The sequence below is a fragment of the Saimiri boliviensis genome, chromosome 2, assembly GCF_048565385.1.
Source record: "Saimiri boliviensis isolate mSaiBol1 chromosome 2, mSaiBol1.pri, whole genome shotgun sequence".
Classification (NCBI taxonomy): domain Eukaryota; kingdom Metazoa; phylum Chordata; class Mammalia; order Primates; family Cebidae; genus Saimiri; species Saimiri boliviensis.
In genome coordinates, this window is record NC_133450.1 from 38,558,099 (window position 1) to 38,829,748 (window position 271,650).

The following is a 271,650-nucleotide window of genomic DNA, read 5'->3' on the forward strand; positions in this document are numbered from 1 at the left end:
CATTACTATGCAGCAGCTCAGTAATGTCATCAAGAACTCAGCCTCTTTCTTCATTTCAGCTCTACTGTCTTCAGGGTCACAGTAGGACAAGTCCAGCTCCAGATATTCAAGGCAGAAAGAAGAGGCTAGCTGCCTCTGATGTTTTTATCTAGAGAAGTAAATCAATCCCCAAAGCTCCCGTCTGATCTCTGCTTCCAATTGATTGGATACATCAATGCCATGAAGCTACCTTAGCCACTAAGGAGGCTAGGAAGCTATGTTTTTAGGCTTTCTAGTCCCTTCGGTAGAAGCAGTGGTTTTGTTGTTGTTGTTTTGTTTTGTTTTTGAGACAGAGTTTTTGCTCTGTCACCAGGCTGGAGTGCAGTGGCGCAATCTTAGCTCACAGCAACCTCTGCCTCCTAGGTTCAAGTGATTCTCCTGCCTCAGCCTCCCGAGTAGCTGGGATTACAGGCATGCATCACCACGTCTGGCTAATTTTTGTATTTTTCAGTAGAGATGAGGTTTCACCATGTTTGCCAGGCTGGTCTCGAACTCTTGACCTCAGGTGATCCACCTGCCTTGGCCTCCCAAAGTGCTAGCATTACAGGTGGGAGCCACCATGCCTGGCCAACAGTGTTTTTTGTTTGGTTGGTTTGGTTTGGTTTTGCCTCATATAACAGTCAAAGAACAAACCATACCCAAGACTGTGAAATGGTTTTGCTTCTTCCTTGCAGTTTGACCAGTCACTCTATCATTGTCATATCCTAGCCAAGAAGAGAGAAGGTTTAAGGGCAAGAAGCTTTCTTTCAAGGATGTAATGCATAAGTTGTATTCATCACCTCTCTTCTGTCCACATCCTGTTGGTCAGAACACAGGCACATGATCATAACCAGCTGCAAGGGAGGCTGGGAAACGTAGTACTTGGGTAGTCATGTGCCCAGCTAAAACTTGGGGAGTTCTGTTAGTCACATGATGTAGGGGAGGGGTATTTTGAAACAACTAGCAATCTCCTCAGGAGCAGTTATAGCTCCATGATGTGCTTACTTCACATTGCATGCCTGTACCAAAACATCTTATCTACCCCATAAATATATACACCTACTATGTACCCACAAACATTTTTAAAAAATAAAACAAAAATAAATTTAAAAATAAAAAAGAGCAGTTCTAGAAGAAAGGGTTTGGATGGCTATTGGATTCTCCCATTCAAGGCCAAATATTCTTGCCTCTGCCACATTCTCAGAGAGGCTGACCTTTGTGGAGATAAGACAGCTTCAGCATCACCAGCCTCACATTCTCTCTGGTCCAAGACCATTAGTAAAAGAGCCCAGCATCTTTGCAGCTATCCTGGCCAGTCTCACCACATCTCCTTGGTTCTTACTGGGTCACCTGCCCATTGTTAACTAAGGGGATGCAATGCAATACTCTGATTGGTCATTCCTGAATGCTCCACCAAATCACAAAGAACTTTGTGGGCCTCAGTTTGCTTATCTATAAACTAAACATAATGAAACCTACCTTACAGCATTGGTGGGAGAGTGCTGCTGCTGGTCATTGCCCATATATGCATTGCAGTTGGCCTACTGACCAGACTTATCTTAACAATATCATTTCAAAAGGCAAGACCTTTAAAATCAAAGTCATCATCATTGGATAGCTGCCTATATTTCATCTTATAATATATTCCAAAGTAAAAATACTTGCTAGATACCTGGCACTGTGCTAAACACTTTGCAAACCTTCTATCAAAACTCTTGAAGTAATTCCATGGGAGAGATACTTTCATCATTTTCAATTAACAGATAAGAGTGGTGGGAGATACCTGTAATCTCAGCTACTCAGGAGGCTGAGACACAAGAAGCGCTTGAACCCGGCAGGCAGAGTTTCCAGTGAGTCAAGATCCCACCACTGCACTCTAACCTTGGCAAAAAAGCAAGACTCTTAAAAGAAAAAATGAACAAATGAAACAAATAAGGAAATTTAGCTTCTTGTCTAAGGTCACAGCCAGCACAGTGATGGAGCCACAAAGCCAGGACTAACGTTGAACCCCCATAATCTCCTCCCTCTTATTGTATAAAAATAAGTAAGAATAACCGCATATCTATGGAATCATGAAAACTTTCCTGCTGATTGTCATAGTCACAAGTAAACACCTTTTGATGCAGGACAGGCGAACCTCCAAACTGGGGCTTAGCCCAGGAGGGTTCTTGGCTTTGCCCAGGAAAGAATTCAAGAGTGAACCAATGGTGTTGAACAGCAACTCTGAAGAAAGAGCCAGTGCACAGGAGCAGCAGAGGAACTGCTCCTTGCAGAGCAGGGCTACCCTATAGGCAGTATGCCCAGAGTAACAGCTCAGAGGAAGTTCTGCACTCATTTTTATGCCTGCTTTTCATTGCATGCAAATTAAGGAGTGGTTTAGGCAGAAATTTCTAGGAAAAGGGTGGTAACTTCTAGGTTGTTGAGTCATTGCCATGGAAAGAAGTGGAAACTTCTGGGTGTTGCCATAGTAATGGTAAAGTGACATGACACACTGGTGGGCGTGTCTTACAGGGTGGTGCTTCTGCCCTGGACCTGTTTTAGTTAGTCTGAAATTTGGTCCAGTAGCTGAGCCCTACCTCCAAAGTCGAGTCTCGCCTCCTGCCTCACTTTGATCTCCCTTTGAGAGACTCTGCTACCAGGAGTAGCAGGATGACAGCCTCCTACTATGAATCCTTTGGGCTTCCTGCAGCCTTCACACTCCCTAGGTACAACAGATGTACTACAGCCAGGCCAGTCCTGTCCAGCGGCAACTCCTCTGTTCTTGGGCTTCCCATCAGCCTGGCTTCGACTTTCTTGGAGCTATACTGGATACTTCCTACTCAACTCTCTTCCTTTCCATTCTCTTTCAGCAAGTGCCAAGCCTGCACTGTTGTCTGAAGGCTGTCCTCACCACCGCTGCTCCCTCACCCTTTACTCTTCACACGCATTCTCCCCCATGCATTTATGCTTTGCCTAATTCCATCTCGTCATCTGTTTCTCAGAGGACCTAAAATGACATATTTCTTGTACCTGCCTTAACTCACAGCATGAACTACATCACAGGCTTGTATATTTCCAAAGATTCTTGAGTGTTAAAGAATAAGAAAGCAATAAAAATAATTCAAAACTGGGCTGTAGGGAAGATCTAATGTAGGCCAGTAAGGAGGCTCCTAGCCTGGCACTTAAAAAGTAGAGACTCCTTCTCAAAGCAAGTGTCTGCATAGAGGGAAAAGCAACAGTCACTGCTGATCATAAAAGAAACCTAGCTGCATTGAGCATTTTGGAGGGAGAGGGTGAGAAGCATCTGAGACTTGCCTGGAGTCACTCTGCAGGTCACAGATAGATTTCAATCATTCTAATCCTCCATCCAGAAGTTTCAACACTCCTGAGACAAGGAATTGATTCTTTACTGAAAGAGCAAAGAATACTACTTAACTCAGCCAAAGAGAAAAATGATCAATTGAGCAAAATGTAATGGCTTTAGACAAGGATCTCCAGACTGAAATGGAATTACTCTTGTTGCCCCGGGAACACGAGCCACGGGCCACAACTACTCCACCCTGCTCTGCCTCATCCTAAGGCTTTTTCAGTGATTACTAACTAGTAGCCACAGAGCCATGCGTCCTATAAACATGTTTTATCTGGTTCCTATGATCTTTTTTTTATATAATATAAAATTAGTTAAGATTTATCAGGTGAGATATTTCACATAAAAAATCTGGACTTCATGCTTCTCTTGGAAAATCAGAAAATCTGACAATATCAGCCCTATATGTGAACTTCCTGCCTCGAACAGAACCAGAATATACACTACTTCTCTCCTATTAAGCCTGCTGGCTTTAACTGCTCAGGACCATAAACCTATTTGATTTTGAGCACTCAGATTCAGATCATGAGCCCTGGGTAGCACTTGGCTTAAATGAACTGCCAACTCTTTAAAAAAAATGAGTTACTAAACAGATTTTTTTTTTTTTTTTTTTTTTTTTGAGATGGCGTCTCACTCTGCCGCCCAGGCTGGAGTGCAATGGCATGATCTCAGCTCACTGCAACCTCCACCTCCCAGGTTCAAATGATTCTCCTGGCTCAGCCTCTGAAGTAGCTGGTATTACAGGCAGTCGCTGTCATGCCTAGCTAATTTTTGTGTTTCTGTAGAGACGGAGTTTTACCACTTTGGCCAGGCTGGTCTTGAAGTTCTGACCTCAGGTAATCCACCCACCTCAGCTTCCCAAAGTGCTGGGATTACAGGTACAAGCCACCACTGTATCCAGCCACTTGACAAATTAATAGCATAAACAGGATTTCAAAAGTGAATTTCTTAAAAAGTAGTCTTCATACACTTGGGCAAGAATAGCAGCCATTATTAGCCCAACTAGAGCTTTGTCAGCAGTTTCAGCTGGGGGACAGATGTAGTCAGAGTCAGAGGCCCTGGGTTGGAGGAGGTGGGACTTTGTCCTTACTGGTTACAGGACCTTGAGCATTGCCTTCACCTTCAGGTCAGGTATCCGGTGTTGTAAGAGCTAACATCACTGAGTGCTTACTAACTGCAAAGCAGTCTATCAAGTGTTTTGTACGCATCCTCTCTTTTCATTCCATACCATGTCCTAAGGTCATATACCCGTATTATTATTATTTTTTTCTTTTTTCCTCACTCATAGACGGGTGAACAATGAGAACACGTGGACACAGGGAGGGGAGCACTAGACACTGGGGTCTGTTGTGGGGAAATAGGGGTGGGACGGTGGGGGGTGGGGAGTTGGGGAGAGATAGCATGGGGAGAAATGCCAGACATAGGTGATGGGGAAGAAGGCAGCAAACCAGTATTGTTCTTAAGCACAGGAAGCTTTTGTGACCTGTCCAAATTCAGAGATCAGTTGGAGCCCAGACACTTTGGGCTCCCTGCAGCCTTCACACTGAGGCCTCCCCTTCCCTGGGCATAACAGATGTACTACAGCCAGGCTGCTCCTGTCCAGTGGCGACTCCTCTGTGGCTACAGACCCCACACATGCACCTCATTGACCGTGATGCGTACACCTGCATTGGGCTGTCGGAGGAACTGAAGAAGACTGTGAAGGCTAAGTGCTTTTTGTAAAATGTAAAGTGCTACAAGGATATTTACTATTATCATTTGAATGCTGCAATTTTCTTTTCCAAAACTGATGCTTTACCTAAGAGTCATCTGTTCAGTTTGGCCCCTTCCTAATTTGTTCACATTAATTAATTCATTTTTTTTTTTCCTTTGAGAGAGTAAAGAAAAAACTGGAACGGGCATATCAGTAGTCCTGTCGCGCCCTCTGCTGACGACAGTGAGGGAAACCATAAAATTCTAACAGGTGATGTCGATTTTCTGTCTCCTTGAACAATCTCTGGAGCACCTATTTGGTCCTGGGCATTGTACTAGCTTCTATATGGTCTAGGGAGACTAGGAATGGAGGGGACAGGATATCTTATGCTAGATAAGCTAGATAAGCCTGTCCTCTGTGATTTAGATACAGGAGAAGGAGAGTAGAGAAACCTACAGACAAGGGTGACCTATATTTCATCTCATAACATATTCCAAAGTAAAAATATTTATTTAGTACTTCCTAGATGATTACCATCAGGACACCACAGAGAAAAGGCCACAGACAGACATAGATGTCATTTTCCCCTTCAAAAGGCCACAATGAACCCCCAGTCAATGAGGTAAATGGTACTTTTTGCCCAGGCATATGCAGGTCAGTGACTAGCAACCAGCTTTCTGGCCAGGAGAAGCCTTGATTGGTAGTGTTTGCCAATCTCCATGATATAAATATTCCCATTATGACCAATTTCAAGCTATCAATATAATGATTCATACCATCTTTGAAAATTTAACAATCGGCCTCTCACAAGCTATAGGAGCTGGCCCTAACACACCACTTTGCTTTTCTTTTCCTTCTTTTCTTTTTCGAGATGGAGTTTCACTCTTGCTGCCCAGGCTGGAATGCTGTGGCACAGTCTCGGCTCACTGCAACCTCCACCTCCTGGGTTCAAGCAACTCTCCTGCCTCAATCTCCCAAGTAGCTGCAATTACAGGTGCCCACCTCCATGCTCAGCTATTTTTTATGTTTTTAGTAGACATGGGGTTTCACCATGTTAGGCAGGCTCAAATTCCTGACCTCAGGTGATTTGCCTGCCTCAGCCTCCCAAGGTGCTGAGGTTACAGGCATGAGCCACCACCCCTGGCCTCACACCACTTCTTTTCACTCTAGAAAAAATATACCTTCTCATCTTCCTTCCCAATCAACGGGCTTCTGGAATTCTCCAAGTTGGTGCACATCTATAAGCAGAAACAGATCAGCTTCACCCCAGAAAGACCAACCCCAAACAGGAAATGGGGAAATCTGGCTGGATATTCCCCTACTCATCGTCAGGTGGCTCTGCTCAGAGGTCTATTTCACCTTCCCCTCTTTCCCTCCTTCCAGTCCTTTTCCCGTCCAACCAACGAAAGAAAAGAGGGGCTGTCTAGGACATCATGACACATCCCTGAAAGAGAATCTCATTCTGACACCCACCTCCTCGTCTTCATGTCCTGCTTCCCTTTCCTAATGGATTTGGTTCACAGGCCTGCCCCCATCCAGAAACCCCCACCCAAGAAGGAGGCACCTCGGGGCTCCTGGAGGAACTTCAAGATCATCTGATATGAAGAGGCTGGCCAACTTGAACCATGTGCCTCTCACTTTGTGCAGCTCACAAGAATGAAGGCCCTCCCTTGGCCCCAAAAAAGGAGGAGGAATGTGTAGGGCCATGCAGGGAACGGGGGAGCAGTTCCCAGTTGTCTCTAGCTAGAGACCGGACTCAGGCTGAGCAAAACCCAGCTGCCAGGGGTCCAAGAGCTCCAGTCTCATGAAGGTATGCTTCCTATTCAGCCAGAAATCATTCTGAGGCCCACCAGATAAAACTAGAGGCATGGCTGGGCACGGTGGCTCATGCCTGCAATCCCAGTACTTTTGGAGGCTGAGGTGGGAGAATCTCTTGAGGCCAGGAGTTCGAGACCAAGCCGGCCAACATGATAAAACCCTATCTCCACTAAAAATACAAAAATTAGCTGGGCATGATGGCACACTCCTGTAGTCCCAGCTACTCAGGAGGCTGAGGCACAAGAATTGCTTGAACCTGGGAGGCAGAGGTTGCAGTGAGCTGAGATAGCACCACTGCTTCAGCCTGGGCAATGGAGCAAGATTCTGTCACAAAAAAAAGAAATCGGAAAAAACCAGAGGCATGATGACCCCACTATCTGTCTAAACAGCAGATGCCAAATCTCTGCCCCCGTGAGGTCAGCCGTTCTGCTTGCTTGTTCACCCACAAACTTCCTTTGCAGCTTCCACTTATCCTAAGATTTCAGTGACCCTAACACAAAGATGAAATCTACAGTGAAGGATGGGCTTGGTGGCTCAGGCCTGGGATTCCAGTACTTTGGGAGGCTGAGGTGAGCGGATGGAGGAGCTGTGTTCTTGCCACTGCACTCCAGCCTGGGCAACAGAGCAAGACTGTGTCTAAAAAAAAAAAAAAAAAAAATGTACCAAGATTTTACTAAGTTCCTTCTGCTTTTGGCTCAACTACTTGGAGTTGTATGTCCTTGAGAAAATTTCTAAATCTCTGGGGTTTGTCTTTTGAAGTCTAAATGGAAATAATCATCAGAGAACACAGTTGAGAGGACTAAATTAGAATGCTGAGGAAAGAATTTTATAAATCAGTGTTATAGAAATGTTGTTTTTCTACCTAAGAGAGAGGTCTTAACAATGTTTTCCCCCTCCTTATAAAAGGAATATGTGTTCTTTATAGAAATTTTGGGAAGTAAATTTAAGTATTAAAAAAAATTAAAAGCAGTCCAGGCACAGTGGCTCACACTTTGTAATCCCAGCATTTGGGGAGCCTGAGGCAGGAGGATCTCAAGCCCAGGAGCTCAAGACCAGCCTGGACACCATAGCAAGACCCTGTCTCTACAAAAAATAAATAAATAATCAGCAGCCATAAAGAAGAATGAGATCATGTCCTTTGCAGGGACATGGATGGAGCTGAAAGCTATTGTCCTTAGCAAACTAATGCAGGAACAGAAAACCAAATACTGCATGTTCTCACTTATAAGTGGGAGCTAAATGATGAGAACACAAGGACACATAGGGGCCAAAAACACACACTGGGGCCTATTGGAGGGTGGAGGGTGGTGGGTGGGGGAGGATCAAGAAAGATAACTAATGGGTCTTAGGCTTCATATCTGGGTGATGACAGAATCTGTACAACAAACCCCCATAACGCAAGTTTACCTGTTTAGCAAACCTGCATATGTACCCCTGAACTTAAAATAAAAGTAAAAAAAAAAAAAAAAATTGTGTACTCTGCAGTAATATGGATGGAGCTGGAGGCCATTATTCTTTTTTTTTTTTTTTTTTTTGAGACAGAGTCCTGTTCTGTTGCCAGGAGCCAGGCTGGAGTGCAGTGGCACAATCTCGGCTTGCTGCAACCTCTGCCTCCCAGGTTCAAGTAGTTCTCCTGCCTCAGCCTCCTGAGTAGCTGAGACTACAGGCGCACGCCACCACACCCAGCTAATTTTTCTATTTTTAGTAGAGACGGCGTTTCACCATGTTGGCCAGGATGGTCTTGATTGCCTGACCTCGTGATCTGCCCGCCTAGGCCTCCCAAACTGCTGGGATTACAGACGTGAGCCACCGTGCCCGGCCTAGAGGCCGTTATTCTAAGCAAATAAATGCAGGAAGAGAAAAGCAAATATAGTATGTTCTCACTTATCAGTGGGAGCTAATCATTGAGTACACGTGGACACAGAGAAGGGAACAGCTGACATCAGTGTCTACTTGAAGGTGGAGGGTGGGAGGAGGGTGAGGATCCAAAAGCTACTTATTGGGTACTATGCTTATTACCCAGGTAATAAGCATAGTGTACCTAACCTCACAACAAACAATTTACCCATGTAACAAACCTGCACAGGTATCCACTGGACTTAAAACAAAACTTGGCGGCAAAAAAAATTTTTTTAAGTAAAATTAAGTAAATAAACATCACCCAGAGTTAACCATCCACATTTGGTGTGTTTTCCAGGGTATTTTACTCTCTGTATATATAAATATACCTTTGTTAAAAGAAAGGATGATCATACTTATGACTCAAGGGTAGTGGTTTCTCTCTTTTTTTTTTTTTTTTTGAGACAGAGTCTCGCTTCTTCGCCCAGGCTGGAGTGCAGTGGTGCAATCTAAGCTCACTGCAACCTCTGCCTCCTGGGTTCAAGCAATTCTCTGCCTCAGCCTCCCAAGTAGCTGGGAATTACAGGTGCCTGTCACCACACCTGGCTAATGTCTTTTGTATTTTAGTAGAGACAGGGGTTTCACCATTTGGAGTAGGCTGGTCTTGAACTCCTGACCTTGTGATCCACCTGCCTTGGTCTCCCAAAGTGTTGGGATTACAGGCGTAAGCCACTGAACTTGGCAGTTTCTCTTTTTACTGAGAATCCACAGGTCCTTCCAGACCTGCAGATCTAACAACAGCTTTTCTGTCATCCCTGCAATGGGAAAGAGAGTCTTGCATTCAAAAACAGTTGAAAATAAGCCTAAGGAGAGCCTCCTGGGTTTCCAAATAAGGAGAACTTAGAAATAGAATGCGGGCCTTCAAACCCTCTGCTCTGCAAGCCATTTTGGAAAGGCAGTTTTCCCTCATGGATCACCTTGTCTACCTATCTTAATTTGTAAAATAATCTCTTAAAATTAAAACTGAGAAGCTTTCCACTTAGTAAAACAGATACTGCTACAGCTATTATTGTTAAAATGCACATTTGTAGGTCCTTTTAAATGTGAAACTCAATTTGCTCTAGGAAATACTTTTGAAAACCTCACATTTTTCTGTGGCGGGTCTATGAATCATCAAAGGTACCCATGTAGAACGTAAATGCAAATATGTTCCTCTGGGATCTTTCAGTATCTGACAAAATGTCATCTTTTCATCAGTGTTACCAAGGTTGTCCTTTGCTTCTGCCCTGAAACAGGTGTTTTTTGGCTGTCTGAAATTGTCTGGGTCTCTTCTCCTCTATAACGTCCCGCCCCTCCTGCCTGATTCTGCCTCAACCTTGATTTCTTCAATAACCCAGTCCAACTCAGGTTAGGGATAAAACTCCAAGGCTCTGGACGCTTGGGAGGGGGCACCCGATGCTCACATTATTTAAAGTGCATTGTTAGGAGAATGTGTCCTAACAGTGACATCACTTGAGTGGCACTCAACACTTGGCTCTCTAGCAAGGCTGCAGTGGCATGATGGCCCAGCCAGGCTCAGCAAGGGTGGTCCTACCTGCTCTCCCATTCCTGTAGCAACTGCCTGGGATCAGTCAGGGCTCTTCAGAGACAGAACACCAGTAGAAGATATATAGACACATATAAGAGGAGATTTATGATGGGAACTGCCTCATTTAATTATGGAGCCAGAGAAGTCCCATAATCTGCCATCTGCAAGCTGGAGAATCAGGAAAGCTGGTGGTATGATTCAGCCCCAGGCCAAAGGCCTGAGAACCAGGAGCTCAGATGCCTGAGGGTAGGAGAAGATGGATGTCCCAGCTCAGAGAGAGAGGGTATTTGCCCTTCCTCAGCCTTTTTGTTCAGTTTCACCCCTCAACAGACTGGATGATACAGAGAACATTGGTGAGAGCAGATCTTTACTCAGTCTACTGGTGCTAATGCCAATCTCTTCCAGAAACACCTTTAAAGACACACCCAAAAATAATGTTTGAGCAGCCGTCTGGGCATCTATTAGCCCAGTCAAACTGACACATAAAATTGACCCTTGTGTGCTTTTCTTTCTTTTCTTTCTTTTCGTTTCTTTTTTTTTTTTTTTTTTTTTTGTAGGGGTGGGGGAATACTGTCTTCCTCTATCACCCAGGCTGGAGTGCAGTGGCATGATCTTGGCTCACTGCAGCCTCAACTTCCCAGGCCCAAGCAATTCTCCCACATCAGCAGCTTAGGGAGTAGCTGGAACCACAGGCATGTGTTACCATACCTAATTTTTTTTTTCATTTTTGTAGTAATGGGGTCTCACTATGATGTCCAGGCTGGCCTCAACCCCCTGGGCTCAGTCAGTCCTCCTGCCTCAGCCTCCAAAAGTGCTGGGACTACAGGTATTAGCCACCACACCCAGCCTCATGTGCTTCTTCTGACTGAACTTTCACTCTTGCCACAGACCTAGCCCAGATATATTCTTTCTCTCAAGCTGATCCGTGCTTCTGCACAGCTGACCTCTTAACCAGGACCCCTTCATTAGAGCTTCCATCCAGGTAAGGGCGTTGGACCATTTCCAACTCAACCCCTTTCGAGTGGCCTCCTTTCTCTACGGACTCACCTCCCAGCACCCAAGGAGTCCACACCAGGACTCCAGAACCTGCTTCAAAGCAACACAAGACCTCTTCCACTCTCCTGGCCTTACCCATAGCACACATACAGCCTCTCCTTCCGGGGCAGAAGTCAGTGTAGAGGCAGGAGCTCCAAGCCCTGAGACTATCAGGATAATTTAATTATGTCCTTCAGCCAGGCGAGGTGGCTTGTGCCTGTAATCCCAGGACTGTGGAAAGACAAGTCCGGCAGGTCACCTGAGGTCAGGAGTTCGAGACCAGCCTGGCCAACACAATGAAACTCCATCTCTACTAAAAAGACAAAAAAAATAACCCAGTGTGCTGGTGTGTGCCCATAGTCCCACATACTTGGGAGGCTCCGGCACAAGAATCACTTGAACCCGGGAGGCAGAGGTTACAGTGAGCCAAGATCATGCCACTGCACTCCATCTAGGTGACACAGTGAGACCCTGTGTCAAAAAAAAATTATGTCCTTCAGCTGTCACCAACAGAAACCTAGGATGTCCAGCTCATCCCTCACCACTACTTCCACTCTCCATAAGGCTCAAATGTCAACTATTAATGAGGCATCCCTGGAAAAGCACACCCACCCCTATTCCCTATGCAGTTCCCTGCTTTATTTTTCTCTATAGCAGGTTTCATGCCTATAGCTTTTTTATCTATTTTGCTTATTTTCCAGTCTCCCCAACTAAAATATAAGTTCCACAAAAACAGGAATCTTTGTTTTGTTCACTGCTATGTTCCCAGACCCTGGAACACGGTGTGACAGATAGCGGCGTGGGAAAGAGGCTAGGTGTGGTGGCTCATGCCTGTAATCCCAGCAATTTGGGAGGCCGAGGTGGGCGGATTGCCTGAGGTTAGGAGTTCGAGACCAGCCTGGCCAACATGGTGAAATCCTGTCTCTACTAAAAATACAAAAAGTAGCCAGCCATGGTAGTGTGCTTCTGTAATCCCAGCTACTCATGAGGCTGAGACAGGAGAATCGCTTGAACCTTAGAGGCGGAAGTTGCAGTGAGCCGAGATTGCGCCACTGTACTCCAGCTTGGGTGACAAGAAACTCCATCTCAAAACAAAACAAATATATATATATATATATATATATATATATATATATATATATATTTTTTTTTTTTTTAAGAAAAGTGCTTCTCCTCCCAAGTTCCCTTGAGACGTGACTCAGACAATGTTTCCCGGCCAGCTTTTTAGAGTCCTTCCCCACTCTCAAGGAACCAGACTTCCGGCTCCTCTCCCCAACCCGGGGAGTGCCAGAGCTCTCTGGGGTCAGTAGGGCCCCTGTGGGAAGCAGTCGTCACATTCTTTATGGGTTCACATCTTCCCGGGGCTAGCACAACAGTTATTGCAAAGCACTTTTCAAAGATCTGACACGTGGGGAGCCCCTTGGGCCGAAGCACAGCCCCTGCTGGTTCCCACCCTGAACCAGCTCCTTCCTGGGTTACAGAGGGCGCCGCAGGCCTGCAGAAAGGGAAAGTTGCAGAACTGAGAGAAGCAACTTTCTGATTACAAAACTGAAAGGAATCTAAAGCCAAAACGTTACTTACAGTGGCTGCTCTGCAAGGTATTGCCCATGCTTGCAGCTCAGAGCTGCAACCGGGTAATCACAGGTGTGGCCACGGCTTTTGCTGTCCACATTCTTTTGCTGGGAGGGGGCCTCAGGCAGCCTCTTCTGTCCCCACTGCCAGCAGAGCTGGGAAACGTCGGGAGCATTGCCAGGGCTGCTGCTGGAGCAGGAGGAGGCAGGGCCTTTGCAGTACGAGGCCTGGCAGAAGCGCTTGGAGGCCTGCGCTCTGCAGGACTCGCCTCAGCCAGCTGAACAGAGTAAGAATTCCCATGCACGTGGGCCTGCACGGGTTTAGGCGAGAGGGGATGGATAATAGGATGTAATCAGGAGATAAGCAGAGGGAAGAGAAGGGAAACAGGCGGTGCCTAGCCTCAGTGGTGTAGAACACTTCCCAGCACAGGCCACCAGACAGCTGCCACCATGCTAACAGAGTTATCATTAAATGCTTTCAGAGGAAAAAATCATTTTCTCTTTCTTTTTTTTTTTTTCTTAACCAAGCATACTCTGAACTCTGAGAAGCTAGAAAATCTTTTCCAGTGGCCTAGTAGTTAAGAGCCAGGGATGTGTTATAGAGTTAGCCACACCTGGACTCAGTTTTGTGCTCTGCCTCTTCCCCTCGGAGTCACGGCGGATACATGTCTTCACCTCCCCAAACCTCCCTTTCTTCATCTATAAAAGGATGACAGTAGTTCCTACCTCTTGGATAGTTGTAAAGATTAAGTAAGGTCATGTTTATAAAGCTCTTAGCACGGTGCCTGGCACACAGAAAATGCTAGGATTCTCTGATTGCATACGTACTCTCTCAAATGGCAGCATTGCCAACATTCCCATGGTCAGCTACTTCTTTTTTTTTTTTTTTTGAGCTGGAGTCTCACTCTATCACCATGCTGGAGTGCAGTGGCACGATCTCAGCTCCCTGCAACCTCCGCCTCCCAGGTTCAAGCGATTCTCCTGCCTTAGCCTACCAAGTAGCTGTGACTACAGGCTCACACCCCCATGCCCAGCTAATTTTTGTATTTTTAGTAGAGATGGGGTTTCACCATGTTGGCCAGGATGGTCTTAATCTCTTGATCTTGTGATCCACCCGCCTTGGCCTCCCAAAGTGTTGGGATTACAGGTGTGAGCCATAGCGCCCAGCCAGCTACTTCTGTAACTCCATTTGTTAGATTTGAATCATGCAAAGTCATTTGTACAGCAAAATACAGGTTACTGCCATAGCGCATGTAATCCAAAACAAAAGTAAATGCTTCGTTTCAAGCATAAGCAGCTTTCCGTTACTAGCACAGCTCAAATGGAAAGATGTTGAAATGACTTTAGCTTGTTTTTATATTCACCAGACTTTTTCAGTATGATGTATACAGTAGCCTCGTGCAGGTTGAGATCTCAGCCTCTCTTTGCTTTGCTGTCACCATTGTCAAATCTTCGAATCACATCCCATTCCCATCTCACTTCCAGTGCTAGCACTTTTCATTCCTTTGCTGTACTTTCATCTCTGTAAAATGGCACCATGTCTGTACCATTTTTGTCAACCGTCTTGTGGCTTTATCACTGGAGGACAAGGAGGAAACACAACCGGATCCTTTGTTGTCTGTGCATGAACTGAACAACAGAGGTGCAGTCAGTCAGTCACCAACAGACTTTTAAGTAAGTGACATGATTGGTACTGATTGTGAGGTGGGCAAGTAATTTACTTAGTGACTTGTGGACTGAAGAGCTAGCAGCAAAGTGTGTACTTTATTCAGCTACTCACAGTTCACATACTGTGGTAACAAACTGTACCATGTTACTGACGGACTGGTGTTCTTCACATAAACTGTAGTAACTAAAATGTGTGCATAGCAGAACTGCACAAGGTCAGCTCTGAGTGTAATGATAACAGGTGCTGGGTGTCTTGTCAAATGCCGGGCCTCATTGCACGTGCTTTCACTCATATAATCCTTCCTACCTTTTGAGGAAGATAGAATTACTGATCCCCATTTTACAGAGGAGGAGACTGAGTCACAAAGAGAGAACATGCCCAAGGGCACACAGCTGGCAAGTGGCCTGCGTTTTTAATTACCATGCCATACTTCCGTGAGAGAGATGAGGATGCTGTAGCAGGATCATGTGGCTCATGGGAGGTAGTCTGTGGGTGCTATCAATCACAGCTGCCTCCCCCCACCCTACCTGGGGGGATCATCATTCAACATAAAGTGGCTTTTACTACTTCCCCAGCTCACAGAAAAAGAAAGATGCAGCTTTAAACACCAGCTATGTTTCTCGATTTTGTTAATTTTAAATATGTATATATGCACATAAAAGAATAGAAGCAGAGTCTCGTTATGTTGCCCAGACTGATCTCAAACTCCTGGGCTCAAGTGATCCTCCCACCTCTGCCTCCTAAAGTGCTGGGATTACCCAGTTCACTGTAAGAGCCACCACGCCTGGCCTTTATCTGTTCATTTTTGGATATGTAATACATGGACCAAAATTCAAAAGGTAAAAAGACTACACCATCTCTGTCTCAGGATATCCCATCTCCCAGCCTCATTTTCCTCCCCAGAGTCAACCAATGATATCAGTTTCTTCTCCTTCCACTCTAGAATGTCCCATGTCACCCACCCTGCCCCTCAGATAGCTACTAAAAGTTTGATTGGAGTGCAGTGGCTCACACCTGTAATCCCAGCACTTTAGGAGGCTGAGGTGGGTGGATCACTTGAGGTCAGCAGTTCGAAACCAGCCTCACCAACATGGCGAAATAATAGATGAAGATATTCTTTTCTTTGCCCTTGAAATCCTTTTCCAAATAGACCCAGTACAAGACTGAGGGCCTGAGAGCAGATGGCCCTCAATAACTATTCATCTCTACTAAAAATACAAAAATTAGCCTGGCGCCTGTAATCCCAAATACTCGGGAGGCTGAGACAGGAGAATCACTTGCACCCAAGAGGCGGAGGTTGCAGTGAACCAAGATCGCGCCACTGCACTCCAGCCTGAGCCAGACTCCATCTAAAAAAAAAAAAAAAAAAAGTTCTGCCCAGAATCCTAGGTTAAAGTAATTTTAAATAAGTCACTAAGAAAAAGTCACTGAAGAATCAAAATCTTTTAAAAGTTATCTTTGGGGTCATTTGTTTTGTTTTCAGGAATTTGAGAACAATTTGAACACCATGAAGAAAAAGAGTTTGCTGTGAAATTTGTGGAGGGAGCAGCAAAGAAGTGTCATGATCTCTCAGCGGGGCAGGCCGAGTTCGCAGCTATTTCCCAAAGGCGCTCAGGAAGGGCCCTGGGGAGGAGAGGCGGGTGGGAGAGGGGCAGCCTGGACTTAACCAGAGCCTGCCAGTTGCTCGTGTTTATTGAGGGCCATCTGCTCTCAGGCCCTCAGTCTTGTACTGGGTCTATTTGGAGAAGGATTTCAAGGGCAAAGAAAAGAATATCTTCAACTACTATTCGGGCTTTTCCAGGACAATATTAATTTCAAATATCTTATCCCCTTGTTGCCTTAAGCTATCACAAATGTTTTAGAAATCCCAACTTCGTAGGGTCTAAATGGCATTTTCAAAATTGCCTCTAAACCTCTTACCTTCTGCAGCACAATATCCTTTCTCTGAACACAATCTCAAATTTTTGGCTGGGATAATATAGTCATCATGGAATACTGAACAGAAGGAATTTAAAGGAAGGCAATTTAAAAGCAGAGGGAAGAGCAGTAAATATAAAAAGATGCACAAATGAAAATGAAATAATAGCTCATTCTTATTGAGAGGTTGTTTAGTGCTGTGCATATGAGTGGATACTGAAGCCAGTCTCTCTGGGTTCACATCCCAGCTTTGACACTTACCAGCTGTGTGACCTGGACAAGCCAGTTAACCTCTCTGTGCTTTAGTTTCCTCATCCACTAAAATGTGGAAAATGGTAGAGGGTTCTGAGGGTTTTCGTGAGACTTAAGTATATTACGACAGAAATTTAGAGCCAAGCCCGAGGCATAGGAAGCACTTTATATGGATTTGCTTTTGTCTTTGGCCCTCACCCTGTCCTGGATGGTAATCTATTTATACAAATGAACTCATTTAACCTTCACAACTGCCCTCCAAGATAGGTCCCCTCGGTATTTCCCCTGGGCATTTGAGGAACCTTAGACCCGCAGAGGCTAAGTGACTCACCCAAGTCACCCTCCTTGGAGGTGGAAGAGCCAGAATGCCACCCCAGGTCCCAGAACTTATGACTACCCTGCTCACTATAAACATCAGTGAACAAAAAGTGATAGAGATCATTTAAAGCAGTGCAAGTCCTTGCTTCTTTGTGACCTGAAACTCCATTGACTGCTCACCTAGTATTGCCCCTCAACCATTTTTGGTTGTGTTGATCCAACCACTTCTCAACATCAGCTGCTGATATTGAGTGGCCAATTTCTGCCACACTCCAATTAAGCTCTTTTGGCACATGCTGCAGTTAGCCTCCTGCCTTCCTGCAGAGAGCCTTCTCATAGGAACAGGCATCTTCCGGCCACGCGGTATCTGGGAGGAGGACAAATGAGCTTCTCATGCCATTCTACTCTCCAGCACTGAATCTGGAGAAGACTACAGCAAAGTATATCGCCCATCAGCCTCCAGAAGGGCTAAGGGGATATGGATGGAAGAAAGGCTGCAGAAATACATAACAGCTAGGTAAATAATTTAAAGTCTTTGAAAATTATTTCTGTCTCTGTTGTTTGAGCCACCTTTTCATTACTCAATATGCCTGATTTATGGATATCACATTTAGGTGAGTGAGTCATTAAAACATGCAGATAAAGTTGTCACACAGGGACTTGATGACTATTGATGAAATTATTTATTGGAAAATAAAGGTGAATAATTTAACAAAGACTGACTTTGGAGTCACCCCACTGAATTCAATTAACTGAATTCAGTTGAATTATGCTATTGTTGATTGCTAAAAGCTGTGTGACTTTAGGTGAACCATGTAAGATCTCTAAGCCTCTTTTAAAAGCAGAGAGGATTGACCCGGCCATCTCTTCAAGCCCATCTTTTTCAATTCAGCACCAATTAAGCAAAAAGTTCTGAAAGTGCCTTATATGCTAGCTAATTCATCTCATAGCATCCTGTTCTTTTCTTCATAACACTTATCACAATTTAGAATGATGCATTCATTGCCATGTTTAATAACTGTCTCCCCAGCTAGACAAAGCAAGGATCACATCTGACTCAGTCATCAACACATTCCAGCACCTAGCATGATGCCTGACACATGTTAGCACTCAGCGAATATTTGTAAAACGCATGAGTTAGTTAATAAATGAAATGCGGGGAAGGACCTAGACACACTCCATTCACTAGGATATAATGTAGTATTTTCTAGAATCCCTAACTTTCTTGCAGAGAGCAAGTGATTAAATCTAAGAGAGGAAGAGACTGAGAAAGACTTCCAGGTTTGGTTTATCCACTCTGGGTCCTAGAGGAATCCCAGGCAGAGGTGGAGATGTTCAGGACCAGGGAGTAGGGGGAGCATTAGAAACTGGGAAAGGAAAAAGGAGTCTTGTGTATAGGGATTTTCAAAGATAAGCAGAAAATGTATGGTTTGGGGGGAATCTCAAGCCAATTAATATTTCTAGAGCATAGAATGCAGGGCAAGTGGCTGGGCACAGTGGCTCACGCCTGTAATCCAAACTTTGGGAAGCCGAGGTGGGCGGATCACAAGGTCAGAAAATAGAGACCATCCTGGCTAACATGGTGAAACCCCGTCTCTACTAAAAATACAGAAAAATTACCCAGGCATGGTGGTGTGGGCACCTGTAATCCTAGCTACTGGGGACGCTGAGGCAGGAGAATCAGATGAACATGAGAAGCGGAGGTTGCAGTGAGCCGAGATTGAGCCACTGCACTCCAGCCTGGGCAACAGAGATTCCGACTCAAAAAAAAAAAAAAAAAAAAAAGCAAGGCAAGAAAAATTGAGGTAAATGAGACAGCACTGTAATTGATGGGCCAAAGTACTAGAGGAGGTGGGAAGTGAGGATCTAGAATGCGGGGCATGGCAAGGGCCGGGGCCAAGTCTTCCCATTAGGCAGGTAGCCAGGAGGGAAAGGTGGAAAGAGGAGTCCCTGTGTTCTGAGGGGAGGGAGTCTGTTCACGTCTTCCTTTAACACAGGGGTTGGCAAACTTTTTCTTGAAAGGGCCAGAGAGTAAATATTTTTGTCTTTGTGGGCCACACAGTCTCTGTTACAGCATCTCAACTCTGCAGCTGTAGGACAAAAGCAGCTACAGACAACACTTAACTGAGTGATGTGTCTGTATTCCAACGAAACTTTGCATATAGACACTGAAATATGAATTTTACATAATTTTCACATCACAATATATTATTCTTTTGATTTTTCTCTAACTCTTTAAAAATGTAAAAACCTTTCTTAGCTCATGGATCAAAGGATAGTCTTTCTTTTTCTTTTTCTTTTTTTTTTTTTTTTGAGACGGAGTTTCACTCTGTCCCCCAGGTTGGAGTGCAGTGATGCAATCTTGGCTTACTGCAGCTTCCACCTCCCAGGTTCAAGCAATTCTCCTCCCTCAGCCTCTTGAGTAGCTGAGATTTCAGGTGCCCACCACCACGCCTGGCTAATTTTTGTATTTTTAGTAGAGATGGGGTTTCACCATGTTGGCCAGGCTGGTCTCAAACTTCTAACCTCAGGTGATCTGCTCACTCGGCCTCCCAAAGTGCTGGGATTACAGGCAAGAGCCACCGCTCCCAGCCTCTGATCTATCTTAAAAAGAAGAATACTGCCGGGCGCGGTGGCTCAAGCCTGTAATCCCAGCACTTTGGGAGGCCGAGGCGGGTGGATCACGAGGTCGAGAGATCGAGACCATCCTGGTCAACATGGTGAAACCCCGTCTCTACTAAAAGTGCAAAAAATTAGCTGGGCATGGTGGCACGTGCCTGTAATCCCAGCTACTCAGGAGGCTGAGGCAGGAGAATTGCCTGAGCCCAGGAGGCGGAGGTTGCGGTGAGCCGAGATCGTGCCATTGCACTCCAGCCTGGGTAACAAGGGCGAAACTCCGTCTCAAAAAAAAAAAAAAGAAGAATACTTAGATACCAATGCCACCAATCCCCTCCATTGATTCTGTTTTACATCTGGTGTTCAGGAAAGTAATTTATCTTCGGTTACTACTATTATACAAAATTTTAAGCAGCTTCAGGGTGTTCTGGATATGAATATTTGAGAATAAGGAGTTTCCTCTTTCAGCAAAAGCCAACATAAGTTCATTTACTCAGGTGTGACTGAAGAGGTTGGTTTTGCAATCAGATGAACCTGGGTTTGAACCCTGCCTCTGCCACTTACTGGCCGTCTGGCCTTTTGCAAGCATAACATCTCTGGGCCTCAGTTTAGTCATCTGTAAAACAAGTGACAATTTACCTCATAGTATCCATGTGGCAAGAAAGTGAGATTACTGCAAAAGAATTGTAAGGTTTTTTAGGCTGGCTGATGGCGCCATGGACGCCACGTTAATCTCCATGACCTGCACCGGCACTCCAGATGAGTTCCTGGAAAATCTGAAGTAACTGGAAGACCATGAAAGAGGAAGAAATGATCAATTGTTCCTTATTCCCTAATGGATCAGGCCATTGGACTTTGTAACCGACCCCACACCCTATGACCCCCCTCCCAGCTTGCAAAAAACTGCCCGAAACTGAAACTTTCCACCACCTACCCCAAACCTATAAAACCAATACCTATCCCACCGCCCTTCGCTGATGCCGTTTTCGGCCTCAACCCGCCTGCACCAAGGTGAATAAACAGCCATATTGCTCACACAAAACCTGTTTGGGGGTCTGTTTATTCAGAGCGTGCATTTTAACAAGAATCACTTGGCAGAATGCTTGGCACTTGGAAAGTGTTTAATAACAGGGATGTATATACCTCATTTATTTCTAATTTATTTACTGTCTTTGACATGGGCAGGAAAACTAAACGTGGCCACCGTCTCTCTCTCCTCATGTCCTCCATCATTCTATTCTGATCCAAGCCAGGTTGGTTGGACATAAGTGGTTCTACTCCCACTCATCTTGGAATTTTTTCTGTAAAAGGTGCATTATACATTCCTCTCTATTTGGCGAGAGTGCACTTGGTATCTGGCCAGTTTCTCCCCACATCATAATGGGAGCTGGGACGTGAATAGCAGCCCAAACTCAAGCTAAGATCTCTTACCATCCCTCTCTGCTCATTCCTGCCACCAGTAATTAACAGTGACAAATTAAGCACCCTAAGACCACAGTTGGGTTTACTTCTGGCATAGAGAAATGTATACTGTCAAAATAGACAAAATCCGCAGATGATTTTCACATATTTGTAAAGCGTTCCCTAGAGAGCATAAGTTATGCCATGGGAAACCCAAGCATTGGCCACCTGGCTGTCTCCACGTCCTTCAGCTGGCTGGGGTCACCAGCATGGTTGGAAACCGCAAATGTCCGCATATTCCCACTGGGATTGTGTGCTCATCCAGTTCACCCCCTCTCATCCAATTTCTTGTTCACACTGAACTCTGAATCTCCTTCTAGCATTGACTTCTTACTGCTGTTTTGTTTTGTCAGCTGGCTTGACCCAAACAAGGAAATCAGTCCTTTTTGCTTTGAATATCCCAAGACAATGGGTGGCCCAACACAAAGCTGGGCAATAAAGGTGTGGGGGTAATTTATTCCTTTAAAAAATGTAAAAGTGATTAGATATCATCAGGGCTGGCTTCACGGGTGTGCAAGCATTGCAGTCCTATGGGACCCTGTGCCCAGAAGGATCCTGTACTTGGGATTTCATGTTCTTTTCTCACTGTCTTAAAATTCTTAATTATTTTATCTTTGAATTTGTGCTTTGTAAGTGAGGTCTGTTGGGCCAATGGTGCGTGCACCAGGGACTTGGATCCTGGACTCATGCTCAGTACTGCCCCAGGCCAACTCCCTGCCTTACTCGGCCAGGTTCTCACCCACCCACTGCCCACCTCTACTGGGTGCCCCAGGCCCCCTCTCCACCCTCACCCAATGGCCTATCCTCCACCCCATGCCTCTCCACTGTGGGTTGGGGTGGCCAGCACGTGCGAAAGCGAGATGCCTGACCCGGCTTCCCCAGCCCTGGCTTGGGCAAAGCACCTGGGTCGGTGACTGATGGGAGGGGAAAGGAGAACCAGCAGCCGGCGGGCCTCAAGCGCATGCGCGCGCCCGAGTCCCAGCCCCGCGCCCCTGCGGACTTGGTGCGTGCGAGGATCTGCGCTGGTGGGAGCACGACAGTCAGTAGCAAATTAAAAACCGCATGACAGATCAAGAGGGAGACTGCAGTTGAAAGGGAAGCGCTTCATAGTTGAGCACCTCTGACGGCAGCCTTTCCTGCATTTGGAAGGCGTTCATTTTCGTTTCTCACTGGGCTCCGCGGGTCCCTGGCCGGCATTTCACTGCTGTCTGTAGCCCTCTCTGCCGCAGGGAATTTCTCACTGGCCAGCTTCCCCCACCAGGTTTCTTTGATTTTTCTCAAGTCGCTATAGACCCTTCTCATCTCCCTCTTTTCCTGTCCTGTTCACCCCTCAATCTTTCTTCCTAGCCCCAAACTCCAAATTACAGCCTGCTACTGTGCAGAATTCTCTAACACTCTTTCCGTTTTCCATCTTCCAGATCGAGTTCCTGGAACCTAACTTTTCATGACCAAATGACCTATTAAAAGTGTGTTTGTGAAACAAAAAGCAGGTTATTCCTGAGAGAAGTTCTATCTTGTTTTTCTTTGCTGTTTTTTGTTTGTTTTTGTTTTGTTTTGTTCTGTTTTCAGTAACAGGCTTTTTTTTCTCTCCATTGTGTATATATGAATCGCCAATTACTTTTGAGCTGCATTTACCAAGTCAAGTTCCCTGGAAGATCAGTCCCATAAAAGAGCCAAGAAAAGAAAAGAAGAAAAGGGTTTTATAGCCAGTAAGTTTGGGAAACATTAAATACTCTGTTCCCTCCCCTCCCACTCTTTTCTTGCAGATTTCAGTGTCACATTAGTTTAAGGAAATATTTGATTTTATTTTAAATAGCATTTTTCAATTTATTTGTCAATGGACACCTTTTTTCAGGTAACGGCTACTAACTGTCCGCTTTGAAAGCATTGCCTTAGAGCCAGAATCGGCAAACTTTTTCTGATAAGGGCCAGACGGTAAATATTTTAGGCTTTCTGTGCTGCTACACGCCTGTTTCTGTAGCTCAAAAGCAACCATAGACGACACATAAATGAGTGAGTGTGGCTGTGTTCCTATAAAATTTTATTTATAAACACTGAAATTTGAATTTCATATCATTTTCACTTGTCACGAAATAGTCTTTGGATTTTATTTTTGTTCAACTATTTAAAAATGTAAAAAAAAATTCTTAGCTCAAGAGACAAACGAAAACAGGTGGTGGGCTAGACTTGGCTAGCAGGCAATATTTTGACAATCTCTGACTTAGAAAAAGATGAAGAAAAAAGTTACTCGTAAGCACAAGTTGAATACTGTTTCTCTACCTTAACTATTATTGATTATGATTTTTTTAATTGATTACTTTACATCTTACTACCTCCAGGCTATTAAAAAAAAAATAGCATTGTTACCCCCTTGTGACTCAGATGGTTTCTACTCCTGTGATTAGCTGATACTTAAGCTCTTCATGGTAAATAATTATCTCATGTCTGTGACTATCTCAGCTCACACCCTCCTGCTCCAAGCTCTCTGCATTCTCCTTACCTGAGTTGCTGTAAGCATTACTTGTCGGGAAGAATCTGGATGCAGCAGAACTAGCCATGTTCCTTAAGTTCTTCCCAGTTGCTTGTTCTGAGACGGTTACACTCCCCTGAAGCCCAACACCAGACCCAAAGAACGAAACCACAAAACAGACACCCATGTGTTTTAAAGAACTCACTCATTCCCAGTCTTTTCATAATTACACCCACACACACATGTTCTTGACTTCATGGCACATCCCATTTTCCTCTTATATGGGGTTTTAAGCCTAAATTGATTAAAATTGATTTTCTGAAAGGCTTATTGTTAAGATTATCCCCTAAGATAGCTGGAGATGACTTTGGAGTTGCAAAAACTCGGTTTGTGATCACACTGAATGGCATGTGCTTGAAGGTTCTGAGGTATGTTTCTGTTTTGTCTCTCTTTTAAAATTCTTGTACAGTGAATTCCTGTGACAGGAATAGAATCAAACAAAGAGGAAATTACAGGGCGGCAACTTTGGACAATAGTAGAAAGGAAAACTGCGTTGCTTGCTTTAGTGTTCATGTGACCACTTTATTCTAGAAACAGAAATTGAGTGGCAGAGTGTGACTAATGCCATCAATTCCAGGAGGACAAGAAATAAAAGCCTTCTGTCCCAACTGAGAGAACAACAAAGCCATTTTCAGAAACCAGCATAAAAACATGACCTGGGCCAGGCGCAGTGGCTCACACCTGTAATCTTAGCACTTTGGGAGGCCGAGTCAGACTGAGAACCAGGAAGGTGGCAGTGGGTGGGGGGGGGAGCTGGTGACACTCACCCATTTTTAGGCAACTCCAAGCATGTGTTTTGGCTGATCAGTGGGAAGATACATGAGGGAACCCATCAAAGCAATACTCCAAGAGGTAAGCCACTGGTATTGTCCATGTCTAAAAGCTCCCTAACTACTTAATCACCTGATTCCCTGATTATATTAACATCATACTCTTAGAATAATAGCACCTGAAGCAAGTACTGCTAGAGCCAGTGGCTGGGGGCTTAGGAGGCGCATCTGGTGGCTAGTCAGAAAACATAGACTATCATCTTAGCCATGCCACTGACCTACTGGGTGAGCTTGAATTTCCCTCTTTAAGTTCAGCTTCTGCCATCATCCTTACCGGATGCTTATTAACATTACCAGGGCCTTGTAATCCAGTGATTAAGAACATGGGCTATGAAGTTGGACTGCATTCAGATCGTCTCTCTTTCACCTACAAGCTGGGAAACCCTCTTTATGTTACTTAGTATATATTAATATCTCTGTGTTTGGTTACCTCTATAAGTACTTGGCAAATGTTAGCGATTATTGGGTGCAGGGGCTTGTAACCCCAGCACTTTGGGAGGCTGAGCTGGGAAGAATACTTTGAGCCCAGGAGTTTGAGGGTACAGTGAGCCATAATCACACCACTGCACTCCAGTCTGGGCAACAGAGTGAGACTCCATCTCAAAACAAACGAACAAAAAAAGTGCTAATGATTAATGTGAAGGTTAATCTGACTGCGCATGGTGGCTCACACTTGTAAACCCAACACTTGGGGAAGCCAAGGTGGGAGGATCACTTGACGCCAGGAATTCAAGACCAGTCTGGGCAATATAGCAAGGACCCCCATCTCTAAAAAAAAAAAAGAAAGAAAAAGAAAGAAAGAAAGAAAAGGAAAAGAAAAAAAAAGAAGAAATGCCTAAATCCTCTAATCCCATCCCAAAGATTGAAAAGGGAGCTAGATCTAGCCCAGGTGGGAAGCGGGGGGGTCTAGGGACTTGGGGATCATAGCAGAGAACCCTCATCTGAAGCAGAGAGATACTGACAATGAGGAGGAGGCAAAGCAAAGCAGGCAATACTTAGAAGTCAGTGCTTATTGAGAGTTTATGATGTTCCATGCACTACTTTTTTTAAAAAAAATTGATACATAGAGGCCGGGCGCGGTGGCTCACGCCTGTAATCCCAGCATTTTGGGAGGCCGAGGCGGGTGGATCATGAGGTCAAGAGATCGAGACCATCCGGGTTAACATGGTGAAACCCCGTCTCTACTAAAAATACAAAAAATTAGCTGGGCATGGTGGCGCGTGCCTATAATCCCAGCTACTCAGGAGTCTGAGGCAGGAGAATTGCCTGAACCTAGGAGGCGGAGGTTGCGGTGAGCCGAGATCGCGCCATTGCACTCCAGCCTGGGTAACAAGAGCAAAACTCCGTCTCAAAAAAAAAAAAAAAAAATTGATACATAATAGTTGTGCATATTTATGGGGTACATATGATATTTTGATGCAAGCATACAGTGTGTAATGATCAAATCAGGGTAATTGGGATATCCATCGCCTCAAATATTCATTATTTCTTTGTGTTGGGAACATTCCAAATCTTCTCTTCTAGCCTTTGTTTTTTGAGAAAGACTTTTACTCTGTTGCCAGGCCGGAGTGCAGTGGTGCTATCTCGGCTCACTGCAACCTCCACCTTCCTAATTCAAGAGATTCTCCTGCCTCAGCCTCCTGAGTAGCTGGGACTACAGATGTGCGCCACCACGCCCAGCTAATTTTTGTATTTTTAGTAGAGACGGGGTTTCACCATGTTGGCCAGGATGGTCTCAATCTCTTAACCTTGTGATCTGCTTGCCTCTGTCTCTCAAACTGCTGGGATTACAGGCGTGAGCCACCACGCCAGGCCACCGTTTTTAAATATACAATAAATTATTGTTAACTATAGTCATCCTATTGTGCTATTGAATACTAGAGTTCAGTTCTTCTATTCAACTGTATTTTTGTAGTCATTAATCAACCCCCTTCATCCTTCCCTACCCCCACTATCCTTCAAAGTGGTAACCACCATTCTACTGACTACCTCCATGAGATCAACTTTTTTAGCTCCCACATATGAGTGACAACACGTAATATTTGTCTTTATACAGGCATTACCTTTTGTGTGTGATACTATATGCACAGAACAACCCAATGAGTGTTGTTATTCTCATTCACTCCATTCTGTAGATGAGTAAACCAAGGCTAAAAGAGGTCAGGGAAATTGTTTATGGCCCCAGAGTTAGCAAGGGCAGAACAAATAATTCAACTGTGCTGTTGGCTCTAAAGTACATTCATTTAAACACTGCACAAGCTAAGTATCAAAAGGCCAGGAGATGGGGAGTTATTGCTTAATGGGTACAGAGTTTCTTTTTGCTGTGATGAAGATGTTCTGGGCCAGGCAAAGTGGCTCAGGCCTGTAATCCCAGAATTTTGGGAGGCCAAGTCCAGTGGATCACCTAAAGTGAGGAGTTCGAGACCAGCCTGGCCAACATGGTGAAACCCTGTGTCTATTAAAAATACAAAAATAGCCAGGTGTGGTGGTACATGCCTATAAGCCCAGCTACTTGGGAGGCTGAGGCAGGAGAATTGCTTGAACCTAGGAGGCAGAGGTGGGGCAGTGAACTGAGACCACGCCATTGTACTTCAGCCTGGACAAAAGAGTAAAACTCTGTCCATCTCAAAAAAAAAAAAAAAAAAGAAAGAAAGAAAGAAAAAGAAATTCTGGAAGTAGTTGTGATGCTTATACAACATTGTGAATATACTTAATGCCACTGAATTGTCCACTTTAAAATGGTTAAAATGAATTACCCAGGCATGATGGTACACACCTATAGTCCCACTACTTGGGAGGTTGAGGTGGGAGGGTTACCTGAGTCCAGGAGCTCAAGGCTGTAGTGAGTTGTGACTGTCCCACTGCACTCCAGCCTGGACAACACAGCAAGACTTTGTCTCGAAAAAATTAAAAAATTGGCTGGGTGCAGTGGCTCATGCCTGTAATCCCAGCACTTTGGGAGGCCGGCGTGGGTGGATCACTTGAGGTCAGGAGTTCGAGACTAGCCTGGCCAACATGGTGAAACCCTATCTCTATTACAAATACAAAAAAAATTAGCCTGGCATGGTGGCACATGCCTGTAGTCTCCGTTCTAGAGGCTAAGGCAGGAGAATCGTTTGACCCAGGGAAGCAGATGTTGCAGTAAGCCAAGATCGCACCACTGCTCTCCAGCCTGGGTGACAGAACAAGACTCCATCTCAAAAATAAATAAATATATAGGCCGGGCACGGTGGCTCAAGCCTGTAATCCCAGCACTTGGGGAGGCCGAGGCGGGTGGATCACGAGGTCGAGAGATCGAGACCATCCTGGTCAACGTGGTGAAACCCCGTCTCTACTAAAAATACAAAAAAAAAAAATTAGCTGGGCATGGTGGCGCGTGCCTGTAGTCCCAGCTACTTGGGAGGCTGAGGCAGGAGAATTGCTTGAACCCAGGAGGCGGAGGTTGCGGTGAGCCGAGATCGTGCCATTGCACTCCAGCCTGGGTAACAAGAGCGACACTCTGTCTCAAAAATAAATAAATAAATAAATAAATAATAATAAAAATAGGTCTGGTGCAGTGGCTCATGCCTGTAATCCCAGCACTTTGGGAGGCCAAGATGGGCAGATCACTTGACGTCAGGAGTAGGAGACCAGCCTGGCCAACATGGTGAAACCTCGTTCTACTAAAAATAAAAAAAGAAATTAGCAGGGAATGGTGGTGAGTGCCCATAATCCGAGCTACTTGGGAGGCTGAGGCAGAAGGATCACTTGAACCTGGAAGCCAGAGGTTGCAGTGAGCTAAGGTCATGCCACTGTACTCCAGCCTGAGCAACAGAGCAAGACCCTGTCTCAAAAAAATAAAAATAATGGTTAAAATGGTCAAGTATATGTTAAAGATATGTTATCCCTTCCACACATACAAAATGCCAGAAGACAGGTTGACAGTTCCCGTTAATCCTAAAAGGTTAAAGAGAGCTTTGGAAGTCAGGGACCAAACTAGGCATTAGTGATTGAGAAAACCAAAAGCTAGAATGTACTTTTGCCCCTCTTATAAAAAAGATTGTCTGTAAAACCTGGTCAGTAATAAACTTGAGTTCATTCCTTGGAGAAAGTATTTTGTACCCTTGTAACCCCACAGGCACAGAGAAACCACTCTCATGGGCCTTTCCTAGGATTTCATAGAGAAAATGTATTTTAAAAGCCAGAGAACAACCAAGGGGGAAAATCAATATTTTGGGACAATATTTCTTTCTTGTATAATTAAGACTTGGAATCCAAAGTGGGCTTGCCAGATAATGAAGAAAGTGAAATAAATGTGTGAAGGAGCCAGGAAAATGGAGTAGACAATGACTTGATAAATCCGCAGGAAAGATTCATGCTAAGCAGATTATTTCCAGTCGTAAAACAGTCTATAAAACAAAACCGCGGGCTAGACACTGGTCCACTTTGTTAACGAGGCTTGTGGAGTGATCTAGGAAAAGTCAGAAACCCCGCACAGGACGGGACTGGGGTTGCCTGGTGGAAGAGCACCTGAGCTTCTTGTTTTCTTCTCAGAACAGCAGGAGCATCTTCAACAGCCCAGGGAGTGGGGATGGGCAGAGGAGGGAAGGGCGGTGGTATCGCAGATGTTTTGCTTGGGCTCCCCTCTCCAGAAGTGAAAACTGGCTGAAGATGAAAATTAGTCTGGCAGACCCAGACATGACTAACAATACTCCTACGTCTCCATTCACAAGGCATTTGGCTGGATCCCATAGAAGCTGGGAATGGCCATTTTTCCCTTGGGGTAGTGGCTCCAATCCAAGGCACTGATCATTTGTAGTTGCTAGAAGCCTGGGAGCTGATCATAAATCTGACTGGCTGATAAGAAGATGGTTCCCTGGATGTCTTGAAGACACGTGTCCATGTGGCAAGGAACTGTAGCCCGCTGCCTCCCTGCTGGCTTCTCTCTGATGGTCCAGAGCCTATGTGAGGGCAGGGACTTGGAGAAGACTAAGTCTCCGTAGATGATGCAGGTCTTGGAAAGAGAGCTGTTTATTCCTGGAAGAACTGCCTTTTCACCTGGGCAAGAGGTACCCTTTTCCTAGGCCCTATGCATTCAAAGTACCCTCTCTGGCTCTCCACTGGCAGCCACCCTCCCCCAAAATGATGTGCCTACTGCATGTCCAAGGCACTCTTCCAACATAACACTCCCAGAATTTCTTGTACAAACAGCTCTGAGCCCACTTCCAGGTCCTGTGATGTCCTCTTATTTGTGTCTGTCCACAGAGGGACAGACCTCTGCATAAGTAGATGCTCCTAAAACCCAAGGGGTAGCAAATGGCAACCGTGGGGAAGGAGGTGCGACATATGGATGAAGCATGGATCTGTGGGCTGAGGTGTCTGCCCACATGCACACAAAGCCCTTCACAATGCAGATTGGACCAGGGTGTAAAGAGAAGGGAGTGGGCTGGGGGGCTGGGCATGTCCCTGTGCAGAACACTGAGGAGTCCAAGAATTCTAAATGTGTAACTGACTTTCTAGATCGTTATGAAGATATATGCATTGAGGTGGGAGGCTACAACTGACTTCACTAAGCAGTTTGCTGCTTTGGTATGTAGGCCTGCCTTCATTCTCTTGTCCTAGGTCCCGCAGATGTGGGACGAGCTTGTTCCTAGGTTGCACCCCTTTCTTCCAGATGCCACTTCCAGGGAGCAGGGTGTTCCGTTTGTTTGCCTTTCTCCCTGTCAGACCTGAGAAGTAAACCACTCATCCCTGATTTGCAGAAACCTGCTGTTTATTCCTAGGGGTGAAAACGTGAAAGCCAAACCATTAGTCTCCAAGTTAACTGAACAGGGCAAGAGAATCCACAGTTACTCCAGCGGGTAAACAACTCAGTCGAATGGAACATGAGATCAAAAGTAGTGAAAATTCCTGTTTTCCTTCGGGGTTGTCAGGGTTGATCTGGGAACACAGGGAGGGAGCCAGGCTTCTACCTGCAGCTGGGAAGCAGGCCTGGCTTTCGCTTTTAGCTCTAAGGGGAGATGTTTGTGAAAGTACCTGCTGGTTGGGAGCTCGAAGAATTTTTTCCCTTTTCTCTCCCTAGAGAACCTGCAGAATGTCCTAGAGGAAACGAGAGGTAAAGTATTCAGAGTAACAAGCCTGGTGAGGCTGTCTAGATGGGCACCAGCCCGGGTTACTTATGGCAGGGAGTTGGGATAAAATGCCTGGCACAGCCTGGAGATTTGGAGGCAAGTTCGACAGCAAACTGCTGAATATGCAGAGAGGGTGCCAGGTAAGGCTCCTTCTCACATTTCTCCTAGTCCTGAAGTTTCACAGAACACTTAAGGAAAGCACTCAGTGAGGTTGTTGACATTTGTGATAGACAGGGAGGGAAGAAGCCAGGGATGAGTCTGGCCCAGCTGTCTTGAGGTTGGCTGGCGCCCTCAGGATGGCAGTAAAGCTTAAGTTTAAGGAAGGCGGGCTCCTGACCACTCACAGCCCGGCACTGGGGAAGAGGCCCTGCTCCTATAGAGAGCCAGACCTCTGAGAAGGGGGAAATTGTGCAACCCCAAGAAGGGGAGTACCACCTTAAATGTTATACCCTAAACACCTGGCTTGCCCCACACCAGGCCCAGCCCTGAGGCTGCCAGGTCCAGCAGGTGGTTCTAGGGTTACTAGACAGCCAAGCCACACATGGGTTGTGGGTTGGTTTTTCCTGTCTTGAGAGAAGAAAAATAAAGCCTTCACAGAGAAGCAGTCCTCTGACAGCCAGTAGACTCCCCCTACCTGGATGAAGGCCTGGCTCCCTGGGAGACTTGGAGAGGGGCATCCATGCAGCCACAATCTTCCGCTGACTCAAAGCCACTTTATTTTTATTTTTTGTATTTTTTAGTAGAGACGGGGTTTCACCACATTGGCCAGTTTGGTCTTGAACTCCTGACCTCATGATCTGCCCACCTCTGCCTCCCAAAGTGCTGGGATTACAGGTGTGAGCCACTGGGCCTGGCCAAAGCCACTTTTTAAAACTGATCTATCCCTGCCCTCAGCTGCCCTCAAATGTTCTCTCTGGTCTTCTCTCCCCAGATCATGTGGTCCTGGATCCAGAAACTACCAATGCTTACCTCTAAGAAGCAGAAGGTAATGTGAGCGTAATGAACACAGGCATGAAGCTGTTTGTGCCTTCCAACCCACAGAGGTTCTCCTGCTTCAGTGTGACCGGGACTGTGGGATTCTCATCAGGCAGACACAACTGAGGCATGCAAGTGGCTTTTGGTGGCTGGTGAAGACTCAGCGTGGTCAAAGAATGTGTGAGTAGGAAAGAGTGGTTTAAACTAAAACCCAAGGAAAGCATCTGGGTTATTGGGCTCTCTACTAAAATCTTAAAAGACAGACACAGGACTTTAGAAGAAAGCCAAGTGTCATCTACAACAGGGAGAATTTAACCCCACTCCATTTTCTCAGCCAGGTGTATTGAGAAAAACCTTTTTTTTTTTTTAGACAAAGTTTCGCTCTTGCACTCCCATGCTGGAGTGCAGTGGCACAATCTCGGCTCACTGCAACTTCTGCCTCCTGGGTTCAAGTGATTCTCCTGCCTCTGGGATTACAGGCATGAGCCACCACTCGGCTGATTTTGTATTTTTAGTAGATAAAGGGTTTCTCAATGTTGGTCAGGCTGGTTTTGAACTCCCAACCTCAGGTGATCCACCTGCCTCAGCCTCTCAAAGTGCTGGGATTACAGGCGTGAGCCATGGTGCCCAGCAGAGAAAAATCTTTCATTTTTTCTGGCTGCCCTCAAAAGAGGCCAGTGCTCCCCTCTTCCCCAAATAGGAAGCCCCTTCTGAGCATATCTTCTACCAAGAAACTCGGAATGTGCATCATAGGCACCCAGGAGTGCTTCCCAAGCCGTATTTGCTGAGGCCACGTGAGCACGAGGCTTCTTATTGCTTGTGGGATGATTTGGCTGGTTGGCAACATAGTAGAAATAAAACGAGCAAGACATCTCTCACCATGAGCCTTATCCTGTTTCAATGTAGTAGCCAGGAAAAAACTTTTCTCAACTCAATTTCTTCTACTTTCATCTTCATCAAATGCATTTAAAACCCTTCTTCAAACTTTCTAGGAAAACCCAGTTCCTCTGCCTTAAACTCTCTCTTGCAAACAATGGCAAGGAGAGGAAATGAAGATAATTGTGTAGTCACAGAAAAAACTTAGTAACAAAGGCATTATCAAGAATCGTACTCAATACATGCATGTTATTTCTATATCACATATTTTATGTGATGTGAGGACAAAAGCTATGTGAGGTTTCTATATGATTAAAATAAATAGTGTCTTGCATATGTTCGGGGCGTACATCACCATAAAACATTTTCCTTCTAAGTTTCAAAATATGTGCTGACTATAACTGAGGGAGGCTTAATGATTGGCAAAATTCAGGGCACTCCTCACTCTGGCCCAGAAGCTACTTTCATTCCCATTTGTGCCAACAAGGTAGATGTTTTAGAACTTTAAGACTGACCAAAACAATTTTACTGTCCCTTGATTTCCAATTAAATGCAGCCTCAAGCAATATCCACACCATTCTTATCCTCTGAGAATGGGATTATTCTGTTATCTGAATGGTCCATGATAGCAAAACTGGGCAACTCACCAGAATTGGGGATGAAGGACAAGGGGGAGCAGCTCACACCTGTGGTGGGGCCTCTGTCAATGAGGGAGATGATTTCCTTCCATGTATTACTTTCCTCAGAGCAGGAATTGTGGGCCCACAGTGACATCCCATTGCAACTTTCATGCCATGCTGGGACCTGAGAACACGTACATGTGTGATTCTAAACAAAGAGCTACTTTAACAGGAATGTATAGACAGTATTCTCTTCCTATAATTGCAACTAACAGCCATCTTCTGGGGAAAGTGTTTGAACTTTGGAGTTTCCTGCTTAATCACAATAGATAAGCACCACAACATGATGATTAAAAAACACAGACTCTGGCTGGGCATGGTGGCTCATGCTTGTAATCTCAGCACTTTGGGAGGCCAAGATGGGTAGATCATGAGGTCAGGAGTTCGAGACCAGCCTGGCCAATATGGTGAACCCCCTTCTCAAAAATAGAAGAAAAGAAATCAGCTGGGCATGGTGGCACATGCCTGTAATCCTAGCTACTCAGGAGACTGAGGCAGGAGAATTGCTTTAACCTGGGAGGCAGAGGTTGCAGTGAGCTGAGATTGCGCCATTGTACTTCAGCCTGGGTGATAGAGTGAGATTCCATCTCGAAAACAAAACATACAAACAAACAAACAAAACATAGACTCTGAAGCCCAACTGTCTGGGTTCAAATCCTGGCTCTGGCACTTACTAGCTGGGAGGCTTTAGGCATGACACTCAAACCCTCTGTGCTTCAGCTCCCCTATCTGTCCCTCAGCTATAAGGGAATGAGGATGGCCCCCTCACCAGAGGGCTATTAGAAGGCTTACATGACCGGGGTGTGATTGTTCACTCCTATAATATCAGCTCTTTGGGAGGCCGAGGTGGAAGGATTGTTTGAGCCCAGGAGTTCAAGACCAGCCAGGGCAATATGATGAAACCCACTCTCTACAAAACATAAAAAAATTGGCCAGGCGTGGTGGCATATGTCTATAGTCCCAGCTACTTGAAAGGCTGAGGCAGGAGAATTGCTTGAGCCTGGGCCTGTGAGGTCAAGACTACAGTAAGCCATGTTTGCACCACTGCACTCCAGCCTGAGCAACAAAGTGAGACATTATTTAAAAAAAAAAAAGTTACATGAATTACTGTCTGTATAATATTAAGCACATAGTAAGCAACTATAAAAGCATTTGTAAAATAAATATATAATCACACATCTATTCATTTTATACGCCTCCAACAAGAAGGAAAAAGTCATTTCTTGGTGGTGTTAGGAGGTCTCAGGCCCCTTTGAGAAATTTCTGAGGGTCTCCCATAACAGAAGCTCAGAGACTTATAATGTTAGCCTGTAGAACCAAATCACAGAACTGAGACCACACCTGATCTAGACTCTTACCTTAGAAAAAACTTCACACAAAAATCACCTTCAAATCAGCCTACTCCAATTTGAAGTAACACCTGAAATATTTATTGCAAACAGCAATTATTTTAAACAAAGGCGTTTAAATTACTTGTTCATCACTGTGGGCTTTACAGATGAGTAAAACAGTTTCATGCTGAGTTGGAGATGGATGCAGTTGTTTTCTAAAAGTAATTTATTGAGGTCAAACTGGTACAATGATTTTTTAAAATCTTAAACCACCTAATTGAGAGAATAGCCTGAAAGTGTCTCAAGCTTTCACCTGCTTGCAAAGTTACTCCCAGGCCTAGCCAGCGCGAGTCCTCCAGGCAAGATTTTACCGCCTCGCATGGTAAATAAGAATGACCTTCCTCATACCATAAATGTATTAACTCATACTCTGTGAATGACATGTTTATGATGTGGTTATTATCGAGTTGTGAAACTGTAACAGGTGGGTTTTTACAAGACCCTTCCTTCCTTGTCTGTAGGGACCTCATTCAAGTGAATCATCACTGAATGATTCTGAAGTAGCCAAAGACCTGAGTGGCAAGGGCTTAAAGCAGGGGTCTCCAATTTCCAGGCTGTGGACTGGTAGGGGTCTGTGGCCAGTTGGGAACCAGGCCATACAGCAGCATGTGAGCATTACTGCCTGAGCTTCACCTCCTGTCAGATCAGCTGTGGCATGAGATTCTCATAGGAGCACGAATTCTATTGTGACCTGCCTGATGGTCTGAGGTGGAACAGTTTCATCCCAAAACCATCCTCTACCTTCCACCCATATGGTTTGGCTCTGTGTCCCCTCCCAAATATCATCCCCAAATTGTAATCCCCACATCTTGAGGGAGGGACCTGGTGGGAGGTGACTGGATGATGGGGGTGGTTTCCCCCAAGCTGTTCTCTTGACAGTCAGTGAATTCTGGTAAAATCTGATTTGTTGTTGTTGTTGTTGAGACAGAGTCTCTCTTTGTCACCCAGGCTGGAGTGCATGCAATGGCACAATCTTGGCTTACCACAACCTCTGCCTCCTGGGTTCAAGCAATTCTTCTGCCTCAGCCTCTTGAGTAGCTGGGACTACAAATGCGCACCACCATGCCTGGCTAATTATTGTATTTTTAGTAGAGATGGGGTTTCACTATGTTGGCCAGACTGATCTCAAATTCCTGACTTTGTGATCCACCCACCTTGGCCTCCCATAGTGCTGGAATTATAGGCGTGAGCCACCAGGCCCAGCTGAAATCCGATGGTTTTAAAGTGTGGCACTTCCCCCTTTGCTGTCTCGCTCCTTCCTGCTGCCATGTATGACATGCTTTGCTTCCGCTTCACCATCCACCACGATTGTAAGTTTCTCAAGGCCTCCCAGTCGTGCTTTCTGTTAAGTGTGTGGAACTCTGAGTCCATTACACCTCTTTTCTTCATAAATTACCCAGTCTCAATTAGTTCTTTATAACAGTGTGAAAACGGACTAATATACCCCTGCACTCCCGCCACTAACCCCACCGTCCATGGAAAAAGTATCTTCCAAAAATCCGGTACCTAGTGCCAGAAAGGTTGGGGACCACTGGCTTAGAGATGTCCCTCCGTGTAGATACATACAGCTCACATCTCAGCTGTGGACTAGGTATACTCTTTTTGTTTGTTTGTTTGTTTGTTTTGTGAGACAGTCTCACTCTGTCTCCAGGCTGGAGTGCAGTGGCACAAACTCGGCTCACTGCAATCTCCTCCCCTCTGGGGTCAGGTGATTCTCCTGCTTTAGCCTCCTGGGTAGCTGGGACTACAGGCATCTGCCACCACACCCAGCTAATTTTTGTATTTTTAGTAGAGATGGGGCTTCACCATGTTGGTCAGGATGGTCTCGATCTCCTGACCTTGTGATCCACCCACCTTGGCCTCCCAAAGTGCTGGCGTGAGCCCCTGCGCCCAGCCGGTATACTCATACTAACTGTACTAGAAGAGAATGACAGGCTTCTAGAAGTTCGAGAAGGTTGAGTTTTAGTGGAGCTGGAGTTGGCCTTACGTGGAATAAGATGTACTTGTTGGACCAGCTTCCCTGGACTAGGAAGCAATGTTACACCCAGAGGCCACATTGCTTAGAGGCAGGCACAGGAGCGGGGAGCCTAAGAAGCCCAGATGCCTGCAAAGCTATCTGGGCCTTGAAGAGTTGACATGAATGCATTTCAAGAGCAGGGAATCTGAGGGCTATATACAGATCTTAGGTATTTTCACAGAATTTCTTAAGATGAGAAACTGTGTTTATGTTGTTATATTCAGAGGCATTATTTTCTTTAGCTATTCCATTATTTTTTTACAAAATGTCTTTTATTTATATCAACTCTTTCAGCTCTATTACAGGAGTTTGGCCTATGCTTTATTTTTTTATTTTTATTTTCTGTTGTTGTTGAGACAGAGTTTTGCTCTTGTTGCCCAGGCTGGAGTTCGATGGCACAATTTTGGCTCACTGCAACTTCCGCCTCCCGGCTTTGAGCAATTCTCCTAATTCAGCCTCACAAGTAGCTGAGATTACTGGCTCCCGCCACAATGCCTGGCTGATTTTTGTATTTTTAGTAGGACTGGTGGCCTATATTTTCTTTGGAATGAATAGAGCCACACTTTATCCTTAGGTCCCTGAGCAGTGGAGAAAGGAGGAGTGAAAAATGAGAGAAGTTAAAGGACAGGCCATTCGTGGCAGCTCTGCCTATAATCCCAGCACTTTGGGAGGCCAAGGCAGGCGGATCACCTGGATCAGAAGTTCAAGACAAGCCTGGCCAACACAGTGAAACCTCATCTCTACAAGAATACAAAAAAAATTAGCTGGGCACAATGGCAGGGGCCTGTAATCCCAGCTACTTGGGAGGCCGAGGCGAGAGAATCACTTGAACACAGGAGGTGGAGGTTGCAGTGAACAGAGATCGCGCCACTTCACTCTAGCCTGGATGACAGAGCAATACTCCATCACAGAAAAAAAGTTAAAGGACAGACAAAAACCCAGGGAGAAATAGCTTGTCCTGCCAACTGAGCATCTTGCTGTAGCCTCCCACGTGGCTGAAAACTCAGAACCAAGGGCCCACTCCCCGCCACTCTGTGAAGACAGCCTTCTCCCTGCTTCTAGGACCCTCCCTTCTTCAAAAGTCATCTCACAGCCTAGACCAGGTGTCCTCAAACTACGGTTTGCGGGCCGCATGCGGCCCCCTGAGACCATTTATCCGGCCCCCCGCCGCACTTCAGGAAGGGGCACCTCTTTCACTGGTGGTCAGTGAGAGGAGCGCAGTATGTGGCGGCCCTCCAACGGTCTGAGGGACGGTGAACTGGCCCCCTGTGTAAAAAGTTTGGGGACACCTGGCCTAGACCTCTCCAGTTGTGCCCCATTTTCTCTGTCTCCCCAGGTCCTTCAGAATTGGTCTTTCTTCTTATTTCCTCAAATGCAAAGTCATCTTTATAGCGGCAGCTTGCCTTGATATTTGTGTTTCCTCCATGTTGTTTTTACAAGTATTCCATATCATATATAAATAATTTTTATCTTGTCTGATTAGATTTAAAGTTCTTTGAAGGTGAATAGCTTCTATCTCCTTGGTAAGTCTCTGCTATTTCATGTTTCATGTTGAACAGTTTTTCAAAATCTCTCTTTTTAAAAAAAATATATCACTTTAAAAACAAAGTCCAAGTTGGGCGCCGAGGCTCATGCCTGTAATCCCAGCACTTTGGGAGGTCAAGGCGGGTGGATCACGAGGTCAAGAGATCAAGACCATCCTGGCCAACATAGTGAAACCCCATCTCTACTAAAATTACAAAAATTAGCTGAGTGTGGTGGCACGTGCCTGTAGTCCCAGCTTCTCAGGAGGCTCAGGCAGGAGAATCGCTTGAACCTGGGAGGCAGAGGCTGCAGTGAGCCAAGATCATGCCACTGCACTCCAGCCTGGGCGACATAACAAGACTCTGTCTCAAAAAAAAAAAAAAAAAAGTCCAAACAGTACAGAAAAGAAAACTAAAAAATATTGTTTTGAAGAGGTAATGTCCATTAATAGTTTGGAATACATCTTCACCACACCTTGGTCTGCTGCATGTACAACAATTGACAAAAGTGTAATCTTTATATTCTCTTTCACAACTTTCTCCTTTTATCATTATGTTGCTACACAGACTGACTTCATTCCTCTAAATGGCAATATGATTTTCCAAGACTCAGAGGTTTTGTAATATGATTGGTCTATTTAATAGATACAGAGTCTGTTCCAAATGGACTTTCAGGTTGTAAGAAAGCAATCAAGAATAACCTCCTTGTTTCAAGTGTGGGTTCCTGGATAAATAGATAGTGGTAATGCCAATTAAGATGCAGAATATGCTAGGCACAGTGGCTCACACCTGTAATCCCAGCACTTTGGGAGACTGAGGCAGGAGGATCACTGAGGCCAGGAGTTTGAGACCAGCCTGATCAATATGGCAAAACCCCATCTTTACTAGAAATACAAAAATTAGCCAGGCCTGGTGACAGCTGCCTGTCATCCCAGCTACTCAGGAGGCTAAGCAGGAGAATTGCTTGAACACAGGAGGTGGAGGTTGCAGTGAGCTAAGATCACACCACTGCCCTGTAGCCTGGGTGAGGGAGTGATATTGTCGAAAGAAAGAAAGAAGGAAAGAAGGAAGGAAGGAAGGAAGGAAGGAAGGAAGGAAGGAAGGAAGGAACTGCCATTCACAATTGCTACAAAGAGAATAAAATACCTAAGAACAGAACTAACAAAGGAGGTAAAGAACCTCTTCAAGAAGAACTATAAACCACTGCTCAAGGAAATAAGAGATGACACAAACAAATGGAAAAACATTCCATGATCATGGTTAGGAAGAATCAATATCGTGAAAATGGCCATACTGCCCAAAGTAATGTATAGATTCAATGCTATCCCTATCAAGCTACCTATGACCCTCTTCACAGAACTGGAAAAAACCACCTTAAACTTCATATGGAATCAAAAGAGAGCCCATGTAGCCAACACAATTCTAAGCAAAAAGAACAAAGCTAGAGGCATCATGCTACCTGACTTCAAACTATACTGCAGGTAATCAAAACAGCATGGTACTGGTACCAAAACTGAGATATAGACCAATGGAACAGAACAGAGGCCTCGGAGGCAACACTGCACATCTACAACCATCTGGTCTTTGTCAAACCTGACATAAACAAGCAATGGGGAAAGGATTCCCTGTTTAATAAATCGTGTTGGGAAAACTGGCTAGCCATGTGCAGAAAGCAGAAACTGGACCCCTTCCTGACACCTTACACTAAAATTAACTCCAGATGGATTAAAGACTTAAACATAAGACCTAACACCATAAAAACCCTAGAAGAAAACCTAGGCAAAACCATTCAGGACATAGGCATAGGCAAGGACTTCATGACTAAAACACCAAAAGCATTGGCAACAAAAGCCAAAATAGGCAAATGGTTATTTGTCTATTTTGGCTTTTGTTGATCTAATTAAACTCCAGAGCTTCTGTACAGCAAAAGAAACAATCATTAGAGTGAACTGGTAACCAGCAGAATGGGAAAAAAAAACTGCAATCTACCTATCTGACAAAGGGCTAATATCCAGAATCTACAAAGAACTAAAACAGATTTATAAGAAAAAAAAACAAACCCATTCAAAAGTGGGCAAAGGACATGAACAGACACTTTTCAAAAGAAGACATATATGAGGCCAACAAACATATGAAAAATGCTCATCATCACTGGTCATTAGAGAAATGCAAATCAAAACCACATTGAGATACCATCTCATGCCAGTTAGAATGGCGATCATTAAAAAAAATCTGGAAACAACAGATGCTGGAGAGAATGTGGAGAAATAGGAGCACTTTTACACTGCTGATGGGAGTGTAAGTTAGATCAACCATTGTGGAAGACAATGTGGAGATTCCTCAAGGACCTAGAAATCGAAATTTCATTTGACCCAGCAATCCCATTACTGGGTATATATCCAAAGGTTTATAAAATGTTCTACTATAAGGACACATGCACACGAATGTTCATTGCAGCACTGTTTACAATAGCAAAGACCTGGAACCAACCCAAATGCCCATCGATGATAGACTGGACAGGGAAAATGTGGCACATGTACACCATGGAATACTATGCAGCCATAAAAACAATGAGTTCATGTCCTTTGTAGGGACATAGATGAATCTGGAAACCATCATTCTCAGCAAACTGACACAAGAACAGAAAATCAAACACCACATGTTCTCACTCATAGGCAGATGTTGAACAATGAGATCACATGGACACAGGGAAGGTAGCACCACACACTGGGGTCTGTTGGGGGACACTAGGGGAGGGACAGCAGGGGTTAGGGGGTTGGGGAGGAATAACATGGGGAGAAATGCCAGAAGTAGGTGACGGATGGAGGCAGGAAACCACATTGCCATGTATGTACCTATGCAACAATCCTGCATGATCTGCACATGTACCCTAGAACCTGAAAAAAATTACCCTTTTTTTCCTTTATAGTTATTGACTGTTCACTGGGAGGTATTTTGAAGTAATGTAAATATCAATTTCTCATTCAACTTTCAGCTAATATTTTTAGTATCACTTGATGATTCCGGGCTGAATTTTTACCATTATTTTGCTTGCCAAAGTGATGTTTTATTCCCATTATTATTCTACACATTCTATGGTAAGAAAAAGCTTTCTCCTCTTCCCATGTATTATTTATTTATTTCAGTATAAATTCATTCCCCTTATATTAAATGAATTATAATCTGTAACTATTATTATTTATACTGATGCTCAAATTATCCCAGAATTAGCAAGTGAGAGCCCCTTCAAGCCGGTTTCTATGTTCTTTTGACAAGTATCCATTATTGTTCTAGCACTTCCTTAATTTTTTTCTTTTTCCTAACCACTAAATGATATAGAAGCACCTCCTTAATTTCTGACACAAAAGATATTACAGGCTCATTTGGTACTCTCTCTGGCCTGGCCTTAAAATTAGCCATTTCTCCAAAGATCCTTGATTTCTTTTAGCAAATAATAGTATTTATTTATTTATTTATTTATTTATTTATTTATTTGAGACAAAGTCTCACTCTGTCACCCAGTCTGGAGTGCAGTGGTGCAATCTCTACTCACTGCAACCTCTGCCTCCCAAGTTCAAGCAATTCTCCTGTCTCAGCCTCCTGAGTAGCTGGGACTTCAGGTGTATGCCACCATGCCCAGCTAATTTTTGTATTTTTAGTAGAGACAGTGTATCACCATATTGGTCAGGCTGGTCTGGAACTCCTGACTTCAGATGACCCACCCACCTCAGCCTCCCAAAGTGCTGGGGTTAAAGACATGAGCCACCCAACGTGGCAGGAATAGTATTAAGAAGCCAAGACCTGAGGATAAAATGTGCTCATTGCTATGAGGTGTTGCTCCTCCCAGACCCTCTCAGAGGATAGAGCTTTATTTACTTATTTATTTATCCATATTTATTTTCATATATGAAAATGATTAGTTTATATGGTTACTTACCTTCCATTCTTATCCAACACCACAAGATTGATTAATTCTAGTTATTTTCCTCTCCATATATAACTTCTCTCTCTGCTAGGCAGACACCTGTCTTTCATTATTTTCAGTATATTTATTTATTTGATCAGAGCCACTGTGCATTAACAATCTTCTGTTCTACCACCATATTACTGCACAGAGGCCCGCATCACCTCACCTACTCTGGCCTATCCTCACCCCTGCACTGGCACAGGTGTCCTCTTCCTTCCACTCAGACTCTGACAAAGTTATTGGGCTATCACCACCCTCATTCACAGAGGCTGCCTCACCCCACTTGGGCTCTTATATCCCATGATATAGTTTGGGCATTTGTCCTCACCCAAATCTCATGCTGAATTGTAATCCCTAGTATTAAAGGTGGGGCTTGGTGGGAGGTGATTGAATCATGAGGGTGGACTTCTTGTGAATGTTTAATACTATTCCCTTGGTGCTACCCTCATGATAGTTTGTGAGTTCTGGTTGTTTAAAAGTGAATGGCACCTCCCTGCTCTCTCCTTTGCCCCTGCTCTGGTCATGTGATGTGCCTGCTCCCCCTTTGCTTTCCATCATGATTGTAAGTTTCCTGAGGCATCTCCAGAAGCCCAGCAGATGCCAACATGATGCTTCCTGTACAGCTTGCAGAAACATGAGCCAATTAAGCCTCAAGTTTTTGTTTTGTTTTGAGACAGAATCTCACTGTGTTGTCCAAGTTGGAGTGCAGTGGCTATCTCAATCTTGGCTCACTGCAACCTCCACCTCCCAGGTTCAAGCGATTCTCATGCCTCAGCCTCCCAAGTAGCTGGGAGGCACCCACAACACCTAGCTAATTTTTGCGTTTTCAGTAGAGATGGAGTTTCACAGTATTGGCTAGGCTGGTCTGAACTCCTGATCTCAAGCAATCCACCTGCCTCAGCCTCCCAAAGTGCTGGGATCACAGGCATGAATCACCACACCTGGCTACCTCAGGCATTTTTTATTGAAATGTGAGGACAGACTAATACACCTCATGACAGGCCCCCGAAATGCCACTACCACATGCCCCACTGATGCAGACTTTTTTGAACCCAAGCTAATGGCTTTAGACTAAAATATTCAAAGGAAGGAAATGAGGAAAGGGGAAAACATTTCCCTGATTTGTGTGTGTGTGTGTGTGTGTGTGTGTGTGTGTGTGTGTGTGTGTGTGTTAGAGTTTTGCTCTTGTTGCCCAGGCTGGAGTGCAATGGTGCAATATTGGCTCACTGCAACCTCCACCTCCCAGGCTCAAGCGATTGTCCTGCCTCAGCCTACCAAGCAGCTGGGATTACAGGTGCTTGCCACCATGCCCAGCTAATTTTTTGTACTTTTAGTAGAGACAGGGTTTCACCATGTTGGCCAGGCTGGTCTCAAACTCCTGACCTCAGGCAATCCACCTACCTCAGCCTCCCAAAGTGCTGGGATTACAGGAGTGAGCCACTATGCCTGCCCTCCCTGATTATTTTTTAATCAAAAAATTAATGCAAATGCAAACAATAAGGAAAGACTAGAAACTCTATCAGAAGGAGACTAAGAATCACTTCATGGCCTTTTGGCTAAGATCAAATATCAGTCTTTACCAGTTTAATATCTGATATGTCCCCTATTCAAGGACAATATATTAAATGGATTTTCAGAAATAGGAGATGGAATAGGAGGTTGCACCATCCACTCCACACATTGACCTGGTATTAGAGTGCTTCCAGGAACAGTGCATCTAACCCTTGAAAAAACAATTTTTTTTTTTTTTTTTTGAGATGGAGTCTCACTCTGTTGCCATCATGGAGTGCAGTGGCACAATCTCAGATCATTGCAACATCCAACTCCCTGGTTCAAGCAATTCTACTGCCTCAGCCTCCCAAGTAGTTGGAATTACAGGTGCACTCCACCACATCCAGGTAATTTTTGTATTTTTAGTAGAGATGGAGTTTCACCATGTTGGCCATGGTCTTGATTTCCTGACCTCATGATCTGCCTACCTTGGCCTCCCAAAGGGCTGGGATTACAGGCGTGAGCCATGGTGCCTGGCCAAAAAAAAAAAGAACAAGAAGGAGACTAAGGAGACAGGACCACTAAATGCAATGTGGAATCCTGGGCCAGAAAAGAACATTATTGAAAAAAGGATGAAACTGGAATAAGGCCTAATACTAAATAATACTACCACTAATGTCATTAGTTAATAATGTCAATGTTAATTTTATGATTTTGATAATTGTACTATGATTATGTAAGATGTTAATATTAAGGGAATCTAGGTGAAAGGTTCATAGGAAGACTTGATGGGACTTTTGTAACTTTTCCGTAAGTACAACAGTATTTCAAAGTAGAATTTTTTTTTCAGTACTGCATTTTGGGCACATGTTCCCAGGATCTCCTTAGGGCTGTGTCATGGGCTAAAAAAATAAAAAAATAAAATTTTAATATTACATTTTATTTAGAAAAAATTCAAATAAGACAGACATATTCAAACTAAAAAAAAAAAATGAAAAATACGTAAGGAAGAAATTGTGTTGATTTTATACAAACTCTCCAAAAAAAAAAAACCAAACAAACAAACAGGAGAGAGAACACTTCTCCCTTTATTATTCTGATACCAAAATCTGAAGATACACTACAACAGGAAACAAAACAAAAGAAAAAAATGGGTCAATATTCTTATGAAACTAAGTAGGATAATTCTTAGCAAATCAAGGGCCGGGCATGGTGGCTTATTCTCAATCTTAATACTTTGGGAAAGTGAAGTGGGTGGATCACCTGAGGTCAGTAGTTTGAGACCAGCCTGGCCAACATGGTGAAACCCTGTCTCTACAAAAATACAAAAATTAGCTGGGCATGATGGCATGTGCCTGTAATCCTAGCTACTCAGGAGGCTGAGGCAGGAGAAACACTTGAACCCAGGAGGCAGAGGTTGCAGTGAGCTGAAATCTCACTGTTGCACTCCAGCCTGGGGGACAGAGTGAGACTTTACTTGGTCTCAAAAAAAAAAAGAAAAGAAAAGAAAAGAAAAGAAAATCTAGTAATACATAAAAAGGAAGGATAGGCCAGGCGTGGTAGCTCACACCTCAGCACTTTGGGCGGCTGAGGCAGGCAGATCATGAGGTCAGGAGAGTGAGACCATCCTGGCTAACATGGTGAAACCTTGTCTATACTAAAAATACAAAAATTAGCCAGGTATGGTAACACGCACCATACCTAAAGTGCTGGGACTACAGGCATGAGCCACTGTGCCCAGCACCATAGACTTTTAATAGGGTGATTCTTCCATACGCAGCATTACTTCAATGAAGCTAACTTAAAAAATAATAATATTATAAATACAAAAAAAAATTTGGGGGTGGGGGAAGTAATGCATTATCTTTAGAAAAAACTCAAAGAACATAAAAGCATACAAAATTTTAAAAAATCTCCTGTTTGCCATTTTCAATCCTAGCTCTACTAAGCTTGTAACTATTATTCCAGATGTTTTTATATACTCATTTTTGTTTGTAAAAATATGTAAATATGATGCCACAGTATATATTATTTTGTAATCCGCCTCCTTCATATGACTTTTCATTCTGGACATCTTTTCCTCTTTTATCAGTAGATTAAAATCTCTCTCATTTCCCACATCAGCACATCTCACTGTCAAGGACGGAATGGGCTTTCCATTATGTTGACCATTTCCGCTTGCCATGGGTCAGCTGGCCAGAGAGGGTTGGCCTGACTGACCAGAAGAACAGACATCTTCCAGCCGCTGTCAGTGTCCAGAGGACACTGTGTTCCTTGGACCTCTTACCAAACCAGCCAGGTCAGTTTCTCCTCCTATTTCAAAGCAAATTTCCTCTCATCTTCTTGAATTGCTGCAGCATTTGGCCTGTAATTTCACTACAGGATCTGGGGAGAAAGTGAGGATTGTGTCCTAGAATAAAATATTTCTATAAATACGGAGTAACTGTTCACACAGTACAATAATTCCTAATATTTTAATCAATATACTTCAAACTTAAACAGTTCTACTGATGCTTGAGAGACCTTTCTAAAGTTACACAAGCCACTGGCAGTGATCAGAAGGAGGAGGGTAAGATGTGTACAGCCAAGACAGGCTGCACCAGTGGCTGCTATCTCTACCAATCCAAAGTGGAATGCCAGGAGCATGAAGCTCAGCATTGGCAGTTGGAAGTGACAACTGGATTGCGGCAACTTACATGACAATGTGGGTGGGGTTAGCCCCTAGAGTGCTCTAGAAACCCAGGTGTCTCCTTCACAGACTGCTGCCCTTCTCTCCCCTGGCATCCTGGAACACCCATCTCAGTAAAGTAAATGGCAGCTTCAGACTGTGCTGATCACGTAATGGTCTCGATCCACATAAGAAATTCACAAGCTGGGGTTCTCCAGATCACTGTTATACAAACTGCGGTGAGTGAGGAGCTCATGGAACTGGAGAGATCGCAGCCCCTATGTTGTGGTTGATCAAAAGGTGTGGTTTGGGGATTTCGCAGGGCCCTTCACGTTATTTTTCTTTTCTTTCTTTCTTTTTTTTTTTTTTTTCTGTCATTAGATTGTTATCAAAGAGAGACATGAAAATTATACATGATGAAAGATTTTGGAACTTCAGTGGGATGGGCAGGTTCATGTTGATGCTATTTCAATATGATTTATTTCAGTCTACATACTTTGCAAGAATGTCACCATCTCTAAATAAGAAATAATCGTTGTCATCTGAAACTACTCTGGTAGGGCCATTCACATTCTAAAGTTCTTTACCATGTTTCTTTCTCTTTCTTTCTTTCTTTCCTTCCATTTTCTTTCTCTTTCTTTTTTTTCTTTCTTTCTTCTCTCTTTTTTCTTTCTTTTTCTTTCTTTTCTTTCTTTCTTCTTTCTGTCTCTCTCTCTCTCTTTCTTTCTTTTTTGAGGCAGTCTCATTCTGTCACCAGGCTAGGGTGCAGGGGTGCGATCTCAGCTCACTGAAACCTCTACCTCCCAGCTTCAAGTGATTCTCCTGCCCCAGCCTCCCGAGTAGCTGGGACTACAGGTGCGCACCACCATGCCCAGCTAATGTTTTTATATTTTTAGTAGAGATGGGGTTTCACCAAGTTTGCCGGGATGACCTCAATCTCTTGACCTGTGATCTGCCCCTCCCAGTCACCCAAAGTGCTGGGATTACAGGTGTGAGCCACCACACCCAGCCTCTTTACTGTGTTTCTAATCCAAGGCGGCAGTGTCATGGTTAAGAGCACACGCATTTCAGCATCAGAAACTTGGGTTCAGGTCCTGGTTCTGCCACTTACTTGCCAAGTGTTGTTAGGCAAGTTACTTGACTTTACTCAACCTGTTTCTTCATCTTTCCTGTGCTGCTGGGAGGCTTCTGTGGTATGATGCAGGACACAGCACAGCACTTGGGACCTGGAAGATGCTTAGTACTATAGCTATCGTTGTTACTATTAAGAAATTTATTGAGGCTGGGTATGATAGCTCACACCTGTAATCCCAGCATATTGGGAGGATCACTAGAGCCCAGGAATTCAATACCAGCCTGGGCAATATAGTGAGACCCTTCACCATCTCTAAAAATAAAAGTTAAAAAAAAAATAGGCCGGATGCAGTGACTCATGCCTGTAATCCCAGCACTTTAGGAGGCTGAGGCAGGTGGATCACTTGAGGTCAGGAGTTCGAGATCAGTCTGACCAACATGGTGAAACCCTGTCTCTACTAAAAATATAAATAGCTGGGTGTGATGGGGCACACCTATAATCCCAGATACTTGGGAGGCTGAGGCAGGAGAATGGCTTGAATTTGGGAGGCGGAGGTTGCAGTGAGCCAAGATCATGCCATTGCACTTCAGCCTGGGAAACAAGAGTGAAACTCCATCTCAAAAAAATAAAAATAAAAATAAAAAATTTAGAAAATAGCAGGGCATGGTGGCACATATGTGTAGTCCTAGCTACTTGGGAGGCTGAGGCAGGAGAATCGCTTGAGCTCAGAAGGTCAAGACTGCAAGGCTGCAGTGAGCTGTGATGCCTCACAACACTGCACCTCCAGCAGCCTGAGACAGAGTGACACCCTGTCCCCCCAAAATAAAAAGAAAAACGGAAGTTTCTCTTTCTGGGAAAACACACTGAATGTTTTTCTAGATACAATGAGCATTCATTCTAAAACTGTTACTGAGTAGACTAAAGGAGAATGTCACATTCTGAAGAGAGGACTGGTCAGATAATTTTTTAAAATTTAAAAGATCAGTATGATATTCATAAGGAATAGTTCTGTAAGATAATTATTGAAGAAAAGTGAGGGCTTATTGAAGACAAATGGGAGGGGAAGTGAAGGAACACCACACAATCACAAAGCTTATGAATTTGCCAATCTGTTCTCAACCTCAAATTTCTTCTGTGTCCCAATTAAGCCTCTGGTTCAAGACACCATGCTGCCTACCCCTAACTATGCTCTGAGATGTGTTGCTGTTAGAAGCAAGTCATTTAAGGCCAGGTGTGGTGGCTCACACCTATAACCCTAGCACTTTGGGAGGTCGAGGTAGGAGGATCACTTGAAGTCAGGAGTTTGAGACCAGTCTGACCAACATGGTGAAACCATGTCTCTACTAAAAATACAAAAAATTACCCAGGCATGCTGGTGCATGCCTGTAATTCCAGCTACTTTGCAGGCTAAGGCAGGAGAATCACTTGAACCTGGGAGCTGGAGATTGCAGTGAGCCGAGATTGCACCACTGCGCTCCAGCCTGGGCAAAAGAGTGAGGCTCAGTCACAAAAAAAAAAAAAAAAAAAAAAAAAAAAAAAAAAAAAAAAAAAAAACAAGAAGTAAGTCACTTAACATCCCTGGGTTAGGTCAGCTGCAGTGGTTCATGCCTATAATACCAGCACTTTGGGAGGCTGAGGCAGGTGGATGGCTTGAGTCCAGGAGTTTGAGACCTGCCTGGGAAACACGGCAAAACCCCATCTCTACAAAAAATACAAAAATTAGTTTGGTGTGCTTGTGCATGCCTCTAGTCCCAGCTATATGGGAGGCTGAGATGGGAGGATCTCTTGAGCCTGGCAGGCAGAGGTTGCAGTGAGCTGAGATCATTCTGCTGCATTCCAGCCTGGGCTGGACTCTGCTTCAAAAAAATTTTTTTTAACTCTGGGTTGGCTGGGCGCAGTGGCTCTTGCCTATGATCCCAGCACTTTGGGAGGCCAAGGCGGGCAGATCACGAGGTCAGCAGTTCGGGACCATCCTGACCAATATGGTGAAATCCTGTCTCTACAAAAACAAAAAAAACAACTCTGTATTGTATAATGTTAAGCTATGGTTTATTGAGCCCTTACTATTTGCTGGCACTGTGCTCTCATCATTTTTCCAATCCTTAAAACACCCCATGTGCAAATGTTCTGCAGTCAGCAGGTCTCTGCAAACCTATCCTCAAAGACTGAGAAAGCTGAAAGGCCAGAGAAAGAGCCTGACAAATCCAGTTTCTCAGAAAGAAACAGTAGAGACATGAACAGAAGCCAAGTCTCGGTATGGTGATACCCCTCAAGGTTATCCCCCAGATCCAGGGCTTATAGACCATAGGGAATTTGCTTAAGGGCATAGTATGGTTTGGATTTATCTCATGTCAAATTGTAATCCCCAGTGCTGGAAGAAGGGCCTGGTAGGAGGTGATTGGATCATGAAGACAGACTTCTCTCTTGCTGTTCTGGTGATAGTGAGTTCTCATGAGATCTGCTTGTTTTTAGCAGTGAACTGCTTAAAGAAAAAAAAAAGAGATCTGGTTGTTTAAAAATATGTGGCACCTCCCCCTTCTCTCTCTTCCTCCTTCTCCCACCATGTAAAACGTGCTTGCTTCCCCTTTGCCTTCCAGGGTGATTGTAAGTTTCCTGAGGCCTGCTCAGCATGCTTCCTGTATAGCCTTCAAAACCATAAGTTAATCAAACCTCTTTTCTTTATAAATTACCCCGTCTCAGGTAGTTCTTTATAGCAATGTGAGAATGGACTAATACAGGGAAGGATTTATGGTAAGTTGTGTTTATGACTAAGGGCAGGATTTTTTTGGGGTGAAGGGGCAATGCAGAGTCTTGCTCTGTTGCCCAGGCTGGAGTACAATGGCACAATCTTAGCTCACTGCAGCCTCTGCCTCCCGGGTTCAAGCAATTCTCCTGCCTCAGACTCCCGAGTAGCTGGGATTACAGGCACCCACCACCACGCCTGGCTAATCTGTGTATTTTTAGTAGAGATGGGGTTTCACCATGTTGGCCAGGCTGGTCTCAAACTCCCAACCTCAGGTGATCCACCTGCCTCAGCCTCCCAAAGTGCTGGGATTACAGGCATGAACTACTGTGCCCAACCAAGGACAGGATTTATAGTTAGTATATGAAAGTAGAAATCTTAGAGGCATTCCCAGAACTAACCCTAATTCAGATAGGGTTAATAAGAAGTTGGTATGGCAGATTACCATCCACAATGGAGTTACTTTAGCGTCCACAGTAAGTATCACTTATGCACAGAGAAACATAGGCACAGAGAGTTAATCACCTTGTCCAAGGTCACATAGCCCATAGTGGAGTCAGGACTACATCCGTGATCTATTTCAGTGGATACAAGGGATGAGACTATAATGTCTCCAGGGTCCCTGTCAGTGACAAACAGTGGCTCCGTGGATGTTAGGGTTCCAAGGTTCTCCGAAGCACTCAACATTATCTCCCAAAACTGTGCTTCCGTGGGAAGGTGGGAATAGACCCACACCAATCCAAAAAGTGGAGAGGGAGTCTGTATCCTGGCACAAGACTCAGTCCGACCTCAAACTGGAAAGATGGTCATTTCACCCAACTGTCTCACATAGTTAGATCGACGAGAGGCTTTCTTCCCAGAATATCTCTGAAGGTATGATGTGTGATTCATGGCATGGTTCCGAGGAAACCAGTAAGGCCAAGAGCCCAGAATTGCACCTGGAAGGGAAGCCCTGTGAGAGAGCAGCAGCAGAACGGCTCAGGGCTGCCTAGAAGAAACTCTTAGTTCTGCCCAGTGTTCTTGGCCCAGTTCTTGTGTACAAGGAAAAGCAGAAGGTGTCATCTGAAGCGTTAACAACTAGTAAACTAACAATAGCTAAAGGCCAGCAGGCAAAGGGGACATATTATAAGGGCCCATTGCCTGGATTCTAATGTCCCTGGATTTTAGGGGTTGATAGAACTGTTCTGTATCTTCATTGTGGTGCTAGTTTGCACAACTGTATTTGTTTGTTGAAACTGGCAGAACCGCACCCTAAATTTCACTTTATGTGAATTATACTCCAATTAAAAGAAAACTAAAACAAAATCCTGCCACATATCTGATCTCATTTTATCCCCATATCTCTATCACCTAGAATAGATTCTCTGCTTTGTGCTGGGGGAGGGTAAGGCTGGTGGAGGGGAATAGAACTCCAGTGGCTTTGGGACCCTGGCCCCTTGCCTGGAGGTATTTCCATTCTGACTTGGTAAAGCCTCCAAGACTTTAGCCCCTTCAGTCACTTCTCTCTCCCACCCTTTCTTTCCCATGAATGTCCAATGTTTTAAGTCATCAGTCTCAATTGATAAATTAATTTGTTAACTAAAAGTTTGGGCTGGGTGCTGTATGGCTCACACCTGTAATCCCAGCACTTTGGGAGGCTGAAGTGGGTGGATCCCTTGAGCCCAGAAGTTCAAGAAACCAATCTGGGCAACATAGCGAAATCCTACCTCTATAAAAAATTTTAAAATTAGCCGGGCATGGTGGCACATGCCTGTAGTCCCAACTACTCAAGAGGCTGAGGTGGGAGGATCGCTTGAGCCCAGGAGGTAAAGGTTTCAGTGAGCCGATATCATGCCACTACAGCTTGGGCAACAGAGTGAGATCATGTCTCAAAAAAAAAAAAAAAAAAAAAAAAAAGTTTGGCTTTGGGTGTCTGACTTCTGCAAAGCTTCAGAGAGCCACCTCCTTTGAAAGTCCCAAGTCTTGTCACAGGGAAGAGACAAGGAACACCTCTTTGGAGGAACCAATGGCCCAAGCATATTCCTCCAAAATAAAAGGAACTTGGAGTTTGTAGGCAAAATATTCTTGCTTTCATAAGCAAGAAGTAGGGTTAAAGCTGGGCAATCTGTCACACTTCCCAGCAGTGACTTATGACAAAGATTCTTTGCTTGGCCATACTTTTTTCAGGCTTCTGAATTTTCTGCTAGGCCCATCTGTGCATTTCCTTGCAAAATCTGGTTTTAGCAAAGAACCCTAAGTCCATTTATCACGAAAGTTCTATCTTCAACATCATCTTCAGTATCAGATCAGGTTCTTCATCCACTATCATCCCCCAGACAATGTTTAATTACCCTGGCCTGTCTTCAGCAAGAATCCTACTAGATATGTTTGGCCAGAATCCCCCTTATCCCTGATGCTTCCTCTTGTTAATTTCTACCCACTGATTCCCATAGTGCTCCTTGGCTATAAATTTCCATTGAGCTTCAGTCTCTCTGCCCCTCTGCAAGACCTGTTGCAGTGATCCCTAAACCTGGTGGTCCTGAATAAAGTGTTCCTTAGCATGCTTTAACAAGTGCTATTGAATAATTTTTTCTGTAAACACTTCTAAACTGTCTCTTGAACTACATTTTGCCTTTTGGAGAGCATCAGAATGGAGACCCTAATCAAACTCTACACACACACACATACACACACATACACACACACACACACACACACACACACACACATATATATAATTTTCAGATAGGGTTAATCAGAAGTCATTAATAGGGTTAATCAGTTAAGTCAGATAGGGTTAATCAGAATATATATATATATAATGTATTTTTTTTTTTTTTTGAGATTGAGTGGCTCTGTAGCCCAGGCTGGAGTGCAGTGGCGCCATCTTGGGTACCTCTGCCTCCCAGGTTCAAGTGATTCTCCTGCCTCAGCCTCCCAGAGTAGCTGGGACTACAGGTGCCTGCCATCACACCCTGCTAATTTTTTGTATTTTTAGTAAAGACGGGGTTTCACCATACTGGCCAGGCTGATCTCAAACTCCTGATCTTGTGATCCACCCACCTTGGCCTCCCAAAGTGTTGGGATTACAGGCATGAGCCACCGCACCCAGCTGATCGAATTATATTTTAAATAGAAGTTATTTTTCCATTCAACCTCAAACATCTCCATTAAAGATCTGTGATTTTTTGTTTGTTTCTTCTTTGTAAGTTGGGCTTTGACTATATGATGGGACATATTATAATGGGTGCAATATTATTCTATCATATTAAAATTTTCCCTGTATCAGATAAAATCTATTGTATATTATTAACAGTAGCCAAAGTGATCCATCAATCAACTTCCATCAACAAACTTACAAAGCATTTTAGGCAGCTAACCCTGGTGTTAACAAAACATCGTCTGCTGGCTTTTTCTGACAAAAGTGATGAGCAAGTGCCTTTGGGTTTCTTACAAAGGAGTTAAATTCATTCAAGGGCTTCAAGTAAGGTATAAACTAAGCACAGATCAGCCCTTGACATTAATCTCCTCCTCTCCACCATGACCCCTAAGTCCTCAGGATTGTTTAAACACATTTGGAGAATAATTCAGAGCTGGGCATTATTAGCAGGGACTGCCCTGCCAAGCATACTGTGTGGAACCAGACCTGAATCAACAGCTTCTTTGTTATCCCTCAGCCCCAGGATGGGTTGCTCTTCTCTCCAGGTAGGGAAGCTCTTCCTAGCTCCCTGGCAAAGGTGAAACAATCTTCATGATATGTTTCCAGGTACTTCTAGGTGTGAATAATATTTATCTCTGCAGTCTGTGAAATATGATGGAATTAAAATAAACATTGTGAGGTTCAGTCTCCCAGTATTTATTGTTTTAGAACATTCAGGCTGCTATATGACAAAATGCCATAAACTAGGTGGCATATAAACAACAAACATCTATTTCTCACAGCTCTGGAGGCTGAGAAGTCTAAGATCAAGGTACCAGCAGATTCAGTATCTGGTGACAACCCAGTCCTCATGGACAACACCTTCTCACTGCATCCTCACATAGTGGAAAGCGCGGAGAGCTTCCTTGTGCCTCTTTTATTATTCTTTTTTATTTTATTTTTTTTATGGAGACAGGGTCTTGCTCTGTCACCCAAGCTGGTCTCAAACTCCTGGGCTCAAGCAATCTTCCGATTTTACCCTCACAAAGCACTGGGATTACAGACATGAGCCACCACACCCAGCCCCTTGTGCCTCTTTTATAAGGGCACTTATTCCATCTATGAAGACTCTGTCCTCCTGACCTAATTATCTCCCAGAAGGCCCCACCTCCTAATAACATTGTGCCATTGCTTGGGGGGATAGAATTTCAACGTACACACTTTGGGGAAACACAAACATTTAGACTATAGAATATCGTGTGCCCATGCGCCAGGTACCATGTGTCACGTACCATGTGCCACGTACCATGCCAGGTGCCCAGGATACGACTAGGACCAAAATGGACAAGGTCTCTGGCCTCATAAAACTCATCATGGTCAGATGGGGCAGCAGCCAATAAATAAACGTCAAATAAAAATCGATAGCAATAAATGCAGCCCAGCTGACAAGGTCAGGCATCTCGGAGCAGCTAAAGGTGAGCAGGCCACTCCAAAGCCAAGGTGACAAGCATCCAGCCGGGGGAGCTACAAGCACAAAGACCCTGACTGGAAGGAGGTGAAGGGGGGCCAGGAGAGACCTGGGGGTAGTGACAAGGGCAGTCTGTAAAATATGATGGAATTCTTGTTTGTTTCTTCTTTGTAGGTTTGGCTTTGACTATACGATGGGACATATTATAATGGGTGCAACGTTATTCCATTGCTGGGGAATGACAGCTGAGGTCAGAGGTGACAGCTGGGGGTGACAACTGAGGTCAGAGTAATAGGCAGGGGCCAGATCACACAGGGCCTCAAGGCTGGTAAGAAGGTTATGTCAAGATCATCGAAGGTTAAGCACAGAGTGACATGATCTGATTTACCTTTGTAAACAATCATGCTGGCTGTCTGAGTGGAGAACAGATGAAAATGTGAGAAAGTACAGAAGCAGGAAATCAACTTTTCATTAATTTATACACTTTTTATTAAATACCTACTACATGCTAGGCTCCTTGACTAATATGAGATGGTAGAAAAGGAAGAAAATGAATAAAGTGAATGGATTCTGTTCTGGAGGTAAAGCCAACAGGCCCTGCTCATGGTGAGAATGCAAGGACCCTGCAGAGAGAGAAAAGCCTAATTTAATTCCCAGGTTTCTGGTTTGGGGAACTGAGAGGATGGTGGCACCATCCTGGGAAAGAGGTGGAAGACCAGGTTGAGGAGGGGTGGGAGGACTCAAGAGTTGTTCGAGGGCCAGGCACAGTGGCCCATGCCTGTAATTCCAGCACTTTGGGAGGCCGAGGTGGGAGGACTACCTAAGCCCAGGAGTACAGAACAGACTGGGGCACAAGGGCGAGACCCTGTCTCTTAAAAAAAAAAAAAGAGTTGTTTTGAAGAGGTAAGTCTGAGGTGCTTGGCTGACACCTAGCAGGAGATATCAGTGCTGTGGATGAATGGAGGGCTTCAAGGAAGGTCTGAGCTAGAAGACCATCAACATACACATGAAAGTGGACATGAACATCTGGAGGAAAGAACTGAGCCCCAAATATCTCCAGCAAGCAATCAGGTAGAAGAGTCAGCAAATCTGGCAGTGAGATGAGAGTGCAAAGCCTTGTATACCTGAATAAAGCCACCCCAGGATACAGAGGGAACTATTTTTGAGGAGCTTACAGTCAATCTAGTGGAGGATAGAGACATGCAAACAGGAAGTCATGAAACAAAAATAGTAAGTCCTATGAGAGGAACCCACCAGGTGTTGTGGGAGCAATAGATGGGCACCGAGTTCAGCCTTGGAGAATTCAGAAGGACTTCCAGGAAGAGATGATGGAAAAGCCCCAAAGATGTGAAGAAAATGGAGATGAGTGGGAGGCGTTTAGGGGAGATAACACTCAGGGCAGAGAGCACAGCAGGTAGAAATTCCTAAAAGCAAAAGAAAATATGGTCCTTTGTGGGAAAGGCAAGAAATTCTGCATGGCTGGAGTACGGAGGATGAGAGAGCAGGACCTGAAAAATGAGGCTGGCACAGGAGCCAAATCATGGAAGGCCTTAAGTGCCAGACTAAGGAGGTTAGGTTGATCCTGAGGTCACTGGGAGGGAGTGAAACCTTTTATCACTCAGTGAAGATACTTCACTCTGCACAGGTTACTCTGGCTGCCAGTGGAGAATGGCAGGTGGCATGGAGACTCAGCAGGGGGCCGTGGCCCAGAAGAAATGGCAGAGGCCTGAATGAGGCGGGACCTGCAGTGAAAACGAGGGGAGTGAAAGGCCTGGACATAGCAGGCTTGCTAAGGGACTAGAGGAGGGATTGGTAGGTGAGAGAGGGATGCTGAGAATGAAGAGGACCAAGAAATAGCGTCCGGGTCTCCTACCCTGAATTTGGAACCAGTTCAGACACAGACACAAGTCAGACAGATGGAGACAAAAGTAGGAGATTCATTATTGATAAGCCTTAAATGGAGAACAAGGTTCAACCCGTGTAGCTTCCCAGACATTTCTTTCCTTTTTTTTCTAACCTTCTTTTTGGTTTATTTTTGTCTTTCTTTTGAGGCAGGGTCTCACTGTGTTGCCCAGGCTGGCCTTGAACTCCTAGGCTTAAACGATCCTCCTGCCTCAGCCAAGTAGCTGAGACTGCGGTTGTATACCACCACGCCCAGCCTCCTTGATAGTTCTTGAATTAACTTTACCCACACCGTCATAGCAAAACTGGGCAAACGTAAGGCTTCTCCCAAAGGACAGCCTCCTAAAGCTCAAGGAGAGAGGGCTGCCACATGGGACCAGTTTCTCCTTGCAACTCACCAAGCTGATGATTCACTCACCCACCAATGGGAAATGAAGGAGAGGGCAGAGAGGCCAGAAGTCTTCCTCCCATATTGCCCCTTTCCTGCAGAGTAGATTGGAAGTTCTCAGCCCTCTCTAAAAACGTGAGAAGAGGAGGAAAGGGTCCCTCGCTGTGCTTAGAGATCTTCCACTGGGCCTTCTAGATCCAGCCACTCTGGGCCCCGGTCTAAGTTCTTGTTTTCTTGGGCTCTCTGCACACACACAGTCCCGCAACCCCCAGTTCTGGTCACTACTCTGTCCCCTCTCCCCTGTAGGCCTAGGGGTAAGCACAGACTCCCAGTGGTACCATGCAATCCCTTGCAGTATTTTTATAGCCTGCCCACATATTTGCAAACAACCTCTTTATTAAAAACTCCTCAAATGATCCTAATTTGAGTATGTCAGCTGGTTCCTATGGGGAACCGTGGTAGTCACACCCCTTCCCCCAAATAAGGGGAAAACAAGCACAACTGACAAGGGAAATGATTAGGACTGTCTTCCTAAGGGTTATGGCTTGAGAAGTCTGCTGCTCAGGAAAGATAGTGGACTTACTGAGATAGTGGTTGTCTTTTGATAGCTCTATTATTTTGCTGAGAATGACGTTACTCAGTTAAAAAAAAAAATCATTGAAAATTCCACCTATCAGAAACAAACATTATTAAAATGTTTTTTCTTTTCTTTTCTTTTCTTTTTTTTTTTTTTTTTTGTGGAGATGAAGTTCTCGCTATGTTGCCCAGGCTGATTTCTAAGTCCTGGCCTCAAGCAATCCTCCCAACTTGGCGTCCAAAGTGCTCAGATTATAGGCGTGAGCTACTATGCCCAACCAGCTATTAAAGTTGTTGGTTAATACTATGCTACATATTTCTCTGCATGTATATGCTCCTACAGATACACTCAATTTTACATGAATGGCTCATACCCTAAATGCTGTATCAAAACCTGCTTTTGGCACACATGTTCTCAGGATCTCCTGAGGGCTGTATCAAAGGAGATAAAAAAGAAAGAAAAGAAAAACTTGCTTTCTGTCACTCATCCACAAACCTTGTGTTTTGAGTTTCCTGTGGAATAATTCAAGTAGATGTGTCCAGAAATAAATTGCATGTAACAATCTGGAACTAAAAACAGAGATATAGGCCGAGCACGGTGGCTCACGCCTGTAATCCCAGCATTTTGGAATGTTGAGGTGGGAGGATCACAAGGTCAAGACATCGAGACCATCCTGGCCAATATGGTGAAATCCCATTTCTACTAAAAATACAAAAATTAGCTGGGTGTGTTAGGGTGGGGGGAGGCTGAGGCAAGATAATCACTTGAACCTGGAAGGCAGAGGTTGCTGTGACCCGAGATCATGCCACTGCACTCCAGCCTGGTGACAGAGTGAAACTCCATCTCAAAAAAAAAAAAAAAAAAAAAAAGAGAGAGAGAGAGATGGTTTTGGGGTCACCATCAGAGAGCTAGTCACCAAAGCTTCGGGAGACAGAGGATCCTAGCAGGCAGAGGGTGAAAGACAGAGGCAAGTGCCAACCACAGAGTCCCGGGAATGCAAACAGTGATGGTGGGAAGAACAAAAGCACAGGGATTCTTGGCCTTCAAGAGAAGAGTGGCCAACAGCATAGATGGCCACCATTGGGTCCAATAAGATAAGGGCTTTGGATGTGGCAATAAAGTGGCAGCTAGTGGCCTGGAAAAGAGTGATTTTAGTCAAGTGGTAGTGTGGGAGCCAAACTGTAAAAGAGTTAACGAGATCATGGAAGGCTGGGTGTGGTGGCTCACACCTGTAATCCCAGCACTTTGGGAGGCCGAGGCAGGTAGATCACAAGATAAGGCATTCAAGACCAGCCTGGCCAACATGGTGAAACTCCCTCTCCACTAAAAATACAAAAATTACAGGATTACCTCCTGTAATCCCAGCTACTCAGGAGGCTGAGACAGGAGAATCGCTTGAATCTGGGAGGTGGAGGTTGTGGTGAGCTGAGATCATACCACTGCACTCCAGGCTGGGTGACAGAGTGAGACTCCATCTCAAAAAATAAAATAAATAAAAGGGAGAGAGATAATGGAAGTAGTCTGCCTGCTCACACCACCGCTACTCCACTCCCACTTCCTCGCAGCTCTGAAACTCCAACGTGCATGTGAATTACCTGGGCATGATGTTATCATGTAGACCTGATTTAGTAGGTCTGAGTGGGGCCTGAGCTATGTTTGCAGCTCAGCTCTGATAAGCTCCCCTGGGGTGTTACCAAAGATACTCAGGTGTAGATGAAAATGAGTTCTTGGGGTCCTAGATTCACATCAGAAAAACACTGAAAAGGAACGCTAAAGGAAACTTCTCATCGTCTTGTTCTTTCCTGCATGTATGTGCCTCACTCATGAAAATCCCTACATTTGGGTCATTTAAAAGTTTACTTTTTGTTTTTTTGAGACGGAGTCTTGCTGTATTGCCCAGGCTCACTGCAACCTCCATCTCCCAGATTCAAGCGATTCTTCTACCTCAGCCTCCCAAGTAGCTGGGATTACAGGAGCCCACCACCATGCCCAGCTAATTTTTGTATTTTTCATAGAGATGGGGTTTCACCATGTTGGCCAGGATGGTCTTGAACTCTTGAGCTCAACTGATCCTCCCACGTTGGCCTCTCAAAGTGCTAGGATTATAGGAGTGAGCCACTGTCCCTAGCCTAAAAGTTTCTTAAATCTCAAATGTATGAGACTTCTAGTTAACTTTTTGATATTTTTCTACTTTAATTGCAATAGGTCCAAGAATACACTAATGATAAAGTCCTTTAAAACTTGTTGAGTTTTGCCTATGGCTAAGAACATGGTCAGTTTTTGTAAATGTTCCATGAGTGCTTGAAGATAACATATTCTACAACTGCTGGGTGCAGTGTTTTGTCTATTAGATAAGATCTGTTAATCAGGTTGACAGGTCTTCATATTCTATTGATTACTAAAAGGAGATATGTAAAAATCTCCAGTCTCCCTTCCAGGAAAGGCTTTCCTCCTCACCTCAGTCCACCTTATTTATGATAAGCAAAAGATTTGCAGACCCAGCCCTTAACCTAATGGAACTGACAACCTAAGAAGACTTTCCAGCTGGGTATGGTGGCTCACACCTGTAATCCCAGTACTTTGGGCAGCTAAGTCAGGCAGATCGCAAGGTCAGGAGTTTGAGACCAGCCTAGCCAATATAATGAAACCCCAATTCTACTAAAAATACAAAAATTAGCTGAGCATGGTGGTGTGCACCTGTAGTCCTAGCTACTTGGGAGGCTGAGGCAGGAGAATCGCTTGAACCCAGAGGCGGAGGTTGCAGTGAGCGAAGATCGTGCCACTGTACTCCAGCTTGGGCAACAGAGTGAGACTTCATCTCAAAAAATAAAAAGAAGGCCATTCAAGGTGGCTCACACCTGTAATCCTAGCACTTTGGGAGGCCGAGGCAGGTGGATCACAAGGTCAAGAGATCGAGACCAGCCTGGTCAACATGGTGAAACCCTGTCTCTACTGAAAACACAAAAATTAGCTGGGCATGGTGGCTCTCGTCTGTAGTCCCAGCTACTCCAGAGGCTGAGGCAGAATCACTTGAACACAGGAGGTGAAGGTTGCAGTGAGCCAAGATGGCGCCACTGCACTCCAGCCTGGCAACAGAGCGAGATTCCATCTCTAAATAAATAAGTAAGACTTTCCTGATCACCAACACATCCCCAACCCTACCACATACCTGGCACTCCTTCTCCCTCCTCAGTTCTTACAGCATTCACTGCTTGTACAAACAATTTGACACTTACATAATCTGTCTTTATCACAATTATTTGAGTTGATAATTTACTCCTGTAAGGTTTTAAATTCCATGTGGGTAAAGATTATCTTGTTTTTCTTTTATAACAGTTTTATTGAAATATAATTATTGACATATCATAAAATTCACTCTTTAAAAGCATACAATTCAGTGGGAGACTATCTTATTTATTCTGGCATTGTCTATAGCTGTGATTCCCGGTCTTGGGTGCACATTGGAATTACCAGAAGAGCTTTGAAAAATCCTTCAATCTGGCCGGGTGCAGTGGCTCACACCTGTAATCCCAGCACTTTGGGAGGCCGAGGTGGGTGGATTACCTGAGGTCAGACGTTCAAGACCAGCCTAGCATGGTGAAACCCCATCTCTACTAAAAATACAAAAATTAGCCAGGTGTAATGGCAAGCACCTGTAATCCCAGCTACTCGGGAGACTGAGGCAGGAGAATCGCTTGAACCCAGGAGGCAGAGGTTGCACTGAGCTGAGATGGAGCCACTGCACTCCAGCATGGGCGACAGAGCAAGACTTAGTCCCCTGGGGAAAAAAAAAAAATCCTTCAGTCTGGATCTCACCTCCAGAGGTTCTGGCTTAACTGGTTTGGGGTGTGGCCTGGGAATGGGAATTTTTTTAAAGCCCCTAGGGTGATTTTAACTTGGAGCCGGGATTGTCCTAGAATGCGCTGTACATAGCAGGCACCCAACAACGGTTTGTTGTAATAATCAATTAGCTTTAACTTCTAGTATCCAGTTAATTAACTCACTCAAGAGTGGCCGTTTGTCATCAGCCCTTATCACATAATGGTCTGCTTATGTCTGTCTCCCCAACTCAGCAGGAAAGGAACACTATGAGACAAAAGCACGTAGAAAAGGTAAGTTCACTTGCAAAGATGTGCTGACTTCAGTAGGACTGGATCATTAAATAAGAAATACAACAGATTTTTTTTTTTTTTTTTTGAGACGGAGTTTCGCTCTTGTCACCCAGGCTGGAGTGCAATGGCGCGATCTCGGCTCACCGCAACCTCCGCCTCCTGGGTTCAGGCAATTCTCCTGTCCCAGCCTCCGGAGTAGCTGGGATTACAGGCATGCACCACCATGCCCAGCTAATTTTTTGCACCTTTAGTATAGACGGGGTTTCACCATGTTGACCAGGATGGTCTCGATCTCTTGACCTCGTGATCCACCCGCCTCGGCCTCCCAAAGTGCTGGGATTACAGGCTTGAGCCACCGCGCCCGGCCTAGAAATACAACAGATATTAAAGGAAAAAATGCAAAGGAAAAATTACCACGTTTACATTTGTCTTTTCAGCATGGATGACATGCTCACATTGAGGAATGTATGTCACAAGAATTATGTGTGACATGTTTCCAAATTTCCACATTCAAGTCAGGGATAATATGATTTTCATCCGGGAATCAGTAACTCATGGGAAAAGCTCAGGATGTCATTCATCTGGAGATCAGATGTAAAGGAGTAGTATGGGTACTCTGTGTCAGGGTGGAAAGTGTCTTTTTTTTTTTCTTCCCATGGGACTTGTTGCACACTCTTAAAATGGCGGCAGGGCAGTCAGGTTTGCTTGCATACCTGTGAGCTGCACGAAGGCAGGGATCGCTCTGGTCTTATCCGTTATGGCATCCCCTTGTGGCACAGGTTAGGTGTTCAATAAATATTGGTGTAATGGATGTGACTACACTTCACGCCACAGTATGTAAATATGATTTTAACTGGACAAGGGGCTGCACAAGTTTCCCATATTGATCCTTTTTGCAATCTTAATTATGGTACTCTGAGCTGGGATACTGCCTAAACTGCCTGGGTTACACAACAAACTCTGAAGGGGCTTTTACTTCCAAGTCCACATTGGTTGAGGGTTCGGGTTCTGTGAATGCTGGAAGCTCACGTGAGTAGCGGAGTGTCGAGGATGGTCACTCCCGGATAAATGAATACAGGATTCTCGCGGCTGCCCGGCGAGGTCGGCCATCCTGCCTGTCCGGTAACTCCACGAAACACCTGCCACTGACACCTCCCCACCAGCTCCCGAGGGTTCGCGCGGGTATCCGGAGCCGCGCCCCCTGGTCTGCTGCAGCCGGATACCCTCCTGGGCGGGTTACGCCCCAAGGCGCAAAGCGGTACCACTCCGCATCAAGACAACAAGGTAAAACCGGTCACACCAAAGACAGGCAGCGTTATTTAGACAGCCAGCTACTCCCCCAGAGCTTCCACCCAGTCCCCTGGGCCCGACGCCCAGCGCGTAGACGGTGGCCGGCTCCAGGAGCTCCAGCTCCCTCCACGTGTCCTGTCTTCCCAGCAGCCTCCTCTTCAGCCTCGGGAGGAAAACCTCCTGACAACTCGCGGTCTGCAGACTACGACTCCCAGGAGGCGCCGCGCCGCGGCTCTCCCCGTGCCCCCACCCTCCCCGGGATACGCAGGCGCCCTGGGCTCCGTCAACAAGCCGGGCAGGCGTCGCCTGGATGTAGTTTCTTCCGGGATTTGTAGTTTTTTTGGAGCTACCCGGGCCGTCCGTCAGAGGGACAAGAACTACAAGTCTCGGCGGCCCCAGCACTACGAGCCCAATCACGTGGCGAGGGCCGACCGGGCGTGCGTGCCGCCGTTGATCCGGTGCTGCAGTGAGGAGGTGGTTCTTGCCCGTGTTGTGTGTGTGTGTGAGTGAGAGAGCGAGTGAGTGAGTGAGTGAGTGTGTGTGTGGGGGGGACTCGGCTTGTTGTTGTCGGTGACTTCCCCCTCCCCTCCACCCCTTCCCCTCCCCGCCGCCGCTGCAGTGGCCGCTCCCTGGGCCGTAGGAAATGAGCGATAACGATGACATCGAGGTGGAGAGCGACGTGAGTCCTGGGGCTTCTTCCTTCCAGTGCGGGTTGTCAGGCGGGGACAGCGGCCGGGGCTCTCAGCGGGGCGACGGCGGGAGAGGACTGGGCCGCCGCCGCCTCCTTCCCCTTCCCCTTGGGGCCAGAACTGTCTCCGTCACGTTCCCGGTTCGCTCCCCTCCGGCTCCTGGCTGGAGCAGCCTCCTGGGACTAGAGGTGGGGGGAAGACACGCGGCCTCTGGGACCCCCACCTTCTCCGGCGAGGGAGGGTGCTGCGGCCTCCGTCTCCCACCTTCCCCCGCTGAGGATTCGGGGGACAAAGATGGGGGGCGCCCGGGATCCCATTGTCCGGATCCTGGGGAGGGGACTGCGCTCAGGACTGCCCCTTCGGATCGCGATTCTCTCCTCCCATGACCCGCGGATCCTGGGGGGCGAGGAAGGGCGGAGAGGGGTTGAGGGTGCCTAGATGCCCGAGCTGGGTCTGCAGGGAAGAGACAGTGCTCGGGACCCCTCTGACCCTGGTCGGATCCCGGAAGGAGGGGCGGCGCTCAGGACCCCTCTACCTTGCTACCGGATCCCGCTGAGGGTGGAAGGGTGGGGGCAAGGGGTGGGGAGGGAGGAAGGGGTGTCGGGCTGACTCCCCACCCGCCGCTTCCTCTGCCGCCGGCATTTTCTTTCTTATTATTGAATGTTAAGTGTAAAAATAACTTCTATATTTTCTATTTTTTTTTTCTCTCTTATTCCAGGAAGAGCAACCGAGGTTTCAATCTGCGGTACGTCTCCTACTCTCCATTTCATTTTTATTTCCGTTCAGTTCTATTCCTTTTTGGGGTCAGAGAGAAAAAGAGATCGTTCTATTACTTTTAATATTGTAGTAAACCCTAATGTTAACCATTAAGGTGAGGCGGGGCCTAGTTCTGGAGGGCGGGAGTGTTGCAGATCCCATAATTCTAGATGCTCAGGTGATAAGTTCAGTGACTCTAGGTGAGTGAGAGGAGCTGTATGCAAAGAATTGATTTGTTTTGTAGTTTTCAGATATGGGATTCAGCTGCCACTATATAAGTGGAAATGAGAAATGCAGCATTTTGAAGTCATTGGTAGTAGTATTTAAGGGCAAAGTGGTTAGAAGATTTACTTAGGACCAGGTAGATTTTAAACCATATCTGCATAATTGTGTGAAGCTGAAGCCACATGTAATAATCGCCTTTAACCAAGTGACTGCTGTAGACCTGTAGAATCTAACACAACATGATATTCTAATGCAAAAATTGGAAATGTAGAAGAGCCAAATGTTGCATCATGAGAGTGTCACATATAGTTGTTATGGTGTGACTCTGTATTTGAAGAAGAGGTATAAAGAAAACTAAAAAATAGTTGAAGAAAAGTGGCACTGCAGAGACAGCTTTGCTGAAAGGTGACAGATGAGACCATGTAATTTTATCAATAATTTCTTAGGGTTTTGATATTAATGTTCTCAGTAGATGGTTCTGTGGATTTAGATAAGCACTAATTTCATGTCTTTGGAGTCTGAGACAGTAATATGGGTGTTTCATGAATAGATTAGAGAGAAAAAAAGAATGCACATAGAATAAATCAGAATCAGAGAGGGGAAGAGAAGTGTATCAGAGTGTCTAAAATTTGGCAGTTGGGAACAGTAAGTAGTGTGTAGAACAGGGGTAAAAAATTATAATGATCATGGGGGGCCGTCAAGAATAAAGAAGAGGAAAGAGGTGAGGACTTGGGGTACTGGAGGGCAATGCCTTCTCTAAAAAGTCAGCCACTACTAAATTCCAGTGGTTTGTTACATAGGAGTGAAGGGTCAGTATTGCTAGATCTTCCTGTTTTTTAAGAAAGATGGCCGGGCATGGTGGCTCACACCTGTAATCCCAGCACTTTGGGAGGTCAAGGTGGGAGGATCACCTGAAGTCAGGAGTTCAAGACCATCCTGGTGAACATGGTGAAACCCCTGTCTCTACTAAAAATAGAAAAAATTAGCCAGGCGTGGTGGCAGGCGCCTGTACTCCCAGGTACTCTGGAGGCTGAGGCAGGAGAGTTGCTTGAACCCAGGAGGCAAAGGTGACAATGAGCCATTGCACTCTAGCCTGGGAGACAGAGCAAGACTCCATTTCAAAAAAAAAAAAAAAAAGAAAGAAAAAGAAAGAAATCCAAAACTTTATATGTTATTTTTCTGATTTTTAAAATGTTGTGTGGAACAACTCTTTGGGGGCTTGTTAGAATTTGCAGGATGTCACTTTGATACCTCTGATATAAGAACTTAATAACCCCAGGATAAAGGCAAGCCATCTCAGTTGTACCTACTCTTCATTAGAGCAAGCAAAGATTGTTCAGGTTGTCTAAGCAGATAGGTGTTAAGAAAACTTAGTTATTGAGGGCTGATATTTTCATAAAATCCGGGGATATAGTTGTTCCAGAAGTCTTAAAAATTATCCCTGGATAATAGTCATTAAAATAATTTGTTTTGTTTTATTCGTCTTTGAAGTATTCTCATATACATATATTTGAAAATCGAATTCCTTTTATTCATTTACTTTTATTCTTCATGTTTGGGGCCTAGTCTGTTTAAAACTTTTTTTTTTTTTTTTCCCTGTAAGTCTCCAGTTGTAATCTGCCAGGGCTTAAGCAGGGTTGGAGGGTAAGGATCGTTTAGGCTTCCTTTGCAGAATTATCCTTTGAATTGAAATTATATTGACTTCCCAGTAAGAGAAAAGGGGGTTCTTTTTTTTTTTTTTTTTTTTTTGTGACATTTGGTTCACAGTTTTTGAAAGCTTCTGCTTTTCAAAATATTTGTCCACATGAGTGTTGATGTACGTTTGTTTCTTAAACTATTGCTGTGTTTCTGCTTTCCTGGAATGCTAATCTCATTGTCTAGATATTTTTAGTTTGCTATTAAAGTGCCTAGAATTTTTCCTTTTGATTTTGGGGATAGGCAAGGGAAGTTGGTTTGACACTTTGTTTTTAATTTAGCACATCTATTTATTGAGATTTCTAAGTATTATTCCACACAGTATAATTATAACAGCGTGGAGAGAAAAAGCAGATGTGTTAGACAAATTTTATAGTATATCAAACAACTATTGTGAATGTGTAGGGTAAAAAGGATTCCATTTTTTCCCCCTCTGTGAATGCATCTGCTTACTTCTCAAGATTTAATATAGATAATAAATATATATTTTTTTAATTTGGGAGAAAGCCATTCTTAAGTTTTGCCTTAGAAAAAAGGTTTAAAAAAAGATGTGGACTGTGAACAACCAAATGCTTAGGTATTTAGGACTACAGAGTTGAAAAAAGTTATTTGAAAAAGATTCTGTGGATCCTATTGTAAAAACATTCATGTGTGTTTTCTAATGTCGCTACGATATCAAGGCCTTACAGCATGAGAAATGTAAGGTATTGAGAACAACAGAGTTAGGAAGTTAGGCTAACTCTAACAGAAAGTGAAACTGATTTGGCAAGTATTTTTTTATGTTGCTTCAGTACAAACGGAAAACAGCTTCTCCAATGACCAGTAAGCTTTGTTAAAGGAAGTAATCCCAAAGAATATTCTTATTACTAAATTCAACACATCGCAGAATCCCACTGATGTTATCTTATTTTTATTATATTTTGGAGGGAAATAGTTGTTTTTTAAAGATAAATTTCTGAGACAGGTTTATTATATGCAAGGACTTCCTTTTGCTTTATTTCTGTTTGGGAAACTTCTTTAGGAAAGAGTGAAAGTATACAAGAAATGTATGGGTTAGTGTGTTGGTCAGGAAATGCAAGTTTTTTTTTTCCAATCTCCGCTTTCCTTCATGGCATCTGAATGAGTTGCACTTGCAGTGTACCTATTAGGGGTTTGAAAACAGATCTGTGCAATTTCACTTCTGGACCTTTCTGGTATGAAATATGTTTAACTTCGTAGAGCTCTTTGCTTCTTTAGGAATTCAGGAGAGAACGAGCTTGGTCTCCTCTGAGATTGGAATTCACTCAGGAAACTTCTGTCTGTTTTACCTGCAGTCAGTTGCATGGCAAAAGTGCTGCACGATGCATGTACTTTTTCTCTGCTTAGAGTGTTGACAGTGATAACAGAAATGCCAAAGTTAGTTCCTAAACGTGCCTGTGTTAGAGTAAAACTTGTTCTTATGGCTAAAAGAATTTTTTCAAGATGCCAGTAATGGTGAAATAGTTGGTTAAATAATTCAACTTGGTTTTTAATTAAAATTTCCTGACCAAGGCATCCTTCTCTGAAATGGCTGTAGTATGAGGCCCTGTGTGGATAACAGCATTCCACAGTTCTTTTAGGCACCAAATGAAAAAAGTTTCGAAAATAAATACATACATTAGATAATGTTGGAAATATATACCAGGTAATCAGCTACAAGCAGGACAGGTATTGGAAAATTAATATTGATGTCTTTCTGTTAGGGAGCTTGGTGAGTTTATCCCATTCTGGCTGTCCATTATTTTGTAATTTTTGGGTTGACTAAAATGAATATTTTAAGTTGCTTAGAAATTGAACTTTATCCTATCTGATCCTTATCTATCAGAAGTAAGAAATAGATCTTATCTGATGAGAATTTGGGGCCTGTTCATTCTCGTGTCCTTAGTCTCTAATAGAGAATAGCTTGATAGGAATCATGAGCCACACTAGCTTCCCTCTAAAATACAACCTTCACATTTGTAAAGATAGTAAATATTCAGAGGGCAACTAATTCTCTATATGCTGAGAATTTTCTATATTAGAATTGAGATGATTCCCCTTATAGGTGGGGTTAGCTGTCAGGTAGCCTGCAAGACGTAGCATTGTTCTGGAGAACCTTATGCATCCAGGAATAATGAGCCATTTATTTCCCCGTGCCATTTGCCTAGAACTTGGAGGAAATAAGTTTACTGACTGATGTGATGCCTTGAACAAAGATGCAGTCTCTGTGCAGTAAGTTGGAAGGAAATAGTTTTAAGAGATTTCCCTCAGTTTTGAATAGACCTCCTTAGCTTAGATGACTTCTTGCCAGTGTAACGACTTCTATGCTAACAAAATAATGTTTGCCTTCAACGTCTAACAACACTTAAGATACATGTGCTTGGTAGTGTCAAAGGTGGACAAATTGTAGGTGAAGATTTTTATTCTGGCTACCAGTGTGGAAAGTTGGGTAGAAATATAACAGAGAGGCTGAATAAAAACCTTGGCAGAGATGTCAAAGCTGGAAGTGATTTGGTGCGGGAGTTTTGTTGAGCATCTGTGGACCACTGTGGTGGTCCTTCGTGTTTCTGTTAGGGATGCCCTGGAGAAAGGGTTTTCTGGCAGAAGTCCATTTGTACAAATCAGTATACTTGAAGAGTGGGCAGCGTCTAGCCAGTGTTCACATAGGATGTGTAGGGGAGCCTGCTGTATAGTCCAGGAATACCTGGGTTGTCTCCTTGAATGGGGCCTAATTAATTCCACAAGGGGGCTTTCTGTACCATTCATTTTTATTATTAAACATCATTCTCAGTACAGGCTCATCTGAGTAGAGTTTTTTTTTGTTCAAGACAATTGTTTGTCCCCATTTTTTAAAACCAGTTTTGCATTTGTGGGAGGATATTAGATGCCTTACACTGGGAAACTTCACCCAGTTTTTCTTCAACTCTGAAATCTTGGCCCTCTCAAAAAGGGTTGCCAGCAAGTGAAGACAGTTAACAAGGCAGTGATAAAACCTGCAAACCAGCCCTCCAGTCGGGGTGGGGATGAGGTGCAGGCAGTGTTATCTGGCTGGGTGGATCTGTGATTCGGAAATGTTTTCCAAAGAGCATTCTCAGCATTGTGTAAAGGTTTTTCGTTTTTTTTATGTGCTCTTTCAAAACACTAGTGATATCATTTAATTCAGATTTGCCTGGAATTAGGCTTGTCAGTTGTGCATGTTTTTAACTTGTTCTTTTATACTGGGCTTGGGGAAGAGAAAGTATATCCTTGCCATTGTCTCTGAGAGGTTTAAAATTGACTCCAGTAGTAGCTCAGGGATGGACATGGCAGCAGGGATTGGTCTAAGATTCCACTCTTCTACTAGTTAAATTGGGCCTGGAACCACTACAGAAATTCCATCCACTACTTTGAGAACAACAGTCCCCAGCCCAGGCTTTCTACCAGGCAGTGGACTGCTGCCTTTCCTTGTTGAGCCAACTTCTCAAACTTGGCTGGCTCCTCAGATAAGAAGCCAAGATTTCTGCTCATGGTCTACAGCCAAGTTCACTTACAGTCCTCTAACCGAGAGACTTGTCCATTTGAGTCCTTTCAGAGTTCAGTGAATGGGAGGTGGGTAGTGCACTGTGGGGATGATTTTAGTGTTAGATTATGCTTAGCTCCACCCCTCTAGTGCAGGTCCATGTGAAACCAAGTGCAACTTTATTCCAGCTACTTGAGATTTGCAGGGCTCTCCCAGAAAGAAAACAGACAATTAGAATTTTATTTGTATCAACAAGAGGGATTATGGGTAATTCTGGTGCACAGCTCTTAGCTGGGAGGAGGGCCAAGAATCAGGGTGATTTAGACAGGAGTATCTTGGGCTGATCTGGAGATCAAAGATGGGTGATTAATTTGCATGTAAATAAACCATCTTAGGTAGTATATAGCAAACAGGAGTGGCAGACACATGCCAAATACTGTCTCTTGGCCTTAAAGCTCCTTAGGTATAGTCCCAGCCCAACTTATCTTTATGTAAATGATCAGAGGGAACAACAGTAAGTTCAAAAGGACTAGATACTTAAATATGTTTAAATCTGTCGAGCTATTTCACACTACTGTTAGAAGGCATCTACAATTTTGCTGTAAAGTTGTATGATACAGAGTACTTACCTCTAGCCTCAGGTTACCTGGTGTTCCAAGCTTGACTGTCCTCTCAGTTTCTCCATAATATTCCATATGTCACTATACCTCAGTAAACATTCCTTTTACAGTGAATCCAGACTTAACAAGATTAGGACAGCTTTAGAAGTGCTCCAGGCATATGCCCCAAAAAGAGAAATCTGCGACGGAGAACCATGGTTGTCATGGGAACCACATGTCCAGTTCAACAGAGCTGTAGGTGAGGTATTATGCTTAAGAGACCAGGAAGTAACTCAGATGACCTCAGGAGCTCCCAGCCTCCTCTTCCTCTGTAATGACTAGGACTTTCAGGATTAAATAATAGGAGAATTTCAAATCCTTTCATTCTCACAACTCTTGATGGTAGATTTTTGTCTGTACATCTTTGTCTAGTACAAGGATTCATATGAGGCAGCATTATTCTTGTGCTAAGCAAAGTTATTTACTCTTGCTCCATTTTTTAAATTTCTGGCCCTTTGGGTAGAGTTAAACTACGTGAACTTCTCATATAGAGACTTACTCTTTAGGTTTGCTCAGTGGAGTCTTGTTTGTTCAAGGTGAATGTTCAGAGTATAATTTCCATAATTCCCAGAGTGTAGGTGCGATGAAGTTCTTCTTGCTTCGGGTTGCTTATGTTCCATTTGAAGGGGATACCGCTCTGATGGGATCTACTGAAGTGCTCTTACTATGCTCTCCAGCATATCTCTTCTGCTTGAAGCCAGAGCATTTTGCCATTCCTGATTTCATGTTGGCAGTTGTGGTCCGTCTCCAGCTTACTGTTCTTTGTGATTCCAAGCAAACTAAGACTTTGACTTGGATATTTAGATCCCAACAAATTAGCCTGACCTGCCACAGGTGCCTGAGGGATTTATTCTGAGCTTGTGGGTGTCAGAAGGTGTGCCCTCTAAAAACTGCCTGTCTGGCACTGCCTGCGTGTGTGTGTGGGGGTGGGGGGGGTCCTATCCTTGGCAGGATAGCACCTTGGATCTACTTAAAAAAAAACAGGAACTCAGAATGCAGTTGTCATCTCTATCAGCTCTGTCATAATGATAGCAGATTCATGCCTCTAGGTTTTACAGAGTTTTTAGTTTCTATTGTATGATTTGGTGAGAAGGTCTTAAATTAGTGCCTTTTAGTGTGCTCGGGACTCATGGTGATGGTTTCACATGAAGGAAGCACCAATGACTTAACTCTTCCTTCCCCTGGACACCCATCTGGCAAATCTCTTACAGTGGGGGTGATCACATCTTAAGAAGGGGCCCACTGGAGCTTTCCCTAGTCACTTCCTAACCACAGACTGGTGGCTGTTCTGTCATATAAGCAAGTGGGCGCGGGGACCACTGATGTTACAGGAGAGTCACACTTTGTCCCCCTGAATAACTTTTATTTTACTTATGCATGAGCTGGATGCATCGAGCTACTTTGGATGTTCCTGTCGCAAGCCTTGCTCACCCCTTTCTCCCCCTTTAGCAGAGCCTAATTCTGGAGACTCCTAACTGCCCTCGAGAAATCCTTCCCAGTCCACTCGCCAGGGACAGTGCTGACAGCGTGTACCTCCAGGCTGTACCCCACCCACCTCGTACCAAGCAAAAGGAGTGATATTCCTAATGTGTTCTTTTTCCCATTCTTCTAGGCTGACAAACGGGCTCATCATAATGCACTGGAACGAAAACGTAGGGACCACATCAAAGACAGCTTTCACAGTTTGCGGGACTCAGTCCCATCACTCCAAGGAGAGAAGGTGAGTTTCTTGAGAAAGCTGAGTGGCTGGCCACTATTAGCTTGGAGCTTGCTGTGGAGCTTAGCAGAGCACTCATCTACTGGGAAGGAAATGTAGTCAGAGATATTCAGTAGCGTGGTTCCCCTATTTTTTGACTGTTTTTGGAGGATCGCCACATGCCTTACCTACTCCAGTTTATCCTCAACAAAATATGCCAGATGTAATGGAGCTATTTGTAAGATATTGGTAGGAGTCATCTTTCAAAATTTGTATTATTTGTAATAAATTCAAGAAATTATACACTATAGTATAAAGGGTGGCTCAGTGTTCATTCGGGATAACAGTAAAGATTCCAGAGGTCACTAATACCCTAGACCTCCATGAGAATTTCTTTCCTGTGGTTCAGAGTTAATACTTACTATAAATGAGCATTTATAGTAAGTAGCATCCAGGAAGGTATGTAATGTATGTGAAAAGCAGCCTGGGCACCGTTGATTTTCTGGCCCCAGTAATTGTTATTTCCAGGGCTTAAAAAGAGCATTTTAAGCTGTGGGACAAAAGACTCGAGTGAATAGACATGTTCATGTGAAATAGAAAAAAATAACCACTCTTCCCCCCTCCCTTCTGGAAACTAGCATTTTCCCTGGAGGGCTAGGCACCAGCTGTTTCTACATTTGAAAAACAAAATTAGAAGCTTTGAGTAAAAGCCTATGGGTTAGGGTCACTCCCTGGAATTTGGAGAAAACATCTGCACAGAGAGTGTAGTTGTCTGCAGCAATTCAGTGGAATAACTGGCAAGCTGGGAAGAGGACCTGTTTTTGCTTTAGTGATCCAGTGTTTTTTAAAGAAGCAACTATTCTGTTAAGAACAGTCTGCTTTTGGATGCACTTTGATTTAGTTCTCTGGTGGGGGTCCTGGATTTGTTTGGTTATCCAAGATCAAATTTGGAGCCTTAGTGCTTTCATTTTTTATATCGTCACTGTGATAAGTCATATGCTTTATACTTTATCTAAGGTGTGGCTTTCCATGTGGTGGAAACATGGAGAAGGTCTGACCTTTATAAAGAACAAGACAGGCCATGTGCGTACTTGGTATTGCAAAACCAGAGTTTGCTGTGGGTTAAGCCTACTTAGTGTGGACTTGATTTAATGACCTTAAACCAAGGCACTTACCTGGAATAACAACCTTCCTGGGTACAACACTAAGTAGCACAGAAATCTTTATGACTAGAGACAGAGACTCACCCCCTTAGTCAAAGTAAACACATGCAAAAGATTATCTCTTATGCCTGTTTGACCTGTTGACAGTTGGTGCTTATTCCTGTACCATAGTATCAACTAAAATTGCTTTGGTAAACTATATGGACAAGAGCTACCTTCTTCTAAGTCTCACATCCAACCAGGAGTGGCACTGGGCAGTGTTTCTCAAGGGGTGAGTTGCAGACCTCCCACAGTAGATTCACTACTGAATCAGCCTTTCTGGAGGGAAGCCTGGGAATCTGTATATATAACAAGCAGTCAGATGATTCTTAGGCATTCTTAAGTTTGAATACATTGGGAGAGATGGGTCATAGGATCACAACTATGCCTTTTCCTTATCTAGCCTATTTTACATTTCCGTAACTTTTTTCCTTAAGTCCCTTATAATTACATTATTCTAAATCCTGTTTTCTCCTTTCTTCAAGGAAGTTGAATGTTTGAATTTGGTAGTCTTACAAGTGAAATAGTTTGTCATTTGTTGTGGCTTACTCATTATTTACTTATTCATGCCTTTCAACACATATTTACTGAGGGTCTACTACATGCCAGGCACTATTCTAGATACTGGGAACACAGCAGTAAACAAAACAGACAATAACAGGAGCTCTTGCTCTGATGAGGAAATGATTGAAAAAAAAAATAAAGTAAGAATTAAAAATAGGTGGCTCAAGCCTGTAATCCCAGCACTTTGGGAGGCCGAGGCGGGTGGATCACGAGGTCGAGAGATCGAGACCATCCTGGTCAACATGGTGAAACCCCGTCTCTACTAAAAACACAAAAAAGTAGCTGGGCATGGTGGCGCTTGCCTGTAATCCCAGCTAGTCAGGAGGCTGAGGCAGGAGAATTGCTTGAACCCAGGAGGAGGAGGTTGCGGTGAGCCGAGATCGCGCCATTGCACTCCAGCCTGGGTAACAAGAGCGAAACTCCGTCTCAAAAAAAAAAAAAAAGAATTAAAAATAAAAAATTTATGGCCAGGTGTGGTGGCTCACACCTATAACCCCAGCACTTTGGGAGGCTGAGGTGGGGGAATCACCTGAGGTCAGGAGTTTGAGACCAGCCTGACCAACATGGAGAAACCCGGTCTCTACTAAAAATACAAAAAATTAGCCGGGCGTGCTCGCGCATGCTTGTAATCTCAGCTACTCCAGGAGGCAGAGGTTGCAGTGAGCTGAGATCATACCATTGCACTCCAGCCTGAGTAACAAGAGCAAAACTCTGTCTAAAAATGTATATATCTCTGTGTGTATGTGTATGTGTGTGTCTGTGTGTGTGTGTGTATGTGTGTGTAAGTGTGTGTAAACGTATTATGTCAGGTAAATAATGTGGAGAAAAACAGGGAAGAGTTGCAATTTTCGGCCGGGCGCGGTGGCTCAAGCCTGTAATCCCAGCACTTTGGGAGGCTGAGGCGGGTGGATCACGAGGTCAAGAGATCAAGACCATCCTGGTCAGCATGGTGAAACCCCGTCTCTACTAAAAATACAAAAATTAGCTGGGCATGGTGGCACGTGCCTGTAGTCCCAGCTACTCGGGAGGCTGAGGCAGGAGAATTGCTTGAACCCAGGAGACGGAGGTTGCGGTGAGCCGAGATCGCACCATTGCACTCCAGCCTGGGTAACAAGAGCGAAACTCTGTGTCCAAAAAAAAAAAAAAAAAAAAAAAAGTTGCAATTTTAATTATGGCAGACAAAAAGTGTTGCAGGCAAGGTGGCATTTTAGCAAAGCTTTGAACAAAGTGAAGCCAAGAACATTGCATCTGTTTGGTAATTAGTATTCCAGGCAGAGGGAAAGCAAGTATGGTAGCACTGAGATAGGAACCTGTAAGCATTCCTGGGCCCAGCAAGGAAAACAAGGAGGCCAGAATGGCTGGAGGGGAATGAATGAAGAGGTGGTGGCAGGAGATCCCCACGGAAAAGTAGCAGGACTAGGGAGACAGGAGTGGTCTGGGGGAACCAGATTCTATAGAGCCAATCAACAAAGCCCCAGTTTGAGAATTTACTAGGTACCATTCTAATTTCAGAATCTTCCTATCCCGTGTTGTAATCCAAATATGTCCTACTGAGAGTGAACAAAGGAAAGGTCTATAAGGTCTCTACCCCTTCCTCTTTAAAAAGCGAGCTGCCAGCACTGTTTCACAGGTGCCGTGAGTCTAACAATACTTGGGTCTCTGAGACTTACGAGTTCTCACTAAACATGGTGTTTTTTTTTGTTTGTTTGTTTTTTGTTTTTAATGTGGTATTTGGACCAAAGGAAATTGGCTCATTCTTAGATTGTGATCATTAAGGTTGTGACATTATGTAAATAATCATGAGATAATTCTTTTACTATGTGAATTTTGGGGAACTTCGATTCTTAAAGGGAAAGGCTTTGATTTGGATCTATGTTCCAGTCTCCTTTGACTTAAGCATCTCTGTGTTCCAGCTGACTTCTCCCTTAGCATTTGGATTATGTGTCATATTATGTCCTAAACCTTTGGTTTTTTTTTAAAGAAAAAGCAATATATTCATTGAATTGGATCCTAACCAAGAATAGGGGATACTTGTGTAAAAAAGAAAGAAAGCAAGCTTTAAAAATGGGACCCAAACTCTGTTTACCCTTTGTTTTCTGTATTTCTGCTCTAAAATAAACATTTTAAAAAATGGTTCATCAGGCATGATGGCTGATTCCTGTAATACCAGCACTTTGGGAGACTGAGGCAGGTGGATTGCTTGAGCCCAGGAGTTCGAGACCAACCTGGGTCACATGGCCAAACCACATCTCCACAGAAAATACAAAAATTAGTCATGCATGGTGGTGCTAACTTGTAGTCCCAGCTACTTGGGAGGCTGTGGTGGGAGGATCTCTTGAGTCTGGGAGTTCCAGGCTGCAGTGAGCCATGATGGCACCACTCCAGCCTGGGCAAGAGCATGAGACCCTGTCTCAAAAAAAAAGAAAAGATTTACTACCTCTTGCTCGAGGGAAAAAAATCAGTAATAATTGACATTGTATTGCAATGTAAAATTAAATCCACACAGCAGTTGTATAAGGTATGGTAGTTATTGGACAGTTATTACTGCTGTTGCTCCTGTCATTGTTATTCACAGGCTCAAGATCACTGTCTCATCTTAGCAGGACAGGGGCTAGAACTCAGGATTGCCAGTTGCAAATTCCATCTTTTTCCTGTACCACATGGGTAAACAATTTAAGGATATTTTAAATAAATCTTGCTTAAATACTCGTATTTTGTCATTGTCCTAGGAGCTTCCCCTGGATAGGCCTATTAATCTTGGCAGTGTGTCAAACCAGGGCTACTACAAAAATACTCCCCTCTAAGTTGGCATATGTAGGTAACACTGAAATGCAGGGTATTAAGGATCATTTAAAGTCTGTAAATGAGTTCACATAGTTGCTCTGAGCCCAAGAAAAGAGACCGTTACAGTTGGTGGTTCATTTGGGTTTTGCCATACGTCCCAGGTTGGCAGGTAAACCCTTGATCTCTGTTGTTTGAGTCTTGTGTTCCTTGCAGTTTCTCAGCTGTACATGGAGCCCACTGGGAACAATAGGATGGAATTAGAACCATCAGCCAGCCAACCAGAGTAATGGAGTGATGGCAAGATCAACTGTGGCCCTATTTTTTTCTTTCCCCGAGATATTGCTTTTCTTTAATAGAAAATAACAGTTAAGTGTCCTTGCTTGGGTACTGTTCACTGGCACTAAGCTCACTGTGTTTATGTTGGGGGGCAAGACCTGACAGCCAGCCCATCATTTTGCCTTTACATGGGGGTATAATTCTGTCCTCCATTTCATAAGTTAGCCCCAATACCTGAGCCAGAATGATTAGAACCATTCACACTGTCTCTTTATCATGGATGACTTTAGCAGTAGAAGGTTATTTTCAACATTGCCATTTGTAGCTCTACAGTGGTTTATAGTAATTTCTCATCTTTTAAGTCTCTCCCTCAGTGCCTGTTTATCAAACTCATTGCTCTCTCAGGCAGTCGAGCTCTCATTTGTCCCTTATGGGGAGAGCTGTGTTGAAGAGAGAGAATATAACTTCAAATGAAAATAAAGGAAAACAAAATTTTTTGATTTTGAGGTGAGAATTTGAGGGCACTGCCTCTGTCAGTTCCTATCACAGATTCTGGCACATAGTAAACTCTCAGTAAATTGTGGTGAAGAGAGCAAGCCAGAGGAAACAACAGACTTACTCAGCCCTTAAAGAAAACAGCAACAGTCAATATTATGTGCTTAACTATAAGTGAGACCTTGTGAGTGCTGTAGAGGTTAAAAGATGTAATGGATGGTGTCTACCGTTGAGGGTCGTGTTCTCTTGTTGGGAAAGAGGATTATATCTAACAATTAACAATAATGAGATAACATGCTGAGCATCAAATAAGAGCTTTACATTGAGTTAATCTCAGTTTCATTTCCATTAAAGTCTGGTTTTCTTAACAGGTAGACGTTGAAACCAAATATTAATAGTTCCCTTATGGCAGGGAACATGATTCTTAAGGATAAAGGCTCTCATAGAACTTACACTTTTATGTACACACATATATATATTACACTTAATATATGTGGTTTTACATATATTTGCATGATTATTCAATGACTGTCTGCTAGCACTACACTATAAATAAGTACGATGAAGGGAGGGAAAATGTCTCCTTTTGGTTATATTTCTTCCCTCAGTGCCTGCACATAGTAGGGAATATAGTGAATATTTAACTGATGGGAGGAATCCCTTATCTAACTGGCCACATTATTTTGGGAGATGGCTCATTCCTGTTGATGCTTTTAAGGCTGACAATTCATTCAGTAGCCTGTCTATTGCATATTTGGGCTGCTGGAGGGATTGTCTTTTAAATGAAACGTAAACCACAGCCCTATCCACTTGTCCTCATTACTCATTAAGGTTATTAGCTGGCCATACTCCAACTTGGACAATTATCTTTTTAAAGTTTTTGCATCTTAAATTGTTGCCCGTAGTTGCCCAAGTCTCCCTTAGGCTCTAGCCTCAGCAATTGTAAATGGATTTAATTTCTTATAAATTATTTGTGTGCTGCTGAACACCTCCAAGGGCTTTTCATTGCCCATTTAGTTAAGGACTGGTATTCCATGTTCTGTAAATAAGGTACTCAGCTTGCCCACCTGCTTTTTCTCCTCCTTCCCAACATTAAACTTCCAGTTACTGTATACCTTTGTATTAGTCTGTTTTCACGCTGCCGATAAAGACATACCTGGGACTGAGCAATTTACGAAAGAAGGAGGTTTAATAGACTTACAGTTCCTCATGGCTGGAAGGAAGCCTCACAATCATAGCAGAAGGCAAGAAGGAGCAAGTCTTGTCTTACATGGTTGGCAGCAGGCAAAGAGAGCTTGTGCAGAGAAACTCCCGTTTTTAAAACCATTCAGATCTTGCAAGACTTATTCACTATAACAAGAACAGCATGGGGAAGACCTGCCCCCATGATTCAATTTCCTCCTACCAAGTTCCTTCCATGACACATGGAAATTGTGGGAGTTACAATTCAAGGTAAGATTTGGGTGGAGACACAGCCAAACCATATTATTCCACCCCAGCCCCTCCCAAATCTCACGTTTCAAAACCAATAGTGCCTTCCTGACAGTCCCTCAGAGTCTTTTTGTTTTGTTTTGTTTTGTTTTGTTTTTGAGACGGAGTTTCGCTCTTGTTACCCAGGCTGGAGTGCAATGGCGTGATTTCGGCTCACTGCAACCTCCGCCTCCTGGGTTCAAGCAATTCTCCTACCTCAGCCTCCCAAGTAGCTGGGACTACCGGCTGTGCCACCATGCCCAGCTAATTTTTGTATTTTTAGTAGAGATGGGGTTTCACCATGTTGACCAGGATGGTCTTGATCTCTTGACCTCGTGATCCACCCGCCTCGGCCTCCCAAAGTGCTGGGATTATAGGCATGAGCTACTGTGCCCGGCCAAGTCCCTCAAAGTCTTAACTCATTTCAGCATTAACTTAAAAGTCCACAGTGCAGAGTCTCATCTGGGATAAGGCAAGTCCTTTCTGCCTATGAGCCTGTAAAATTAAAAGCAAGTTAGTTGCTTCCTAGATACAATGGGGGTACAGGCAGTGGCTAAATACAGCCATTCCAAATGAGAGAAATTGCCAAAAAAAAAAAAGCTACAGACCCCATGCAAGTCCAAAATCCAGCGGTGCAGTCAAATCTTAAGCTCTGTAATGATCTCCTGACTTGATGTCTCACATAGAGGTCACAGTGATGCAAGAGGTGGGTCCCATGGTCTTGGGTAACTTCACCCCTTTGGCTTTGCAAGGTAACAGCTCCCTTCCTGGCTGCTTTCACAGGCTGGCATTGAGTGTCTTTGGCTTTTCCAGGTGCACGGTGCAAGCTGTCAGTGGATCTACCATTCTGGGGTCTGCAGATAGTGGCCCTCTTCTCACAGCTCCATTAGCCAGTGCCCCAGTAGGGACTCGGTGTATGGGCTCTGATCCCACATAGAGCGCATGGGAGTTTCCCCGAACAAGCTCTCTCTCTTTGCCTGCTGCCATCCCTGTAAAACGTGACTTGTTCTTCCTTGCCTTCTGCCACGATTGTGAGGCCTCCGCATCCATATGAAACTGAAAGTCAGTAAACCTCTTTCTTTTGCACTGCCCTAGCAGAGGTTCTCCATGAGGGCCCTGTCCCTGCAACAAACTTCTTCCTAGACATCCAGGCATTTCCATACTCCATCCTTTGAAATCTAGGCAGAGGTTCCCACACCCCAGTTCTTGACTTCTGTGCACTCACTGGCTCAACACCATGTGGAAGCTGCCAAGGCTTAGGGCTTGCACCCTCTGAAGCCACATCCTGAGCTCTGCATTGGCCCCTTTCAGTGATGGCTAGAGTGGCTGGGACACAGGATACCAAGTCCCTGGAGTAGACTGTACACAATGTGGTGATCCTGGGCCCAGCCCAGAAAACTATTTTCCTCCTAGGCCTCCAGGCCTGTCATGGGAGCAGCTGCCTTGAAAAACTGATATGCCCTGGAGACATTTTCCCCATTGTTTTGGAGATTAACGTTTAGCTCCTCATTACTTACACATATCTCTGCAGCTGGCTTGAATTTCTTCTCGAAAAATGGGATTTTCTTTTCTATCACATTGTCAGGCTACACATTTTCCAAACTTTTATGCTCTGCTTCCTTTGTAAAACTGAATGCCTTTTACAGTACCCAAGTCACCTCTTGAATGCTTTGCTGCTTAGAAACGTCTTCCTCTAGGCCAGGCATGGTGGCTCATGCCTGTAATCCCAACACTTTGGGAGGCCAAGGTGGGTGGATCACCTGAGGTTGGGAGTTCAGGACCAGCCTGACCAATGTGGACAAACCTGTCTCTACTAAAAATACAGAATTAGCTGGGCATGGTGGCGCATACCTGTAATCTCAATTACTCAGGAGGCAGAGGCAGGAGAATCGCTTGAACCTGGGAGGCAGAGGTTGCAGTGAGCCAAGATCATGCCATTGCACTCCAGCCTGGGCAACAAGAGCAAAACTCTGTCTCAAAAAAAAAAAAAAAAAAAAAAAAAAGAAAGAAATTTGTTCCTCTAGATACCCTAAATCATCTCTCTGAAGTTCAAAGTTCCACATATCTGTAGGGCAGGGGCAAAATGCCACCAGTCTCTTTGCTAAAACATAACAAGAGTCACCTTTGCTCCAATTCCCCACAAGTTCCTCATTTCCATCTGAGACCACCTCAGCCTGGACTTTATTGTCCATATTATTATCAGCATTTTGGGCAAAGCCATTCAACAAGTCTCTAGGAAGTCTGAAATTTTCCCACATTTTTCTGTCTTCTGAGCCCTCCAAACTGTTCCAACCTCTGCCTGTTACCCAATTTAAAAGTTGCTTCCACATTTTCGGATATCTTTTTAGCAGCGCCCTACTCTACTGGTACCAATTTACTGTATTTAGTCTGTTTTCACACTGCTGATAAAAACATACCTGAGACTGGACAGTTTACAAAAGAAAGAAGTTTACTGACTTTCAATTTCATGTTGCTAGGAGGCCTCACAATCATGGCAGAAGGCAAGGAACAGCAGGTCACGTTTTAAAGGGATGGCAGCAAGCAAAGAGAGAGCTTGTGCAGGGAAACTCCCATTTTAAAAACCATCAGATCTCATGAAACTTATTCACTATCCCAAGAACAGCATGGGAAAGACCAACCCCCATGATTCAGTTACCTCTCACCAGGTTCCTCCCACTACTGGGAATTGTGGGAGTTACAGTTCAAGATGAGATTTGGATGGGGACACAGCCAAACCATATCAATCCCTCTTCTCTTTGCCCAGGAATTCCATTCTCAGCTTATCTGAGTTCTTCGCTTTTCTCAAGGCCCAACCCCAGCCACACTGCCTAGATGACTTGTGTGTTCCATATCGAAGAGCCCTGCTCACAAGGCCTACCTGCCTTCTCCCCTCTATTTCCTGCCTGAGTTCCCCGCTTCCCTCAATCTCTAGCTCTCTGCCTTAGAGGCCCATATCAAATATTGCCCCACCCTTAGAACCCTCCCCTGAACCTCTGTGGCCTTTTGTGGAACCTCTCCTCTGTCTCCCTAATTTCTGTGCTTATCTTATCACCTAACTCAATGGTATGCTCCTGCAGGGCAGAAATCTAATTATTCCTTCTGGGAGACTGTCACACAGAATGGGAGAGATCTTACTACCCCAAGAGTACTAGAGAGTTCCTCACCTAACATTTTCCACATCTTGAGATTTGGAAGGATAAGGTCATTACTAGGCCTTGCCTTTAGTATTTTTTTTTTTTCCAGCAAAATTGCAAAAACTTTAGAAAAATGGGAAGAAGAAGAAACATGAGTTCCCCCTTCCTTTAACACAACTACAACCTTCCCTTTGATCCTATGACAAATGCTGCCCAACAGAAATTTAGTGTGAGTTACAAATGCATTTTAAATATAACTTAAATACAATTAAATTTTTGGGTGGACCCAATTAAAAAGTTAAACAGGTGAAATTATTTTGAATAATATCTTTTATTTAGCCTGATACTAAAAAATAGGTATGTAATCAACATGTAATCAATGTATTTAAAATTATTCTTTCACCAAGTCTTAAAAATTCAACTTTACAGCACATCTCAGTTCAGAGTACTCAACATTTCAAGTGTTTATTAGCCACATGTGGCTAGCGACTATCAGATCAGTACAATCCAAAGACAGACTGTCTGTGCCCCTCTGCTTCATTTAATGGGACTGAAGTTGGACTTCATCTTAAAGTGAATGTGAAAAGAAACCTGCCTCCTTTTTTTCTGCCCAAAAGCTGCTATTGTTCAATCCATGGATTTATTGATGGAGTCTATGAAGCAAGGAAATACAGTGTTATCAATATGTGTATTCCTTCCTGGTCTCTTCATCTGCATGCTTCCCTCAGGGAAAGTGCTATTTATATAGCTTGCTGCTTTTACATAATATCATATTTTTCCCCAGGTCATACAGTGTGTTAATGTTTAGTCATTAGGCATGTTTCTCTTGGGCAACTGGGGTTGCATTCAGTTTTTTTAAATTTATATTAATATAGTGACGAATATCTATTTGTATGTAGCCATTTCTGTAGATTCCAAGAAGCTGGATTTCTGTGTTGAAGGGTATGAGCATCTGACCTTTTTCCTTGTGTTGCCAAAATGCTATCCAAGAGGATTGTTTTCAAGTCCTCTTTCTTCTATTTCCTTCTTTGTTCAAGCAAATTCTAAAGAGTGGTCTTTCAGTCGAGTTTTGAGAGTACCAACTTCATTATCATTGGAATTTTTTTTAAGAGGGTAACTAATTAAGTAAACAAAAGTTAACTCTTTTATATTCTGTTTATTGTGAAATTAATTGCTTTTTCACATGTTTATTTACTAGCTCTATTTCCTCTTTCGGAAATTGCATACTCCTGTCCTTCACGGTCAAAGTTTGTTGCAAAAATGCCACACCTTCATTTCAAGCTACCAAGGGCACACGAGAAAAGAATGCAAGATTTTAAAAATGATTGTTTTGACCCCTTAAACAAATGTCTCACTCCTGGCTTTGATTCAGCTGCTTGCAGGGCTAATAGTTCTGCCTTTCCCTGGTAATGAACAAAATGGTCCTGTGGCTGGGGAGGTCCTGGCAGCAGGAAGCCTTCAAATAGCCACAGGTCTGTGCTGACTCTGACCTTCCAGCCTCCCTTGCGGGCATTGATGGGGTTCTGTTTTTGAATGAATTAGTTTAATGTGGATCCAAATTTCTTGTGCATATGCTTTCATTTTGGTTTTCAAAGATGGCTTATTCACCTGGAAGTTACACCGGTTTTGCCCTGGACTCTCCCTTAACCTTCATATGTGTAAAAGCTTACACAGGTTTCAAAAAATAAATGGTGTCATTTCCTCTAAAATAACTAGTACAGAATAGAACTATGGGAGTTGGTGAGTCCACCAGTACCTCTTTTTCTTCCCTCCAGATAGGGCATTTTGGTTCTTTTTTTTTTTTTTTTGGAGACTGAACCTCGCTATTGTCGGCCAGAGCTGGAGTGCAGTGGCATGATCTCCACTCACTGCAACCTCCACTTCCCAGGTTCCAGCAATTCTCTTGCCTCAGCCTCCTGAGTAGGTGGGATTACAGGTGCCCGCCACCACACCTGGCTAATTTTTGTATTTTTAGTGGAGAAGGATTTCACCATGTTGGCCAGGCTGGTCTCAAACACCTGACCTCAGGTAATCCACTTGCCTCGGCCTCCCAAAGTGCTGGGATTACAGGTCTGAGCCACCGTGCCCGGCAGGCATTTTGGTTCTTAGGGAAACAAAACAGCTGTAACATCAGCCCAGTGGCATCTGTTTTTGGCACTGAAGAGGAATAGTGTTCATTAGAGTTAAGATTATCGTTGCTGACGTCAGCATTGGGACCTTAGGGAAGGGTAGTGGTGTTCCTAATGTTAACAATCTCGTACTACTGTTCTTTTCCTCACGTCTCCCCAGGCACTTTCTAAAACTATTTGAATTTTTACAGAAATCCAAGTTACTGTGATAAGATTTATAACTCCAGAAATGTTTGGAACTCTTGTCTTACATTGAAAATTTTTGAGAACCCTTGCCTTAAATGAAATTTAATAACCTTGGACTTCATCTGAAGCATCAGTGCTAACAAAGTCAGGAATCATTTGGGGCCTTAACCGGTTCTAATTAGAATCCAACTCTTTTGGGTTTGGGACCTTTTGTGACATATGTAGTCGGTTCTTGCCATGATGTGTGGGGCGGGTGGACACTGTTCCAAAGCAGAGGTCTCACAGTGGGTGCCTCTGGCTGAGGGGGTTGGCCTTCCCTCTGTCTGCTTGTTGCCTTGGGAGGGAATGCAAATGGACACACAGCTGCAGCATAAACAGTAGGAGGGACAGGAAGCTGCCAGACCCTCTGCCACACCCTGGGTCTTCTACATTGTTCATTTTGCTTTGATCCTTCTGGGCTGCCAAGAGGTAATGGTGGTTAGGTCAGTTCTCTCAAGCTAGCTTGCATCTTCAGGTTTTTCCTCTCAGTGTGTTTCTGCTAGAAGCCTGTTTAGTTCTCACCTGTTCTTAAAATAAAAAAGAAAGAAAAATAATCTTCCAATGCTGCTATTACAAGCTACCATTTTTCACTTTTTTTTTTTGGATGCAGGGTCTCTCTCTGTTGTTCAGGCTGGAGTGTGTTGGCACAAGCATGACTCACCGCAGCTTCAGCCCCCTGGGCTCAAGAGATCCTCCCACCTCTGCCTCCCAAGTTGCTGGGACCACATACATGCACCACCATGCCCAGCCAATTTTTTGGAGTGCAATGGCATGATCTTGGCTCACTGCAACCGCCACCTCCCAGGTTTTTTATAGAGCCCATGTCTTTTGCTGTTTTCTAGGCTGGTCCCCAACACCTGAACCCAAGTGATCCTCCCACTCAGCCTCCCAGGGTGCTGAGATTACAGGCATGAGCCACCGCACCTGGCCCACTTCTTACTTTTCAACCAAATTCTGAAGACTAGTCTTCATCATTGCTTCACTTTCAGCTCAATTCCTACACCTGTTACCTGTGCAGAGACAATTTACCATTGGGCTTCAGCTGTCACTCCTCCAGAAAACCACCTTCATGAGGGTCTTCCATTGATAGCTTCCCCTGTGTTGCCAAAATATGAGTGTCCTGGAGGCTTGGATTCAAATCCTGACTCAACTTCCTACTAGTTTATGTAACATTGGGTAAATTACAGCTCTGTGCCTCAGGTTCCTCATTTATAAAATGGGGAAAATAATACATCAGAAGGTTGTGGATGCCTGGCACTTAGTAAGTTCTCAGTAAGTGTTAGCTACTGGCATTGTTACCACCCCCATCATTGTCATTTGTGTTACTGTGTGCATCCACGGCTTCAGAGCAAGATCTGGCAAGGCTGCCCAGCGTCCTTTTGTGTGACTGCCAGAGGTGTGGGGAGAGGGTAGGGGAGGAGGGAGGCCAGCCTGCTGAGCCCTTTGCATTCACTCACATGGCTGCATGGGACACCTGACTACCTTGTCAGTCCCTGCAGCCATCATCCATCCTGTCTCATCCAAACCATCTAAAGAGCCATTTCTGTTTACAAAGGCAAAATCAAAATTATAATTCTCCTTATTTGAGTACCCAAGGCAGCACTTACTCTGTGGACACGTTGACTTACCAAGTTCTGTCTGATCAGTCACATTCACGTGAATGTGGGCAGTTGACTCAGCTGAGTTAGGGCAATTTTCAGAAAACAGAAACCAAAAGCCCAGGGTCATTCCATAGTCCATGCCATAAATTCCAGGGTTTCTTGCTGGCTTTGTGTTTACTGGTCACGTATTATAAACTCATAAAGACAAGGAAGGGCCTGCCCTCACCTTCATGCTGTGATTGGCCACATGGTCTTGTATGGAATGGAAAGATGGGAGGGGAGGATTGCAGGTGAGTCTAGCGTTTTTCGCTTCAGCCTTTTGCTTTTTCTTCCGTGGACTAAATGCACATGCAAATTTGGAGTATTTCTACATTTCATGCTTTAAATTTTTTTCTTGTTGGATTTTAATTCTTGTTGGATACCTGGGAAGAATAAAATAAACTCTGAACCATTATTTTGGACTTGCTGAGGGATCAGGGTACCCCAAGTGACCTGAGGCCCTTTTGCTTTCAGCAGAGGATGGAGGAAGGGCTGTGCTTAGCATTCTGAAGGCCTCCTTCTGGGTTTAAACCAATGCAGCCTTCTTTGGACTCCTCTTGTTCCTGAGACACTGTGTTCTGAACATCTATGAATTTCATCTTCATCCAAAAACTACCCTGAAATGGAAACTGCCATTCCTCACAGGATCTTTTTCCCTCTTCTGGCTTGTTTTGCTGTGCTTACCACTCATTTTTCACTTCTTGATCCTAATTCCCTGGTTCCATATATAAATATTTGAAGGAGAAACTGGTAGCACAAAGGCTGCTACTCAGTTTGGTCATTCATTAAAAGTTATCACTGAACGTTTGCAAGTGCTCCCTGCTTTCAGAGATTGTGCATTTTTCCCTTGTCCCAGATGCACATGAGTAGTTAAGAGCTAATGTTGCCTTCTGGGAACTGTTTGTTGAAAAAATAGCTTTTACATAGGCATATTTAAAGAGAGGGATGTAATGTGCATAGCAATTACATCAATGATGGAAAGGGTAGAGTTTGGAGGGCTAGGTGGGATCTTAGAGAATTTCTAGTCAGATGAGGAATAGGCAAAGTGAGAAATGTATCTGCAGTCACAGAACTCATTAATGACAAGCGTGTAGAGCACACCTCTGACCTCGAATTCCCAAATTCTTCCTCACCACTCTACCACATCTCATCAATACTAATCATTTTTCATTCCATCTCCAGTATCCAGAGAGGAAGATACTTTAATTAGTCCCTTCTAATTATGTTCTCCTTTTTTTCACCCCATTTTGTCACCTAGTAATTAAACCTTAATAAGGCCCCTTTGCAGAAATGGGAAACAGTGCCTGAAGTATCCATTGCTAGGGTAGGACTCGCATTCCTTCTTCATAAGCTGACTGACTTAACCAAAGAATCACATCTCGCTTTTTCCCCACCCCATGCCCTTGCCTGTGCTATTCTCCCTATTCAGAGTGACCTTTTCCCACAGATGCCACCTTGGTCTAATGCAGGGTTTGCCATTTCAGATAGGAGCGCATTGTGTGCACACACACACACACACACACACACACACGCAACAGCACCAAGGCCAGTCCTGGCACACAGTAGGTAATCACCCCAGCCAGAAGCCGTCTGTCCTGTGGCCTCTGTAATCTCTACTAGTCAGGTTATGCATGTCAGCACTGCCCTGTGATTTGTCTGTGTATAGACATATTTATCTCCTCAACTAGATAGTAAGTAAGCTTTGGGGCAAAGAAGCTATGACTAATAGATTTTGTTTCCCCATAATATCTGCCCAGTACCTTGTACGTAATTTGTACCTGATAAAAATGGTTGATTATGCACAATTTCCTCGAGGAAATTGCCTTAAGGGTGCTATAAGAGGAGAGCCTGGAAATTCTAGTACTTGTGAAGATTTACAAATAAACACAGGCCTTCCAAACCTCTCTGAAACTCAGCCCAAACTGAGGCCTATAAATTGAGATTGTTAGGACTTACATGAGTAGATCTGGCTTTGCTAGCCACGGTATACATGTTTTCTTTGTCGTTCTCCTGCTCTTATGTTCTGGTTGTTTAGGACCCAATGGGCTTGTAATATGGAATTGTCAAGTACTCCCTACCCTGGGTAAGAAGTTTTCCAGCTGCTCAGGAGCCTCTGGCTGGAAGGCCATACTTAAGCTACTAGGGTACCCCACCTTGGGCTTCTCTTGGCTTTGTACTATTCTACCAGTATGGCTGTCTGCCTGGCCATAAGTAACTCAATAGCCTGGAGGGAATCTCCCAGACAAGTTCAATGTCTAGGGGCACAATAACAGGACATGATGTTATTGACCGACGAACTTGTTCCTTTAACAAGGCAGTACCCAGGCTACCCACAGCCGTTATAGGGGTGTGGTTGTTTCCTGAAATGGCCCAATCTCATGCACTTCCTGTGTTGACATCAAGCACTGACAGCTTTTATGAAAGTCTCTTTAGCCAGGAAGGCTGAAATAGTGACAGCAGCATCGTTCAGTTAGGAATAGTTAACAATGGTTTGAGAGTTTGGCTGCCATCTTGGGTCTTGAGGAAACACATTGTATTTCAGCTCAAGCCAGCTCCAGCTGAAATCTTGCTCATGTCTTTCTGGACCAGCTCTCTGTAGCTGGGCCCTAGCAGAGTTAATGGCCTAAAGCTTTCATTGAAGTAGTATTTTAACGTTTCCAGACATAGCCAAGCTAAAGACTTCAAAGCAACCTAAAGAACCAAAGGGGATGGGAGTACAATTTAAGAGTCAGATGTCTCTGAGTTTAAATCCAGGCTCTGTCACTCTCTAGCTGGTGATTTTGAAAAATCCGGTTTACTTCTCTGATTCTTGGGTTCCTGGTAGAACTACCTCTGAAACTGTTTGTGAGGTAAGCTCTGTAAAGTACTTGGCACCTTGTGTGTCACAAAGAAGGCCTTCACGGGCGCAGTGGCTCACGCCTGTAATCCCAGCACTTTGGGAGGCAAAGGTGGGTGGATCACTCCTGAGGTTAGGAGTTCGAGACCGGCCTGGCCAACATGGTGAAACCTCATCTCTACTAAAATTATAAAAAGTAGCCAGGCAATGTGGCATGCACCTGTTACCCAGCTATTCAGGAGGCTGAGGCAGGAGAATCGCTTGAACTGGGGAGGTGGAAGTTGCAGTGAGTTGAGATCACACTGCTGCACTCCAGCCTGGGCAACAGAGTGAGACTATGTCTCAAAAAAAAAAAAAAGCCGGACACAATAGCTCACACCTATAATCTCAGCACTTTGGGAGGCCGAGGTGAGTGGATTACCTGAGGTCAGGAGTTTGAGACCAGCCTGGCTAACATAGTGAAACCCGTTTCTACTATAAATACAAAAAATTAGCCAGGCACAGTGGCGCATGCCTGTAATCTCGGCTACTTGAAAGGCTGAGGCAGGAGAATTGCTTGAACCCAGGAGGTGGAGGTTGCAGTGAGCCAAGATCACACCATTGCACTCCAGCCTGAGCAACAAGAATGAAACTCTGTCTCAAAACAAAACAAAATCAAAGAAGGCGTTCAATAGCCATTACTGTATTTCGTCAGCGTTTTCCCACCTTACCCTCTTGTTTCCAGCCACCGAAGCAGTTGCTGCAGAAAGGCCAGGTTCCCTCACTGCCTGGATTCTGTCTTTATTTTGTCCCCTGTGCTTTTTCTCATATTGCCACAGGCATCCCGGGCCCAAATCCTAGACAAAGCCACAGAGTATATCCAGTATATGCGAAGGAAAAACCACACACACCAGCAAGATATTGACGACCTCAAGCGGCAGAATGCTCTTCTGGAGCAGCAAGGTGAGCACCCGAGCTTGTGGGGCAGCTGGCCCTGCTGTGCTCCATCCGGGTCAGGATTTGGTACCTGGACCTGCAGAGTCAGAGCCAGTCATGGAGTATGTGCGGAGAAACAGGCTTGGCTCTGCTTCCTGGGGCCTGAGTAGCTGAGTGTTAGAGCCTTCCTGAGGAAGGACCTGAGGCGCCAGTGAGGAGACAGTGGAAGCTAGGAAGTTGGACATCTGGAAACTTGTATCTCATCTTTTCTGACCTGATCTGTCCCCTTCTTGGGGCTCAGGTGCTCTGCCTGCAGTAGGGATCACACCTGGCATCAGGTGTCTGAAAAGAGCTTTGAGGTCCTCGGAGTGGAATGTGCTGTGTAAGTACCAGAGATCCGGGTGTTCAGGGACAGTGAGCCCTCTCCATGGTCAATGGTAGTCCAATCAGGGCAGCCTATGGGCTAGGCCCATGCTGTTCTCAATGCTCACACCCGCCTTTTCCTACAACCACAGGGGAAAGCGAGAGCTGATCAAGTTCTTTGTTCCTGGGGAATTCACTTCTCTTCCTCCCTCATGGAAGATGCAAGTAAAAGGAAATGCAAGTAACCACCTGGGTTAGAAAACCTCAAATAAAATAAAATAAATAAAATAAAATAAAGGGTTGACCTTCCAGGCTCAAGCTGAGCTGAACCAAGGGATGGGCAGTGGGTGGTGTCAGTGGGTTGGTTATTGGGCCGCCAAGCAGCCTGCATGTAGGGGCTGTTTGAAAAGCCCAGGTATTTTACATGTATCGGTGACTTGCTTCCAAGTGTCCAGCTTGTCATTCCAAATGGATCTTGTACACGAGAACTAAGCCAAAAGTGTTCTTTGGCTGATGCATCTTACATCATCCTTTCCTGCTGTTGTGTGGCCTTCACACCTTGTGGAGCCTCATGCTACTGGGCCAGCTTCTCCTCTGTTATTGCACTGCTGAATCCCACAGGAAGCTCACACTCCAGTCTCTGCGCTGGGCTTCTGTGGCCACACGGTGACATCACAAGCCTTCTCTTCAGGGTTGGGTGGGATTGCAGAGTGTCTGCTGGTTCCCAGGTCCAGCTGGGAAAGGCGGGAGGGAAATGAAGTGTGTGAGTCAACAGCCACCCAAAGGGAGCTACTTCTGAGCACCTTGAGCCTCGGGGGCCAGCAAGCAAGCCCTTAGGAAGAACAGGCTGGACCCTGAGTCTGAGACTCGGTTCCTCCCCAAGTCTCCAGAAGGCAGTAACACACTCCCTTGGTTGCCTTTTAGTCCGTGCACTGGAGAAGGCGAGGTCAAGTGCCCAACTGCAGACCAACTACCCCTCCTCAGACAACAGCCTCTACACCAACGCCAAGGGCAGCACCATCTCTGCCTTCGATGGGGGCTCAGACTCCAGCTCAGAGTCTGAGCCTGAGGAGCCCCAAAGCAGGAAGAAGCTCCGGATGGAGGCCAGCTAAGCCACTCGGGGCAGGCCAGCAATAAAAACTGTCTCCATCGTCTCATCCTCCTTTCAGTTCATCTGTAGAACCCTCAGAACCATTTAAGAGACTCTATTTTTCTCTTTTTCCCTTTTTTTTTAAAATTTTTATTTTTACGTAGAAGCTCTTGGACAACAGCTCTCGTTCTCCTTCCCCATTTCCACTGTGTATTTTTTTTTTTTAATGTATTCCCTTCAGGGATTCCCTGTCCCCACCAGGAATTTTTAAACCAAAACACCCCAACTTGGCAGCTTTTTCTGTGGAGGACAGACGGCCGGCCAGACCTCTGAGCCCATAGTATCCTGCCCACCCTACCAGCTCCTCCAGCCCTGCCGGGCACATGCCCGGAGGATGCCTGGCCTGCCCAGGTGGCCTCCTGGTCCGCCCTCACCTCTGTCGGATAGACTGTGAATCTGTGAACTGCTCTACTTTGAGAAGATGACCAGTTTGGAGTAATCAGAATTAACCCTCCTCCTTTTTAAGGTGGTTTTTTCCCTTTTGCTAAAAAGCTACGTATTGCTCCTATTGAAAGACCAGATCCTTAAAGAAGTCTGTGGTATGAAAAGAAAGTGGGGACAGATTCGCAGCACAGAGTCTTCGACGTGTTTCACTCCTGCCTCTCTCAGCCAGCTGTTTAAGCCTGCAGTGCCAGCCTCACGGAGGGCTGCGTGGATTCTTGTGGTATGCGTGGGAGACAGCAGCAGTGAAGCAGCAGCCACCATTTGGGGAGTGGCCATTTGGGGTTGGGACAGGGAGGATGTTTTGGGTGGCATAGAGCTTTTGTATTGAGGGCCAGTGATGATGATTTGATATTTATTTCCTGCTACTTAAATTTGAATCTGAGTGAATTGTTCCTATTTCTGATGATGTCGGTCTTGCAAAGCGACAGATTCATAAAGTAATGATGAAATCTTCCTTTCTTCCTGTGTGTATTTCTAAGAAATAGAGCCAACTGATTTTGTATGTAAATACCAAGAGCAATTTACCTGGTACTAAACCTGCACCCCAGTGCGGACCCTTCCCTGCCCTCACCCCACTTCCTTTCCTGCTGTCCTGAAACCTGTCTCCTTTGTGTGATCCAGCCCTGGTTCTGGCTGTGGTCAGCAGATCCCAGTGAAGGGTTTTGTGTGTTTAGGCCTCATTTCTTTGTCTTTTTCCTCCTCCGTTCCTGGCATTTGCTGATTTCTAGTGTATACTCTGTAGTCTCAGTTCGTGTTTGATTCCATTCCATGGAAATAAAAAGTATGTTGTACATACTGCCGAAGAATTGTCTTGCAAGTTAAGGCTTCCCCCTTTACTATAAGACTATAAATAAAAACTTATTTTATCCTTCTTGGTGGTGGTGTCTTCTTGCCCTTGTTAAGGCCAAGACGGTTGATGAGAGACCCCTCTGGAAGCTGTTAGGGCCTCTATGGAAGCCTGAGTGAGAAGTGGAGGTGGTTTACCTGGTCTTGCAGAACCAGGAGCAGCCGTAAGCCAGAGTTGTTTCTCCTTTCTTCCGAGGGCTCAGCTCAGCCGGAGAGAGTATATGGGTGGTGATGGCTTTGTTCATCGGATAAGGCTTTTGAGGTTCAACAGGGATGTGGGGTTAGCTGTGGCAACATTTCTAGATCTAGTTTTCGCTAAACAAGTGACCTTTGGGGGAATTGCTTGCCCAGAGCTGCTGTTCAGGTTCTCCTGGTAATGAGTGCCCAGTTCAGAGGTTGCTGTTCTCCAGGACCTTTCGGTTTCTAGACAGTTCCAGGACTGGTAGTCAAGAAGGCTCCAAATAGCATCAAGTGAGCTCTACTCAGACTGGGGACCCAACACCAGCCTGAACTTGTTTGACCTTGGAAGAAAAAGGAATTATGGCCAGGACGCAGCTCAGCCTTGGTTTTCCTGTCTGGCTGACAGGAAGTACTGCTGTTCTTAGACCCAGAGAGGATGTCAAGTCAAATCAGTGCTTGGATTTTTCACGATCTTTAGAACAGTGAAGAGCACTGTGGCTCCTCTCAATTGTATGTTAAATCCATAATATCTTTTTTTTGTGTCATGGGAGCTGGCAGATGGGTTATATCTATAGAAGAGCAATTTGAAACATGATCAAGCCTCCAAAGGCCATGATTACATTAAGGAAAAGGAAGATGCTGGGAAAGCAAGATCCCATTTATTAAAGGCACTTCTTTTCAAGACAGAGGAAAGAGACTGCAATAGGAAGAAATGGGAATGAGAATCAGGTTATTGCAGAAAGCCCTCAGGGTTAGCACGCTTTTCTCCTGTTTTCCCTTGCCCTCAACCGTATCTCTTTGTATATCTGGGCTTAAGTATACAGTTGGTTTGCTTAGAATTGGTGGTAGAACCAAGCCGTGGGTGAAGCCATGTTGATACAGAGATGGAAGGCATGTGAAGCTGGCACCCAGTAGGTAGGTAGCAAATAGGAAGGGGCAGTTGAGCCAGCGTGAGGACAAGTGGTGTCCCTGAGAGCCAGCACCTGGCTCTGGTATAGTGGCTGGACAAGGGGTTGAGTTTAGGCTTCTCTAGATTTCAGCAAACCAGCTAGAAGACAAGGGGCACAGTGGCTAGCTGGCTGGTTCACGTGGGAAAATCTGAACCACCCAGTTGGCATGCTGAGCAGACTTTGGCACAGGGTGGAGGTACCACTGGAAGCAGCTTCCTGGATGGGAACACAGGGGAGCTCCACCTGGAGACTGTGCTCAGCTGAAAGGGACAAATCAAAGTCACAGCCAAGTCCCTTCTGGTATGTGTGTCCAGGAAGCGAGTATGAGTATCTCTTCAGGATGTCAAAGTCTGACCGTAGCTTACTCTCACCGTGATGGTAATCTTTGGTTTATTTTGACATTACTCTGGACACTGACTTACACAAAGCCAGATAAGCTGTAGATCTGCGTGGTCACTGTGGCAGGTGGCTTCACTGAGGAGCCTGTTAAGCTTTATATTTCCCTACCTTTACAGTTGCCCCAAGTGCAAGGGTATTTAAAATGGCCCAGTTAACTCCATTGTAAAACTTCTACAATTTCTTAGGTAAAGACTACCTAAGCTCACAGAGCTGTCATCTTAGCTGGGACAGGTTTAAAAAACAAGACGGAGTAGACAATGGGAGCCCGAGCCCTGAACTGGGGCTGAAGTAAGCAGAATTCTGTTTCTGATAATATCATGTGTGTTTTATGCTTGGCCTCTGAAATCAGACTGGCTGGGTTCGCAATCCTTTCTCCGCCACTTGGTGGCTGTGTTACTTCTCCCAGGCTCAGCATCTTTATCTATAAAATGAGGATAATAATAGCACTAGCCTCATAAGATGGTTATGAGGATTAAATGAGATAATGCTTATAATGTGCTTAACCTCAGGACCGAGTGAGCACTGAGGTGCCTGCTGCCATTATCTACACAAAGCATGTGACCAGGACCGATTCAGCTAGGGGGAAAAGGCCAGCTCCCGACACCTTCCCTAAAGCGGTTCCCTAAAGGGTTGACTTCTTGGTGTGTCACAAATGCTTCCCACTCCTCAGAGATGTGCCCCATCCTTACCAGGCACGGTGACCAAAGAGAGCAAGGTGACACCAAGACTGGACTCACGAACCCTTCAAGACTGAAGCGGCCCCATGGGTACCGTAGATCTGGTGTCAACCTGAGCGAGGCTCTGCCCATTCCCTCCCACCACAATGCAATGGCATCTCAGCTTTGGACATTATTGGAGGCTCAGGCAGAACTGCCCGGAAGCCCCATGTGGTGTTACTCAAAGTGGGGTCCTTGGATCGTGCCCAGGGCTGCTTGTTAAAAGGATTCCTGGGCTAGAACTCCTCTGATCTAAAGTGTACCGTGGCCCACGAGTCAGTTTAACAAGCTCTTTCAGGTGGTCCTCGTGTCACTCAGGTTTGACTTCCAGAAGTAAGATAACCTGAGGAACCAAAAGGACGCTGTTGGGTAAGTTAGGCACAGCTGAGCTGAATTAGCAAAGTGGCTCTGAGGTCAGGATGAAAGTGTGGGAAGCGGGCTTTTTAAATAGTTCAGTCCTTAGGATTGGCTTGATGAGTTTGCGTGCTCCCGGTGGGGCTCTGATACTTTTGGGAGCTGGCTGAGCTACCAAGTTTTTAAACTTGAGAAGGAAGAGAGCTGAGGGCTGCCTCCACCACCCGCTTTTGAAGCCCCAAGAAGGGGTAATGACGTGGGGCAGCACTCATTTCTATAGCACGCACTGGCTGGCCTCTGGTCCCCAGGCAGGTTTTATAATCCAGCCAGAGCAAGGCTGGCTCTCAGGCCTGGCCACCAGGCTGCGTTCTCAAAAACCTCTGGAAACATGAAACTAGAGCACTCTTTTGTTCAAAACTGTTTCTGTTTCCTGAAGAGGAAGCCTCAGGTAGGGAGAAAGAGTTTGCCGATGTCTACACTGCTAGATAGCTAATAGATAATTTCCTTCGGTGTCTGGGGTTCACTAAGGCAGCAGCTAACTCATAACATCCCCAGAGTTTCCTTGGAAAGGGAATAAACGAAAATGTTTTCTAGTTACTTTCTCAGGGAGAAAACCAATTGGCCAAATACCCCATTTTTGAACAGTTTGGCCAAGCCAGGCTTAACTATCGGTAGGACTGTGTGACCATGCCAGGGAGGCCCATGCACGAGTTTTGGAGGCTCTCCTGGTGAACCCTCATCGCCCTGCTGGTAAGTGTTGTCGTTGCTTGGTGTTTCGTTAGGGTCGGTGTGTGAAAGGAGCCTAAGGAGCTTCTGAATGATTGCCAGAGTGGGTAGGGCCATGGCCCTTGAGCCCGCCTGTCTGGACTGCCATGCCAGCTACAACCCTTACCTCTGGGGTGACATTGCTCTGGCTTTCTGAGCCATAATGTGAGGACAGTAGTAGTACCAAGTACCATTGCCAGGCTTAAAGGAGTAAGTGTGAAAAGCCTATGAATTGTTTCTGGCATTTCGTACTCAATAAATGTTGGCAATTCTTAGGTCTGTCTGCCATCATATGTCCTGGATAGTGCAGCCATTTTTGAGTTTTGTTAAAATGTGGAGTCAGACCGGACATGGTCCTAGCACTTTGGGAGGCCAAGGCGGGCGGATCACTTGAGGTCAGGAGTTCGAGACCAGCCTGGTCAAGGTGGTAAAACCCTGTCTCTACTAAAAATACAAAAAATTAGCCAGGCATGGTGGCACAGGCCTGTAGTCCCAGTTACTCAGGAGGCTGAGGCCGGAGAATCGCTTGAACCCAGGAGGCGGAGGTTGCAGTGAGCCAAGATTACGCCACTGCACTACAGCCTGGGCGACACAGCAAGACTCCGTCCCAAAGGGAAAAAAAAAAAAGTGGAGTGAATAAACTCTCCTTTTCTCTGATGTAATAAGAGTTAACTGTATTAAAATCCTTAAAAGAAAGGGGAGGTAAATGTATATTGAATGCTAAAAGGCAGTAACAAATTTGCATGTTTTCTGAAAGAACTTGAGCAAGACCACAAATCTGTTACCTTTTGGAGAAAAAAAATAGAGTTGGGGAATGAAATACGCCCTTGCAAACTGGCTCAGAGCCATTAACCATTAACATACTGGTGACTGTGCTCCGTTCTTCATGCCAGTTTCAGTTTGTTTCTGCAGCACCGGGTGGCAGACACTGCCAGGCGCAGATCCTGCAAGCGCATCGTGTGCCTGCCCGGTGTTTCTTGCCCAGGGCTGGTTATGATAGTGGTCAAGCCATTGTTTTTCAGCCTTCCCCTTCAGGGGTCCCTTGAGCAGAGTCTGCCTGGTGGGTGAGGTGGGGCAGATGAGCCTCATGACTGGGCCACGGACCCGCGTGCTCTAGCTCACTCTGGCTCCGCGTGCACGTACACATAACACATCCAGCAGGATGGGCGTGTCTGAAAGAATGCCGAGCAGGTGGCCTTGGACAATTCACAACCAGCCGAGCAGGTCCCCTCCTGCGCCCTGTGCTAGATGCCAGCTGCCCCAGCGGGCCTGTTGTGACTGCCAGGCCCCATTTAGGATTGTTTTCCTCTGATGTCCTTTGCAGGGTGGGGCTCTTGTATACCCTCAGCCTGCTCTGGGCAAAATTACGTAGCATGGTCTCGGCTATTAATTTTTTCCAGTAAATTAAAGGTTAGAGAAGAAGAAAAAGAATCAAGGGTCCAATATTAAGAAAGCTGAGCCCAAACCTTCTACTCTAGTGCCGAACTAGGTGAGGGATTAAGTCTCCTGCCAAGACAGACAAGCCTGACAGCCTGTAGGCCAATAGAGAGGGGTGTGCCTTCTCTCTAAAAGCCTACTCCTGCAGGGACCCAGGAGTATGGAATGAGCCATGCAAAGTCTGATTCAAAAAATAACCCAATGGGCATGCAGAGCCCACGCCGCCAGCCACTCATCCCGCATCCAGCTGGCAGCCTGGCTGCCCATGGCACCCATGCACAGTACTTGAGAGCTTCATTGTTTATCTCCCAGTGCCATCAATAGCTCTGGGGTGGCAGGGGCAGATCTTGGGCTAAAGGACAGTGGTCAACGGCTTTGGGCCAAAAGGCCACAGCAAGGCCAGCCAGCTGAGGGGAGGACTGTCACATCCACAGAGAATACCTACTGCAGCAAGGCTGGAGGAGACTTTGGAGAGGAGGGACCCTGTTTCCAACAAGTTGGCCATGTTTCCCACCCAGGACCCTTCGTATAGAGAGTGGTGGTGAGTAGGTATTTCCAACTGGGAACCCCCATAGGATCAGCGGCTTGTGTACTTGCTACTGGGCCCCTAACACTGTGCCTGGCTTGTGGTGGGTACTCTTCAAATGTTATGTGCAGATGACACATGTACCAGTGGACTCCAGCCCGAGATGTACCTTTATCTCTGTGCCCTCGATAGGGCGGTTCCAGGGTTGCCTCTGCATGAGTTCAGCCCTCAGGTATTTGAGCAGCACCTAGCCTCAGCCCAGCATGGCACTGGCTACTGGGGCAATCTAGGCAGCTTACAAAGCCTGGGCCTTGCCTTCGAGAAGCTTAGAGTAGTTAGAAAAGAGGCTTAGGCATTCAGCACAAGTGTGCACGTCTGGGCTCTGAACGCCAGAGGAATTCAGGAGGTGGGGCCTCGGTGAGAAATGTTTGACACTATGGGAGGGGCAGTGCCAACAGGTCATCGCTTCTCAAGCTCTTGATGGGCTCTCCATCCTGCCCACAAAAGCCTAGCCTTGGGCTCCCCATCTAGCCATTCAGAGGCTGGGGGAGGCTGTTGGTGAAGGGAGGGTGGGTCGGAGCCTCCCGCTCTGCACAGCTTGGGTCACCATTCCTATTCCACCACATTCACTGGTCCCTTGGTATCCGGGCTCGTGGCAACCACTGCTCGGAGAGTGAGGGGAGGGACTGAGGGAATGGAGCCTAGCAGGGAACATGGACACCCAGCATTTGTGTCATGTCATCACCATCTGCTTCACAGGGCTACCTCACCATTCAGCACACCTGGGAGCAGTCCCCTTGCAGCCCTTCCCCCTTGAGAGAGCTGTGACACTGAGCCCTGCCCTGGGTCTGGTAGCTGAATGCCCGGGCTCCCCTTGCCTTCTTTGTCCCATCATCCCAGGCCATCATGGGTACAGAAGGTGGCAATGAAGTCTTACACTCAGGGTAACCAACATGCAATACTTAGGGAGAGAGTGTAGTGTGATCAAGGGTTGAGAGAACAGTATACTGAACCCAAACATACCCATTACACAGCGTGAATGATTATCAACATGCAGTACTTGTTGAAAGAAAAGGAATGATAAAAATCCACTACTATTGAAAGTAAGAAAGGGTGGAGTATGTGAGACACAGGAGCCCAACTGAGAAAGCGCCCTAAGGTCAAAACCGCAACAATTAAAGCAACAAAATAAATAGCATTGGAACATAATAGGAAGTATAAATATTTGAGTCCATAGTGATAAAGAAATGATTGAATACATAAATTGAGAATAAACTTCTCCCATGTAGAATTCCAGAGATCATTTATGTAGGTGCTCTGCCTTCAAGGATATGGAGCATAACTCTCCATTTCTTTTGTTTTTTTTTTTTTTTTTTGAGACGGAGTCTGGATCTGTCACCCAGGCTAGAGTGCAGTGGTGTGATCTTGGCTCACTGTAACCTCCGCCTCCCAGGTTTAAGTGATTCTTTTGCCTCGGCTTCTTGAGTAGCTGAGATTACAGGTGTGCACCACCACGCCCAGCTTATTTTTATATTTTTGGTAGTGATGGGGTTTCATCATGTTGGCCAGGCTAATCTCAAACTCCTGACCTCAAGTGATCCACCCACCTTGGCCTCCCAAAGTGCTGGGATTACAGGTGTGAGCCAGCTCCCTACTTCTTTTTTTTTTTTTTTTTTTGAGATGGAGTTTTGCTCTTGTTACCCAGGCTGGAGTGCAATGGCGCAATCTTGGCTCACCACAACCTCTGCCTCCTGGGTTCAGGCAATTCTCCTGCCTCAGCCTCCTGAGTAGCTGGGATTACAGGCACGTGCCACCATGCCCAGCTAATTTTTTGCATTTTTAGTAGAGACGGGGTTTCACCATGTTGACCAGGATGGTCTCGATCTCTTGACCTCGTGATCCACCCGCCTCGGCCTCCCAAAGTGCTGGGATTACAGGCGCGAGCCACCGCACCCGGCGCTCCCTACTTCTTAAGTGTGAACTGCATATAGTAACTACCTTCTAAAGGATACATTCAGGAAAGGGAGAAAAGATAACCTTATGGAGGAACCTGACAAACTCCCTCCGCCAGATGATGAAGGGTAACACCAGCATAAACATGATGAAGCATGTTGATGGTATGTACCCTTGATGTGTGATTAGAGTGGTACTTTACCTCTGTGGCCTTCCTACAAAAAACTGTAGTGCATGGCCTGGGCACGGTGGCTCATTCCTGTAATCATAGCACTTTGGGAGGCCAAGATAGGAGGATCACTTAAGCCTAGCAATTCAAGACCAGCCTGGGCAACATAGCAAGAGCCTGCCTCTACAAAAAAAAAAAAAAAAAATTAATTAGCTGCACATGGTGGTGTGTGCCTGTGGTTCCAGCTACTCGGGAAGCTGATGAGGAGGACTGCTTGAGCCCAGGAGGTTGAGGCTGCAATGAGCTATGATCCACTGTACTCTAGCCTGGGCGACAGACCAAGACAGTGTCTCTTGAAAAAACAACAAAAAATAACCCCATCTAGTCATGAGGATAACATTAAACAAATCCCACCTGAGGGATGTTCTACAAAATACCTGGCCGTACTCTTCAAAACTGTAAAAGTCATCAAAAACAAGAAAAGAATGAGAAACTGTCACAACCAAGAGGAGTCTAAGGAGACATGAGACATGACAACTCAGTGTCACGTAGTGTCCTGGATGGGATCCTTGGACAGAAAAAGGCCATTAGGTAAAACCTAGGGGAATTCAAATAAGGTATGGACTTTTGTTAGTAATGTAACAAAATTGGTTCATTCATTATGACAAATTCCTATTAATTTGGAAGATGCTAATAATAGGGAAAACTGACTAATGGGTCTTTGGGAACTCTGTGTACTATCTTTGCAATTTTTCTGTCAATCTCAAACTATTCTGAAACATTTTTTTAAAATGCTTTAAAAAAAAATAAAGACAGGGTCTTGCTCTGTCACCCAGGCTGGAGTGCAGTGGCACAGTCATGGCTCACTGCAGCCTTTACCTCCCAGACTCACGTGACCCCCATCTCAGCCTCCCAAATAGCTGTAACCACAGGTGTGTCCCACCACACCCGACTATTTTTTTTTTTTTTTAATTTTTGTAGAGATGGAGTCTGGTTATGTCCCCCAGGCTGGTCTCAAACCCCTGAATTCAAGTGATCTTCCAGCCTCAGCCTCCCAAAGTGTTGGGATTACAGGCATGAGCCATCACACCTGACCTAAAAATGCATTATTGTTTTTATTTTGAGAGTGCTGTATTTCTTCATGGGCTGGGCTAGTGATGAGTGCCCTGTCCCTGCCCTGCCTGGTTTCATTCTTGGATGTGCCAGAGAGGCAGGAGGGAGGAATGTGAGGCCACCTGGCCCCACGTCCGCAGCAGGTGGTAAGCAGAGGCAAGACGGGTTACTGCAGAAAAGTAAGAGGATGTGCAGGAACCGATTAGATGTGCCTGGGCCAGGTCGGAGAAAGCTGGCTGCTATCTAGCTCTGGTCAGCTGCCGGGAAGATGGACTCATCACGGCCTCCCTGAGCCACACAGCATCACACTCTGCACTGGTGTGGCATGCACCTGGTGCAGCAAGTATCACTATGCCACACACTTGGTGGCAAGTGGAGACCTTATCAGAATGGTGAGGGGCCTTCCCTGCTATGTGCTGTCACCATCCTCAACCTAGTGACAGATAGGAGCTGGCATTCAGGGCCTCGGTCATCCAGCCTGGGAGTAAACCAAGCATGTTTCGCCATTGCCTGCCATTCCCGGAGACCTCTCGCCTTCCTTCAGAGGCCTGAGGTGATGGAACAGCATGGGCTTTGGAGGCAGCAGATTTGGGCTCAGGCTCAGGCTCAGGCCCAGGCCTCACCACTTGACGCCTGGGAAACCTTGGGTGATTCACTTAAGCTCTCCAACCTGTTTCTCCAGTTGTAGAAGGCAGATAATACACCTGTTTTACTCACAAGGTGAGTCAAGGATCAAATGAGAGGCGGTAGACCAGGAGGGGCTGTCTTAAGGGTTATTGTTTGGCTAGATGAGGCAAGAGTGGTCAGCACTTTTAAAGCAGCAGGTAAGGCCTTGGTCTTGGGGCTAATTGGTGGTAGAGTTTTGTATATATTCAGGCCACATAATGTTTTGGTCAATAACAGACTACATGTACAACAGCGGTCCCATGAGATCATAATACTGTATTTTTACTGTACCTTTTCCATGTTAGATTCACAAATACCACTTGTGTTCCAGTTGCCCACAGTATCTAGTATGGTGACAAGCTGCACAGGTTTGTAGCCTAGGAGCTACTGGCTACCCCATATGGCCTAGGAGTGCGGTAGGCTCTGCCGTCTGGGTCTGTGTACGTGCACTCCATGATCACACTATGACAAGATCACCTGACAATGCTTTTCTCAGGGCATATCCTTGTCACTAAATGACATGACTATTAGGTTGCTTTCAGCTGCAGGTAATAGTAAGTCCAACTCACAATGGCTTATATAACTGAAAACCCAGAGGCCACATGGGCCTCAGGAGCCATGTGATCAGGGCCATGTTTCTCAGTCTCTCAGAGTGTCTTTGTATGCTGGCTTCCTTCTAGGTAGAAAAACAGTTATAGGAGGCCCAGGCCACACATTCTACCATCCCCTAACATGAACGAGCTGCTTTTCTCCCTGTCATACAGCATCCATGATGTCTCTTTCTTTAGGTCACATGCTTTTGCTCTAAATTGATCACCAGGGCAAGGATGCTGACTGGCTTAGGCCTGAGTTACTCCCAACCTGAACAAATTACTGGGGCAAAGACAGAGAAATTAGAATGATTGGCTTAGGCTGGGTATGATGGCTCACGCCTGTAATCCCAGAGCACTTTGGAAGGCTGAGGTGGGCGGATCATGAGGTCAATAGATCGAGACCATCCTGGCCAACATAATGAAACCCCACTTAAAAAAAAAAAAAAAAAAATTAACTGGGGATTATGGCACACACCTGTAATCCCAGCTACTTGGGAGGGTGAGGCAGGAGAATCACTTGAACCTGGGAGGTGGAGGTTGCAGTAAGCCGAGATTGCACTGCTGCACTCCAGCCTGGTGACAGAGCGAGACTCCATCTCTAGATAGACAGACAGAGAGAAAGATAGATTGGCTTAGTCAATCAGGGCCTGGGCCTGGAGGTAGGAGGGCACCAAACCCAGGCAAACCTTTTGGCTGTCATAGGTAGGGAAGAGTCACATGGATACTAACAATGTCTCTACAGGCTTCTGTCCCAGTAATAACCCACTGTTTGACAGCAATGGCTGTTTGCCTCTCTAGTATCCATTTACCTCTTTGGCAACAATCCTAATTTGCATTTGGGGCTTCATTCCTTCTCAAAAACTACATGCTTCTAATGAAGCCTCATTTCCCTCTCATGGGAGAGGCATGTGACCAAGACTGCAGCCAATTGGTGTACTGTATTCTCCAGGCCACCAGACTGCTTCTTGGAAAGGCACTTGGTTTGATTAAAGCCAGTGAAACACAATGACACTCGCTGGGAAGGAAGGCTGGGGCAACACCAGGTGTGCTTGTCTGCTAACTTCACCCCAAGAGGATGTAGGGTCTGGAGCTATTGGTACTCTGCCCCATAGACAGCCTGAGATTGAAGCTAATGTAGAGATGGAGGGAGGGTGAGGAACCGAACGGCCAGCCAAATTCCTGGACTTTGCAGTTCAGAGTCAACAGATAGTCTCTTTGCTTTAAGAGACAATTTGGGCCAAGTTTTCTACCAGTTGCAATGGTATCTTATCTTATACTCTCCTTCCTATTCAAAGGCAGTAAATACCACCAAGCAGTGCACGTGGGTGACTCGAATGCTTGGTTCAAGCCTTACTGACGAAGAATATATTTGTCACTTGACACTATTATTACATGAAAGTATCCCAGTCATTGAAGATACAGAAGAATGCTTAGTAATACCAAGAAGGGACAGCAGTTTAGAACTATAGGTTACTGGCATTGTTATCTCATGGGTGTTTCCCATTTACCCATGAACTCTTCATGCTCTGCTCCCTGTAGGGTCCGGTAGGCTTCCCAACTTACCTGGTCTTCAAGGTGGGTCTGAGATGGAGTCTACAGGTAAAATTGGGGCCCATCTGGATACAGAGCTCTGTATTAGTTTTGTGTTGATGGGATAAAGTCTTTATTTGGGGTAAGCCACCTTGAATGCTACATAAATGTCTTCTACTCAAGGATTCACATACTCTCCGAAGGCACGGTGGCTCACACCTGTAATCTCAGCACTTTCGGAGGCTGAGGTGAGAGGATCGCTTGAGCCCAGGAGTTTCAAGACCAGCTTGGGCAACATGGCGAAACCCTATTTCTACAAAAAGTACAAGAGTCAGCTAGCCGTGGTGGTGTGTACCTGTGGTCCTAGCTACTTGGGAGGCTAAGGCAGGAGAATTTTCTGAGCCCAGGAGGTCAAGGCTGCAGTGAGTCATGATTGTGCCACTGCACTCCAGGCTGGGTGCATCTGAGCAAGATCCTGTCTCAAATGAATAAACAAATCTCTAGGACTCACCCTGAGAGCTGTCAGGAAACCCTCTTGAAAAGGATGTCTCATTGCCAGTGTAAACTCTCCTGAAATAACCCTCTCTCTTCTCTACCCAGACTAACTTTACCTACCCTTCGGGGCCCAGCTCAGATCCCTCCTCCTTGGTAAAAAGCCAGTTCAGACTGAAGCAGTCCCTTCTGTTAACCACATTAATTATTATTACAGTTAATCGCACAATACCTTGAGGCTTCTGGTGCTGAGAGGATTTTGCCTTTTGTTATAGTGATGGAATATGTCGCCTTGCAGTGCAAACCTTTGTTAACAGGGCAAAAATAGCACAGGGGGCAGGAATTACATTCCTGGGTGTGCATTTTGCTTATTTATGTGGATTTGGGCATCTTCTAAGGACACCATCTTCTGGAGGGTCAGGCCACAGGACATCCATGTTCTTGGCCTCCCATCGGAGAGGGTCTCTTGCCAGAGGAAGGGAAAGCCAAGCGACCAGAATTCCAGCCTGTCCCTGTGACAGCCCTTGCCTCTGGCCAGGACATCCACCCACCCTTGCTGAATCAGCTTGCTCTTGGGCTACTGGGCACAGTCTTTACTGTCTCGTTGGAGACAGACCATGAAATGCAGTGTGTGGAGGGCTGGGACAAAGCACACTGAATTACCCCAGGGAGCTTGGAAAACAACTCTTCCCACTCTGTTAGGCCCATGGCTTCCTCTACTGGAGGCGACAGCATGTGAGGATGGAACTTGGGTCGTTCTTCATTACCATCGATATGAACAGTCTGGAATCCCGCACATAGGAGACTGACCATCCCATGAGCAACCCAATAGCTCCTACCATTGGGCATTTTCTTGGTACAGATCACAAATAAGAGAAGTCATAGAAAATGTTATTCTTTTATTATTTCAAGGAGGTAATAGCCCAATAGGTCAAAGCAAAAGGGAATTGGAGGCAGCACATTGCCAGGCTTTTCTAAGAGCCTCATTGCTGCATCTCTGAGCTCCTGTCTGCCCACAGCCCACAGCTGCTTACATGAAGGCCAGGTCAGTGGACAGATGACCCAACTCGACACCCCACTGACTGAGAAGGGGCTCAATGTGCAGCACAGCAGAGACACAGCCAGGACTCGGCACGCTGGGCAGCACCCCTTGCTGCCACCACCAGCTCCCAAGGCTAGTGCCTTAGTGGCAGCCACCCTGTCTGGCACTTAATTTTATTCCTGTGAGCCTAGAGTGAGCAGGACGTGAATAAATCCTGAGTCATAAATTAAGGTGAAAGACTTAGTAGTGTTAATACTCTGGGTGAGAAAAGACAACACCGCCTTGGAGAAGAGTGGGCTTGGAGTCTGGTGGAAGAAAGACAGAAACCCACAGAATGGCCTCAGCCTGCAGACACTGCCTTGAGGCCAGCAGAGGGGGTTTCACGGTACATGATGGGGAGGAGTGAGGTGGGTGGGCACTGGAGGGCTGCTTCCTATGGCACGTTGAACTCAAGGTTCCTTTTCTACTCATAATTATTTCCCAAGTCTAAGTCGCCACACCTGGGGCTGAAGCAAGTCTTGCCTGTGCACCAAGCGTGGACTTGGACCCTGGAGAGATGCAAGGCTCAGTTCTCCAGTGTTGAAGTGGAGGGACTCCTAACTGAAGGAGACCTTTCTCTCCCCACCTCCAGCTCCTTTCCCTTGCAAATGAGCAGGGTGGGAGTCAAGACGCAGAGGCACCTCCTGGTGCAACCCACCACAGTCTTCCAAAGAACTCATCTTGATGGGACCCAAAGCCCAGCCTTGGCATGGAGCAGACTTATTCCACCCATGGGAGGGTACCCAGTCTAGTGACTGAATGGTGACGTGCAAGTGGGAGTCAGCAGTGGCGCTGGACGCCGTAATACTCAGATGCCATTCATCTCTGTGTGATCATCCTGGCTGGAGAGTTGGTAGGGAGGGGCTGCTTCCTCCTAGCGTGCACTGTTCAACCACACCACATGAGTGGACAGATTTTTGGTTTGACAGGTGTGGAAAGAATTTTTAAAACCAGCCACTGTGTTCTCCAAACCCAGAGCCATTGGTTTTGTTTTGTTTGTGTTTGACAAAAAACGACAAAGAGAACCACAGCTCCAATGTGGCTAAGGCTTGTGTAGCACAGAACGCGTTATGTATCGAAACGTATAAACCTTGTCTGACTGGGGAGATGAGTGAGCGCAGAGCTGCAGGGACCCAGGTCGTCTAGTCACTTGCAGGCCCTGCCGATGTCTCATCCTTAAGCTCCTCAAAACCTGGGACTGGCTTCTGCAGGAAGTATGTAGTGGCCTGGATCACCTTGTCTGGTCCAATGTTGTACACTGGGTGAGTGGGCTGCTGCAAAGAGAAGAACAGGGGCCAGTGAATCATCCTGGTGGTCCCTGAAAACATACACATCCTTTGCCCCACGAAAGGCACTTCTAAGAATTTAGTATAAGAAATCAGATACACACACAGATTTATCACACAAAGCCCAAAGGTTCAAACATGGTCTATTTGCTAAAATGATCTAGTACAGGGTAATATACAGCCATTATAAACATGCATTTAAATATTTAACGATATAGGCAAATGCTTATAACCTATTATGTGAGAAAATAGTATGTACAATACTATTTCAAACTTTTTATATTTTTTGAGATGGAGTCTTGCTCTGTTGCCCAGGCTGGAGTGCAATAGCATGATCTGGGCTCACTGCAATCTCTGCCTCCTGAGCTCAAGCAATTCTGTGGGGAACACTCCCGTGTGAGACCCCTAAAAGGCGTGAGTCTCACTATACGGTGAGTTTGATCCCAAACACAGTTTCCTACTGGAGGCAGTCGAGCTATCCAGAAATATAGGAACTTAAAGATGAATTATCAGTTTCTAATATCAACCACAATATCCTTTGGGCCTAAAACTATGCGTTGCTGCTAGACCGAGTAACCCCCTACCAGCAACCGGTTCCTGCTTTTAACCTTTTTATGACTCTTTAAGTATAAGTTTTAACCTTTACTTACCTGACTGCCTTGTACCCTAGATAATGGTTTCAAAGCAAAATGCCACCATAGGGATGGCTTTGATTCCTGACTCAGAGATTCCTGAATGGGGAAGTTGAGTTAAGTTGAGTTAGGAGCAGACAAAGGAGAATCCGATTAAAAGATATTCTGATGAGCAAAACCAAAAAACCTTTTCACATCTCAGTTCTAAAACAAGGTCAAACCAGAGATACCTGCAGCCAGGAGGAATAATGTTTGGATGTAAACAAGCTTTGTGAATAATGTTTGGATGTAAACAAGCTTTGTGAATAATGTTTGGAAACAAACTTTGTGATTGTAGAAAATTTTGTTACTTTTTACAACCATTGATTGCATATCTGACTTCTCTATTGTATAGGCCATGTGAGGCATACATTTGCATTTCCTCTTACTATGACGTAAACCAGAGCCAAGAAAGTGTATTTATTCCTGGCCTTTGAAAAATAAAATTTGCTGTTTAGGCACAGCCTATCAGCCCTCCAGACGCCTCGCTTTCTCTCTCTCTGTCTTTATTAATTTTCCAGGCGCACTCCCTCTTCCAGGTATTGGGACCCTCTTGCAGGTCGAGAGACCCCCGGGCAGACGTGCCTACCCGTCCTGGACGGTCCACGACACAATTCTTCTGTCTCAGCCTCCCCAGTAGCTGGGATTACAGGTGTGAGCTACCATGCCTGGGTAATTTTTGTATTTTTAGTAGAGACAAGCTTTCACCATCTTGGCCAGGCTGTTCTCAAACTCGTGACCCCTCAGGTAATCCACCGGCCTCGGCCTCCCAAAGTGCTAGGATTACAGGCGTGACCCACTGTGATTTGGCTTCAAACTTTTTAAAAAGTGTATTCGTACCTGTGATGTATATATAGGCAAAAATTGTACCCATACCAAAGTATTAATAGTGATGATTGTTTTAATTTTCTTATATTTTATGTATCCCAATTATGAAAATAACAAACATGTATTTACATTTATAATCAAGAAAAAAGGGGCTGGGCACAGTGGCTCATGCCTGTAATCACGGCAATTTGGGAGGCCAAGGCGGATGGATCACTGAGGTCAGGAGATCAAGATCAGCCTGGCCAACATGGTGAACTCCATCTCTACAAAAATACAAAATTTAGCCGGGCATGATGGGGGGTGCCTGTAATCCCAGCTAGTCAGGAGGTTGAGGCAGGAGAATTGCTTGAACCTGGGACGTAGAAGTTGCAGTGAGCCAAAAAAAAAAGGACCACAACCCTATTATGTAGTAAGGCTATCAAGTCATTTAAATTCTACGATGTCATTCTAGTACATCACAGAAACCCAAAAGAAATTTTAGATTTGACACAGAGCATAATCCTAGGCCAATATTCAGGATTCTCCCCCTGTGGGAGAATGAAGAGGATATGACTGCAGGAGAGATGAAAAACATTTTGAGAGAATACTATGAGCAACTTCATGCTAAAACATACCAAACTTCCGATAAACAATTTTTTTTCCCCCCGCCATGGGATGTTGATAAATTTTCTTTTTTTCTTTTTTTTAGATAAATAATTTTTAAAAAACTACAAAAACTGTCCACATTGACTTAAGGGATTTTTAAAGGCCTATATGAAGAAATAAATAACAATTGCTTACTCTGCAACCCCCACATCTTCCAAAAGATACCAGACCTAGATGGTTTCTCAAGCAAGTAGTCTCAAACCTATAAAGAAACAGATAATCTCCGACCCATACAAACTTTTTAAGAGACTGAAAAAAAAGGAGTGGGGACAGGTGCAATGACTCATGCCTATAATCCCAGCACTTTGGGTGGCTGAGGTAGGAGGATAGCTTGAGGCTAAGAGTTCCAGACCAGCCTAGGCAACATAGCAAAACCCTGTCTCTACAAAAAATTTAAAAATTAGCAGGTTCTGGTGGCATGTAACCTGTAGTCTCTGCTACTTGGGAGGCTAAGGCAGGAGGCTAGCTTGAGCCAGGAGTTCCAGGCTGCAGTGAGCTACGATCACACCACTGCACTCCGGCAGAGTGAGAGACAGTAAAAACCTGTCTCTAAAAATGAAAAAGAAAAAAAGGTCGGCAGGGCAGGAAGCTACCCATCTAACTTTATGAGGCTATGGTATTATCCTGAAACACTGGAAAAGGACAAGACAGTAAAATTTTAGATCAGTCTTTCTTATGAACACACATGCAAACAAATCCTAAATAAGAGTACTAGGCAAACATACTGGCAAACTGAATCCAGCAGTGTACTGAACAAACACACACACAGACACACACTCTCTGCTATGACCAAGAAGGGCTTAACCTGGGAATATAACCTTATATTAATATTCTATTAATAACCTTATATTCTAAAGAATAAACATTCATCTTTAATATGTTTTATTAATATTCTATTAACCTTATATAAGCTTAATAGAATATTAATAAAACATGAATAGTAATCAGATGTGGAGAAAGCATTCAATAAAATTTAACACTACCCTATTGACTGAAACAAAAACAACCTAGCAAATCAGGAATAGAAGTGAAGATCATTAACTTGATATAAAGTAATTATCACAACCCTATAGTGAATGTCACACCTAATGCTCAGATTATAAAAAGCCTTCCCATTACAATCAGGAGCAAGACAGGAATGCCCTCTATTACTACCTTTAGTCAGCATTATGTGGAGATCAAAGCCAATAATACAAGGCAAGAAAATAGAAAATCCAACAGATTCTACAGACAAACTTAAAACTATTAAGAGTTCAGCAAGGTGGCTGGATGCAAGATTTACAAATATCATTAGCATTTCTATATACTAGTAAGTTATAATAGAAAAAAAAAAAGATTCCAGTCACAAGAGACATAAAAACTGTAAATTACTTAGGCATAACTCTAACCAAAAAAAAAAAAAAAAAGCTAGTCCTTTATGGAAAAAATTATAAAAAAACCATTGAAAGATATTAAAGAAAAATTACACTCATAACGGGACACCTAAATATTGAAAAGAAGTCAGTTCTCTTTCTATTCCTGGGAAGACAGGAAGGAAAAAAAAAAAGTCAGTTCTCTCCTATTAATCTAAAACGTAGTGCAATTCCAACAAAAATCCTATTAGAACTTGATCCTACAATTCACAGGAAAAAGCAAAAGGCAAAGAATAGCCAAGACAATTTTGAAGAAAAGCAACAAGGCAGATAGGACTTGCCTGTTTTCAGACTTGCTTAAAAGAGTGCAGATAGGCAAACAGACCAAAGGAACAGAATACAGAGTCCGGAAACAGGGCCCCTTCATGTATGGAAGCTTGAGGGTGTGGCACACATGAGACATACATCGGCAGGAAAGGTGGTAGATTTCAGCAAATGGTGCTGAACAACTGGTTATCCATATGGAAAAAAGATAACATTATATCCAACCCTCACCATACACATAAACCAAATCCAAGAGAATTAAAAATCTAGATCAAAAAAGCAAGCTTTAGACTATTAGAAATTACATGTAATGACTTGCTGCAGTGCCTTGTTCATTACCTTTATAGCATGCATCACAAACTATAACTTGTTTAATGTGTGCCTTCTTTTGTCTGCTTCCCTCAAAAAATGGCAGAGACTTCTTAAGTAAATCATCTGCCCTTCCCTCAAAACAAACCCCTCGATGACAGAAAAGACAAATAGATTTGACTACTCCAAAATCAAAATACTAAAATATTTTTGTAGGGGAGGGGGGCTGGGGGCAGGGTCTCACTCAGTCTCCCAGACAGGAGTGCACTGATGCAAACAGAGCTCACTGCAGCCTTGACCACCTGTGGTCAAGCGATTCTCCCACTTCAGCCTCCCAAAGTGCTAGGTTTACAGGTCCGAACCACATCTGGCCTAAAATCTTCCCTTTAATAAAAAGACACTAAAAACAATGCTATGGTTTACATGTGGGTTATTTGTCCCCACAAAAATTAATGTTGAAATCTGATCCCCAGGGTGGCAACGTTGGGAGGTGGGGCTATGGAAGGTGTAAGGGTTCAAGGGGTGGATCCCTCAGGAGTACCTTCGTGCTGTTCTTGCAGTAGTGAGTGAGCTCTCACTCTTGCTCTGGGGAGTCTGGATTACTCCTCGAGAGAATGGATTAGTTTCTGCAAGGGTAGGCTGTTGTAAAGCCAGGATGCCCTCAGGCTCTCCTCTCTTTGAATGGGTTGGCTTCCCCTTTGACTTCTACCACTTTGTGGTGCAGCACAGACCTTGCCAGAAGCCAGAGCCATGCCCTTGAACTTCTCAGCCTACAGAACCATGAGTTAAATAAATCTCCTTTCTTTATATATTACCTAGTCTTGGATATTCTTTTATAACACAAAACAGTCACAAAATGAAAAGACAAGTCACAAGCTGGAAGATATTCACTATACACATGTAACTGACAAAAGATTGGTATGAAGAATATACAGAGAACTACAAATACTTAAGGGAAAACAAGTTATCCATCAGTAAGAAAATGAGTACAGGATATGAACTGGCAGACAATTCACAAAAGACAACACAAATGGCCAACGAACCTTTGAAAAGATTCTCAACCTTACTAATAACAAGGAAAATGTAAGACCAAACAAATACCATTTCATATCCATCAAATTGGCAAAAAAGAAAAAGTATGACTGTGTTCATCTTAACGATGTTGTCAGCATAAAACACTGGGGAGCAGTTGAGAGCTATCAAAGATGACAATGTGGCCTGGTGCGGTGGCTCCTGCCTGTAATCCCAGCACTTTGGGAGGTCAGGATATTGAGACCATTCTGGCTAACACAGTGAAACCTGGTCTCTACTAAAAATTAGCCGGGCATGGTGGCATGTGCCTGTAGTCCCAGGTACTCGGGAGGGTGAAGCAGGGGAATCACTTGAACTGGGGGGGGGGGGGGGGGGGCAGAAGTGCAGTGAGCCAAGATCATGCCACTGCACTCCACCCTGGGTGACAGAGTGAGACTTTGTCTCTAAATAATTTTTAAAAAACAAAAAGGAAGCTTAAATGACAGATTAGAAAATAAGGCAGTGACCTAAATGGCAGCAGCAGGCCATGTTTACACTGGTGGAATTAGGGCTTAGTAAGAGTGGGGGACTGCACACAAGCATTCACAGCAGTCTGCATGGACCCTGTGATTTGATCACTGGGGACAGTCCCCATTGGATTCATGTCTCAGGCTCAGGTCTAGGCTCAGAGGGCCTCTTGCCAGGTTGTCCTCAGCTGGCTGCAGTGGTGAGCATCCTGCCCTCACAAGGCTATTGTTTTTTGAGGAAAGCAGACAAATACACACTAGACAACACATCAGCAACTGAGTAAAGTGCTACAAAGAGTATGAACAAGGCACTGAAGCAGAGCATTCTGGGGATGTCATTCTCTGAACAGATGGCATCTAAGCTGAACCTCTGGGGGAGATGCAGCAGGTTGTATAGCCAGGCCACGCAGCTGCACTGCCATCATGAGCCTGCTGGGACCCGCAGCCTCCTTGAGAGGAAGCTAATACCAGCAGTAGGCTAGGTCCTCAGCTCTGGGACAGATCAGACTGCTCATCTGGAACCCTGAGCTTGCCCAAAGGTACATCTCCTCTACAGTCACATCCTCACTGACGGCTGCACAGCTCCAGGAGCGGGGGACCACAAGCTTCTGCCTGTCCACACAGAAAATGCAGAACCAGTTCTGCTCACTTGGAAAGGCTTTGTCCACTGGGTCCCTGTGGAGAAGGGGTGTGAAGCCCTGCACCCGCCTTACCAGAGCGTTTTCGGGCACACCCAGGACCACATCATGTAACATGGCTCCGCTGCCGAAGTGCTGGGCTATGGACAGGCCGCTCAGGCAGTAGCAGGTGTGGTAGAAATCACGCGACCTGTAAGGACAGGCAGCTCTGAGCAGGCGCTCCTCTGTCCCACACACATCTACACATGCAGCCACACTAATCAGAGACTGCTGGTGCAATCACATGTCCCCCCTTTTCCTCCATGTGGCTAGAGGAGACATGGTTTTCTCCACAGTGATACTTAAAACCCCATAGGCTGGGCACAGTGGCTTACACCCATAATCCCAGGACATAGTAGGCTGAGGCAAGAGAATAGTTTGAGGCCAGGAGCTCAAAACCAGCCTGGGCAACATAGGGAGACCCTGTCTCCACAAAAAAAAAAAAATTAAAAATTAGCTAGAAGTGGTGGCACATGCCTATAGTTCCAGCTACTTAGGAGGCTGAAGCAGGAGGATCACCTGAGCCCAAGAGGTGAAGGCTACAGTGAGCCGTGATTATGCCAGTGCACTCCAGCCTGGGTGACAGAATGAGACCCTGTCTCAAAAAATAAGACACAATAAAATAGAAGTCCCATCCTCCAGTCCTGCCCAGCAACAAGAACTTTAATTTTTTTCTTTTCTTCTTTTTTTACCTTAAACTATTAATGGTTAAAGGGAAATGTAATTTTACTGTCAGTCTCTCCAGCTGTCTTGTGGAACAGGCTCTCCAGGGGCAGTACTAGTGATAAATCAGTCCAATTCTCTAGAAAAATACCTAAATAACTAGAAATAGGCCACATTCTTCCTGACAAATTGCGGGACCAGGACTTCCCCTGGATGGCAAGGGCAGCAAGATGTGTGTTGGGGCGGGGGAGACAGAGGGTGAGTATCAAAGGTTGGAGGACTGACTTCATTTCCCTTTTTCTTTTATAGCACCTAAGGCACCTCAGATTTGAGCTTAATCATTTAATCCACTCTGTAATAGTTGTCATGATTACAGCCTCTACCACCACTTGGGGGTTGCAAAACACTATCCTATTCTATTTAGACCAATTGAAAAAAAGAAGGTTATCTACCCAGCAATCTGTTTCCCTGTCTGGTGGGGGTGGGGGATGCATGCAAGTTGAGGGACAAGACAGGCAGCTGGAGATGCCAGGATAAATGGTCTCAAGGGGTGCTCCCCACTGGGGTGCTTTTTGCCATACAACCTAGCACTATGCAGGCACTAAGAGTGACACCTCTGCTCTCAAGGTCTGGCTCTGAGTGGGCTTGAGGTGCACACCCCTCTGCTCTCTCCTCCCCTCTCCCTTCCCTCCCCAGAGAGAAAGCACTCACTTGCCAGGTTTATCCAGAAGCCCCCCAGCAGGGCACTGGCAGCACATCAGGATGTACTCCTGCAGGGCCTGCTGATGGAACATCCAGTGGCTCATGCTAAGGGCAGGGTCACCTGTTGAATGGCAAAGGGTCAGTAAGGACCTGGAAGATCCAGCCAAGTATTAATGACCTAGTTCCGCTTTCTTACCTGGGGAACAGTCAAGGTTTCCCTCTCTTCTTCCATTCATTCTTGGTACAACTGCTATCTTCCCCACGTCCTACGCACAGCACGTCCCTTCTCCTGAACTTTGACGTGTCAAAGAGCAGCAGTTCAAAGTGGCACTTTCACTTTCTTGAAATCCACGTAAAATATACGTGAATAGTGATCCTCAATGACATCTCTGGCAGGCAGTGAACCAGCTTGGCCGTTGAGCTTACCTTTCCAGACTGACCTTGGTAGCTGTTCCCAACTGGGTCCATGACTCTACCCTGGACTTCAAAAGACATTCCCTCTAGCACATCTCTATAACTTAATAACCAGACTGACTAGCTCAGATAATTCTTAACAGGAGTAATGAAGTCTGTTTCTTCTACTTTTCTAAGCCTGAATTTAATTGATCTCCAAAGGGAATTCTCTAACTTGACTCTCACCTCAAATAATTTTCCAGCGAAGCATTACTAGTAACTGCCCTACTGCATCATATGATATCCAAGCAAAAACTGGGTATTCTGGTAATACTACTAAGGCACTGACAAGCAACTGGACTTCTTCACTCTGAAGTTCAATCAGTATGGTCAAACAATTCTGTGGGCCACACAGTTATCAAGCAGGAAGGGGGGACAAATCATGGGCAGGTGTGCAGAAACAACTGCATAGAAACCGATTAAAAAATACATATATAGGATGTGCATTAAATCCCTGGTCAATTTTATAGTTTGATACCTGGGCTAAAAGATGCCCAACAATAAATCATTAAAAAAAAAAAAATGCCCAACAATTGGTAAATGGCACCTGAAAGCTTAATTTTTCTTTCTTCCAATCTTTTTGTTTCTATGCATTTTTCTACCTAGTTATTGTAACTGTATCTTGTGTTTTTCACTTACCACTATAGGCATAAACTTTTTATTCCACTACATAATCTGCATAGCCATCATTGTGAATAGCCATACTGTATTTCATTAAGTGGACATATAAGGTAACTATCATAAAAAGAACTGAGCCAAAAGTCTTATATATATTTGTGAGTATATAAATTTCTATGGTGAAAATTATAAAAGCTTATGGTATTAATAACCTTTTATGTTTTGGATAAAATAGTGAAAAGGGAAAATATTTATAAAAATAAACATGAAAAGTTTATGATACAGTCCATAAAGAGATTTAAGCAAAATATTAAACTGTTGAATGTTTACTTTTTTTTTTTTTTTTTTTTTGAGATGGAGTCTGAGTCTGTTGCCCAGGCTGGAGGCAATGGCATGATCTTGGCTCACTGCAACCTCCACCCCCCCGGATTCAAGGGATTCTCCTGCCTCAGCCTCCTGAGTAGCTGGGATTACAAGCATGTGCCACTATGCCCAGCTAATTTTTGTATTTTTAGTAGAGACAGGGTTTCACTATGTTGGTCAGGCTGGTCTCGAACTCCTGACCTCAGGTGATCCACCCTCTTTGGCTTCCCAAAGTGCTGGGATTATAGGCGTGAGCCACTGCGCCTAGCCCAAATTGTTGAATATTTCAAACAGAAAATAATAATTTATTAAATTTCTCAATAAACAGACACAGAGAAAAAGATGGGGGAAGGGTTTTCGAGGTTGAGCACTAGATGAGCGACAGTGGCCAGCTGACATTTGAAAGCCAGGGACAAAAGCCTCTCATCTTCAACCCTGCGTCACACTCACCCGAAACACCCATTAAGAGACACAGGAAACTGAGCCCGACCTAAGGAGACGCATCCAGTCTACATCTCAGGCTGGCTGCAGGCCACATGCTTTGATACACTCACACTATTTTAAACCCCTTCCTTTCTTTTCCTCACCTGTATGCACAGTGGACTGTATAGAAGATACATACATATATGACGGGACTTCACTCTACCTTCTTTTACTTATTTCCAAGGTTGTTTCTAGTTATTTGCCATTATCAATAATGCTGATAATGCTTAGAATTATTATCTATGCTTAGAATTATTTTCTTCAAATAGATTGACCACAGTGGAATTATTCGGTTAAAGGGAATAAATATTTTTAAAGCTATTAATAGATACGGATACACTGCTTTAAGAATTTAGAATTTAAGAATCTCGGCTCACTGCAACCTCCACCTCCTGAGTTCAAGTGATTCTCCTGCCTCAGCCTCCTGAGTAGCTGGGATTACAGGCAGGAGACACCACGCCCAGCTAATTTTTGGTATTTTTAGTAGACACAGGGTTTTACCATGTTGGTCAAGCTGGTCTCAAACTCCTGACCTCAGGTGATGTGCCCACCTTGGCCTCCCAAAGTGCTGGGATTACAGGCGTGAGCTACCGTGCCTGGCCAGCTTTAGTCACTTTTTAAAAATTCTTAGCAACTAAAATGGTAAAAAGAAATAGTACCTGATAGTTTATTCTGATTTGCATGCCTCTGATTACTAACTGGGGGGAAATTTTTCCATAACTTGTGTTTATGTTTAATATTTGTATTTCCCTATGATGATATCTATTTGGCATATCTCTTCTGAGACCTAACAGTCAATTTTTTAATCTAGCTTTGTCCCGTATTTGCCCTTTGTCTACATCATATGCGGCACCTATTCTCTCCTTTTTGCTCTTCTGTTTCGGTTATGTGAGTTTAAAACTGTTTAAAATTAATTTTAAAATTTAATATAAAACACATTTTATACTTAATAATGTAATCATACTATTGGTTTTTCCTTTGTGATTTCCTTTTTTAAACAATATTTAAATTTTTTTGAAAAAATATTTTTTTAAAAACAATATTTAATGTGTATGGGGATTTTTGGGGTGATGAGTGATGAAAATGTTCTAAAATTGTTTTCATGATGGTTCACAACTGAATAGATACGTTGTATGGCATATTATATCTTAACAAAGCTGTTACTTAAAAAAGCATATTTATTAAACTTTAGGAAACTGCGTTACACATCTGTACAAAATGTACATCTGTGTCATATCGTATAACAAATAAAAGACTATGATTATAAGGTAAATGATAACTTATGGCTAAAATTAGAATCTGAAAAGAAAACGCTATGTTTATTATTTAAAAGATTATAGACTGTTTCAGTGACTTCCTATATCATTGAAGCTTAGAAGCTCAAAGTTCAAAAACTCTACAAGGAGCTTCCAGAAATCCTGAATTTGGACTCCAGTACACATAATCACAACAAGATGAAAGCAGATATGATTACAGGGTGGTAAGGGTGCACTGGAACCGGCCTTTTAAATCCTTTCTACCTCTTCCTGAAATTATAGGTCCTCATTCTAATGTCATTTTGCATTTCAAAGGTTCCTTTTACCTAAAAAAATCAAAAGTCGTTCCACACCATAACTGATAGGTGCAGCCATCTGTAGCTCAATTTCGCAGGTGGGCAAGAAAAGTCCAGGGTATGTACCAAAGAACATACATGAAGCCAGTAACTACCAAGCCAAACGGAAACTCACAGGCCTGCTGCTTTCTTTTGCTCCACAAAACAAAAAATAACTTACTGATTTAGTCAGCACTTGATATTTTTAAGCCTTTTTTTTTCTTTGTTGAGACAGAGTCTTGCCTCTGTCGCCCAGGCTGGAGTGTAGTGGCGTGATCTCAGCTTACTCTGCCTCTCAGACTCAAGTGATCCTTCCACCTCAGCCTCCCGAGTAGCTAGGAGGACTACAGGCACATGCCATCATGTCTGGTTAACTGTTGTTAATTTTTTTGTAGAGACAAGCTCTCACTATATTGCCCAGGCTGGTCTTGAACTCCTGTGCTCAAGAGGTCCTCCTGCCTTGGCCTCCCAAAGTGCTGGGATTACAAGCGTGAACCATCATGCCCAGCATTTTAAGCTATTAATAATAATTCCTTCTTCTACTCAAATACTGTCATCTATACATGGAAGGTAGTCGTTGGCATGGAGCCACTGATGGGTCGCTTGCCAGGTCAGGGCGTGGCCTAGACCCACATGCTGCACTATGTAGAGCCTTCTGTTTGCTTTTGAGTTAGCAATATGATCAATGCCTTTTAAAAAATGTATTTGTGCATTTACCAAAATAAAATTAGTAATACACATGGTTTCTTAAAAAGGGCACGATATAACACAGAAGGATACAAAATCTAAAAAGTTGGCTGGGCACAATGGCTGATGCCTGTAATCCCAGCACTTTGTCTGGCCAAGGCAGGTGGATCACTTGAGGCCAGGAGTTCGAGACCAGCCTGGCCAACATGGTAAAACCCTGTCTCTACTAAAAATAGAAAAAAATAACTGCGTGTGGTGATGCATGCCTGTAATCCCAGCTACTCAGGAGGTTGAGGCATGAGAACTGACTGAACCCAGGAGGCAGAAGTTGCATTGAGCCGAGATCGTGCCACTGTACTCCAGCCTGGGTGACAGAGCAAAACTCTGTCTCAAAAAAACAAAACAAAACAAAACAAAAAATCTAAAAAGTTAAGTGTCCCTCCTGTCTCCTACTCTTCTCCCAAAGGCACCCATTGTTAAAGGGGTTTTGTGTAGGCTTCTAGGAAAAGCTGTGTACGTCCCAGCCTGTGTGTCCAGGGGCTCTTCCAGGCCCCGCCCCTTATGCTTCATGTTGTATCTTGGAAAGCCTTCCATACCAGCCTATGGTATGCAGCTACTGTCTGGAGAGATTTTTATAATTTAACCTGTAACCTTCTGATGGGCATTTAGGCTGCTATTAAAACTCCAATTCAATATACATCCTTTGCTAATATCTCTGCAGGTAAATTCCTGACAGTGCACTCACTGTGTTCAAAGGGTAAGCACCTTTATAATTTAAACAGATGTCTTCAAATTGCCCTCCAAAAAAATGATTTACCTTTTTACGTTCCCCACTAACAGTAACAGAGGAACTATTTTCTCACTCTCCCCACCATAGGGTATCAAGTTTTTTAATCTCTGCCAATCCGGTAATAAAAACAAATAGTGCCAGTCTTTTGATTAGCATTTCTTTAATTACAAGTGAGCTGAACAACTTTTCATTGGATTAATGGCCACCTACTGTGGTTCTGAGCAGGGCAGCGTTCTCCTGCCAGCTAGTCTGGATTCACAAAACTACATACTAACCTCTGGGAGTGTCAATCAGGTATTATAAAGCAGGTCACTTAGCCTCACTGTACTTTGTTTCCTCATCTATAAATAATGGAACCTATTTCATAGGATTGTTTTGAGAATCGAATGAAAAAATATATGTGAAAAGCTCAGTACAGCCCCTGGCATACAGTGAGCGCTTGAGATATCTCCGCTACTAGTAATAGTAGCAGTTGTAGTAGAAAAAGTAAGAACATGTCTTTCTCAGGGACTTCTTTCTTCAGATCCTTTGCCTGTTTTTCACTTGGGTTGTCCATCCATTTGTTACTGATTTGTATGATTTTTTTCCGAATTAAAAAAATTAGCCATTCATTACTTGTCACAGATATTTCCCCCACCCTGCTGTTGTTTTGTGTGTAGAATATCCCTGTTTTTATAAAGTAACTTTTGTTGTCTTTATGCAAGAAATACATACTATTTCTAATCTTCCTAGATAAGAAAATACAAACAAGAGAGGAAACAAACACCACCTGTAATTTCACATCCTAGATACTTGCAATGAATTTTTTGGAGTCAACTCTTCACTAAAAACAGGATTACACACATACCGCTTTGATATGATCAGTATATATTGTGACTATCTTTCTACACTGCATTCCCTTTTGACTCCCAAGGTCAGTATTTTGCCCTCCTCACAATACACTTCCCTTCTTTCCAGACGCCTGGTCTGTTCCAAGTTCAAGAGACGCCCTGTGTCTGAGGAGGAGAACCTCAGACAACAAAGGCCTTCTCCCAGCCAGTGAACAAAGGTGCAAACACCAAGATTCACGGGCAGTCTTTTCCGCAGACAAAGCTTGAAATGCCATCAAGCCTCTAGAACGTTTATTACAATAAACAAAATGTTAACCAGCAGCCCCCCCGGAAGACTCTGGCAGGTGGTGCTCCTGTTAGAGCTCTCTCCAGACGTCCCTGGGATTGCAGAATCACTGCAGCTTATCCATGCCAGGGACAGGTTTGTAAAAGACTGACAGTTTTACCAGGGGCTTGACCTCACCAGTTCCAAATAAAGAGATCACTGTGACCTCAAGTTTTTTCTAACTTAGAAATACTGGGCTTGGGGAATTCCTGACTTCCCTACCAATGGTCAAGGCAGAGACCGTGCAGGCTCCAGAGTCACTGCACTTGCTGACAGAGCACTTGCTGTGTTCAAAGGGTAAGTGCCTTATATGCCTTAATACTAACACTTAAAGCCCAGTGGGCCCAGGCCAGGAAAACTCTGTTACCTTAATCCAGTGTCAGAAATGGTCAAAACTCAACAACTCAAAGGAAATTAAGAAACTACAGAATGGGGCTCGGGTGGGTGGGGTGGCTCACGCCTGTAATCCCAGCACTTTGGGAGGCCGAAGTGGGCAAATCACCTGAGGTCAGGAGTTTGAGACCAGCCTGGCCAACATGGTGAAACCCTGTCTCTAATAAAAATACAAAAATTAGCCAGGCATGGTGGAGCATGCCTGTAGTCCCAGCTACTGAGGAGGCTGAGGCAGGAGAATTGCTTGAACCTGGGAGGCAGAGGTTACGGTGAGTTGAAATCACCTCACTGCACTCCAGCCTGGGCAACAGAGCAAGACTCCATCTTGGGGAAAAAAAAAAAGTGGGGCTCAGAAACAGTTAAACAAGGAGAAAACATGTGAGGAGGGACAGAAAAGAATCTCATCTTTCATATTTGAACAGTTACATTATCCAACTAAGCCCAAAGAACAGCTTCTCTCCGGACCCAGGGATCTCACTCCAAAAACCGATCAGCAACGAGCAGGGCCCCAAAACTCCCCCGTCCCACCGGTCTGCTCAGAGACACCTGCTCTCACATCAAGTAAATGAGAAAGATGGTGCAGGAGTTAGCAAGCAGACCGAGGTTTCAAGAGACAAGGAGAGAATGTTCCCCGAGTTTTTGCTCGCTAACTACTTCGGTTTTGCATTCCCATTTGAGACCCCACAGAAACGAACGTGGATTTTTCTACTCCAGTGGTGCAGGTGGAGCAAACTCGCATTTAGGCTTGTTCAACGAATGTAACATAAAACATTTCTAACGGTGACAACTCTGCAGCCAGACACGGGGAGTTTTTTCTCCATGGGTTCTGGTTCTCTACCCCTTTATGCAGTTGCCTTTCCTGTTGCCGTTGCGACAGTGACTGTTGCAACACTGTGGGTTTTCAGCTCTGCCTTGAACCCAGAGGAGATGGTAGTCACCAAAGAGCCCAGGACAGGAGTGGGCTGCTCCTTCCAGATAACACAGAAGCAGTACCCACTTCCTCACTGCTCCCCATAGCAATTTCAAGGGAGCTCATTCTGTCATAGCCAATTTGAAGAAGCAAAGAATGACACTAAACGAATGAAACCAAATCGTACTCTCCATTCGCATGCCCCATGGCATGAGGTTCCACTCAGGGCGCTCAAAATCCAGGAGAGACAGAGCTCATTTCAACACCTCTAAGAAAGCATGCCGGGCTTCCAGACTTTGTGAGTAGTGGAAGGCAATCATCTAGCCGCAGCAAACAGCTCCCCGGGCTCACCTTGGGCATGCAGTGCACGGTGGAGCAGGGGCAGGAGCCCCGCCTGCCAGAAGGAGTAGCAGCCATCCACCAGCTTGTTGCAGCGGCCCTGAAATCCTCCTTCAAATCGCATCTGCCGGCTTGTCACCCATTGCTGAGGAGACACAGATGGGAAAGGCAGTTGTAGCCTAAAAGAGACAAAATCCAGCCCAACAGGATCTCCAGTAATCAATCTGTGGGATGGAGAGTTTCCTATCTCGTGGCTGCTCGGCACTCCAGTTTCGGTGCTCTGGTTTTCTTCCTTTCCCTCCCCTCACTGCCAAAGACACAGAGTGAAGCATTTAAACCAATCTTGGAGGCATCCAGCCCTGATCTCTGCTCAATGTCTAGCAGACAACAACCTTTTCCTGGGTTCCAAAGCAGTGCCAGTGCTGAGAGGATAAAGAGGCCAAGCTGGTTTGTAAGGAGATCTTCAAAGTCTCTGAATAAACATGGCTTAAGTTGGAAATTTGAGGCAAGACTACCAGTGACTCATTTCTTATTATTTCCCTGAACAGGGAAGTTTATTAAAAGCAGATAAATCAAATTTTGTGCTACATGTCATCAGATGATCTCAAGCTGCTTCTCACTTTTACTTGGCACCTGGGGAAACTGACCTGAGGTCTCTTAGCAAGTCACCAGCAGGCCTGAAAGCAGACACCATTCATTCTGATTACCAAATGACAACTCTGTCCATCTGTGGCCGATACGAGAAAATCTTTTACTGTGAAGATGTAAAATATGTCTTGATGTCACCCAGTGGTCACACACGATACCACCATTCCTTGCTTATCTACAAGTTTTCTAAACACACTCTACTACAAAGATCAAGATAGTCATGGGTTTGGTCCCTGGGAATAAGCAGAACCAACTGGCTGAGCAGATAAGACATTTCCTTTTCCCTCCCTAGCCCACCTAGACCATTCCAGCCACGGACTTACAGAGCTGCCTCACTGAGCCGAAAGGGCACAGGGTAGGGCATTCCCTGTATCTAGAGTCTTACTAGGTAAAGTTCCTGAAAGAAGCCACTGGGACCCTTGATGGAAGTGGGGGCCAGCCCTCCCCTAAAAGCTGTAGTTTAGATTATATCCCTGTTCAAGGCAACACCTGCCCATAGACAGTCACCGTCACAAATTCTTAAAAGAGATATAAAACACTGTACTGCAGATTCAGGTATTTAGATATCCTTGGTTGGTCTTAAATGAAGCAGTGCTTCCAGCAGGTAATGGAAATGGGCTAAACATTAGTCAGGTAAAGCGAAAGCAGGCACTGCAGCGGGAAGTCCATTCTTCATTTCTACTTAACACAGGGCTGAAATGTTTTTAAGCAGACTAGTTTATTTTTTCCAGGGCCCAAGCCCATGGATTTGTTCTGTTTCCTTGGGCTATAAGAATTCATACTTCAGATACAGGTCCTACTTCTCCCAAAGCAAATGGGAGTAGTATGGGGTCCCTAACCCCCAGGCCACACCAGGCTGCACAGCAGAGGGTGAGTGGTAGGTGAGCCAGCGAAACTTCATCTGCATTTACAGCTGCTCCTCACTGCTCACATTACTGCCTGGGCTCCACCTCCTGATAGATCAGCGGCAGCATTAGATTCTCAGAGGAGCGCAAACCCTACTGTGAACTGCGTGTGCCAGGCATCTAGGCTGCATGCTCTACATGAGTCTAATGCCTGATGATCTGTTACTATCTCCCATCACCCCCAAATGGGATTGTCTAGTTGAAGGAAAACAAGCTCAGAGCTCCCACTGATTCTACATCCTAGTGAGTTGTATAATTACTTCATTATCTATTACAGTGTAATAATAATAAAAATAAAGTACACAATAAATGTCGTGTACTTGAATCATCTCAAAACCATCATCCCCATCCCATCCCCCAACCACAGGTCCACGGAAAAACTGTCTCCCGCAAAACTGGTCCCTTGTGCCGAAAAGATTATTACTCTGGGTTAGAGGGACACTAACATTTATTAAGCACCTACTATGTGCCAAGCTGTTTATAAATGTTCTTTCCTTTAACCTTCAAAAAATAAGGATTGTTGTCCCTACCTTATAAAAGAAAAAAATATCAAGCTAAAAGAGATTAGACAATTTGGCTAAGGTCCCACATCTCAGAAGCAGTAGGGACAGCGTTCAAATCTAGAACGCTGGCATCATAACTGAGGACTCCCTAATCACATTCCTGATTTCTGCCTGGGAGATGGCACTTTTTCATTTCATCCCTTACTGGTGATCAGATTTTAAAACATCTGAGAAACTCTCAAGTTCGCACACAAAGTTGGCCGTTTCAGCATAAGCCTTCAAGCCTTCACGAATCTTTAAAAAGGCTATGCCGGGGGAGGCTTTCTGAAAGTGGAGGCAAGACACTGCAGGTTACATCTCTATGGAGTACAACAGAAACTCTCCAGGAAGCTCACAGTGGGCCGCACAACAGGAGCCTGGCATCTGAACTCAGGGAGGGGTGCTGCATGTCAGTTGCAGCTGGTTTGCTTTGAGATCATGGTCAGGGGGTACATGCTCCCCCAGTGACATGACGGGGAATGCCTTCTCCTTGGTGGCTGTGGAGGTGTGTGTGTCTGTGCACCCACTCACCATTTAACTATAATCTAGTGACTCCCGGAAGCTGACTGCTTTCTGAGCTTCTTCTGAATATTGGCCAGGAGCTTGGGGTCCAGATAGAAATGTTTTAGCTGCCTTCTCAATGCAATTAGCCAGCTCTGCCTAGACAACTCATTTAAATGCAGGTACTAAATGTTTACATAGTGCAGCAGGCAGTAAGTGTGGTTTCAAAATGCTGCAAAGCCCTTCTCGTAACTTTTCCTCTTAGGAGATTCTTTCGATAACACACAATAACCTCTAGTTCTACAACACTGAAGTATAAGGAAGGTACAGACATCTGGCACTGCTCACACCAGACGTCTGCAGGACAGTCTATGCAGTCTACACACTATTAAAAGTTCTAAGCAGGAAGACAGAAAGGCAGAAAGGGGAGCCAAGACAGAGCAGCTGCTCACTCCTTCCTCTGTGTTGGAACAGAGCTAACTCTGTTAGCCCTTCCCATAGCCAAACTCTCTTGAAGCCTGCGTGTCTGAGTACAATCACATCACAATGACCTGGGGCCTGGGAGGAGGATGGCTCGAAAGACACTTACTAACAAACTCTTCAAGTTCAAGGAACGTTCCTTCTTGAGGATTACCAGTGCGGCCAGGCCACAGAAGGTATAGCCACCGTGCGCTTCCATCCCTGGTACCCCACCAATGCCGCCTTCCCAGTTCTGACACCTGAGAAGAGATTGAGAAAAGCAGATTGAGTGGCGGGTGAGTGGACATACACAAGGACCATCCTGGGTGGCAGAGAAAGAGTTCACTCAGATTAAGGTGTGAGCCATCACAACTATGAGTGAAAAAAAAAAGATGCCAACTAATTAACTTTTGGAAATGTCTTCTCAAAAAAAAAAAAAAGAAGAAGTTGGGCCTGGTGGCTCCCATGTGTAATCCCAGCTGCTCAGGAGACTAAGGCAAGAAGATCACTTGAGGCCAGGAGTCCACGGCTGCAGTGAGCTATGATCATGCCACTGTGCTCCAGCCTGGGTGAACGAACGAGGCTAGATCTCTAAAAAAATAAGTACAATTAAAACTATAAAACGTTAAAAACCCAGACACTTAGAAACAGTCTGCTTGTATAAGAAACATAGTAATTCAAAGTATTACTCTTTGGGAAAAAGTTATAAAATCATATATATACAGGGTAATAACCATCAAGTTAAAATAAAATTGAAAAGTGATTGCTAATTCTGGTGATCCTTTATTTTTTAAACAGGGTCTAAACTCTGTTACCCAGGCTGACTACAGATCACGGCTCACTGCAGCCTCAACCTCCTAGACTCAGGTAATCCTCCCACCTCAGCCTCCCAAGTAGCTGGAATTGTGGGTGTGTGTCACCATACCCAGCCAAGTTTTTATATTTTTTGTAGAGATGGCACTTTGCCATGTTACCCAGACTGGTCTTGAACTTTGGCCTCAAGGAATCCTCCACCTCAGCGTCCCAAAATGCTGGGATTACAGGCATGAGCCACTGCACCTGGCCTCTGGTGATCTTTGAGAACAGGTCTACTGGCAATATTTTTCCTTTTTGTTCTACTCTTTCTTCAAAAAGTTTTTATAATGAATCTTTATACTATTCAAAAATAAATTTTTAAAAATTATAATTAGGCCAGGTGGCAATGGTAGAACCATGAGCCAAATAAATCTCTATTCTTTATAAGTTACCCAGCCTCAGGTATTCCTTTACAGTGATGCAAAATGGACTAACACAAGAAGGGTAAGAAATAACTGACTTAGCAGAATAAAGAAACCTTCCCTAGCCAAAGGGTAGGGGTGGGAGAGGGGCAGCAAAAAGCAAGGTGATCTGCTCCAATAAAAGGCTCCAAGATTAGAGATACAGGGTACCTCTGCAAAGCGGAATGCATCTGAACCAAGTTTGTTGGTTGCAAACCTATATAAGAATCAGAACTTTTAAGTCCCCTACTCAAAGCCAGCAGAAGATGGGAACTTTCTGAGGTTTAATCAAAAGGATCTGAATTCCAGATTCTCCAACAAGCTAAGAGAAGGAGAGAGCACTGTACCAAATGGGATTGAGAGTCAGTAATCTCAATACAATACCCCTAGCCCCATTCCCTTTGTGTATTTCACACAAGGCTCCCAGTTTCATACTCCAAGCCGGAATAGAGAAGATTCCTCTCTGAGGAAACCGATAAGCCCAAGGGAAAGAGCCTACAGATATTGCTTTGAGAATTCCCCAACGAATGGCTTGATCCTGCTGACCCTCACACAGAGCTCCCAGCAGCTTTTCACTGCTGGACCCTTAAACATGAACAGACAGCTGTAGAGTACCAGACGTTTGACCACAGTCTCTACTATGAAACAGGAGACCAAAACAAAAATAAATTGAAGAAAATAAGACAGAGAACAGAAGAAAACCTTTTAAAGTTGTATCTTTACATAAACTATTATATGAAGTTAAGACTACTGAAAGGATAAAATATCTGCAGAAAATAACAAGTATATAAAAAAGTAGTCAGGGAGTAAAACTGAGCTCTGGAAAACCAAAAATAGGATTACACAAATAAAAAGAAGAGGATTAGAAGCGAAATAGTAAGAGTATCTCTCAAAGTACAAGAAGAAGGATTAAGAGATGGAAACCAGGCAACACATTATTTTTAAAAGTCAGTCAATCAAATGTACTAATGGGATGTCATATTTTGGCTAGGTGCTGTGGCTCATGCCTGTAATCCCAGCACTTTGGGAGGCTGAGGTAGGCAGATCACCTGAGGTCTGAGGTCAGGAGTTCAAGACCAGCCTAGCCAACATGGTGAAACCCCATCTCTACTATGAATACAAAAACTAGCCAGCCATGGTGGTGGGAGCCTGTAATCTCAGCTACTCAGGAGGCTGAGGAAGGAGAATTGCTGGAACCCGGGAGGCAGAGATTCCAGTGAGCCAGGATTGTGCCATTGCACTCCAGTTCGGGCAACAACAGCAAGACTCTGTCTCAAAAAAAAAAAAAAAAAGAAAAAAAAGCAAACACAGAAAATGCAAGAGAAGAAATTATCAAAGAAATACTATAATGAAGTTTCTTGGTACTAAAGCCTATGTACTTCCAAACTGAGTGTCCAGCACAATGAATGAAAAATAATCCACATCAAGATTCATCGTCAAGTTTCTGAACAAGAATAAAGATTCCAGGCTGGGCACAGTGGCTCATGTCTGTAAATCCCAGTACTTTGGGAAGCCGAGGAGGGCAGATCACTTGAGGTCAGGAATTTGAGACCAGTCTGACCAACACGGTGAAACCCCATCTCTAGTAAAAATACAAAAAATAGCTGGGCATGGTGGCGGGCACCTGAGGTTGCAGTGAGCTGAGATTACGCCAGTGCACTCCAGGCTGCGTGACAGAGCAAGACTCCAACTCAGAAATAAGAAAACAAAAAGAATAAGCCTTAAAGGAGGACAGGATGGGGATGGAGAAAGAGACAGATGAAAAAAACAAAGAGAATTAGGAATCACAATGGCATTGGCAGGCAGTATAGCACAATGGAATCCACTTGATTTCTTTGTATTTCAGCTTAATATAAAATTTAAAAGCTGCCTGTGGTGGCTCACGCCTATAATCCCAGCACTCTGGAAGGATTGCTTGAGCTCAGGGGCTTAAGACCAGCCTGGGCAACATGTAGAAACCTCGTCTTTACTAAAAACACAAAAATTAGCCAGGTGCAGTGGCATGCGTCTGTAATCCTGGCTACTTGGAAAGCTGAGGCAGGAGGATCGTTTGAACCCAGGAGGTCAAGGCTGCAGTAAGCCAACAACATACCACTGCACCCCAGCCTGGATGACAAAGTGAGACCCTGTTTCAAAAAACAAAGAAATTAATAAAATTCAGTATCCCACCACTTGACATATAAGGAAACTATGACACAGAGCAGTGCAATAACTTGTCCAAGCATAAAGCTAATTAGAAATGGCAGGCTGGCTGGCCATGGTGGCTCACACCTGTAATTCCAGCACTTTGGGAGACTAAGGCAGGAAGACTGCTTGAAACCAGGAGTTCAAGACCAGCCTTGGCAACACAGTTCGACTCTGTCTTTACAAGAAATTTTTTTTTTTTTTTTTTTTTTTTGAGACGGAGTTTCGCTCTTGTTACCCAGGCTGGAGTGCAATGGCACGATCTCGGCTCACCGCACCTCCGCCTCCTGGGTTCAGGCAATTCTCCTGCCTCAGCCTCCTGAGTAGCTGGGATTACAGGCACGTGCCACCATGCCCAGCTAATTTTTTGTATTTTTAGTAGAGATGGGGTTTCACCATGTTGACCAGAATGGTCTCGATCTCTTGACCTCGTGATCCACCCGCCTCGGCCTCCCAAAGTGCTGGGATTACAGGCTTGAGCCACCGTGCCCGGCCACACAAGAAATTTTAATTAGCTAGGTGTCATGGTGTACACCTGTGGTCTCTGCTACTCAGGAGGCTGAGGTGGGAAGATTGCTTGAGCCCAAGGAGGTCAAGGCTGCAGTGAGCCGTGATCATATCACTGCAATCCAGCCTGGGCAACAGAGCGAGACCCTGTCTCAAAAAAAAAAAAGAAAAGAAAAGGCAGGCGCAGTGGCTCATACCTGTAATCCTTGCACTTTGGGAGGTCAAGGTGGGTGGATGGCCTGAGCCCAGGAATTCAAGCCCCACCTGGGCAACACAGACAGACCCCACCTCTACAAAAAAAAATTTTAAACATTAGCCAGTTATGGTGGCACGTGCCTGTTGTACCAGCTACTTGGGAGGCTGAGATGGGAGGATTGGCTGTGTCCGGGAGGTGGTGGCTGCATTATCGAGCTGTGATCACACCACTACAGTCCAGCCTATGCAAAAGATAAGACTGTCTCAAAAAAGAAAGAGAGAAAGAGAGAATGAACGAGAGATAAAGAGGAAGAAAGAAAGAAGAGGAGAAAAGAAGAGAGGAGAGGAGAATAGAAAACGGCAAAACGGGGCTTCAAAGCCAGGCTGTCAGAGTTCCGTGTCTAGTCAGTGCCTAACCAATCAACCCTCCTGCAAATGACAGCTGTACACTAAACAAAACACAAAAAAAAACAGCTTCCTGAGGGCTCAGCTGACTGAAAAAAGGCAGGCAGATTTTGGGGGAGTTTGAAACTTAGAAGAGAGAACAGCACACAATTAGTCCCTCCCTTCCCCCACAACTTTTTCTCTCTGGTTTGCCCTCAGGATGGCAGCTGTAGCCCAGGGCGGCAGCAGCAGGCCAGGGGTCAGGGGTCTGGGGCAGGCAGCCAACCCTCTAATGGGAAGCCAACCATCCTTCTGGCAGGAAGACGCAGGCTGCCAGAAACTGCAGAGGAATCCAGAAACAGGAAAGTCCAAGAAGAAAAACCCCAAATTCTGCGTTTAAACTCAGTTCAAGTTTCCACACACGTGCTGGGGAAACAAAGCAACTTCTAAGCAAGAACTGAGCTCTGAGCCACTGCAGGAGTGGCTGTTTGCAGCTTGAGTCTGGCCAAGCTGATTGCCTGCTAAACCGAAAACACCAACACCATTCGGGGCAACCCAACAGAATCCATACCGTTCTGTTATATGACACCTCCACCATCATTTCACAATGTCCAGGGTACAACACAACGCCACTCGGCACAGGAAGACTCATGGAGCTGACATGCCAACTCAGGACACACAGATGTGGAAATTCCCAGACAAGCAATTTAAAGCAGACATTATAATTACATACTTACCACAGCAAAGTGAAGAAAAATACACTCATAAAGAATAAAAAGATGGGAAATCTCAGCTGAGAAACACAAAATATAAATGAGAACCAAACACAGGCAGTGCCTACTCTCCAGCTGTCAACTATAGCTACCTTACATATTGAGCGTAACAGTCCTCAATAAACACTGGTAACTACCTTTATCAGCCTTATTAACAATGACATTGGAACCTAGAAGGTAACAAAGCAACGCTTACAAAACTCAGAAAGAATACAGTTTATACCATTTCCAATTTAGAAATCTCTAACCAAATAATCAAGTGTGAGATTAGAACACAGATAACACTCAAGATCTTAAAAATGCATCTCCAAGGTACCCTTTTTTTTGGGATCTGTTGGAGTACATGCTTCATGAAAATAAGAAAACCAAGAAAAAAGAGGACAGCAACTTCAATGAAGGAGAGAAGTGAAGTGAATTTCACGCTGAAAGGAAGCTTCGGGATGCCTGCTGTGCAGCAAGCTGAGAGCAATCTGTCCAGACCAAGCAGGAGGGCAGAGGACTCCAGGCGGGGCGACTCAAAATGCACGCACACACAGAGACAGGTTACCTGAAGGCTTTGACTGTGTTTAGAGTAATTTTTTATAGCTCTGACAGAAAATTTGGGAAGGAATTCATGATAAGTATATTCATGATATATCCATTAACTCCAGGACATTGAAAGTTACACAAAAAAAAGCAGATATGATTTCAACATATCATCTGGTATCACTGTAAATTATATTTACATGGTAATACATAACTATTTTGATAAAAATAAAAATTTTTTAACTAAAACAGTATCTCAGCTTGGCTATCATTCCATCATAATATGTTTCTCATATACCTTCTGCTTTTTAAAATTATGAAATATTTGAAGCATCCAGAAAAGTATAGCAAATAAAATATAGAACATACATGTATCTAATACCTAGCTTAGAATTAGTCATATACTAATTGTCATAACTAATTCAGGTCTTCATTGTTAACTATTACAGCTGAAGTCTCCTGTGTAGACTTATCTCATTTCCTTTGCTCTCCCCACAGCAAGAATCACCATGCTAAATTTGGTGTTTCATCTTTCCTATGTATGTTTTTATATTATTACCACATGATTCTTCTCAGAAACAACACAGAATTTTCTTGCATGTTTCAGATTTTAAGTAAATGTGCTAATCTGTAGAGTTTTGGGGCTTTCTTTGTATTTTCTTTTCATTCTTTTAACTCAACATAGAGATTTTTCCATATTGATCCACATAACTCTAGTTCATTCATTTTGACTGCTACATTATACACTGATGCAACTATACCACACTTACCCATCTCGTGCTTATAAGCACTGAATCTGTTTCCAGCTTTTTGCTTTTTTTTTTTTTTTTTTTTTTGAGATGGAGTTTCACTCTTGATGCCCAGGCTGGAATGCAATGCACAATCTTGGCTCACCACAACCTCTGCCTCCTGAGTTGAAGCAATTCTCCTGCCTAAGCCTCCCAAATAGCTGGGATTACAGGCATGCAGCACATGCCTGGCTAATTTTTGTATTTTTAGTAGAGATGGGGTTTCTTCATGTTGGTCAGGCTGGTCTTGAACTCCAGACCTCAGGTGATCCACCTGCCTCAGCCTTCCAAAGTGATGGGACTACAGGAGTGAGCCACCTTGCGCAGCACTTTTTGCTCGTATAAACAAGTCCTGTGCTCCTGTCTCCCGTGTGTGTGTGAGTTTCTGTAGGAGTGGAATGACTGGGTCCTACGCAAGGGCACCTTTGATATATTGTCAAATTGCTCTAAAAACTGGTTAAATCCATTCACTCTCACCAATATTGTTTACCAAGGTGTGTGTTTTTTTTTTTTAATCTTTGCCAATCTAAAATATAATATGGCATTAAAGAAAGTTTGGAAAAAGGAAGACAGTTTAAGTATTTTTAAAAAAATCATTAGATAAACCTAATGTATCTCCTGTGATTTTTGTATTCCCTTCCAAGTCCCTTTTCATTTTCTTTATTTTTCTGAAGTAGAGTCGTGACTGCCTGCTCTCCAAGAGGCCAGGAGAAATCCTGGCTTCTCTCACCTTGCTATCCATTCCGCAGTGCCCTCAAAGAGGTCTGGAGTGATGATGTTGGTCAGAGAGGCTACGGAGGCGGCACAGTATGCGCTTCTGGAAAGACAGAAATGGGAATCACATTAAGCTCTACGGAAGAGCTAATGAGGCTCGGTGAACTCCAAAGGCAAACTGCTCGCCCTGCCTAGTAAGCTGTAATCACCTCCTGTCCTCACTCCTGGCACACAGTCAGTCCTCCTGGGTCTCCAACTGAGAGGTGTGACATTGTATTTGGATAGAGTTGCTCACCGCATGGCTTCAGTGAAAGAACATGACATTCTATTCTCCCTACCTCCACATGGGCCAATCTACATCAGAGGAAATAACAGCCAGATCAATTCATGTCAAAAGTGAATTCAGCTCTTCTTTCAAAGATCTATAATGGTTGCTATAAATCAATGGTATCATACTTTCTTGATATGCTCATTCGTTCAGATGTTAGTACTGTTTCAGATCCAGGATTTCTGCCTACAGCCTGGACACATTAAAGATTCACTGTACTTTTTCTGTAACATATAAACTGCAAAACAGGCCACCAAACTGTAACAGACCAAACAAGGATAGGAATAGGTGAGTCCACTCCAATATACTCCTTAAACCTCTACAGAGAGAAAAGAGCCTGGATTTCAAACCCCTCCCTAGTACACACTCAGACACACCAGTTCAATGAAAAAGGTGCACATCTATTTGTTTTGTTTTTTGTTTTTGAGACAGGGTCTTGCTTTGTCACCCAGACTGGAGTGCAGTGGCACGATCTCAGCTCACTGCAACCTCCGCCTCCAAGTGATTCTCCTGCCTCAGCCTCCTGAGTACCTAGGATTACAGGCCCACGCCACCGTGCCTGGCTGATTTTTGCATTTTTAGTGGAGATGGGGTTTCACCATGCTGGCCAGGCTGGTTGCGAACTCCTGGCCTCAAGCAATCCACCCACCTCAGCCTCCCAAAGTGCTGGGATTATAGGCGTGAACCACCACGCCCAGCCTATTTTAAAAAATAATTATTATTATACTTGATTTGGAATCATTCTTGCCACTCCCTCCTCCCAGCCCTATTTCTTCTTGGAGCACATTTTATTTCAGCTTCTCCCTCTGTCATGGAATACATATACAGACTGCCTTCCCTTCCCCTCTATGGTTTTTTCAAATATCCAGCATGGGGAAGACAAAAATCACTAGTTTAATTTCTGCTCAAAAATCCTTTGCCTGGCCAGGTGCACACCTGTAATCCAAGCACTTTGGGAGGCTGAGACAGGTGGACCATTTGAGGTCAAGAGTTCCAGACCAGCCTGGCCAACATGGTGAGACCTTGCCTCTACTAAAAATATAAAAATTAGCTAGGCCTCATGTGTTTAAACAATTCTGCCTCAATCTCCCAAGTAGTTGGGACTACAGGCATGTGCCACCACGCCCAGCTAATTTTTGTATTTTTAGTAGAGACAGGGTTTCACCATATTGGCCAGGCTGGTCCCAAACTCCTGACCTTGTGATCTGCTCACCTGACCTCCCAAAGTGCTAGAATTACAGGCCTAAGCCACCGTGCCCAGCCCATCTTTTTTTTTTTTTTTTTTAAAGATAGGATCTCACTTTGTTGCCCAGGCTAGATGCAGTGGTGCTATCATGGCTCACTGCAAACTCGAACTCCTGGGCTCAACTGATCTTGCCTCAGCCTCCCAAGCAGCTGGGGCTACAGGTGCAGGCTACCACACCTGGCTAATATTTTTTTAAAATTTTGTAGAGACAGGGTCTTGCTACGCTGCCCAGGTTGGTCTTGAACTCCTGGCCTCAAGTGATTCTCTCATCTCAGCCTCTCATAGTGTTGAGATTACAGACATGAGCCACCATGCTCAGCCCTGGTTTCCATCTTGCTCAGTATAGAGATAACATGAAGCCAAATTTACTGAGGTATTCCAAAGAAGTCTCTGCAGAAGCTGCATGCATTATGATCCTACCAGCATTTTTGCCAGCCAAAGGCACAGTGGAGGTTTAGTTCCACCAGCAGGCACTGGGAGCGCAAAAGAGTCACATGTGCCAATGCCAAATGTGATCATCTACCATCAGCTAACTTTGAAGACCTGATCTAATTTCCTTGCAGTCGTGGGCCTCTTAAAGAGGCTCAAATGCATTTGCTCTTAAATACTATTGTGACTTCTGAAGTAGGAGGTGACCTATAATACAGTTTGCATCTCACAAGTGGGAGAACTAAGAAGTGATGACAGAAGACAGGAGTCCCAGGTCTCACACTGAGACAGGGAGGAAACAGGATACAACCTTTTCATGTATTTCCCCCCGCTTTCCCTCCACCCAGTCATCGCAGCTCTCAAATTTGTCCACTAACTTTCCAACCTTGCCGCCATCACCCAAATTCAAGCCTTATTCAGCCTGGAGTCTTCCTGGTCTCTCTCCCTCCAGCCCTGAAATCAGAGGGCTTTTATTGGAACACTACAATCCATTGCTGCACTTGGAGAACTTCTAAAAAAAAAACACAGATCAGATTATATCGCTCCCTTAAAACTCCTCAGAATAAACTCCAGACTCCATAGGAGATTTCAGGGCCTCTACGGTCTGTTCCCAGCCTGTCCCTCCAGCTCCACTGCTCCCCTGCCCAACAGGCCATCTATACTTCAACACTGAACTTGTCCTTCCTTGAACAACACATGCTCTCACATCAAACTTTTGCAAATGCTAGATCCCTGCCTCTACCTTATTATCCTCACAGAATGTTTCAGATTATATAACCTAGATTAGGAGGTCAGGAATAATGACTCCTTCCTTTCTTAAGAACTGAGAAAAAATGGTGCTTGCTATGAGTTCACTGTGGTTTGATTTTTTGCAGTACACTGGAGATAGAAACCCTTGAGTAGGCTCATCTCTGAAACTATCAGCAGTGTAACAGGGCAGAAAGATCATCCAGAGACTGCTGTCTACACCAGAAGGGCAACAAGCTAGTTTCCAGATGTCAAACTCTCCCCAGTCACTGCTGCTTCTCTCCAAGTCAAATTCACCCAAACAAGCACTCCTGAGGATTGGCTGATGCTTCCAGGCAAAGGACAATTAAAGAGGCGCCAAGTGAAAAATGATGGAATCGGGGTACTAGAAACCAGGCAAAGCAAGGAAAACGGATGCAATCTACTAGCTTTTCTCCATCATTCATATCTTTTTTTTTACTTTTTTTTTTTTTTTTTTTTTTTTTCTGAGACGGAGTTTCGCTCTTGTTACCCAGGCTGGAGTGCAATGGCGCGATCTCGGCTCACCACAACCTCCGCCTCCTGGGTTCAGGCAATTTTCCTGCCTCAGCCTCCCGAGTAGCTGGGATTACAGGCACGCGCCACCATGCCCAGCTAATTTTTTGTATTTTTAGTAGAGACGGGGTTTCACCATGTTGACCAGGTTGGTCTCGATCTCTCGACCTTGTGATCCACCCGCCTCGGCCTCCCAAAGTGCTGGGATTACAGGCTTGAGCCACCACGCCCGGCCCATCATTCATATCTTTAGTCCTTGACGTAAATAGAAAGCATGGGCATGAATGGCAGAGCGTCACCCAAAGAGCAAAGGTTGGAGAAGACTATGGCTACGGTGCTCTGCAGGGGAACCAATCTGTCTTACTGGAGAAGTTTCTTAGCATTTGTCTAGCACATATAAATAAAGAGCATAGAAAAAAAATTGGTGCTGAAATGAATAAGGTAGCAAGTAATCATAGCTGAAAAAGGCCTGATAAAATACCAAGATCCTGCTATGATTTGTTTGCTTTTGCCTAATAATCTTAGTAAGGTTTTTAAAGCTAAGTTTCAAGACTGTGCATATTTAGGGGGAATAGCTACACAACAGGAATGAAAATGTAGTGGCGACAAGGGGAATAAACTCTTTTAACATTTTCCTTAAGAAGAATCAATACATACTGCTTTACCTCACTAGTCCTACTGGCTTCACTAGTATATTCGGATCCAAATCTAATTTTTTGTTTGGATCAGACAAGTGAGAGATAGAAGAAGATCTTTAAAGGCCTTTGCAGGCTGATTACCCGCTATTATCTGTAATATATTTTATGCTCTACAATGTTCGTGTTTTTTTCCCCCCTATACTTTCAAACCAATGGTTAAGCCCAATGCTTAAGCCAGAATATTTACTTGTATAGAGGCAAACCCAATTACACACAGGCAGAAAGATGGCTTTGCTATAGAAACCTCACAAAATGTACTTCTCAAGTAAGTAAGAAAACGGCATAAAATCTCAATGAGCCACTGTCTTAGAGAAATGGCTTATTCAATGAATTCCTTGTATGCCTCATAAGTAATCTGCCAGGTGAGGAAGCAACTTGCTTGGAACATCAGACACTTACGGAGTAAAGTAATAACTTCGAACCAACTGGCACCAATCAGTTAATGCGGTTTTATTGCACCACACTCTTGGCCCACAAGGCTCTCTGCACCTCCCAGAAAAACTCTCGTGCCTCGGGAGGATCTCAGGTGTGAGACATTCTCATGATCATCAAATTCCCTCAGAAGGTATTTCCTGAGGCCCTGCTGGGCTTTCTCCTCCTCCTTATCCCAGAGAGGTGAAGGAATACATTACACCATACAGTTACTTATATTGTGGTATATCATTTTATACCAAACACATGTATTTTTAATTTCTAAAACAAAAGCATTTGTTTCTGTCTTATGTTTTGACATTTACATAAAATAAGCCAAGTGATAATGACACCCCAGGACACCTGTATTGTGGAGGGGGAGACGCCATAAGTGCCCAGGCAGGAGTCAGAAGCCTCAGCCTGTTCCCATATAAATAATGAATAAGAAAATAACTAGAGATATAACCATAGTAGTTATTCACAGGTGATCTTAGTTATTCATAGATAATCATTAAGACATATATACACACAACACACTCAGCATACTCTTTTCCTAATGCCTCTCAGGTCTTGAAGTGTGAACCTAAGGTGACATTGTGAAAGCCGTGACCCTAAGGCAAGATGCTTTATGCCCTGTCACACCCGTGTAAGGGCTGGAGACGTCGCAGATGTCTCCTTCCTCGGAGGAGCTAGGAGAAAACTCCACTCCCCCAAGCTCTTGCGGTGGGCCTGACGACTGTCAGGTAGACCTGCAGACATCAGGGGACTTAACTGTCTCTATGTGATGCTGTGCTTCAGTGGTCACGTTCCATGTCCACTTTCATGTTCCGCTTCTGCACCTGGTTCCTTTCTTAGAAGATATAATCAGTAAAAGTAACATAAATCTTAATGTCTTTGTTCTTTCTTGACAAGTATGGAAAAAGTGCCGACGCATTATGCTCCTTACCTCATCTTGTCTGCTTGAAAGTCCTGGGCCCCCATCCCTATGACACGTGATGCACTTGACCCTATCACTGACCACCAATGCCTCGCCCTACCTACCCTGAGCCCAGCTTTGTATTCAATAAAAGTCAGAGTAGCGGACACTCGGGGCCACTGCCGGACTCGGTGCTTTGGTTGGTAGTGGACCCTGGGCCCAAACTCTTTTTCTCTCGATCTCTGTCTTGTGTCTTATTTCCAGTTTCTCATCTCCGCACCAGTAGAGAGGGGCTCACAGGACCCTGTAGGGCTGGACCCTACACTGTATCACATCTGAATGATTCTGACGTGTCACTGACATGTCATCCTATGTGTCATTCTAAGACAAAGCAGCAGCTTCCCCAGGATGTTCCTTAGTCTTGGCGTCTCTAATGGCAGATGAGCTCTAGAGTCAACTGATATGGCAGCCTGTGCCAAACCCCACTCACCTCACGTCCACCTCACCTCCAACATGCATGAGAAAGGAGCCATCAGGTTGCTTCAGGGAGTACAAATACTGAAGAAGCTTCTCTCTGAGAAAGAGGCAGGAGAGGCAACAGTCAGTGCATGTCAGCAGGTGGGGAACTCCTCTGGGTTTCTGCCGCTGATAGCTTTCCCTGTACCTGTTAATGACGTCATAGGCCTCCTCGGTGCCAATGATGCACAGCGCATTAACTGCCGCATATGTGGGTGCAAGGTGGGGATACTGACCAGGGCCGCCTCCGAAGCCGCCTTCTGGGCTCTGACATAGCTCCAGGAACTGACACACACTAGGTACACAGCCAAAGGGCAAAAACAATGTCAGAGAGCATTAATGTCAAAACACCAAATTCCCACCAGATTCCATGCCTTTCCAATGATCCCCCCTGCCCCAAAAGTGGGGGAACCCCTCCTCCCACCTGCTGAATATAACCCCTCCTCAAAAGGGCTTTATTCTCTCCCCACCTATCATTATTGCCTCCTCCTCTGAGTTTCATTCTTAAGCACTTGTCTAGCCATGAAGCAAGGAACCCAGGCTGGGAAAAACCAGGCTTTCGTGGATATGGGGTAAGAGTCTCCCACACATCCTAAACAAACCTTTCCCATAGTTTCCACTCAACTCACTGCCCTGGACCTGTGGTACCAGCCTCCTCCTCCTTGCCTTTGGGAACCTCCCAGCCTTTGAATTTTGCTAAAACATGGTGTTCAACTGCTTGTTTCCACACTAACTATCCTAGTCAGGATCTATCACCTAGGCCTACCACGAACACGTCAAGAGAGGTCTTCTCACTCCCACTGCCGCCTGAGCCGCTGTGGGCCACTGATTTCTATTCCTTCCACCAGTAAGAAGCAAGCTTTATTTTTTTGTGGGGGACGGGGTTTCCCTCTGTCACCCAGGCTAAAGTGCATCTCAGCTCACTGCAGCATCTGCCTCCTAGGTTCAAGCAATCTTTTGCCTCACCCTCCCAAGTAGCTGGTATTACAGGTGTGTGCCATCACTCCCAGCCACTTTTTGTATTTTTACTAGAGATGAGGCTTCACCATATTGGCCAGGCTGGTCTCAAACTTCTGACCACATGTGATCCGCCTGCCACAGCCTCCGAAAGTGCTGGGATTATAGGCATGAGCCACCGCGCTCGGCCAAGAAACATGTTTTTAATGGGGCCCAACTCCATGGCTGGAAGAATAGACGAGAGGCAGGCTGCTCTCACGCTCACCTTAATTGCAGTAAACCTAAGAGAAGCTGCACTGACTCACCGTGAGAATGCCTCCCAGCCTGTGAGTTCTTGGAGAATTCTCCATATTTTTTTTTTTTTTGAGACGGAGTTTCGCTCTTGTTAACCCAGGCTGGAGTGCAATGGAGCGATCTCGGCTCACCGCAACCTCCGCCTCCTGGGTTCAGGCAATTCTCCTGCCTCAGCCTCCTGAGTAGCTGAGATTACAGGCACGTGCCACCATGCCCAGCTAATTTTTTGTATTTTTAGTAGAGACGGGGTTTCACCATGTTGACCAGGATGGTCTCGATCTCTCGACCTCGTGATCCACCCGCCTCGGCCTCCCAAAGTGCTGGGATTACAGGCTTGAGCCACCGCGCCCGGCCTTTTTTTATTTATTTATTTATTTTTTTTGAGACGGAGTTTTGCTCTTGTTACCCAGGCTGGAGTGCAATGGCACGATCTCAGCTCACCACAACCTCCGCCTCCCGGGTTCAAGCAATTCTCCTGCCTCAGCCTCCCAAGCTGGGATTACAGGCACGCACCACCATGCCCAGCTAATTTTTGTATTTTTAGTAGAGACGGGGTTTCACCATGTTGACCAGGATGGCCTCGATCTCTTGACCTCGTGATCCACCTGCCTCAGCCTCCCAAAGTGCTAGGATTACAGGCTTGAGCCACCGCGCCTGGCTGAATTCTCCATATTAATGCAAACAGGCTCCCACTCCCTCACTGAGGGGAGCTGTTTTCTGAGGGTTTGCTTCCAAACCTGGCATCAGGCTGTGCAGAAGTTACAGCCTTGCTTTAGGTGAAATCAAGAGAGTCGTATTATCAGTCCAGGGTCCTCTGAAGAGCACTAGAAAGGGTGCCCCAGGAAAGCCCTGGTTAGCAAGCTGTTTCTCCACAGCTCAGCTGGGTCACAGCCTTCCAGTCGCGAGAAACCTCCACTTAGAACAGGCGTCCCAAAACTTTTTCCACAGGGGGCCAGTTCACTGTCCCTCAGACCGTTGGAGGGCCGCCACATACTGTGCTCCTCTCACTGACCACAAATGAAAGAGGTGCCCCTTCCTGAAATGCAGCAGGGGGCCGGATAAATGGCCTCAGGGGGCCGCATGCGGCCAGCGGGCCGTAGTTTGGGGACGCCTAACTTAGAACAAGCAAACTGTCTTTGCAGTGTTCACGGGGCCTTCGTTCCTGGGTGCTTTCACCTCATTATTTCCTTGCTACTGCTGCCCCAGAAAGACCACGTAGCCTAGTTACTCTCCATGAAGACACAAGTTTATGACTATTTGCCAACATCACATTTAATTACTGTTGATTTCAGACTTCCCATTATCTGGGAAGGGAAAGCAAAAGCCAATGCTGCTGCCTTGCTCTGTGAGTCCTGAAATGTCACAGGTTGAAACAACACACACTTCTTTTTGGGCCTAAAATTTTACTGTGAGAAACACAAGGATTGAAACTGAAGTTGAAGACAATTACATGGCACTATAGTGCTGTTGTTGTTGTTGTTTTTGAGAGAGAGGGTCTTACTCTGTCTGCCAGGCTGCAGGGCAGTGGCACAATCACAGCTCACTACAGCCTCGACCTCCCCTGACTCAAGCTATCCTCACACCTCAGCCTCCCAAGTAGTTGGAACTACAGGCATACACCATCACACCTGGCTAATTTTTGTATTTTTTATAAAGATGGGGTTTCACCACGTTGCCCAGGCTGATCTTGAACTCCTGGGCTCAAGCAATCCTCCCACCTCAGACTCCGAAGCATTGGGATCACAGGCACAAGCCACCATGCCCAGCATGTGACACATTTTTAACAGCAGTTAATTTTTGTAGAGGACCTGAATTTGTTCCTTCTTCCAAATCAGCATCAATTCTTATGACATTTCCAATAAATAAATAGCTAATGAACTCATGCCCTAACAAAGGCTGGCTGCACTAGCATACCAAAAGCTTTCTGTACCACAAAGATAAAAGGTTTTAGCTGACACAAAACTTAACAGCACATTTTTTAAAAGAAAGAAAAAGAGTCACCTAATTATACACTCCTCCTTCCCCAGCTCCTAAGATAGAATCATGCCGAATGCAACACTACTGACCCTGTCACCTAAAGACTGGAATTAGTTAGGATCTGAATGTACCAGACACCTTAATATCATCACTGCATGCCAACCTCCCTCAGCTGACATGCTGCATCTGACTGGGGCTGTGGTAGTGGCTGGAGGTTGGGCTTCTCTTGATCTCAGACACTTCCGTATTACAGAACATTCTGATCAAAGCTTTCCAATATGGACTTTAAGGAACTGGCAAGTTGACCATGAGTTACCAGCTGTCATTAACAGACTTCTTCACAATTCTGAAAACCAAAATGTTAATGATACTTCTATCTATAAAAGAAAAAAAAAAAAAAAGGTTGCATGCGCCTGTAGTCCCAGCTACTCGGGAGGCTCAGGCAGGAGAATTGCTTGAACCGGGGAGGCCGAGGTTGCAGAGAGCCGAGATCGCCACTGCACTCCAGCCTGGCGCCTGGCAACAAAGGGAGACTCTGTTTCAAAAAAAAAAAAAAAAAAAAAAAAAAGCCAGGCATGGCAGCTCACACCTGTAATTCCAGCACTTTGGGAGGCCGAGGAGGAGGATCGCTTGAAGCCAGGAGTTTGAGACCAGCCTGGCCACCATAGTGAGACTCCAGCTCTACAAAAAATAAATTTTTTTTCCCACAAAGGTAGAGGGAGAAAAACTTATCATAGAGACAAGACATTCACCAACAAATAAACGACTACAAGCGAAAACATCAAACACCAAGTGGCATGTTTTGTGAAAAACAAGTATTCACAAAGTCATTCGTGTAGAAATATGACTGAAAGGTGTAACAGATCAATTTTCTTCAACGTTGGCAAGGTGTTTCATTCTAGAGTATGTGCCAATTGCCACCAAAGTGGGAAACTGTCTTCTACATCACAGATTTTCAGGCCCAAAATGTGTGCACCAGAATCTGTAGAAAGCTAATAAAGAATACAGAGACCAAGGCTTGCTGAGGCAGAAAGGATCCTGGGCCTCTGTATTTTTAAATAAATTCCCAGGTGATTCAGATACACGCAAAGTTTGAGCCATAGCGAGTCCTTGCTGTCCAACTAAAGTTACCTGGGGATGTTCTTAAAAATCCCAACACCCAGGCCAATTAAACCAGAATCACTATGGTGGGACCCAGATGGCAGATTTTTTTTAAAAACTCCCCATGTGACTCCAATGTTCAGCCGGTTATCAGTGCTTCTCAAACTTGAGTTGCACAGAAATCACCTGTGGACACTGTGAAGCTGCAGCTCGAATTCAGTAGAACTAGATGGGCCTGAGAGTCCTCATTTCTAGTAAGTTCCCAGGTGATGGCAATGTTCCTGGTCTGGGGAACCACATTTTGAGTAGCAATGAGATACATCTGTGCTGTCCAATGGGCTGCCACTACTAGCCACATGAGGCAATTTAAATTTTCAATTATTTAAAGTGGAAAATTCAGCTCTTCAGTCACACAAGCCACATTTCAAGTGCTCAACAGCTACCTGTGGCTAGCAGCGAATATAGAACATTTATAGAAATTTATAGACATCTATGGACATTTACAGAATATAATTTCCATTATCACAGCAGGTTCTACTGGACACCACCACTCTATCATTCCATCTTTAGAGAGTATGTAAATCCTGTAAGACAGTCAAGTTGAAAGCAGGGATCTCAGTGACTGCCTCTCAGCCTTATAAGGAGTTTACTGGGACTCTTAGGTGATGACTAAGGACTGATCTAAAAAGTGGTTGATTCTGGCCAGGCCTGGTGGCTCATGCCTATAATCCAGGCATCCCCAAACTTTTTACACAGGGGGCCAGTTCACTGTCCCTCAGACCGCTGGAGGGCCGCCACATACTGTGCTCCTCTCACTGACCACCAATGAAAGAGGTGCCCCTTTCTGAAGTGCGAAGGTGGGCCGGATAAACGGCCTCAGGGAGCCGCATGCAGCCCACGGGCCATAGTTTAGGGACGCCTGCTATAATCCCAGCACTTTGGCTGAGGCAGGAGGATCGCTTGAGCTCAGGAGTTTGAGGCCACCCTGGACAACATGGCAAAACCCAGTCTCTACAAAAAATACAAAAATTAGCCAGGCATGGTGGCCCATACCTGTAGCCCCAGCTACTCGGTAGGCTGAGGTGGGAGGACCACTGGAGCTTGGGGAGGTCCAGGGTGCAGTGAGCTGTTATTGTGCCCACTGCACGCTGGTCTGGGCAACAGAGTGAGAGACCCTGTCTCAATCAATCAATTAATCAATGTCGATTCTAAACACTGTCTTCAATTTGGATGGATTCAAAAGCATGTACAGTAAATAAGCATATAATGCAAAATGAATAGCAAAACAAATCAGAAGCCAATAAGAATAAAACAAATGAAATAGGTACAAATAGCAAGAATAATGCTTACAGATAGCGGGGTGGGGGATGGGTAAGGCACATTAAATAGAAGATGGGAAATGACTAGCAACATTTCAGGAAAAGACCAGCAATGAGGGTTCATGAGTTGTGAAAAGCAACAATAAAAATGCTTGTTAAAAGCAACATAAACATAGTATTAGTCAGAACTGTATCTGGCTTTAGCTTCCATTTTCCACCTCAAAGGGAATCCACATTAGAGTTGTAAAAAGAGCTAGATTTTTAAAGTATTTGGTTGGGTGTGGTGGCTGGTGCCTGTAATCCCTAGACTTTGGACTTTGGGAGGCCAAGGCAGGAGATCACTTAAGGCCAAGAGTTTTGAGACCAGCTTAGGCAACAGAGCAAGACTTTATCTCCATATTTAAAATAAAATCAATTCAGATAAAAGGCTTAATTTTTTTTTTTTTTTAGAAGGAGTCTCACTCTATTGTCAGGCTGGAATGCAGTGGTGCGATCTCGGCTCACTGCAATCTCCGCTTCCCAGGTTCAAGTGATTCCCTGGCCTCAGCCTCCCAAGCAGCTGAGACTACAGGTGCACACCACCATGCCCGACTAATTTTTTGTATTTTAGTAGAGATGGGGTTTCACCACATTGGCCAGGATGGTTTCCATTTCCTGACTTCATGATCTGCCCACCTCGGCCTCCCAAAGTGCTAGGATTACAGTCGTGAGCCACCACACCCAGCCTATAAAAACCTTAATATTACAGACAATCACAATGAGGAAGTTACCCAGCAAAATACCTTAAGTATATGAAGGATAATTACATAAACAATCTAGTAGGTAAAAACTGAGGCTAATTTGTAACAAGAAGTATTTAGGTTACATAAAAAACTTTAGCACTAGAGTACACTATCATGGACAGACTTAAGGCCTAGGATAAGTTATAAAGATTATAGCTGTGTTCTTCACAATTGGGCAGGTTTTAAAAAAAAGATTACAGCTTTGGAAATAGGAACAGTCATTCATGGGCAGAACAGCTTAGAGGGGATGCAAATGCAAGATGCATGAGCTGGTATGACATCAGGCTTCTTCTCATACTAACTGTAAACAGCTTCAGCTTGATATGGTGAAGGGGAAATCTTCCCTAGGTAGCGTACGACAATGAACAGGTGAAGACGGGCATCTCTTGTTGATTCTGGGTGGCCTGTGCCGCTCACAGAGTCAGACGTATTATTTGACCATTTATCAAGCGCTGGCAAGTCTCTAGATGGCTGTTTTGGAAGAATGGTCAAGTCAGAAGTTGGCTACTTTAGACTGGGTGTGGTGGCTCATGCCTGTAATCCCAGCACTTTGAGAGGCTGACGTGGGCAGATCACTTGAGGCCAGGAGTTCGAGACCAGCCTGGTCAACATGGTGAAACCCTGTCTCTACAAAAAATACAAAAATTAGCCAGGCATGGTGGCACATGCCTGTAGTCCCAGCCCCTTGGGAGGCTGAAGCAGGAGAATCACTTGAACCCAGAAGGTGGAGGTTGCAGTGAGTCAAGTTTGCAACAGTGCACCAGTCTGGGTGACAGAGCAAGCCAGACTTCTTCTCAAAAAATAAAAAAATAAAACAAAACAAAACAAAGAGGCAAACTAAAGTTCAGCCTACCTATGGACTGGGCATGGTGGCTCACACCTATAATCCCAGTGTTTGGGGAGGCTAAGGCAGGAGGATTACTTGAGCCCAGGAGGTCTAGACCAGCGCAGGCAAAATAGCAAGGCACTATCTCTACCAAAAATAAAGAAAACATTCCTGGCTATGAATACGTTATTTCTTGAAACCTCTGATACCAGCAGTAACAATTTAGCCTTGCGGGCTTTGGTCAGCAGTCATAGCTGCTGACAAAAGTGATTTTGTCCACTAGAGGGAACCCAGCTTATCATATTGTTCCCTAAACAAACAGAAGCAGAGCAGTGAACAAAATAGGAAAGAGAAACCTTTGTATAAGTGTAGGGGGCGTGTGTGTTGCATGCACGGGAAAGAAGAAGGCAGAAAAATAATACAACTGTAGAGCTCGACTTTCTGCCCTAGGTCACCTTAATATATTTGTATGAAGAAAGAAAACTGAATGCATTTCAAAGCATTTCATTTCCCAGTGCAAGATAAATAAAAAGGCAATATTCTATTTCAGCTAGTCTAAAAAAAGTCTTCTATTTGTATAGAAATCCTTAAGATTGCTCTGTATCTTACTAAAAATAGTTTATTTCCTTATGGGTCAGAGTTACTAGGCTTTGTTCGTAACAAGTGTTATCTGCACCTAGAAGTAACTACCTCCTGGGCACAAAGCAAAATGCATTAATGGAAAGTCTAAGAAATATTTAAAATTCATTAAATCAATGCTCAGAAGAACCACAGGTAAAGCTTTTAAGGTACCTATGAAGCAGAAACTCTCATTAACTGTCAAGTGGTTTTTGAAATGAGGACAAATCAGCTTTTATTTCTAAGCCATTCCTTTAATTATGAAACAGTAAAGGATCTGTTGTAGAAATTTCAAAAAATCCAAATAAGCTTAGGAAAAAACGTTGTGGGTTTTTTGTTTGTTTTTTTGAGACACAGTCTCACTCTGTTGCCCAGACTGCAGTGCAGTGGTATGATCTCGACTCACTGCAACCTCTGCCTCCTGGATTCAAGCGATTCTCCTGCCTCAGTTTCCCGAGTAGCTGGGATTACACGTACCAGCCACCACACTCAGCTATTTTTTTGTATTTTTAGTAGAGATGGAGTTTCATGTTGACCAGGCTGGTCTCAAACTCCTGACCTCCAGAGATCTGCCTGCCTCAGCCTCTCAAAGTCCTGGGATTACAGGTATGAGCCACTACACCCAGCTAGAAAGTTTTGCTGTTTTTTTTTTTTTTTTTTTTAAGACAGAGCCTCACTCTGTCGCCCAGGCTGGAGTGCAATGGCATGATCCTGGCTCATCGTACCTCCACCTCCAGGATTCAGCAAGTCTCCTGCCTCAGTCTCTCAAGTAGCTTGGATTACAGGCATGCGCCACCACTCCTGGCTAATTTTTGTAATTTTAGTAGAAATGAGATTTCCCCAAGTTAGCCAGGCTGGTCTTGAACTCTTGACCTCAGGTGATCCACCAGCCTTGGCCTCCCAGAATGGTAGGACTACAGGTATGAGACATTGCACCCAGCCCAGAAAGTTTATAAAGTAACTTTTAACCCTAGCTTCCAGAAGTAAGCACTATGTGTGTATGTATCTTTGTGGGTTTCTCTATGCATATAATCATCTACATGTTTAATATATGTAAATTAAATCTTCTAAACTATTTTTATTTCATATCTCTCTATATAAATACATGCATTTTAACATAAATATACACATTTATATATTTACTGAGACAGGGTCTTGCTCTATTGCCCGGGCTGAAATGCAGTGGTGCCATCATGGCTCACTAAACTACTGAATACAAGTGACCCTCCTGCCTCGGGCTCCTGAATAGCTAGAACGAGAGGTGTGTACCACCACACTCAGCTATTTTTATTTTTCATTTTTGAGATGAGGTCTCACTATGTTGCCCAAGCTAGTCTTGAATTCCTAGGTACCAGTGATCCTCTGGTCTTGGCCTCCCAAAGTGCTGGGATTACAGGTGTGATCAGGCCTGACCACATTTATAAATTTTTTTAATGGTTGTATAGTATTTCACTGAATGTACTGCACCATAACTAACTTACATTTTATTTTTTTAATTTATTTGTTTATTTTTTTGAGATGGAGTGTCGCTCCATTACCCGGACTGGAATGGTATGATCTTGGCTCACTGCAACCTCCACCTACCTCCCGGGTTCAAGTGATTCTCCTGTCTCAGCCTCCCGAGTAGCTGGGACTACAGGGATGTGCCACCATGGCCAGCTAATTTTTGTATTTTCGTAGAGAGTGGGTTTCACCATGCTGGCCAGGCTGGTCTCAAACTTCTGACCTCAAGTGATCCACCTGCCTCAGCTTCCCAAACTGCTGAGATTACAGGAGTGACCTATGACACTCAGCTTTACATTTAAAAACGTTTATAAGCGGCCGGGCGCAGTGGCTCAAGCCTGTAATCCCAGCACTTTGGGAGGCCGAGACGGGTGGATCACGAGGTCGAGAAATCGAGACCATCCTGGTCAACATGGTGAAACCCCGTCTCTACTAAAATACAAAAAACTTGCTGGGCATGGTGGCGCGTGCCTGTAATCCCAGCTACTTAGGAGGCTGAGGCAGGAGAATTGCCTGAGCCCAGGAGGCGGAGGTTGCAGTGAGCTGAGATCGCGCCATTGCACTCCAGCCTGGGTAGCAAGAGCGAAACTCCGTCTAAAAAAAAAAAAAATATTTATATATATATTTATAAGCATTCCCTATTGTTGATATTTAATTTAGGTTGTTTCCAGTGAAAGGCCCTTTAAGGGCTACTCTCTTCCTATGTGACATTGCCCCAAAAGCAGCGCTGACACTTCCTCAGAAAAGCCGTCACTATCAAGTACAGAGCCTAGAAAACACTCAGTCAGTTTTGGCTCAAGTTCTTCTACCTCAGGCACCCACTGTGATTCTCTCTTCCAGTCTCTCACAGGTCTGCAGCCTCCTCCATCCAGCGTTTGAACTCAAGCTCACAAAAATCCCCCATTTCTTCTTTCTTCTCTCACAGCCGACTTTCCCATTGTATAAGAGTGAAGGGAAAACTTTCCAAATATCCCGATTGTGTAGGAGTGAAGGAAAAACTTCCCAAACAATCCCCAGGCCCCCAGCTGGCATTTCGAAAACACAGGAGGTTGGATGTGGTGGCTCATGCCTGTAATCCAGCACTTTGCGAGACTGAGGTGGGTGGATCACCTGAGGTCAGGAGATCAACACCAGCTTGACCAATAAGGTAAAATCCCGCCTCTACTGAAAATACAAACATGAGCCAGGCATGGTGGTGGGTACCTGTAATTCCAGCTACTCAGGAGGCTGAGACAGGAGAATTGCTTGAACCTGGGATGCAGAGGCTGCAGTGAACCGAGATCGTGCCACCACACCCTAGCCTGGGTGACAGAGTGAAACTCTGTCTCAAAAAAAAAGAAAAAGAAAAAGAAAAAAGACAATACATGGGCCTTTATTTTAACAATTAAATTCCTGTTACTGCAGAAACTGTGTCCAACTCTCCTTCTAGTGCTGGAAGCAGCCAGGCTTGCAGTGGCATCCCGAAGATCAAAACAATGCACTTGCCTCTCCCTCAGAAAGCATCCTACACACCACAAGGGTTAATGGGCTAATTCTTTATTATCTTCCCCATCCACATTCATCACAAGACACCCTGCCCAGGAAGGCAAGAATGAGATGTTATTGTTAAGACAGAATGAATGAGACAATGTGCAGTTCTGTTCTTCTGACCTGACAATGTGACCGAGGCAGGGGCTCTGTGACCAGAGAGGGGCCCTAGCTAGCCTCTGTGTGTCCCAGCACAGCTGCTTCCTTGTGCTATGGAGAAACAAACCTGGCTCAGAAGTCTCTCATCCCAGATGCCTCGCCTTCAGGAGCACCAGAGGAAGCCGAGAAATTCAACATGCTGCCCAGAGCCCATGCTGCCTCTCAGCAGATCTCTTGGATCTAATTCCTGGCTAACCTTTCCTAGCCCAGGTATCCCTAGGACTGGAGTCATGAACAATTCTTTTCTTCTTTAATATATAAATAGTGAAGAGTGGGAATGATGTGCCAGATCGAGAATGCCACCTGTACAAGGAGCTTGGGAAGAAGCTCAGTTGCTTGGATCTCTAATCATCAATCAGGTTTAGGAAAACTGAGGGTCCTGACATTTTTATGCCACACCAGTAACACTTCCAGTCCCATCAAGAGCTGCACGGTCCCTCCAGGAACCGGGGAGAAGGTACTTTATCTATAGAGGTGTGTAGGAAAGGCAAAGGCATTTTTGTTCACCAGACTGCCACATGCTTCCCCACAGAAACTTTTCAAATGCATACTGTACTTTCTGGCAAAATCATGTCTCTCAGAGTTGATGATAAAGACTTTTCTCAAAGACCAGAATCAAGAGCCAAAAGAAAAGGCCACAGAAGAAACCAGAATTCTTCTCTTGGAAGTTCAAAGTCTTGTTCTACCCACCAGCTTACATTAGGTTTCTAAAGCGAAGGAGTTTCAGGAAGTTGCTGGAGGTCATGAGAACGGCAAGGATTTGTTTGTGGTACTGATTCCAAAGAAGCAAAACAGAAGCAAAAACAAAATCCGGAACTCAAAATACAACTTCAGAGTACACCCCAGATTTCCCAAAGCCACACTCACTCCGTAGCCACTATCTGGGGGATGGGTTCATCAAGCAGTTCCAAGCTGTGCAGAATCCAATAGCAGAGCCATGGGCGGCTGGCATCCAGACACTGGGGGAGACAGGAGAGAAAACAGCCCTTATTCACAATCACTCCAAGACAGTGCTGCCAAGGCCGTATCTGTCGCACTCCCAGCAGTCTGGCAAAGGGGAGGAGGGCACCCTTGCTGAAACAACAATCAGTGAATAAAGGACACTTCACTTTGCAGCCTTAGCCAGGAGCTGAAATGACCATCTGTTACAAAAAAAGACAACAGAGCCAGGGACCGTGGCTCACACCTGTAATCCCAGCACTTTGGGAAGCTGAAGCTGGTGGATCATTTGAAGTCAGGAGTTCAAGACCAGCCTGGCCAACATGGCAAAACCCTGTCTCTATTAAAAATACAAAAATTAGCCAGGTGTGGTGATGTGCGCCTGTATTCCCAGCTACTTGGGAGGCCAAGGCAGGAGAATCACTTGAACCAGGGAGGCAGACGTTGCAGTGAGTCAAGATCACATCACTGCATTCCAGCCTGGGTGACACAGCAAGACTCCATCTCAAAAACAAAAAAAGAAAAGAAAAGAAAAAAAAACAACAGGATTAAAAAATGTGACCCTGAACCCAAAGGATCCCTCCCTGGCAGGTGTCTAAGGAAGGCTGAGCGGAGGGCTTCTTATAGGCCAGGAGGTTAGAGGCTGATATTTTCTCAATGGAGAACCAAGGCGATATACACTCTCCGAAGAGATTTCCTGGGTTAACTCAATCATTGATTCAATAAATATCTGATACCATCTACTTGTACCAAGTACTATATTAGACACTGTGGGCATGATAATAAAATTTGGTTTCTACTCTTTATTTTTTTTTGAGACAGGGTCTCGCTCTGTCACCCAGGCTAGAGTGCAGTGGTATGATCTCAGCTCACTGCAGCCTCAACCTCCTGGGCTCAAGCAATCCTCCCACCTTACCCTCCGAAGTAGCTGGGACTAGGGGCCTACACCACCATGCCTGGCTAATTTTTTAAGTTTTTATAGAGACAGGGTCCCACTATCTTGCCCAGGCTGATCCTGAACTCTTGGGCTGAAGCAATTCAGCTGCCTCTGCCTCCCAAAGTGCTGAGATTACAGGCGTGAGCCACCATGATTGGCCTGGTTTCTGTTCTTGAGATGCTTGGGATATAGAACACGTGTGGTTATCTATAGAGAAAGAGAGCACTGGACAGACATATAAGTTACCTTGTGTCCTTCTGGAACAACACGTGTACACATACCTGGAGAAATGCTGTAATGGGCAGAAACAGAGTTTTGAGGGAGCACATGGAAGAGACTAATTCTGCCTGGGGGAGCTAGAAAAGGCTTCCAAAGGTGACGTGCGGATACTTTTGATCCTAATTAAACTACAAATAATTATTGAGCATTCAAGGCTAGGCAGGGTAGGTAGCAGTACTGCCCCAGTTTTATTAATTAAAATATATAAATGAGGTCCAGAGATTTAACTTTTTTCAGATTATAAAAATAGTAAATGTCAGAGCTGAGACAGGAACCTAGGTTTTTAGACTCAATCCAGTATTCTTTCTGTTGGCCTAAGCTGCCCTCTTCAAAACTGTGCTGACATCCCAAGCTGTGGCTAACTCACCACCTGGAAGGCAGGCTGGTGGGCTACAGAAGACACTGCCGGGGATGCAGCCTAAGTTTGAATCCCAGCTCCTTATCTTACTAGCTATGTGACTGTAAGCAAATGACGTAATCTTGCTCAATCTGCTTTATTACTTGCCAAAAACAAAAGATTGATCTACCTCATATAGCTACGAGATTTAAATGAGAGAATGCAGCCTGGCACAGTGGCTCATGCCTATAATGCCAGAACCTTGGGAGGCTGGGGCGGATGGATTGCTTGATGTCAGGAGTTTGAGACCAGCCTGGCCAACACAGTGAAACGCTGTCTCTACTAAAAATACAAAAATTAGCCAGGCGTGGTGGTGAACACCTGTAATCCTGGCCACTCAGGAGGCTGAGGCAGTAGAATTGCTTGAACCTGGGAGGTGGAGGTTGCAGTAAGCCAAGATCATACCACTGCACTCCAGCCCGGGCAATAGAGCTTTTAGCACACCGTTAAATAAATTGTTAGCGAATATGGTACCAACTGTATCATAACCATTGAGGACTTGAGACAATGACTGATAGCCCACAGGGCAAATCTAGCCCATGGATGTGTACTGTTTAATTGGAAGTGCCTGCAACATTTGTCAGGAGAGTCCCATGAAAATGTGGGTTTCCAGCTTCATTTGGAAGAAAAAATAAAATGATCTGGCAACCCTGGATCTGCATTCCTAGATGGCAGCAACGGGTGGGAACAGGGTAAGGGCACGGGGTCTCCAGTTAGCTTCAGTCTCCAAGCAGCCCACTTCACTGATTTATGCTGCCTGCCTGGGCCTTACAGGCATTTGAGTTAGCAAATCACTGTTACAAATAATCAGATGTGGAACCCAAATAAAAAGCAGATTAAAAACAGAGATGCTGTTCTTTGTTAAGCAGGGCAGAAAAGACTGGAGCCTTCCTGTTCACATTCACCCTTTGCCTGCCACTCAACCCCTTCCAACATCTGTCTTCCTCCATCGCCACCCAGCCCTGAGGTTGCTCTGGGAAATACTTAAGATCTACTCTGAAATAGTAGTGTTAAACTGCAAGGAGCACCCTCTACACTGATCCTCTAATCAGGAGAGAAATTAGATCTTCTTATTACAAGTAAGGGGTTTTTGTCTCTTTAATGAAGATATGAAAATTAATGCACTAGAAGGAGTGCTGAAGTTGGAAAATTTTTAATCATTATGATACATATTTAACAGGTTTGGGCAATCATCCTCAACAAATGTTAAAGCCAGAGAGCAAGAAATTAGATCAGCTTATAGGGCAAAGGGTTAAGGGTGAACAGATAACTGGCTTTTAGCTAGCTGTCAAGGGGGTCTAGATAAAGCATGTGAATCCCTCAGCCAGGATCTAATAACAGAGAAAGCCCCATCCTATCTAGGGTGCTCCACTCGCTCTAGAAGAAACTGGGTTCTGCCCTTTCAGGGCTGAAGTCCCAGCTCTGTGACAGCACCCTGCCTCCTGCCAAAACCACAGAGAAGAGTGACACTGTAACAGGTCAGCCCCAACAGTCTTTAACATTTAAATAGAAAAAAGGAGAAACAGCAAGTTGCTCACGCCTGTAATCCCAGCACTTTGAGAGGCCAAGATGGGTGGATCACTTGAGTTCAGGAGTTCGAGACCAGCCTGACCAACACTGTGAAATCCCGTCTCTACAAAAAATGCAAAAATTAGCTGGGCATGGTAGTACATGCCTGTAATCCCAGCTACTCAGGAGGCTGAAGCAGGAGAATCGCTTGGACCCAGAAGGCAGAGGTTGCAGTAAACCAAGATTGCACCACTGCACTCCAGTCTGGGCGACAGAGTGAGACTCCATCTCAAAAAGAAAAAGAAAAGAAAAAAGAAAAGAGGACGATTTGGCAGATAATTTGACAGCAAGCATTCTTGGGCAGTATGTTTACCTCATAGGCATCTGTCAGTTGTCGAAGGCCTCTTTTCAGATAATGGAAGTGCTTCTCCCTCTGCAAAATAAGCCTGGAAAGACAAACAGCTTATAAGCCCATTCCAATAGCTTATGCTTCCACCACACACACGTACACACGTACACACACACAGGTACACATTCAGCCTCAGGACATTCCCCTATAGTCACTGAATGTTTAACCAGCAACTTCTTTGGTTCCAAAGAGCAACTAAACCAGAGAAAAGAAGCTCTTGTCTAAATGTCTCTAAAACATCTGAAAACTAGGTCACCTGACATGTTGCATGAAATTGTCTCCTAAAGGCAGTGACTTTGGGCTAACGGAAAGCCACAAGGAGCATATGCAGCCAGGCAATGAGAATCCACCCAGAAACTTCCTCCAGCATCTAAGAACAGATGTCTTTGTGGCTCCCCATTCTGTAAGCAATTTAATCTGAGCCTCGCCACTTCCCTGCCTTGGTTAGCTGCTGTGATCTCAGTCACCCCTTCTGGGACCGTCTGTAGTTTGTACTCTGCCCACCTCTGGGTTACCATCTATTATTCCCTCCCTGAAATTCCACCTCCCACGTGTGACCCACAGCCCTGGCCGGAAGACCGTATTCTGCAGCCAGTCACTGTCCTTGGCTCTGAAGTCAACAACACTGGCTTTAAGATGGAATGTGCCACCCATGGCCACCTGCACAGGCCGGGCAAAGCACAGAGGCTGCACTTCTTTCTTGATCTGGCAGAAGGAGCCTGTGTGACTACAGAAGAAAGGAAAAAGCACAGATTATCAAGATGTTCCCTGCGCTTCCGGATTATAGCAACAAAGGAAAGAGAACCATTCCCTTTTCTAGGTAGTCAATTCCACAATTGTTTATCAAACTCCCTCTATACTAGGCTCAGAAGAAGATCCTTGATGTAGTCTTTTTTTTTTTTTTTTGAGACAGAATCTTGCTCTGTTGCCCCGGCTGGAGTGCAATGGTACAATTTCAACTCACTGCAACCTCTGCCTCCCAGGTTCAAGCAGTTCTCCCGCCTCAGCCTCTGGAGTAGCTGGGATTACAGGCACAGGCCATCATGCCCAGGTAATTTTTGTATTTTTAGTAGAGAAGGGGTTTCACGATGTTGGCCAGACTGGTCTCAAACTTCTGACCTCAGGTGATCCGCCCATTTCGGCTTCCCAAAGAGCTGGGATTACAGGCATGAACCACTACACCCAGCCCTTCATGTAGTCTTTACCTCTAAAACTCTTCCAATTCAGAAATGAATTAAGTATATAAATGGCTACAAGGAAAGAATGGGTAGGTTTCGTAAAGGAAAAACATAAAATACTACTGAGGCTTAAAAGGGAGGGGACATCTCATGAAGGAATGATCAGGAACGTTTGTGTGAAAAGGGGGGAATGTGAAATGAGTGGTCCTGGCAGAGGAGAACATTTTAATTAAAGTTTAAATAGCTGCAGGTAGCTAATGGCTACTCTATTATGCAGCACAGGAAGAAAGTGTGCAAGAGGAGTGACAGGTGGGATAATCTGGCCTCAACACAGGGATGAAGAGGAATGGCAGAAAGGGAGCTGGGACCCTTTTGTTTATTTTTAACAAGGATCTGGGGTGCTGGGTGAGGCATTTCTACTCAATTTACTAGGCAAAGGGAAGTCCTGAAGGTGTCTAAGGTGAGGAAAGAAATGATCAGAACTGTGCTTTAGGAAAACAGTAGGTACTCAATATGTGTTTACAAATGGAAGTAACTGAAAGCACTGCAGTGGGCAGACAGATGGGCTGGGGAGACAGGTTAGAAGCTCTGAGGAGCTGACCTAGTTGGGGCTACTTAGGGCTCAAACTAGTGTATGACCCATGATCAGCTGACTTTTGGACATGTGGGTTTTAGGATGCTAGAAGTGCATTCAGGTGAGGATGTCAATCAGGCTGCTGGACGCACACGTGAGGCTCAGGAGAGGAATCCAGGTTACACACACAGACTGGGAAGCATGTATCTGCATGCAAGTGACAAGTGAAGCCACAGAAGGTGAGAGGGCAGAGAGAGAAGTTTGAAAACAAAACTGTGGGAAGACCCATCTCTAAGGGCCTGGAAGAGGACAAGGAGCCAGTGAAGGAGAGAAACAGGAGAGTTTACATACGCTGGGGAAGAGCAAAGGAAGTGTCATGTCACAAGCCATCAGGGAGGAGAGAATTTCAGGAAGGAGTTTAACAGTGGCAGATGCTGCAGCAAGACTGACGGAAAAGATGACAAACCACAGAAGGGCTGGAGACCTTGGAGACCATTCAGAGCAGAGGTGAAGGCAAATTGTAAACAAGAGGAGAAGGTCAGACAAAGTTTCTCTTTCACAGAAGTCCACTCAGGACACAGGGAACATCCATCTGTGTGGGCAGAGTGTCCAGCACTGGGGTAGAGGTTGCTCTGTCCCCTACAGCAACAGTCCAGAGGTGGACACAGATGTGAAAACGACAAGTAGAGCCCTGTCCAATAAATGCTGTGATCAGCCACAGGAAGACAGAGGGTCAAAAAACTCTTCCCAAAGGGAACAGCATTGAGGCTAAGGCTGGAAGGACATGAGTGAGGCAGGCAAAATGAAGAAACCATCATGACACATTTGAGTTAGTCTAGTTCAGCTGGAGCAAAAGTACAAGGCAGTAAGCAGAGAAATTCTACACTAAAAATCCAAGAACCCAGAGGAAATCCATCAGTGAATGTCGATAAAGAGGACGGAGGAGGGCTGCAATGAGGGTATAGCAGAGAGGTGAGCCTGGAATAAGTAAGGATTCTACATTCTCAGAGCAAGAAATGATGGATACAAAGCTGGCAAAATATAGTAGTATGATGTAGGAAGGAGGAAACAGGAAACTCAGGTGGGTCAGCCTTGATTTTCTCAGGAACCAAGAGTTAGGATGGTAGGAGAGGACAGGGCGTGATGGCTCACACCTGTAATCCCGGCACTTTGGGAGGCCGAGTCAGGCGGATCACCTGAGGTCGGGAGTTCAAGACCAGCCTGACCAACATGGAGAAACCTCGTCTCTACTAAAAATACAAAATTAGCTGGGTATGGTGGCATGCGCCTGTAATTCCAGCTACCAAAAAAAAAAAAAAAAAAAAAAAGGTGGAAGAGCTGTGGTCACGGTGGTGGATGTAGTGTTAGGGAATCTACGTCAGATGAATAAAAGGATTAGAAGGCAGTTAGTGAAGGGCCAGTGAGATTAAGAAGTATAACATGTTGGTGAAGCCAGCCAGCAGCCTCAGGAGAAACCAAACCTGCAGATACCTTGGTCTTAGACTTCTTGCGTCCAGAACTGTGAGAAAATAAATCTCTGTGGTTGAATGCACCGCATCTGTGATACTATTTTACAGCAGTCCAAGCTGACTAATCCCCTCACCGGCCCTTCATTCTCAACTCACCTCTAACCAAAAATCTTTTCTGTGTAGGAAGTTAAGAAAAGCTAGAGCTCTTCGCCTTTTTACCTGAACAATTCAGCCCCAAAGCCACTCAATGACATGGAGCAGAACAAGACCAGCTCCGTGCAGGGGTTGAGGGAGTGCAGGGTGGGACGCACGGGGTCAGCTCAAGTGATAAGGAGGGCCCTGTGTCACTGTGCAGAGGGGGACAGGAGAGCAAGTGGGTAAATCTACTGAGGCTATGGGAAGGCAGGTTTCCACAGTCTGAGAAGGAACTTGCACATCTGTGTGTACTGGTAATGATGTAAATAGTACTTCTGATGAGGGGTGAGCCTACTGGCTTCAGACTCTTCGAAGTGCGCCTCCACCCACACTGCTCTCCAACCGCATCTCTGGCCTCACCGAGCTCTGGTCATGCTGCCTTCTTTGAGCTCCGCTCCTTTTGGTTTCCTGGCTTTAGCACATGCTGTTCCCTCTGACTGGAACACTCTCCACATCCCTTAAGTTAGCCACCCCTATTCCACCTACAGATTCAGCTTAAATGTCACTTTCTCTAAGAAGCCTTGCCTAACTTCCCAATCAAAATTAGATTCTCCCTGTGATTCTCTCTCTCAAACTATCCCATTGGTAACTGTGTATTTGTGTTCATTTGTTTAATGTCCACCTCCCCAACTAGACCAAGAGCCCAGCGGGGGCAGGCCCAGGACTAGCCTTGCTCACATTGGCTTCCCTGAGCCCAGCAGAGTGTCCTGTCCTTTGGAGACCCTCTGGATACTGTTGCTGAATGAGTGGATCACACAAAGGCAGCAGAATGGATTGAGAGCAAATCCACTTCCTCTCCACAAACCTGGGCCATCCTGAGAATCATGCATTTGATTGTGACAGATGAGAGGACAGGATATTCAGTCCACTGATGGTTCCTGGGGACTTTCTAAACCCACTAAAGCCAGGGGCCTCTCTACTCAAAAAATAAACACCTGGCATGTAAGTAACAAACCAATCAAGGAAAGGTGAACTTATTTGTAAGACCTTGGAAAGAACAACAGTAAGAAGGGAATACATCCTCCAACTGCTCAGGATCTGGGAAATTCTAACACTGCATCACATACAGGAATGGCAGCAAACATGGGAGCTAAGCTGGTACCTGTGACAGACCTGCTTTGAGAACGTTAACTCAGGAGTATTCTGGTTTCAGTGCCATTGTCAGCACTTAACCTCCAGGGCTCTATTAGCACAGGGACATTATCAATATTTCTCACTTCTGAAGAGTACCAGGCTCCTTGTGCCCAAGAGAAAACAAATTTAAAGTTACATGTGAGAGAGGTATGTGTGTAGTTTATGCATCTCAAGTTTCTTATTAAACAAGGTGATAAATACAAAAGGGTACATTGAAAAGGGTGTGAAACCATGAAAATACACATGGAGAAGAAAAAATGAGTTTTCATGGGAAAGCAGGACACTAATAAACAAAACCATGAAAAGCATGGTCAAAAAGCTCTTTGGAACTGACTACCTCACTCCAGGTAGACAGTCACAACCTTAGAGAGGAAAATCATTTCTGGGAAGGGGATCAATTATAGAATGTACTGCCATTCAGCTCCAGCCTTGACTTTCAGCCCAGTCTGCTATTCAGCTTTGGCCCTGAAATGCTGAATAGGCAAATGCCGACTTTAGCATCATCACAGACAGCCCTGAACCTGTGCATGGTCTGAGGTCCTGGGCGTGTGTGTGATTCTGTCCCATTGGATCAGCATCATGACCTCAGACACACAAACAAGCCCTGCCCTCTACATTTCCTGCTAACAGCTGACCATGTACTTTAGCTAACAGTGAAGGTCACTTCCCTCATTAAAGTGTTGAGACTTTTAAATTTTTTTTTTTTTTTTTTTTTTTTTTTTGAGATGGAGTCTTGCTCTGTCACCCAGCTGGAGGGCAGTGGTGCAATCTTGGCTCACTGCAACCTCTGCTGCCCGGGTTCAAGTGATTCCCCTGTGTCAGCCTCCTGAGTAGCTGGGACTATAGGCGCCTGCCACCATGCCAGGCTAAGTTTCTGTATTTTATTAAGGACTGGGTTTCACCATGTTGGCCAGGATGGTCTCGATCTCCTGGCCTTGTAATCCGCCTGCTTTGGCCTCCCAAAGTGCTGGGATTACAGGTGTGAGCCACTGTGCCCAGCCCAGACTTTTAAGTTTTGACTATTAAAATGTTAAATATTGAGACTGTGATAATAATTTAAAATTCTGATAAATTTTCTAATTTATTCTTATATCCTAGGAGCTCATTCTATGATGATGATGTTTGGCTTCAGCCTTATAGTAATATGTTGAATTATATACTCAGCCATTCAGCCAAAATGTATAACATCACTAATATTAATTAGCATCCTTTAAAATACTCAGTTTCATAGGCAGCAATGATAAAATGGGTAACTGTGAAATTCCAGAAACTAACCCAGAGCCTGATATATTCTATTTCCACAAGGATCCAAGCCCAGGAGAAACTTTTTTTATCCACCCGTACCTGACCTACGATCTGTGAATCGGGGGACTTCACTCCTTTAATGTCCTCTACTGCCACTCCCAAAAAACAACTGCTTCCTCCCAGACTAGAACTTCCCATTTTCCCTCATATCTCAGTGTTAATAAGAGAGTCTTTCTTCAGCTCATGAGCTAAGGAAAAACAAATTTTAAAAAATGGATGAAAGAGTCCAAGGGTTCTCTCCTGATGGTAGATGAAAAAGGAAATGTCAAATAAGCAAAGGTTCATGTGGGAAACAGAGGCTGTGTGTCCCCACGGCCCAGGCAGTAGACAGTGACTCAGCCCAATCAGGTGAGTCATCCGGGGTACACAGCCACAACAACAAAGCCCCTCCGAAAGCAATCACCCACACCCTCACCATTATGAAGTCTTGTCCCCTCTGGGGAAGCTAAGCTTGTACTGAGGCTTGTGCCTAGGGGCAGGAAACTGCCATGGACACCCTTCTCCCAAGCTGTTTAAATGGCGTCATTTGCTAATCTCTAGTTGTGTCTCATGACAAGCGGAATAATTCATTTTATTGAGGTCAGAGCCTTGGGTTAATGCAGAGATTAGGTTTAGCAGTGAAGGGAAACACTATACTAGTAAGCTGATATTTTTCTCCTTTCCTTCCCCAGGGAATGAAGATGAAGTTAACCTTCCCACCCGTCTGGCGCTATGAACACACGTTTTCAAACTGTTTTCTGCCATGGCTAATCACAAAAGGTTTCTTAAGAAATGGTAGCCAAGCCGGGCACAGTGGCTCATGCCTGTAATCCTAGCAGTTTGGGAGGCCGAGGTGGGTGGATCACCTGAGGTCAGGAGTTCAAGACCAGCCTGGCCAACATAGTGAAATCCCATCTTTAAAAAAAAAAAAAAGAGAGAGAGAGACAAAGATAACAAAGCTGGAGCCATTTATAATGTTCCAGTCAGCAGAAGTACCCAGAGGCTGACCTGCCAGGCTTTAGTCTATTAGGACATCTCAAGGAGTCAAGAGACATGATGAAGGAGGAAAGGCTGAACTTCAGACCTGCAGCTTCCCAACCAGTCAATCAGCCAGTGGCCTAATCACACTTTCTTCAGAGATATCAAGGAAAAGTGTTCTACCAGCCAGGTTTGGTGGCTCACAGCTGTAATCTCAGCACTTTGGGAGGACTGCTTGAGGTCAGGAGTTCAAGACAAGCCTGACCAACACAGTGAGACCCCCATTTCTACAAAAAATAAAAATAAGCTAGGTGATGCACTCCTACAGTCCCAGCTATTGGGGAGGGCCGCACTGAAAGGATCTGCAGGAGTTCGAGGCTGCTGTGAGCTATGATCAGGGCACTGCACTCCAACCTAGGCAACAGAGCAAGATCCTGTCTCAAAGAAAAGAAAGAAGAATGTTCTGTCATTAAGATAAAATAATGACCACACAGTTTTAGACTACCGATGAATCCTGATGGCTGGAAATATAACACATAATGGTTTCAAAGAAACAATTTGTGACTGCATGAGAAGTGTACTAATACGAGAATGAAATAACCTTATGAAAGTCTAGTGTGACATACTACGAAATACTGGAAGAGAAAATAAAGGTTCAAATTAAATAATAAGTTTCGTCCTATAATTCCCTTTTCGAAATACCTGACCTCACAGGACTTAGAAGACTTCAATTTGCTAAGCTCCAAGGAAAACAAAAGGCGTTCTATTTCTCGTTTGAAATTTCACCCTTGGATATGCTACACAATTACCAAGAGGGAGCAGGTGTGGAGAAACTCAAACTTCTCATGTTTTTCCGGTCAAATAATAATCTACATCAAAGGAATCCATCCCTGGCCATCTCCCTGGACCCTAAATGTGTCTCAAAGTGCAATATGAAAAAGAAAAATCTGGGCCAGGCACGGTGGCTCACGCCTGTAATCCCAGCACTTTGGGAGGCTGAGGTGGGTGGATCACCTGAGGTCAGGAGTTTGAGACCGCCCTGGCCAAAATGGTGAAGCCCCATCTCTACTAAAAATACGAAAATTAGTCAGGCATGGTGGCGGGCGCCTGTAATGCCAAATTCTTGAGAGTCTGACGCAGGAGAATCGCTTCAACCTGGGAGGTGGAGGTTGCAGTGAGTCGAGACCACGCCACTGTACTCCAGCCTGGGCAATGAGAGCAAAACTCTGTCTCAAAAAAAAAAAAGAAAGAAAGAAAGAAAAATGAAAAATCTGAGAGTTCTCATCTGAAGACCAGAGCAGCATGCCACCACTAAACAAAAACCTGGAATTCCTCACTCCACCTTCAGACTTCAGAGTTCAGACACTGAGTGGAATCCCCATGTAACACTTGGCAGCTCAGCTTGCATGGAGAATCACCTCTCAACAGTACTCTACCAGAGAGAAGAGTGAGGGTCATAGCATATCCAGGTAGCCACAAGGACAAGAAACACTAGTCTTGTAGCGGATGCTCCCCTGTGGTTAGATTTGCTCAAGGAGGAAAGAAAGGCTTTGGCATGGTGATGCTCATCCCCTCGAACTCCTAACCACAGCTTACCTTGGTACAAGGTGGTTGAACTTGTAAGAACTGAAGACCTCCTGGATCTTTTCTTCTACTTTTGCCTGGTAAGGATGCAGGAGATGGGAGAGAGAAAACAAATGTATATGAGACCTCCATCAGCTTTTTCTTCCTTTTGCCACAAATGCCTATCGGCTAGGGTTGGTTGGTATGGTATGGAACTTCACAGTACTGTAAGACAGGGGTTCTGTAGGATGACAGGCTTACGGCAAGGTGAAGAGGAATCCCCTGTACCATGCTGGCATCACAATGGACTATTCCAGAAACCGAATCCATAATATCTGAACTAATGGTAGTTTTGGTGTTTGGTTCCCTGGCACGAGTTATTCAGGGAGCCGATGAAGACAGCAGATGTCTCTTGCTTGTGTAGGAGACCATCTGCCACCCCAAAATATGCCTCAATGGCATAAGGATTATTTTGAGAAACTGCAGATACAGGAGAAGCTCTGAAAACAGAGTATACCAGTTTGAGAGAGAAATGTACATCTATAAAGGAACTCTCCATTTGTAAGGCTGTTTCCCTCTCTGTACCAAAAGAGAAGGATGACTAAATCAGAAGAAACTATTATCAATGGAGAAGGCACCTACATCACAAACCTTACTCTTATTTATCATACTTGTCCTGTTCACCTCCCCGTCACTGGCTTCCCCCACAACCTTCTCTGTTTTTAGTTGAAAATGCTATGTAAGCCAGAGTTCTAGATCACCTCTTTCAGAATGACTCATTTTCTCCTGGGTATCTCCTATGTATACATGAAGTATACATGTTAACAAACTTCTGCTTGTTTTTCTTTTGTTATCCTGTTGTTTTGTTATAGAGGTTTCAGCCCAGAAATTAGAAGCGTAGAGGAAAAATGATATTTTCCTCCCCTCCACTTGAAATACGTATTCTTCCTGCTCTATAAAGTTGTTTGGGTGGTCATTAACTGACCACTCTCAAACACATAACTAGTTTCTGCCAACAGTTGTGCTTTTTACTGTAAGACTGAACGGTTAAAATATTAAAATCATCTGGGGGATTTATAACAACATCAATTGTTGAAACACCAAAACAAATAGCAAATTCTTGTCCTACGTCACACACAGGACTCCACAGTCCCATAAAATGAAGGATCTCAGAAAGTCAGGTCACAAAAGCAACCAGATCTTTCTCCTCTGAACACCACACCATAACGCTGAAACTGCCCCACATGGTTAACAAAAATTGCATGCTGGGTTCTGGACAGAAATACAGTTATAATTAAGCACGAATCAGGCTGCACTTCAGCCCACTTCCTGGTTGCTAAAAAATCTGACCATTTGCATCCCATTGTTCATACAGATCCAGGATCTGACATTAGAATCGTAAGACTTTTGTTTAAGGACCATCTAAGATGTTTTTCAGACTCTGAATTCCAGCCATCAGTTTCCAAACCCCCACAGAGGAATAGAATCTGCCTGAGAATACAGCTTCCTCATCTCCCTGACCAGAACTTCACCCTACATTTTTCAGCCAATCAACAAACACCACACTCCACACTTTAGCCCACTGCAAAGCCCTTAAAAACTCTACCCCCAAATTTTTCAAGGAGGAATTTGAGGATTCTTCCCATCTCTCCTCAGGTGACCTTATGACCAAACCTCCTTCTCTGCTGCAACCCCCTGTCTTGGTATAATGACTTGCTGACTGCACCCAGCAATGACTGTGGTCACAGTGTGGTCTCATGGGAGAGCTCCTGCAAAGACAAGGTACAGTAATGAGGGAGGGTCTGGTTAACAGGATTGGGGTTCACCTTCCTTGGCATCCCTAATGAGACACGTTTTTGTTGAGATTTCAAGATACATAAAATTCTCCCTGAGAAACTTCAAAAATGTGTCATTTATTTCTGAAACACCCATTGAGGCAGAGCTCCTAGTCCCTTTGAGAAGCATGCAAGAAATATCTGTGATGATGAGGGGAGTAGTGATATGAATCATCTAAAATGACAGCTAATCTAAAATTAATTTACATCTGGTTTTAGAATATGCTTTGATATTTGCTTTCGAACATGAATTTGAAGAATGACCTGTTTAAAAGGTTACAATACAAAAAACAGACTGACATCACCATGAGAATCTGACTTGGGAGGAATTAGAAAGTCATCCCAGAATCATTACAATTCTTTTTCCATTCCCGACATTAATGTGGCTAAAATAAAGCACTAGCCTAAATGAAGCACAGAATTCATTTCTCAGTCATGCCTATAAGCTGAATGGGATGGAAAAACTGATAAGAAATCAGTAAGATCATTAAATAAAGATTTGCCTATAATATACTGTCATCTCTCAGTATCCATGCGGGATTGGTTCAAGGATCTCCCAGGATACCGAAGTTCGTGGATGCTTGAGTCCTTGATATAAAATGGTGGCATATTTGCACAAAACCTATACAACCCTTCCATATAATCACGAATAGCTTAACTACAGGGATACGTTCTGAGAGATGCCTTCTTTTTTTTTTTTTTTTTTTTTTTTTGAGATAGAGTTTCGCTCTTGTTACCCAGGCTGGAGTGCAATGGTGTGATCTCGGCTCACTGCAACCTTCGCCTCCTGGGTTCAGGCAATTCTCCTGACTCAGCCTCCCGAGCAGCTGGGATTACAGGCACGCACCACCATGCCCAGCTAATTTTTTGTATTTTTAGTAGAGATGGGGTTTCACCATGTTGACCAGGATGGTCTCGATCTCTTGACCTCGTGATCCACCTGCCTTGGCCTCCCAAAGTGCTGGAATTACAGGCGTGAGCCACTGCGCCCGGCCCGAGAGATGCCTTCTTAGGTGATTTCATCCTTGTGTGAGCATCACAAAGTGTACTTACACCAACCTGGACCTGGGTGGTATAGCCTACCACACACGTGGGCTATATAGTGTAGCCTATATAGCTTCTGGGCTACAGACATGTACAGCATGTTACTGAATACTGTAGCAAATGTATCATAATAGTAAGCCTTTGTAGATCTAAAAATATCCAAATATTTAAAAATTTAGTGAAAATACACTACTATAATCTTTCAAGACCACTGTGGTACATGCAGTCTGTTGACTGTTATATGGTCCATGCCTGTATTTTAAATCACCTCTAGATTACTTATAATAGCTCCCAGTACAATATAATTGCAGTTGAGAAAAGAAAAATAGCACGGAGCAGTCTGAGTTACGTGAGGTATACAAAATTTATCAGGCCCAGAGAGATCAAGTATAGGACTTCAGTTATGCTCCCAACAACCATGTCTGGGGGCAGTTGTTTAAAGGCAATTCATTCCTCCCTAGCTGCTTCATCCATTAGATTCATGTTCCTGGAATTTGTGATACAAAGAATAAGGCATACCTTATGTAATTTTAATGTAAAGTCTTGGTGAACAATTTAGAAACTGCTTCTTCTTTTCCTTTATTTATTTTTCTTTTAGTCAGCTTTTTGGGTAACTATTCTTGTCCTTTAAAAACCTACTTGTAACTGCTGCTAATTAGAGTGTACATTCAGGGCAACTTGAATCTATGCTCTTAGGCTGCAATCGTCAAGCTTGGCCCAAATAAACTCTCTACTTATATTAACTTCGCCTCAGCTCCTTCCTTTTAGGTTGACATAATAGCAAGGAAATAAGTCTGTACTTATTCAGCACAGACACTATTTTTTTTCCCAAACACTTTCAATCTGTGGTTGGCTGAATCCACAGAGGCAGAACCCAAGGATATGGAGGGCCAAGTGCACTGTTTTATCTAAGTGAGTTAGTGAGTTCTGAATGACACGAAATCAACTGGGAAGAAAATTCACTTCCTTTGTTCCAACATAAGCCATTTGAATCCATATGACTTAATAATATTCAAAGGCTAATGCATGAACGCATCTTCCCCTTAACATTCCGGCACTTAGATGCCTAAGGATAAAAGCTCCCAGCCAGGAACTCTTAATCAGAAGTCCCATCTTCAGCTCTCTTGTGGGAAAGCAACCAAGTACTACATAAGAAAAATGGAGTTTTATTTCTGAGCTAAGACACCTGACAAAAACATGGAAATATTTTATACTGCATGGTGGAAAATGCTTAAAATTTTCCCAACGTAGTGTCTTTCTCTTTGGAGTTCCTATTTCTTCCAAATGAACAAGTGATTTTCCAATGCAGTTACTAACTGACTCATATCTGAAAAGTCAAGTTATGAATTCTGATGAGTATCTGTGTGTTACAGGTCAGCTGTTCATAATAATGAATAATTTTCTCTTAAGAACTGATCTATTTTTCTATTTTTTTTTTTCTTTTTGTAACAGGTCCCATGGAGAATTAAGAACTGGTATGGTTTTTTAACAGCTTTATTGAGATATAATTTATATATCATTCAATTCATTCATTTAAAGTGCACAAATCAATGACTTCTAGCATATTCACAGAGTTGTGTATCCATCACAATCACTTTTAGAACATTTCACTCCCCAAAAAGTAATCCCACAGTTCTCAGGTATCAAAATCCAACTTAACATTCTCCCCACTGCCAACCACTAATTTACTTTCTTTTTTTTTTTTTTTTTTCTTTTCTTTTTTTTGAGATGGAGTCTCACACTGCTGCCTAGGCTGGAATGCAGTGGTGAGATCTCAGCTCATTGCAACTGCTGCCTCTCAGGTTCAAGCAATTCTCTTGCCTCAGCCTCCTGAGCAGTTGGGATTACCCAGGCCTGGCTAACTTTTTGCATTTTTAGTAAAGATGGGGCTTCACTATGTTGGCCAGGTTGGTCTCAAAGTCCTGACCTCAAGTGAATCCACCCACCTCGGCCTCCCAAAGTACTGGGATTACAGGTGTGAGCCACCATGCCTGGCCCTCTAATTTACTTTCTTTCTACCTCTATTGATGTATCTGTTTGGCATTGCATATAAATGGAATCATACAAGCTGTGGTCCTTTGTGGCTGGCTTCTTTCTAAGCTCATCCATGCTGTGGCATGTACCATTACTCCATTTATATTTCACCAAATAATATTCCATTGTATAGATATATCACCTTTTGTTTACCAGTTTATCAGTTGGTGAACATTTTTTGGCTATTACGAATAATGCTGCTATGAGTCACAGAAACCATTCCCCTTACTCAAGAAACAGGTTCTGTAGGAACTAATCTAAACTTGTTTGAAATGTAAATTATCAGGTATTCTCAGTATAGACCTATAGATTCACTTAGGGGGTGGGGTCCACCCAACTTCTTTTACTAAGTCCTCCAGGGGATTCTGATGGATGCAACACTAACATTGTGAACATCGTCAAAATAAAAATGGAGTTACTTGTGTTTAAAAATTCTGACAACGCCAGGGACAGCTACAAAGAGAGGGTTCTCCTGCATCAACACTTGATAACAAAAACTATCCCAAATGACTCTGCAAAAACCACAACCCTGCACAAAGGTCATCACAACCTTAAACAAAAAATAATTCCACGAGGACATCTGTCTAGCAACTACCTGTCCAATCTCAGACTGGTCACACTTGTTACTGATCCTTGTAGCTAATAATAGTTATCTTAAAAGAACTATATAATCCTCATTATTCCCTTAAAAATCTTTGTCCTATGGGCTGGGCATGGTAGCTTATGCCCGTAATCCCAGCACTTTGGGAGGCCAAGGTGGGCAGATCACCTGAGGTCAGGAGTTCGAGACCAGGCTGACCAAAATGGAGAAACCCTATCTCTACTAAAAATACAAAATGAGCCAGGCGTGGTGGCATATGCCTGTAATTCCAGCTACTCGGAAGGCTGAGGCAGGAGAACTGCTTGAACCTGGGAGGTGGAGGTTGCAGTGAACTGAGATCGCACCACTGTACTCCAGCCTGGGCAACAAAAGCGAAATTCCATCTCAAAAAAAAAAAGAAAGAAAAAAACCATTGTCTTTCTTTACCTCCTTGAATATGCACAGAGTTTACTGTGGCACAAATATTCCCATTGCAATACTCTATTCCCAAATATGTGTCATGTTCTTTTAGAGAGCCTCTCTCTATTAATTTAGGTTGAAAGTTTGATCAAACAAGGTTTTTAGTAGTGGCAATAGTCACTACATTTCAGCTCAGGGGTTGATGCATAAAGTTTTACCTCAAATAGTACTTTCTTCATTCACCATTTAAAAAACAGTAACATACTTTTCTTCTCAACTAGTAGAGGACAAACAAAAATAACAAACCTTTTTAAATGTTTAACAAAAATTCCTCTAAATAAATAACCTAACATTTGAATGTGCAGGAGACCAGAATATGCCACCTCAAAACATGACTGCAGGAGACCAGAATATGTCTTCCCACAATAAGCTTCTTTGGCATAAGGATTATTTTGAGCTGATTATTTTGAGAAACAGCAGACAAAAGAGAAGCTCTGAAAACAGAGCAGAAGTTACCCCATTTGTAAGGGAAAATTACATCTATAAAGGAAATCTCCCTTTGCCTCTCTTTCTGTACCAGGAAGAGAAGGATGACTCTAAGCCGCTAGGAACTCTGACCAATGGAGAAGGCACCTACCTAAACCTGCTTGACAAACCTTACCCTTGTTCACTCTGCTTTTCCTGGTCACCTCCCCATTCTTGGCCTCCCTAAACCCTTCTTTCTTTGTTTCAGCTGAACATGGTAGTTAAGCCTGAAGTCTATGCCACCTCTTTGCGATTTACCCATTTTGTAATCGCCCAGTGGGTTTTTCCTGCTTGCTGCACAGACAAAACCAATTCACTGAGACCACAACCTTGCAATAATGAAAGAGTTTAACTGAATGCAGCTGGCCACACCATGCCGGAGACAGAGTTATTACTCAAATAACTTTTCCCAAAGGCTTGGAGGTTTTTCAAGGATAGTTTGGTGGGCAGGGGGTTAGGGAATGGGAATGCTGATTGGTTGGGATTAAATCACAGGGGTGTGGAAGGAAGATGGTCCTCCTGCACTGAGCCTCTGGGTGGGGCCACAGGACCCGTCTGTGTGGAGTCAGCCAGTCAGAAAAGCAAAAGTCTGAAAAGACATCTCAACAGGCCAATCTTAGGTTCTGCAATTGGAATGCCATCTACAGCGATAATTGGTAACGTTCTAAATCTTGTGACCTCTGGAATAAATTGCTCGTTATCCTTTACGCCTACATCTTGACAGAATTCAGGACCCTCTCACAATCCTAAAGGGAGATGGCCTTTGCCAAATTATGACCATAAAAGAAATCTGACAAGACTCCAACCAGTCAAGCAACATTCCGTTTCTGTTTTCAACGTGAAATGAAAAACGGCAAAATGACAATGTGACAATTATGTGAATTTTTAAAACCACGCACAAATCCAGTTGCTTATGAATGCATAAAAGGATTAAAAGTGAAATGTAAGGAGGCACACACAACTCATGATAAGGATGATAAGGGCTGGTTCTGGGAAGGGTGGGAGGCACACTAAACTGTGGATAGAGTTAAAGGAGGCTCTGGCTATACTTCTAATTGCTTTCCTTTAAACAAATAACCAGAAAAAAAAAAAAAAAAAAAAGATGTTAGCAACTGTTAATTCTCAGTTACAGAAAAATAGCTGTTACATTATATTTTTATTAACCTTAAATTTCTTAGAAAAATAAAGGAAAAGGATTTCAAAGTGCTTAGTTTTGTGATGTCTCATCCCCCACACCTACATAGACAGGCAGGCCACAACATATGTAGAAGCTGTGTTCTCAAAGTTCACTGGTAAGTCAGTTGAGTTTTTAGACCTTATTCATTCTCCCATCAATATATTATACCTAACTGTTAGGTTCCAAGGCCAGCTCTCCCATTATTTAATGTATAACCTAACAAATGTTAAGCCTAACAGTACCTCTTTTACCTTCTCTAGTCATGAGGCAACTGATCACTCAGGATATGGCAAAGAGAGAAGACAAGAGTTTACCCCTGCTTCTGATAGGGCACAGGCTAGATATTTCTTTTCTTTTTTTCTTTTTGCACCTAGGCTGAAGTGCAATGGCATGATCTCAGCTTACTGCAACCTCTGCCTCCAATGTTGAAGCAATTCTCTGTCTCAGACCCCCGAGTAGCTGGGATTACAGGCACCCACTAACATGTCCGGCTAATTTTTGTATATTTAGTACAGATGGGGCTTCATCATCTTGGTCAGGCTGGTCTTGAACTCCTGACCTTGGGATCCACCCGCCACGGCCTCCAAAAGTGCTGGGATTACAGGCGTGAGCCACCGTGCCTGGCCCTTTTCTTTTCTTTTTTACTTTCTCTCTCTCCTGTCTCCCTCTGCGTGTCTCTTTCTTTCTTTTATAATAGAGATGGGGCCTCACCATGTTGCACAGGCTGGTCTCAAACACCTGGCCTCAAACGGTCCTCCTGTCTCGCCCTTTCAAAGTGCTAAGATTACAGGCATGAGCCACTGTACCTAGCCCAGCCTAGGTTGTTTCTTTCTTTTTTTTGAAATAGAGTTTTGCTCTTGTTACCCAGGCTAGAGTGCAATGACACAATCTCGGTTTACTGTAACTTCCACCTCCTGGATTCAAGCCATTCTCCTGCCTCAGCTCCCCTAGCTGGGACTATGGGCGTCCACCACCAGGTCTGGCTAATTTTTATATTTTTAGTAGAGATGGGGTTTCACCATGTTGGCCAGGCTGGTCTTGAACTTCTAACCTCAGGTGATCCTCCTGCCTCGGCCTCCCAAAGTGTGGGGATTACAGGCATGAGCCACCACACCCAGCCCCAGACTAGGTGTTTCTATGTACAGAATGTCTTCAAGCGTGGTCATGCTTTATACATATATACATACATACATATACACATATACACACATATATGCACATATATTATGTATATACAATATACATATATAATACATGTATAATATACACATAGATCTTTAGGTATATAATATTAACTAATACGTATGTATCAACTCATAAACTATAGAATATATATATGATATAAACTAATATAGTCATGCGCCACATAAGAACCTTTCAGTCAACAACATACTGCATATTCCACGGTAGTCCCATAAGACTATGATGGAGCTGAAAAATTCCCTATGGCCTAGTAACACAGCCTTCATAATGTTGTAGCACAAAGCATTACTCACATTCCTGTGGTGACGCTGGTGTAAACAAACCTACCGCACTGCTAGTGCTATAAAAGTATAACACATAAAGGCCGGGCACAGTGGCTCACGCCTGTAATCCCAGCACTTTGGGAGGCCATTGTGTTCCAGTCGCCTGCAGTATTTACTACAACAACATGCTGTACAGGTTTGTAGCCTAGGAGCAACAGGCTATACCATATAGCTTAGATGTGTTATGCCACCTACATTTCTGTTAAGTACAGTCTATGATGTTCACACGACAAGGAAATTTCCTACTGACAATGTATTTCTACAGTCATTAAGTGATGCATAAGTATATATACATTAGTTTGTATTGTTCAATGATGGAGAGGTTGTGTTAGACTCTAGGGGACTGGAATCAAGTAACTGTACTAAAGTCCCCAAGACTTAAGTGCCACGGCAATAAGTAAAGAACTAACCAAACGTCTGCATTTTCAACAGCTCTGTTTAAAAGATACCTCATAGAGTTTTTCATTTAATCAACAGAAATCCAATCAATAGGCCAGGCATGGTGGCTCTCACCTGTAATCTCTGCACTTTGGGAGATGGAAGTGGGTGGATCACCCGAGGTAGGGAGTTCCAGACCAGCCTGGTCAACATGGCGAAACCCTGTCTCTACTAAAATACAAAAATTAGCCGGGTATGGTGGTGGGTGCCGGTAATCCCAGCTACTTGGGAGGCTGAGGCAGGAGAATCACTTGAACCTGGGAAGTGGGGGTTGCGGTGAGCGGAGATCACACCACTGCACTCCAGCCTGAGTGACAAGACCAAAACTCTGTCTCAAAAAAAAAAAAAAAAAAAAAAAATCCAAACAATAAAAGCAGAGAATTTCCATTCACCAGTAAGTGGTAAACAACAACTAATGAATTTGGTACTTTCTCTTTCACAGTTTCTATCTAAAGTCAATCTTATGAGGCACCAAATTTCATACCAGGCACTATCACTTCTCTTCTTCCTGTATCTCCCCTCCTCTCCCAGAGACAGAGTGTTTCAGAAAGTAGATTTGCCGCCTAAGATTCATGTCATTGCTGAAGCTACAGTAAAAGAATCATTAATATATGAAATATAAGCCAAGACTTTAAAAAAAAATTATCCCTCAGAAAATACAAGTCACTTCACAGTCAAATGCTTACAAAGTACCTCTTGCTGTAGGAAGTTTTTCAATTTCTTTATTTTGAATACAAAGTACCAGCTGGGGATAACAAAATAGCCCAAAACAATTTCAGTCAAGGTGTGGTTTAGGCTGCTTTGGCTAATGGTAATCAGTGAAACAAGACAAATTGAACACAAATTTAGTCATTATTCCTGGGGATATAAACTCACGCTTTCATGTATAATCTGCCATTGTAAGGTCAGCCTTTTGTTTATTTATTCACTTTTACTTTTGTAAAGATGGAGTCTCACCTTGTTGCCCAGGCTGGTCTCGAACTCCTGGCTTCAAGCTATCCACCCACCTTGGCCTTCCAAAGTGCCAGGATTACAGGCATCAGACACCATGCCCAACCAGTAAACCAGTTTTACAGATCACTTTAGCCAGGCACGGTGGCTCACGCCTGTAATCCCAGTACTTTGGGAGCCCAAGGCAGGAGGATAGCTTGAGCCCACGAGTTTGGACTAGCCTGGGTGACATGGTCAAAAGCTGTCTCTACAAAAAAAATACAAGAAGTAGCCGAACATGGTAGCGCACACCAGTAGTTCCAGCTACTTGGGAGGCTGAGGTGGGAGGATCACTTGAGCCTGGGAAGTTCCTGCCGCAAGCCATGATCGTGTCACTGCACTCTAGCCTGGGCAACAGTGAGACCCTTTCTTAAAAAAAAAAGAAGAGATCATTTTAAAAAGTAATAAAGTGGTTAAGTTGCAGTTACTACAAATATATACCAACTGGACACACAGCAAAAAATAAAAATAAAATTAAAAAATCTAGGCTCACGTCTGTAATCCCAACACTTTGGGAGGCTAAGGCAGGCCTATGAAGTCAAGGCTTCAGTGAGCAGTGATTGCATCACCCACACTCCAGCCTGGGCGACAAAGTGAGACCGTGTCTTAAAAAAAAAAAAAAAAAGCCTAACGTTATGCAAGTGGATACTTGTAACTTAGAATAAACTATTCAATGGTAACACCTTATTCATATTCAAAAAGGATGTATCTCAAGAACTGAACATGTGGTCCGGAAAACCATATTGGCGGACTCAAAAAGTGGCTCCAGTGATGACAAAAATACTGAAGTCAAAGATGCATGTGAAGAGTTTGAAAAAAAACATTTTATAAATAAGAAGAGGAGGAAAACCAGCATTTCTAAATTAGTGTTACTTTATAAAGTAGGTGATTTTAAGTAGGTATATGGACCCAAATTTAAATGTAAATTTTATAAGCAGGTATTTTTCACTTACATACCTAAAACTACATGTATTTTCAACTTGACCAAAAACAACCTTTTGTACTTTTTTTTTTTTTTTTGAGACAGAGTCCTGCTCTGTCACCCAGACTGGAGTATAGTGGTGCAATCTCGGCTCACTACAACCTCCGCTTCCGGAGTTCAAGTGACTCTCCTGCCTTTGCCTCCCAAGTAGCTGGGACTACAGGCGTATGCCACCATGTCTGGATAACTTTTTGTATTTTTAGTACAGATGGGGTTTCACCATATTGGCCAGGCTGATCTCTAACTCCTGACCTCGTGATCCGTCCACTTCAGCCTTCCAAACTGCTGTGATTACAGGCGTGAGCCACCGCACCTGGCCCTTTTGGACTTTTTAATGGGGAGATTTTGATACGCAGGATTACTTTTTAGTTGGGCAATATGGTATATGCTGAATTTCAAAAAAATAAAATGGATTCACAAAGCTAGCCTACTGACCATTTAACCAAGTAGAGCTCTGGTTCCTTCTATCATAAGCATAAAAAACTGGAAGTTTTATCATATTTAGCGATTTGTTCCACCTCCATTTACTAATATTTTGGATGCTATAAGCTGAAACAAGTCACCAGCAGAAGGTCAGGATTCTGTCCCAGAACCCCTCTGGTCCCACCTTAGTATATGTGATGGCCTACTGCCCGAATCTGAAGCAAGCACATCACCTGCCTCTCAACACCCTGACGAGGGCCCACCTGCCCAGCTCACCTCATTTCCTACCACATCCAACCTGCACCCTCCATTCCTGGTAAGCCATCTTCCTGCCCCTAGTCAAGCCTGAGTCTTCCCTCACAACAGCTCCGCCTCCTAGAATGGTTGCCCCCAACTCTTATTTTTTACAGCCCTGCCCAGTTCCATGTTCTCCAAGAAGTCATCCTGACCACCTCAGCCCACAAAGACGGCTTTTCAACTCCCCAACATCCTAGGGCAAAGCAGTCAGAATTTAGCACTCTGTGACTGTCTATAGCATATTCTTTCTATTTTTTTCTTTTCTGAGATGGAGTCTTGCTCTGTCACCCAGGCTGGAGTGCAATGGCACAATCTTGGCTCACTGCAACCTCCACCTCCCCAGTTCAAGAGATTCTCCTGCCTTAGTGTCCCGAGTAGCTGGGATTACAGGTATGCACCACCATGCCTGGCTAATTTTTGTATTTTTTTCATAGAGACGGAGTTTCACCATGTTGGCCAGGCTGGTCTCGAACTCCTGACCTCAGTTGATCCACCCATCTCAGCTTCCCAAAGTGCTGGGATTACAGGCATGAGCGACCACACCTGGCCAGCATATTCATTTTTATCTCTCTAACACAAAAGAATTTTGAGGCCAGTGACCAAGACTATTAACTTTCTTACATTCCCCTCAGATTTCAAGTCACTTGACTGACAATGAACCATGCCAATGGTTCAATGACACCATGCCATTTCAAGTGGAGGATGCTTTTGCCTCTGTTCAAAGGCAAACTAAAAGCACAACATTATTACCTTTTGTAAACACCTGTTTTTGGCAAGGCTGCTACCTTTGAGAATGTCAGCATTAACCCACTGGCCTGAATCAGAGTGTTTGCACATGGGATGATTTCAGATGGCACAATAAGGAAGGCAGGTACTTACAATACAACCACATCTTGTTCTCTAGTGTCATGACAGGCCCTCCCTGCATCAAATGCATTAACATAACAGCTTAGCAAGGTAGAGACCCTCATAAAAATATCCAGAGCTGACCAATTCTCATCACCTACACTACCGTCACTGTGAGCTAAGCCACTGTCACCTCTCTCCCAGGATATTACAATAGCCTTCTAACTGGTTTCCCTGTATCCACCCTCACCTCCCTAACATCTACTCTTGACAGTAACCTAAATGAGCCTGTTAACATGCTAGTCGGATTGTGTCACTCCCCTGCTCAAAACCCTCTGATCATGGATCAGTCTAAGTCCTGGCAGGAAACAGATGGCACAAAGTGGGTGATTTGAGGAGGGTTTATACAGGAACTATTTACAAAGATGTGGGTAGGGGGTAGGGAAACCACAAGAGAACATGCAGTATCTGGAACTGGTAAATCAGCGGTACCTGATCCCTTCCTAGACCTGAAAGTGTGAAGAATGGAGAGGGAGGGAGACAAAGAGCTCTGCAGAGAAGGCATGTGACAGGAAATGTGACCTTAAGTCTAAGGAAACCCCGGCCCACACAAGCCTGCAGGAGGGAAAAGATATACCAGTCTCATTCTTCTCCTTTTCAGTCACCCCCAGCAATACTTCCCATGGCCCACAGCCACAAAGCAAGGAAACCTGTCAGTGCTGAGCCCCCTCTGAGGCATATCTACACAGCAGAGTGGAAAAGGGCCAAGTGAATCTGGGGCAGTAAATGGCAGCTATCCAGCAAAGTGGTTCCCCATCTCAATCAGGGTATTTTAAAGTACTTCCAAGGGCCAGTGAGGCCCCTACATGACAGAGTCATCTCCTGTTTTCTGGTTTGCTAAGCTCTCTGCTCATCAGGCATTCGCCGGCCTCAGGTCCTTCGTGCTTGCTGCTTTCTCTGCCCAGAATATTCTTCCACCAGATCCATGCACAGCTACCTCCTTCATTTACGTCATGTCTTAGATCAAATGTGTTATCATCAGGTATCCCCTTACCACCTTATATGAAGACCTCTCCTGCTCCCACCCTACCCATTCCTGGCACACCCAAACCCCTTTATCCCAAGGTATTAGTCTCCACAGCACTTCTAACTAACATTTTATACAGAGATAGCTATAGATATTGTCTCTTTTAATCGACCACCTGACTGGCCTAGAAACAGTTTCATAAAGGCATCAACTTGGCCTCTTTTGTTCAGTGACTTATGCCGAGTGCCTAGAACAATGCCTGGCACATAAAAGGCACTCAAATATTTGCTGAATGAATGAAAATCAATGAATGGAACAGAGGACTCATAGCTAAGGACTCCTCCTACTATTTATAGGTTTAGCTCCTATTACCAAATTATTGTTTAACAAATAAACTGAGTCTTCTGATAATCAGATAGGAAGCAGGTAACAAGCATTTATTTTTGTGTGTGTGTGTTTTTTTTTTAATTTAAAAAGTTTTTGTGTTAAATAGACACAGGGTCTTGATATGTTGCCCAGGCCAGTACCAAAATCAATATAGTCATTTTTTGTTTTAAGATACAGGGTCTTACTCTGTTGCCCAAGCTAGAGTAGAGTGGCTCAGTCATGGCTCATCTGTGAACTCCTAGGCTCAAGCAATCCTCTCACCTCAGCCTCCCAAGCAGTTGGGACTACAGGTGCATGCCACCATGCTCAGCTACTTTTTTTTTTTTTTTGAGACAGAGTCTCGTTCTGTCATGCAGGCTGGAGTGCACTGGTGTGATCTGAGCTCAATGCAATCTCTGCCTCCCAGGTTCAAGCAATTATGCCCCAGTCTCCCGAGTAGCTGAGACTACAGGTGCATGCCACCAACCCTGGCTAATTTTTTGTATTTTTAGTAGAGATGGGGTTTCACTGTGTTAGCCAGGATGGTGTCAATCTCCTGACCTCACGATCCACCCGCCTCGGCCTCCCAAAGTGCTGGGATTACAGGCTTGAATCACCGTACCAGGCCCTTTTTTTTTTTTTTTTTTTGCAGAGATAGGTTCTCACTATGTTGCCCAAGTTGGTCTCCTGGGCTCAAGTGATCTCCCGCCTCAATCTCCCAAAGTGCTGGGATTACAGGTGCCAGCCATCACTCCTGGCCCAAGTATATGTTTTTACTGGCAATGGCACAAAACTGAGCTATCAATAAATGGAAGCTTTAGTCAAAACTTAAAGAATAATAGTATATCCTCTGTAAACAACTTCTTCTAACAAGGTTGTTATTTTTGGTGAATGTACCATCATTAACCTACCAATGTGGCAGCTCTCTAAGCCTCAATCTTCTCATCCATAAAATGTGTAAGGATTTAATGATACAATGTATGGAGAGCATTTAGCATTGTGCTGAGACTCAATAAATGCTCACTAAGATGATAATTAAAACAGTGATGCAGCTATGGAAATGAGATACATTATCTTCCCACTACCTGGAACTGTTCATCCTAGACTCTTAAAATGTGTGCTGGAGGCCGGGTGTGGTGGCATATGCCTGTAATCCCAGCACTTTGGGAGGCCAAGGCAGGCAGATCATGAGGCCAAGAGATCGAGACCACCCTGGCCAACACAGTGAAACCTGTCTCTACTAAAAATAAAAATAAAAAAACTAGCTGGGCATGGTGACCTGCACCTGTAGTCCCAGCTACTCGGGAAGCTGAGGTAGGAGAATCGCTTGAACCCAGGAGGCAGAGGTTGTGGTGAGCCAATATCACACCATTGCACTACTCCAGCTGGGGCAACAAGAGTGAAATTCTGCCTCAAAAACAAAACAAAACAAAACTGAGTGCGGCAGCTCACACCTGCAATCCCAGACCTTTGTGAGGCCAAGGTGGGCAGATCCCATGAGATCGGGAGTTGGAGATCAGCAGGACCAACACAGTGAAACCGTCTCTACTAAAAATACAAATTCTGGGCTTGGTGGTGCATGCCTGTAATCCCAGCTACTAGGGAGGCTGAGGCAGGAGAATCGCTTGAACCCAGGAGGTAAGCCAAGATCGCACCATTGTACTCCAGCCTGGGCAACAAGAGCGAAACTCCACCTCAATTTAAAAAAAAAAAAAAGTGTGCTGGAATAACATGAAAAAGAAACAGAAGATTCTTGGCTGGGCGTGGTAGCTCATGCCTGTAATCCCAGCACTTTGGGAGGCTAAGGTGGGTAGATCACAAGGTCAGGAGTTCGAGACCAGCCTGACTAACATGGTGAAACCCTGTCTCTACTAAAAATATAAAAATTAGCTGGGCGTGGTGGTGCACACTTGTAATCCCAGTTACCCAGGAGGCTAAGGCAGGAGAATTGCTTGAACCTAGGAGGCAGAGGTTGCAGTGAACTGAGATCATGCCACTGCACCCCAACCTGGGCAATAGTGAGACTCCATTTCAAAAAAAAAAAAGATTCTCTACTGTCTGCCATATTGTTGAGTCTAGATTTGAAAGATGCTTGTACCAGGCACAGTGGCTCACACCTGTAATCCCAGCACTTTGGGAGGCCAAGGTGCGCACATCACTTGAGGTCAGGAGTTCAAGATCAGCCTGGCCACATAGTGAAACCTGTCTCTACTAAAATACAAAAGTTAACTGGGCATGGTGGCTGCACACCTATCATCCCAGCGACTCCAGAGGCTGAAGCCTGAGAATCACCTGAACCTGGGAGGCAGAGGCTGCCATGAGCCAAGATCGCACTACTGCACTTCAGCCTAGGCCACAGAGTGCAAGACTCTGTCTTTAAAAAAAAAAAAAAAAAAAAAAAGGCCAGGCATGGTGGCTCACGCCTGTAATCCCAGCACTTTGGGAGGTCGAGGCAGGTAGATCACGAGGTCAAGAGATCGAGACCATCCTGGTCAACATGGTGAAACTCTGTCTCTACTATAAACACAAAAAATTAGCTGGGCATGGTGGCACGTGCCTGTAATCCCAGCTACTCAGGAGGCTGAAGCAGAAGAATTGCCTGAACCCAGGAGGCGGAGGTTGTGGTGAGCCAAGATCGCGCCATTGCACTCCAGCCTAGGTAACAAGAGCAAAACTCCGTCTCAGAAAAAAAAAAAAAAAAAAAAAAAAAAAAAAAAAAAAAAAAAAAAAAAAAAAAAAACATGCTCTCTAATACCAACGTTCCACCAATGTATCCACTATCCACTCCAGGCCCTGGCCTTGTCTTATACTTCTTCAGACAAGAAACTTTTTTTTTGAGACCAAGCCTCACTCTGTAGCCCATAGTCTATGGTCAGATAGTAAGTAAAAGACTTGACCTGAATCAACGCATTTAGAAACTCTGCAAAGATCCCATAGGTTTTCATCAATGGGAGATTTCTCTACAATCTTTTGCAGTCAGCCTTCCCTAGGACACACTGGTAGGCAAACCAACCTGGAGAGCTAGCTAGATTCAAGAGGTGAGGATTTCCTTTGCTACCCTAAATTCCATGAAGTTTCAATCTCCAGTTAAAATATCTCTCTACTACTTTGTGAATCACCATGTATCAAGCCCTTGTTTCTGTTATAAATTTATAATTAGATTTAGTCATAACTGTACGATATAACAATTATTGTTACTAATTTTGCCAGCTACAGGCCTCCAACTTCAAGTATGAAATACAAAGCAGGTCTCTCCAAGGTGAATCCTGGAGACTGACCACACTAAGAGATCTTATTTCAGAAGTAGCAGGATGTTCATTTATTAGTGTTAAGAATCATCCTAACCACCTCTCCTAGCAACAGATGGATAAACAGTTCCACGTAACAACCTTGGGAACAATTCCAATTAGAGAAAGAGAAGCAAAACAAAACTACGGTTTTGAGCATATGAATATACACTCATTCCCAAATACTTTTCAAAATGATAGGTTCGATCCTACTTCTAGGCCTTAGGGAAAGATTAGTAGTGCAAAATCCATACTTTCTATTAGAGCACTTTCCAAACTCTGTTTTCCTGCCTGTTCCTAACCAGGCTCCTGGTCAAGGGCTGTTTTATTTCCTTGTACTCTCATCGTTTAATATTGTGCCTGACACGTAGCTGGTGCTCAAATGGCTGAATGACTACCAGAATGCCCATCCACGAGGCAGGCCCCCCAAACCTGGCACTGTAGGTCAAAAATTAAACATATCGTGAAATGGCATGATCGCAGCCTAGTCCTTCTCTCCTCTCCGTCTCCAGAGGCTGCTAGCAGGTTGGGAAAAGCGCACTAAGCAACCCAGAACCTCCCGAAGTCCTGGCAGAACGGAGTGGGCTGTTCGACCCGCCAAGGCTACCTCTGTCCTCCAGGAATAGAACACGATTCTCCTCATTCTCTAGGGCAGAGGGGACCCGGCTACTACCCTCTCCTCCAAGCCCAACCTTGAAACGACCCTTCCCCAAGCTGGCCGCAGAAATGCTCCACGACGAAGCCCAAGCCCGGGCGCCCGGAGCTTCCCAGATGGGAGGCGCCGCGGTGCGCTGTGGGAGTAGTAGTTCCCCGGTGAGTTCCGCACCCAGGAGGCCCTGCTGATGAGACTCCCACTCCCAGAAGACCCCGCGCGGGCGCCTCGCCCAGTCCTGCCACCTTACCTGTTCTATGGACGTGACTGTTTCTACCGAGTCGTCTTGCAACCGCTCTCGCGCGTGCTCCGGCCTCAGACTGTACAGCGGTTCTGACCAGAGAGGGGAGGAAGATGGAGGGCAATAGTAGGTGAAAGAACTCGGAGAAGCCATGATCAGGAGAGCAGCGGACGGTGTGTAGCACTCAGCTTCGTTAAGCAACAACGCGCATTGAAACTCGAGCGGGCTAAGGCGCTACGGCAAGCGGATAGAGGCAAAAAGATTTTGAACGCGAATCTTTCCTCCCACCTACATGTCTTTGGAGTTACTGAGATACTGCCGCCCCCCGTTGGGCAGAGGTGCTGCTGCAAGAGCGCAGTGCCCTTAAGCGCAAGGGTGACTATATCAGAATTTCATTTCAGAGAGATGGCGTTAAGACTTGCCCCGGTTTGTTATGCAAATTGTTAAAAAGAACTTTAACAGTCTGCTAATTCTCAATTGTAATGCGATCCTTTGCAGTTTCAGGTGCGCAAGAACCAATGAATGTAAGTTTGAAAGCATTTGTGACAGCTCTACTGATTGTAGACCTATTATTAGTAATAGAATTATTGGCCAGGCTCTGTGGCTCACGCCTGTAAATACCAGCACTTTGGGAAGCCGAGACGGGTGGATCAACTGAAGTGAGGAGTTCGAGACCAGCCTGACCAACATGGTGAAACCCCGTCTTTACTAAACACACACACACACACACACACTTACCTGGGCGTGGTGGCAAGTGCCTGTAATCCCAGCTACTCGGGAGGCCGAAGCAGGAGAATTACTGTGCACCTTGGGGTACTTGGCAGCCTCCCGGGAGAAGGCAGCAGCTGCTCAAATGTGCAAGGCTGCTGTCTCAGTAACTCAGTGACAGAGGGAGGGGACAATATAATTTTCTCCTACCTCTTAGAGGTTACAGTGCAGTAGCAAGAACTGAAATGCAGTAGCAGGACCAAGGATAAGTGAAACAAATAGTCAGTTCACAGATATTTATGGAACACCAGCTGTGTGTCAGGCATTGTGCTAGGTTTTAGGATTACAAAAGTGTACAAAACAAAATCCCTGCCCTTGGGAACCTTACATTCTAAGAAAATCAACAGAATTGAATGTATCCAATGCAATAAATATATGAAGATTTGTGATAAATGATATGAAGGAAAATAACAGGGTCTATGAAAGAGACTAAAGAGGTAGGGAACTAACTGAATTGTGTGGTCAGGCCAAGCCTCTCTGAGTAAGTGACCTTTCCTTTAAGACCTGAAGGATGATAAGGAGTCATCCAGAAGAACAGTATGGGAAAGAACTAAGAAGGAAGAAACGCAACTTTTAGAAGACATGTGCTGGGCATGGTGGCTCACACCTGTAATCCCAGCACTTGGGGAGGCTGAGGCAGGAGGATCACTTGAAGAGTCAGAACATCCTGGGCAACACAGCAAGACCTTGTCTCTACTAAGTATCAAAAAAAATTAGCACATGTCTGTAGTTCCAGCTAATCGGCAGGCTCAGGTGGTAGGATCTCTTGAACCCAGGCAGTCGAGGCTGCAGTGAACTATAATTGGGCCACTGCATTCCAGCATGAGTGGCAGAGTGAGACCCTGTCTCAAAAAAACAAAAAACAAAAAACCCACAGCATCAAGTGACCCTCCTGCCTCAGCTTCCTGAGTCTCTGGATCTACAGGTACGCACCACCATGCCTAACTAGGATAAAAGTAGAGCACTTAGTCATCACACCTGCCTCCGTAACAACCAAGTTTAAAGTTGTGATTTTTAGGAAAACCCTGCTATCTTTGGACAAGCAATAGAAGAGAATTTCTTTTAGGGCATGCATCAAAAGTACTACACCAAAAAGGATAATACTAGGAGATTAGACTGGGGGAGTTGTATGTAGGAGGTTATAGAAGCTATGATAATAACAGACATTCTGGGTACACATGGAGACAAACATGACTTCCTGCTCAGAGCATTCCACTTTGTTCCCACTCCGTTCCATGTCACATGTCTAGGATCCAAGAATTATAGGCCAGCATGACATCTGACAACCAGGCATTCCCCTGTTCTCTGGTAGTACATAGGAGCACCCAGAAGAATTTCAAAGATGAGGCTGGGCTGGCCTAAAGACCTCAGGTGAATGAACACTACCACCATGTCCATTTTAGTGGTACTGTTGCTGAATTAAGACCTATAGGCACCAGAATGTTACCAAATCTGGGAATAAGGGGACCATGGATATGGCTGTACAATGTGAAATTGTCTTATTATATTGCCCCCTGTATTGGCATCTTACTGTCTTTCCCTTAGTTCTATTTTGGGGGAAAAAAATTGATAAGGTCAGGGTCATATCTAAGGATTCAGCCTTTGTCACAAAGTTTCTTTGCAGGAGAGCTGGAAACTTACCACTTCAATCCTGAAGATTGTTCTATTGAAAGATTAGCTGGGACAGTTCTGTAACAAATTGTGGCATCTGTCACAGGTACACCTAAAGCAATTCCAAATTGTATTCTAGAAATAAAAAATCATTTCTGAAACTCAGTCTCTCTGCAGTGGGATCCAAAAGATGTGAATAGGAACATGGGCAAGAGTCTCCTGCAAGATAGTGTGTTCTCATTCAATACATGTTTTTGAGTATGGGATAAGTGTTGGGCACTGATCTAAGTGCTAAGGAGACAGCAGTGAACAAGCCAGACACAGTCTCTGCCATTATGGGTCTCGTGATTTACCAGAAAAAAAACACACATTAAACAATAATTACAGAATTGACTCTTTTATGGCAGTTGGGAGAAATGGGATGAGGCAGAAAGAAGCACAGAGGGTTGTGAGCTTGCATGACAGGGGGACCCTAAAGTAGTCGGAAAATCCTGGAAAGACTCCCAAGAGGAAGTGAGTTAACTAACCCAGGGTATGGGAACATCCCAGGCAGAGGAAACCCAGTAACAACCCCAAATCAAGTGAAACCAGTAATGAAAAATATGTGGAGGTTGTGCTCCATGTAAGCAATGGAAAGACTTGGATTAAATAGCCCACTAGTTGTCCCTCCTCTTGGTTTAATAAAACCACTCATTCAAGAAACAGAATGAACATAAATATTAATGGTACTATAGAGAATGATATAGTTAGAAAGGAAAGTCTTAGTAATGACAATATCAACTGCAGATGGCTTATGCTTATTTTACTCAAATGCCTGATACTCTTTTCTAAATTAAACTGTGATCATGTTTCTTTAAAAATAATATTGAAGGTAGACAGTGCTATTTTGTACTTTTAAGAACAAGAAAAAGAAAAAACATAATGGTCTAAATGAACCACTAGAGGTCGCTTCGGACCCGGGAGTGGACTTACAGAGTAAGCTTTAAAACTCTCACTGTATTACTCATACAAGCCGTACGCTGGAATGAATTGTTTCCTTTAATATCTTGTGAAACCGTGTAATAATACATATTGGAACATTTGGAAAATGGAAACAACCCACCTATTATCCTGCTAGGTAATTAACTTCCTCCCCACATTTGCTGCCCACCATCATCTGTGCCCTCCTACTCTGCGGTCCGGTTCCTCCTGTTCCCCTAGACGGAATGACTGCCCCACGTGCTACCCAGGGCCAGGTCATCTCCCTCCCCTCATGTGCCCCTGCCCCCCCCCACCCTCGCAAAGACATGACTATCGCAATTTCTCTTTCCTAAAACACCAAATTTTTCTTCTACTCGATCTTGCGGATCTCCCTCAAGCATGCCATTTTCTCATTCTTGGCGGCGCGGGGCGGGGCGGCAGTATTTCTAACCCTCTTGATTCCACTCCTACAGCTTCCTCCCCATGACTCATTGGCAGAGACCCTTGAAAGAGTTGCTACTATAATGTCTCCGGGTCCTCTCTCAAGCCCATTCTAATCTAGCTTTCCAATCAGTTCTTGTCGACTCTCCATTAAACTCCATGACACCAAATCCAAGGGTCAGGTCCCAGTCCCGATCTCGTCTTCCTTCTTGACTTCCCAGTAATATTAGCACAGTTGATCATTTCCTTCTTGAAGCACATTGTTCTTGTGGTGCCTCGCACTGGTTTTCCTCCTTCCTTGTCTTGCTGTTTCTTCCTGTGTCAGGTACCTTAGCTTGGGTACCCCAGGATTCAGTCCTCAGACCTCTTGTCTGTCTGCACTCACTTGCCTGTGAGCTCAGGCAGTCTCAATGTTTTAAATAACGCCTGTAGGTTGAAAACTCCCTAATTTGTATCTCCATCCTGGAACTCACTTGAACTCCAGAGTTCATGTCTAACGTCAATTTACATTTCCACTTAGCTCTCCAATAGGCATCTCAAACTTAACATATCCACAACAGAGCGGCTGGTGTTCCCTTCCAAACCTAGGCACTCTCCCCCATCTCTGTGATGATAACTCCATCCTTCCAGTTACTCCAGATACCTTGGAATCATTCTTGCTGTCTCTCTTTTTCTCACTCCTTATAAGTTCTATTCTAAATATATCCAGCATCTGATCACTGCCTACCAATCCCACTGCCAATGTCCCGGTCCAAGCCACCACCATCCGTTACTTGGATTCTTACACTAATCTCTTAACTGTTCTCCCTGTGTTCACTCGTCCCCCTGTACCCTAATACAAACTTGCTACAGACTGTTTAGGTCCCCCCAATATTCATATGTTGAAAAATCCCCAATGTGAAGGTATTTGAAAGTGGAGCCTTTGGTAGCTGTTTGGGTCATGAGGGCAGAGCTGTGATGAATGAGATTCATGTCCTTATAAAAGACACCCCAGAGAGCTCCCTCACTCCCTCTGCCATGTAAGGTCACATAGAGAAGGCATCACCTATGAACCAGGAAACAGGCCCTCACTAGATACCAAATCTGCAGGTGCCTTGATGTTGGACTTTGTTTCTGTTGTTTACAAGGCATCCGGTGTATGGGATTCTGTTCTAGCAGCCTCAAGGGGTCTAAGACAAAATAAAAAAGCCAGACTTCTCCTTTTAAAATGTAAGCAAAGCCACCTCTTCACTCAAAGCCCTCTTCTTGTTTCATTCGAAGTCAAGGTGGCCTAGAGGATCCCAGTCACCTCTCTGGCCCGTTCCCTTTGCACTCTCCACCGTACTCACTGCCTCAGCACTGGCCTCGCTGCTGTTTGGCGTATACCTGGCCTGCTGCAGCCGCAGAGCATTGAGGCTTGTGTTGCCTCTCCCTGCAGCGCTCTGCCCCACACGTAGACATGACTTGCCTTCGCTTCTTAGAGTTTTTACTCAAATTCTTTTCTTCTTTTTCTTTTTTTATGATTATTTTTTCTAAACATTTTTGTAGTGATGGGGTCTTCCTGTGTTCCCTGGGCTGGTCTCTAACTGCTGGACTCAAGCAATCCTCCCTCGCCCTCCCAAAGTGCTCGGATTACAGTGGTGAGCCACCACACCCGGCCCAGATTCTTTTGTCTAACCCAAATTCCCTTTTCTTGAGGTCTTTCCTGGCCTTCCCATGTAAAACGGAAGTGCCACCCTCTTTGGCAATAGCTTAATCCCACTCCCTGGTTTATTTTTCTTCATGACACTCATCATCAGATCAGAGACTCTATATTTTGTGTATTTATTCACTACCTGTCTTACCCCACCAAAATACAAGCTCTATAAGACAGGGGTCTTTTTTTTTTTTTTTTTTTTTTTTGGTCTGTTTTATTCATTGCTGTACTCCCTGACATAACAGACATTAAATAAGTTAAATGACTTGAATGATTTCCAGTCATTGTAATGAACATTTGAGTGCTTGTTTGTGTAACATAATTGTAGATGATAATGACAATGAACATAACACTAGCCTTACCCTTCAGGAGCTCACTATCTAATAAATACAGGGCCAGGCACGGTGGCTCACGCCTGTAATCACAGCACCTTGGGAGGCCGAGGCGGGCAGATCACGAGGTCAAAAGACTGAGACCATCCTGGCCAACATGGTGAAATCCCATCTCTACTAAAAATACAAAAATTAGCCAGGTGTAGTGGCGGGCACCTGTAGTCCCAGCTAGTCAGGAGGCTGAGGCAGGAGAATCATTTGAACCCGGGAGGCAGAGGTTGCAGTGAGCCGAGATCACACCACTGCACTCCAGCCTGGGCAACAGAGGGAGCCTTCATCTCAAAAAATTAAATATATTTTAAAAATAAAATAAATAAATACAGAGACCATATAAATATAAATGCGTATAAAATAAATGTATAAATATAAATAAATCTATTAAGTAGATAAGATTTAAAACTAAAATTATATGTAAATGATAAAAACATAAAATGAGACATATTACATTCACAAAATATATTCCCCAAGAAGGTTCTCTTAGTGGGAATGTAGCTGAAGGAGTAATTCTAATCTATTTAATGAAGATCGTCTTTTAATGTATAATATTTGTGTTTAGTAAAATTTGTAACAGAATAGTCTGAACTAATCATTTTTAATAATTATATTGAAATTTAGAAATTGTGAAATACATTTAAAAAGTGTTTTTTATCACCACCATTGCATGTTTGTACCTATGCAATGATCCTGCAGGATGTGCACATGTACCCAGGAGCTTGAAGTACAATAATAAATAAATAAATAAATAAAAGTAAATAAAATATTTATGAAAAGAAAAAATAATTCATATCACACAAAAGGAAATATAAAATGCTTCCAATCATCAAAAACAAAAAGAATAGCTTTCTTTTTTTTTTTTTTTTTTTTTTTTTGAGACGGAGTTTCACTCTTGTTACCCAGGTTGGAGTGCAATGGCGCGATCTCGGCTCACCGCAACCTCCGCCTCCTGGGTTCAGGCAATTCTCCTGCCTCAGCCTCCTGAGTAGCTGGGATTACAGGCACGTGCCACCACGCCCAGCTAATTTTTTGTATTTTTAGTAGAGACGGGGCTTCACCATGTTTACCAGGATGGTCTCGATCTCTTGACCTCGTGCTCCACCCGCCTCGGCCTCCCAAAGTGCTGGGATTACAGGCTTGAGCCACCGCGCCCGGCCAAGAATAGCTTTCTAAATGCAGTACATTTATTTTCCGGCACAAAAAACAATTGTGAGCTTCTCAGAAATCATAATCATCAATACTACATGCCTGTATTATTTTATTGTGTATTGATATGAAATAAATTACATCGTATATTATTAATCATTACACATACTCTATTACTGAAAACCTGTATAATAGTATTGACCGTTAGTCCTGTTTTGGGTTTATCATGGTGAATACTTTACCAGCAGATACAAAATGAAGTCAACTAAACAGCATCATTCACCTTGAAAACTCTAAGAAATCATTTTTTAAACTGTTGAAAGGCAATGCCAGAAGTGTACACTACAGGGCCTATCAGTGACTCTTGAGCCTGGCTGTGCACCGATATCACTGGTGGAGCCTTTGAAAATCCAGATTCTCCCAGGCACCAGCCAACCCAAGTAAATCAGTATCTGTGGGGCTGGGGCCCAGGCACATGCATTTTGTCAAAGCTCCGCAAGTGATGCTGCCTCACAGCTAGGGTTGAAGTCACCTTGAAGCTTCTTTATATGTAGTACAAACATGAGCTGTCCATCAGAGCCTGGCTCCCCTTCCACAGGGAGAGTTGCAGCTGGGAAGCGACTGCTCAGCAGTCCCCTTTGCATTGGCAGAGCCATGTGAATGGGTGCTGGCCAAAAAAAGTGGAAGACATGCTATCCACCATATCTAGACCTGACCCCCTAAAACCTTTCATGCGAGCCTCTATTTCCTCAATTCCCCTCTCTGCCAGCTGAAAGTCAATGCCTGGGGTAGCCCTCCATAATCCAAAGAACATCAGGCCACAGGCTCTAGAAGTTAAAAACCTCAATTAACAAAGAGGTCTCTTTCAGTGTTTCACTCCACTGGACAAATGGTATCCCTTCGTAGATTCAAAATTATTTTCTGGACAGATTTTGCGATGTCTTTCCAGTGTATATTATTACCACTCCTTTCAAATAATGTTTTTGAAGTCTGCTAATTTAGAACTACAGGGTCAACTCTCCCCTCTCCTGTTGACAGAGCCTTTCTTCCCCTGCTGTCTACAAGGCAATCTTAGGGGAGTCTTAAGTGCATACTAGGTTAAAAAAAAAAAAAAGAAAAAAAAAAAAAAGAGGGCCTGTAAATCCTGATATGTGAGAGACCTGGGGTATGGGGTCTCCTTGCCTTTGGTTGGCAGGCACACTCTCTGATCCTTCCTGCAAGGCACATCTTAGAAAGAACAACGCTTGCTTTTAAGAGGAGTCCTACAATACAAGTCCCTTTTGAAAATAGCAGAGTTTCTGCCCCCCGGGTGCCTAAATGATTACGGAACAAAGCTACCTTTACTCCCTACTCCTTGCTGCTCATTAGACTTTACATGAGAAGGAAATAAATCTTCATAGTGTGAACCCCTGAGATTTAGGGATTCATCTATTACAGCAACAAGCATTACCTTAACTAACACATGCAATGACTCTTTCCTGCATAGATTCCTAACTGCAGATATCTTGTCCCCCAAAACATAACTTTGACAATAGAAGTTTGATAGAACATATGGCACTTAGTTAGGGGCTGCTAGTCATGTCTCTCAATTCTGGTTTCATAAAGGGAAGGATCACTAATTTGAGGCTTTCCCAGAGTATCTATCAGGAAGCCTCCAAAAAGACACAATTTTCATTTCCCACTCTATGGGAATAATTCTTTTTTTTTTTTTTATAAAAAGGTTTATTTCTCAAAAAAGGGGGAAGAATCCGAGGTATAAAAATAATCCTCTAATTTTTGTTTTGAAGGAAAAGGATAGGATGATAAATAATTCATAAGAAAATCTGAAGCATCATTGCCATAGATATTCCTCCAGCTCAGTGGGGAACATCCTGAAACTCACACCTCCTGTCTGCAGCTCAGGTTCCAACTGCATCATGGGGAACACAGCATCTCCTGGATGCAGGAAGCTGCAAGCATCTGGAATGCTTATTTATTTACCCTACGAGAATGAGATAATTCTTAAAAACTATCCTTGCACAGAAAATCTGATCTGATGAGGCTCCTGGTTTGGTCCTTGCTATGGGCTGAATTGCGTCTCCCCTCGCAGTCCCCCAAATTCATATGTTGAAGTCCTAACCCTTAGTATCTCAGAATGTGGCTATATATTTGGAGAAAGGGCCTTTAAAGTGGTAATTAAGATAAAACCTGGTCACGTTGGACCCTAATCCAATTTCACTGATGTCCTTATAAGAAGAGATTAGGACCCTGATAGGCACAGGTGGAAGGAAGATCATGTGAACATGAAGACAGCCATCTATAGCCAAGGAGATATCTCATAAGAAATCAACCCTGCTGGCCAGGCACGGTGGCTCACGCCTGTAATCCCAGCACTTTGGGAGGCCGAGGCGGGTGGATCCCAAGGTCAAGAGATCGAGACCATTCTGGTCAACATGGTGAAACCACGTCTCTACTAAACGTACAAAAAATTAGCTGGGCATGGTGGCGCGTGCCTGTAATCCCAGCTACTTGGGAGGCTGAGGCAGGAGAATTGCCTGAACCCAGGAGGCGGAGGTTGCGGTGAGCTGAGATCACACCATCACACTCTAGCCTGGGTAACAAGAGCGAAACTCCACCTCAAAAAAAAAAAAAAAAAGAAAGAAAGAAAGAAAGAAAGAAATCAACCCTGCTGACCCCTTGATCTTGGATGTCTGACCACCACAATTGTGAGAAATAAATTCCTATTGTTTGCTGAGAGTGGTGGTTCATGCCTGTAATCCCAGCATTTTGGGAGGCCGAGACGAGCAGATCACCTGAAGTCAGGAGTTCGAGACCAGCCTGGCCAGCATGGCAAAACCCCATCTCTACTAAAAATACAAAAATTAGCTGGGCATGATGGCACGTGCCTGTAATTCAAGCTACTAGCAGGGGCTGAGGCAGGAGGATCACTTGAATCTGGGAGGTGGAGGTTGCAGTGAGCTGAGATCCTGCTACTGCACTCCAGCCTGGGCAACAGAGCGAGGCAGAATCTCAACAACAACAACAAAAATCCTGTTGTTTAAGCAACCCAGTCTACAGTACTTTGTTATGGCATCCCTAGCAAACTGATGCAGTCGTGAAGGTGGTGGCCAGGACACCAAGGACAACCTGAAATGGTACTGTGGGTTATTTTGTGTCAACATCAATTACCATCGGAATTGTTTCCTGTAGTTCCCAGCCCCCGAATGCATGTGTCTCTGATAATTTGGCCTCTCCCCTCTTTCCTTGTTATTTGAGTATCTTTCCTCCATTCTCTATTTAGTCTGGGGAAAACAAAGAAAAAGCATAGCCGGGCGCGGTGGCTCAAGCCTGTAATCCCAGCACTTTGGGAGGCCGAGGCGGGTGGATCACGAGGTCAAGAGATCGAGACCATCCTGGTCAACATGGTGAAACCCCGTCTCTACTAAAAATACAAAAAATTAGCTGGGCATGGTGGCGTGTGCCTGTAATCCCAGCTACTCAGGAGGCTGAGGCAGGAGAATTGCCTGAACCCAGGAGGCGGAGGTTGCGGTGAGCCGAGATCGCGCCATTGCACTCCAGCCTGGGTAACAAGAGCGAAACTCCGTCTCAAAAAATAAAAATAAAAAATAAAAAATAAAAAAAAATAAAAATAAATAAAAATAAATAAAAAAAATAAAAAAAAAAAACAAAGAAAAAGCATGTAAATGGAGGACAGTACTGAGACCATAATAGGGGGACGTGCCCTGTTTCTTTCAATCACGAGGTAAGGAGGAATCCTTCTGCACTGTAGGCACATCACTAACAGTCCCCCAGAGTAGGAAACATGGGGTGAGTCTAGAAGAGGCGGGGGGTTTCACTAACGGGGCCCCCCATGGTCCAGACTTGTTGAGTCTTGGTGATGGGCTGCCTATTGGTGCAACTCTCCAGCTGTTCAGCTGTTGCTATGGCAGATCCCACAGTGGTGCCTTTGGGTGCATGCTCAGTGTGGCTGGGGTGGGGGTGGGGGTGAAAGGGGGCAGGCACTTGTCTCCCTGGTAAAGGAATCAGTATCACATAATTGAGAGACTGATTCTAGGAGGATTCTTGTGGGAAAGACATTCGGCAACCATTCCTCAGCTGTCTCCCAGTTCTACTGAAATTTGCCCTAGTCCAAGTTGACCACAAATAGAGAGGATGCTAAAATGTTCCACTGAGTGACTGAGGTAAGGGGACGGAATTTAGGTATTTCATTTACAAAGACCTGGTTAAAGCGAACTTTGTTGTCTCCACTAGTCTATATGGTTCTTTTGCTAACATTGTCCTAAAATCTTAGGTCTTCCATCTCATAAAATACACACACAGACACATAGACACACACACATAGACACACAGAGAGATCTGTATGATGGCTCTGAAAGTGACTGAGCCTAGATGAGGATGAGGATGGATATTTGAAGCTTGGGTTTCTAAACCATTCTCCATCTCTTTTTTTTGAGACACAGTCTCGCTCTGTCATCCAGGTTGCAGTGCAGTGGCAGGATCTGGGCTCACTGCAACCTCCACCTCCTGGGTTCGAGTGACTCTCCTGCCTCAGCTTCCCAAGTAGCTGGGATTACAGGCATGTGCCACCATGCCTGGCTAATTTTTGTATTTCTAGTAGAGATGGGGTTTCACCACGTTGGCCAAGCTGGTCTCAAACTCCTGACTTCAGGGTGATCCATCTGCCTTGGCCTCCCAAAGTGCTGGTGTGACATGTTAAAAAGCCCATAAAACTGCATACCTCAACCATACCTCAGCTTTCTGTTGAAATTGCTCTCTATAACCCAAATGTGACTAAGTAATTAAGGACTATAATTGCCACCTTACCCAGACAATGTGTAAACAAATGCTAATCTTGACTTTTGTGAACCACTATAGAAACAACCAGAATGTCAAAAAGTCCCCTGACCCTTAGAATGTCCGGAGCCCCTCACCCTATCTTCACCCAGGAATCCATTGGAATGTCTGGAACCCCCTCACCCTCACCTCTGCCCAGAAGGTGATTTACAGAATCCACTAGCCCTTGGAACGTCTGAAGCCCCTCACCCCCACCCCTCACCGTCACTCCCAAGGTGATTTTTACGGGTATAAAGGATCTTGACACCCTCCTTTCGGGGCCACGAGTTGGAGAGACGCGAGTCCTCTGTGGCCGCCGGCAATAAAGACCCTGCCATTTGGCATACTTTTGTCTTGGTGTTGACTTTTTATGCTTGGGCCAGTATAACACTGGGATTACAGGTGTGAGCCACTGTGCCTGGCCTTTTAAAAAATTTTTTCTAAAGCAATGTAAGCTGTTGAATTTGAAGTCAGTCCAGTATGACTATATACACTCAATTTTTTATGAGTATGACTATTTATGTCTCTGGATTCATTCAGCAACCTTCATTCCCTTTCATTGCCTAGGGAAAGCCATTTCTTTCAAAGTGAAGTGAGGGATCCACGTCAGCTTGCATTTTCTTTCCCGTTTCCTCAGACAGAAGCAAGCAGAGAGCCACTAAAGGTCCCAGGGAGGAGGCCTGCAGAGAGCTATTTCTCATTACAGTGCCCATCAATGGAAAGGCAGCTGCGGTTCCCAAAGAGGGTCAGGCTGGGTTGGATCTGTGCTCTGCACTCTGTTTGGTGGTGGTGGGAAGAAAATCACAGCAGGCTGGGCCTCAGTTCATAGAAAACATCCCCGGCCATATTCATCTGTGGGATATTCTTACCACCTAGGGGTGCACGGGGAAAAAATTGCAGGGTGTTTTCAGCACCTCAGCATTTACTGAGTGCTGTGTCAACTGCTGTGCCGTCCTTCTGATACATCATCTTATTTCATCTTCCCTGCAATCCTATAAGGTAGTCACTCTAAATATCCTATTTTTGGATGTGGAAACTGAGGCACAGAAGGGTTCAGTGATGTGCTCAAGGTTGCACAGCTGGTGAGTGGTGTCACTAGGACTGAAGCCCAAATGTGCCTAACTCCAGATCCCTTGGCATGCACCTGGAACCCCGTGTAAGCCCAGTGTAGAGATATGTACCTGGAAGTAATAGAATCCGCTACATCCACTACATCCATTCCTTTAGCTTTCAGTGTAATCAGAGTAGCTAGCAGGCTTGGGATTTTCCCCTCTTTATTATAATTCAGACACTTTCCCTGAAATACACCTTTTCAAATGAAGTAAATGGACTTACCACTTTCCCTGACCTACTACTGATAAATACATTCTCCATCCAACATGCAGCCTGAAAACAGGTATATACATATATACTTTTTCACTGTTTTGTTTGTTTGTTTGTTTGCTTTTGAGACAGGGTCTCACTCTGTTGCCCAGGCTAGAGCCCAGTGGTGTGATCTCACTCACTGCAACCTTTGCCTCCTGGGTTCAAGCAATCCTCCCACCTCATCCTCCCAAGTAGCTGGAATTTCAGGCAAGTCACCACGCCCAGCTAATTTTTGTATTCTTACAGGGTTTCACTACATTGGCCAGGCTGGTCTCGAACACCTGACCTCAAAGTGATCTGCCAGTCTCAGCCTCCCAAAGCACTGGGATTACAGGCATGAGCCATCGCTCCTGGCCTTTCACTGCTTTTTAAAGACCAAATGGGCTAGACTTTGCTCTCCCTTAATATTCATTGGTAAGGATAGGCAATTTTCTCAACTCCAGAGAGCACTGGTTTGCCTCTCTTTGGTGCTAACACATTCAGTGATAGAAAACTGGGTTTTGAACAAGGACCATTCATTCTTTGGCGCCACTGGCTATACCACACAGAGACATTTAGGATTCTGAAACAATATATTGGCCACCTGAGTACCTATCCTAAGCACCTTAGAGGGAAAACAGAGACTTCTGCCTGCACACCTACAGAGGATTTTCACCTGGAGATGTTTTTAGGATCATCTATCTTTTCACCCTGGCTAAGGACGTCAGTAGGCATTTTCCCCATTTAAAGAAAAAATGGGAACGGGGGAGGGCCGTGACACAGTCACACAGGTAAGGGGCAGCCAGGTGGCAGGGAGGAGGACTTCCAGCCACACTCTCGGGGGCTTACGGTGACAGGTGCTTGAATACAGATCCTGCTCAAGGCCTTCCCACCTCGGGTGAGCCCAGGTGAGGACCAGCCAGTGGGAAGCCCGGCCAGGCTCCTGCAGATGCGGGGTGCCACGGCGGGCAGAGTTACCGGGATCAGACTTGGGGTGGGATATGGGGAGAAGTGAGCTCAGAAAGCCGAGCATGGTAGAGATGGGCTGGGTGGGGGCTCACCCCAACTCCCCCATTCGGAACGTACGCGGGAAGACGAAAACGTTCACCCACCCTGGACACGAAGGGATTGGGAGAGGGCTGGCACCCCGCCCCGGCGTCGCCCCCTCCGTGGGGTCCCGCTCCCTGGCGCGCGCTCCCCGCCCCCTCGCTCCTGGGCGGCGGCGGCGGCGCAGGGGAAGGGGCGGGCAGGGGCCGCAGCCGCTTTCTCCTCCCACCGCCGCGCGCCAGCCCAGCCGAGCCGAACGGGCTCCCGCCGCAGCCGCGCTTCCCGGCACCCAGCGGGCGAGTGGGCAGGCGGGCGGGCGCGGGCCGCAATGGCAGCGGCGGAGCAGGGCTGAGCCCGCCGCCCGCCCGCAGCCCCCCGGCCCCTCGGGCCCCAGCCATGGCGAAGCAGTACGACGTGCTGTTCCGACTGCTGCTGATCGGGGACTCCGGGGTGGGCAAGACCTGCCTGCTGTGCCGCTTCACCGACAACGAGTTCCACTCCTCGCACATCTCCACCATCGGTAAGGGGCGGTGGCCCGGGGCGCCCCTCCCTCCCGGCCGGCGCCCCCTTCCCCCGCCGCCCCCGTCCCCCGCCGGGGAGGAATGGCCCGCCCCTCCGGCTGGAGGCGGTGGTGCGGGAGGCCGGAACCCGGGTTAAATCTCAGGGTGAGCGTAGGTTCCGGCAGGTGAGGGGGTCCCTGCTGCCCGCCGTCCGGGCTAGGGGTGGGGTCTCCCGCCTCTCGCCGGGGAGTCTTCCCTCCCACTAAACCAAGAAACCGGGCGGGGTGGGCAGGGCGGATGTAGGCCTGGGTACCCCGAGCTGGGGCAGCAAGAATCGTAGCCGCTGGAATAACATCCCCACATCCCCAGCTGGAGGGGGAGGGGAAATGAAGCTTGTGCTGGGGAAAGGGAGTCAGGGTGGAGACCGGAGTCACTGAGGCGCCCTTGGTTCGGTGGTGACCCAAGGTGGAGCTGGCAGGGCGGGGTGGTGGTGGTGGGGTGGGGGGGACGGTAAGAGAGGAGGTACCGAGGGGCCGCCGGGATCGAGTTTCCAGAGCAGAGTTGGGAAGGTAAGCCGCAAGGTGGGACACCTGGAGGAGGGCACAGATAGGGTGAGGAGCCCCTGGCGCCTGGGAAGAGGAGCCAGAAGAGGAGCCAAGGCGTCTGCTCTGAGGGAGGCTAAAGAGGATGGAGGAGCGGCAGGAAGACCTGCCCAGACCAAGGGGTCAGAAGGCAGGCGGGACCCACCTCAGAGCATCTCTCATTTGGCAGTGCTGCAGCCTGTGGTTAGAGGGGAAAGGCCCGGTGGCATCCCGGACAGCACTATGATGCTAGGTGTGGGTCCGTGGCTGCACCTCTGAGACAGTCGCTCTCTCCTAGGCTGTGAGGGGCCCCTCCCTGAGGAGTCTGAGTTGAGGGAATTCCATCCTCACCTGCTGCCCTGGTCAGCCCAGGAATAGCCTCTGCACGGCCCAGGCCCCTGGAAACACCTGCTGGCTGGCTATCCATTTGGAATGCTCTCCTAGAAGTCCCTGCTGCCATCAGGGATGGCCCCAGCTCTCAGCTTCCTCTTGAGGATTCTGTCCACGCCCACTCCTCATTCCCCTTGCCTAGGGAGAAGTGGGAGCAGACAGATACAGCCAGGAGGAACAGAACCTTCTGGTTAAGAAGCCAGCTTTGTTGTCAGAGAGACCTGAGACCTCACTTTGAGGCAAAGCGACCCTGAATATTGCTTGAACTTCTGAGCTTTATTTAGCTTCTTATCTGTAGAATGGGTATAATAATGGCACCTACTTCCCAAGTTGCTGTAACAATTAAATGAGATAATGTTTGTTAAGCCCTTGGCACAGCCAGACACACCGTGGAGCTGGAAAAATGCTGATCGTTCTTACAGTTATTGCCATTATCATTGTGCTCTTAGGGTCTCCGTCTCTCTTTGTTTTACCAACTTGAAGGGTGAAACAACGGGACTTAGGGTCAGGGAACAGAACTTGTCCATCTCTCTCAGAGGAGCTGTAAGGTCAGCTCCTAGGAAACCCAGGAGCTTGGGCTGAGCCATGGTTTGGATGAGAGACATTGCAGAAGGAAGGGGGGCCTAGAAACACCAAGGCTCTTTGCCTGCTGGGAGGACTTACGGAACAGGCAGGTGCACGAGAAAGGCATGGGAGTGATGGAGGGAGTGGCAGAGGAACCAGATGGTGTATGAGGACAGGTTGTGGGCTCAGGGACAAAGGGCGGCGGGTTATCCCTTAAGGAAACTAGGAGTGGCTGTTTTTGAGAGGGGCCTGGTGCTTGGGACTACTAAGCTACCTGCAGAGAGCTGTGGGCTGCCTGGGAGGCCCAGGCTTTTGCCTGAAGAGCAGTTGTTTGCACCTGCTCTCTGGGTCACATTCCAAGTCCTATGGGTGACCTGGACTTTTCTCTATGAGGGCTGTCTTCAACCACCTCATTTCAGAAGCCCTGGGACTCCTGCTTAGTGCTGTGGGAGGCAGCCTCCCCTGGGAGACACGTACCCTCCTTTTTGAGGGCACCCCTGTTTCTAAAATACCAGGATGGCCCTCTGAGACTCCTGCTCTCCTTAGATTCATTGCCTCGCACCTCTAATCACCCACCCTTCTTGTCTCTTCCCCTTGTAATCTCCCTTCTTAGACACTTTCTGCTAATAGATGAACATTAGATAGGACACTGGGACTTCCTCAAAACCTCCAGGGCCAACCGCTTTGGGCACAGAAGTGAATCAGTGAACTAAGTAGGGGTGTCTCTGCAGCACCGTCTCCCCTCAAGGCCCTTGGTATATTGGCCTAAAACCTAAAGACAGCTCCCAAAGTTCTTCCTCTGCTTCTGACAGCCGGGTCCCCTTTTCCACAGGACACAGAGGACTCTTTAGGGTCCCCCTTTCCACAAGACTTAGAGAATTCTCTAGGGCTCCCCTTTCCACAGGACACGGGGGACTCTTTAGGAGTTTGGATTCCATGGAATAGAAAGAAACCTGTCTTTCTTCATACCAGCCTTTTAAAATCTGCCCCACTGGGTATCTTAAATGCTTTCTTATTTAAAGCTTATTAAGGGACTTGTGATTCTCCCTTATCTTGGGCGTGTTTTTCAGTATTAACTAAAACTTAAGGGAAAGAGTTGGATGATCAAGAAAAGCTTTTTCCTTAAGTGATACGGAAAGTTTCTCAAGGAGGTAGAAGGGGCAGCCAGGACGCAAATCAAGGAGCCAAGGAAATGAGTGCTACCAGGTCATATTCATTTGCTTATTTTTAAAAAATTCGTGTCCTGTATGCCTGGCTCTGCACTAAGACCGAGAGATTCTGAGATGAACAGTACCCACAGTCACTGTTCTCAAATTGTGCATTGTCTAAAACACATTACACGGCCATGCCGGGCACTGATTGAAGCACCTTTCCCAGGGGGCTTTTTTTGTGTGTGTGAATTAAGAAAATGAGGTAATTCACCAGTGACTGCCAAGATAGTATGGCTTCTTGGCTCATGTTGATATCACCTAGGCCAGTACTTTTGTGATTTACTGTGTACTCTGTTTTAACAGCCTGTGGTCTTGTAGAGAAGAACTTGCCAGGGAGCAGTGAGAGACCTCCCTGGTAGACTGAGACACTGACTGTCCCTTCCCCCATCCGTTTCTTCTTTCTGGCCAGCAGGCGGGCAGGTGGCCCTGCTGCTGGATCTCTGCCATGGGCATTTCCTTCCTATGCAGCTGTGCTGGCTTGGATGGGGGTTGGTGCAGAGGGGTCCCCAAAGGACTACCTTAAACAAATGAATTGAGCATTCCCTACCAAGCCCTGTGCCAGGCTTTTTAGAGACATATTGTAGTCGACTTTCCTGCCCACAGAAGCCCATAACCTAGATGGAGAGGCAAGACAAACGAAAAAAAAAAAAAAAAAAAAAACGAGCTATTGCCAAATGAGTTATCTGAAAGTACTTGGTGAATCACTCTTCAAATACAAAGGATCGATTATGATCATTACAGTTACTCTTAACGAAGGTCTCACGGTGGGTATCAGAAGCGAAATTATGATGAAAGATGTACCATGAGGCAGCCGGAGAATGGTGATGGGATGGGATGGGTGAGTGCTATTGCCATGACTCGGTGCTGGTGGAGGCTGGGGAAGACAGAGGCCCCTGTGGACTACAGCCGGCAGGGAAGGCTGAAGCTAGGCCCCAGTGTAGGCTGCTCGTCAGTTCCTGCAGCAGAAGGGAGCAGATGGAGTAACACGAGCAGAGAAAACAGAGGTGGGATTGAGTGGGTGTTCATGGGGCTCTAGGCAGTTTAGCTGCAACAGAAGGGACTCTTCAGAAGTGCGAGAACATTCCTCTGTTTACCTCTCTGTCTCCCAGACTATAAGTGCCTCGATGGTGCAACCAAATCTTATTCCTCATTGTTTTCATAGTCCCTAGTGCAGGGCCAGGCAGATCTCAATGCATGTTGTTAAATTAATGAATGAACATAGGGACCAGCTGGCAGAGGGCATTGAGAGCCTGGCTAAGGAGGTGGAATGGAAGCCTTAGCAATGGTAGGAAAGGTTTGTGAGTAGGGTCCTAATGAGGTTGGCTGGAAGAAGGGGTTTCGACTTGAAGCAGGGAGACCAGTCAGGGCCTGCAGTAGTATCTGGGCATGAAGGAACCTCTGAATGGCCCCTCACCCCTGGTGGTACCAACACCAACTTCTACACAGTCACCTGTTCTGGTTTCCCTCCTGAATGGGCAGCGGTTCAAACCAATCAACCTGGCAGCTTCTGAAAGCATCTCATGGGACCTGCGCCATGACCAGGTAGGGAGAAGATGTCATACATGGACATCTACGTTCAGGGGACCTTTGAGGTCCTTTCTGCATGGTGTCCAGGAGTGAGATGATGTAAACCATGAATGGAAACTGAAGACACTGCTCAGGAGTTGTTGGTTTTGTCACCAACAAGGCTGGAGTGTCACCCAGGCTGGAGTGTGGTGGCACAATCATGGCTCATTGAAACATCAATCTCCTAAACCCAATCAATCCTCCCACCTCAGCTTCCCAAACAGCTGGAACTACAGAGCGCACGCCACCACATTCAGCTAATGTTTGTATGTTTTGCAGAGATGAGGTTTACTATGTTGCCTAGGCTGGTCTTGAACTCCTGATCCACCAGCCTCAGCCTTCCAAAGTGCTGGGATTATAGGCATGAGCTACCTCACTCCCAGAGTTGGTTTTCTCCCTCCCATCCTTAGTCTTCCTTGAGTAGACCTGTCACCTAGTCCCTGGACCTTTCGTTTTGAAAGCCACCCTCCAGGCTGCACCCCTTCTGGGTGAGGAGGCGGCTTTGGCCTGTGAAGCTGTGATCTGGTTGGACGGGTTGGGCTGCTGTTGCTTCAGGGTGCTTTCTCAGGCTGGGTTGCTGCTGCTATGTTAGCTTTCTCAGGGTGTTCTGTTGGGACTGGCTTGGCTGCCTGGGGCAAGGGCTTCTGACTGAGGAGGTTTGAGAAGGGTGAGGGAGGGGGTGGGGCTAGACCAAGCCTGGAACAGAGTGACCTAACAGACATTGGGGCATGTGCTTAGACACTAGAATCCTGGGGTTTGCAGGTTTCCAGACTGAGAGTAGCTGGGGACAAACGCAGTGTGACATTGTGAGGGGGTCAGGGCTGGGTCTGTGTCAGCCCTCAGGCAGCCTGAGACCAGTCTCTACCTACTCTGTTCCCCAAGTACCTAGAAAGGAAGAGAAGGTAAGAAGAATGAGTAGAATGGAAAGAGCCTAGATTAACACGCACATTTCCTGTGGCCGTCCTGGCTCTATGACCTTCAGACAGTTTGATTACATCTTTGTGCTTCGTTTCTGCATCTGTAAATTGAAGATGGTAACAGAGTCTTTCTTAAAGGTTGTTGTTAAGATTATAGAGCCTAGCACATGCAAAGCACTTGGCAGGGCCCTCGATCAAGTAATAGCTGCTATCATTGTGTTATTATTATTATTCCTAGTTCTAAGGATGCTGTAGAGATGAATGCATGGTCAGTGTGCTAGGAGGTCGTCCTGTGTATCCATCACTAGTGCACTCGTCATTCAGGCATTATTTATTGAGCACCAACTACGTGCCAGGTGCCGTGCTAGGAGTTGGGGATACAGTGGTGACCAAAACAGAAACCAAGGAGCTGGCTTACATTCCAGGGAGCACATAGGAAGCTGTGTTTCATTTCAGTTTCTGCTCTAGTACCTCCTTCCCCTGGCAGTGCCAGGGTCTGAGAAGGAAGAATGAGGTGGTGAGGAGGTGCGAAGCAGTGGGGTGACCAGAGAGGAGAGGATGGGGTGGGCTTGCCTCAAGGCTCGGGCCTCTGCCAGGTGTCACTCTGCCTCTGGCCTGTTTCTCCTCCTGACACAGGCACAGACCCAGGCCTCCTGCTGCTTCCCCAAGGACATAACCCTTGGGAAGGAACATATCTGAAGCCCGCAGAGGGTTTCAGCTGCTCTGTGCATCTGTGCCACGATCACAGATCCGCAGATGCACCCACAGCTGGGAGCCCCGATTCCTCCAGCCTCCCTGCACTCCCTGCTTTCCATTCCTTCCTTCTCCTCCCTCTTTCTCCCTGCTCCCCAGACAGGCTGGTGATGAGCTTTATAACATGGAAGCTGATATTTGGCCATGACCCTTCTACCCTGATCACCAGCTCTTCTCAGAGTGCCTTCTTCTGTAATCTAATCTTTGCGGCAGTTTCCCTGTGAAACTGCCAGTTTTCTGTACAGACCTCTGCCCTCTCCTTGGTGCTTCTCTCTGGTCAGTGAGCTTTGTCAAGGGGAGCACAGGGCTTCCTGGACAGGTAATTCCTCCCACTGAGGAGGGGAGGAAGGGACGAATCATCGGCCCTGCGTTATAGCCGAGAGGGCCTGAGGGAAGTGATGCCTCCCATCTTGCATGGAGGAGACCTGAACTCCAACCATCTCCTGTCCTTCAGTTCCTGCACACTTGCTCTGGGCAAGTCCCTCCCACAGGTTTCCACATAGAAGCTCTCTCCTGTGAGCCAAGGGAGAGTCGGAGCGCCTTTCCCACCCCACATGAGGGCTCTGGGCTGAGGGACCTTGTGCTTCGGCTGTGGATGCAGGCTGCTCCTCTTCCATGGCCTGCTGAGGGAGAGTAGGGCCTGGGATAGAGGAGGCTAGGGGGAGGGCCCTTGAGGATGAGATCTGAGTGTTGCCCTCATGTCACCATTTTGGTAATATATTTATTAAGAACCATAGCTGGGCACAGTGGCTTGTGCCTATAAAGCTACCTACTCTGGAGGCTGAGGCAGGAGCCTTGCTTGAGACCAGGAGTTCAAGAAAAGCTTGGGCAACATAACAAGATCCCGTCTCTCTCTCTCTCTGTCTCTCTCTTTTTATTGTAGACAGAGTTTAGCTTTTTTTTTTTTTTGCCCAGGCTGGAAGGCAGTGGCGCAGTCTCAGCTCGCTGTAACCTTTGTCCCCCAGGCTCAAGTGAGTCTCCGGCCACAGCCTCCTGAGTAGCTGGAATTAACAGGCACCTGCCACCACGCCTGGCTAATTTTGTATTTTTAGTAGAGACTGGGTTTCACCATGTTGGCCAGGCTGGTCTCAAACTCTTGACCTCAGGTGACCCACCTGCCTCGGCCTCCCAAAGTGCTGGGATTACAGGCTTGAGTCACCATGCCTAGCCAACCCCATCTCTTAGAAATAAACAAACAAACAAATACTTTTTAAATTGACTGGTCAAGGCGGCATGTGCCTGTAGTCCTAGCTACTCAGATGGTTGCAGTGGGAGGATTGCTTGAGTCCAAGAGTTGCAGTGAGCTGGGATCCCACCACTGTACTCCAACCTGGGTGGCAGAGTGAGACCCTGTCTCAGAAAAAAAAAAAAAAAAAAAATTTACTGAGAACTCTGTGACTGTGGCACCATGAACTATAGAAGGGCTAACAGCTGGCTTTAAATTGTGGGTTATGGCCAGTCGCAGTGGCTCATGCCTGCAATCCCAGCACTTTGGGAGGCTGAGGTGGGAGGATCATAAAGTCAGGAGTTGGAGACCAGCCTGACCAACATAGTGAAACCCTGTCTCTTCTAAAAGTACAAAAAATTAACTGGGTGTGGTGGTTGGTACCTGTAATCCTAGCTACTCAGGAGGCTGAGGAAGGAGAATCGCTTGAACCCAGGAGGTGGAGGTTGTAGCGAGCCAAGATTGTGCCACTGCACACCAGCCTGGGTAACAGTGCAAGACTCAGTCTCAAAAAAAAAAAAAAAAAAAAAATGTGTGTCATTTTCTAATTGCTCTTACCTGATTAAAATTTTCTCTCTGCCAGTCTTTTCTCTAGGTATGTGCTGACTTCATTCATTCACCCATTTATTCACTCACTTGCTCACTCATTCATTTTTTCTTTCATTTACTCAACTTTGTTGAATACTATTTAGTGATCTATCTGCTGCCAGGCTGTGAGAGTCTGAAATGAACAGGATGCTGCTTTGCCCTCTGGGAGCTCACAGTGTAGCTGGGAACCAGACCTCCCAACAACCAGGATATTATGCAAAAGAAATGTCAGGATGCTTTGGAATCACAGAGGAGAAATCCCTCCTGGGGAGGCTGGTGAAGGCTTCAGAGAGGAAGTGACATTTGAGTGGAGTCTTGAAGATTAAGTAGGATTCTCCAGGGGCCATGGGGGTGGAAGAAACACACATCCTCCTTGCTGTAGGCAGTGCTGTGGAGAACGCCTTGAGTGGGGCTGCTATTCTTCAGCCTTGCTGGGGCCAGCTGGAGTGGCCACACCATGGTTATACCAGCTGAAGTTCAAGAAACCCCTTGTTAGGAGATTGCTTTGCTGACTGTGCGTGAGGGCAGGTGCATCTGGAAGTCCCCTTCCTTCTAAGATGTTTGCTTCTGAGTCTTCAGGCCCCAGTCTTTCTTCCCTGAACCTTTTGCTACCAGTCAGCACAGCCTTGCCTGAGAAGGAGGCTGGAGGAGTGAATGATCAGTAGGCTGGTGGCTCTTGGCTGCCTCTGCGGTGACCGCTGGCCTAAGCAGCAGGCTTACAGAGGTGAGACCCAGGCCCAGGGGCCTGCCAATGGGGAGTGAGACGGGGTAGCTAGAGCACACTGCACGTGTTACCAAGGCTCTAGGGAGGTCTGTGCACAAAGCAGTGGGAAAAGCAAGGGGAAGACCCAGCCTGGCCAACACGGCGAAACCCCATCTCTACTGAAAATACAAAAATTAGCTGGACATGGTAGCGCATGGCTGTAGTCTCGGCTACTCGGGAGGCTGAGGCAGGAGAATCACTTTAACACAGGAGATGGAGATTGCAGTGAGCCGAGATCGTGCCACTGCACTCCAGCCTAGGCAGCAGAGTGAGACCCTGTCTCAAAAAAAAAAAAAGGCCGGGGGGCAAAGAACACTGATTCTGATTATCTACTCAGTATACCTACTGTGTACCTACTATGTACACAGGAATGGTGGGCTTTACGCATGCCGTTTATTCAATGTATAGAGATCGAGATCTCAGGATCACATAGGAGCAGGGAGTTCTGAAGTAGGCCTTGCTGGGGTTTGAGAAGTTTCTTGGTGCGTTCTTCAGGTTTGCGCCTCCAGACAAGTGTAAGGGCGATTGAATGCTGACTATGTTCCAGGAACTAAGCTAGGTGCTAGAAGACATGCAGTGAACAGTACAGATGCAGGTGCACCCGTGAGGGTCCCCACAAGACCTGAGAGAAGGAAGGAGCCTTGCTGCAGCTCCCCTTTTGTAACAGAGGAGAGTGCTGTTGACCCTCTTCCTGTTCTCTTCCGAGGAACTGTGAGTGTGAGTGAAATGTGTCCTGCCACGGGATCTTTGCTGCTTCCTCTACCTGATTCTTTGGATCTCCCCGCTGGTGCCTTCTTGTCATTCAGATCTCAGCTCAAGCATTACCTCCTTTAAAAGGTCTCCTCTGGCCAACAAGTCGCTTGTGCTTGGGTCTCCTCACTCTCTACTCTTTATCCTGCAATTGCTCCTGATCACATACGGCTCTCTGAAATTAGGTATTCATTACTTGTATCTGTCTTCCCCACTAGAGTGGAAGCTCTGATGACAACGATCTTTCTGTACTGTTGACAGCTTGTCTTCTGGTACCTAGCTTAGTTCCTGGCACTTAGGAAGCATTCAACAACAGTTCAAATAATGAATAAATGAAGGAAAGAATGAATACATTTTCCTAGAGGACTTCTGTTTTTCCCTGAGGGAAGTTGTAGGTAATACTGGTTTCTTGGGACTGTTTATTTTTTTATTTTTTTGAAGACAGAGTCTCACTCTATCCCCCAGGCTGGAGTACAGTGGTGCAATCTTGGCTCACTGCAATCTCCACTTCCCAGGTTCAGGTGATTCTCATGCCTCAGCCTCCCGAGTAGCTGAGATTATAGGTGCCTGCCACCATACCTGGCTAATTTTTATAGTTTTAGTAGAGATGGTGTTTCACCATGTTGACCAGGCTGGTCTCAAAGTCCTGACCTCAGGTGTTCTTCCTGCCTCAGCCTCCCAAAGTGCTGGGATTACAGGCGTGCCCAGCCAATTTTTTAATTTTTTGTAGAGATGTGGTCTCACTATGTTGCCCAGAGTTATCTTGAACTCCAGGGTTCAAGTGATCCTCCCACCTTGGCCTCCTGAAGTGGTGGGATTACAGGTGTGAGCCACCATGCCCAGCTTGAGACCCTTAAGATGATGAGGCTGGAGGGAGTGAGTGGCCCTACTGCTCGAGACTTAGAGATTCCTTACTCCAGAGTGCCCTGGCTGCTGAGGTCGCCTTGGAGGGTCACTCCAGCAACCTGGCTGAGCTGATAGGCATCATCTGATACCAGCTGTGACCCTGAGCAACAGGCAACACTGACCTTAGTCTAAGGCACTGATCCCTCATCTCTGCATACACCAGAGCAGACGAGATGTGGGTGCAGACACAGCCAAACCACATCAGCTCTCGTGATCCCTGTGTGGATGGGGTCTTTTTTGGTGTTTTAGGGTTGCACAGGGTGACCTCTTTAGAGGTGACCTCCTGCCACAACCCACAGGAGGTGCACATGGCCCGCACATGCTGGTTTCCTGCAGGGGGAGGGGCTGGGCACTCCTGGGACCTGTGGTTGGTAACTGGAGCCGGCCTGGTCCTGAGGATTGGGTGTCTGCCTTGGGTTTCAGGTGTATTAGGTTGTTCCTCGTTGTGGAGTCTCATTACTAATGGAAAGCTCAGGTCGCACTGCTGGTCCTTTGGTCTGCGGTTGATTGTGGTGATAACATTTGGCACCCATAGGCAGCCGTGTTTCCACTGAAGCATGTGTGGTAGGCAGGTAAACTGGCACCTGCCCTTAACCCATGAGGTGCTGGCCCGCTAGTAGGCACACCCTACCTGTGCCAGAATTTAGCCAGACTCTGGAAGCCATCTGGGCCCTACAGGGGGTGGCATTTCCTCTTTTCCTTGAAACATTCCAGCCGAGTGCTGGCTTGGGCTTCACCTCTCTGCCCCACTCTCCTTCCTCTCCTCAACATAAGCCTCCTTCTGCATCCTAGAGCTCTTCCCATTCCCCGTCCTGCAGCGCTGGGCTCACTAATCTCATCCTTCCCTAAGAGGGCTTGACAGCTGCTTCTGCTAACATTTAATAAAGCTCTGTGTGCCAGACCCTGTGATATGGGTTTTATACCTTATCGCACAATTTTCAGAAAAATTCTCTGAGAATTCTCTGTCACCCCCGCTTTACAGGTGAGGAAACTGAGGCAAAGGTAGGCTAACTGGCTTCCCCAACACCACGCAGGTAATTAGTGATAAACACAGGATTGGAACCAAACTTGGCCTCCCAGTTGTGCTCTTAATGGCCAGGCCACTCCGTTTCTTGAGCCATACTTCCTCCATGCTTTCTAGGGCTTTCTAGAAAGGCAGACATTGGTGGGAAGGGAGTGTTCTTTAGTCTGGATGTGCCCTGCCTCCTCCTTTCTGTAAGCCTCACAGCACCTCTACTGCTGCACTGAGTGTTGGTGGGGGGGCACTAAGTTCTTCCAATTTGCCCACACAGGCGAGCTAGCTTAGGAGCCACGTGGGTGCTGGGTGTCTCCCTGCGGCATCCCTCTGTCCTGCCTCTGCCCCCGGTACCCAGAGGAGGGCCCTGCCTATCCTCCCAGTTTTCCAGCAGCAGCACTGCCCGAGCACTCTAGGGCTCCATTTGTGGCCTAGCAGCTGCTGGGGCAGAGACCACATAGCCAGGGTCACAGCAGGAAGAGGATGGGGTCTGGGGCCGCCTCAGGCCGTGGTTGCATGGCACCCTCACCTCACTGAGGAGCTTTTCTTGTCTGTGAGGCATCAGGTGGCAGGACACGTCTCTCTGTGCTTAAGCCTCGGGCACACAGCCCTTCTTTTTTTTTTTTTTTTTTTTTTTTTGAGACAGAGTCTTCACCCAGGCTGGAGTGCAATGGCATGGTCTTGGCTCACTAGAGCTTCCGACTCCCAGATTTAAACAATTTTTCTGCCTCAGCCTCCCATGTAGCTTAGACTACAGGCACCTGCCACCATGCCTAACTAATTTCTGTACTTTTATTAGAGACAGGGTTTCACCACATTGGCCAGGCTGGTCTCAAACTCCTGACATCATGATCCACCCACCTCAGCCTCCCAAAGTTCTGGGATTACAGGCATGAGCTACCATGGCCAGCCAAGCCTCAGGCACACAGCCCTTCTTATGCTCTCTGGGATGGGGGGTATTCCCCTCATGGAATTAATTCATTTTTTTTTCTTTTCTTTCTTTCTCAGGGTCTTGCTCTGTCATTCAGGCTGGAGTGCAGCCTCAACTTCCCAGACTCAAGTGAGCCTCCTGCCTCAGCCTCCCAAGTAGCTGGGACCACAGATGCACATAATCACACCTGGCTTTTTGTTTTGTTTCGTTTTTAATTTTGTGTAAAGACAGGGTCTCACTTTGTTGCCCAGTGTGGTCTCAAACTCCTGGGCTCAAGCAATCCTCCCAAAGTGCTGGTATTACCAGGTGTGAGCCATTGTGCTTGGCTGATTTATTTATTTAGAATTTGTTTTGGAATTGCTTCTTTATGCCTGGCACTGTGCTGGCACAGGGACAGATTTAAAAAACAAGCCAACAGTGCCGGGCGCGGTGGCTCGAGCTTGTAATCCCAGCACTTTGGGAGGCCGAGGCGGGTGGATCACAAGGTCGAGAGATGGAGACCATCCTGGTCAACATGGTGAAATCCCGTCTGTAGTAAAAATACAAAAAAAATAGCTGGGCATGGTGGTGCGTGCCTGTAATCTCAGCCACTCAGGAGGCTGAGGCAGGAGAATTGCCTGAACCCAGGAGGCGGAGGTTGCGGTGAGCCAAGATCGCGCCATTGCACTCCAGCCTGGGTAACAAGAACGAAACTCCGTATCAAAAAAAAAAAAAAAAAAAAAACAAGCAAACAAAACAAATACTTGGTCAGCCACAAAATATATTATCTGCCCCTTAGGTTCTTTTTGCGTAGCTGAAGCTAGAAGACAAAAATAGGGGGCAGTAAGGAGCAGGGAGAGATGGTTTAGGGGTCCTCCTTCCAGCTTCTTTGTTGAAGCATCTTGCCCACCAGCTTGGGGGAGCCATTTGGCAGCAGTGGCCAATCCTGAGGCGCTCTCAGGTGTCACTAAGAAAAGGGGCACGTGCTCTGTGGATACCCTTGGGCTGAACTTGGAGTCTGATCTGGACCTGTGGCTGTGCTAGGATCCAGTGTCCTCAGCCCCAACTCCGGTCAGCATGTTCATCATCTTTAGGCCTCTCTGCTTCTTTCTGTTCCTCCTGCCTCAGCCTCTCAAGTGCCTGGGACCACAGGTGCACACCATCAGGCCTATTTTTTTTTTTTTAAATTTTTTGTAGAGATGGGGTCTCACTTTGTTGCCCAGTCTGGTCTGGAACTCCTGGGCTCAAGCAGTTTTCTGCATGTTTGTCTGCCTCATGCTCCCTCATTACCAACTGATTAGTCCCCTCTGCCCTGCCTGGAGTGAGCTGGTTTGACTGGCTTAGCTAAGCCCCCTTGCCTCAGCTGGCCAGGTCACCCTGTGGGTCACCAGCAAGCCTGTTGATGGTCTAGACTAAACTTGCTTCGCCATAAAGAACATGCTGCACCCAGCGCTGCTTCCCTAAGCAGAGGTTTGGGACTGAGCTGTTCTAGCCAGAAAGGGACACCGGGTGTGGCAGGGACCATGATGGGCATATCTGATGTGCCAGGAAAAACAATGAGCTGCTCTCCAAGCTTTGGGCACCTGACTGGGAAAGGGCCCGTCTTTCTGACTTTCCCCTCCTGGGGCTCCCAGCAATTCCGAGAACCTCTACTGGAGTCGTGTAGAAGTGGTTTGCTTGTTCCTTAACACTTCTGTGCCCTATTTCTTTCTGTACCCAAGAAAGGAAATAGACTGTCTTGTAGGGACACAGTCAGGGTGATGAATCTGGACTTACTGGAATGATGAACCATGGCAAGGAGCAAGGAGCTCCCTGAAAATAGGCTATGGTGGGTGTCTCAGTCAGTCAGGGCTGCTGTAACAAAATGCCTTTAGCAGAGTAATTGAAAGCAAGAGAAATGTATTGCTCACAGTTTGGGACGATGGGAAGTCCAAGATCGGGGTGCTAGCAGATTCAGCATCTAATGAAGCCCGACGCTCTGTGACAGGCAGAAAAGGGAACAAGCTCCCTCAGATTTCTTTTATAAGGGCATCAATCCTACTCATGGGCTCCAACATCATGACTGAGTCACCTCTCAAAGGCCTCACCTCCCACTAGCACTGCACTGGGGATTAAATTTCAACACGGGAATTTTGGAGGAAAACAGACTTTCAGCCCATAGTGGCAGGCTTCTCCTCATGTGCCCCTGCCTCACTTCCAGATGCCACATAATGTCAGTGAAACCCCATCTCTACTAAAAATACAAAAAATTAGCTGGGTGTGGTAGCACGTGCCTGTAATCCCAGCTACTCAGGAGGCTGAGGCAGGAGAATCGCTTGAACCGGGGAGGTAGAGGTTGCAGTGACCTGAGATCGCGCCATTGCACTCCAGCCTAGGCGACAGAGCGAGACTCTGTCAGCAAAAAAGAGAAAAGGCATAGGGTATGCCAGGGTGTGCGTGAACAGGCGGTAAGATTCCTCAGCCTCCCAGGGTTGAGAAGCCCCTGGCAGATTGAAGGACACCCTAGATAGGTTTTAAGACACCAACTTTGCAGTCCGGCTCAGCTGTGGGATGTGGAAACAGGATTAAGTTACTTGGCCTCCCTGTGGCTCACAATGATAATACCTACTCCTGCCTACTTCATGGGGCTGGCTTAAGAGCTGAGGGATTCCATAGCTCAGGGGTGTGCTATAAAGACTAGCACTATATTGAGTAGGGCTGGGCAAGTCCTGAGAATGTGCATTTCTCACATTCTTTCTGATGCTGCTGATGCTGGAGTCCCTCGGCTAGCAAGGGTAGCTGGATAGCAGGGACTTTATAATCCCTTCAGGGTTCTCTGGGCTGGTTTTCCTGACTGCTCCCCAGGAAGCCTTTATTTGGCAGAGGGAAGGTAGGAGTGAGAAAACTACCGACGCCAGTGCTTCACAGATATTGTTTAATTATCCCACCACAGCCCTTGGGAAGTGAGCCGTATTCTCCTTCCACACATAGGAAAATTGGCCTGGTGCAGAGGCTCATGCCTGTAATCCCAGCACTGTGGGAAGGCGAGGTGGGAGGATCACTTGAGCCCAGGAGTTCAGGACTAGTCTACGCAGTATAGGGAGACCTCATCTCTTCAAAAAATAAAAAAAATTAGCTGGGCATGGTGGTGCGTGCTTATAGTCCCAGCGACTAAGAGACTAAGAGATTCAAGGTGGGAGGATTGCTTGAGTCTCACCTGGGGCCATAATTTGCATGTCTAACAAGTCCCAGGTGAGGCCGAGGTGGGAGGATGGAGGCTGAAGTGAGCTATGACTGTACCACTACACTCCATCCCTGGCAACAAACTGAGACTCCATCTCAAAAAAAAAAAAACAAAAACTTGAAGCCAGAAGTTCAGACTTGCCTGAAGTTACACAGCAAGTGCCAAACCCAGGATTTGGACGAGCTTTTTCTGACTCCAGGCCAATGGATGTCTCTTCCACGACATATATAGATCTTGAACCTTCTTCTAATATCACCCACAGTGCTGTTAAAAATACAGGTTTCTGGGCCTCATTCTAAAATTATGATTCAGTAGTTCTAGGCAAGTGAAGGTCATTGTTTTTGGTGTTTTGTTTTTTTTTTGAGACGGAGTTTCACTCTTGTTACCCAGGCTGGAGTGCAATGGCGCGATCTCGGCTCACCGCAACCTCCGCCTCCTGGGTTCAGGCAATTCTCCTGCCTCAACCTCCCGAGTAGCTGGGATTACAGGCACGCACCACCATGCCCAGCTAATTTTTTGTATTTTTAGTAGAGACCGGGTTTCACCATGTTGACCAGGATGGTCTCGATCTCTTGACCTCGTGATCCACCTGCCTCAGCCTCCCAAAGTGCTGGGATTACAGGCGTGAGCCACCGTGCCCGGCCTGTTTTTGGTTTTTTAAATATCACCCCATGATTCTGAAGCTGAGGCTCTGCAAAGCACACCTTGAGAAACAGAACTCTTGTGCTGCCTCTCTTGACACTTCAGGTGCAAAGCTTTTGTTCAAATGTTCTCAAACTTATGCATGTGTGAGAATCACCAGGAGAGCTTATTGAAACTGATTGCTGGACCCTACACCTAGAAGGCCTGATTCTGTAAGGCCCAAGAATTGGCATTTCATGTTTTTTTGTTTTTGTTTTGAGACGGAGTCTTGTTCTGTTGCCCAGGCTGGCACAATCTCAGCTCACTGTAGCCTCCGCCTCCCGGGTTAAAAAGATTCTCCGGCCTCAGCCCCATGCCCTCCACCTCCTTCCTGAGTAGCTGGGATTACAGGTGACTGCCACCACCCCCAGCTAATTTTTGTGTTTTTACTAGAGACAGGGTTTTGCCATGTTGGCCAGGCTGGCCTCAAACTCCTGACCTCAGTTGATCCACCTGGCTCAGCATCCCAAGATGTTGGGATTACTGGCATGAGCCACTGCGTGGGGCCAGAATTTGCATTTCTAACAAGTCCCAGGTGATGCTGATGCTGCGGGTCCAGGGACACGCTTTGAGAACAGCTTGCTACTCAAGTGATATGTGGACAGCAGCATCAACTTCACCTGGGAGCTTCCTTCGGTGTCTCAGGCCTTGCCCCACACCTTCCAGATCATAATCTGCATTTTAACTCAATTGCTGGGTGATTCTTGTGCACCTGGAAGTGTGAGAAATGCTACTTTAGAGGAGCCAGAATGTGAAACCACTGCAGGCAGATGGAGAATATCTCTTCTTCCCATGGATACTAACGATGCAACAAGGGCTGACTCTGGGTGTGTACCCAGGTGGGGCTGATGAGGACCAAAATGAGGCGAGATGTGGATAGAGGACTTTTCCCTGAGGGAGGGCAGAGAGAACAGAGGGAAATCTGAAAAGAGGAGGTGGCTTCAGAGGAAAGGCATTCATCTGGGCCATAAAACAATGGAGAAGGTATCCTGCTGAGAGCACAGGGGTGGGGAGGGGGTGCCCTGGAGCTGAAGCCTCCAGTGGGAGGACAGTGATAGGTGAACACATGTGTGAATGAACAGTTTGCTAAGCAGCTGGGAGGGCTGGCCAGGGTGAGAAAGCCTCCGCCTGGAGAGGCCTAAATAAGGCCAGAGCTTTGACTTTGTTCTGCAGTGCTCAGCAGTGGAAAAAACCAACAGCCACGCAGGGAGAGGGAAGGAGCCACGATGGGTTACTGGGGCCAGGGCCTGACTGGTAGGTGGGCACAGTGGAAGGCCCAGGCCGTGTGGGAACAGAGCGCAGAAGGAATAGATTCCTCTTGAAGATCCTTGGGCTGGTAACCTTTTTAAGAAAGGGCGCATGGCGGGGAGGGAGGAAGGAAACTCCTTCAGAAGACGCAGACTTACTCTGTTTCTTCTATCACATGTTAATGCATATGGATAGCCAAAAGGCGAATAAAACAAATGTTCCCAGGTGGCCAGTGAGACCTAGGTTGCAAGATAGTGGGGTGTGGGTGAGACCAGGGAGTCCTGTGAGCCCCAGAATTCCCCAGCCTTGGTCCCCAGCCACCTAGCTAAGAGGTGAGGAAGGAGGTCAGAAGGAGTCACTGCCCAGCCTCCCTTCTGATGGAATTCCCTATCTCCTAGTCAGCCCTGTCTCTTGGACAGTTGCCTGCTTTCACCTCTCCCTCTATCCCCTCTTCTCTCACAGGGAAAAATGCACCTTAATATAGGCTGGGCACAGTGGCTCATGCCTGTAATCCCAGCACTTTGGGAGGCCAAGGTGGGCGGATCACAAGGTCAGGAGATCAAGGCCAACATGGTGAAACCTCGTCTTTACTAAAAATACAAAAATTAGCTGGGTGTGGTGGTGTGTTACTGTAGTCCCAGCTACTTGGGAGACTGAGGGAGGAGAATCACTTGAACCCAGGAGGTGGAGATTGCAGTGAGCCGAGATTGCGCCACTGCATTCCAGTCTGGGCAACAGAGTGAGACTCTGTCTCAAAAAAAAATATTGGAAGTTCCTCTCTTAGCAAAGCCCTTCCCAAGCACCACAGAGTTAGGGCTTCCATGCCTGGCCAACTACCCATTACTCTCTTCTCTCTCCCCTAAGAACCAGCACAAGGAGCAGCGTGGGCTCCGGCATAGACACATCTGTGTTGGAATCTGCACGTGCTGTGCTGACCCTGCCTAGCCGCTGACCTCTCTGAGCCCTTGTTGCCTTCCCACTAGGCTCTCTCAGGGCAGGGGCCATGTCTTTTTCACGCTCTGTCTGCACTGAGCATGGTGCAGGACACATAGGAAGTTCCCGTAAATGTCTGTGGAATAAAGGAAATCAAACCTCCTTCCTTCCTTCCTGTCCCCCTTGTGACAGCTTTGCACAAGCCACTGTCCTTGGCCAGGTTTGCTAGGCTAGTGTGAGGACTAGCCAGGTAGATTACAAATTGGACAACATTTCAAATTCTTCTTGGGAGAAGGTGCTATATCATGAAACAATGTCTTGATCCCCTTCTATGCCAGGTACTGGGGAGAAACAGGTGCCTGACAACCATTGATCCAGGCAGGAATAAGCACACTCCTGCCTCCCAAGGCCAGGTGCCTCTCTCCTTCTTCCTTCCTTCTTCCCTCCTCCTCTTCATTCTTTCTCTGTACACATGGAAGGATGGCTGCCAGGCATTGCCCATTTGGAAAAGTACAGCTCAATGGATATGAATCAGCTTGGGCAGGTGAAAAATGACTCATGTCTGACCAACTCGATTAAGTTCAGGTTGCCCGTTCTGCATCTTTTTTCTCTTGTAATTAAATGACGATTGGTCTCGATGGTGGGAAGGCAGAGAGAGAATGTAATCTGTATTTGTAGAAAGCTGGGCACAGCATGGATAAGGGGAGATGTCTCCCATTTGGCAAATAACTGATGCAGAGTGGCAGTGGTGATGGGGATCCTGGCACCTTCAGGCCTTCTGGGCCAGGCAGTGCCACTTGTGACAGATGGTTCTGAACTCTACCGTGTTCCCATCTGAAAACCATGGCTGATCATGCCCACTCTTGACCTTGCTCCAGGGAGTACACAAATACAGAAGCTTAATTAGCCTACCAGACATAGCTCTTGAATCACTGGCACAGTGGCTGGGTACAGTTAGGGTTGGGGAGAGGCACGGTGAGCAAAACATCTCCCCTCATCTTTCTGTTGTCCCTCAGAGACAAGCTGGCTGCTGCTGGTGGTGCTGACTTCTCTTGCTGGAGGAGCGTGGGAACTCTGTGCCGCTTCTCCCTCCTGCAGTGAGACGCCATGCCACTGCCTTTTCATCAGGTCCTCTGACAGTCACGAGCACCTGCACAAACCCAGCCCTGCCCTAGCTCATGACAGCCATAGTCAAATTGTCTGATGAAGACATCTCCCCTCAGCAACCCTCTGAGATACTGGTAATATCTGATGAAGACATTTACTGAGGCGGAAATTGAGGATCAGTGAGGCAAGGTACCTGATGTCATAGCAATGAGCTTTGAGTGGCCAGAGTGAGGAGATAAGCTCAGGCCTGATGCCAAAGCCCATGCTCCTCCTCGTCAACCACAATGCCTCCTAGGGCAAACGGGTGAGTCAGCAACTGAGATGAATGAGGCCTTCTTTTTGGTGGTCCTTGGCTGGGTGCTGAGGCTTTAGGTACAATTATGTGTTGGAACAGCCCTCCTCTCTCCATGGTCCGACACTATGACCACTTCTGGTTATTAACAAGCCAGAGAGAGGGGGAAGAAAGCAGACAAATAATGTGGGTTGCTATTCCTAGAGATTAGAATTTCAGGAAGGATAAATGCAGCGTTCTCTCCAGAAGTATAAATAGGAAGACTTCACACATGACTAGAACCAGACATGTTTAAGTCTTTTGAGTAAGGCAGTGATGAAGTAGATTTCCCCAGATTCACTCTCTCTCCTCCTGGGTCCTCCAGGCCCTTTACTTTCGGCAACTTTCAGCTCAGGGAGGAAGGAAAGCCCCTTTCAGAGCTTCAGATACTTCCTTAGGATCAGTTTCTGTTTAAAGAAGGCCTTTACCTTACTTCATCCGTTTGTCAAATTAAACCGAAAGGAAACCTTTCAAGTGTGATTGCCTGGGCCTTTCCTGTTCATTTCTCAGTGGGCACCCTCTCTAACTTTCTTGCTTTCTTCCTTTCTCCAGGGGTTGACTTCAAGATGAAGACCATAGAGGTAGATGGCATCAAAGTGCGGATACAGATTTGGTGAGTTGGGGAGGAGGAGGAGGAGGAGGCAGATTTAGGAGGAAAGGACGCTGGGCTGCTCCTTAGCTGCCACTGTCATGTGTAAAATTCCTAGGCTTCACCTAGCAGATAACTGGCCACCTCTGTGATAGAGAGAAGCAAAGTCTCAGAAGCCCATCTCTTCCTATGAGCCTAATCTCCAATCTCTAAGAAACGTCATGGGATTGACTACAAGCACCAAAGGGCAGGAATTAGAAGGAATTGGCACACTAACCATTGTGAATCTGTCTCAGAATTAGGGTTTGCCCCTGGGCTGTGCCACACTGTGTTAAGATTGGAAGGAGGGAGGCTACACGCCCCGTCATTTAGGGTGAGACCCCGAGAGAGTTCCCTGGGACAGCATGGTACACTTTTCCCAAGTAGCAGAGGGTGTCACTGTGGCTCTCTGCCTGAGAGAAGCACTCCCTTTGCCAGGGTTTAGAGCTCCCTCTCAATTCCACAGTAGTATGGGCACTGCCTTCAGAGGTCTCAAAGGGGCTGGGAGTGTAGCAGCATCCCCCCATCAACTCCCATACAACCAAACCTGGCCATAATGGCCAGATTCCAGAGAGCTGTCCAAGGCCTGTTCTGGCTGTGGCTTCTGGTGTCTGCCAGTAGGGCAGTTGGCAGGAGGGGCCAAGGCCCTGCAGGCCTGGTCAGCACCAGCACAGACCACCAGGCCTCTGACTGCAGATCCTCATGGGGATCCAAGCACCCCTGGTTTTTCACCCTGCAGCCCCTGGTTTTTCCTGCAAGGGTACAGGGTCTCCCAGCTCTGCTCTTCCCCTCTCTGTCTGCTCCCATGGTCCCTGCTTCTCTGAGGGACTGGCTTTCTCCTGCAGGGACACCGCAGGGCAGGAGAGATACCAGACCATTACAAAGCAGTACTATCGGCGGGCCCAGGTAAGCCACCACGTTCGGGGTTTCAAAGTGGGAAGCTGCCACCCACACTCCCAGCTCTGGGTATTTGAGATGTCTGTGCCACAGATCCCCTAAACACAGATTGCCTGCTTGGTGGAGCGCAGGGCAGTCTTTCAGCTGTTCACTGATCACCCGTCCGTCTGTGCGTTGTTCATGGCTCACTCGCTACAGGCAGGCCCCCACCCTCGCCCCTGACTTCCACCATGCATCCCGGGTCAAAGATTTGGGTCAAAGAATGTGGTGCCTTCCTTCTCTAGAGAGTTATGTGATGGGCCTGGGAGGCAGCAGTGGTGGGTCTGAGAGAGGATACATTTCTGGATGCTGAGCAGGGAGAATGGGGAGTGGGACCCAACCTTTAAGGTTCCACAGCCCCTTCTGGCCCCATGACTGCACTCTCTCTGTGCGTCTCACCGCCCCCATCTCTCTGTTTCTCTCTCTCAGGGGATATTTTTGGTCTACGACATTAGCAGCGAGCGCTCTTACCAGCACATCATGAAGTGGGTCAGTGACGTGGACGAGGTAGGAGATGCTACCTCACTGCTGGGGTGGGGAGAGGGTGCCCCACTGGCGAGGGCAAGGCAAAGGCCAGATGGGAGGGCTGGAGCTCTCGGGGTGGGCGAGCGAATGTTCCAGGAAGCCTTGCCTTCCACAGCCCTGGATGAAAACCTCTGGGTGAGTAGGACGTGGGGAAGAAAGCGAAGCTGCCATGCTCTCACTCTCCATACCCTCCTAGGCCTCCATGGCTGTGTCTTCTCCAGAAACGAGTCAGTTCCAAGTCTGCCCTGTGAGCAGCTTTTTTCCTGAAATCTTGGGACCAGGTAGAGCTGCAAGATGGAGATCTAGTTCTGGCTCTGCACAATAGCTGTGGAGCCTTGGGCCAGCCATTTGAATCTCTGAGTCCCCAGTTCCTGTAGAATGAGGGCTGGACTTACATCCAATGTCCTTTCCAGCTCTGAAACCAGTAGTCTAACCCAAGGAAGCACCAGTCTTAGAGTGTCTTCTACCCTGAGCTGTCCCCTGATACCCTCGAGGTCAGGCATGGCACTTGGGGGAGCCTGGCATCTGCATCCAGTCAGCCCACCCTGTCCCTGGGGGTTCTGGAGTAGGTAGTGGGCTGGAGGCAGTGCAGACCTATGTGGGGAAATGAGGGGGAGGGCAGCACTCACTGGCCCTTCTGCCCATCCTTTGTCCCTAGTACGCACCAGAAGGTGTCCAGAAGATCCTTATCGGGAATAAGGCCGACGAGGAGCAGAAACGGCAGGTGGGAAGAGAGCAAGGGCAGCAGGTAAGTGGAAGGAACAGGCGAGTCCACCCCGGGTCCTCTGCTGGGCCTTCAGGGCCAGTCCTGAGCACGGGGACCCAGGGCTGTGTTCCCCAGTGGCAGGTCTTCCCACACATCCCCAGCACCCCAAGGCTCTGGGGGAGTGGCCATCCTCAGAAGGCTTGCTCTGTGGGCTTTAGGACAGTGATTTGGGGTCCATCCAGAAACAAAGACCTCACGGGCAGCAACTCTCCCAGGTCCGGGTCCCCACATGCAGGACTGCTTAAGAGATCATCCCTGTGTTAGTGATGAAGGACTTACAGTTGTCAGCTTCTTCTCTGACAGTATCCAGGGCAACTGCCGTGTTACAGTCAGGAAATGATCTCCCAGCCCACCCCACACTCCCCCATTCCTGTCCTTCTTACCCAGGAAAGAGCCAGGGAGTCAAATGAGGAGACTAAGAGCCACCATTGGAGAAGCCACAGGGGCAGAAAGGATAGGATGGCACTGAGGGAATGTCCAGCATGCAGGGAGACCATCCTCCCAGAGCGCCGTAAGAAAGATTGGTCATACGTTTTTCTTTTCTTTCTTTCTTTTTTTTTTTTTTTCTTTTTTGAGATGGAGTCTCGCTCTGTCACCCAGGCTGGAGTGCAGTCCTCCCAGAGCGCCATGAGAAAGATTGGTCATACTTTTTTCTTTTCTTTCTTTCTTTTTTTTCTTTTTTGAGATGGAGTCTCGCTCTGTCACCCAGGCTGGAGGGCGGTGGTGCCATCTCGGCTCACTGCAACCTCCACCTCCCAAGTTTAAGCAATTCCCCTGCCTCAGCCTCCCAAATAGCTGAGATTATAGGTGCATGCCACCACACCTGGCTAATTTTTTTTGTATCTTTAGTAGAGATAGGGTTTTGCCATATTGGCCAGGCTGGTCTCGAACTCCTAATCTCAGGTGATCCACCCGCCTTGGTCTCCCAAAGTACTGGGATTACAGGCATGAGCCACCATGCCCAGCTAAGATTGGTAATTCTGAGACAAGTTGTCCACCTAGTTCATAGACCTCAAGAGTTTTTCCCTCTCTCCTCAGTCAATAGTGTTCCATTAGCACTTAAAATGAAATTGATTGTTTGGTATCAAAAATCAGACATGGTCATTGGCAAATTTGAAAGTAGAGGAAATGCCTACTAGGCTAGTATTTATCGAGCACTCTGTGTGGCACTGTGCTAAGGCAAGTGCTTTTAGGTGTATGACCCCATTTAATCATCCCACAACCATGGATGGTAGACACTCTCAGTCTCTTTAACAGAAGACGAAGCTGGGGCTTACAGAGAATGAACAACTTCCCCAAGGTTGCACAGCTAGCCGTTAGTGGCAGTGCTGGTATTCAGGTCTGGGGCTGTGGGACTCCAGAGCCCATGTTTTTTATGAGGATGCCACCTGCCACAGTGTATGGTGTCTTTGTCTCCTGATGTATGATTGTGCATTGGGAGGTGTGGGGTGGCAGCTGGAAGAACGGAGAGGTGTATGAGTGGAGGATCTTCCCTCATTGGCTGCTACCAGTCCTGGAGCTCCCAGTCCCATCTGAGAAATTATCTCTTCTGAGCAATCATCGCAACAGCATAGAAGTCTGTGCCTGGTTATGTGGGCCCCTCCCTTGCCTTACTGATTCTCTTTCAGAAATGTCCTTCTCTTGCAGCTGGCGAAGGAGTATGGCATGGACTTCTACGAAACAAGTGCCTGCACCAACCTCAACATTAAAGAGGTGAGAGCCTGGCAACCAGGCACCCGCTGTCTCGGGCTGAGTCCAGCAGAGGCGGGAGGAGGAGCCAGAAGAGAGGCCTTACCCCTTGGGCAGCTGCAGGGTTGCCAGGGGAGAGGAAGAGACGCTGGACTAACCTGTGCCCTTTGGTTTCTAGTCGTTCACGCGTCTGACGGAGCTGGTGCTGCAGGCCCACAGGAAGGAGCTGGAAGGCCTCCGGACACGTGCCAGCAATGAGTTGGCATTGGCAGAGCTGGAGGAGGAGGAGGGCAAACCTGAGGGCCCAGTGAACTCTTCGAAAAGCTGCTGGTGCTGAGAGTCCTGTGTGGGGCACCCCACACGACACCCCTCTTCCCTCAGGAGGCCTGTGGGCAGACAGGGGAGCCGGGGCTTTGCTCTGCCACTGTCCTCTCGTGTGATGACCCTGCTGAGTATCAGTAGCCGCTATTCCCCCTGCCTGGCCCTAAGAGCGGCTCTGCTGTCATCTCAAGCAGCCCCTGCCCCCAGCCCGTCCACCCTGGAGTGGTCTTCAGCCTGTTTCCCCAGCCAAGGCCTGCTACGACCCCACCACATGCCGCAAGCACCGGCTCACCACCCCGCACCCCCAGACAACAGCTGAGGCTGGAGGCCAGGCCACTTTCTGCTCTCCTTTCTCTGCACATCGTGTCTCCTCTCTGCTTCTCCTCTCTCCCCTGACTTCTCTCTCTCTGACCCCTCCCCTCCAGTGCGTTTCCTATGAAAGCCCCTCACCCCCCTCCCCATGTGTCTTGCTGTGTGGCAGCTGCTGCAGCTCGCTCTTTCCTTCCTTCCCAATCTGTCTGAGGGGATGGACCCAGGCTCATGGGGCGGTTCCACCCTTGGATCCAGGAAGAACCCCCCACCCTGCCTCATGGGTGGGCCAAAGGCTACAGGGTGCTGCTTCCTCCTCCACTCTGCACTGTTCCTCATGTGCCATGGGCCTGCCTCCCCAGGGCCCTGAGAGAGTGGAGCATCGAGACAGGAAGGAATTGGCAAGCGGGAAGTCCTTGAGCCTGGGGCCGCCCTACCTCCTCCCGCTCCCCTGCCAGAGCTTTGCCCTTGCTTGGCTGCCCGCCTGCCTCTTTGGGGAACTGAGCTCAGAGGCAGGTGCTTCACAGAAGGAAACAAAATGAGGGGTGGCAGGGATAAAAAGTCACCTCCATTCTCTACCTCCCATGCAGCATGAACACAATTTCTCTCCACCTGGCTCCTGAATTTAAAGGTGTGGACCAAGGCCTACGGGTACTCCAGGGGCAAGAAGAGTCCTGGGGTCAGCGACACTGTCAGGCCAACCATGCATGCCAGAAAGGAGAGCATTTGGAAATGAAGGACTAGCTCCTATGTGTCAGGTTAAGAGCAAGGAAGAGCTGGCCAGGGACAGCAGTTTGCACGGCAGAGGGGAATGTAGCAGCAGCAGGGCCTCTGGGCCCCCTCTCACATTTCTTAGGTAAGAAGAGCGTTTGTTTCCTCAGACTCCCAGGCAGAGGACTGAGCCCAGCCTTCAGCAATCAAGCTTCTCCTGGGACCCAGAGTTTATGGGAGAAGGGTGAAGCCTTCATAGGAAGAGAGAAGGAAGGCCCTGGGTAGAAACGCTTGGTGCTGTTCTTTTCAGCCTTCAAGACGAAGCACTCATCTTGCCCTCTAGCTCCTGACAGGCTTGAGGGTTTGCCAACCGCACTGTGGCTACAGGTGGAGGGAAGAGGACTCCCTCCCCCAGAGTGCTATGTTCAGGAAGTTTCTTTAACCCCATATGGCCCAAGAGTAGCTTGCAGAGGCCCTTTAAAGAAGGAACAAGTAATTTACCAGCCCTACTGGGGTTCCTCCCCACCTTCCCGAGGTGGGCAAGGCCTAGGAAGAGGGTCGTTCTTAAGACACACATTAGCTGCATTTTGTGGCTGCCACCAAAACAAAGAACTAGGTACTGAGCATTTATCAACTAAGGACACACACACGTGAAGGATAAGAACCCCACTTCCTTATTCCTCCAAAAAGGGGTGGGGATAGCACCACCAAACCAGGAAACTGCAGGAGAATGTGGCTCAGGACTTAGGGACAGGGTATAGATTAGATAGTGGAAAGCAAAGGAGAGCAGACGTTATAAATCCCTGGCTAATGAGAAACAGAGCTGACTCTAGGAGGAAGCTGTGACTATGGCTGGAGTTGCTTCCTTGAGGATGGACTCCTTGCGTATCAAGACCTACGCCACATCACACTGGGACTAGGGAGGTGGGTGATGTCAGCCCTCAGTCTGCTTTCAGCCAGGGACTTAAGAAGTTATATTGGGCAGTGGCTCCAACCTGTGGGCCAGTATTGCAGCTTTCCCTGAAGATCAGGCAGGGTGCCATTCATTGTCTCTCCTAGCCCCCTCAGGAAAGGACTATATTTGTACTGTACCCTAGGGGTTCTGGGAGGGAAAACATGGAATCGGATTCTATAGACTGATAAGCCCTATCCACAGGGCCATGGCTGGGAAAAGGTATGGGAGCAGAAGGAGAATTCGGATTTTAGGGTGCAGCCATGCTCACCTTAAACTTCTGGTGGCCTGGGGCCTGTCTTGAGGCCCAGACTGTTGAGCAGGCTTTGCTGGCCTGTTTACTCGTCACCACCTCTGCACCTGCTGTCTTGAGACTCCACCCAGCCCCAGGCACACCACTTGCTCCTGAGCCCCCACTATCTCCCTGTGACGGGTGAACTTCGTGTACTGTGTCTTGGGTCCATATATGAATTGTGAGCAGGGTTCATCTATTTTAAACACAGATGTTTACAAAATAAAGACTATTTCAAACCACAGGTGTGGCCGCCTGGATATATATCTGGTGATATCAGACCCTGGCAGTGATATGGGAGGGAGAAAGGCAGTGCTGGTGGAAGCAGCTTCAGAAGCAAGGCAACTGCAGTAGAGTGGCCATGGAAGCAGCAAACATTGTCTTCCCTTCTGTACCTTCCCTAGCGCCACCTGCAGGGAGGCCCAAAGCAAAGCCCCATTGCCCTGCATTGAGCTCGTGCTTCAGAAATAAGATGGAAACACTGCTATGGAGAGGATGCCAAACGTCTGTGTCTGAGCAGGTTTTAAAGTCAAATGGGTCTCATCTGTTTGGGTAGATCTGGAACGGGTCTTCCTGAAGGCTCTGAGGAGGGACTGGATAATCTTTCAGGTTTGTGATTGGATGCCTCGGGGGAGCAGAGGCAGTCTGGGATCTTAGGACGGTGCAGGTATTTCATACTTTGGGATATGGAGTTGATGGAGGTGGAGAATATTGGGGATAAGGATTGAATGAAGAAAGGATTAGGACAATGGAGGGTAACAGTAGTCTTAAGATCTTCACTACACTTACAGAGCACTGGTGATAGATCAACTCTTCTGACCCTAACCATCACTGTGTGAGATGGGGAGTGTGGTTACTTATCCATGTCCCACAGGCAAGGAAGCAGGTGCTCAGAGAACTTAAAGATTTGGCCAGGTGCAGTGGCTCATGCCTATAATCCCAACACCCTGGGAGGCTGGGGCAGGAGGACGGCTTGAGCCCAGGAGTTTGGGACCAGCCCGAGCAACACAGTGACACCTTGTCTCTAGAAAAAAATTGAGTGTGGTGGCTTGTGAGGTTGAGGCCAGTGGATCACTTGAGCCCAGAAGGTTGAGGCCCCAGCTGCACCACTGCAGCCTGGGTGACAGAGAGAGACCCTGTCAATAAAAAGAGCTTAAAGATTTACCTAACGGTCAAGTAACAGCGGCATAATTGTGGCTAGAAACCACTGAATTGGAATCACTGGAGGGCAAAGCTTTGGCATCTCCAGGAAAGTCCCTATAAACAATTCTCATTTGCAGTCAGAGTTGAGAACCACCGACATAGGCCTTCTGCCTAAGCCAGTGCTGTGTCCAGAGTAAGCACTGTCCCGCAGAAAGCCACAAGAATCACACGCTGCCTAGTGTAGGCCAGAAGTTGTAAGCTTTTGGCCGCGAGGCCAGTTTGAGGGAAACTTGGAGACAAAGGTATTTTAGGAGAGCCTCATCAAGTGTATTCCGTCAGGAAAGGTGAAAACCCCAGGAGATTTTGAAGGGTCCAAGGTCACACCAGGAGAAAATGGATGGCATGTACCCAAGGAAGAGGGAACTCCCACACTCCTCAGCTCAGGAACTTCTATGACCTTCTTGAATAAGGCTTGCAAAAGAGCCGAGAATAAGAGGTGTCTCTGGAGGCCCAAAGAGTGCTAGGGGGAAGCTCTAGGTATCCACATAAACCTGGCAAGTTAAAGTTTTGCCCACTGTCACTGCCTTGGACTTGCAATTCAGTGGCTTGGTGGGGACTCATTGGTTGCCTCTAGGAACTCCACCCAGCTTCAGCAGGGGACACACTTCACCCTATGCTTCCTGTCACTCCTTCTACCCACTTAAGTAATGGAAAATTGTTTTTAGGGAGGAGCCAGCTGAGACACATGGTCCCTGTGTACTTGAACAGCCATGGAAAAGCTGCAAGGCAGTTCCACGCTCCCTGGTGAGTACCTCCTTCATCTTATCTCAACAAATCAGATTCTCAAGACCAGCTGCTCCCCAGACTTGCTTATTCTTTGTTCAAGCAGACAGTTCCCAATGGATGTGCCCCTGTGAAAACACTCTAGTAAACATTTGCTTTGTTATTGAAATTTCACTCTAAAATCTCAAAGCTAGGTCAAGCTCCATTGCTGGTTTTGCTGATGAAGAACTCAAGGCATTTTTTAAAAAGTAACTTGTTGAGTTGGTGGGTGCTTGGAAGAATGAAGTGGCTTAGGGTCTTTTCAGTTTCTGTGGCTTCCAGGGGTGGGCCTCTGAGATGGCCCTTAGCAGACATCCTGCGATGTACTGTATGGGTCCTGTTGAAAGCATCAGGGTGGCCTGTCTGCGTCTGGAACCACAGCAACTTCGACTCCCTCCACACTTTCTTCTGTGGGAAGGTGACCAGCACAAGCTACTCTGAAAAGTCTTGGGGACCGAACCTCTGTCTGAGAGGGAGGGAGGTGCAGTTCATCCACTAAGTTTACCCACCTGTTCTGTGACTCCTCTTCACCATTCTCCAAGCAAGGACTGATCCTCACGACTTGGGGACTGGGGTCAGGTGGAGGTGGAGGATATAATATAGGAGATGGTACAGTGCGGGGGCAGGGGCAGGGGCAGGTGTGTTCTCCAGGACAAGTGGCACCACGCACTGACTTTTCAAGATAAACACAACTTTGTCATCTCGGCCTGGCAAAAGCTGGGGCACTCAGAGCCATTTTTTCCCCCTAGAATATGACACACTCTCCTCCTAAGGGTCCCTTTGATTTTGTCCTGGAGGAAAGCAACAAAGAGAACATGAACAGAAATGTGTATATTTCAGTTGTCCTCTGAGTCAGGTGGGCAGGAGCCTCAATTCTCCTCTTGTCTTTCAGATTTCCGCAGACCCTGCCCTCTTACTTAAAATTCAGAGATTGACACTCGGCAGGCATTCAATAAATGTCTGTGTCGAGTGAGACCAACTTGTTGGAGCAGGTAGGAGTCAATCCTGCATCTCTCCTTCCCTTTTTTCCCCTCCCCATTCGACCTTTTGGGCTCTGGTTTCCTGTAAGTAGTGAATTATTCACATCTGTTCAAAGGTATCATATTTGCTCTTCCCAGGTTGCAGCAGGGTGGGGCGGGGAGGCGGCTTTGTTCAGTCTGTTAATAGGAGGAGCAACCCCCTTGTTCAAACAGTACTTACAGGTGGGGCCTGTTTTTGCTAAGTCATCCTAGGGACGCTCAAAGCTCCCTTGTTAGATCCTTTCTGTCCTCCTCGGCTCCTCCTTCCTCCCCACCCCTCGGATAGATTCATAAGTGGGCTCAGGCCTCTCTGCGGGTCTCACTCTGCGCTTCACCATGGCCTTCATTGCCAAGTCCTTCTACGACCTCAGTGCCATCAGCCTGGATGGGGAGAAGGTAGATTTCAATACATTCCGGGGCAGGGCCGTGCTGATTGAGAATGTGGCTTCGCTGTGAGGCACAACCACCCGGGACTTCACCCAGCTCAACGAGCTGCAATGCCGCTTTCCCCGGCGCCTGGTGGTCCTTGGCTTCCCTTGCAACCAATTTGGACATCAGGTGAGGGGTCCCTCCTTGTAATGCACCAAAGGTGTTGAATCGGTGTAGCTCAAGGGGGATAAAGGGAGAGGCTGAATGACTGTGTGTTGGAGTGTCTGGAATCATGGGGTATATTTTGTTAAGCTACTTCTTTAGGTGCACGTGACATACTAAGGGGAGGTATATATTTTTTAAGATGAAACGCTGAGGCTGTGTGGTTTTTATCTTTTATTGTCTTCTTACTATATTACTCCATGAGGGCTAGAACCAGGTCTGTGTTTCTCTCCACTGTGTCCTCAGTGCCTAGGGCACAGAAAGCACTCATTAAATATTTGTTGAATAAATGAGTGGAGGAAATAGAGGCCAAGAATCAAACAAGCACTGGACAGACTCAAGAGACCTTAGCTCTAGCTGGACTTGGTTTTGCTATTTAATGGCTCTGTGCCCTCACAAAGTGTGCCTGATTTTTCGGTTTAGTTTCCTCATCTGTAAACTGGGGATAATGCCACTTAGCTCATAGGATTGTTATGGTGTTTAAGGGACAGAATATACAAAAGTAACTTGAAAAATATAAAGTACTATGCAAATGCAAGCAAACTGATTATTTAGATTGAAGATTATTTTTGTTGGTTGAAATTAGCTAAGTGGGAAGAGAACAAGCAGGAAAGAGAGGTTTGCAACATGCATGGGCCTCCTCTGGGCATCACAGTCACCTCTATTTCTGATTAATGGGTCAAGTTGTTATAGATCTTTGGTCCACACACCTCAAGTTCTCTTTTAGGGATTCTTCTATTTTCACTTATGATTTTCCTTTTTGAGATGGAGTCTCACTCTTGCCCAGGCTGGAGTGCAGCAGCACAATCTTGGCTCGCCGCAACCTCCGCCTCCCAGGTTCAAGCAATTCTCCTGCCTCAGCCTCCTAAGTAGCTGGGACTACAAGCATGTGCCACCATGCCTGGCTAATTTTTGTATTTTTCAGTAGAAATGGGGTCTCACCATATTGGACAGGCTGGTCTTCAACTCCTGACTTTGTGATCTGCCTGCCTCGCCCTCCCAAAGTGCTGGGATTACAAGGATAAGCCACTGTGCCCGGTCTGATTTTTTTTTTTTTTTTAATGGAATCTTTCTCTATCACCAGGCTGGAGTGCAGTGGCACAATCTCGGCTTACTGCAACCTCTGCCTCCTGGATTCAAGCAATTCTGCCTCAGCCTACCGAGTAGCTGGGACTACAGGCGCGTGCCATCAAGCCCAGCTAATTTTTGTATTTTTAGTAGAGACAGGATGGTCTCAATCTCTTGACTTCATGATTTGCTCACCTCGGCCTCCCAAACTGCTGGGATTACAGGCATGGGCCACTGCACCCGGCCTCCACTTATGATTTTAATGTACAAGCAGGCAGAATAAACTCAAGTGAAGCCTCTCATTATAATCCCCTTAGTCAATTCACAGGGGTATGAAGGCAAGGAAAAGACATAAGCAGGAAGGTTGAAGCATCACTGACTGTGACAAACCTGAACCCAAACTGTTCCCTGGTCTCACTGTTCTTCCCTAAGTTTTCTGTCTGGCCTTTTCCAGAGCAGGAGAGACAGAAATGGCAAACCCTCTTTTGAGATGTCCCTCTGTCCCTAGAAGTACCTCCAGCCTCACCCGATGTCCCTCTGGCCCTAGAAATACCTCCTACCTCACACTATCACTTCAGCCTAGCAAGTTGCTGGAGGGAGTCTATAACTACCAGGAGCCAGCCAGCTATTTGCATCCAGAAATAGAAATCTGCCAGGGTGTAGTGGCTCACATGTGTAATTCCAGCACTTTGGGAGGCTAAGGTGGGCAGACTGCTTGAGCCCAGGAGTAAAAGATTAGCCTGGACTGGACTACTATGCAGCCGTCAAAAACGATGAGTTCATGTCCTTTTAGGGACATGGATAAACCTGGAAACCATCCTTCTCAGCAAACTGACACAAGAACAGAAAATCAAACACTGCATGTTCTCACCTATAGGCGGGTGTTGAACAATGAGAACACATGGACACAGGGAGGGGAGCATTACACACGGGGGTCTGTAGGGGGGAACTAGGGGAGGGACAGCAGGGGGTGGGGAGGTGGGGAGAGATAGCATGGGGAGAAATGCCAAATATAGGTGATGGGGAGGAAGGCAGCACATCACGCTGCCACGTGTGTACCTATGCAACAATCTTGCATGTTCTTCACATGTACCCCAAAACCTAAAATGCAATAAAAAAAATTGAGAAAAAGAAAAAAAAAAAAAGATTAGCCTCAGCAACATAGTGAAACTTCGTTTCTACAAAAAAATGCAAAAATTAGCCAGGCGTGGTGGCATTTGCCTGCAGTCTCAGCTACTTAGGAGGCTGAAGTGGGAGGAGAGCTTGAGCCTGGGAAGTCAAGGCTGCAGTGAGCGGATTTTGCCACCGCACCCCAGCCTAGACAGAGTAAGGCCCTGTTTCAGGAAAAACAAAAACAAAAACAAAAACAGAGAAGTGTACTAGAGAGCAGCTCTGGGCTCATGATGTCGTGATGGCCTGAACTAGTTAGTCCTCACAGGTCAGAAGCAGGAACTTTCTCCCAGAGGAAGGTATCTGAATCTTATAGTGGAAAGGCAGAGGGGAAAAGAAGGGTTCCCATGGCTTTTCGGGGTGTCATGAGTGGGAATGCTGAGAGAGAATAGGACAGGGATGGCAGTGGGGAGGGAAAGACAGGGACCAGGTTTTGAGCCAAAGCATTAGTAGCTGAGTAGTGAGTGAATATGAGGTGCAGCAGTCTTTGGGTAGTAGCCTAGTCATGAAAAGAATGAGAATTACATGCCACCTTTAGCCATCAAGCACTTACTTCCTCAACTTCCCCTCCCCCAGCCTATTCCCGAACCCTAAATCCTGTATCCTATTTAGTTCACTCCTGTTGCTTACTAAGTAGTTCTATTTAGAGTACACATTCACTGTGGCCTTTAACTTGCTCTGCTGTTACGGCATCTGAAAACTACATGTTCTTCGATGCGGTCTTCCTTCACTTCTTCCCATTTGTACTTCAGTTCTAGGACAAGGCAAGAAGCAAGCAAGAAGCTGCAAATCCCATCCCTCTGGGCCTCCATTTCACCCTCAGTTCAGGTAGCTGAGTAGGCAGAAGCAAAGGCTATACTCAACACACGTGCAATTGAAAGCAGGCAAGGCAAAACCCAGGGCAGAGGGAAAGGGAAGGGGTGTGTGTGTAGGTGTGGACTTGTGGGTAGGTAGGTCGGTAGGTTAGTTGAAGAGGAGGTTCTAAGCAGTATAACCTAAGCCTCTTTTCTCTTTCTTCTGCTTCAAACACTTTAAGAACTGCTCAGGGTAGACTGGAGACAAAAGCAACAGCTCAGAAGTGCTAAATCTTTAAGAGCAGCCAAAGCGTGGGCAACAAAGTGAGACCCCATCTCTACAAAAAAAAAAAAAAAATTATCTGGGCATGGTGGCCTGTGTCTGCAGTCCCAGCTAAAGAGGCTGAGACAGGAGGAATACTTGAGCCCAGAAGTTCAAGACAAGACAGACACACCTTGTCTGTCTGTCTCTCTCCTCACAGTGAAAAAGAATAATCCTGTGAAGGGAGTGAAGGAGGGTGAAAGAGTTTCATGTTGTGGATACTTCTTTTCCCCCTTCCCTTGTCCACACTCTGTCTTTTTCCTCCCCTAGGAGAACTGTCAGAATGAGGAGATCCTGAACAGTCTCAAGTATGTCCGCCCTGGGGGTGGATACCAGCCCACCTTCACCCTTGTCCAAAAATGTGAGGTGAATGGGCAGAACGAGCATCCTGTCTTCGCCTATCTGAAGGACAAGCTCCCCTACCCTTATGATGACCCCTTTTCCCTCATGACCGATCCCAAGTTCATCATTTGGAGCCCCGTGCGCCGCTCAGATGTGGCCTGGAACTTTGAGAAGTTCCTCATAGGGCCGGAGGGAGAGCCCTTCCGACGCTACAGCCGCACCTTCCCAACCATCAGCATCGAGCCTGACATCAAGCGCCTCCTTAAAGTTGCCATATAGATGTGAGCTGCTCAGCACACAGTTCTCCAACTCCATCCAGGAGCCTTAGGATTCAGCATGCCCTCAGGAGACTCTGCTGGACCTCAGCATTCCCTTGCTATCAGTCCCCTTCACTGAAGAGCCTTGCCTTTTCCCTCTGCCCGTTTCCTTTTCCTCTTCCAACCCTCTGGTTGGTGATTCAACTAGGGCTTCAAGGCTTGGGTAAGCTCTGGGCCTTCACAGAATGATGGCACCGTCCTAAACCTTCATGGGTGGTGTCTGAGAGGCGTGAAGGGCCTGGAGCCACCCTGCTAGAAGAGACCAATAAAGGGCAGATGTGGAAACACGGCCAGCTTGTGTGTGTCTTCTTCTTTGACAGAAGTACAAACTGCAGGTGGGATGGATAGAGGAGTGGCTAGCACCCAAAGCTTTGGGAGGGGGAGGCTCTGATGGGTCAAGCGATGCCCTAATTACTGACTGGAAAGTAGGCTCTGGTCAAGGTCTGCAGTGGCAGTGGAGTTATGGGAAATGTGAATTGTATTATTGCTTTACATACAGCTCTTTTTCAGAACTGGGGAAAAAGAGAAAGTGATAATGGGAGATAGGTGGGAAAAATGAGCCCTTTGGTTGAGGATACTGGGAGGCCGTTAGGAGAATTACAGTCTGGAAGACATCAATAGCACTGTGGGTACTGGGCCAACTAGATCTGACTTGGGCCTTGGGAAATTCCTGGGAAGTCAGTTTAGTTAATGTTTACCGATAGCAAAGGCATAGAGGGTGCAATTACTGAGAACACAAAGAGCACTTTTTTTCCTGATCATCTTGTTTTTGATCCTTTGCTAGACTGACTCTCCCTCCTTTTTAAAGTTCATGGGCCAGGTGCAGTGGCTGCCACCTGTAATCCCAACACTTTGGGAAGCTGAGGCAGGCAGATCACTTGAACTCATGAGTTTGAGACCAGCCTGGCCAACATGGTGAAACCCCATCTCTACTAAAAATACAAAAACTTAGCCGGGCATGGTGGCACACGCCTGTAATCCCAGCTACTCAGGAGGCTGAGGTGGGAGAATCGTCTGAACCTGGGAGGTGAAGGCTGCAGTGAGCTGACATGGCACCACTGCACTCCAGCCTGGGCAAGAGAGGGAGACTCCATCTCAAAATAAATAAAGTTCACATCACACCCTCATTCTTCTCAAACTCATATATTCACAAATTCAGGCCCGAGACAAATAGAGGCAGGAATGATAGGACTCCTTTCTTCCTCCATAAGAAGGAAGGGGGAATGGGGCTAAGAGAGAGACTCCCTTCAGAGTCAAACTGTTTATAATCTGCCATTTGCAACATCATTGTTCCTTACTGTGAGGACAGTTTTGCTCAGAGCCATGCAAGGATGCTATCCCCAGTTCCTTATTCAGTGCAGACAATCCAAACACTACCACCACCAGGTTCTACCTTGTTCTGGAGGAGATACCTGCTGAGAGGCCCCACAGACCTCATCCTGGAAACTTCTCATTTCACATTCCCTTCTTTGACCACTAGATGGAATACTTTCACTTCTATTTATTGAAGCCCTGAAGGGACAGTTTTCCAAACTGGACACACTGCTTGAGAATCCCAGGGCTGAAGGGAAAATGTTTTTCCTTTAATCACTCTGCTTATCTGTTTTCTAAGCACTTGCATCATCTGAGAGTGAATGTGGAATAGATGTTTAGGATCCCCACTGTCTGACCTTCAACTAAATCTGTCATGAACAGTGCTTTATTTCAAAAGGGTAACCTGAATATTATGGTGGGAATCCCCTGGCACCATTCTGCAGGGCCTTCTGCCAAATTAAGGCTACCTTTAACTTTACTTTTGAAACCTCAAGACTTTCAGATTCCTGTTTTATTTCCCTTTTTGTTTTTTTGAGATGGAGTCTTGCTCTGTTGCCCAGTTTGGAGTGCAGTGGTGCGGTCTCAGCTCACTGCAACCTCTGTCTCCTGGGTTCAAGCGATTCCCCTGCCTCAGCCTCCCAAGTAGCTGGGACTACAAGCGCCCGCCACCACACTCGGCTAATTTTTGCATTTTTAGTAGAGACGGGGTTTTACCATGTTGGCCAGGCTGGTCTCAAACTGCTGTCCTCAGGTGATCTGCCTGTCTCAGCCTCCCAAAGTAGTGGGATTACAGGTGTGAGCCACCACACCCAGCCTGATTGCTGCTCTTAAAGCCAACAGCTGGGGTATGAACTTTTTGAGACTTTGTCTTGCTATCACCAGGCTAGAGCGCAGTGGTGCGATCTCCCCTCACTGCAACCTCCGCCTCCCCGGTTCAAGCGATTTCTCCTGCCTCAGCCTCCTGAGTAGCTGGGACTACAGGTGCGCGCCACCACGCCCAGCTAATTTTTGTATTTTTTTTAATAGCAATCAGGTTTCACCATGTTGGCCAGGATGGTCTTAATCTCTTAACCAGGATGGTCTTGATCCGCTGACCTCGGCTTCCCAAAGTGCTGGGATTACAGGTGTGAGCCACTGCACCTGGCCTGGGGTATGAATTCTTACATGGCAGGACCATGTATACTGATTTTAGAAGAGTAACTGCAGACAAATTGTCTTCCTGATGAAATAGAAAATTCTTGTTGTATGCTAGTACCCTATGCTCACCATCTTGACAGTGCTGTAGCCTGTTGGGAATCCTTGGGGATTCCCAAAGGAATGGGAATTACTGTATAAGTGATTCTGCAGAAAGTCAGAGAGGGCCATAAAGCTAGAATGAGGGCTCTTCACTTGGGAGGGGAAATGCAATTTGCTTCAGACAGAGCCTGATCTATTTGGCTCAGGAGGGAACAGGGAAGGCAAAACTGGAGGTTCCAGTTTTACAAGGATGTTTGGCTTTACTAAATCTTTAGTTGTGCTGTTGTTAAAATGAAGAGAAATTAGAAAGAGTTTCCTTTATTCTTCATCTTGTTTGTTCCCCTTATCCTCAGAAATATTAGCCTGTGGTCATCAAGAGACAAGGCCAAGCTTTAAAATATTACCCACTTTTCTAGATTAACAAAAATTTTTTAATCAAATTTCCCTACAGGCACTCAGAAGTAGGGGGAAGTCTCATTGACAACTCTCCCAGAAGTGGTAAGGTAATGCTATCTAATTCAGAGGAGGGACAGAGAGAATCACTAACCTCAGGGCTCTTACAAAAAAAAAAAAAAAAAAAAACAGAGCTTGGAACAAGTGATTTTAGGAGGCCAAGGTATAGACAGTGAAACTGATAATTATCTCCATGACTATGTTCCCATAGCTATCTCTCTCTCCTTAGTTTATGAGACACAGAGGCCAGGTGTGATATGGTGGCTCAAGCCTGTAATCCCAACACTTTTGGAGGTTGAGGCAAGAAGATGCCCTGAGCCCAGGAGTTTGAGACTAGCCTGGGCAACATAGTAAGACCTCATTTCTACCAAAAAAAAAAAAAAAAAAAAAAAATTGGCTGAGCATGGTGATGTATACCTGTGGTCTTAGCTACTCAGGAGGCGAAGGTGGGAGAATTGCTTGAGCCTAGGAGTTCGACGCTGTAGTGAGCTGTGACTGCATCACTGCACTCCAGCCTGGGTGACAGAGTGAGACCCTGTTTCAAAAAGGAAAAACAAAAACAAAAACAAAAACCACTGAGCCAAACTCTAGAACTTTCTTATAATCACCATGACAACCATCATTCAAACTACCATGCATTGAATATTTACTATGGGCTCAGACTGTGCTAGGTACTTTATACATACTAGGTTATTTATCCTCATACAGACCTCATGAAAAACTTTTATTTCTATTAAAAGAAAAGGTAATTAGGCAAGACACTTGCCAAGGACAAAGAGCTTAGGAAGCAGCAAAGCCGAAAGTTAAAGCCAGGTCAGTCTGACTCCAAAGCCTCTACTCTTAACCACAACAGTGTTTTCTTCTAGCTCAGATTTTTCTTTCATAAAGACCACTGACAGCTGCCTAGAAACAGCATTAGATTTTAAAATCATTAGATTTAAAAATTATGTGGAGGCATGATGGTTTCTATTTTCCACTGAAGAAACTGAGGTACAGACAGGATAACTGACTTGCCCAATGTCCCATTATTAGCAGATGACAAAGCTAATTCTAGACCCAGCCCTTTAAATTCCCTTTTTATTCAACTATACTGTATCTTACAGTAGTCTTAAACTACAGTAAAAAAAATACCTTTTTTTTTGAGATGGAGTCTTGTCCAGGCTGGAATGCAGTGGCACGATCTTGGCTCAATGCAACCTCCACCTCCCAGGTTCAAGCAATTCTCCTGCCTCAGCCTCCTAAGCAGCTGGGATTACAGGCGCACGGCCACCATGCCAGGCTCATTTTTGTATTTTTAGTAGGCACAGGATTTCACCATGTTGATCAGGCTGGTCTCAAACTCCTGACTTCAAGTAATCCACCTGCTTTGGCCTCTCAAAGTGCTGGGATTACAGGCGTGAGCCACCACACCCAGCCAAAACATACATTTTTAAACTGAGAGCCTCAAATTCAGTCAAGCAACTAGCCCTGCTCACAAAATGAAAGAATGAAACTGAAAGGACTTTTGATGTACTGAAATAATGATAGTGAACATAAACCTCTTCATGGTAACTTACAAATAACAAGCCATATCTGGTTGTGGCCAAGCAATCTCGTGTCAATAAATTAGAATTGGGAGAACCGAAAACCATATGAGAAAGACAGATCTCAATCAAACAAAACAATAAGGACTGGCTGAGCTTTTAACTTTAAGAGCCTAACTAGCCAGACCTGTGCATCAGAGAACGAGACAAAAAAGGAGTGCCAGGATAAGTCCACGTTTCCAATTATACCCACAGGTGATTTCTCCTCCTTCTTTTATCTCAGGAAGGGAAGTAAAAAGAAAAGCCGTGTTTTGCCTAATTCCCCTTTATTCGAACAGAAAAATAAGGATTCTCTGAAACTGGGTTCAAGAAGTCTTTATTCTATTAGATCCACAGAAGAACCTAGAAAATGATAAAATATCACAAAACACAGCACAACATTGGTTTACCAATAATGAAATATATAAAGGATCTTAACGTTTTAAATTTTTGTAACATATGGTCCAAACCAAATAATTATACATTCTGCCATAGATGAGGACATTGGCAGGTCATATAAAATTATACTCTTGAGCTTCAAATGACTAAGTTGGAAGCATAGCAAACTCAAGGAAGAGGCAATTTAGAGGCTATAATGGGCTTAATGCTGCTATTTAAAGTAATGAAGCATTTTCTCTGCTTTCTGGATTCATTTCACCAAATGATTTCCTCAGCGGGTCAGATATAGATTTGCAGCAAAATGAAAAACATTTTCCAGGAATAAAACAACTGATCCCTACAACAGCTGACTTAACTTTTCTGAATAATAAATCTTCATCTGACATGCCCAGATGCCTCAGAGAGCAGTCACTGATATTCTCAACCTCTTCCTGACCTTGCCAGATCCTTATACTTCATATTTGCCAAACACTATTACTGAGAGGGGGTCACTGCACTAGCTGTGTGACCTTAAGCAAGTCATTTAACTTCTCTGTGCCTGAGTTTTTTGGGCTGTAAGTGATACACTGAAATAAAGAACAGTGAACATAAACCTCTTCATGATAACTTAAAAATAACAAGCCATATCTGGTTGTGGCTAAACTATCAATAGCACCTACCTCATGAAGTTGTTAATGAGGACTGAGTAAGTGCTTAAAAAGGTCTTAGCACACAGTAAGTACTTAATAAACCTCAGTTATTATTATTACTGTTATTCAACCAAGTTTTCCCTGATATCTACAATGAATACTTTGCTCATTTCTTTTTTCTTTTTTTTTTTTTTTTTTTTTTTTTTTTGAGACGGAGTTTCGCTCTTGTTACCCAGGCTGGAGTGCAATCAATGGCGCGATCTCGGCTCACCGCAACCTCCGCCTCCTGGGTTCAGGCAATTCTCCTGCCTCAGCCTCCTGAGGAGCTGGGATTACAGGCACGTGCCACCACGCCCAGCTAATTTTTTGTATTTTTAGTAGAGACGGGGTTTCACCATGTTGACCAGGATGGTCTCGATCTCTTGACCTCATGATCCACCCGCCTCAGCCTCCCAAAGTGCTGGGATTACAGGCTTGAGCCACCGCGCCCAGCTCTTTTTTCTTATAAGTAAAGACTTAGTTCAGAATTTCCAGATCTCCTAGATATGAAGAAGAAACATTTTTGTTTCTAATGGCTGATCTTTTAAATTTAGGTCTCAGAATAAGCACTAACTGAAGCCACCTCATTGTATCTAGTACTTTGTATATTTTCTAAAGTATTTTACATTCACTAATTCATTTAAATCTTCTAACAACACTGTGATGAATATGTAACATCAATTTTTATTAGTCCAATTTGATAGAAACAGGACAATAAAGTCCAGAGTAATGCTTTGCTTACTGACTATACTGCTAGTAAATGGCAGAGAGGCCAAAAGGCCAGAGTGTATAACCTCCAAGCCAGTGCTCACACAACCATGCAAAGTAAGATACTCTAAGATCCCTTCAGAGCAAATGAAACCATTTCTCATTCCTATTAACTAAAGTCCACACTGTATTCAGATTTCCCTAGTTTCTACCAAACGACCTTTTTTTTTTTTTTTTTCTGGTACATAACCCTGTGTAGGATACCACATTACATTTAGCAGTCATATCTTCTCAGGCTCCTCTTGGCTGTGACCATGTCTCAGATTTTCCTTGTTTTTGATGGCCTTAATAGTTTTGAGGAGTACTGGTTAGGTATTTTACAGAATATGCCTCAACTGGAATTAGTGTGATGTTTTTCTCTGATCTGACTTGAGTTCTCGGTTTTTGGGAGGAAGACCAGAGCTAAATTGCCATTCTTATCACATTCTGTGTGATGTGATGCTATCAAGGATACATGCTATCAGTAGGGCTTATTGTGGATGATGTTAACCTCAATTATCTGGCTGAGCTAGTGTCTGTCAGATTTCTCCACTGTAAAGTTACTCTTTTCCTCCCTTTCCATATTATACTCTTTGCAAGGAAGTCACTATGCAGAGCCCACAGTAAGTGGGAAGTATCTACAAAAATTATCTGAAATTATTCTGCACAAGACATTTGTTCTCATTCAATCATTTATATTAGTTTGGACTTGTAAATACTTATTATATAGTTTGGGTTATAATCCAATACTACTTTATTTTGTTACTCAAATTGCTCCAGCTTTGGCCATTCAGAGATCCTTCAGTTCGAGCCTCTATCTGTTTGATATACTCCCAAACACTGTAATTTTTTTCTTTTTTTGAGATGGAGTCCCACTCTGTCACCAGACTGGAGTGCAGTGGCATGATCTTGGCTCACTGCAACCTCTGACTCCCTGGTCCAAGCAATTCCCCTACCTCAGTCTCCTGAGTAGCTGGGATTACAGACATGCACCAGCACATCCAGCTAATTTTTGTATTTTTAGTAGAGATGGGGTTATACCATGTTGGACAGGATGGTCTTGATTTCATGACCTCATGATCCACCTGCCTTGGCCTCCCAAAGTGCTGGAATTACAGGTGTGAGTCACTATGCTCGGCCTTTTTTTTTTTTTAATTTCAGTACTTCAGTTTTCAGTGGCACAAGAAGCTCTAGGCTTATCTTGTATATTTCATGTCTGAGTTCTAGAATTAATTTCCAAGGAGCCCTGGTTCCTTCTATTGGAAACCAAAATCTGGGAACCAGGTGTGTTCCCATTCTAGTTGTTTTCTGACCACATAACTGCTAACAAAGATGCTTCACTCTAGCTACACTGATACAAACTTTAAACTTTTTTTTTTTTTTTTTGAGACGGAGTTTCGCTCTTGTTACCCAGGCTGGAGTGCAATGGCGCGGTCTCGGCTCACCGCAACCTCCGCCTCCTGGGTTCAGGCAATTCTCCTGCCTCAGCCTCCTAAGTAGCTGGGATTACAGGCACGCGCCACCATGCCCAGCTAATTTTTTGTATTTTTAGTAGAGACGGGGTTTCACCATGTTGACCAGGATGGTCTCGATCTCTCGACCTCGTGATCCACCCGCCTCGGCCTCCCAAAGTGCTGGGATTACAGGCTTGAGCCACCGCGCCCGGCCCACAAACTTTAAACTTTAGCAGAAGAGCTCAGCTCTAGAGAATAACGATCATGTCCTATGTTACTTTTTTTCCCCAAAGAATAAATAAGTCTAAGCAGAAAAAAAAAATTTGCAAAGAATTTTCAGTAGGAATGAAAAAGACAAACCATCAGGCTTGCTGTATTGTAAACCAACCCAACATAGCTATAACAGATCTGCAGAAGGATTCTTAGAATAAGAGAGTCATTTGTCGGGGGTCATCAGGGAGAATACTGATAGTATCTTCAGCTTTGCCACATAACAGACACAGCATGGTATACTCCTAGAACAAGATAAAGTGCATAATTACCTTGAGGAACAGGGAAAAAGATGCTTCATAACTTACTCTGGTTAAGACGTTCTCTACAAATTGTCATGAATATTCTTTCTGCAAACTGGATCAATTTCTTCAATATGTATCAGCAATGTCTTAGACTTATTCTGTATATTCCAGAGCCTGTTGTTCATATACATTGACACATAAATGTCACCTTGGAAATACATGGCTATTTCTCAGACTTAGCACATATATTTGGCTTAGGGCTGCTATTTAAAGCAATGGAGCAATTTGAGAATGGGTCCCTATGGACAAATTTCTATTCTTACAGCTGTTCCTTTCTAGGATATTTAACATGAATACACAACAGAAATAATTTTTTAAAAGGAGAAAATTCCCAAACCCAAAAAGTTATTTTTATCTATTCTAGGAAAATAAACAATTATGTTAAATTCGCTAGTATGTCCTGCCTCATTTTCAGATAGGAATTTGATCCATTTAAGAAGTTTTGCTTCCCAGGCTTAACGAATGCCCAGACTGGTAACAGAGGTGATTTTATTTTAGGCAAAACCCTTAGGCCACAGTTCTATTTTTTTTTTTTTTTTGAGGCAGGGTCTTGCTGTGTTGCCCAGACTGGAGTGCAGTGGTACAATGATGGTTCACTGCAGCCTTGACCTCCTAGGGTCAACTGATCAACCCACCTTAGTCCCCACAAGTAACTGAGATTATATGCACGTGGCATCACACCTGGCTAATTTTTAAATTTTTTTTGTAGAGAGGGGATCTCACTATGTTGCCCAGGGTGGCCTCAAACTCCTAGGTTCAAGTTATCTTCCTACCTTGGCCTTCCAAAGTGCCAGGATTACAGGTGTGAGCCACTGCACCCAGCCCAAAGTCCTATTCTTACAGCTGTCCCTTTCTAGAATATTTAACATAAACTACAGAGACATATTTCTTTGAAACCTTTTGTTTAAAAGCCTTTATCTGCTGTATGAAAACAAACATCTATGTTAAGTCTACTAGAATTTCCACATCTGATGCTGCGATTGCTAGCTGTCTGGAAACTGATCAGTCAAGGCAGTTTGTGTTTTTTGGGTTTAAGACAGTCACTGGAGAAGGTCACAGAGGTAAACAATGACTATGATACAAAGAAACAGAAGCAGGCAACTGCCTTTTCCATGTTCTACTGGTGAGTTCAGGAGGGGAGCTTAGTTATGGCAGCAGAAAGATTGCTTTTTGAATTAAAAATAAAATAAAAATACATCCTCTTCAAGGCCTTTTACTGCTGTCAAATACTTCTACGGCTTTAATGTCTCGTGGATGAAAGCAGTAAAATGCTTTAACCCACCAGACATTACTATTGAAATGGCAATCTTTTACAGGAAAAGAAGGAAAAAAGTAATAGAGTCAAGAAGAGAAAATGTGTGAGGCTAAACAAATACTTCAGTTTTCAACCAATCTAGCCATTGACAAATTTATCCTGAGTGCCTACATGCTCTGCAATGCACTAGCAGACATGAAAGAACAAAATCTGACTTTACAAAATTTCCAACCTAACTTGGTAGGGGAAAAAAAAAACCTAATAGATAATCTGGCAAGATTATTAAATCAGTGAGACTGATTACACCTGTAATCTTTATAGGCAGTCTGGAACCCAAATTTCATTGCAAGTCAATTATCTGGAATTCAAAAGCAATTTCCCAAAGAAGTAATGTTATACAGGGCAGTTAGGTTCTCAGAAAAATCCACAAGTCTTTAAAATTTATATTGTTCAAGTACCATAGAATCTAGCCATATATAGAAGTGCTTCTGTGGGAAAATATGTCTAGAATTCTAACTTGGGATGCCAGGAACACGTCTCCCTGTGCTGCCAGGAATATGATGAGATGAGGACACCTTTTATCAAAACCAGCCAAGTAGAGAAAATAATTCCCCCAGTCATTCATAGGGACTCTCAAAGCCTCCAACTGTGCAGAGCCTAGGGGAAGAGATTTGGAGGGAAGAACAGAGTGGTGGAATCACTTTGGAATCTGAGTAAGACCATATTTTTTTTTTTTTTTTTTTTAATTCTGAGGGCCCCCTTTACTCTTTTCCTCCATTATTCCCTGTTAATTCTGACTCCAAGTCCTCTCCTTCCCTGGTTCACAGAGTAATAGAAAGGAGTCTCATAGTTTCCATCTTGTTTCTTGAAGTAAACACACAGTACATTTCGGTTGGGGGTTGAGGGTAGCTTTCACCAGGGGAATTTTTTTTTTTTTAAATAAAGGATACCTATAATAATTTATGATGTATTTTCCATGTAAATTATGTCACTTCGTCTCCACTTTCCCCCTAGTCTTGCCATCAGAAAATCCTACTTTGTTCAATAATGGTATTATGGCTGTTTTAAAAACAGAATCCTTATCTTTCAGAAAGGCTAATGAAATATTTACAGAGGTAGTGATACGTTTGGAACTTGCTTCGAAATAATCCTATGGGGAGATGTGGGGATGGTAGAGCATAAATAAAGCAACTTGAAGCTGGGTTCTGTATGTTAGGACACAATTCTGCCTACTTTGGACTATATTTACATTTCCTATAAAATGTTTAATATAAAACAATGGTGGCTGGGAATCCCACCCTGAACTTGAACTACTGCTAGTATAGGATAGAGGGCTGGGGTCGGGTAGGGACAAGGACAGTAAGTAATGGCAGATGAGAAAGGAGAGTTCTTGAGGCCATCAGGCTGAGGCAGAAGTTCCCAAGTGGCTATTCACTAGAGTTAGGGCCTGACATAGGTACAAGAAAAGTTCAGAAAAGGGAGAAGCTGCATGAGCTTCAAGAGCAAAGAGCAGATGGAATTTGAGTTCAGCTAGAAAGATGTAATATTTAGTTGGCTTGAAAGTAGAGAGAGGGATAATTCAAATCAAGGAAAAGTCATGAGTATGGACAGTAATACGGAGAAGAGCAGGTGCATCACTTAACGTCGTAAAAGGGAAAGGAAGCTGCATTTGGTTTGTAGGCAGGGGAGTGGAGGATGACATGCTGAAGAAGATTACCTTGATGGCAGTGTGCAGAACTGCAATAGAGGGAATGCTGCAGCAATTCAGGTTTCCATGGGTATGGCCCTTGACATGAGGTGTGGGGGCAGAGCCAGAAAAAAAAGAGGGCAAAACAAAGAAAAGAGGGCATGAAGGGTGTAGGCATGAAGGCAATGTGAAAGGAATTTAACAGGTCTCAACTGAGACTGAGTACATGTGTGTTCACTACATGAAAGAGCATAAAGAAGGTTCCAGACCACAGACCAAAAGCTCAGGAGTATCACTTAAGGGAAACAGGAAAGAAAGTGATAGAAAACACAAAGAAGCAGTTAAAATGATTGAAAAAGGAAAAGAGTCAAGCACTATGGATGGACCTCAAGGGCAGAAATGCTTCAAAAAGACGATAATGATTAATAAAACCAGATGCAGAAGCCACGTAAGAGAGAAAGGAACTAAGGTAAAATCACAGGATTTGGTTAGATTATAGGAAACCGATGGGAGAATAGTTTTAGTACAGTGTAAATGAAAATCAATTTGTAGGTAGTGAAGAGGAGCACAGGGAAATAAGGAAAATCAGGTAAAGACCTATTCAAGTGGCCAGGCAATGGCTCCCACCTATAATCCCAGCATTTTGGGAGGCTGAGGCAGGAGGATTACTTGAGACCAGCGGTTCAAGACCAGCCTGGGCAACAAAGTGAGACCTCGTTTCTACAGAAAATTTTTTGAAAATTAGCCACGCATGGTGGCTCGTGCCTGTGGTCTCAGCAACTTGAGAAGCTGAGGCAGGATTGCTTGAGCCTGGGAGGTCAAGGCTGCAGTGAGCTGTGATCATGTCACTGCACTTCATCCTGGGTGGCAGAGTCAGACCTTGTTGAAACAAACAAATAAAACCTACTCAAGTAAAGAAGGAAGAGGAAGAAGAGATGATTACAGGATGAATCAAAGTACACTAGAAGGAGAGACAATAACACGAGATTCCTGAGGAAATGCAGTAGGCTAGCATGAGAGAGGAGTAAATAAAAACCTTCCTCTCTTAGAGGAGAGGAGCAGGAGTCTAAAGCTGGGACAATGCTAAGTATGGCATACATATGAAAGAGTAGTGGGAAATAGAAGGGAAGCTGGGCCAGTCCAGTGAGAACCTTAAAATGAGGAGCTTCAATATTGCGGTGTAGCTAAAGGTAGGCCACAGGAAGACTAGTGAGGTCACCAGAAGGTATCATTTATTTTTATTTTTTAGTAGAGACAGGGTCTCACTATGTTGCCCAGACTGTACTCAAACACCTGGCCTCAAGAGATTCTCCTGCCTCAGCCACCTGAGTAGCCCAAACTACAGGAACACACCAACTATGCCCAGCTTTGAAAGACTGCTTATAGTCACAATGCTAGAAACTATGAAATGGTAGTGAAAAAGACTAGACTCTCTACTTCTAGTCTACTCTTCCCCAACATCTACTCCCCCCAACTCATATTCCATATTCTACCATCAGATTAATTTTCAGATTAAGAGATTTATCTTTATGATTAATTAAGATCATAAGGATAAATCTCTTAATCTCTAGCTTCACAGAGGTTCGGTGTTTCTCCTCCAATCTTGATAAAAACCAGCTTGTAATTTTACTTAACTAATAATATTATAATGTCTTACCACACATGTGACTGCAGAGTTGTTCAACTTTACATGCCAACTTGGGAAAACAAAGATAACCTCCTATCACAATTTACATGCGGACAAGTATGGTGGCAGTGGACAGCCCGCTACTTAAAGCCCACAATTGTGCAATCACATAACTAGGCAGAAAAAAGAAGCACAATGGCAACCTCCTAAGAAGCCAGAATGTGCTACTATTCTTTATAAACAAAAATGACAGAACTGAGATATCATTTGTAAAGTATACATTTTGATTTGTGACTCTTGTGAAGGGAGGTTTGCACAAATCCACCCACATCTAAAGTCTGTCTCTCAACTTGCACAGATATAGGAAAGGCATGGGGCTGGGAGCAGTGGCTCATGCCTGTAATTCCAACACTTTGGAGGCCGAGGTGGGAGGACTGCTTGAGCCCAGGATTCAGGACCACACTGGGCAACACGGCAAGACAGTATCTCAAAAAAAAAAAAAAAAAAAAAAAAAGAGAGAGAGAGAGAGGCATGGTCTCTTTTAACATATGTTAGCACTTTGCACTTCATTTATGAAAACTATATTTAGATTTTCAAGAGCTCTTTTATTATTCCCTTAACCCCCCCATATCCTATCCATACTTATATTTACCTGAAATTCGTCCATGATACTGAATGTATACTCATGTCTGGCTATTACATGATGACAATTCTTACACAGATCTGCTAAAACAAAGAGAGACTTATTATGTAATTAAGTCTTAGAGAGTTTCTTAAAACTTCTATTAAAATTTCTATTCTCAGCATATTATTTAAAGAGAATCTTAAGTCTGTTATATTTAACATAGGTGGAAACCCATTATAATATCTACCTTGATTTTTAAAAAATTCAGAATCTGCCACATAGCAACACTACATAATTAAGAGTCTGAACTCAGAGACAATATGCATTTCTTGCCACTGAAAGCTCTTTAAGATATTTAAGTGTGTTTTTAAACTAGTCAGATCTGTTTTTTTGTTGTTGTTGTTGTTGTTTTTTGAGGCAGGCTCTTACCACTGTCCAGGCTGGAGTGCAGTGGTATGATCATGGCTTGCTGCAGCCTCAACCTCCCAGTCTCAAGTTATTCCTCCCATCGTAGCCTCCTGAGTAGCTGGGAGGATAACTTGAGCCAGGGGGGGGCTCAACACATGCATCACCACACTCAGCTAATTTATCTGAATTTTTGTGGAGGTGAGGTCTCACTATGTTGACCAGGCTGGTCTTGAACCCATGGACTCAACCAATCCTCCCTCCTGGGCCTCCCAAAGTGCTAGGATTATAGGCATGAGCCACCTCGCCTAGCCGAGCTGGACCTATTTAACTATGTAAAAGCTTTTATTCTCATGAATAATCGAAACTGCACTGTTAGAACCAATCATAAATAAAAACCAAAGCTGGACATTAAAGTGAATTTAATGGTAAAAAAAGAATCTAGTAAAAATGATTTATTGAGTGCTTACTATTTTAAATATTTAATCTTCCAAAAAATCCAATGAGGTAGATACTATCATTACCACCTTTTTAGAGATAAGAAAACAAAGGCATACTGCAGTTTAGAAGTAACTAGGAAGACTACTGAGACAGGAGGTAGGGGAACCAAAATTCAAACCTAAACAGCCTAGCTCCAGAGCCCTTGCTCTTAACCCACTATGTCCTATTGCTTAGAATGAAATACAGTCTAAAGAAAACAAATGCTAAAAAGAAAGAAAAAGATTCTTCTAGCTTAAAACATTTTATTGTTTGTTTGTTAGCTTAGAACTTTTTTTATCATCTGACTCCATTCTAAAAGCTTGGTGCCTTTCAAACTCCTCTGTCAAAATAGCATTACCTGCACATTTATTTCTCATGTATTCAGAACATACCTAAGAACCAGGAAACACGCAAAAAAGGGAATGTGAATAGCTAAATGCTTTCACAATATCTGGGCACTGAAGTATACATATACTTAACTTACAGAAATCCTTAGTGCTAACCTCAAAATTGAATTTTTACTTTATTTTATTTTTAAAAGATGGGGTTTCATTTCACCATGTTGGCCAGAATGGTCTCGATCTCCTGACTTTGTGATCTACCTGCCTCGGCCTCCCAAAGTGCTGGGATTACAGGCATGAGCCACCATGCCTAGCCAGAGTTGATTTTTTTATACATAGTTTATTTGGTTTCCCAGTTTTGAGGATGAGGAGCAAGATATGAAGGCAGCTTATGATTTAGCAGCAAAAGTAAGGAATAACAGACAGTGAGATTGGAGACCAAAAAAACTAGACATTCTTAGCAGAAACAGGACTAGAAAAACCACTGCATTCCTGAAGTCACTTAATATAGGGACAAACAGCCCTATACACTTTAATAGCTGTTGAAGGATATCACAGCATTATACTGTAGCAGAAAGTGAAAACTCACATGGATGACCCTAAGGTCATAATAAGAAAAAAAAAAAAGTATATCTTGTTAAGGCAGTGTAAAGGTTTTAAAAATATGCCCCTGAAAAACAATTTGATGAACAAAAAAATTCAGTGCCTCAATCACAAGCTTTAGTTATCTGCAAAAGTCATTTACATATACTATTTGATGATACCAGATAAATGAGGTGTTAACAACATTTTCCTCTTAAAAACCTAACTAGTAACTGTGTGCAATACAATATTGAAATAGGCTTCAGAATATTTTGTGTAACATATCAACTTCCAAAAGCTGATACCTGCTAATACACTCAGGTTACAAAAAAAAAAGTCTGCTTACGGTCATAGGTAACTATTTCTTCTCCATCTTCTTCTTTCAAGGATTTGTTTGTGATCAGCATAAAATCCCGCTTATTGCACACCGCACAGCCTGTAAAGTTCAGCAAGAAAGATCCATTTTCCAGGCAGGTGTTACCCTATAGTATTAGAAACAGGAATTTAATTTCTTTACATTTCAAAATCTTTAGTGAAATGATTAATAGACTTAAAATCTCTAAAGGCAAAACAAAACTAAAACATGGCCAGCATTTACTTCTAGAAGGTTATATACCAAATAATTTTTGAAATTACTAGCTTTCCTAAAGAAGTGTTACTCATGTTAAAAAAAACAAACAAACAAAAAACACAACTAAAGTACACTGTTAGATCCTTAAGTCTCTGAGGACTTCCTCTATGTTGAAAAAAGAGGACAAACTGCAAATAAATATTTAGAAACAACTTAAGGAAATCTTAATACAAAACATGAAAATGGAAAATTTAATAGCCAACAATATTAAACAAAGCATATCAAAACCAGAATTCAATCAAAATAGAAACTGAGTCAATTATAAAGATGATCTTATATACTGTGATGCTTAGTTGTTTGTTCAAATAGTTTTGATCCTTGATAACACAAAATAAATGAACAAAAGTAATCTCTCAGCTCTATAGGTGTCAGTCCTTAAGGATACATGTGATTGAGGCAGAGAAGCTTTTTTATTTTTTTTTGTAACTGAGATTGGGTCTTGCTGTATTGCCCAGGCTGGTCTCAAACTCTTGGGCTCAAACAATCTTCCCACCTCAGCCTCACAAGTATTGGGATTATAGTCATGAGCCACTGTTCCTGGTCCAAGGGAAGTCTTTGCTAACGGACTAGGGGACAAACAGCCGCGGGTGGGGGGGTTGTGAAGGCATAGCATTAGGAGAAACACCTAACGCAGATGATGGGGCGATGGATACAACCAACCACCACCATGGCACGTGTATACCTATGTAACAAACCTGCATCACCTACACATATACCCCAAAACTTAAAGTATAATAAATAAATTTTTAAAAAATTAAAAATCACTTTATAAATAATCATTTCTGAGCAAAAAAATATAAAGAGTAATTTTAAATAATGTGACTAAAAATCACTCAAATCAACGTCTCTCTAGTGCATCTATGTATCTGGTATTATAAAGGCACAATGGAGGATTCAAAGATGAGCCAAATATGTTCCTACCTCTAAGGAGTTTTAAGAAGCATCAGCGAAATTAAGATCCACCATAAATAATGCTACTAGGAAGTCTTTCCGGATTCCAAGCACCAGAATTAATCTCTCCCTTCTGAGTGGCTTCTTAGTTCCATGTACTGAGGAAGAGACTAACTCTGGTGGGAGAAATCAAGACATTACTACATAGTTCAGTTATTAAATCATAGGCACACTGTCTTAACCACTAAAAGGGAAAAGGGCCCTGGGATTCAAGCATCCATTTTCAGCTATCAAGAACAAATGCTTTACTTTTTTTTTTTTTTTTTAAATAAAATCTACTGAGGTACAATTTATATACAATAAAATTCACACACTTCAAGGGTACATAGAAGTGAATGACTTTTAATATATACCCATGTAACCACTACCCCAGTCAAGGTATAACACATTTCTAGGCCGGGTATGGTGGCTCATGCTTGTAATTCCAGCACTTTGGGAGGCCGAGGTGGGCAGATCACAAGGTCAGGAGTTCAAGACCATCCTGGCCAACACAGTGAAACCCCGTCTCTACTAAAAACACAAAAAAATTAGCTGGGCATGGTGGTGCGTGCCTGTAATCCCAACTACTCGGGAAGCTGAGGCAGAATTGCTTGAACCCAGGAGGCAGAGGTTGAGTGAGCCAATAGCTCCACTGCACTCCAGTCTGGGCAAAAGAGTGAGATTCTGTCTTAAAAAAAAAAAAAAAAATCTATCCACTCAAAAAGTTCCTTTATACTTTTCAGTCTATCTCTAACCTCCATCTCACCTCATACATCCACTCACCTAATTTCCGTCTCTACAGTCTTGCACGTTCTAGAATTTTATATATATATATATATATATATATATATATATATATATTTTTTTTTTTTTTTTTTTTTTTTTTTTGAGACGGAATTTCGCTCTTGTTACCCAGGCTGGAGTGCAATGGCGCGATCTCGGCTCACTGCAACCACCGCCTCCTGGGTTCAGGCAATTCTCCTGCCTCAGCCTCCTGAGTAGCTGGGATTACAGGCATGTGCCACCATGCTCAGCTAATTTTTTGTATTTTTAGTAGAGACGGGGTTTCACCATGTTGACCTGGATGGTCTCGATCTCTTGACCTCGTGCTCCACCCGCCTCGGCCTCCCAAAGTGCTGGGATTACAGGCTTGAGCCACCACGCCCGGCTTTAGAATTTTATATTAACAGAATCAGTATACTCTTATATTCAACTTCTCTTGCTCAATAAAATGCCTATGTTAATCATCTCTGTTATTGTAGGTATTGGTACTTTGTTGCTTTTTATTGCCAGATAGTATTCCCGGCAGGATTCATCTGTTGATAGACACTTGGGATGTTCCCATGTGGGGCTATTATAACTAAAGCAGCTGTGAAGATTCCTGCCCAAGTCTTAGATGCACATGTCTTCCTTTCCCTTGGTTAATATCTAGACGTGGAATTACTGAGTAATATGGTAAAAATATTTAACTTTTTTACCATATTACTTATGTTTCAAAATAATATGTAACATATTACATATTACAAAATAAGAAACTGCCAAATGGTTTTCCAATATACATTCCTGCCAGCAATACTAGGCATCTTTTTATTTTAGCCATTCCAGTGATGTAAAGTGCTATCTTATCGTAGTTTTTTTTTTTTTTTTTTTTTTTTTTTTTTTTTAGACAGAGTTTCGCTCTTGTTACCCAGGCTGGAGTGCAATGGCACGATCTCGGCTCACCGCAACCTCCGCCTCCTGGGTTCAGGCAATTCTCCTGCCTCAACCTCCTGAGTAGCTGGGATTACAGGCACGCACCACCATGCCCAGCTAATTTTTTGTATTTTTAGTAGAGACGGGGTTTCACCATGTTGACCAGGATGGTCTTGATCTCTTGACCTCGTGATCCACCCGCCTCAGCCTCCCAAAGTGCTGGGATTACAGGCTTGAGCCACCGCGCCCGGCCTTCATTGTAGTTTTTTTTTTTTTTTTTTTTTTTTGAGACGGCGTTTCGCTCTTGTTACCCAGGCTGGAGTGCAATGGCGCGATCTCGGCTCACTGCAACCTCCGCCTCCTGGGTTCAGGCAATTCTCCTGCCTCAGCCTCCTGAGTAGCTGGGATTACAGGCACGCACCACCATGCCCAGCTATTTTTGTTGTATTTTTAGTAGAGACGGGGTTTCACCATGTTGACCAAGATGGTCTCGATCTCTTGACCTTGTGATCCACCCGCCTCGGCCTCCCAAAGTGCTGGGATTACAGGCTTGAGCCACCGCGCCCGGCCCATTGTAGTTTTAATTGTTGTTTCCTTGATGACTAATGATGTTGAACATCTTTTCATGGTGTTTATTCACGTATCTTCTTTTATGAAGTGCCTACTCAAGTCTTTTGTCCATTTTCAAAAAGTTAGGTTGTTTGAGTTATAATAGTTCTTTATATATCTTGGATACAAGTTTTCTTCCAAATATATTTCTCCCTGTAATTGATTTGCCTTTTTTAATAGTGTCTTCTGATGAGCAAATAGTTTAGATTTTTATAAAGTCCAATTTACCATTTTTTCTTTTATACTTTTTTTCTCCTAAGACATCTCTGTCTGCCCCAGGGTTGTAAAGAGTTTCTTATGTTTGTTTTTTTTTTTTCTAGAAGTTTTATAGTTTTAGTTTGTGGGTTTAGCTTTATAATCCATTTTGAAACAATTTTATGTATGAGGTAACGATCAAGGTTTCTTTACTTCTATATGGGTATCCAATTTTTCTGGCAAGATTTGTTGAAGACTGTCTTTTCCCCCACTGAATAAGAACGGTGCCTTTGTAGAAAAAAGTCAATGACTATACATATGTGGGTCTGCTTTGACTATTCTGTTCCCTTGATATACATTATCTACCCACCCACTACTATCAAACTCTCCTGATTACCATAGTTTCATAGTAAATCTTTAAATCAGGTAGTTTATGTCCTATAATCTGGCCATTCCTAGTTGGGTTTCATGTAAATTTTAACATCAGCTTATACTCTTTTAAAAAAAAGTCTACTGGAGTTTGAATTGGGGACTGCCTTGAATCTATGAAAGCTGACTGCCAAGGCCTCTAAAAAATTAAGGAAAGCAAAATCGTTTTTAAAAAGATCGAAATGCCAATTTCAAATAAATAGAACTCTGAACTGGACTACAGCCACAGACACAGGTTCCTTGCACAATATGGCCTAACCTCTGTAATCTGAGTAATTCTGTCTCTTTTAAGTAGATAGAATGTGACTCTAAGAAAACACTGAATGAAGAGAAGTATCTATCCATCTGTTGTCTGGTAAGTAAATGCTTCAAATGGTAAAATCCAAGTATAACATATAAGAAATGGATGGGACTTTCTAGAAGAGTCCTGGTCATTTGAAAGTAGCAAGAGTAACCTTCATCAGTGAAGCACAGCTCTTTTATTAAATGAGTTAAGACTATTAACATCCAAATTTGGAAAAGTAAACTAAAGCACACATTACTCAGCAAAGGTTCTGAGGCTCCCATAACAGGTAGAAAAAGAATGCAATTCAAATCAATTTCACAATAGTAACAGTAGATCCTAACAGGTTCAAGAAGGAAGGGAAAAAAGTTAACATGTTAAGTACCCTTAGAAAATGTGATTCAGCTAAATCCTGGTTAAGGATTTGTAAAGGTATACAAGTGTGCAAGAAGAAATGGCTGAAAACTATGAGGATAATTAGCATAAGAGTATGTTATAGGCCAGGCACGGTGGCTCACACCTGTAAGCCTAGCATTTTGGGAGGTCAAGGCGGGTGGATTATGAGGTCAGGAGTTTGAGACTAGCCTGGCCACCATGATGAAACCCTGTCTCTACCAAAAATACAAAATTAGCTAGGCGCAGTGGCGTGCACCTATAGTCCCAGCTACTTGGTTGGCTGAGGCAGGAGAATCGCTTGAACCTGGGCAACGGAGGTTGCAGTGAGCTGAGATCGCGCCACTGCACTCCAGCCTGGGCAACAGAGTGAGGCTCTAAAAAAAAAAAAAAAAAAAAAAAAGTGTTATAAAATCTTATAAATTTGAGAAAGCTGTAATTATTCTGATAAAGACTGCAACATTTTTTTTCCAGCAAATTATTTCAGATGGTACAAGTTAATAGCGAATGTATATATTTTGCCAGGAAATGTTTAAAAACAGTAAATACAGTTTTTATTAAAGAACTAATTTTTGGTTTTGTTGATTTTCTCTACTGCATTCTCTATTTTCTACTCTGACCCTTATTATTTCCTTCCTTCTACTTGCTCTGGGTTTAGTTTGCTCGTTTTTCCATTGCCTTTTTTTTTTTTTTTTGCTTTTCTTTTTTTTTTTTTTTTTTTGAGACATGGTCTCACTGTGTTGCCCAGGCTGGACTGCTACAACCTCCACATCTGGGTTCAAGTGATTATCCCACCTCAGCCTCCCAAGTAGCTGGGACTACAGGCACACAAAACCACATCAGGCTAATTTTTGTACTGTTTGGTAGAGACAGGGTTTCACCATGTTGGCCAGGCTGGTCTCAACTCCTGATCTGCTTGCTGCAGCATCCCAAAGTGCTGGGATTACAGATGTGAGCCACTGCACACGGCCTGTTTTTCCATTGTCTTAAGTGGAAGGTTAGGTGACTGAAGAGTATGCTTTTTAAATACAGGCACTTATAAGTTTTAAGATGCAGAGTATCATTTTAAGGCATTCTTACATACAACTGTTTTACTAATTATATATTACTCAGCATTTAATTAAATCTGGTTTAATGTTATCTACTAAGGAACAACTTGAGTATATGAAGCTTGGTAGCTTATCTTTAAATGACAAATATAAAGCATGTAATTGTAAATTTAAACATATCACTAACACTGATTTTTTTCCCACTGTTAACCTAATAATGTATTTCTGTACTGCTGTTGCATTACTAACAAAATTTAAAGCTGAAGTTAAAATATATGAAATACATGTTTCATTTCCAGTTTGATATGAAAAATATCTTTTTTTTTTTTTTTTTTTTTTTTGAGACGGAGTTTCGCTCTTGTTGCCCAGGCTGGAGTGCAATGGCGCAATCTCGGCTCACCGCAACCTCCGCCTCCTGGGTTCAGGCAATTCTCCTGCCTCAGCCTCCTGAGTAGCTGGGATTACAGGCATGTGCCACCATGCCCAGCTAATTTTTTGTATCTTTAGTAGAGACGGGGTTTCACCTTGTTCACCAGGATGGTCTCGATCTCTTGACCTCGTGATCCACCCGCCTCAGCCTCCCAAAGTGCTGGGATTACAGGCTTGAGCCACCGCGCCCGGCTGAAAAATATCTTATTACAATTTTGTGCCTGTTCAGTAATTTTAGAAAATGCAGAATTCTAGCTCTGACAGGTTTGCTAATGCTTTTCTGAAGGAAAAAAAAATGTGGTTCACAGTTGAGTAAAAAAATGTGGGTTCAGAAAGTTAGTGTGGTTCATTTCCAGCTTGACTCATGTCTGAGTTCAAATTCTCAGTGTTAACATTATAAGCAAGTATGCCAGAGCCCCATTAGGAATTCAGTACTATATATTTCTAGTCTGTAAAAATAAATCACAAATTCCAAACAACTTTATGTAATCAAAGATAAATAATTAACTAATACTTACTCATCCTATACTTAGAGCTTCCCAACAAATGAATTTGTTTTTGTAAGTAGAAAGGGTTTTGCTCTGTCGTCTAGGCTGGAGTGCAGTGGTGTGATCTTAGCTTACTGGAGCCTCAAACTCCTGGGTTGAGGAAATCCTCCCACCTTATCCTCTTCCCAAGTAGGTGGAACTACAGGAACACACCACCATGCTGGGCTAATGTTTTTTAATTTTCATTTTTAGGATCTCACTATGTTGCCCAGGCTGGTCTCAAATTCCTAGGCTCAAGCCATCCTTGTGCCTTGGTTTCCCAAAGTGTGAGGATTATAGGTGTGAGCCACCAGGCCCAGCCCACCATCTTCTTACTGTCCTTCTTTGCTAAGCTTCTGCAAAGCTTAGCAAATGCAGTGGCTTCTGCTCTTACCGCATTTAAAAATAGGTCATGACTTCAAAGAACCCCTGAGTTGGAAGGGTCCTTGACATTCCAAATGGTCAGTTAAGTCTCTACTGAATATTGAAAGACAGCTTAATTCCTCTAAGAGTTACTCATTCCATTTTGAAATGTCAAAAATTTCTTTATTCTGATTCAAAGTCTAAGACTCATAACATCCATCCCCTAATTATTTCTAAATCTGCCTTCTAAAATTCCAAAGAAAAGTTTAATTCTTCTTTATGACAGTCTTTTAATTATTTTAGAACAGAATAAAATCAGAGAAAAGCACCTTTGAAAGGTACTCTCCTGGTTTTCCAATCACCTCAGTCCATTTATTCTTCTATTCTTCTTTATACTTATTTTCATTTCTGAAGATTATTTAGTCTTTGGAGCTCAGTCCTTGATTCCATACATTTTTTTCCTCAGAGAACAAATCCTATTTTGACATTTGTATTTAACTGACTCATTTATCTATGTAATTGTACCCAAACTGCAATCTTATATCTTCACTTGACCCTTCAGATATTCTCAATCACAGGTGAAGCAAATTAATAACAATCTGACCATTTGTCCCGAATTTTTGCTTTTTCTTCCCATATGCCTCAAATTTCTGTAATGATACTTCCGATTTCCCAGTTGCCTAGATTGAAAACTGAGATCATGTGATCACATATAGCTCTCCCCTTATTCTCTTCTACATTAAACTGATTGAATCTTATTATTATTATTTTTTTTTCCTTTTTTGAGACAGGGTCTCGCTCTGTTGTCCAGGAGGGAGTACAGTGGCACAATCATGGCACACTGCAACCTCTTCCTCCTGGGCTCGAGTGATCCACCTTAGCCTCAGAGTAGCTGGGACTGTAGATGCATGCCACCATGCCTGGCTAATTTGTTTTTTGTGTTTTTTTTTTTTTTTTGAGACAAAGTTTCGCTCTTGTTGCCCAGGCTAGAGTGCAGTGACATGATCTCAGTTCACTGCAACCTCTGCCTCCTGAGTTCAGACGATTCTCCTGCCTCAGCCTTGCAAGTAGCTGGGATTACAGGAGTGTGCCCCCACACCCAGCTAATTTTTGTATTTTTAGTACAGATGAGGTTTCACCATGTCGGCCAAGTTGGTCTCGAACTCCTGACCTGAGATGATCCACCCACCTCGGCCTCCCAAAGTGCTGGGATTCCAGGTGTGAGCCACCGCGCCCGGACTATTTGTATTTTTTGTTGAGACAGCGTTTTACCATGTTTCCTAGCCTGGTCTCAAACTCCTGGGCTCACGCCATCCACCTGCCTTAGCCTCCCAAAGTGCTGGGATTCCAGGTGTGAGCACTGTGCTCAGCCTAATTCTTTCTTTGAAATAAGGTCTTCATTATCTCATGCCTACACTGTTGCCATAGCTCCTCAAATGTTCTGTGGAGTTATCTCCTAACACACCCTCCATCCTACCATCAGCCATAAGATTCATTTTCCTAAATAACAGATTTCAGGATCATTTCTCTATTAAAATTCTGATGGTTGTCCAATGCATAAAAGGTAAACTCTAAGCTTCTCAATATGACTTTTAAGTTTTACAATAACTCCACTCTTAAGTATCCAACCTAAACTCTTTAATATTCTCTACTGCAAACTTCTCCCTCATGGTCTTGTAATATCCTATGTTTATTACTGGCTTTGTAAAAATCTTTTTAAACTTAAAACAATGAAATGGAACACAGTAAAGTACATGAAACATAAATGTAGAGCATAATAATTATAAAGTGAACATCTACAGAACCATCACCCAAATCAAGAAATAAAACACTGCTTGTACCCCAGAAGACTTTTTCTCATGTGACCCTTCTTGATCACACCCTAATCCCTTAGCAGTAACCACTATCTCTACTTAACAGTAATTGTGTGTTTTCTATATAGTTTTACCACCCAGGTACATCCTTAAATAATATATTTTAGTTTGCCTCTTTTTGAATTATATTTTATGTGTTCTTTCATCAACACTATTTGTAAAACTTTTCAGGTTGCTGTGTAATTGTAGTTTCATTGTTATAATTCAGGGTTTCTCAACCTTCGCACTATTGTCATTGGGAGTGATACTTGTTGTGGTGGCTGTCGCGTGTCTTTCAGGATGTTTAGTGGCATCGCCTGCACCATCCATTAGAAGTCAGTAGTGCTTTCCCATTTGACAACCAAAAAATGTCTCCGGATATTGCCAAATGTCTCCTAGAAGGCAAAAATCACTCCTGGTAGAGGACTACTATACTACTTCATTCACTTCCATTACTCATTCATTCATGTGCTCCATTCTATGAATATATCACAGTTATTTTTCCAATCTACTACCACAAAAATAATGATGTTATGAACACTTTTTTTTTTTTTGTCTTTTTGTTTTTTCCTTTTTGTGGAGAACTGGGTCTCGCTATATTGCCCAGGCAGGTCTCGAACTCCTGGGCTCAAGCTATCCTCCTGCCTCTGCCTCCCTAAGAGCTGGGATTACAGGCGTGAGCCACAGCGCCCGGCTGAACACTCAAAGTGTTCAGAAGCATATACACATTGATTTTTCTAGAATGGGAATCACTGGGTCATTTCTGTATAAGGCTCACCCGTTTTTCCAAAGTGGTTGTATCATATGAGAAAATATACTGTTACATATGCTTCTCAAAAGCCTAAGTATTACCCATAAGATACTAAGGCATAAGCAACTATAGAGATTTCCTCCCTCCCATCCAATGCACCAATTCCATTCCTGTAATTTTCCCCCATCCTCCACTTCCTCCTTACCTTGTTTTCTACCCTAATTACAACTGTCCTTCAAGTCTTAGAGGATGTCCACCTTTTCGCAGGGGAGAACAACACTATCTCCTATTGCCCTCCCCTTTCCCTAAACTTGAATAGCATTTCTGAACCGAACTACCCATTTTTTGTTAGTCACATACTCCCCAAAACTGTGAGCTCTCAGGCAGCAGCAAAGCTGCCTTTTTATTTCTAATTTGAAATAAAGGATCCGGCCGGGCGCGGTGGCTCACGCCAGTAATTCCAACACTTTGGGAGGCCAAGGCAGGAGGATCGCTTGATCCCAGGAATTTGAGACCAGCCTGGGCAACAAGTGAGAACCTGTCTCCAAAAAAAAGGGGAGGAGAAACAAAGACTCCCTTACTGGCCTAAAGTAATCTAGCTACACATATATAAATGTTCAACAAAGATAACCTTGAATGAATGAGAATAGACAAGCTTTGCAACCTCCTGAGCCTGAAAGTAACTGAGATTTAAAAGGCAGTAAGAGCCAAGAAATCTGAATTCTAGTCCTGGCTCTCATCCATGCAACTACAACGTGAACTTGGGCAAGTGATCTCCCTTCTCTGGACATCGGTTTCTTCATCTGCAAAAGTGTTAGAACAGATGACCTCTGAGGTCCCCTCCAGCGATAGAATTCGGTAAGAAAACTGAACTTCAAATCGAGCTTGAGGATGAGACCGGAAGTGGGGGTGGGGGAGTCCCTCGGCTGTCGACCGGGATTGTGGTGGCGGTGGGGTTCCTCTGTTGCTCCCTGGAGCTGAAGTGAACCGGCACAACAGCTGAGGTCAGCCGCCAGGGCGGAGACCAGAGGTGCCGAACGCCACAGGCCATCCCCGGTGTACCTAAATACCGCTACCGGGTCACCGGGACCGGCAGTGCGGGCGGGTCCGCCCCACGTACGGCCTCTCTGGGAAGGCCAGCCTCGGGTATGAGACACCTCGGGGGCCGGCCGCCGGCCAAAGGAGCGCCCAGTCGCTCACCCGGTTGGGATATTCCTTCTCCACACAGTCTCCACACATCGCGACGCAGTCAACAGGGAACGTCTTCCAACGCTTCCGGGAAGACGAAACCTCGCGAGAGCTGAGATACGGTTACCGCATGCGCCCAAGTACTCGACTCCCGGGTCTTCGGTCTCGGGAACCGATCCGAAGTCTCCGCCCCTTAGCAACTGTTGTCAGGGCAGGGCACAGTCTCCTTGGCACCCTGGGTCGGCAAAGGGTGAGGCTCCAGAAACCGTTGAAGAAATGGGAAGAAACCTTATGCACTGACAGATGTGGGGGGAAGGGAAAGCGGATCTTGGGCTGAGCGAAGTTTTCACAGACGCCTTCCTGAGCTTCAGCTGACAAGAAAGGCAAATCACAACACAAGAGAGGGAATTATTTCTCGCTACCCTATATACAAATCTGAAATGTTAATAAATACCTTTCTGTACCATTTCTTAAGGCAATGAAAGTGAATAAGAGACCAGATCTCAGCAGGTGAATAAACAGTAACTGAACAGTTTGGGAAGAGACACTTAGAGAGCTGCAGAAAATCTAAAACGAACACTTAAAGTATTAGTAATAATTAGCCGTTCCAGAGTCCTCTGGGGGACATAGCAACGAGGAACGTATTTCTGTCTCTCTCAGGTGTCACAGATGCACCTTAGTGGCGGACAAACACTATGTAAATAGAAAAATGACCAGGTGAGATTTCCCTGCATCATTTCCCAATCCTGTGGATCTCAAAATCCTTTCGACTGGCGCCCCGCCTCTTTCTTTCTCTATGTATTGAAAGCATCTTATTATTCGTAACAATCTAATTAACTTGAATACGAATCTCCGAGGTTTGTCTCTGCATCAGAACTATGTGTCTTCATCACACTCCCCTACTCCAGTGGGAATATCAGCATCTTCCCTCAGCCTTGCTTTATTGCTGTCATGTCAGTGAAGAAAGATTAGGAAGCAGGGGAGACTCTGGGATCCAGATTCCTTAAAGAAGAGATTAATAACCATTTCAAAGCACAGCAGTTTAATTGGGTTTGCTACTATGGGAATTATTTTTCCACGGAAGCATTGAAATTGTAACCTTTAGTATTTCAACTTTTAGTAAGTATCTGCAACTGTTATTAAAAATCATATGTGCTAAGAAACACTGCATGATCTAGAGCCATCAGAGTTTATTATTGAAATAATTATAATGCCTCCCATTTGTATGACACTTTCAACCTTTCAAAAGTGTCCTCATTTCAGTTTGTAATTGTATGCTATTACGACCCTATGTGATTGGTAAGAAAAACATATCTCCTCTTTTCATATGAGGAAACCACAGAAGTGAGTGGTTAAAGGTCTTGTTTATGGTAAGAAAGCTACTTTGTAGTCAGCCAGGGCTAGGACTCTGTTGCCGTCCTTGGCTCAGTTTCTGTCTAATACAGTGGTACTAGCCACTTATGGCTATAAAGCACTTTAAATACGGCAACTTTGAACTGAGATTGTGCTGTACGTACATTCTGCACACTAGATTTGGAAGATTTAGTATTAAAATATGTAAAAATCTTAATAAATGTATATGGTTATGTTGAAATAATTTTTGACATACTGGGTTAAATAAATGTATTATTAAATTAATTTCACCTGGTTCTTTTTTAATGTGGCTACTAGAAAATTAAAAATTACACATGTACCTTTCATATTCCTATTGGACAGGGCTAGTCTGTTCATTTTATTTTTCTTTTTTAAGGCAGAGTCGCAATCTTATCACCCAGGCGGGAGTGCAGTGGCGCAATCTTGGCTCATTGCAACCTCCGCTTCCTGGGTTCAAATGATTCTCATGCCTCAGCCTCCCAAGTAGCTGGGACTACAGGAGCACACAACCACGGCCAGCTAACTTTTGGTATTTTTAGTAGAGACGTGGTTTCACCACGTTGGCCAGGCTGGTCTCAATCTCCTGGTCTCAAGTGATCCACCTGCCTCGGCCTCTCAAAGTGCTGGGATTACAGGCGTGAGCCATAGCCCCTGGCTCAACTCTCTCTCTTCATCTGTTTTTAAATGCTTTCTGTTTTTAAAGCCTAATACTGACTTTTAATCTTTTCCTGTTCCCCAGATACTCACAGTTTAGTCTGAGAGAGAAAATGAGCATGAGTACCAATAATTACTGGCAGATTGGGGTAGAAGAACACAAAATGGTGAGACTTCACCCATTTGGAGGATTAGGAAAGAGGAATTTGGGCCTTAAAGCATGTATAGGATTTCAAAAAGCAGAGTTTTCTTTTGTTTGGCATAGAAATTTCAGGTAGACCATGCCAAGGAGTTTGGATTGTATTCCGCATGTGGTAGAGAGCCACAGAAGGTTTGAGCAGGAGAGTGCTGCCAGAGTTGTGGTTTAAAATTATTTTAGGCTGAATGTGGTGGTTCACATCTGTCATCCCAGTACTTTGGGAGGCCAAGGCAGGAGGATAGCTTGAAGCCAGGAGTTCAAGACCGGCTTGGGCAACATAGTGAGACTCTGTCTTTACAAAAAATTTTAAAAATTAACCTGGTTGGCCAGGCGCGGTGGCTCAAGCCTGTAATCCCAGCACTTTGGGAGGCCGAGGCGGGTGGATCACGAGGTCAAGAGATCGAGACCATCCTGGTCAACATGGTGAAACCCCATCTCTACTAAAAATACAAAAAATTAGCTGGGCATGGTGGCACGTGCCTGTAATCCCAGCTACTCAGGAGGCTGAGGCAGGAGAATTGCCTGAACCCAGGAGGCGGAGGTTGCGGTGAGCCGAGATCGCGCCATTGCACTCCAGCCTGGGCAACAAGAGCGAAACTCCATCTCAAAAAAAAAAAAAAAAAAAAAAAAAAAATGGACATGTGAAAGGCAGATGCTAACAGGAACCACAAGGGGGAGATGCATAGCTTTTTGCCTCATCACTGAGCATGTACACGACAAAAATTAATTAATTAAAAATTACACTACAATCATAGATCTCAAAGAGTACACCCATTAGCATGAATTGATTTCATAATCTAAGGCACGAAAGACAATCTACATGTTTATAATTTTTTTATCTTCCCAGAGTTATATCATAACTTGTTATTAAAATGAGCAAGAGAAAAAAAATGGTCATCATATTCATGGTGACAAAAGCTCAAGAGCTCAGGGCCATCTGTCCAGTGAAGTCCTCCATTTAAATCCAGCCACATTCAGAGAAGAGAGGCAGGAAATGAGACTCGGGGGAGGAGGTAGACAGGACCAGAAATTAAAGTGTGATTGTGGTAATAGGAATACAAAATTATCTGAGGTTGACAGATGGAAGAAAGAAAAATAGAGGCTACAAAGCAGAAGGAGATTAGCACTTGAATGAAATGAACAAGTAGTGGTGTAACATAAGAAAAACAGTAAAAAAAAATCTATTTCCTTTCTCTTATAGGTAACTATATAAAATAAAGTTTGCAGAATTAATTTTATATTCTAATAGAATTTCATCTGGGACAATACCCTGCTCTTATGGGTCTTTAATAAATAGGTGATGTCCATGATGTATATCAAACATACAATGTTGCAGTTCACGTATGAGATCATCTTTTGTTAAAGGAATTGATTAAAGAAAATCTAAATGTTAAAATGGCCCTAACTGCTGGCTCAATTACATGTGCTAAACTATATCCCTGGGGCAAGATGAGGGATTTCCCTAAGGAGTGCAGTTTGAATCACCTTTCGACACCTTCTATTTTTTCTTCTGCCTTATAATGCCAAGAGACTAAAAGGATACAATGCTGATCCTATCTATTCTTTTCATCTTTTGTTGAAAGGAATGAAAAAGTGCCCCAGCCTTTATGGTAACATCCTCAGACCAATTTCACAGATGGAGGAGAGGGTACTCATCTCCAAGCAGAAGCTCATCTGCTTGGTATAGGTCATTCCACTGTGTCAGGGAAAATGTGAAATAAGAGGCTGTGGTTGTCTTCACCTGATGTCACTTGCCAGATATGAACGAATTAGCAGTAATTCTGGGTTAACACAGTGAATACAGGTGAGCCTGGCTGAGGACAGGTCCAAAAGCACTCCTAGAAGTTCAGGGTGAGCAGGTTTTTTTCATAGCTCAGTGGCAGGGTTAGACTTTCTTCCTTTTAGGGTTCTCCCACCCAACTTCAGGCTAATTCCCCATACAAATGATAAACTCCAGCCTTTCAGATACGTTTATTTATTTATTGCTTTTTAAAACTCTATTTCAACGTAACTATGCTTACAGAAGTACATTCATATTGGTTAATAGAATGCAATTTAAGTTTAAAGTTATCCTGTACAATTTGAATAAAAAACTTGGTACATGGTTTTAGACTTTAAAACTGATTTTCAGTCTGGTTTATTTTTTGTCTATTACAAATGTGTAAAAGATCCTCCATCAAATGCTGCAAAAACCTTGAGAAAATAACCTTTGGTTTGCCTCAGAAAAATAACATGCATTGCACTGCTTAAGTTTATAAAATTGGTGCCAAAAAAATTGTAATGCTTCAATTCCAGTTTAGAAAGTTCAATAACTAATAAATATAGAAATAGGTGTGAAGGAGCCTATGCACACATATGAAACTGTAAATATCTAATTTAAGTAATATTACATGTAGATTATAAATCGACACACACCAAGATTCAGATAATTTCTTCAGTCTGAACTAACACTATTTGTTCACTTCATTTGCTGAGGTCAGTCAGGGAACTGGACATAGTGGTTGTTTTTTTGATGTATGCAAAAAAGAAAATTGAGTTTCTTCCTCAGCTTTTCAGTCCAGAAGTCAGTGTACTATGAGCAAGGTATTCCTTATGTTGTCAACATTCATGGAGTGACATACAATGAGGTCTACTTGGGTTTTAATTTGTATCAGCACTCCTATCCAAAATAGTATACAAAGTTAATGACCACATGACTTTAGAAGTGACTCCAAAAAATAAAATGGCCCTGCTTAGAAGATTAGAACAAAACATTCAGCAATAGTTATAAGTCTTATCAAAAAAAAAAGGCAGCCCCTTGTGAATTATACCTCAGTTTTTAAAAGTAGCCCCCAAATAAGAAGTAGCTCTGAAAAACAAAGAGGAAAAAAATATAACTTAAAGTATCTTTATAACCAATGTGGATATAGGTTCAAAAGATGACTTAAAAGAAATTCATTTGCTTAAGTCTACCTAGGATTAAGGCTCATAGGGTATTCTAGTATTTCAAGTTTGTTACTAGTTACTAAACATCAATTTACAAATAACGTGTCCATTTTTTCAAACATATGACATTTAAAAGCAAGGGAATAGCCATTATTTCCCCCGATTCTGTTTGTTTTTTTTTTTTCACTCTCCTCACTTTTTTTCAAATATAGATTATCATTTCCATACAAAGTTTTCATGATATATGTCAAAATTTCTTAAATTGTAGCATCTGGGGAAATACTATCTTTCAAATCTTACATGGATTGGGGTAGATTTTTAAAAATATTTTATGTATGTATGTATGTATATAGAGATGGGTCTCACTGTGTTGCCCCAGTTAGTCTTAAATTCTTGGGCTCAAGCAATCCTCCTGCCTCAGCCTCCCACAGTGCTGGGACTATAGGCATGAGCCACCACAACTAGCCAGAAGGAATTTAATCATCAAAATGCAATTAGGTTTCATATATTTTACTGTGGGTTTTTTTTTTTTTTTTTTTTTTTTTTGAGACGGAGTTTCGCTCTTGTTACCCAGGCTGGAGTGCAATGGCGCGATCTCGGCTCACCGCAACCTCCGCCTCCTGGGTTCAGGCAATTCTCCTGCCTCAGCCTCCTGAGTAGCTGGGATTATAGGCACGCGCCACCATGCCCAGCTAATTCTTTGTATTTTTAGTAGAGACGGGGTTTCACCATGTTGACCAGGTTGGTCTCGATCTCTCGACCTCGTGATCCACCCGCCTCGGCCTCCCAAAGTGCTGGGATTACAGGCTTGAGCCACCGTGCCCGGCCTTACTGTGGGTTTTTTTCTTCCCCCAGTGTGTGCCTCAAGGATACAGTAAGATTTAGAGCAGGCTTTTGTTCTCTTCCACCTATACATGGACTCTAAGAGGTAGAGTTTGGAATTTTTAGAGAAACTGGGGAAGTAAGGAAAGGGAAGTCAAGAGACCTCTGTTTTGTCCTGGAGAATGGCTAGCAGATGGAAGGTTTACTTCAAGGTAACTCAGGCACAAAATTCACAGAAATCAAAACACTTGGGTAGTGTTTAAAAGAGTAGTTTTGATTTGGAATGGGGAAGGGGTACATAGAAGCGGCAAGGAATATCTGGAAAATAACGTGATTTAACGTTAAAATATTAGATTTCAGTCCTCATTGTAACAATATAATTTGAGGGCCCTAAACAAGTGGCTTACTGGCTGGCCTTCAATTTTTTCATCTGTAAAATAATGACAATAATAAATACACCTATCACACAGGCTTGCTTTATAAAATGTTACAGAAATATTTTTGATATATGTGTTTTTAAATATGACTTGAGGGTTTTAAGAAAAATAGCTCTAGCCTAGGCCAGGCGAGGTGGTTCACATTTGTAATCCCATCACTCTGAGAGGCTGAGGTGGGCGGATCATGAGGTCTGGCATTCGAGATGAGTCTGGCCCACATGGTGAAACCCCGTCTCTACTAAAAATACCAAAAAAAAAAAAAAAAAAAAAAGAAAGAAAGAAAGAAAGAAAAGAAAAATAACTCTAGCCTTAAGCCTGAGGTAGTAGAAGGAAGGACAATAAATTAAGAAAGAGGACTGGTAATAACTCAAACTGCCTGATGTGTGAATACATATCTGCTGAAGTGGGTAATATGAGACTGTGTATTTTAACAAATTTGTAGAAAGTGATTTGTATGTAACTGGAGAAACTGAGTGAGCATGTTGTGTTGGAGAGGATGCTGTGGTAGCAGGGTCATGTTAGGGAGGAAACCACAGGAGATGGAGAAAAAGAAAGGCCAGGCTCCTCCAGGAAGTGGATTTGGAAAGTTACATCAAGGCACAAAGAGAAAGGGAGCCTTTTTTGGAAGTGCTACTTTGGGTTCTACCTAATCACAGAGTCCCAACCCTTCTAGTTCTTTGTCCTTTTTTCTCTTTACAAAATCTTCTTTGAGAACTAGTGAGAGGGCTGGGCACGGTGGCTCATGCCTGTAATCCCAGCACTTTGGGAGGCCGAGGCAGGCAGATGACTTGAGGCCAGGAGATGGAGACCAGCTGGCCAACATGGTAAAACCTTATCTCTACTAAAAATACAAAAAATTAGCCAGGTGTGGTGGCACATGCCTGTAGTCCCAGCTACGCAGGAGGCTAACGCAAGAGAATCACTTGAATCCAGAAGGTGGAAGTTGCAGTGAGCCTGTATCACGTACTCTAGCAAGGGCAAGAGAGTGAGGCTCCGTCTTAAAAAAAAAAAAAAAAAAAAAAAAAACAACTAATGAGAAAGCGCATAGCAAGGTTTGAAAGAACTCAGACATATTATATATTATTAAGCAACTATAGTAGATGGTGCCAAGAATGTAACAGTATCATAAATCTCATTATGTCACTGCTTTAAAAGCTCCATGAGTCTCTCTCTTTTTTTTTTTTTTTTAAAAGACAGGGTTTCACCATATTGGTCAGGCTGGTCTTGAACTCCTGACCTCAGGTGATCCGCCCACCTCAGCCTCCCAAAGTGCTAGGATTACAGGCATGAGCCCCCACGCCTGGCAAGCTCTGTAATTCTCTATTGCCCTCAGGATAAAGACAAAATTCCTTCCTACAGCACCCACAGCTTTTTAAAAGTTGGCCCCATCTACTTCTGTAGCCCCATATCCTGCTGCTCCCTACCTCCCTTCCTGCTGTTATCCCATTTCCTGTTTCTAGCCTCACCAATTCCTCATGGCACTCACCACACCAAAGTCTTCTTTCTAGTTTTTTGTGTGCTGCTCCTTCTGCCCAGAATAGCCCTTTTTCTGCTTATTGAATTCATATTCAGGTTCTCAGACATAGCTCAAACATCACCTCTTCCATAAAGACTGGAAATGAGTATCCCTTTCCAAATCTCTCCCACGTAGCTGGGATTACAGATATGCCCAGTTAATTTTTTATATTTAGTAGAGATGGGGTTTCACCATGTTGGTTAGGCTGGTCTTGATCTCCTGACCTCAGGTGATCCACTCGCCTTGGCCTCCCAAATTAATAACAGTTTATTAATTCCCCTATTATAGTATACACAGTCAGCTCGTGACTGCAAACTTGAGAATCATGCTTGTTTCCCAGGGTTATACCAGACACATAGGTGCTCAGTAAATATTTTTTGATTGATTACAAAAGCTGAAAGCACAGTTTCACTCTTCCTACCGCCTTACTCCAAATTCCATAGCCAAAGGCAGCTACCATTCCACCTATCTCATTTGCATTTTGCTCTGTGCATTCCAGGTCTTTGCTTTCAACAGTTTTGAAATTTGAGAAGGAAAACAAACAAAAATAATTAGGAAAGTTTTGGTTAGAAATTAGTATCCCTTTTTTCAATAAATTACCAATAATTTAATTGCTAAATCATGTCTTCATTCTGTGCTCACCAGAAGGAAGATTCTGCCTAAGACATGGATGACTCAATAAGGAGAACGACATGCCCTAATATCATTCGATTTAACACCTCATTGCTCTCTAGGAAACGATCTGTAAACTTAGCACTTTTCTGCTTCATTTCTGGAAGTTTAGCAATAGCTTCTTGACTTCAGTTGGTTCTTTTTTTTTTTTTTTTAAAGACAAAGTTTCACTCTTATTGCCCAGGCTGAAGTGCAATGGCACGATCTTAGCTCACTGCAAACTCTGCCTCACAGGTTCAAGTGATTCTCCCATCTCAGCCTCCCAAGTAGCTCGGATTACAGGCATGTGCCACCACACCTGGCTAAGTTTTTACATTTAGTAGAGATGGGGTTCCACTATGTTGATCAGGCTGGCCTTGAACCCCTGACCTCAGGTGATCCACCTGCCTTGGCCTCCAAAAGTGTTGGGATTACAGGCGCAAGCCACTATGCCCGGCCTTCAATTGGTTCTATACACTACTTTGTGTATCTCTTTTATAAATAATTGGATCCAGCCAGGTGTGATGGCTCACACCTGTAATCGCAGCACTTTGGGAGGCCAAGGAAGGAGGACTGATTGAGCTAGCGAGTTCAAGACCAGCCTGGGCAACATGGCAAGACCCTGTCTCTACAAAAAATACAAAAATTAGCTGGGCAGTGGGTGTGGTGGTGTGTGCTTATAATCCCAGTTACTTGGGAGGCTGAGGTGGGAAGATCACTTGAGCCTTGGAGGTCGAGATTGCAGTGAGCTGTGATTGCACCATTACACTGCAGCCTGGATGACAGAGACTTTGCCTCTAAATACATACATACATACATACATGCATACATATGTAATAGTTTTTGTTGACTTGGGCTGAAGGAAGGTAGTCACTCTTACAGGCAAGGTGTCTATATCAGAGAGTGTTACATTTCAAAATTCAGAATGGTGCTCAAAATGTAAATATACCTGGAAGAAGTAAAATGATAATATTAAAGCTCAGGAATTCAATTTCACTCAGATAATGGCTGGGGTATCTGCCTTAGGCTCACTTTTCACAATCAGGGTGCAAGACAAGAAAAACCAGTGACCACAATACAGTGTAAAAACTGCTCTTTGGAATGCTCCTGGGGCCCAGAGAAAGGGCAGCCTGGGAGAGGTCAGAGAGAGGAGGGGACACAGTCTCAGCAAAGATTTTTTCAGAAGCGTTGATCCATCCACAGACTCTTTAAGCTTAGACTTAGGGAACGTTGGGCAAGGTGTTCCCCTGACACAAGGAACAATATGTGCAAAAGTGCAGAAATGCTGAGACAAGTTTGGAAGGGGTGGTACCTAGGGGAGGTTGCGTAGATCTAAGTAACATCACATCCTTTCACGAAGAGGATAAAGTTTTGACCCTTTAGTCAGGGGACGTTAGCTTTAAAGTTATGCCTCGGCCCAGCATCTGTGAAGGCTGTGTAACGGATTTTAAATTGCTCAGCCTTCTTCCTACCATATACCAGGATCACATTTTCCACCAAAGTGGTGGTGTGGAGACACATAAATGTGGACTCACAGCCCAGCTCTGTCACTTACTAGCCATGATGAAACGTGGGAAAGGTACTAACTTCTCTGCTCCCTCTCCCTCATTTGCAAAATGGGAATGTGCCTTCCTCACAGAGTTGCTGTGAGAAGTAAAGAAGAGAATCCACATAACCCAGGGTCTGACATATGTATTAAGTATTCCATAAATGTTAGCTATGATGATGAAGATGATTCCAATTGACCTAATACAGATGTAAGAATAAGTGACTAGTAATCGAGGGATGGTAACTAACTAACTGCAACCCCATGAGAATCCGAGAGCTAGGAAAAGTCTTGAGAAGTCACTTAACACCTTCCTGTGCATCTAAGATCAATGCTTAAATCAACACTGTTTGGCCCTACCTACCACCAAGCGCTCTAATTATACTCAAGGAGAGATGGGGAGTAGAGGGAAGGGGTGAAATAAAATCACAAGTAGAAAGAAGGGAATGAGAGATAAAGGGAAGAGGAAGAGAAATGATAGGACAAATGAGACAGAAAATACACTTTTGTGGCAGATCTACCATTAAAGTCGCCTATTCCTGGCTTTAATCGTTGAAGGCAAGTGATGACTTCAAGTTAAAAAAGAACCAAAAGTGGCCGGGCACAGTGGCTCATGCCTATAATTCCAGCACCTCGTGAGGCTGAGGCGGGCGGATCACAAGGCCAAAAGATTGAGACCATCCTACGCAACAAGGTGAAACCCTGTCTCTATCAAAAATACAAAAATTAGCTGGGCGTGGTGGTGCGTGCCTGTATTCCCAGCTACTCAAGAGGCTGAGGCAAAATAATTGCTTGAACCCGGGAGGCGGAGGTTGCAGTGAGCCGAAATTGCGCCACTGCACTTCAGCCTGGCGACAGAGTGAGACTCTATTTAAAAACAAACAAACAAAGAAAGGAAGAACTGGGAACTCCCAAGAAGTCAATATATCCAATAATTCTAGAGAGGTCCAGGTATTAAAAGATCATAAGGAGAAGGAGTCATCTTTTATCTTTTTTGTTTTGTTCTGTTTTGTTTTTTGAGATGAAGTTATGCTCTGTTGCCCAGGCTGGAGTAAAATGGAGCAATCTTGGCTCACTGCAACCTCTGCACTGCTGGATTCAAGCAATTCTCCTGCCTTAGCCTCTCTAGTAGCTTGAATTATAGGTGTCCGCCACCATGCCTGGCTAATTTTTGTATTTTCAGTAGAGACAAGGTTTTACCATTTTGACCAGACTGGTGTCGAACTCTTCACCTCAGGTGACCCACCCGCCTTGGCCTCCCTAAATGCTAGGATTACAGGCATGAACCACTGTACACGGCCATCTTTTTTTTTTTTTTTTTTTTTTTTTGAGACGGAAATTTTTTGCTCTTGTTACCCAGGCTGGAGTGCAATGGCGCGATCTCGGCTCACCACAACCTCCACTTCCTGGGTTCAGGCAATTCTCCGGCCTCAGCCTCCTGAGTAGCTGGGATTAAAGGCATGTGCCACCATGCCCAGCTAATTTTTTGTATTTTTAGTAGAGACGAGGTTTCAACATGTTGATCAGGATGGTCTCCATCTCCTGACCTCGTGATCCACCCGCCTCGCCCTCCCAAAGTGCTGGGATTACAGGCGTGAGCCACCGCGCCCAGCCCCATCTTTTTGTCTTTCCTAATAAGCTCTTTCGAGTGCGTGCGTGCGTGCGTGCGTGCGTGCGTGCGTGCGTGCGTGCTTGCGTGCGTGCGTGCGTGCTTGCGTTCGTGCTTGCTTGCGTGCGTGCGTGACGTTCTCTCACTGTTGCCCAGCCTGGATTGTTACCGGCCGTGATCTTGGCTCGCTACAACTTCCGCCTCCCGAGTATAAGCGAATCTCCAGCCTCAGCCTCCTGAGTAGCCAGGCGAGCACCACTTTGCCTGGCTAATTTTTGTTGTTGTTTTTAGTAGAGAAGAGGTCTCATTGCGTTGCCCTGGCTCTAAGAAGCTCGTTATCAAACTCGAGAATATTTAGCGAATCTCTAGACGGACTATTCTGTGTATTAAGAAGACTACTGATACTATGAAGGGCTCGGAGACTCTCATAGATACAAACAAAAATGCTAGACCAAACATTTACGGGTGAGATCTCTCTGAGAACCAAATTTTAGAGCTGTAGTCAAAGGAAAACATCCTTATGTCATCCTATGTACAAATCAATGAATACTGTTGGTCGTCACCTATTTATTTGGTAGCAATTTTAGAAAGGCACAAACCGTCAGTAGTTTGAACAAAATGGTGTCCCTTTCTGGGGCTTTTGAACATGGACTCACACCCCTATGTGATTCTGACCTGCTACTCTTTTGTTGCATTATTCTGTGAAGTATTTAGTCCTGAGAGATGATTCTGTCCTAATTATCTTTTACCCACATGTCCGTCTTTTTCCAGTCTGCGTTCTAGTTCATTTTCAGAGCATTCACTCTCGTGACCACTGTCTTGTTTTGTTTTGTTTTGTTTTTAGGTCTTCCTTCTCTTCCTTTAGTTACTGGCAGTTGAGCACGGATAATTCTGAACTGGGGCCAGGTGCTAATTAAGCAAAATAAGTGAAGCAAGTCAAAACATCCAAAGACTTGGTTTCAGGTGAGTTAGCCACCACAGCATTTTCTTAGGTGTAATTTTATTTTGATTTGATTTCTGTGAGTCCTGTGGTTGGGGCTGTCGTCTTTCTGCTATGTGACAAAGCAATGTTAAAAGGATGTGTCAAGATACAGACGAAACACATTGTTCAGCAGCTAAGCAACAGGGCAGAGCCTTGTGCCAGAGGCCTCAACCCAGTCCTCAGCAAAATCTTGAGGAAATTTTTTGATGTCACTATCTGTTTCTGGGGACATAGAGGTTTTTGTGTTTTTGCCAGAATGAAAATTGGGTAGTGAATTTTCCACCTTTGAAAGTTACTCCTAACTCATGTTTCATTCCTAAATAACAGAATAAAGATATCATCATGATGAACAAACCATTTTTTTTTTTCATAGACAAAAAAAGAAAAAAAGGAAACCTTTAATCTTTGGCCTTTTAACCATCTCATACAAACCAACTACTTATAGTACAGCTAAGTACATACACAACAAAGGTACTGGAATGCTCGGAATACGATTGTTTTTCTGTTGTCGTTTTCGCTTTTTTTTTTTACAAGGTTTTTTTTCTCCTTTGAGATTATAATGAACATGGTCACACCACAAGTAAAGTCAGAAGTAGGACAGAGAACGCTCCAAAGGCTGGTTTGGTCATCCGAGATCATTAAAAATGGCTGACCCTAACAATATGTACAAAAATATAAAATGTAAATAAAAAATACAAACACATTTTTTTTTTTTTTTTTTTTTGAGACGGAGTTTCGCGCTTGTTACCCAGGCTGGAGTGCAATGGCGCGATCTCGGCTCACCGCAACCTCCGCCTCCTGGGTTCAGGCAATTCTCCTGCCTCAGCCTCCTGAGTAGCTGGGATTACAGGCACGTGCCACCATGCCCAGCTAATTTTTTGTATTTTTAGTAGAGACGGGGTTTCACCATGTTGACCAGAATGGTCTCGATCTCTCGACCTCGTGATCCACCCGCCTCGGCCTCCCAAAGTGCTGGGATTACAGGCTTGAGCCACCGCGCCCGGCACACATTTCCTTTTTAAAGTACTTTTAAGAAAAAAAGCAGGGCCTTGGAAGTTTTGTTTTTTTTCCTCCCCTGTTGCAAATTCTCATGGTTTGGGTTGGGTAGTGGAGAGCGCGTCGTGTCATCTGCGGGTGGCACTGCCCGCGGTGGGCGGGCGGGCGGCCTCTCTACTCGAAGGTGACCACGTTTAGATTCTGAGACGGGAAGTGGAGGGTGAATAGGTCACGGCGGCCTTTTTTTTTTTTTTTTTTTTAGTTTAACTTTTCCTTTTTTGCTGTCTAATCATCCTCGTCGGTCTTCTGCTTCTTGGTATCGACATCATCATCCTCATCATCTTCAGCTGCCCGCTTGCCCGTAGCAGACTCAGCTTCCTCATCTTCGTCTCCATCCTCCTCCTCACCATCACCTTCTTCCTCCTCCTCCTCTGCCTCCCCACCTTCTTCCTCTTCTTCATCGACCTCATTGTCAGCCTCCTGCTCCCCATTTTCCTCATTCGCATTCCCGTTAGCAGGGGCGTCTCTTCCATTTTCCGCCTCTTCCACAACTTCCTTCTTCTCCTTCAAGTCCTTGGTGTTGATTTCGGAGCTGGTGTCTACCGCTGCGTCTGACATGGTGGGTCACGCCGGTGATCCGATGCGGGGTATTTAAGAAAAAGCGAGAGTTCAAGGACTCTGGCGATTAAGCTGCCGGAGTCCGCGATGGCGAAGTAGGCGCGCGGCGGAGGCGGCTGCGGAGAGCAAGCAGTCGGACGAGGAACAATGCAAAGATGGCTTTTCAGAGCAGCCAGTGGGGGAACAAACCATTTTTAGTTTGTATTATGTGTAAGACGCTGGCCAGGCACCAGGAGAACACAGAGAGAGAAGACATAATTTATGCTCAGATGATTTCCTATCTTGAGGAGATTAGATAGTTGCATTTAAATACATACGTATATTTAACAAACAAATAAAAACTACCAGATAACACATGCCAAGTGCCAAATGGGTAATATATAAGTAGGTTGGCCATATGGCCCTGCTTGTCCTGACAGTCCCAGTTTATTCC

The 271,650-nt window shown here is 44.9% G+C and overlaps 5 protein-coding genes, 1 non-coding gene and 1 pseudogene across 21 annotated transcripts; 4 read left to right on the forward strand and 3 right to left on the reverse strand.

Annotated features, from left to right (window-relative positions):
* Positions 1 to 43,576: 43,576 nt before the first annotated feature.
* Positions 43,577 to 43,762, forward strand: LOC120364217 (U2 spliceosomal RNA). Its single transcript, XR_005579551.1, has one exon. It is a non-coding gene; the product is annotated as a U2 spliceosomal RNA (small nuclear RNA).
* A 19,431-nt stretch (positions 43,763 to 63,193) lies between these two features.
* MAX (MYC associated factor X) lies at positions 63,194 to 92,586 on the forward strand. 9 transcript variants are annotated; one of them, XM_074393124.1, is made up of 6 exons: positions 63,226 to 63,551; positions 64,280 to 64,306; positions 72,005 to 72,112; positions 89,662 to 89,785; positions 90,274 to 90,358; positions 91,046 to 92,586. In XM_074393124.1, the coding sequence occupies exons 4-6, from the start codon at positions 89,765 to 89,767 to the stop codon at positions 91,231 to 91,233; spliced, it is 294 nt and encodes a 97-aa protein (XP_074249225.1). In that variant the 5' UTR covers positions 63,226 to 63,551; positions 64,280 to 64,306; positions 72,005 to 72,112; positions 89,662 to 89,764; the 3' UTR covers positions 91,234 to 92,586. The 9 variants fall into 9 exon arrangements, with proteins under 9 accessions (XP_010333461.1, XP_010333462.1, XP_074249225.1 ...); XM_074393122.1 differs by lacking the exons at positions 90,274 to 90,358; positions 91,046 to 92,586 and adding an exon at positions 90,060 to 90,267 and having other exon boundaries at positions 63,227 to 63,551; XM_074393120.1 differs by lacking the exon at positions 91,046 to 92,586 and having other exon boundaries at positions 63,245 to 63,551; positions 90,274 to 90,996.
* Positions 92,587 to 105,288: 12,702 nt separating this feature from the next.
* Positions 105,289 to 196,822, reverse strand: FNTB (farnesyltransferase, CAAX box, subunit beta). Of its 3 annotated transcripts, XM_074393117.1 has the most exons (14): positions 196,710 to 196,822; positions 181,076 to 181,158; positions 162,410 to 162,474; positions 154,564 to 154,728; positions 153,966 to 154,038; positions 150,399 to 150,490; positions 138,617 to 138,763; positions 138,443 to 138,526; positions 132,660 to 132,746; positions 125,448 to 125,577; positions 122,275 to 122,407; positions 114,490 to 114,601; positions 113,152 to 113,266; positions 105,289 to 106,759 (listed from the first exon to the last, which is right to left on the reverse strand). In XM_074393117.1, exons 1-14 carry the CDS (start codon positions 196,816 to 196,818, stop codon positions 106,628 to 106,630), a joined length of 1,527 nt encoding a protein of 508 aa, XP_074249218.1. In that variant the 5' UTR covers positions 196,819 to 196,822; the 3' UTR covers positions 105,289 to 106,627. The 3 variants fall into 3 exon arrangements, with proteins under 3 accessions (XP_074249218.1, XP_074249219.1, XP_003924479.1); XM_074393118.1 differs by lacking the exon at positions 154,564 to 154,728 and having other exon boundaries at positions 196,710 to 196,817; XM_003924430.4 differs by lacking the exons at positions 154,564 to 154,728; positions 196,710 to 196,822 and having other exon boundaries at positions 181,076 to 181,333.
* Positions 195,442 to 225,463, forward strand: RAB15 (RAB15, member RAS oncogene family). 5 transcript variants are annotated; one of them, XR_012516159.1, is made up of 10 exons: positions 195,442 to 195,797; positions 215,992 to 216,052; positions 216,913 to 216,973; positions 217,433 to 217,510; positions 218,187 to 218,276; positions 219,942 to 220,007; positions 220,162 to 222,248; positions 222,973 to 223,088; positions 224,437 to 224,515; positions 225,426 to 225,463. XR_012516159.1 is itself a non-coding variant. In XM_003924433.4 (7 exons), exons 1-7 carry the CDS (start codon positions 195,674 to 195,676, stop codon positions 220,318 to 220,320), a joined length of 639 nt encoding a protein of 212 aa, XP_003924482.1. In that variant the 5' UTR covers positions 195,442 to 195,673; the 3' UTR covers positions 220,321 to 222,810. The 5 variants fall into 5 exon arrangements, 2 of the variants coding, with proteins under 2 accessions (XP_003924482.1, XP_074249220.1); XR_012516160.1 differs by lacking the exon at positions 222,973 to 223,088 and having other exon boundaries at positions 225,426 to 225,462; XR_012516158.1 differs by lacking the exons at positions 224,437 to 224,515; positions 225,426 to 225,463 and having other exon boundaries at positions 222,973 to 224,430.
* Positions 225,464 to 225,666: 203 nt separating this feature from the next.
* On the forward strand, positions 225,667 to 230,445 carry GPX2 (glutathione peroxidase 2). Of its 2 annotated transcripts, none has more exons than XM_039469003.2 (2): positions 225,667 to 225,948; positions 229,768 to 230,445. In XM_039469003.2, the coding sequence occupies exons 1-2, from the start codon at positions 225,889 to 225,891 to the stop codon at positions 230,116 to 230,118; spliced, it is 411 nt and encodes a 136-aa protein (XP_039324937.1). In that variant the 5' UTR covers positions 225,667 to 225,888; the 3' UTR covers positions 230,119 to 230,445. The 2 variants fall into 2 exon arrangements, with proteins under 2 accessions (XP_039324937.1, XP_003924483.2); XM_003924434.4 differs by having other exon boundaries at positions 225,679 to 226,110.
* Positions 230,446 to 235,042: 4,597 nt separating this feature from the next.
* On the reverse strand, positions 235,043 to 257,020 carry CHURC1 (churchill domain containing 1). The gene is given in 4 exon segments (XM_074393125.1): positions 235,043 to 238,504; positions 243,786 to 243,856; positions 245,913 to 246,048; positions 256,901 to 257,020. Coding segments are annotated over 4 exon segments (420 nt in total). The 3' UTR covers positions 235,043 to 238,411.
* Positions 257,021 to 270,751: 13,731 nt separating this feature from the next.
* LOC120363949 (prothymosin alpha pseudogene) lies at positions 270,752 to 271,292 on the reverse strand (annotated as a pseudogene).
* Positions 271,293 to 271,650: the final 358 nt, after the last annotated feature.

Excerpts from the sequence above, each read along its gene's own strand:
- MAX (XM_003924436.4), top strand. The coding sequence starts at position 63,516 with ATGAGCGATAACGATGACATCGAGGTGGAGAGCGAC. Across the intron at positions 63,552-64,279 it reads ACATCGAGGTGGAGAGCGAC|GAAGAGCAACCGAGGTTTCA; the intron begins GTGAGTCCTGGG and ends CTCTTATTCCAG. Across the intron at positions 89,786-91,045 it reads TGCTCTTCTGGAGCAGCAAG|TCCGTGCACTGGAGAAGGCG; the intron begins GTGAGCACCCGA and ends GTTGCCTTTTAG.
- RAB15 (XM_003924433.4), top strand. The coding sequence starts at position 195,674 with ATGGCGAAGCAGTACGACGTGCTGTTCCGACTGCTGCTGATCGGGGAC. Across the intron at positions 195,798-215,991 it reads CTCGCACATCTCCACCATCG|GGGTTGACTTCAAGATGAAG; the intron begins GTAAGGGGCGGT and ends TCCTTTCTCCAG. Across the intron at positions 217,511-218,186 it reads GGGTCAGTGACGTGGACGAG|TACGCACCAGAAGGTGTCCA; the intron begins GTAGGAGATGCT and ends CTTTGTCCCTAG.
- FNTB (XM_074393117.1), bottom strand. The coding sequence starts at position 196,818 with ATGGCAGCAGGGACTTCTAGGAGAGCATTCCAAATGGATAGCCAGCCA. Across the intron at positions 138,764-150,398 it reads CCCCAGATAGTGGCTACGGA|TGTGTGTCAGTTCCTGGAGC; the intron begins GTGAGTGTGGCT and ends CTGTGTACCTAG. Across the intron at positions 122,408-125,447 it reads TGAACTTGAAGAGTTTGTTA|CAATGGGTGACAAGCCGGCA; the intron begins GTAAGTGTCTTT and ends GTGTCTCCTCAG.
- GPX2 (XM_039469003.2), top strand. The coding sequence starts at position 225,889 with ATGGCCTTCATTGCCAAGTCCTTCTACGACCTCAGTGCCATCAGCCTG. Across the intron at positions 225,949-229,767 it reads TCAGCCTGGATGGGGAGAAG|GAGAACTGTCAGAATGAGGA; the intron begins GTAGATTTCAAT and ends TTCCTCCCCTAG.